This window comes from Mesocricetus auratus, unplaced genomic scaffold (genome assembly GCF_017639785.1).
Source record: "Mesocricetus auratus isolate SY011 unplaced genomic scaffold, BCM_Maur_2.0 Super-Scaffold_4256, whole genome shotgun sequence".
NCBI classification, from domain to species: Eukaryota; Metazoa; Chordata; class Mammalia; order Rodentia; family Cricetidae; genus Mesocricetus; species Mesocricetus auratus.
Window position 1 is genome coordinate 117,249,168 of NW_024429182.1, and position 251,548 is coordinate 117,500,715.

Consider the following 251,548-nt stretch of genomic DNA (forward strand, 5'->3'; position numbering starts at 1 on the left):
TCCCTCCCTTCCTTGCTTCCTCTTTCCTTTTCTGCCTCCCTCTCCCCCCCTCCCTTCCTCCCTCCCTCCCTCCCTCCCTGCCTCCCTCACTCCCTCCCTCCCTCCCTCCCTCCCTTCCTCCCTCCCTGCCTCCCTACCTCCCTCCCTTCCTTCCTCCCTTCCTTTCTCTTTCCTTTCCTGCCTCCCTCTCTCCGCTCCTCTTTATCCCCCCCCCCCCCCCGTTCTTGTCCTCATCACTTGCTCTTTCCCTCTCCTCCTCGCCCCTCCCTTTCTTTCTTGGGTCTCATATAGCCTACGCTGGCCTCACACTTGATATTCAGCTGGTGCTGGCCTCAGACTCCTGATCCTTTCGTCCCCATCTCCCCAGTTCTGCGATTACGGACGCCAACCACCGCACCAAACAACACCTACATTTTCCGACCACAAAAAAAAAATTCTTTCAGTTCTTGGCCCAATATGTAGAACCATCTATTTTGAACTAGAACCAGTGATAAAGACCACAGTTTGAACACTGGGATGGGCATACTAGATTGTTCCATGAGGGTTTTGGTGGTAGACATGAAAACATTGCCTGCTCACTGGTAAGGGTCAGGAAAAGGTCGCTTCTTTTTAAAGTCATGAATTCAGATCGACAGTTCCGGTGATGTTTAACACCGCAGAATTCCACGATTTTACTGTAACATTAACAGCGTTAGTGTTACCTTCCCCATGGCTTAATTACTATAATTGCTATTATAATTATAATCATAACTCCTCTGAAAAATGTGATGTTTCATCAATCTCTATCACCTTCTGTGATGTTTATCTGCAGGTGTAGCATCTGGCTTCCTCTCATTCAGTATCTAAATGGACCTCTTTGGTTGTCTCCGTGGCAGGTCGCTCTACATTTGGGTTATTCCTGCTCAGCTCTCCAACTGGTTTAGGATTTTTGGGACGGGCAGTGGAATTCTATGGCATGTGAAAGAAACCCTACACGGTGTCCACATTTCCCAATCGTGTTACAGTTCACTGAACTGTTTTGTAGGAAGTGCCACAGCTTCCGGCAGGTCCCCTGCACCTATTTTGAAAGACTAGAACGTGGCTGTTCTAGTATCCCTGTCATCTCCTGAGGACCTGTAGAGCATCACCCTGCCAGTGATTAGCTCAGGGATGAACAGACCTAACCATGTGAAGGACAGGCCACTTGGTTCCAAGAGCACTCCACACCACGTGGTGAGCCCTTTTCCTCTGGGTGTTTAGTGTCTGTAATGGCAGCAGATCTCCCGTGGAGGAGCGAGTCCTTGGTACTGCTGCCCCTGACTCAACCTTCTGGGGACCCCTCCTCTCTCCTCAGCTTTTCTTTCCAGTGAGACACCACCTGGTCTTGTTCTGGTCATTTCAGGCCGTATTTTTTCCGTTTGGGTCTGAGGGTTTTCTCATGCAGATCTGGAAGAGCTGGCAATTTCTGAAGCCTTTAATTATGCTGCCTTTTTGTAACAGGCAATCTTCTGTGTATGTACTGCATTAAAATTTGCTGCTATATTAGAGTTTTCTCTAGTGTTGTTTTAAGTGATAAATGTGTATTCTGGGATGGTGGTGGGTGTTTGTGGTATTTGGGAGGGAAACCAAGGCCTCCCTCGGGCTAGGCAAATGCCCTACTACTCGCCCCAGTCCGGTGTCCGGATTTTATACTTTTGTGTTTGTTTTGAGACAGAATCTCACTCTGTAGCCCAGGCTGGCGTTGAACTCCCCTGCCCTAGGAATCGCGTAGAGTGCTGGGATTGCAGGCATGCGCACCCATCCTGGTTTGGATTGAAAATCCAATAACGCACGGTGTTTCCAGTGGGAACAATCCCTCCGAGGTCACCGAGATGGCCACACCTGTGTCACCTCTCTGCATGACTGTCCCTTGACGGAAATCCTAAAATGTGACAAAGTTAGTTTTAGAATTGAAGGAAGGTGGGCTTTTGCTGTAGTTTTGTTTTTAAGAAGAAGGACGGCTTAACACTGGGAGCGGAATGTGGCTGCTTCCCCGGCCCGCCCCCTCTGGCATAGGCCCGCCCCTCCCCGCGGAGGCCGCCCCGCCCTGTCTGCGGGCGGACTTGGAGGCGCCCGGCTCGCGCCTCCGCCCCCGAGCGCCAGGGCAGGCGGAGTTGAGGGTGAAGGGAGGGATGTTTGGGGGGCGGGGGTCCCGATGACGGCATCGGAGCGCGCCGCGCCGGGGCGCCGAGCTCGACCGTAGGTCCCAGGACAGCGCTCGCACCCAGGCAGGTGGGTGTGGGTCAGGAGTGGGTGGAGGGCGAGGCGGGGCGCAGCGGAGAGGGGCCTGAGCAGAGCCCCATCCGTGCTTCCCAGCCTGTCCCGAGCTCATTACTGTGCGGGCCTGGCCAGGAGCTGCTGCCTTCGAGGGTCCGTGTTTGTAATCACTTTTGCAAACTTTCCGGGAGGGCCTGTTCCCAGCGGCGGATCGCGCGGGCGGAGTTGTCAGGACGCCTTTGAGGCTGGTGGCATTGGTTGTGGGGATGGAGAAGCCAGGACTAAGCTCCAGAATCTACCTGGGGTTTGGAGTGCCGCCAGGCAGTGTACCTCTGTGTACCGGTACCTAACGCGGACCGAATGAATGAGCGGTTATGCATGTGGAGAGGCTAAACAGTAATCACCAAAGACAACAAGGTGCAGTGTGGGGTACCGGGGACTGAGGAAGGAGGTTGGGGGTCGGAGGGTCATCACGGATTACTGGGTAGTGTTGTACCCTACGCTGGGTGCTGGTGATGGAGTGCAAAACAAAGAGGGTTCCTGCCTTCCATCTGGAAGGTGAATCTGGCTGTTGCATCTGTGTGGTCAGTGTCTGATGCGGGCAGCACAAAGAGCTGTCTATGGTGGTGATGGGCACGGAGGGGAGCAGTTTCCCTGGCCCTGCGCAGAAAGTGGGCCCAGCCCAAGCGTGGGTGGATCAAGGCGCTTTGGTAACACAGAGGTGGCTGGCCTGAGAGGTGAGGGAAGGCTTGGTGTCCGGAGATGGGGAAGTCTGTTCTAAGCCTCCTTTATTGTTGGAGGTGGGGTGTAAAGAGGAGAGTGTCATAACCACAGTTTTGAGACGCCCCAGGCTGTGGGGTTGGAGAGGCAGGGGGACTGAGACTCAGAAGGAGAAGCCATCCCTTCGGGATGTCGGTAGCAAAGCTGGCTTTGGCAACAGGATGAGGAGTAGCTGATAGTCTTGAGAAGTATTTAGGAGATGGAATTGGCAGAACTTAGGCATGGAAACTTGATCTTGAAGGATGTTGGCTTCTTTGAGGAAATGTCCAGGCATCAGTTTCAGTGATGGGCAATGGCAGAGACTATGTGAGGCCTTTTGGTATTGAGGGACGGAGTTCCCTGATGTGATGCCCCTGTGTGTCATTCTAAATGAGATCGACTGGAGCACTAGACCCTGGAGTATCAAGTGGTGGGGTCCCCCCCAAGTGGAGTATGTCAAGAGAAGTTACTAGGTAACTAGGCAGTTGGGTACCAGGCTAGGCAGATGCTCTTAACTTTGAACTCCCCTCCCACAATCTACTCAAGGGTTGCAGCTGTGTGGTCTGGTCCTGACGGCAAGAGCCTTTCCTCTTCTCTGCAGGTCTAAGAGCTGCCCTCTTTCAACATGGGGCTGGAGGCCCAGCGGCTGTCTGGAGCGGAGGAAGCCCCAGTGAGGGTGGCCCTCCGAGTTCGCCCACTGCTGCCCAAAGAGCTGTTGCATGGCCACCAGAGTTGCCTGCAGGTGGAGCCCGAGCGTGGTCGCGTCACCCTGGGGCGTGACCGCCACTTTGGCTTCCATGTGGTGCTGGGAGAGGACACCGGGCAAGAGGCTGTGTACCAGGCTTGTGTCCAGCCCCTCCTCGAGGCCTTCTTTGAGGGCTTCAACGCCACCGTCTTTGCCTATGGTCAGACTGGCTCCGGGAAGACGTATACCATGGGGGAGGCCAGTGTGGGTGAGTGACACGTGTTGTACCCCTTCGACCACTTTGAGGGGCCTCAGGGTCTTCCTGGATTTCTGTCCCTGTCTCCCCCAGCCCCCAAGATGAGGCACAGAGGAGGGAGTTAGATTTCCTAGACAGACATCAGCACTCTATAGTGGGACCAGCGTGCCAGCCCCCCCCCCCCCACGAGAAAGGCAGGAAGGGTGGGGAAGCGTGAGTGAAGACTTTCTCAAGATGAGACAAGATGGGGTTTGGAACCATAGCAGAGGGAGGCCAGGAAAGGTAACATGTCTCAGGAATCTGTATTCCAGTCAGAGCAGTTGAGATTAGAGCCTCTGCATCTAGGGGAGACTCTTCGGGCCAATTCCAATGGACGGAATTGCCCCTTTTGAGTAACAAGAACCATTTTCCCTTGTCTTTTGTGGCAGGGTCTTGATGTGTCTGAGGCTGGTCTAGAATTCACTACATAGTCTAGGCAAGCCTCAAAATTTTCAATTTCTGCCTCAATTTCCCAATGCTATGAAATTATAGGCATGTGCTACCATACCTGGCTCAAGCCTTTTTTTTTTTTTAAGACTTCTTTTTATGGGACAGGAGAGATGGCTCAGTGGTTAAGAGCACTGATTGCTCTTCCAGAGGACCTGGGTTCAATTCCCAGCACCCACATGGGAATCAGAAATTTTCTGTAACTCCAAGATCTGACGTCTTCACACAGGCATATGTATAGGCAAAATAACAATGCACATAAAATAAAAATAAACTGTAAGAAGATTTCTTTTTATGTGTATGGGTGTTTTGCCTGTATGTATGTATGTGCACTACATGTATGCTTGGTGTCTTTAGAAGCCAGAACAGGGCATCAGATCCCCTGGTTGTGAGCCACCATGTAGTGCTGGAAACCAAACCCTGGTCTTCTATGAAAGCAGGTGGCCTTTAGCCCCTCAGCAATCTTTCCAGTTTCTCATACTTTTTTTTATACTCATTTAATTCATGAGGGCTCCAACTCAATGTGTTAGTCACTCTGTTTCCTAATACTTTTACAGTAGGGGTGAGGTTTAACACATGAGTTTTGGGAAGACAAACAGACCATAGCAATTACAATGGTGTAATTGTTTATTATGGAAAACTAATAAAATGCAGAAAAACACATGCACAAAATAGCATGTTTGATAATTGCCTCTCTGAGCATTCCAGTTTCTCTGTGAAAATGATTATATTTTAAACGTGATTTTTTTCTGTTTCTTTTCGTCATTTGAGACAGGGTTTCTCTGTATGGTCCTGGCTGCCCTGGACCAGGCTGGCCTCAAGCTCAGGGATCCCCTTGTCCCTTCCCCCTAAGTATTGGGATCAAAGGTGTGTACCACAATGCCCAGCTAAACATGACATTATTTTATACTCACTCTCTTTTTTTTTTTTTTTTTTTTCGAGACAGGGTTTCTCTGTATTGTTTTGGAGCCTGTCCTGGAACTCATTCTGTAGCTAGCCTCGAACTCACAGAGATCCGCCTGCCTCTGCCTCCCGAGTGCTGGGATTAAAGGCGTGCGCCACCACCGCTCGGCGTACTCACTCTTTTCTATCCTGTTTCATTTTCTTAATAATGTGACGTAGGGCTGAGGTTGTGTGTAGCTCACTGGTAGAGTTGCTGTCAGATTTGAGGTCATGACTTTGATCTTCAACACCTCATACACACATACACACACACACACACTCAAATGAATAATATTTAATGATAAATGTTCATGGTTTATGCAGTACTACACTCAGCAACATCTGAATTTTCTGACCATAAAATATTATTTTAGTTCCTGACCTAATATGTGGAACCATCTGCTTTGAATTGGAGATAGTGATAAAGATATGATGAACATGTATATGATGAACACTTACTGTTAAATATTCTTCAGTCGTGTGCGTGCGTGTGTGCGCGTGCATGTGTGTGTGTGTGTGTTGCTGTGTATTGAACTTGGGGTCTCACATGTTTGGCAAGTGTCCTACCACTAAGCTACGCCCCTAGTCTTTCAATCTCCTTTTTATTTAGTAACTTCTTGGCATTCTGCTGTGAATCTATTTAAGCAAACTTCCTATGGGATCTTAGGATGAACACTCTACTTCCTTGAAGCAATGAAGAGGCCCTTTAGTTAGCTGTGCATGGCCATGGTAGTGACTTACCTGTCCCAGGGAGTAGTCAAGCCCAGGGTATCTGATTATCTGTTGGGAATGTGCTTGTCTCCTCCATGCCACAGCCCCATTCTCAAGCTGATGGTGGGGTTTGGGCACTTGACGGGCCAGGTTTGGCTGGGGCATTGCAGCAGGAGACTCTGCTTCTCCCTAGCCTCCCTGCATGAAGATGAGCAGGGCATCATCCCAAGAGCCATGGCTGAGGCCTTCAAGCTCATTGATGAGAATGACCTGCTGGACTGCTTGGTGCACGTGTCCTACCTGGAAGTGTACAAGGAAGAGTTCCGAGACCTGCTAGAGGTGGGCACTGCCAGCCGGGACATCCAGCTTCGGGAAGACGACCGGGGGAATGTTGGTGAGGAATCTTGGGACCCTTTGGTGACTGGGAGTGAGGCCTGTGGCAAGGAAAGTCTGAGGGTGGGGTGGCTTGCCGGTGTGGGAGAGACACCCCGCCAAGGGAAAAAACGTCCAGGCCCTGGAACGGTCTGTTTCCCGACTCCAGTGGGCTGAGTATATGCTTCTGTGTCCAGAGTGAGAAGCATCAAGGTAAATGTGGGCAGGCTGAGACCCCGGGCACGAGTGGGTGCTTCTGGGTGTGGAAGAACAGGTAGGAGCCCCGGCCTGTTTAGCTTGTCTTGTGGCTGTCGGCAGGGGAGCCGCTCACAGTCTTCTGTGTCCACAGTGCTGTGTGGGGTGAAAGAGGTGGACGTGGAAGGCCTGGATGAGGTGCTGAGCCTCCTGGAGATGGGCAACGCTGCGCGGCACACAGGCGCCACACACTTCAACCGGCTCTCCAGCCGCTCACACGCGGTCTTCACCGTGACCCTAGAGCAGCGGGGACGGGCCCCCAGCCGCTTGCCTCGGCCGGCCGCCGGCCACCTGCTGGTCTCCAAATTCCACTTCGTGGACCTGGCAGGCTCCGAGAGAGTTCTCAAGACCGGCAGCACCGGCGAACGGCTCAAGGAGAGCATCCAGATTAACAGCACCCTGCTGGCGCTGGGCAATGTCATCAGCGCCCTCGGGGACCCTCAGCGCCGCGGCACCCACATCCCCTACCGCGACTCCAAGATCACCCGGTGAGCCGTCCCGGCCCTCTGTGCTCGTCGGGGTCACGGAGCCCTTCTGGAAGGGCGTCCTTGTCAGCTGGCCCGCCGTCCCAGGTGCGTATTCACCAGAGCTAAGCCGCTGACGCTCGTCCTCTGGCCGGCAGGATCCTCAAAGACTCCCTGGGAGGGAACGCCAAGACCGTGATGATCGCCTGCGTCAGCCCCTCCTCCTCCGACTTCGACGAAACTCTCAACACCCTCAACTACGCCAGCCGCGCTCAGAACATCCGCAATCGCGCCACGGTCAACTGGCGGCCCGAGGCCGAGCGCGCCCCCGAAGATCAGGCGGCGGGCGCGCGCGGGCCGCCGCGACACCGCTCGGAGACGCGCATCATCCACCGCGGCCGGCGCGCGCCCGGCCCCGCTGTGGGCTCCACGGTGGCGGCTGCCGGCCTGGGAGCCGAGTGCGCGCGCTGCCGGGCCCGCGCCAGCGCCGCCTACAGCTTCCTGCGAGAGCTGCAGGCAGAGCCGGGGCTGCCTGGCGGCGCTGCGCGCAAGGTGCGGGACTGGCTGTGCGCAGTGGAGGGCGAGCGCAGCGCCCTGAGCTCCGCCTCCGGGCCTGACAGCGGCATCGAGAGCGCTCCAGTCGAGGACCAGGGGAGCAGCGGGAGAAAGGTGGCTTTGGGGTGGGCCTGGGGTAGGGATCGAGGGAAGAGGAGTTATGTTTGTTAGTATATTCAGGGATCATTGTCATTTCTGGTGATTAAGTCACTTCCTTAACTTCATTTAGCCTCCGGATCTGTTAAGGATATTATAAGATTGGAAGGTGTAAAAGGTGCCAAGCACACTGGTAAAGACCGAGGTGTTCTTAATAATGTAACATTAATAAAAACGAGACCTGTGAGAATAGTGACCACATCTTTCATTCTAACCCCGTGAAGGAGGAAACATGATGATCATAGTTCCAGGCTAGCCTGGGATACATAGTAACACCCTAACTCAATACTAAAGTAATTTTAATAATAAGTAAAATGTAAAGCATTATTAGTGATGGCGGGGAATGGTCCAATCGGCTTGCAGAAAGAACCAGAGGCTAAATGGGACCAGGGGCACCCATTGCAAGACGGATCTTGGAACAAAGTAGAGAACAGGGCTGGGTGAGCTGGGTGAGTAGAGGAAGAGTTGGGGTGACCTGGCGCCTTGCCAGGCCCCATCCCTAAAGCTTTTTTACTTGCCCCCCAGGGAGATGAGGGGGCCCAGCAGCTGATGAGCCTGCAGAGCCAGGTGGCGCGGCTGGAGGAGGAGAATCGAGACTTCCTGGCAGCTTTGGAGGATGCCATGGAGCAGTACAAGCTGCAGGTAGGATGCCCGTTCTGCACATCAGGACGGCTCTCTGGAGGAGGGGGGAGAGTCTACCAGAATGGAAGGGCGTTTGTTTGGATGGAGAACTCGGACAAGGGCAGCCAGTGAAGGGATGTGTAGAGGTGTGGGGTGCCCTGCTTTAACAGAAGCATGGGTGAAGGCAGAGAGCACTGACAGCCATGCCAGGCATCCCAGCCTTGCACGAGTGGTTGGAGTTGCCTTTGAGGGCAGCGAGATGGCCTGGGGGTCTGATGACCAGGTCAGCATGGGCTCTCTGGTGTTGGGGGCAGGGTGTGGCATTTAGGCGAGGTGGGAATGTGATGAGCGTTGGGTAGGATAGGATGGCAGCTTGAGTCAGAACCAGTGTGGTGCGTGTTATTCAGACAGAGGCACTCAAACTTCTCTTTCATCCCAGATGAGATGCTCCGACTCACTTCTCAGTTCCTTGTACTTATGCTGGTCAGCAAACACCCCTGTCCTTGGCATCTGTGTCCCCATCAGTGCTGGACTGTGTCTTGCAGAGTGACCGCCTGCGAGAGCAGCAGGAAGAGATGGTGGAGCTTCGGCTTCGCCTAGAGCTGGCACGGCCTGGCTGGGGAGCGCCGGGGCTCCTGCAGGGCTTGCCTCCCGGGTCCTTTGTGCCACGGCCTCACACAGCCCCCCTGGGAGGTGTCCACACTCACATGCTGGCCATGGTGCCCCCCACTTGTCTTCCTGGAGAAGAAGTTAGCTTCGAGCAGGTGAGGAGGTGGCAAGGCTTGGAGCAGGGCCAGGACACTGGGGCATGTGTCCCCTGTTCATATCTCCGCGGGACCCGTTATGAGTTATGAAATTCCTTTTTCAAGTGTCCCCAAAGGGTCAGAATGTGGGAGACTGTGGGGCCTCTCAGAAGTGACCAGGGTCCGTGAGCATCTTGAGGCAGCTGGAGATTGCTTGGAGTGAGGATGTTGGCAGTGACAAGGTGGCATGTTTGTACACCTGAGGATGGGGCTCTCAGCAGGCTCACTCTTCCACACACTCTGCTCTGTCTCCCCAAGGCTTGGTCCACTGCCTGTAGGCTCTGCAGCTCGGGTTTCTTAGACGAAGCTGAGCCCTGTGCTGCTTCAGAGCTCCAGGTCTTCTCAGCTCTGCAGCTGCGGAGGGCTTAGGTTGGGTGGGCGTCTGCCATTCTGGCAGTGGCGAGAAAGGACTTAGATTCCTATGAGCTGCCTACTAGAAAGAGCAGGTTGTCACCCGAGGAGAGCCAGATGCCAGGGGATCATTGCAGCCTTCCTTGTGGGCGAGAGTACTTCCCAGTGTGTCCCTTGACAGATCCTGAGGGTGGAGGAAGTTGCGCCTTGGGAGGGAAATGGCTCGGAGGATGCCCTGCAAATATTGTCATCCCGAGCCCCTAATTCTCCCCTAGCAGGTGACAAACGGCACGGGGGTCAAGGCGGGGGTGCTGGCCCAACTGGACAAGTTGGGAAGTAGCTCTTCCACTACCTCAGAGGAGGAAGAGGAGGAAGAGGAGGAAGAGGAGGAAGAGGAGGAGGAGGAGTCGCCCAGGCGGACCTTACACCTTCGCAGGTGAGGAAGACCCGATGTGTGGACTTCCAGGATCAGCTCAGGGCTGCTCCAGGCTGTGGGAGACTCAAGGTCATTCTCCTAGCAGTACTGTGATGGTCTCTCACGTGACAGAAGGAAGGCGCTTCTCATGCTCACCTGCCCTTGGGGACTGGGACCTCTGATTGAGGTTTCACTGGGGTCCCTGGGATAGGAAATGCCCAGGTCTCCCTGCTGCTCAGTGTCCAAGGTGATCCTTGGTACCTGCAGCTTCTTGGCATCTTATAAGCTCTGCCCCTGGCTTCTGGCTTCTACCCCGTCCTTATCCTATGGGTTGGCGGGTCCAGAGGACTCTCTTCCCTCCAGGCCTAAGAGGTAGCTAGGCTGGGTCAGGGACTGGGGAATGGTACCAACTTCTGCTTCTGCCTTCCAGAAATGGGATCAGCAACTGGAGCCAGAGGGCAGGGGTCCGTCCAGGGAGCCCACCTGACAGGAAGGGCCCAGAGATCGGCCTAGAGGAGTCAGCTGCTGCCACCCCAGCACCACAAGGTGAGCTAGGCGGAGAGCAGAGGGCTCCTCTTCCGTGTCTACTCACCCAGGGAGCCCCTCCACTCCACCCCTCCGCCTCCTCCACTCAGTCAGGGTGCTACCCTAACGTCTGCATTTCATAGCAGTTGGCGGCAGCAAGGTCCCAGTTCAGACCCGCCAGGCCTCTGCTGCCATGGCCTCTGAGTGGCGACTGGCCCAGGCCCAGCAGAAGATCAGGGAACTGGCCATCAATATCCGGATGAAGGAGGAGCTCATTGGTGAGCTGGTCCGCACAGGTGAGTGGTGGCATCGGGTGGGCTCCTCCTCGGAATGGGCTCCCACTCACTCACTGACATTCTTCCTATTCTGCTTTGGAGCGGTACAGCAGTATCCCGTTTAGCAGCACAGGTCCCAGGGCCTAGATCTGAGACCTAGCTCAGCCTCTTCTAGCTGTGTGGCCTTGCATTATAACCTCTCTGTTTTCTCTTGTCTGGAGGGAATGATGCTTGTACCTATATGGTAGGATGGTTGTGAAAGTGAATGAGTTCATCCTACTGGCGTGCTTTGGAATAGCCTCAGTAAACAGAGCTCATTTACTTGCTGAAGGTGCTGGGACCAGTAACTCTTGGTCCTGCTCATACGGTATAAATGAGAACCCACTGTCCCCAGATTGTGCCACATCTGATACTAGTGATGAGGGGAGGAACTGGGAACAATCCCCACGTGTGTGTGTGTGTGTGTGTGTGTGTGTGTGTGTGTGTGAGAGAGAGAGAGAGAGAGAGAGAGAGAGAGAGAGAGAGAGAGAGAGAGAGAGAGAGAGAGAGGGAGAGAGATTGTACTTGTGGAGGTCAGAGGTAACTTACATGAGTCAGTTTTCTCCTTCTAACATGAGGCCTGGGGATCAAACTTAGGTTATTAGGCTTGGTGGTAGACTTCTTTATTAAAGGCATATCCCATTACTGCCTGGCTCTGAATGTCTTTAACAGTTGTAAATTCATTATAAATTCATTTTTCTTTTTTCTTTTTCAAGACAGGGTTTTTCTGGCTAGCCTTGAACTCACAGAGATCTGCCTGCCTCTGCCTCCCGAGTACTTGGACTAAAGGCATGCGCCATTACTGCCCAGCTATAAATTCACTTTTCAAACTTTTAAATAGATGGTCAAGAAGAAAGAACAGTACAGAGGTCATTATCCAGAATTAGCAGTCACTGAGAGCTCCCATTTGACCTCTGCGCCCATTTCTTTGCTGTTAGACTTGGAAGCAAATCCCAGCTACCGTGTCTTTTTGTTTTCTTTTTTTATTTCTTTTCTTTTTCTTTTTTTTTTTTGGTTTTTTGTTTTTTTTTTTTTTTTGGTTTTGTTTCTCTGGATTGCCTTGGAGGCTGTCCTGGAACTAGCTCTGTAGACCATGCTGGCCTTGAACTCACAGAGATCCGCCTGCCTCTGCCTCCCGAGTGCTGGGATTAAAGGCGTGCGCCACCAACGCCATTTTCCTGTCTAACCACCATGTTGTGCCCTTGTCGTTTCCTGATTTTGTTTGTTTTGAGACGGCTTCATGTAGCCTAGTCTGACCTTAAAGGTGCTGTGTGGCCAACACTGGCCTTGAACTCTTGATCCTGTCTCCACTTGCTAAGTGCTGGGATTACAGGCATGTACTGGTGAGACTGCCGGCTCTCCTCCACATGTTAGCACCCAGAGCCTTGGCACTGTTCTGTGGAGACCCAACAGTGTTAGCACCCAGAGCCTGGGCACTGTCCGTGGAGACCCAACAGTGTTAGCACTCAGAGCCTGGGCACTGTTCCGTGGAGACCCAACAGTGTTAGTACCCAGAGCCTGGGCACTGTTCCGTGGAGACCCAACAGTGTTGTTTAGCCTGAGTCAGCCTCCCATCCCTGGGCCCTGTGCATGCTCGGTGGCTTCAAAGGCTTTTGGGGTCTCTCTCCTCTCAGCTCTTGAGTCATCCTGCCAGGGTCTGTCTGCTCACTCCCCGCAGTGCTGTTTTCCCTCTGCCCTTCATATTTCTTGCAGTTGAAGCTAGAGACATATGCAGGTTCATGGTATGTATTGATTTTTGTCATGTGCTAGGTAATGATAAAATGTGCCAATGCGGGTCGCTCCTCTGGGTAAAACTCATTAAAAAGTGAGTAGCGGGCTGGGAGTGGTGGTGTATGTATTTAATCCCAGCACTCAGGAGGCAGAAGCAGGCAGATCTCTGAGGTCAAGGCTAGACAGTCCATTCATGAGTTCTGGCCCGCCAGGACTGGAAGCAGGGTGCGGTGAGGGGCGACTGAGTGAATGGGTTAAATAAAGAAATGATGATGGTGTGAGGGCTTGAAGAACCCCATGTAGTGCTCCAGCCTGGGGATCAAAACTCTGGGAAGGGGTCTGCCTGTGCCACTTTGGACCCACGTCCTTCCAGGGAAGGCGGCCCAAGCCCTGAACCGACAGCACAGCCAGCGCATCCGGGAGCTGGAGCAGGAGGCCGAGCGTGTGCGGGCAGAGTTGTGCGAAGGGCAGAGGCAGCTTCGTGAACTGGAGGGCAGGGAGCCCCAGGATGCCAGCGAGCGGTCCAGGCTTCAGGAATTCCGCAAGAGAGTGGCCGCAGCGCAAAGCCAGGTGCAGGTCAGTGTTGGGGTTCCCCAGCGGGGTCTCTGGGAACAGGATTGTGCGCCTGGAATCTGTATGTGCTCAGAAGCTCCGGTTCCGCCCTAGCTAGGGGCAGTCACTCCTCCTGGCTTCCAGGCTGGTGTCTTAGGTAAGCTGGAATCAGTGTAGCTTTCAGTACAACAGGAATGCAGAGGTGGCGCTGCCTGCTGACCGCGGAACGGCAGACATGTAAGGAAAATGTCCTTCCGCTCACGGCGCTCCCTCCGCCACGCATGCCTGCATCCCCATCCCCGCTTGGTGTTCACCTAACTTCCATCCCCCCGTGTTTCCATTTGTCAGTGCAGGGGTCCCCCTGACTCTCGTTGATTTAGCTTGCTTGCCTTTTCTGGGAAGGAAACCCAAGGCCTTGAGTATAATAGATAAGTGTCCACACTGCGCACCGTCCCAAGGCCTGGTTTAGCCTTCTATCAGATGCCCGTCCTCCAGCCCCTTGGGCAGCTCATGCGGTCCACACGCATTTGCTTGAGCTGCTAGAGCCGGAGTCCGCAGCTGGGAGGCCGCTGTGCTTCGGCCTCTCACTGGAGGCTGGATATCCAGGCTCAAGGCTTCCCAGGCCTGTCCTGTCCTGAGGCTTGTAGATGGCTGTCTGCCTTTCCTGTGCCTCTCCCTCTCATAGGATGCCTGTATACTAGCTTAGGGTCACCTTCAGGCCTTCACTTACACTACTGGCTTCATTAAAGGCCACCCATGTCTAAATGCAGTCACATTGAGAGTGTGGGGAAGACAGTCCAGCCCCCCCCACCTGTCCACCCCAGCTCTTATCATCTTCAGATGGTCCCAGCCGCCCCCCACCTGTCCACCCCAGCTCTTATCATCTTCAGATGGTCCCAGCTGCCCCCCACCTGTCCACCCCAGTTCTTATCATCTTCAGATGGTCCCAGCCGCCCCCCTCCCCGCCTTTCTACTCTCCTCCCTCCTTTCTTCCTTTCTCATTCCCAGGCCAACAGATGATCTGTAGAATGGGTGAGGATATGGGCTCTGGAACCCGGCTGCTTAAAAAACCTGGTTCTATTTGTTTGAGGTTGGGTTTCTCTGTGTTGCCCCACCTGTCCTGGAACTCACTCTGTAGATCAGCCTGGCCTCCAACTTACAGAGTTTCTCCTGCCTCTGCCTCCCAAGTGCTGGGATTAAAGGTGTGCGCAACTATGCCTGGCCTTTTTTATTTTTTCTAAGACTTACTTATTTTTATGTGTCTGAGTGTTTTGCCTGAATGAATATCTGTGCAGTGCATGTGTGCTTGTACCCATGGAAGCCAGAAGAGTGCATTAGATTCTCTGGAACTAGAGTTATTGATGGCTGTGAGCAGATGCTGGGAACCCAGCCCTGTGCTCTTAACCACTGAGTCAACTCTCCAGCCCCTAGCTGTGGGTTCTTGATCAACTTTCCCAACCACTTGGAGCCTGTTTCCTAATCTGTAAAGTGGGGATAATAGGCATATTACGTTTTTCATTACAATTTCTTATTTAGAGAGAGAGAGAGAGAGAGAGAGAGAGAGAGAGAGAGAGAGAGAGAGAGAGAGAGAGTGTGTGTGTGTGTAGTTCAGAGGACACCTTTTGGGTGTTGGTTCTCTCCTTCCACTATGCGGATCCCAGGGCTCAAACTCAAATCAGTCATTGGGCTGCAATTTCACCCTCTGAATCATTTTGCCAGTCCAGTAGGCAGACTTTCTCACAGCTTTGTTAGACCAGTTACTACGTGCAGAGTATGTAGCATAATTCACCCAAAGAATAGTAAGAGTTGCCGTAGCTGCTGTCTCTAGTACTCTGGTCATGAGTCTACCACCCACCCACCTTCCCCTTCCCTTGTGTCCTTCTGGTCACCACCTGTCGGTCCTGCCCACCCTTGATAAGCCCAGTGACTGCTATGTGGGTCCCAGGTCCTGAAGGAGAAGAAGCAGGCGACAGAGCGGCTGGTGTCCCTGTCGGCTCAGAGTGAGACACGGCTGCAGGAGCTGGAGAGAAATGTGCAGCTCATGCGGCGGCAGCAGGGGCAGCTGCAGAGGCGGCTCAGGGAGGAAACGGAGCAGAAGCGGCGCCTGGAGACAGAGATGAACAAGCGGCAGCATCGCGTCAAGGTCAGGCCCTGGCCGGCCGGGGGGGGGGCTCTGTTATTCCCGCTACTCACAGCCACATGGTCTTAGGTTAGTGAGGGCTCTCAGAGTGGTTCGTCCTTTGAGCTTATAGGAAACCCGAGGCTATGGCACACGCCATGGCCTCCTCTGCACTGTGCTCCCCCTTCAGGAACTGGAGTTGAAACATGAGCAACAGCAGAAGATCCTGAAGATCAAGACGGAGGAGATTGCAGCCTTCCAGAGGAAAAGGCGCAGTGGCAGCAATGGCTCAGTGGTCAGCCTGGAGCAGCAGCAGGTTTGGCTGGGCTGGGCTTACGTCCCCGTGAGACTGGAGCTGGGTGCCCCGGTTCATCGCCAGGGTCCACGGGGGATTTGCTGTGGGACCGGCTGCTCTCTCTGTGGGACCTCTGGCAATGGCTGTAGCTAGAGGCAGGTACCGAGACGCCTGTCTCCCCCACCACCCCTCAGAAGATTGAGGAGCAGAAGAAGTGGCTGGACCAGGAGATGGAGAAGGTGCTGCAGCAGCGGCGGGCGCTTGAGGAGTTAGGCCAGGAGCTGCACAAGCGGGAGGTCATCCTGGCCAAGAAGGAGGCCCTGATACAGGAGAAGACCGGGCTTGAGAGCAAGCGCCTGAGGTCCAGCCAGGTGAGCCCCGCCACAAGCTTCCTGGCCAGGTGAGGCCCTGCAGGGCAGTGTGCAGGTAGGTGAGGTTCTCTGATGTTCTTGCCAGGTAAGACAGGGGAAGCTTTGGTTTAGGCTGTTTATGTCACAGGAACTAATGTATGGGACATTGGTATCCACCCCAAAGTCCACTTCACATTTTGCAAACACCACTTTGGGAGCCACAGGGGCAAAATGAGGAACAGGTGTAGTAAGTGGTGTGGCCTACTAGATCCCAGCTTTGGGGGAGACAGGCTGTGAGTCTGTCTGCAGCTGGCATGGTTACCTCCTCTTTAATAGGAAGCCCAGCTGCTGAGCCACCTCATTTTTCTGTCAGATGGGATCAGAATGTGGCCAAGAGAATTTAGTGGGACTATGTCACACCCAAACCTACGACTGTTCTAATGTGGGTGCTTGGATCAAAGCCAGATTCCTGGAGGGTGGTAGACACTCAGACCAGGGTTCCCTTCACTGTCCTCATGAAACACAAGCGACCTGAGAGGCCCTTAGGTGATCTACGATATCCCTTGGACACAGGCACCCTTGCTTCCTTCCACTTGAGCATCCAGGAAGGGCCAGTTTCTCATAGCGCACACTCCCCAGCTTCTTGACCTTAGAGCCTTTTCTCTCTGCTTGCACAGCCCTCCTCTGGGCCATCTCCTTCACAGATGTTCTGGCCCCTTAAAGGGCCCTGATCCCAGAGCCAACATCTGGGTTACAGGTAGGCCAGGGAAAGACCCACATCCTCCTTAACACCCACTGAGCCAGCTGGACCCTTTCTGTGTCCTATGTGAGGCCAGCGCCTGTTCCTTCTCTGACCATTGGCGGTGCTGCCTCAGGCCCTAAATGAGGACATCGTGCGCGTGTCCAGCCGTCTAGAACATTTGGAGAAGGAGCTATCTGAGAAGAGTGGGCAGCTGCGGCAGGGCAGCGCCCAGAACCAGCAGCAGATCCGTGGGGAGATAGACACCCTGCGCCAGGAGAAAGACTCCCTGCTGAAGCAACGCCTGGAGATTGACAGCAAGCTGAGGCAAGGAAGCCTGCTGTCACCTGAGGTACGGCCATCGGTGGCCACCAGCTGTCCCTATGCTCCAGCTCTGATCCATTCCTGTTCACCCGGCCTTCCGCCACCCTCTGTCCCCTGCCCTGGCTGTTAGTGCTGGCCTTGCTGCTTTAGGACACAAGTGCCCTCATGTGTGTTAAGCCTCGAAAGGTAGAGAGATGTCCCTTGGGCCCACCTGATGGATGTGAGACCCTATGGACTTCCCAGCTCCTATTCAGTGGAACTAGATATCTGTGCTGTAACGCAGCCTTCTTCCTTTGAACAGAGGAAGCCTGCACTGCATAAGCTTACCCCTGGTTGTCTGGGGTCTTAGGTAGTCCCGGCTTAGCTCTCTGGAGCGCCCCAAGCTCATCCTGAAAGGGGGTATGCACTTGAGAACACAGCCTCACAGCACTGCATCTGTAATGCCATGTCAGGCAGTGTCCCCGCTGCTGCTGCAGTGAGGGGCACTCCTAGGTCAGGGGGACACGGAAGGCTCAGTTGTGTCTGTGCGTTGGCTGTTGTGTCTGCCCAGGACTCTTGTTCAGGAAGTCTGATACTCCTCCTCCATGAATGCACCTGTTCCCACAGGAGGAGAGGACACTGTTCCAGCTGGACGAAGCCATTGAGGCCCTGGATGCTGCCATTGAGTACAAGAATGAGGCTATCACATGCCGCCAGCGGGTGCTACGGGCTTCGGCCTCCTTGCTGTCCCAGTGTGAGATGAATCTCATGGCCAAGCTCAGCTACCTCTCCTCCTCAGAGACCAGAGCCCTGCTGTGCAAGTATTTTGACAAGGTGTGTTACCAACACAAACCCCTTAGGACTGCTTCCTCCAGCTTGTTGCAAGAGGTTCTGCTGGCAACTCCAAGAAGTTTGTCCCTTCCTCCCAGATGAGGGGACAGGGTCAGGTCACCTTTACTCTTCAGTCTGTTGCATAATAGACAGCCCTAATGCCTATTCTTTGGTTGACAAATCCTGGTCTGGGTGCAGTTGCAGTTCCATGTCTAGCAGCTCAGTACTGTGTGGTGGGGGAAAGGTCTGTGGTACGTTCCACCTGGAGAACCAGCTCTGATTGCTGGGAGTTCACTGTCCTAGGGTGCTGTGTAATAGGCAGGAAAGACCTGGTGATTTCCTTGTGACCACGTTTACCAACTGGTTGAGGATTACTTGGGGAAAGTACTGGTGTGGTAGCTGAGCCTGGCTGGTCTTGGGACAGGTGGTGACACTCCGAGAGGAGCAACACCAGCAACAGATTGCCTTCTCGGAGCTGGAGATGCAGCTGGAGGAGCAGCAGCGGCTGGTGTATTGGCTGGAGGTGGCGCTGGAGCGGCAGCGCCTGGAGATGGACCGCCAGCTAACCTTGCAGCAGAAAGAACACGAGCAGAGCGTACAGCTGCTCCTCCAGCAGGGTCGAGGTGAGGCCTGGGGATGCTGGTGCGCTACCCATAACTCTGGCTGCCTCAGGGCCAGGGTGCCCTGCCCACAGCCCCTCACTAATCAATTCTGCCTTTCCATGCCAGACCACCTTGGCGAGGGCTTAGCAGACAGCAAGAGGCAATATGAAGCCCGGATTCAAGCTCTGGAGAAGGAACTGGGCCGACACATGTGGATAAACCAGGAGCTGAAACAGAAGCTCAGTGCAGGAAATACAGCAGGCCAGAGCCGGGGTAAACACTAGCACCCAGTCTGAGTGTGCCCCACCGGGAAGCCAAACCTCAAACTCCTACATAGCTAACGGGCCTGCAGGCCTGTGCCACCGCACCCAGCTGTCTCGTGAGCTTCTATCAGCTCATTTCAAGTTGCTTTTTTAGGGGCACTGGGAAGCTGGGTGTGGGGGCTTTTGTCTACTTCCATGTCTGACAAAGATGCTGTTGTGACAGGTGGTGAGCGGAGAAGCCTCTGCCAGGAAAACAGACAAGGCCTTGGAAATGACGATGGGCTCCACCCAGCAGCCCCTGAAGCTCTCTGGCAGCCCTCCCTTCTGGAGGGGGCACCCCGAGCCTGGGATGAGACTCGGGACTTGGTCCATGCCCCACTACCCCTCACATGGAAACGCTCGAGCTTGTGCAGTGAGCAGAGCTCCTCTGAGGAGCTGAGGGCCCGGGAAACAACTGAACCTTCAGGAGGGCGGGTGCCGCCTGTGGGTGAAGTGGGCCTCTCCTGGAACTTTGGATCTTTGCCTAAGCCCCGGTGGGAACCCCGAAGAACCAGCTCATGGATGATTGATGTCAGGAAAAACCCCTTGTAGGCCTTGGTCAGGGCCTGCCTCCGATTCCAGTCCTGCTGAGAGGAGAGGCTGTCTGGGAAGGACAGCCCTTTCTTCACACTGTAAATCCAATCTTATCTTTACACTAATGGGAGTCAGCAAATTTGGGCACAGCCCAAAAGAACTGGACGTTTCTCTACTGTGGTACTGGGGATCAACCCCAGAACCTTGTGCATAACACCCGTAGCAGTCTTTTTTTCTTTTTGGTTTGTCGAGACAGGGTTTCTCTGTATTGTTTTGGAGGCTGTCCTGGAACTCACAGAGATCCGCCTGCCTCTGCCTCCCGAGTGCTGGGATTAAAGGCGTGCGCCACCAACGCCCGGCTCACCCGTAGCAGTCTTTAAAAAAAAAAAAAAAAAAGGAAATTCCTACTACACCTTTGCTTTAAGCTGTAGTATCTGACAGCAACCTTTTATTTGTGAGGCAAATCTGGAGATCATCCAAGGCTTGTCACAAAATGGTCAGTGGCAAGAGGGTTAAGGCTTCAGTGGTCTTATGTAGGTGAGAGAAATAGGAAAGTTATTAGCATTTCTAGAAAAATGTAAAATATCATTTAATAATAAACAGAAACAATCTCATTATGGTTTACATCTTAAATGTGTCCCAAAGGACTCCTGAAGGCTGGTCCTGAGCTGAGGACCCTATGGGAGTTGGAGTCCAGTGGAAGTTAGGTTACTGGAGGCCATCCCTGAAGGATATTGGAGTCCTGCCCCTCCTCTCTACTTCTTGGTTGCCTCACTGCCAGTGCACAGGACACAAGTTAGGGACAAATAGTCGAGAACTTTGACTTCTGAAAGCCTGAGCCAACCTGAAGCCTCTTCTTTACTCAGTGTGGGAACTGAGCCCAGGCGGGCACTCCAGGTTGGCCTTCTCTTCATTTGTAGTTGTTTACCTCAAGCACACAAGGTGAACATCTCTGAAAGGAGAAATGGGAGTTTTTACTTGGAATCTGACAATGGGAAGAATGAGCCACAGAAGGGCTGACCCTCTCAGGGCAGACCCTGCAATATGATCACTCTGGAGCATGGTCACAGTCACTCCTGGGCAAAAATACTGAAGGCTAAATCGCCAGGGTGACTTTACTGTTATCTAGCTTCTTGCTGTAGTCTTTCACATACGGGTCTGTTTATGACGTACCGCTTGTGTCAGAGAACTCCAACCTTATGGCAAGCACCTCAAGGGACTGTGTTAAGGGTTTTCCTCCATTTCCCACTGTGGCACTGATCCTCTGATTCACCGAGGTCATGGTATGGAGACACTGGAATGGGATCCTTGCTAGCTGCCTAGACTTCCAGGCTGCTTGCTGTCTAGACTCCCAGGCTGCTTGAGTTAGAGTACCAGCTACCCTGCTGCCCACCAGATTCGTAATCTTTCCCAAAGGGCCAGGGCCTGCCCCCGATGAAGTCCATGAGAGAGATCTGAAGACCGTGAGGCATTCCAGTGGTTACGCCCAACAGTGACTGGGAAAAGGCCCTTGATGTCTGCTGTGTTCTTGAGACAGGGTCTCATATAGCCCAGGCTGTCCTTGTACTTGCTATGCAGTCAGAATCTTCTGAGCCTTCCGCCCCCACCTCCAAAGTGCTGGGACTATAGGCATAGAGCCACACTCTTCGAAGTCCCCAAGGTCTTTAAGTCCACAGGCTGCTTGTGAACTTTCTCAGTTCCATTAAGTTCTGGCCATTCCTGTTCTGGGCACATTGCTGGGATTGGTGGTTTGAGCTTGGCATCATTTCCACATCCAGAGAAAGCCACTGTCAAGTGCCACTCCAGGAACGCAAGAGATCTGGCCAGGCTCACAGTGTTCCTCACTGAATCCTCCAGCTCAGTTCTGCCAGGGCTAGCTAATGAGCTTCTTCCTCGTGTAGGTTCTGAAAGCCCGTCTCCGGGAGAAGGCTTGGCTGAAAGGAGACTCCTCGGTAGTGGAGGGGAACACATCCACCTCCTCATCTAGGGAAAAGCAGAGACAGTGAAGCCTGGATAAGAGACAGCATGCTGTAACCACAGAGGGTCTCACAAGAGTATCACCTACACTTGTTATAAGGGGTATGTGTGGCAGTGACAAGCCACTGGAAATGCAGTGTGTTCACACATAAGGCTTTCTTTTAGATTGGATTAGAAAGGTTTATGTTACTTTGCATGGCTGAAATATTTTGTGAGAAGAGAGCCACCCGAGTCCCTTACTGCAGATGTTTCTAACCTGTGCTTCTGTTTAAGGGCTGGAAGACGGGGAAGCTAGGGTCTGATGAAATGTGCACATGAACCTGCTGTGAGAAAGTGACTGGCTCTCATCACTGTCGATTGTGCTGCCCAAGCCCAAGACTACAAACCGGCAGTCCCAGCCTCTGAGTTAGTTTGGTAGGATTTTACAGAGGTTTCTCTTCAGATGCCCGAAGTTCCCACAAAGCCTCTCTGAGAAGGGCACATGACAGACACTGCAGGGTCAAAACTATCTTCCCACACTCTGCATGCAAGAGAGACCTGCAAACCCCTCACAGGGGAGCCCAGCCCTGGTGAGCACCAGGGACCTTTAACAGGCAGGTTACCTCTGGTGTCCCTGCTGTGAGAGGATGGCGTTCTTCCCTGGAACAGCAATGGAGACTGTGTCAGGGCCTGCAGACCACTGGCAGAGAGGCAGCTCCGTACCATGCAGCCAGAGGGTGGGGTGGAGCCTGAGGAGATGCCACAAGGTAAGTGCAGGCCCACAAGACTCCAGGCCACCCACAGCTCCAAACCTCCCACTCTGCCCACAGGAAAACATACCACATGTAGGTTTAAAAATGAAACTCACCAGAAACAAACACCTCGTCTTCCCCTACAGAGCGGAGTGGTGGCGTCCTCCAATGTGGAGACCACTCTCCATGCTTGCTAGCTTGGGGATCTTCGCTCAGGGAATCACAGACCCTTTTGGCATCGTATTCATCTTCTTCCTTGGCAGACAGGCACCTCTTCCGGGAGCCTAGTCCAAACTGTCCCCAGGAGAAGGCTTCCTCGGCCTTAGACATACTGTCTTTGGGAGGTGTCTGGTCTGGCAATTGACACACCCCCTCTAGTTCAAAATCCTCCAGAACAAGAACCTTAGGGAGGAGATGCTCAAGGCTCTGCTCCTTTCCCTCAGGCTCAGGCTCAGGCTCAGCCACTGATGGAGCCCCAGGGAAGTCTGCATTGGCCTCGCCTCTTCCAGCAAAGGGCCCAGCACTGCAGTCCACCGCCCGCTTCCTTCGGGGCCAGTCTTTGATAATTTCAGGAGTGGTCTTCCCACTTTGCTTGGGGGATGGTGTCCAAGAAACCCCAACATCTGCTTGAAATGGAGAGGGGGTACTGGGTGGGCCACGGGAGGGGGTACAAGACTGACAGATGAAGGTTTGCCCCCCACTCTTGCCAGGCGTGCTGTGGGAGGGGTGGAGGCAAGGGGGTGACAGATAGGTGTGCTCAGCTCTACTGGAGGACTTACTGGCCTTAGGCATGCTGAGAGCAGGGAGGGCGCCCTCCTCTCCCAGAGGGCTGTCCTCTCCAAGGGCCTCAGCTTCCGGAAGAGCTCCAGGGTCTATCTTTTTAATTTGGAGCTTGGGGACGCCAGCAGCTTGCACCTCCAGCTCAACCTCATAGGTCTGCGGGCTGCCAGTGGCCTGTGAAGCTTGTGGGCTCCCCTGCTGAGCAGCAGCCTTGCTCTGCCTGTCTGCCATGCAGGTGTAGGGCAGCAGCTCGGGGGAGCTGCACACAGAGGAAGGGACAGGTGGAAGAATCCCAGGGCCAGACACAGAGGGAGGTTCATCAGCAATGGTGGTCTTGGGCGCCTCCCCTTCTGGCAAGATGGCACTTTTTACCTCATGGCTCTCAAGGCTATGAAGTTGGGCTTCACCAACCAGAGGAAGGTGCTCTGTGTCACTTGCAATGAGCACAGGAGAGGATACCTGCCAGTCATTTCTGAAGCCAGTGCTCTGTCCTTCACAAGATGGAGATTGCTGTCCTCTGGAGCCTGTGATGGCAGCTGCCTCAAGCACTGGAGCAGCAGAGGGTCCAGGCTGGCACTCTGGGAAGTCCTGAGGACTAGAGGTTTTTCTCCATAGTCTCCTAAGCTTAGATGGCGGAGAAGGAGGGATGGGGCAGGAGATCATTCTCCGTGGGGTTCTGGGAGGAGTTGAGGGAACAGGGATTGCTGTGCTGGATGATGTCGGGTGAGCTTTCCAACTTAGTTCTCCAGGAGGAGGGGAGGCTGACGAAGATTTCCTAAGCTGATGCTGGGAACCATCACACCCAGAAGTAAAGTGTTCCTTAGGAGAAAGAGGTTGGGAAGAAGTAACGGGGTCTGTTGGTTGCTTGGGGATTTTGACAGCTTTCTCCTGTAGTTCCTGTGTAGGTTCCTGTGCCTGAGAGGTCCTGGGCAGAGGGAGTTGTCGGGGCTTCTGATGCTCAGGTGTGCCAGCAAGGGCTGTACGTGGAGGTGTTCTGAAGTATCTTCCGGGACTTAGACACTGACTCTGGGACGTGGCAGTCAAGGGAGGTGGGGATGCGGGACAATAAGGGCTTTCTGGACTGGAATTCACTGAGTGTGGCCATGCGCAGTCTGACAAGCGTCGAGGTAGTTGGACGTCTGGCCCCATGGGTGTGCTGGGCAGCTCTGTGAGAAGAGGAGAGGTCTCTTCTGCTATGGAGGCTCTCTTGTGGGGAGTGACCTTTGATGCCAATGGTGAACTGTAACCATGTGAGGAGGATGCCTCAGAAATGGCCCCCTCAGCTGGAGTTATTTCTGTAGGGGAGTTTTGTTTTTCCGGAGTGCACAGTGAAGTCTGTGCCATACGAGGGAACCTTCTTGGTGTAGTCTTAGGAAAGCTTGGAGATTTTTGGTTACTCTTTTTGGGAGTCTGAAAAGAAAAAAATGTTTATTTCAGAGATTGACTATTATAATAACGGTGTGACTGGGACAATATATGAGGCCACTGGCAGTGGGCCCAAGATCTAACTCTAATGCACAAACTGACTTAGTGAGCACATTCTATATGGAGAGCCCAGCCTAGACACAGGGGTGTGAGGGGTGGAGAGGGGCCTTGGTCCTGCCTCAACTAGATGATGGGATAGACTCAGCAGACTTCATATGGCAGGCCTTACCCTCTCTGAGGAGCAGGTGAGAGGTGGGGGGGGGGGGTTGGGAGGAGAGGAGGGAGGGGGAACTGGGATTGGAATATAAAAAATAAATTAATAAAAAAAAAGTGACCTGTTTTCCTATCCCAAACATTACTCTGATTTTACTGGTACACTTTTACTAGAATCAAGGAGGTGACAAGGGGCAATAGGGTATACATAGGCACAGCAACAACGACATCTCAGAAAAGCCACTCGCAAACCAAAAATTTCCTTCCTTTTTGTTAGCAATGTAGCTAAAAATTCTACAAGATGAGGCAGTCAAATGTCCATCTTTCTATAGCACGACTGACTGTCTCAAGGGAAGCCCAGGCCAGCTGGCTTTCATGTTGAGTGAGTTGACAGGGACATGTAGAAAGCACAGAAGAGGCTGTGTAACCTAGCTGGGGGACAGGCAAGAATGACTTACCAATCAGGTATTGGAGAATGGATGCCTGGGCCAATAGGATGGCTGAGGTAAAGGTGCTTCCACACAAGCCTGGCAACTTAAGTTTGATCCTTGGGTCCCTCATAGGGGTAGGAACAAAGAACCGAATCCACAGAGCTACTCTCTGACCTTTACAAATACACTATGACATACACTTTACATCACACACACACACACACACACACACACACACACACACACACACACACACACACACACACAAGAACCAAATCCACAGAGCTATTCTCTGACCTTCACAAATACACTATGACATATACTTTACATCACACACACACACACACACACACACACAGAAAATAAGAATGGACTCTACAAGGGAAGGCAGAGACTAGAAAAGTGGGGCACAGGGAACCTGATTTACAGAAAACAATACAAAACAAAAGCAGAAACATGGAAACCAGTAGCCTTTTAGTTATAGTCTGAGTAGCAACAGCATCAAGCCGGGAGGGCTCAGGCCAGCATATGGACATGGCAGACCCATGAGAACACGGCAGATTGCCTGGGGAGATTGGCATGGTCATGTAGCTCTGTGGCATCCTCTAACAATGGAGCAGTTTCAATGATTAAAAAAAAAAAATGATGATGATTTCAGAACACAAAAGTTCTGCTTTAGGAAAACTTAGGGAACTTTGCTTTAGCAGATGGATCTTTCAGAAAGGCCAGTTTGATTGAAATGGAGGCTGGCTAATAAAATGTCCGTGCAGATCTGAAGAGAGCATGGGTGAGGAGGGATGGAGGAGGTAAGGGCACAAACGTCTGTACCAAGACAGGCAGCACTTCACTCAGTGGCTTCGTCCTAAGTCATGAAGAGCAATGCCAGTCGAATGGGACTGGATGCAAGAAGGTAGAAACCAGGAAAGCCTCTGCCATGACCAAACACATGGCAGACAGAGCCAAAGGAGCAGTCAACAGCACCGCTATCTCCTCGCAGCCATGACCTCAGCCAAGCCTGCTGCCTTAAACCCTGTTCCTAGCAACTATTCATGCAGCTTAACCCTGCCGTCCAGACCTTTTTGGGTTTTTTTTGAGACAGGTTTCTTTACATAGTCCTTATTGTCCTGAAACTCACTCTGTAGACCAGACTGGCCTCAAACTCAGAGACCTGCCTGTGTCTGCCTCCCGAGTGCTGAGAATAAAGCCACCACACCCCACCCACATCTTCTATTCTCTACAGATTCCCAGTTTTCTTTTTCCTGCTGGACACCTGCTTCTTCAGCCATGTCTCTATGTTCCCCAAGACTGCACCATTTTAAACATTAGAGTAAGTTTATACCTGGTAAGCGGTAGACATCTCAGAATCCAACATGCTTCTTGAGGACTTCCTAATTCGGGCCGAGCCCTTTTTGGGGGAGCCAGGTATCTCAGATAGTGCCCCAAAAAGAAGTGTTTTAGGAGACTGATTACTTTGGACTGGAAAATGTTCTCTTTGGTCTGCAAGTCAAAAACAACATTTAATTCTTTCTCAAGAATTGCCCTCCCAATATGTTTCTTTGGTAGAGACAGGGTCTCTCTATGTAGCACTGGCTGTCCTGGAACTCACTACATAAACCAGGCTGGTCTCAACCTTGCAGAGATCCTCCTGCCTCTGCCTTGCCAGTGCTGGGATTAAAGGTGTGCTTCACTATGTCCAGTGCTCTCAACATTATTAAAACAAGAAAGACAATGTTCTTGAGACCAGTTAAGGTGGAAAATCCCAACTGATGATGTACACAACTGCAATGATTGCTGCCTTACTAGATTAAAAAAAAAAGATTTTACTTATTTTTATTTTATTAAGTGTATAGGTTTTTCCTCTATATAAGTCTATGCACTGGGCTGGAGAAGTGGCTCAGAGGTTAAGAGCACTGACTGCTCATCCAGAGGTCCTGAGTTCAATTCCCAGCAACCACACGGTGGCTCACAACCATCTACAAGTCAATCTGGTGCCCTCTTCTGGCAGAACACTGTATATATAATAAATAAATCTTTAAAAAAAAGTCTATGCACCATGTGTATGCAGTGCCTGAGGCAGCCAGAGAGCACACTGGATCCTCTGGAACTAGAGTTACAGACAGTTGTGGGTACTGGGAACCCCCAGTCTTTCATAAGAGCAGTCAGTGTTCTTAACTACTAAGCCACCTCTGTAGGCCCTAGCCTCCTGAATTTTAACCTTATTTTAGGAAATACAAGCAACTGAAAGAAGTTATTTAAGTATAAATACATTGTTGTTTCAGTATAAATATAAAAACATATCCATATCTATTAGCCAAGCTAAACATGGATAAAAGAATAAAGAACAGACAAACTGATACTACCTACCCTCTACCTGGGCAGTTGTGTGTGGGAGTGGATGAGTGGATGACCCGCTGTAGGAATCTAAGGGAGGAATCGTTACAAGACAAGATTGTGATCTGGCCTTGATTACTGAGGGCTAATCTTAGTCTTCTCTAACGGTGAGAAACGTCAAACTGCATGCTTCCTTTCCCCAGAACATTCGTTTGACAGACAGGCCCACATTACCTGACTTCTGCTGGAATGAGTGGAGTCTTTGCACGCTTCGAGACTTTGGCTGAGACACAGAATAGAAGGAACCAGAATTTGTTCTGCTAAACAGCAACTGCTTGATTCGAGGACTTCGTCTCAAACTTATTTCTGCAGAACCAGAAGCAGAGCTGGTAAACAGGAGGAACTTCAGATTTAGCATCTCCTCCCCACAGTGTCTGCACAGCAGGTACCACTCTGTGACACCACAGATCAACAATGGCTTTTAGAGGCAACTGAAGCATATGAAAATGTACAAGAGACTGATACACAGTCCCACCAAGGTGATAGAACACAATTACCCATGAATTTGTTCCTTTACAAGTCTCATAAATTGACACCTCTAAGCATTACAGAAAGAACAAAAGGTATAAACAATGTGACTTTTGTATAAAACACTAGGTTTGTTTGTTTTTTTGAAACAGAATTTCTTTGTTATGTACCTTTGCTTGCCCTGGAACTCTTTGTGTAGACCAGGCAGGCCTTGGACTCACAGAGATCCATTTGCCTCTGCCTACAGAGTTTAGTGTTGGGACTAAAGGTGTGAGCCACCACGTCCAGTTTAACCAGGTTTTCTATGTGTACATTACATATATTTTTGTCTAGGAAGAAAATACACTACAATGTGTTAAAAGTATTTTTAGTGATGGGTTTATTAAGCTATTTTTCTGCCACAAACACTAGTTACTTAAATAATTTAAGAAAATAGTCTTTGAGCCAGGCAATGGTGGCATACACCTTTAATCCCAGCACTTGGGAAGCAGAGGCAGGCCTGTGAGTTTGAGACCAGCCTGGTCTACAAAGCAACTTCTAGGATAGCCAGGGCTGCTACACAGAAACCCTGTCTTGAAAAACAAAACAAAGCAAACAAACAAAAAGTAGTTTTGAACACCTGCCCTTATTAAGACACACTTTAAAATGTCACAGCACTTTGTATAACATGGAAGTTGAATCCTCACACCAAGTCCGATTTCTATTCTGTAAAAGTATTTCTTCCCCAAGAAATTTAAATTTAATACATTTTCTATAAAGCAACATCCATATATGTATATGCTGAATCGAGAATATTTAAAGATATGCTGAGTGAAAAATACAGAAAAGCTTTTGTTAAAGCTAGACAGTATGCAAAAAGAGTAGAAAATATATATGCTTACCATCCTCTTTTACAGGAGACTCTTCAACTACATGAATATCAGGACCAGGATCAGAAGACCTTGAAGAGCAACAGCACAAAGAGTCAATAGCACTCATGATTCACACATTAAAGATGGGGGCAGGCAAGCTGGCTCAGTGAGTAAGGTGCTTGTGCCAAGTCCAACAACCTGCATTCTATCCCCAGGACTCACACAATGGAAGGATAGAATCAACTCTAAAAAACTATCCTCAGCCTCCACATGCATTGTCATGGAGGCTCTCTGTCTCTGTGTCTCTTTCTCTTTCTCTGTCTCTGTCTCTCTGTCTCTCTGTCTCTCTCTCTCACCCCCCCCCCACACACACACAAGTAGTATGCAACAACAAAAACACATTAAAGACAGAAAACATCTCAACTAACAAAGCTACAAAAGTCTTGGGTTTGACAATATTAGCTGTCAGGGGCCATGAGAGATACAGCAGGTGTTAACTGGTGTTTAACAGGTTGAACCACCAGATGTATGATTCCTGATGGGATAGCCCCACTTGGCAAGGTCATGGGGTCACTGCTTATGGAAACCAGTTGCTCCTGTCTATAATTTCTCTCATGAGCCACTTCATTCTTTCCTAAGAATTTCACTTCTTCATTAGAATAGCCTTGGGTGTTTCCCACTGCTTTTGTGTTTATCTCATGAAAATACTCCATCTGCTGGGCACATTATTTGTGGGTGATCTAGAAGGTGACTTTTCTTTGGCTATATAATTTTGATATATAGACTATGTACTGGGACATGCCTCATAATGGGATCTATTTGTCGCACAAGGACTGTGGTCTCTCAAGAGCCTGACTTGTCCTCTTACATTAACCGCACACAATTAGCTCACTTTCACCTCAGACCAAATTCACACTAGACTAAAGGCTTTTTGTAAATAGATCATGATTTTGAAACCTTACAGCTATGCACAAGGTCAGAGCTGTAGATGTCCAACCAAGGTTACTAAGAAAAGCATGCCAGTTCTTCACTTGCCAGTCCACTACCAATGGATCTATGTCTCAAAGTTGCCTTTGGGCACTGGGCCCTCCACATCTGGTCAGTTTTCCTCCCATGGGCATGGGTCCTTATGTTGCCAATGGTTCTGCCTTTATCAATTAGCTTAGGAATATGCTTCTGACCAATGAGAAACTAACTCTGTAATTCTTATCGTGCTTCAAGCCTCTGAGGAAAGAGAGATTTGGGAAGAGGAGACAAGAGAGGTAGTAGCTGAGGGGAGAAGCTGGCAGAAATGTAAGAAGATAAGAATGTAGGAAATATAAGTAGAAAAATGAAGAAGAGCCAGATGCTGGTGGCTCACGCCTTTAATCCCAGCACTAGGGAGACAGAGACCGGTGGATCTCTGTGAGTTTGAGGCCAGCCTGGTCTACAGAGTGAGTTCCAGGACAGTCTCCAAAGCAATACAGAGAAACCCTGTCTCAAAAAACAGTAACAAAAACAAACAAAAAAAAAAAAAAAAAAAAAAGGAAAGAAAGAAAAATGAAGAAAGAAGAAGAATGAAAAAGAGAATAAGAGAGAATTAGAATTGAGACAGAGAACTAGAGTTAAGAAGTTATAGACATCAGGACAAAAGAATTAGAATAGAGAACAGTAAGACAGTACAATAAAGAGCACATGTATAGAATGTAGTGTGAGAAAATTCTTTTCTGTAGCCCTCAAACTTAGATCCTATGCTTTTTGTGGTGTCTCTTTTTGAACTCTGAGCAAAAGCCTTGAGGCCAGACCTTAAGGTTATTGATAATTAACATTGGTAAGCACTCTCATTGACAATTATTGTCCCTGTGAGAACTGGGGATTGAACCATGAATCTTGCATAAGCTGATATACACCATCACCAAGTCCTGCTCCATATATAGATGGAGATTGTAACATGAACAATAAAAACCCAGAGACAGATGTTGGGGTTCAAGATGAAGATCAGGGAAGCAAAGCAGCTAGCCATTAGCTGTTACCTCTACCAGGACTGGAGATATCCTGTTCTCACTGTGGCTGGAGACTAATTGTAGAGACTGAATTCTAAATGCCCTGCTCCTACCTTCTATACCTCTGTAGTGCTGGAATTAAAGGCATTAGCTTTGTTTCTCTTTTGAACTGATTCACTTTCATGTAGCTCTGGGTGGTCTTGAACTCACAGAGATCCATCTGCCTCTGTCCCTTGAGTCTTGGGATTTGTGCTACCATTGCCCAGCTTTTAAGGTTGTGGCTAGCTTTGCATTCTGATCCTTTAGGCAAGCTTTATTAAATCATAAATAATATATCACCACAGGAGATAGAATTTTAAGATACAAAAAAAATGTGTGTGTGTGTGTGTGTGTGTGTGTGTGTGTGTGTGCCTATGTACATTGTGTTCGGTGCTTAGAGACTAGAGTTGTCGGATCCCCTAGAGCTGGATTACAGGTTGTTGCAAATTATTCTACATGGTTCTGGGAGCTGGGAATTGAACTCGGGTCCTCTGTAAGAAACTATGTACTCTTAACCACTAAGCCATCTCTCTAGCCCCTAGGATGCTTTTACTGTGAAATGTATTTTGACAATGTCAAAACCAGCTTTAAAACAGAAGGTTTTTTTTTTTATTCCATTAATGTACAGTCACAGTAAAGAGTAGGCATGTTTATGAAGAGCTTTAATGCCCATCAGCCTGTCAAGGGCTTCTGACCCTCATTCTCATTTCTCTCAAATCACCCTGTAACTTACACAAGTGCGTAAGATCTGCACACAATGTCCTGGCAGAGCTGCCACAGTATATAATATATGCATTTCTTCCCTTATTATTAATGAGTTGTGGAAAGAAAGACAGTCCAACTGAGGACCTGAAGAAGGAAGGGCAGCGAGCTCCCTGGGTTTTATTTTTGCTGCTCATATATCTTAGATTGGCTACTGGAAAATCTGACAACAGACATTAAAAGTTTGAGACAAAATTTCCTCCCAAGAGACAGCTCTTTTTTGGAATGGGGCAGTAATTTCCCTGGTCTAACTAGTGACTACAGAAAAAAACAAGCCCCAGCTATACCTGCATCAACAAAGGCTACCTTGGCTCCCCAACCTTATTTGGCACCTTTCCCCATGTCAACAGGTGAATGCAGAAGATCCATTAATGTAATACTACTTAATAACAAGGGATGAACTGATACAAGCAATGTACATAATCACAAAATTATTACACTCAGTGTAAGAGGCCAGAGTGGAGTAGTATATATTACTGTACTGTCAGTAAAATACAATCAACAAGGCTAAGAATTAGCCAAGAAGGCCAAGAGAAGGCGAAGAGTTGCCTATGAGATGGCACTGGGGGTGGTCTGAAGGGGTCTGGACTCGGCTGTCACTCACCTGCCCTTGATCTGTCTGTGAAGCAGTCGCCTGGAGATTTGCTTATGGACTGGGGTCTCGGCTACACTCTTAGTCAGCAGTTTGGGATAACCTAAGATGCAAAAACAGTGTCAACTATAAATCTCACTTAACTCTCTCAGGCAGCAGCAAGGGAAGGAAGGGGAACAGTCTGAACTTACGCGTGGCTTTTTACCTGGTTAGAGAAGATGTTGAACTCTGAGCTAGAGTCTATGCCTTCAGGGCTCAACATAATCGAGTAGTCAGCAGAACTGATTAAAAATGACACAAGCTGGTCTGATACAAGCCTTTGATCCCTCTCTCTCTCTCTCTCTCTCTCTCTCTCTCTCTCTCTCTCTCTCTCTCTCTCTCTCTCTCTCTCTCTCTCTCACACACACACACACAAAAAAAAAAAAGGACACAAGCCAATGTAAGATATAAAAATCCCTGTGGGATGGCTATAGACATCCGGTCAGTTACAGCCCTCTCAAACAGCAGTGGCTTTCTTCCACAGCATCTATCAATAGACTGATTGATTGACTGATTTGTAATTGCTAATTTTTAGGGGTGTGTGTGTGTGTGTGTGTGTGTGTGTGTGTGTAGTTGCTGGTGGCAGCCAGAGGCATCAGATCTCCCTGAAGCTAGGGTTAAAGGTGATAGCAAGTCACCCGACTTGGACCTAGGTCCTTTAAAGCAGGAAGTGCATAAACCACTAAGTCATCTCTCTAGCCCTCTATCAGAAGATATAACGGCAAAGGTATGGCTTTTTCCAATCCTTTTTTAATCTAAACATTTATGAAAATCTTTGGCAAGTCATTGCCTGGACACAAAGATAAAATAGAAACGTCAATGTTCCACACAACAATAAATGTTTTATATTATAATTTGTCAGATAGCTAGTTCATGACAACAACAAAAACTCAAAAGTTGTACAAAGCATAACCCATCCATGGGGAAAAAGATGTGGGTAGAAACCATCCATCCCTAAAATAGCCTAGACCCTAGAGTCTCAATATGCTCAATGAGCTTATGAATCTACAGGTTACAAAAAGCAAGGAAACCAGGGGGAATACATAAAAATATCAGCAAGCAATAGAAAGTAACAAAAGGAATTCTGTAGCTAAAAAGTATAGCCAAAAATGGGGGTATAGCTCAATTGGAAGAGTTTCTACATAGTATATATAAAGCCCTGGATTCAATTAACAGTACATACAGCCAATTCCAGTACTCAGGGAGTAGAAACAGGAGCAACAGAATTGATATGAAGGGAGAAATTGAAAAATAGAGGGAGAGGGAACTTTAAAAATGAGGGAAGAAGAGGGATAAATAACAAACATGATTGTAGAAGCCACAGAAATCATATTATTTTATATTTACCTAAAATTATGTATAAAGTATTAGTGTATTGCAAATATATAAAGTTGTACACTTAAGGATGTGAACTGGATCTGATCCTCTCTGAGGCTTGGCTTTTTATCGCACTGGGAGTTGCTGTGAAAACTGCCAAGGGAGGGAAGTGATCCACAGTCCTATCCAACTTCGACGCCTATGAGCTGTAACAGGGACCAGCCTCACCACACATCCCTAAAGGAGCGGCAGCGGCGCCTATCTTGGCAGTAACCAACACCTATCTATTTAGACCTAAGTCCCAGTCAACAGGAGGGAACTCATGCTTGGTAAAAGAAACCTAGTCAACTATCTAGAGCTGGTGAGATCATGGTCTTAGAGCAGAGTCTATTACTAAACTAGTGTAATTCCCACCTGCATTCTTAATATCTATCCTTATATCCACAAGGAAGTAGAGCTCTCACCTCTTATCAAAGGGGCATCTCTTCGTAGCTAATGGAAATCAATACAAAACGCCACAGCTGGCCAAAATGCTGAGAGCAACTGATTGTGTGGTATTCTGCTCAAATTAGTGTATCTACAACACAAACCCATACCCAAGGCTTGGGAAACATCACCAAAGAGCAGGCAGAAAGATTAATAAGAGTTACAACCAGAAAATCTGCTGCAAATGATAGAGAAGCTACACATGTTATACTTCAATAATCCAAATATACAATATGGATGCTTAAATAAAAACTGAACAATGACATCAATAGACACGCTAACATAATCTCACAGGTCTTTGTCCAGGCCTAGACAAAAGAACTACAGACAACTAATGACTGCTGAGAGAGGGAGAAATAAGTCTCCCTCAAGAATGTGCCCCGTAGTTGGTTACCTAATACCAACTGTTCAGCCCTAAAATCATACATACACAAACAACAGTAAATGGACTCAACAAGCTGTATTTATATATTTATGTGTGTACATACATATGTGTGTGTGTTTGTGTGTGTACAATAATAATTAAAGAAAAGAAGACCATGAATCTGAAAGGGAGTAAGGAGGGAAAATGGGAGGGATTAGAGGAAAGAAAGGGAGGAAGAACATGATGTAATTATATTTTAAACTAAAAACTTCCAGAAGATAAAAATAATTTGGATTAAAAAAAGGAGAAGAAAGTAAGAAATCAAAGGTCATCCTTAGTGATATAGCAAGCTTGAGGCCAGCCTAGGTTAAATGAAACTGATTAAAAACAACCAAAAAATGCAGATGCAACAAGAAATTCTGTAAAAAGGATTCAACCATATGTCTTAGCAAGCACAATAATCAGTAAATATGAAAAAATAAAATTAAACAGCCTGACCAGAAAAAGAAAAATTAGAGACTGAGGCACCCATGTACACTGTACTATCATGTATGTCACCACATGTATCATGGGGATTCTAAGGTGAAAAGACAAAGTGGCAGAAAACCTTCCTGAAGAAAAATTGCTAAAAACGCCCTTACTCAGATGAAAGACACAAACCTAACTGCTCAAGTTTAATTGACTCCAAGAAGGATGAACCCACATGAGACAACCTTATTGCTCACACCCTACATATTGAGGTTGTCTTTAAAGCAAAACCAACAACCAAAACTTTTTAAAAAGAAAAAACAAGAAACTAAAACCAAAAGAAGTAAAGGGAGAAAAGTGAGGCTAGAAAGTCAATGAAGAAATGTTCAAGTTTCTTCAAAAGGTCAATAAAACTAGCAAACCTTTAGCTAAACTAATCCAGAAAAAAAGCAGAAAGACTCAGATTACTAATTTGGGAATAAAAGTGGGAACAACACTATCAGCAAATTTGTTACAAATCCCTTTTGTGGTTACCTTGAAATGTACTGCTTTTGGTCTTCTTGAAGTTGTTCTGTTTGTGGTGTAGAGATTCCAAGGCTGATACAGAATGGCTTCGAGGCAGTCCCCGCTTCAGCCCCCTCTTTGAAGGAGACATCATTTCCTGGTTGAAGAGATTTCTTCGGACTTTTGTCACTTCTAAAAGCATCAAGGGAGAGAGGAGAGAGACAGGAGATTAAAAAGCATTATGTTGGTGTCAACTAACTAAGGATGCCAGATCAAAAGAGTGGCTTGCTACTCTGTAACCATTTGTATGAAAATGATTCCCCTGGATAGCATACTTCTGGGGAACCTCAAGACTACTGACCTTACAGGTTCCAAAGGGTTCTACACAGATTTCTGAATGAGGTGTAAGCCCAGTACAGTTATCTCAGCATCATTTGTTCAAGGTAATTCATTCCTCAACAAACTGTGCAGAATTATCAATTGAAATAATACATGCTAGTATGTTTATTTTTAAATGCGGGGTAGAATTCAGCAGTTAAGCCATCATCTGATCCTGTAATCTTCTACTTCTCTTTGTGGGAAGCATTTTTTAATAATGAATTTAATATTTTTACTTATAGATTGAATGTTTCTATTTGTTAGCACCTAGCACATTAAATACATCCAATCAAAGTAAATTTGTCAATCCAGTGAATAGTTGTTGAAAACACAAAACACACCTTGAACTGTGTCTTTCCTTGGGAGTGGTGGCTGTGCAGATACAAGGCGAGAGTTGTCCTGGAATGAGAAATGAGGAAGATCAACACAGGCATTCATTCAAGACAAAAATAAAAGTTCTACCTGAAACTCTGACCTTTGCATTTCAGAGAGATCCATAGCAGAGATAGTAAAATGCACTCAAGTACATGTTCCAAAGACACCCCGCTATGAGTAGTAATCCAAAATAAGAAGCACTGTGAACACACATTAAAAGTGAAACAATGAGGAGTTGAAACCACATGGGAGACGTGTGTATACCACCACAGAGACATGTAATGGGGAGGATTTTAAAATTCAGAATAGTAAGTATGGTAGCTTAAATCTATTGTTTCTCTGAAAATAAGAGTCTCCGTGCAGTTCAGGCTGGCTATGTAACAATGCTTATGCTTTAGCTCCTTATACCAACTTTACAGGGATGTACACATGCTCAACTAGGATGAAATTATTTTTAAATTCATGTAGATGTGGGTACATTATGAACAAACTATTGATGTCTGTTTTAGGTATACACAGAAAAGGGTCCAGGATTATACACAACAAACTAACTTTTGAAGAATGGACAGAAAAGATACTGTTCAATTTTATAATGGTGACCATGCATATCTTTTATACCTAAAAAAGGAAAACCATACAGATTGATTAGGACACTGGATTCCTAACACCTCTGCACCAAACCTCTATTGGCCTGTTACTCTAGCGAAGGAGTCGAGACTCCCAGATATATCTAAATAAAGGAATCCTTTCTCAAGATTTTCCTATTTGCTATCTCTTTTTAAAGATTTTATGTGCATGAATGCTGTGTCTGCATATTTGTATGTACACCATGTACATAATATATGCTACACTTATAATACAAATTCACTGTTTCCTAGTTTAACTATATTGATCTTTCAAAAAACTCAAATTTCTTAACTGATCCTTCAGTTCAACAGCTATCATTATCTATTGTACCAACTGGCATGAAATAATCGCCCTCCCCCCCAAGGGTTTCTTTGTATTGCTTTGCCTGTCCTGGAACTCGCTCTATAGACTGGGCTGGCCTTGAACTCAGAGAGATCGACCTGCCTCTGCCCCCAAGTGCTGGGATTAAAGGTGTACACCACCAAGACTTGGCATGAAAATAATTTTTTTAAAGATTTATTTATTATGTTTATAGTATCGCCCACATGTATGCCTGCATGCCAGAAGAGGGCACCAGATCTCATTATAGATGGTTGTGAGCCACCATGTGGTTGCTAGGAATTGAACTCAGGACCTTTTGGAAGAGCAGTCAGTGCTCTTAACCTCTAAACCATCTCTCCAGCCCCCAAAATAATTCTTTAATCAATATCAAAACCTGATGTCCTTAAGTCTTTGCGCTGATATGTTTTATCATTGTTTATTTTCAGAAACAGGGTTACACTATGTAGCCTTGGCTGGCCTGGAACTCACTATGTAGGCCAGACGAGCCTCGAACTCAAGAGACCCATTTGCGGCCGAGCAGTAGTGGTACACGCCTTTAATCCCAGCACTCAGGAGGCAGAGGCAGACAGATCTCTGTGAGTTTGAGGCCAGCCTGGTCTACAGAGGGAGTGCCAGGACAGGCTCCAAAGCAATACAGAGAAACCCTGTCTCGAAAAACAAAAACAAAAACAAAACAAAACAACAACAAAAAAAGAGATCCATTTGCCTCTGCCCCCTGAGTACTAGATCTAAAGATGTGAGCCACCATGTCCAGCCATGGCTGTCTTGGACAATCTAAAATAGAAATTTTCAAAAATGCTAGAAAATGTAAATCAGTATAAAAAACTAGTGATAACAAGTTCTCCCAGCTTCTGTACATCTACTTGGACTTCTTTTCCCTTCAGTCATGACTATAAGATCTGTGAGGCTGGCATCTTATCTACAGGTAAGATACAGTAAGAAAGTGAACACTGTTACTTCTAAAAGAAACTCGCCTCCCACAGTATGGGCAGTGTAGAAATGAACAACCTCCACCATAGAGACGCTTTTGAAGCGAGTTCTCACAGACTTGACCTCTCTCAGACAGTTCATGCTCCAGAGCACCACGGCTTCTTCATTCTCCCTTCTTTCCTCAGCAAGATGCTAATCTCACCTAGTAAGCAAATCCTAGGTACACTGTTTTGTTTCCCTGAAAGTCCTCATTATGCTGTCACAGAAAATACAGTTACCACCAGGTGTCATGACAGTGTCCATCTCCACTCCCACCCCCTCCTAAACTAGGATCAAAATGAAATGTAACATATTAGAAAATACTTTTCGGGAGATAATCAAACATCTATTACAATCATACACTATTTTTCAACGACATTTTCACTGTTGTTTTTTTAAGTTTTGTTATGTACATTAAAGACTAAATTTATTCTTGCCTAACTTTTCTTTGAAGACTTATTTATTTTTTCATTCATTTGTTCATTCTTAGGTTTTTTGAGACAGGGTTTCTCTATATAACAGCCCTGGCTGGTCTGGAACTAGCTCTGACTGGCCTTGAACTAACATAACATAACTAAAGTTTTGTTATGCACATTAAAGACTAAATTTATTCTTGCCTAACTTTTCTTTGAAGACTTATTTATTTTTTCATTCATTTGTTCATTCTTAGGTTTTTTGAGACAGGGTTTCTCTATATAACAGCCCTGGCTGGTCTGGAACTAGCTCTGACTGGCCTTGAACTAACAGAGATCCGCCTGCCTCTATCTCCCATGTGGTGGGATTAAAGGCGTGGCCAGCATGCCTGGCTAAGATCTATTTTATAATCTTCAGTTATGGGCATGTGCAGGCTGGAGTTACAGGCGCTGGTGAGCCTTCCCAGTGTGGGCTCTGGGAGAGAAGCAAACACTCTTGACTGAACCACCTCTCCAGGACCCCTCCTAACTTCACTTGTTTTCTCCATATTACTATAGCTATCACTGTCTTTGTGTATGTGTGTTCTCAGATACATGTATTTGTGGGGGACAGGTCCACAAGTGTGCATGTGGAAGCCAAAGAACAACTTAGGGTGTCCTTCCCTAGGAACCAACACAGTTTTGTTTTAAAGATAGGGTCTCTTACTGGTTGAAAACTTGTCAAGCAGTCTAGGTTAGCTGTCTGGCAGACCCAGAGATTTGTCTCTGCCTCCCTAATGGTAGACTACAAGTATGTGCCACTATGCCAGGCATTTTATACGTGGATTCTAAACTAACTCAGGTCTTCATGTTGCAGGGCAAGCATTTTACCAGGCAAGTCCCGGTCCCTGGCTTTGGTTTTTTGTTTTTTGTTTTCCAAGACAGGGTTTCTGTGTTGCCCTGGCTATCCTGGAACTCACTCTATAAACCAGGCTAGCCTGGAATTCAGAGATCTGCCCCTGCCTTCCAAGTACTGGGAATAAAGGCACGGGTCACCACTTTCTGTTCTGTCTGCATGAGGGTGTTGACCATGGATATGGAGTTACAGACAATTATGAGCCGCTATGTGGGTGCTAGGAATTGAACCTGGGTCCTTTGAAAGAGCAGCCGGTGCTCTTAACCACTGAGCCATCTCTCCAGTCCTATTGGATGTAGTTTTAAAACATGGGTTCTAGAGATCAATTCAGGTCCTCATGTTAGTTAAAGCAAGAAATGTATCAACTGGGCTTCTATCCCCTCTCCCCCCAACTCCGTGTCCCCTCTCCCCCCAACTCCGTGTGTGTGTGTGTGTGTGTGTGTGTGTGTGTGTGTGTGTGTGTGTGTGTGTACTACTTCTGGGGACTGAACTCAGGCTGCAAGTACTTTACTGACTCAACTATCTCCCTAGCCCTTGTTTTGTTGTTGGTTTTTAATTTTATATTTCTTTATTCCTTTGGTTATAGTTTAATACATGTTCACAGAAATATTCAACATTAGTTTAATATCCCTAAATCCAAAAGTACAAAATCTGAATTGTGCTAAAATTCAAAGATTTTTCTTTTCAAAAGATTTATTTGTTTATGTATGTAGGTGTTTTGTCTGCATGTATGTCTGGCCGCAGATCCCATAGTAGTACAGTTACAATGGATTGTGAGCCACAATGAGGGCACTGGAAATTGAACTCAAGACCCCTGGAAGGCAACGAGTGTTCTTAACCATTAAGCCATCTTTAACTCCCAAAGAGTTTAAAAAATTGTTTTGATAGTAAATACTCCAAAATCCAAACACTCTGAAAGATCATTTCAGATAAAGTACCCTCCAAAGCTGACTTCACACAGGGAGAAACATTATCTTTCCCCTTCAGCGTTAATCTCAGCCGTAGAGGAACCATTAGCTCTTATCAATGGTGATTACTTACATTTCTCATAGCCCTCTTGGACACTTTGGGAACTTCAATTTGTCGAAGACTCTGTGAAATCTCTGCAATGCTTTTATGTCTTATTAGTGCATTTTTCCTTTTAAAAACAGAAAAAACACCAAATAAAGGAACTACTATGTAGCAAGGCTTGCATGAAACCAGCATCTAAAATACATTGTTTAAATTAAGTGCTAGTTATCTTGAGGTTGGCCTGTATTTAGAACAAGCCCAGAATTACTAAAAATAGCAACTACAGATTCAGCTAGTTAATAAAAATGACAGACAGCAAGGGAGGTAATACAAATATGCTGGAACCCTAATCTTATTTCATAAGAGGTTCCTAGTTCTTAGACACTCCTGTAGACAGGAAAGAAAATCTTTGTAAACCAAAATAAATACCACATAGTCCCTGAGTAATAAATATAAAGTGTCAGATGCTACCTGGAGGGAACTCCTGAGAGTTTATGTCTGTGATTCTGATACGAGGGCAACTACCAACTCAGCACATTAGATGGACAAAAATGAGACTGTCTAAAAACTTGCCCCTTCTCCAAATTTAACAATAGCGTAGGTAATTGTTCCGATACCTTCTCTTCTTGGCTGATCTGGTCCGCAGCTCCTCCAGCTGCTCAGATTCAGTAATGCCTGACACTGATCTGTGAGCACTTGATGAGGGAGGTGGTGACATGCTCTCTTGAGTCATAGAATCATCACTAAAAAACTCTGTAGGAAGGACACCAGCCAGCTTCTGAGGAATCTTTAACCCCAGGCTGTGGTAAAGTTGTCCAATTGTCCCTGGGATGGAGTCAATATACCTGTGGAGTGTATTGGAAGATACGGAACAGAGTTACCATTTCATCTTCTCTACCCCTTCACCCAGCCTGAAAAAATGCCCCTGTAATCGTATAATTCTAAGACAGCACCATGTGGAGTCCTTGGTAAAACAATGGTAAACTAAGCCAGTGGTCATTAAACTTACAGTCTCAAGATTTCCTCCAGAAACTCTGACAGGTATGCCGAGTCCTTAGTGAGACACACCATGCGTAGCAAATCTGTCACCTGAAAGAGGTTGCAGAAAATTACCATAGCCCCTGCTGGGAAGTGGAAAGCAGGAGCGTATGCTCTCAGGGCAGCAGCCAGGGACTCACCTCCTCCACGACTTGTTCCACCTCATCTGTACTTTCCAGTACTGAGGGGCACTGCTGACACATCTCCAGACGAAGAAACACCTGAAGCTGGCACCTTGAGGAAACAAAGTACTTGGTGATGTCTCCTTTGACTGCCACTTACTGAAAACTCTGAGCAAAGATCTATTTATATAAGAAACAATGACCAAGAACTGGGAAGGTAGTTAGAGTTGAAGCACATGCCTAGCACATACAGAGCCATGGATTCAATCTCAGAGTACTGAAAAAGAGGGGGAAAAGCAATGCATAGGTGGGGAAACCTGGATGTAGCTTAGCTGGTGACTTACTTGCTTAGCATGCCTGAGCCTGGGCACGGTGATGCATATCTGCAACCTCAATTCTCATGAGGTAGTAGAAGGAGAATGAGGAGTTAAAGGCCAGCCTCAGCTTGAGGACAGGCTGGGCTCCATGATACTTTTCTTTTTAAATAAAAGGAGGGAAAGACGAGTCTAATAAGAATCCAGTGTTTTCTCTAAATACTGGTGTGCTTGTTAGGCAATTAAGTGACTGAAACTGCCCCTCAGTACATCATAAAGATCACTAACAAAAGCATGCTCAAGGAATTGACAATTTAAACTGTCCCAAGAACTCTGAGAATTGTGTTTTGGGGTAGTAGTAAAATTAAACAAAGTGGTTTCTTACTCTCTGACTTTATCTTCTTTATCCAGCTTTCCCCCTAGATCCTGTCGGAGAGTTTTGCTGGTTTTTAAGAGGTTACTGTTCATATGATTCAGGCAAGCCACCTGTAAACACAAAGTTATTATGTAGGAGAAAACTGTTACTTATTTCTAGTTTGCTTCACAGTTGACTAATGCCTTATATACCTCCCCTTTCTTTCATTTGAATGAAAACCACTGAAATGAATGCTTTCCTTTGATGTCTTAGAGAATGTGGGGCGGGGGAACAAAACAACTATGTGTAACCAAGTAGAAACAGCAAGTCTTTAGATTTCAACTGTTACAGGAAGGTTTCTTGGGTTATAGAGATGGCTCAACAGTTAGGGTTGAGAGCACAAATTGTTCTTGCAGAGGATTCTTAGCACCTATGCTGGACTGCTCACAACCACCTCTAACTCCAGCTCTAGAGGGTCTGACACCTTCTTCTGGACTCTGGACACACACACACACACACACACACACACCTTTTTGTTGAGAGGGTTTCTCTATGTAGTCCTGGTTGTCCTAGAACTTATCATGTAGACCAGGCTGACCTTGAACTGAGATCCTCCTACCTCCCAAGTGGAAGAATTAAAGGAGTGTGCCACCACACCCAGCTTTATACACTAAATTTTTTAAAAAAAGGTTCTACAAAGCAGTGATACCATAAACAGCTCCTGTCCACTATAGAGACAGAGCACTGATTTTGCCATTGAATATGGATATAGGCAATGAGGTACTTTAAAACAGTGGTTTGAAACACTGCTAAAATTATGTAGGGAGTTTTTAAAACAAATAGATCCCCAAGTCCCAACATAAAGAAAACTGGAGTTAGTCTATCAATCTGGAAGGACCACACATTAGCATTAAAAACAAAACAACAGGCCTGGAAAGATAGCTCATTGATTAAGAGCACTGGCTGCTCTTCCAAAAAACCTAGGTCTGATTCCCAGTTCCCACACAGCAGCCCACAAACAACTCCAGTTCCGGGGAACCCAATACACACAGTATGCAGACACTCATGCCAGCCAAACACCCATATACATAAAATAAAAACAAACAAGTAAATAATAATAGTAAACCAAAGTAACAACAAAGAGATTCTGAAGAGCAGCTAGGTCAAAACCTAGTTAATTCATACAGCTAACATACACACAAAATATAGCATTTCATTAGGACAGATGTTCACTTTGATTCTGGTCTTCCAGTTTATCAGGCTCACATTCCAAAATCTGGAATTTGCCAATCCTTTACTCATTATTTAAAAAGAATGTTTATATTTATTTTTATTTTACATGTATGGATGCTTTGACTGTATATACATCTGTGCATCATTTGCATGCAGTACCCAAAGAGGCCAGAAGAGGGCATCAGACCCCTTGGACCCAGAGAACAAATGTGAGCCACCATGCAACTTGGGAATTGAACCATGTCTGCCCCGCCGCACCCCCCCCCCCCAGATCACTCACTGCTTTAAACCACTGAGCCAACTTTCCAGCCTACTAACTTTTCAATCATGTATAACATAATGGAAATTCTTCAACATATATGCACCAAACCATCAACTACATCTATGGCAGTATTAAATAGACTTCCTTACTTCTAATTCCTTGACGTCCTTCGACTTTAGGAACACTTTAATGGTCGAGACCAAATTCTGAGCACATGAATACAATGTGATTTCTCCTGCAGCCACAGTCTTTTGGTAGTTTTCATGTATGTAAGACAGTAGCTCCTCTTCAGTTTTAAAGTCTGTGGGGAAAATAAAAAAGAACATTTGCTTATCATATTCTGATCAACTCTGTATCATTTAAGGGTTTATCAATTGGGGAGAGAGACTTTTGTCTTCCAGGAGAAATCTAACTCTGCCTGGACTGCCATGACTGACTCTAAGGGTTACTAGCATATAGCGTGTAGATGCTATTAATGGTGATAACCATGCCACAGTGTTTAGCCCAGGCCAACAAGAAAAGATAGCTCATCCAAAATATTACTAGTGCCAAGATCAAGAAAGAAAAGAGATTAGTGACTATTTCTAAGGCTTTGTAAATGTACAAATAAAAATTTAAAATCAAGAAAAAATGTTTAAAAAGTGTCTTTGTTCATTGACGACAAAATTTTCTACATAGGAAATCTGAAAGAACCAATGAGAAAGTTCCTGGAGTTAATGAGGGATAAGAAGGTTGCATGAAACAAAGTTAACCTGAAAAGCTTGCCACTTCCCTAAATATTAGCAGTTTATGAGTGGGATTTAAAAGTAAAACCACATTAGCAGGGAGCAGATAAGGCGCAGTGGTTAAGAGCAGTTGCTGCTCTTGCAGAGGACCTGGATTTGGTGCCTAGCATCCACATAGTGGTTCACAACTGCCTGTAACTCCAGTTCTAGGGGATCTGAACCCCTAGATATCAGGCACACATGTGGTACAAATACATAAATGCAGGTTAAGACATAAACATTAAACATAAATAAACCTTTTAAAACTCACATACACATCACACATCATTAACTATTTTAACATGCAAAACAATGAAGTACTCATATATTGAATCTAACAAAATATGTGTAAAATTTCTATGAGGGAAACTACAAAACTGTGGAAGAAATATAGAACCAAATAAATGGAAGCATCCCTATGCTCATAAGCAGTCAGGCTTTGTACTATCAGGATGTAAGTTTTTTCCATCTGATCCAACTCAATGCTAAGAGGTAAAAGCAGAAGACTAAAAACTACCCAAATTTAAGACTAACTTCACGTGTGGCATGAGAAAACAAAATACAAACAGATCAATAGAACAGAATAGAGTTCTGTATTAGTAGTCAACTGGTCTTTGACAAAGAACAAAGCTGTTACTATGGATGCAAGATCAATAAATGGTGAAAACAGCTGAATATCCAAATGGGAAACATTAAGTTCAGACATAAACTTTTATCTTCCATAAAGATTAACTCAAAACAAGTCAGTCACAATATGAAAACAAAAGGTCTAAGACCGCTAGACATTAACAAATAAAATCTAGATATATATCTAGGAGGAAGGAGAAACTGAAGTTCAAGGTAAGACTCAGACACATAATAGGTTTGAGGTTAGCCTGGGCTACATAAGATAAAAAGCCAACCAACTAAAAATAAATTAAATGTTCCACCAACATACTGATAAGAGTGTAAAAGGTAAGCCATAGATTTGAAGAAAATATTTGCAAAGGACATCTGATAAAGGCTCATTATCCAAAATATGCAAAGACCTCTTAAAACTCAATATTAACAGGCTAGTAAGAGGGATCAATAGTTGAGGGTGCCCGCTGCTGATCTTAGAGGTCAGATTCACATGGTGGATAGAGAGGACAAGCTCCCTCTGACCCATGTGTGCAATAAACATACCATGCAGACACATCTATGTACACCATAACATACAATATAAATTAAAATGTTGCAAAAAATTTATTTAAAATTCAACAATATGGCTACCTAAGGGTCACAGCTCAGTTGTAAGCTATGAGGACCTGATCTCCCAGCATTATCCTTTTAAAAGCCAAATGTGGTGGACCATGCTTATAATCCCTGTGCTGGGGAAACAGAGTCAGGTAGATCCCTACAGCTCACTAGCCAGCCTAACCTAGCCTCTCAGCAAGTTTCAGGCCAACAAAAGACCTATCTATCTCCAAAAAAAAAAGAAAGAAAGATGGCTGGGCATAGTGGTACATGCCTGTGATTCTAGCATTGTGGAGATAGAGGCAGGAGGATCAAGAGTTAAGGCCAGGCACAGCTGCACAGAGAGTTTGAAGATAGCTTGGGCTACATGAGACCCTAATTCAATAAAATAATTTAGTTAAATACAAATTTTAAAAAGGTGGATGCCTCCTGAAGAATGTCCTCTTTGACATAGGGGGCAGATCCTAGTCTGCTCGTCATTTCCAAGTAATCTCAATCTCTTTCTCCTTTCCCACCTCCTCTACCTTCTATCTCATTTGGTTTATTTGTATATTTATTTGCTATTTATTCATATAGCTCAGTTGTCCTTAAACTCATTATGTATATATGAGATACCACTGAACTTCTGATCCTCCTGCCTCTACCAACAAGTTCTGAGATTATACATGTGCTCCATCATGTTCAGTTTTAGGTGGGGAATCAAACCCAAACATTTCATGAATACTAGGCAAGCACTCTATCAGCTGGGGTAGACCCCCCAGCCTCCAGCTCCCTTATGTAATGCAGACACCAAAGGCTCCAGAATGAACGAATACCTTTAAGTTTAGAACTTCTTAAGGTTCTTCCTCTGTCTTCTGATTTATCTCCTGTTCTGCCGCCCACTGTCTTTTGGAGCCCTTTCTCCACAGCCACGTCTGGACTACCATCTGGGTGTAACTTCTGAGCCTTTACATTTAGCCTCGCCACATTCAACATCTTCAAGGATCGGGACATGGTATTCATCTTCTGTCTCACTGGAGTTCGAGGGATACCACCTGCCAAAACATCAGCGGGAAGAAAAGCCAACTTTCACTTCTATGAAATCAGAACTATATTATGCCAAAAAGAATACTGGAAAGAAATATCTCCATTCAGAATTATCTGAACCCAGTAGTTCTTTTATCTGCTTCTACCTAAAATATAAACAGGCTCCTTTTACTGAAGTTTAGGAACTAAATATCTCAACAATTATTTTTTTTAAAGATTATTTTATTTTCACGCATGAGGTTGTTTTTTGTTGTTGTTGTTTTGTTTTTCTCTGAGACAGGGTTTCTCTGTAGCCTTGGAGCTTGTCCTGGAACTCCCTTTGTAGACCATGCTGGGCCTCAAACTCAGAGATCCACCTACCTCTGCCTCCTGAGTACTGGGATTAAAGGTGTGCTTACATGAGTGCTTTGCCTGCATCTATGTGTATATGATTCTTTTGCCTCTGTGTGTATGTGTGCATGTGCACGTGCATGTTTGTGTGTGTTCGTGTGCACACGGCACAAGCACATTTCTGGTACCCAGAGAGACCAGAAAAGAGCACTGGATCCCTTGGAACTGGAGTTACAGATGGTTGAGTTGCCATGGAGTGCTGGAAACTAGTCCTTGGTGTTCTGCAAAAGCAAAAAGTGCTCTTAACTGTTCAGCCATCTCTCAAGACCCATCTCAATGATTTTCCGCAAAGCAATTACCAAGCATGCTTCAGTTTGGTGTTGCCCAAAAGACAGCTGTGATGAGACTTTTCCTTCTGGCAGTGCTAGGGATAGAACCCATAGCTCATGCTTGCTAGGCAAGTGCATGCTTTTTCTGAAACACAATCTAGTAATCTGCATCAAAAGCTAATTTACATACTCTTTAACATAGTTAACTCATTCCTGGAAATTAGTGCTAAGGAAATCCCTCAGAGTATATACATGATATACACTAGAGTATTATTTGTAATGATAGAAATTGAAAACAGCTGGGCGTTGGTGGCGCACGCCTTTAATCCCAGCACTCGGGAGGCAAAGGCAGGCGGATCTCTGTGAGTTCGGGACCAACCTGGACTACCAAGCGAGTTCCAGGACAGCCTCCAAAGCCACAGAGAAACCCTGTCTCGAAAAACCAAAAAAAAAAAAAAAAAAAAAAAGAAATTGAAAACAATCTCCATGTTCAACAACATGAGTGAAGCAGAATGATTACACAAGCAGCACGGGTGGGGATGGAGCTCTAGGGAAAGCACTGCCTAGAGGCCTGATGATATGGTTCAGTTCCCGGCATGGAAGGCAAAGTAACTAATGAGCAAATATCTGTAAATAGGAAAAAAAGCTGTATTGACATTTCCAAATTTGAAATATAAAAATTTGCCTTTAGTAACCATTTCAAACTTTCTGTTTGTTTGTTTTTTGAGACAGAGTTTCTCTGTGTCTTTGGAACCTGTTCTGGAACTAGCTCTTATAGACCAGGCTGGTCTTGAACTCATAGAGACCCACCTGCCTCTGCCTCCCGAGTGCTAGGATTAAAGGCGTGTGCCAACACCGCCCGTTACCATTTCAATCTTAATCAACCTTTTGTTTCTTTTTTTAGAAAGAATAACTGTTTTAAAATGTAGTCTCAGAAGGAAAAAAAGACTGCCTCAAAAAACAGGCTTTCTATGTGCGTACGTTTCTTTCTGCTGCGGTCTTGATTAACTACAGTAGATTCTTCATGAGATTTTTTCTGGTAGAGTTCAGAGAGGCAGCGTGTTACCTCACTTTCAGTTTTAGAGGATTCTTCATTATCAGGTGAGGCAGCATGTAATAACCTATAAGACAAGATGCGCATTATAAGGTCAAATTCTAACTTTCTAAACCACCAGACTCAGAACAGGTACAGTGCTATCAATCAGCATCATACATACATGATAGTCTTTAACAGACTAACTGTCCCACAAGAGTTGGCTGGTAGAGAAGGTTTGTCCTTTCCATTATGTATTCAGAATACATAATGGAAAGTGCTTTAAATTCATTAGAAAGATAAAACCCAAGTGAAATTTTATCTCATCTAGGTGCTAGGTGTGTGTCTGTGTGTGGGTATGTCACATGAGTGAAGGTGCCAGAGGGGACCAGAGTTGGCCTCTGAAACTGGAGACAGAGATGGTTTGAGCCACCATGTGAGAATCAAACCTGAGTCCTCTGAAAGAGCAGCAAGTTCTTAACCACTGAGCCATCTCTCTAGCTCTCATACTTTTGATAAAACTCGTAAAGGTAAATAAACTAGAGATATTTATATACAAATGAAAAATATGTTGAGCATGAACAATTGCAAAAGGTAAAATTGTACCATTTATATAAAATTTACAACAGAAAATAGAAATTGTTTGTGTGTGTCTATACATAAGATGTAAACAAGCCTAAAAATACCTGTAGGGAGGGTGGGTGAGAAAAGATGGAGTACAACTTTAACTATGTCTGCAATGCTTGATTTCTTTTTTTTGGGGGGGGGGTTCAAGGCAAGGTTTCTCTGTATAGCCTTGGCTGTCATGGAACTCACTCTGTAGACCAGGCTGACCTAGAACTCAAAGAGATCTGCCTTCCTCTGCCTCCTGAGTGCTGGTATTAAAGGCATGCGCCACCACCGTCCACCTGCTGAAGTAGCTATAACTATTAACAAGAATTTAATCTCTAATCTTGATGGTAGGTACACTTTTACCTTGTAATATTGTATTCTGTGCTTTTCTGGTTGATTAAATTCTGATTTTTATCTTTTGGTTAGCTGAGTCTGTCTTCCCTGCTGGCTCACAATGCCACCCTTGTTTGTTATATGTCACATTCCCATAAACTCAGGAGTCACTTTCCAGGTTCTCTGTTTTGGCTTATTTGTTCAACTAATGCCACACTGTGTACTGTGTAGCTTTACAGAAAATCTGTCCCGACCTGCAGGAAGTCAACCTGGAGCAAGAGACCTAAGGACCGGGGATGGGGACAAGAGACATGAAAGAAGGGCCACAAGACAAGGATCTAATTAAGTGGCCATTTTTATTTTTCTCAGGGCAGTTAATGTACTTGGTAGAGCAGGAGAACGGGAGGGGGGTGAGGGGGTGAGAGGGTTGCTTTGCACACCAGGTGTGCACGTAGCAGGGTATTGTTTAAGCACATAGAGCAGGATATTGGCAAGGTAAGAAGTTCAGGAGGGAGAGGAATGGGTGGGCTAACGGCCATTGTCTAGGTGATGGTTAGGGCTGGCTGGGTTTGGACAAGCTTTCTGGGTCATGGTGTTCCTATGTTCTACCCATGTTGTTTCCCTTCTGAGTGCCCCCAGAAGGCTCCTTTGTTAAAGCTAAAGGCCAATTATGTAAATCTTTAGACTTTAGAAAGTACAGGTTTGGCTCCAAAAGATGAAGGTACCTGAGGCGTTCCAACAAAAATCTGCTTGTCATGACAGGAGGAACTTTTATTTTGATCTTAGATTTTGTTTGTTTGTTTGTTTGTTTTTGGTTTGTTGTAACAAGGTTTCTGTGTAGCCTTGGTTGTCCTGGAACTTTCTCTGTAGACCAGGCTGGCCCCAAACTTGCAGAGATCGGCCTGCCTCTGCCTCCCGAGGGCTGGGATATGGTGATGATGTGTGTGGAGGTCAGATTACACTTCCGTGGAGTCAATCCTCTCTCCAACCTTGCATAGGTTCCAAGGAGCAAACTCAAACACAAGGTCTGTGCAGCAAGCGCCTTCGCCTTCTGAGCCACTTTGCTGGTCCCTTACTTGAGTTTAAAAAAAACACCTTTAGTTTTATTTTCCATGTAATTCGTATCTGTTCTTACCCTTATAACTCCCTTCTGCATTTGAGGTAGGGAGATAGTTTTAATTTGGCAGCCCAGATTGTCACTAACTTTCCATCTTTCCAAGTGCTGAGATTACAGGAAAGCACCATACCTGGTTCTTTATCCCTTCTTGTACTTGATTCTTATTAACTGGTTCTTAAATTTCTCTTTAGAAAAAAACATCAGAGCCGGGTGGTGGTGACAGATGTCTTTAATCACAGCACTTAAGTGGCAGAAGCAAAAGGATCTGTGAGTTTGAGGTCAGCCTGGTCTACACAGCCAAGTTCCCGGGTAGGCTCCAGAGAAACCCTGTCTTGAAAAACCAAAACCAAAAAAAAAAAAAAAAAAAAGAAAAGAAAAGAAAAAAAAGATCAATGAAGCCTATATTTTTCAGTATAAATTAATCTGTGGTCTTAGTCAGTGTTCTACTGCTGTGAAAAGACACCATGACCACAGCAGCTCTTATAAAGGAAAGCATTTCATTGGGGCTGGCTTACAGTTTCAAAGGTTTAGCCCATTTTTATCACGTGAGGAACAGGCTTCAAGGTAGACAGACATGGTAGATGACAGCTCCACATCAAGATTCACACTGTGTCAGGAAGAGACACAGACTGGTTTGGACTTTTGAATACCAAAGCCCATCTCCAGTGACATGCTTCCTCCACAAGGCCAGACTTCCTCATTCTTTTCAAGTAGTGCTACTCCATAATAATCAAGCATTCAAATCTATAAGCCTGTGGATGCTATTCTTATTCAAACCACGCCTATATCAGTGTTTGGCATTTTCTCTGCACAGGCATTGGTGGCACACGCCTCTAATCCCAGCACTGGGGAGACAGAGGCAGGCAGATCTCTGTGAGTTCGAGGCCAGCCTGGTCTACAGAGCAAGTTCCAAGACAGCCTCTACAGAGAAACCCTGTCTCAAAAAACAAAAAAACAACCAAAAAAATAAAGCCAAATGTGACAACCAAGTTATAGAAGGGCAGGCTCCCTTAGAACAAGACTGTTGACATCTGACTATTGAATTTAATAATCAATATACAAAAAGATGCATAAAGCTTTACCAAAATGACTCCATCAAGTCTGCAGTGGCACCGCTGACGTTAGAGAAAGGGAACCACTTTTCCATAAGAGCTGGACTCCAGGGACTGGTGCGACTAAGCTCCTGCTGGACCCACTCTGGAACACAGGGAGCTAAAAGGACAGAAACAAGAGAAGACATGAGAACCAAGGAGAGCACCCAGAGCTTTGTGCCTGGGCTCACTCCTCCTCTGCAAAGAGCATGTTAACAACATCTGCCATTCTGCATGGCCAACTCCTACAGGTCTATCTTGTCTGGGGTGGGGGTGGGGAGTGCAAACACAGTTTGAAGCTTTTGCTCCTATTCCTCACACAACCCTTCGTCTTACTTCTGAAATATTCCTCTAAATGCATTTAAAATTGTGCTATTTTTCTATTCTCAGAAACTTACTTCCTTTTAAAAGTGCCTTTTAGCACAAGAATAAACAATGTACTAACATAAAAGCAGTCTAAGCTACAGAGAAGAACCACCGTACAGTATCAAGTTAGTAACTCTGAGACAGTTAATTATAGTAGAAGAGTAGGTTCCCTTAGGACAGGCCTGCCAGAGGATGTGTTTGGAATGCCAGAATAAGCTTCACTAGAACCTCATGATAGGACCTTATCTGGACAGAGTATGGTGGGGAGCCTGGAAAGTAAGACACCACACTGACTTATATACTCCAGGAAACTGAGCCATGCTACAGCACACGGGCAAAATACTCAGAGTGCTGTTTTACAGTATTCCAAGAACAGTTTTCTGGCCTGTTTCTAAAGATTTTACAAATAGTCTATACACACTTGACAAATAAGCCAATGACAAAGATACAAAATAATCTATTGCTTTAATATGTGATTATTTAATAAGCCATCCTAAAAAGTGTTCTATAGAGCCTTCAGATGAAGTTCTTCAGGATTTCTAAAACCAGCTATTTAAACTGCCTATAGCTTGTACTAGAGCTTACTTTTATCTGCCTTACAACATCCCGGGTTCCACCAAACGCATGATGGAAAGGGCTGGAAGAGACTGCAAACCACCCTGTGTCATGTTAATTCCTGGTGGGAAAACTTACCAGAAGAAGCAGGGTCTTCAAATAAATTATGAACCTGAGTCAGTGCACTATCTACAACATCTGAGAAAAGGGAAGCTATATCCTGGGGATCTTCAGCCACAGCTGTCTGGAGAAAATGTCTTTGAAATTCAGCTTCTTTGGCTCTGAAAATTGTGAGAATCATGGCATTGGCAGAGAATGGGGAAATAATTCCTGTGATGGGGGGCCAGCCTTCACCAGGATCCACACTGGCAACCTACAAAGAAATGCTAATGAGTTGGGAATATTATTGTCAATATACCTAAAAGAATGTAGCCCGCTAGAGACAGACTAATAGTTGGCTATCAGTGGCAGAAGAGAATTTATTAATCATATGGTCCCTAAGTCTCAATCTGTAAGAAAAAGCTTACAGTGTTGGTAACATTTACCATGTGTTTATTTTCTCTGGGTCATTACAATAGTATTTGCTTTATATTAATAGTGAAAAGCAGGAAAGCAAGATTTATTCTATTGGGAAAAAAGAATAAAGAGATCCTGGCCCACCTTCTTCAAGTCTAGTACATGGCAACCAAAGCAAGCATATATATATATATATATCCATTACACATTTGCTGCATCTTACAACCATTCAATTAAAATGATCCACACATAAAAAATGATTATCATTTCCACTTTATAGAATGGACTGAAGCTTAGGAAAAAGCCACTTGTTCAAGGTCACCTGCTGGTGTAAGAAAAAGCTACTCGGTACATCTGACTTGAGAACAAAGGTACTTCACTGTAAGGCAATACAATCACTGAAGGGATTTAGTCAACACACACCTGGGCAGCAGAGCTGAGACCTAATCTAGACGGTCTTCCTACCCAAGCTTGTCTACCTAGCATAACCAAGTTTTGTATCACATTAATAATAATACAATATAGTGATCTTTTCACTGGACCATGTAACTCTTAGGAAAGTTTCCACACAAGATCCAGAATCATCCTCGAGAATCTTTTATCACAGGATCCAGATAAAGATAGTTCCTGAGATTAAAAAGGCAAAGAAAAATAAGGAATTTGAGAGTAATTTCAAAATAGTCATCATTGCTAGGTGCAGTGTTATACACCATTTATACCAGCATTGGAGGGGCAGAGGCAGGCAGATCTCTGAATTCAAGGCCAGTCTGTTCTACAAAGTGAATTCCAGGACAGCTAAGACTACACAATGTGACTCTATCTCAAAAATCAAAAAACAAAAGAAGCCATCATTTTAAGATCAAACCTGGGTATATTTGTGTTTTTGTTATGAGACAGTTCTAAGTTTGAGTAACTATTCTTACGCTATTATATTTAATTTTATATTGTAGCAGCTTTTTCATAAACACTAAAATTAAAGTATATTACAGAATATTTAACAAATAGTGAGAAACCACCCATCATTGCATACAACCATCTCATTGGGCCAGCTACCTTTTCTCTATGTAAATTCAGGGTCTTTAACTTAACTGGATTCATGATGTACACAATTTTACAAATGGTTTCTTCGCTAATAACCATCATTTCCATTATGCTTAACTGCAAACAACATTATCTGAACAATTTTAGTAAAAATCTATCAGGCAGGCAATCCTTGGCATTTTGTGTATCTCCTCTCAGCAGTGTGGAGGACACGTACCAGATGGAATTCTTCAGCAGTCAGTCTGCTAACCAGCTCCTGAAACAACAGCCTTTGAGTTGACTTGTGTCCCTCTGGACTTTGTAGCATCCAGTTGTCAGTGCCTAAAGCACTACTCATTGGGAGAGACCACTGGGCCACTGAGCCCCTTAGAAATATTTTGATTGGCTTCTGGAAATGTCTCTGATGCATGGCTAAGGGCTCTAGGGAGATTGCCCATGGTTCTTGAATTTCTTTGCCTGAGAGAAATAAAGAATATTAAAATTTTAATATATGAAATAGTTTCTAAAAGAGATTTCATAGTAAGGATGAAAAGAATCAGATTTCCAGTTGAGACAGTGGGTAACGTCACTCAATTCACATTTCAACCCTAACCCTGTTGTTTACAAGCTATCTGAGCAGGTTCATTTGGCACTATAGAAAAAGCTTTATACAAATGGATATGGATGGTATCACAACTTCTCAACTATGACTTGGAAATATGTATGTATTCAAGTAGTACTACTTTAAAAAATAAGACTCTCTGATTGGTGTGGTAGTAAATGTCCATAATCCCAGCACTCCGGTACCTGAGGTTGGAAGATAGAGGGACCTAGGCCAATCTGGGCTACATACTGAGGTCCTGTCTCAAAGAAGACTCAAAATACCATGTGTGTGCCTAGTGCCCTCAGAGATCAAAAGAGGACATTGTATCTCCAGGAACTGGAGTTAGATAGTTGTGAGCCACCGTGTGGGTGCTAAGACCCAAAACTAGTTTCTCTGAAACAGAAACAGGTGTTCTTTACCACTAAACTCTCTCTCTAGCCCCCAAAAATATTCTTAAAAAATTTTTAAACTGGGGCTGGAGAGATGGCTCAGAGGTTAGGTGCACTGGCTGCTTTTCCAGAGGTTATGAGTTCAATTCCCAGCAACCACATGTTGGTTCACAACCATCTGTAATGAGATCTGGTAGCAGGTCTTTGACCTGCAGGGACACATGTAGGCAGAACACTGTATATATAATAAATAATAAATCTTTAAAAAAATTTTTTAATTGGAGGGCTAGAGACATGGCTCAGTGGTTAAGAGCACTAGCTGCTCTTCAGAGGACCATAGTTTAATTCCCAGCACCTACATAGCATCTAATAACTGTCCATAACTTTTGCTCTAAGGGGATCTGGCACCTTCTTCTGGCCTCTGTGGGCACTGAACACACATGGTACACAGACATTCATGCAGCCAAAATATCTAAGCACATAAATCTTTAAACTGGCTGGGCAGTGGTGGCGCACGCCTTTAATCCTAACACTCAGCAGGCAGAGGCAGGCGGATCTCTGTGAGTTTGAGGCTGGGCTGGACGGACAGCCTCCAAAACAATACAGAGAAACCCTGTCTCGTAAAAGCAAAAAACAAAAACAACAAAAAAAATCTTTAAACTGGCTAACTCTTGGATCATACACCTAGAATCCACCACTTGAGGGGTGAGGCATTGTGACCAGGTTAGCAAGTTTGAAAACAGCTTGAGACACTATCTCAAAAACAAAAAACACTAAAAATTCTTCAGCTGTACATAATTATAACACAGTTTAAAGTATCAATCTCTACGCAGTCTTTCCCTGTGAACATGATATACTCAGAAATGAGCATCACCATGTAACAAACCATAAGGGAAACAAATTTGTAAGATGTTGGCTTTTCCTGGTAACAAGCATCATTTGAGGGTTTCGTAATTCATTTCTTCTGTAGTCATCTTCTTTCTCTATGATCTCTAATTCATCAATTTCTTCTACAAGGCAATGAAATCCTTATACTCATGTGTTTGGGTATCTAAGCAATACTACCATTCTTTTTGTAATTCTTTGTAATCATTCCCTTGGTTTTTTCTCACATGCACTGGCAGGTATACCACAGTTCAGTCTTCCTGTGGTATCAGATTTTGCTTTTGGATTTTTAAAACTCTTTCAATTAAATTTAGTATCCACATATAGAAAATGCTAAAGAAACTGGAAGTGTGCTTTGGAGCTGGGGATTGCCAGCTTACAATCCCACCACCAGAGAGTCTGGGAAGCAGGGAGGACCATAAGAGAGATATGCATGGTAACTGGAGAAGGGTTATGGGAGGAGATCTCCTAATTGGATTGGGGGGAGATGGGAGAAAGAGAGGGGAAAAAGAGGAGGGGAGAGGAGGACACAGAAGAGCAGGAAGGTTGAGCCAGGATAAGAATAGAAAAGGATGAGAGATACTATAATAGAGGGAGTCACTATTAGAGGAGAGATCTGGCACTAGTGAGATCTTCACAGATCTACAAGAATGACACCAACTGGCATTAGGGCTACCTTAAATGCCCCCCCCATGATAATGAGATTGATGACTACCTTATATCCTAGAACCCTCATCCAGTGGCTGACGGAAGCAGAAGCAGACACCCACAGCTAAAAACCAAATTGAAATCCTGGAACCCAGTTGCAAGGAGGAGTGATGAGCAAAGCAATCAAGACCAGGCTGGCGAAACCCACAGAGGCAGCTGACCTAAACAAGGGGGAACACATGGACCCCAGACTGATGACTGAGCAGCCAGCATGGGACTGATCCAGATACCATCCCCCCAACTTGGGTGTCAGAGAGGAGGTCTCGGCAACCTATGGGACCTTGAAGAGTAGATCAGTATTATTCCTGGCATACAAATGGACTCTGGGAGTCCATTCCACATGGAGGGATGCTCTCTCAGCCTGGACACATGGGGGAGGCCCTAGGTCCTGCCAGGGATGATATGACAGACTCTGAAAATCCCTCATGGAAGGCCTTACCCTCCCTGGAGAGCAGAGGGGGGATGAAGTGGGGCAGGGGGTTGGGAGGGGAGAGAGAAGGAACTGAGAGTAACATGTATAAAGAGTTAAAAAAAAAAAAAAAGAATAGATGTGAATGCATTGACATCATATGGGAAAGAAAATATTCCAAACCACTCAATGGACTTTCAGAAGATTTTCATGCAAAATAACTTTTATACAGATAATCATGTTGATGGCATTATACAAATACTGTTTTCTAAAATGTTACTCTATAAAAATTTTAAGTATCTCTTTAAAAAAAATAAATAGAAATTTGAAGGAAAAAAAGTTATTTGCTTACCTTTAACAGGGAGAAATAATGTTCCTTCAGTTTGGGGAAATGAGGCTTCATACTCAGGAGAATTATAGAGTAGGCAGTTTACAGTGGCATCTATTGGTAGAGTGGAGATCCATGAAGAGAGGAGAGGTTCACGTGACAGCTCACCACCACTCTGCAGAACTGTTTCCCCGACTTTAGTAAAACCCAGGCTCCAAGTTTCAGATGGCAAGATGGTGCCTCCTCCATGGTGGAGCAGTTCACAAACTGTCCAGTACCCAATGTGGTCTGGAGAGGCCCACAACTAAAATAAATATGACAAAGAAGCTTAAGTTAGTATATTTATAAATAAACTAGATAGAGGAAGTAGGGCAAGTGTTAATACCAACATTAAAGGATCAAATTACACTATTAATGTGTCTGTTGAACCAAGTACAAATAACAGCTAGCATCTATTACTACACAGCCCAAGATCATAATTACCATATAACATACCTTCAAGGAAACAGAATACTGGGGAGAAGACTATTAATAAAGTGCTTGGTTTGTAAGTGTAAGGACTTGAATTAAAACCCTAGAACCCAGCAGGGCGTTGGTGGCGCACGCCTTTAATCCCAGCACTTGGGAGGCAGAGGCAGGCGGATCTCTGTGAGTTCGAGGCCAGCCTGGTCTACAGAGCGAATTCCAGGACAGCCTCCAAAACAATACAGAAAAACCCTGCCTCGAAACCCCCCCCCAAAAAAACCTAGAACCCATGTTAAAAAAGCCAAACACAGTGGTACTTTTTTTTTTCAAGACAGGGTTTCTCTGTGGCTTTGGAGGCTGTCCTGGAACTAGCTCTGTAGACCAGGCTAGTCTGGAACTCAGAGAGCCACCTGCCTCTGCCTCCTGAGTGCTGGGATTAAAGGCGTACGCCAACAATGCCCAGCTGATACAGTTTATAATCCTATAATCCACCAAGAAACAGAGAGCATTTATTTTTAGGGCACACTGGTTGGCTAACCTAGTTGGTGAACTCCACGTAAGCAACAACACCCAAACTTGTCTTCTGCCCTCCTACATACACGATACACAAATGATTATGAACTATACAGAAAGAAAATATTTGTTTTAAAAAAATAGCCCTCTTTTTACTGCTTTTCATGTTTTATTAATGTGCATATATCTGTATAAGTGTATGCAGTCTATGTGGGTGTCCTCAGAGACCAGCTAATATTACATACAGTTATGAACTTCCCAACATGGGTGCTAGGAACTGAACTCAGGACCTCTTGGAAGAGCAGCAAACAACCCTTTAGTCCTGGGTCATCTCTCCAGTCCAACTGCTTTTCATTGAGACAGGGTCTCATCAAGTTACCTAGACTAGACTTGAACTTACTTACAAAGCAGAAAGGATCTGAACTTTCTACCCCACTGCCTTAGACTTCCAAACAGCCTAGACTATAGGCCTACAATAGTCCCAACTAAACTCTTTAAAAATCACTATTAATGCCGGGCAGTGGTGGGGCATGCCTTTAATCCCAGCACTTGGGAGGCAGAGGCAGGCGGATCTCTGTGAGTTCGAGGCCAGCCTGGTCTACAGAGTGAGTTCCAGGACAGCCTCCAAAACAATACAGGGAAACCCTGTCTCGAAAAAACCAAAAAACAAAACGAAAACTTTTCATTTACATGTTATATGAACCCCTTCACACAGACATGAATGCAAGCAAAACACCAATGCACCAAAAGCCAGGTGGTAGTGACCATACGCCTTTAATCCCAGCACTCAGAAGACAGAGGCAGGCAGATCTCTATGAGTTCAAGACCAGCTTGGTCTACATATCGAGTTCCAAGACAGCCAGGGCAACACAGAGAAAGCCCTGTCTGGAAAACACAAAAGATTGTAAGTCTCCAGGTTGGTACTGGGAATTGAATACAGTTCCTCTGGAAGAGTAATCAGTGTTCCTAACTTTAGCTATCTCTCCAGCACTTATACTTAATACTTAACATAATTTTGTTTTTGTTTTTTTAAGACAGGACCTCATTATGTAGCTCTCAATGTCTTGGAACTCAGTACGTAGACCAGGCTGGCCTTGAACTCAAAAGAGATCCACTACACCTAGCTTTAACATGATATTTTTATTAGTCCTGAAGGAATGGCTCAGCAGTTAAAGCACTGGCTGCTTTCCTAGAAGAAGCAGGTTCAATTCTTGGCACGACACAGCAGCTCACAACCATGTATAACTCCAGTTCCAAGGAATCTGACACCATCTTCTGGCCCCTGTAGCCACCAGCCTTGCAGGTAATTCAGACATACATGCAGACAAAACACACACATGTTTAAAGTAAATAAAGTCAAAATTTCTTACAATGTATTTGACCACATTTACCTCCCACTTCTTCCCTAAGTCTTAACATTCTGGATGATTATTGTTGGTTTCTCATCTGTACTCTTGCTATTTAAGCAGCTCCTAGTTTAGAGCTATGCAATTCTATTAAGTGAAAGCTCTTTTCACCCGTTCAAACCACTTTCTAAACCTTCTCATTGATCAGAACATATCCATGATTCAAGCCTGGCCTGGTGGAACAGCACTTCTCTCTAACTCTGTTGTTCTCCCCATTGCTTTTCTGGGTCCACAGTTCCTAGTCTTTCCATTTGTACTACAAAGTTCATTGCTAGCTCCCACCCTTACTCATAGCCTTCTCTAAGTCTGGGAGTGTTCTCTCTCAGTCTTTTATTATAATCTTCCTCATTCACTGTTCAAGCCTGCTGGGGAAGGGCTTCCTTCTTCCCTAAGTACACCTCTAGACACAATAACTACCTGCCTCCCCTCACCCAGCCTTTCTTTTCCTTGAAGCAAGTTTTGAAATCACCACTTATTTGCTCATCTGGAAAGTAAACTATTTTAGTCACCATATCTCCAGCAGCTAAGATGAGGCTCAATGTAGTGGCTTACCAATGCATGTATCTGTAGTAAAATAATGTACCAGAAACAAAAATTAAACTGCACAGACTATAGATGCTTTCATGGTATAATTTCACATATATACATATGAAAGGAGACCAGGAGTTCAAGGTCATCCTCCAATACAGAGTCCCATGCTGGCTACAACCTGAACTACACTAGTCTGTTTCAAAACTAGCAACACACACACACCCTTACAGCACTTACAGGAGCAAGGAGCTCCACTGCCTAAACAAAAATCCAAACTAGCCATTTAAGACTAACGTTGCAAAAAGAGATTCATCTAACCAGCAGATATTTACTTAACACACACAGTGTTCAATATTATACAACTGTGTTAGGAGCTGGTACCTGCCTTTGAGATTTTTGTTTGTTTGCTTTTTTGAGAAGACATCTTTCTTTACAGTCTGGCTAGTCTTGAACTGTGACAATCCTCCTGCCTCAGCTTCTCATAGTGCATCATCACTGAGGTGGTATTTTAAACTAGATGGAAAATGACAGGTGTGTCCTATTAGGTGTGGAATATAATTGAGAAAGAGCTCTACATGCCACAACTAAGGGTTTTGGTTTTGTTTGTTTTGAAGACAGGGTCTCTCTACATGGTCCAGGCTGTCCTGGAGTTCACTATGTAGATCAGGCTGGCCTCGAACTCAGAGATCCACCTGCCTCTCTCTGCCTCCTGAGTGTTGGGATTAAAGGTGTGGGCTGGGCAGCCACCATGTCAGGACAACAACCAAGGTTGCTGAAAGATAGATTTCTATTGCTTTAGAAGGGGAGGACTACAGGTCCAGAAGGCAGGGCAGCACAGGGCGAAACAATCAAGATCTGTGACCTGAGTCGGGCTGTGGTGGCGCACGCCTTTAATCCCAGCACTCGGGAGGCAGAGGCAGGCGGATCTCTGTGAGTTCGAGACCAGCCTGGTCTACAGAGCGAGTTCCAGCACAGTCAGGGCAATGCAGAGAAGAGAGAGAAAAGGGGAGGAGGGAGGGAGGGGGGAGGGAGAAAGAGGGAGGGAGAGAGACAGAGACAGAGACCGTGCCCTGGCTGAACCAAACAAACTTCCACATGCTGGAATACAAGGGCTATGTAGGAAAATTGAGCACTCAAAAGCGCACAGGTCCCAAAGTGCTGAGGCTCCTCCACACTCATATTTAGCAGGTACCCATTATCTACGCATTTTGTTGGGGAAAACCGTCCCTCTTTGGGACCCACAGAGGTTCCCTTCGGAAGGGACACGGAGTCGAGCATCGTTCATCCTGGGTCTACCGCACCCTACAGAACCTGACAAGCTCTGGCTGCCGGGGAGGGGGAGTACGTGTGCCGGCTCGGACGCTGCTCCGCCTTACCTTAGACTGCTCGGTGGTGTCCACCCAGAACAAGGTTATATTTCGGGCGACCATGACCTCCTGGACCCTCTTGGGCAACACCTTCTCCATCACCTGCTTGGGGGTGAGCGGCACGCGTTGAGCCTGGGCCTCGCACCCCGACGCGAACTGCAGCAGCTCCCTCTGCGAGTGGGGACAGGGCGCCAGGAGGAAGACGGCGTTCCCAAAGCCCCCGAGCGCGGCCAGGGCCTCCTCCCTGGCCTCGCTGTCCGCGTCCAGCAGCCTCCTCCCGCTACTCCGCAGGATCGGCTTCGTGGGCGACGTGATCTCCGGCCGGTCCCACTGGTAGTCGAGCAGCGTCTCCATCAGGGCCCCGTGGGTGAGGGTGGCCCTGGGAGTCGGGCCGGGCAGGTGGGCGCCGGGAGCGCGATCCCCGAGCCTGGCCTCCAGCTCCTGCTCAAAGTCCTCCCAGGAGCGGCTCCCCAGCTCACGGAAGTCAGACACGCGGGACGGCCGGCTCCGTGCTCCCTGAGAGTCGAAGAACTTGAAGGCCCAGTGGACCCTAGGCAGGCCGAAGCGGCAGCTGAGGTAGGTGAGGAGGCGCAGGGCGGCACGCCGGGCCGGGCCGTGGCGAGCGGCGTCGCCCGCGGTGTCCACCAGCAGCGCCACTTTGTGACAGCAGGCCATGTCGGCCGCCGCGGGGCTCGGCCCGGCCGCGCGCTGCCCTTCCCGAGGCAGGAGACGCTCCTCAGCGAGCCAGCGCCATTGCCCGCTCCTCGGAGGCCCCGCTCCGAAGCCTCCCGCGCTCCGCGACAGCTGCGGCTATTGGAGGAGCCGGCTCGCAAGCTTGGCTCTTATTGGCTGCGGGCCGAACGTAAGCTGCGTAAGCGCTTCCTTTTGGGACCCTAACGAGAAGGAGCGTGGAGAAGCTCCGCTTGATTGGTGGAGGGTGTGACTGTGGGCGGGGCGCGGAATTCCGGGAATCTCTGGATCCTCATTGGCCTGAGCCTTCGTTTTTAAAATTTAAAGAGGCGGTACTTCGGGGGCGTGTGCGTGCGTGCGTGCCGGAGGCGGGGCGCGCTGCTGGGACCCTGGGGCCTGGGTGGTGCGCGGGAAGGGGTTTGAGTTGAACTGGCTTTAGTCTACTCTTAAGTCTTTTAGGGACCATCATCCGATGACGGAGGCTTTAATTTTGTTTTTCCGTAAAGATTTCATAATCCCCACGCTCCTTAGGCCGATCGCGGACTGCAGGGCCTTCAAAGCCCTTAGTAAACCTGTAAGTTTAACTTCTGCGTAAGGATTGCAAGACTATATCTTACATCTAATGAATGCAAATCAATTGTATTAATTAAGCTAAATCCTCCCCTGGATTGATAGGATTTTAACCTACGAAATTTTAGTTAACAGCTAAACAGCCGGGGCTGCCTAGCATGGCCACTGGAACAAGGAGTACATTGGAAGGGCCGTGGATACCGAGAAGGACAGGAAGGCAGGGAAGGGATTCCGGGAAGGAAGGGAAGTGACAGAACTCGTGTTTTGAAAAGAGCACTCGGGGTCCTAGGTGGAAAAAAAAAAACAATATACAGGCACCTAAAGGAGTCAAAATAGAGGCAGAGAGATACACGAGGAGTCTGCAGAGCATCTGGGGGGCTGTTTTACAAACTAAGAAATGATCGAACACACCAGAAAGTACCTGAGCCAGTTCTTTGGGTGCAGAAAAATTATACTAGAACATCTATTTCCAGAGTCCGCCTTTAAAAAAAAATCTTACCCCTCATCCGTTCAATAGATGTTAGTGTTTTGTGGCATTTTGTTTTTAACTTGTCTTTGTTGCTTGTTTGATTGCAGGCATGCTCTCATTATGGGGCGTTGGGCGTCAAATCCAGGGCTTTGTGCATGCTGGACAGCCAGGCACTGCACCAACATCTCCAACACCCATAGGTGTTTGCTTTTCTTCTTTTTAATTTGTTGTGTGTTGGGGGAATGGTTGCTAGGGATGAAGCAAGGGGCCTGGCATGCACTTAGCGAGCATGCTTCCTCTCAGCCACATCCCTGGCCAGGGTACTGTTTATTTTATTTTTACATCTTACATGTATGAGTGTTTGCCCATATATGGACAAGGAAGCTAAAACTATACAATGGAAAAAGAAAGCATCTTCAACAAATGGTGCTGGCATAACTGGAGGCTGACATGTAGAAGACTGCAGATAGATCCATGTCTATCACCATGCACAAAAGTTAAGTCCAAATGGACCAAAGACCTCAACAAAAATCCAGCCACACTGAACCTCTTAGGAGAGAAAGTGGAAGGTACCCTTGAATGAATTGGCACAGGAGACCACTTCCTGAACATGCCAGTAGCATGGACACTGCTTCTAAATTTCAATTTTATTCTTCATTATATGTGCAAGTATTAATAGAAAGGAGCTGGGCATTGCTGCACTCAATAAGCAGAGACAGGCAGATCTCTGTGAGTTCAAAGCCATCTAGGTCTTCAGAGTGAGCTCCAGGCCAGCCAGGGCTACATAGTGAGACCACACTACATAGGGTCTCCAAGAGTGGGGGGGGGCTCTGGAGCAACTGTGGTGAGGACCAGTTGTTGCTCTTGCAAAGGACCTGTGTTCTTTCCCAATACCCTCTGGGGACTCACAACCATCCATAACTATGATTCCAGGAAGTCTGATGATGCCCCCCTCTGATTGCCATCGGTGCCAGGCATGCACGTGGTATGCATACATACATGCATGAAAAACACTCAAACACATAAATATTTTTAAAAGTATCTACACATAATTTGCTGATTAAATATACATATTGCTGGGAGCTGTGTGGCCAAGTTTCAGGCCAGTATATGAGTACCTGTCCAGTGTGTCTCCAGCTGAGCAAAGCCCACAGGGACAGTCTCACTCCACAAGGACCGGTGGACTTCGGGACATCGCAGAATATTTCTGGGACCATGCAGCCTGTGTGCTCTCTTCTCTTGTGACGTGGATGAATCTCTTGGTGGTTTTAGTGCCATTTTGTCAGTCATACATGGGACAGATGTGATCATTCCTAGAAACTCGTTTTTTTTCTTCTTCAATATTTCCCCCCTAAAATTCTTTGGGAGCTGATATTTCTCAGGTTTCTTGCCTGGGGATGCCAGATGTCACTCCAGACCCCAGGAGCTGTTCTGATTCAGGGCCGGAGGCAGATCACCCCTACTTCTGTAAATATGTTTTGACGAGATTGTTGTTCTTGAAAATGTGTGCCTGGTCAGTCACCTTTTAGTTTTGTAAAGACAGGATGTACCTGGCTCAATATTTGACCAAGCTAGCAAAATGATAAGGTTTTTTTTTTTTTGGTTTAAAGATATTTTAATATACAAGTTGGAAAAAAAACATATTTGACATATTTGTTTTTGCCGCAGATTAAAGTTGGAGACTGGGAAAAACTTGTTTGTTAGTATGAAAAACATGCTTGTTTTTTAATGTATAAATAAAAATGGCTGGAGTTATGGGGGAGGGGCGGCCACTTATGTGAAACTCACCTGATGACCAGACAGTTCATTTTTTAGCGATGACAACCCCTCCTTGTCTCAGGACCTGTACCCAGGCTGCAGTTGACCACAGAATAATGCATTGGGGATGCAGATTCAGCACTTTTCTATGTTTGTATTGTTTGGTTAGTTTTGTTTTTTGGGGGGGGAGAGTAGTATGAGGGTACCATCTGCATTATACCCACAAGCCCATTAGAGATGGCTGTGAGCCACTATGTGGTTGCTGTGAATTGAACTCAGGACCTCTGAAAGAGCAGCCAGTGCTCTTACCTGCTGAGCCATTTCTCCAGCCCCTCCAATGTAATTCTGTGTTCTTAAGGTAAAACTCCAGATAAATGTGGGCACTACTGGTCTACACTTCATGGCGGTGGCTTTGAACCAAGGTTCCTGTGGTGGAGATGGTGAACCATGATTGTGTTAAAGATATATTCCAGATGTGTAGTTATCAACAGATTGCAGGCTATAGCAATAACTTCTAGGTTTGGGGCCTGAAGCTGACTAAAAAGTGGAGAAGGAGAGAGGAAGCTATGGTGAGGAGACAGCAGACTGTCAGGGTCTAGTTAGTAGACAACATTATGATACCAGCTGGATCCCTGTGATGACTGAGAACTTGATGCCACCTAGAATCACCTGGTAAGGGTCTCGATGAATCTGTCTACATTGTGCTGGCCTTGTGGAATTGTCTTTATGACAGTAATGAATGTGGAAAGCCCCAGCCCGTGGTGGGCGGCACCATCCCCTAGGCAGAGGGACTTGAACTGTATGAGTGAAGAAATTGTGCTGGACACAAGCCAGCGAGCATAACATGCATAAATCCGTTTCTCTGCTCTTGACTGTGTTGGCTGCTTTAAGGTCCTGCCGCCTTGACTCAGTTGAGGGATTGCAACCTGGACTAGTGAGCTAACAATAAGATCTTTCACCCTCTAAGTTCCCTTTTGTCAGGATAGTTTATCACACCAACAGAAATGAAGTCTGCTGCACACCAGTCTGTCGTCTTTCAAGGTAAATTGAAAATCGATGGTAACCTGGGCCTACAATGAAGTTACAAAGCTTTCGGCTTCAGCCATGCAAAGCTAAGCTGTGAAGAGCTGCCTTAGGCAACCTCGGGACGTCCCGATGACATAGAGAAACATGTAGATAGCCATGTCTTGGTGTCAGGACCTAGACTGATACTTCCCATCAGCAGTGGGTGTGGACAGTTGGATTTTCCTTGAGCTTTGTGGTGAGTGGGGCCTGCTGACCTACTACTGCTACTCTGAGGAATTGCATACAGCTGTGTTTGACAAACTACTGTTGCAACAATGGTTTGGGGTGAATTTCAGTTTCAGAACAAAATTAAGAACAATGAAATCTCCCTATAGAGTAGGCTCTGTGTTTAAGAGCACGTTTTCTTGGAAAGGACCCAGGTTCGATTCCCAGCATCCACATGGAGTTTCACCATCTCCTCAGGCACCAGACATGGATGTGGTACAGACATACTTGCAGGCAAAATACTCAAATATACCTTTTTTTTTTTTTTTTTTTTGGTTTTTTGAGACAGGTTTTCTCTGTATTGTCTTGGAGGCTGTCCTGGAACTCGCTTTGTAGACCAGGCTGGCCTCGAACTCACAGAGATCCACCTGCCTCTGCCTCCCGAGTGCTGGGATTAAAGGTGTGCACCACCAACGCCCGGCAGTAAGTACATTTTTTAAAAAGGACAATGAACTAAAATTTATTTTTTTACTGACCCAGCGAGGTGACTCAGTGGACAAAAGCACTAACCTGATGACCAGAGTTCAGTCCCCAGAACCCACAGGAAGCCAGAAGCAGTGGCTGTCTACCTGCAACCCCAGCACTCCCGCAGCAAAATGGGAGGCAGAGACAGGAGAATCCCTTGAAGCTTGATGAGCTGCTACCTTGAAATACACAGCATGATGGAGACAAGAGAGACCCTGCATCAACAAGGTCGAAGGAGAGAGCCGACTCCCCAGAGTTGCTCTCTGACCTCCGTACACCTGCCCAGGCGAAGTGAGCAAGTGAGACCATCAAAGGCCCACCCCTCATGAGCCACTTTGTTCCAAAATCTCAACAAAGCAAAACAAAAAAACCACAGAAATGGGGACTAAGTATTCAAACACGTGAGCCTGTGGTGGACACTTCATTCTGAAACCGTAACAAGCAGCGTCTTTCTCTTTGTAGCCTTAGTGCCTAACAGAATGCATATTCCGTAAATTACGTTAAAATATTACCAAGAATTTATTTCTCCTGTTAGAAATGCAGGTAGATACCATAAAGTCCCACCAGGGGGCGATGGCAGCCCTCCATCAAGGGCTCTGACATCCGTTTCACACAGAATTGCTTACCCTTAACTTGCCTATGGAAAGCAGAAACCAGGAGTTTATTGAGGTCCCCCCACCAGACACCCCCAAAAGACCCTTGGTGGTTGAGAGGCTGCACGTGGGACACGGGAGTTCCCTTCTTTTGGAGAAAGTGGTTTCTTTTTCTCCCCCATAAATAGATATCAAGTATTTTTTAGCACCTAGTGGGTTGGTCTCGATGCTGGGCAAGCCTTATGGCGATTCTGCAAGGCAGGTGTTACTTTCTTCCTCCTTCTCCACCTGAGGGAACTGAGGCTCAGATTAATTCTCACAGCTAGCAAGAGAGACCCAGGCCTGAGTCTAGTCTCTGCCAAAGTCCTCACTCACTGCTTCCCCCCAAAGCTGCGGACAGCCTCCCCTCAACTCTCCATCTCCCCACTGCCACCCCGCCAGCGCTGGGTGGACATTCAGTGCTCCCGAGGCTGGTGGCAGCTACTAGCCAGGGAAGTTGTGCCTCACCCCTCCTGACTGTATGCCGAGCAAGCCTGTCTCCACCTTTCCTTAATGGGAGCATTATTCACTCTGCCTTTGAGAGCTCGGTAGTCAGGCACCCGTGCAACATAAAGTGCCAAACGCTTTTAAAAAACGGGAGAGGGGCCATGAAGAGATGGCTCAGCACTTAAGAGTACTTGCTGCTCTTCCAGAGGGCATAGGTTGGAATGCTAGCACCCACGGGGCAGCTCACAACCACATGCAACTCCAGTCCCAGGGATCTGATGCCCTCTTCTGGTCTCCTCAGGCACCAGGCACACGTGTGTTACACAGACTTACACGTAGGCAAGACACCCATACACATAGAAACGAATAAAAATTTATTTCCAGTTGAGTGAAAGAGTGAACTCAGTGGTTAAAGAGTACTTTTTGCTCTTGCAGAGGACTTGGGTTTGGTTCCCAGCACCCACAAGGTGGCTCAAGCTATCCGTAACTCAGTTCCAAGAGATCTGATGCCCTCTTCCAACACACACACACACACACACACACACACGCACGCACGCACGCACGCACGCACACACACGCACGCACGCAAGAGAAATACTCATACACATAAAAATGAAACGAGTATAAAATTTTTGTTTTCTTTATTTTTTTCAAGACAGGGATTTTTCTGTGCAACAGTCCTTGCTATCCTGGAACTCATCCTGTAGACCAGGCTGACCTCAAATTCACAGAGCTCTACCTGTCTCTGCCTCCCAAGTGCTGGTATCGAAGGTGTGCACCACCACCTGGCTTCTTTTTTTTTTTTTTGGTTTTTCAAGACAGGGTTTCTCTGTATTGTCTTGGAGGCTGTCCTGGAACTTGCTTGGTAGACCAGGCTGGCCTCGAACTCACAGAGATCCACCTGCCTCTGCCTCCCAAGTGCTGGGATTAAAGGTGTGCGCCACCAACGCCCGGCCACCACCTGGCTTCTAAAAACCTTTTACATTAAGAATTCCAAGACAGGAGGTGGTGGTGCACCTTTAATCCCAGCGTTCGAGGGGCAGAAGCAGGTGGATTTCTATGAGTTTGAGACCAGCCTGGTCTACAGAGCTAGTCACAGGACAGCCAAGGCTACACAGAGAAACCCTGTCTTGAAAAAAAAAAACAGAAAAGAATTTCAGCCCAACAAGGTGTTCTACACTTGTAAATTCAGGCTGAGCCTTGGAAGCTGAGTTGGAGCATCAGTATGCGGTTGAGGCTAGCCTGTGGTACAGAGGGAGTCTCAGGTCAACCTATGCTACAGTGTGACAGTCATATATTATACACACTGCATAATTACACACATTGAACAATATTATATATTATATATCATAGCATGTAATATATAATGTATAATGTATGTAACATATAGTTACAGATAGAAAGAAGGCAGAAGCAGAAAGACTGATGCCAGCCTAGGCTACAGAGTGAGACTCTGACTCAAAGCCCCCATAATAGTAACAACAAATACAATAAAATTTAAAAAATTTTACTGCACTCAGGTACCTTCTAAGCATTTGACCTCGATGTTGGAGGAGCTGGAGAGATGGGTCGGCAGAGAGTGTACAGAGGGTCTGAGTTCTGTTCCCGGCACCCACATCAAGTCCTTCACAAGTGCGGTGACTCCAGCCCCAAAGATCCTTCAGGTCTTCGAAAGTACTGCACTCATCTGCACAAATCTATACACATATATGAAAGCTAAAACTAAAAATGAAACGTAAAAGGAGGATGTTGGGTCAGAGCGATAGTCCTTAACCTTGGCTACATGTTAGAGACCCTTGAGGACTTTAGAGGAGTATCCAGAGCTACCCTGCCCCCTAGTGGGCTTGGGGACATTAGCTCTGAGTAGAACATCACCCCTCATTCTGAGACTGGGTTCTGTATGAAGGGGCATGAGTGAAAATGTCCCCCCTTCTGAAAAAGCCACCCAGTTGAGGCCGTTTCCACATGGGGGATTCTGGCTGAGCAGGGAGCTTTGAGGTTCCCCCGCGTGAGGTCCCCTGTGCGATACAGACACTTTGTGTCACAGTAGGTTCTGGAAAAGGGCAGGTCTTCTGGAAACACTTTCACCCCTGTGGTTGCCACTTAGTACTGTCGTGCTGTGGTCTCGGGGAAGTCATCATTTGTGGCGGTGTTTCTGGGCACGAAGAAACAGTAATGGCTTTCCCATACCAGTTCTCGCTTGCCGAAACTAAGCTCTTAGAGAGAAGGAAGCAAAGAGAAAATGCATTCTAGGTTTTTTTTGGGGGGGGGTTCTGCTTGTTTGTTTTGGTTTTTGTTTTGAGAGAGGGTCTCTCCGTTATGGAACTTCTTTTTTTTCTGTTCTTTTGTTTGTTTCCAAGACAGGGTTTTCCTAGCTGTCCTGGAACTCACTCTGCAGACCAGACTGGCCTTGAACTCGGAGATCTACCTGCCTCTGCTTCCCTAGTGCTGGGATCAAAGGTGTTCACCACCACAGCTGGCTGAGAAACTGCATTTAATGAACACTTTCTGAATGCAGGGCATCAAAAACAAGAGCATTCATATTTAATTCTCCAAAAACCCTTCAGGTTATTTTTTTAATCCCCATTCACACAGCTCAGGAAGATTAAGTAAGTGACTCCCGCTTCAGGTGCATGTGGGGTGTGTGGGTGGGATGAGGGACATTCCTGCAAGCTACAGGCCCGAGACTCTGCTCAACCCCACCCCGCAGACTACGCAGTGCTCACTGGACAAAACCTGTCTACAGGCAGGTGTGGCCCCAGACTTACGGGGCCAGCCCTCCCTTTGCTGGCCAGGGGAGCAACCTGTGACTGAAAGCGGCCAGGCATGGCCCTGTCCTGCCTTATCAGGAGGGCACAGAAACCCCTCATGTCAGGTGACTGTAGACATGGCTTGGAACACAGTCTGTTTACAGCCATGGAGATTCAAGGGCTAAAGGTAGGGGCTGTGGGGAAGCATCTCCTTCTAGAGTCCACCAGGAGAGAAGCCAGAGCAGATGGGGGACGTGGGACATCTGGGCAGCACTGAAAGTCCTTATGAGGCCAGGCCCCTCCGAAGCCAGTCACACTGCAGAGCTCCTAACCCGGTTCTCATCGATCCCTGGTCCTTCCCAGTAGAGGACAACGAGTGGGCTTCTGGATACAGGAATGGAGGAGAACGGATACCTCGGACAGTTGGAGGATTGGCAAAATTGAAACCTTTCCTAATGGGCTCTAGCCAGAGCCTGGGAAGGGCAGAGTAAATTGAGCATCCCAGTGTGGTGTTGAGGTCCCACTCCCTAGGAACCCATGACTCCCCTTGCAGGAGTAAATCCCTACAATTTCCCACCCCTGAGCGGAGCCCAGCAAGTGAGGGCTGACCCAGCACAGGGGGCCCTAAGACCTGATTGCCATCAAAGTCTGAATCCACTGCCTCCAGGTTGCTTGGGAGCAGGGACTGGGAAATCCCTTTTAAATGCATTCTTCAAAAGCATAAACAAGGCAGGCTGGGGATGTAGCTCATTTTCGAGAGTGCTTGTCTGGCTTGCAAGAAAGCGTTGGGTTCAATTTGCCCCAGCCCTTTTTCAGATGGACTCTCTAGCAACCTATAACCCCACAGACTGGGTATAGTTTGTAATCCCAGCACTTTCCAGGTGGAGACAGAAGGCTTCAAGGCCAATCTTAGGTATGCAGTGAGTTCAAGGCCAGCTTGAAGCCGGAAACACTAATATATATTCACACGGTTGTACAACTACCATCTCACACTAAGATGAAACCGAGCCATGGAAGGCCAAAGCAGTTCTGGACATGCATGGGGGTTGGTGGTTGGGCAGCAGTGTGAATGTACTTACTGCCTTTGAACTGAAAGACACCCTTAAAAATCACTAAAAGTGTAAACTTTACGTTGTTGCAATTTCAAGAATACGGTGCTGATTGTTTTTCTCAGTGGCAGAGCACCTGCCTGGCGTGCCTGAGGCCCCAAGTATAATTCCCAGAACTTGGAATGTTTGAGAGAGGAGTGGAAGGGAGGAGGGGGTAGGTGAGAGAAGGTGGGTGGGGAGGAAGGAAGAGAAGGAAGGGGGTATGTCAGTCAAGATATACAGAATCTCTGTGAGTTCGAGGCCAGCCTGGTCTACCAAGCGAGTTCCAGGACAGCCTCCAAAACAATGCAGAGAAACCCTGTCTCGAAAAACAAAAAACAAAACAAACAAACAAACAAACAAAAAAAGATACACATACATTATCACAGGGAGAAACAGTTTAAAGTAGAAACTGACAGTCTTGGGGGAGCTGGGGTGATCCCTGAAAACCTAAAAGAGGAAATGTGAAGAAGGGAGGTCCTTCCAGCCGAAGGGGGCTCAGAGCAGAGTGGGGACGTGGGGAAAGTGTCTGCTCCAAGGCCCTGGCTGTGCATCCAGCGCCCCCTCCTTTTCTAGCGTGAACAGTTAAGTCCCATTTGGTCAGGGTCCTTTAAGAAGCGCTACCCACAGTCATAAAAATAGGGAGGCAAAATTTAGACCAAAATGAAGACCTCAAAAGAAGAGTTAGAGGTCCTCTTTAATCAGAGATAGCATCTACATTAAAATATTTTAGCATCTTTATTTGAATTCAAATATACATGTTGTTTTTCCTATCATCCAGCTAAAGACTGCATGCCAAAACTAGTGTAAGTGATGCTTTACGGCAGGGAAGTCATTTTAATGTCTTTTTGATGATTTTTCAAAATGCCAGTCATTTTATTTTATTTTGTGAATGTGTGTGTGTGTGTGTGTAGGTGTCCATTCCCACCAATCATTTTAAGACCATGAAGTAATAAATAAATGCTATTATGTAAAAGTTCAGATATTATTGTTATAAATAAAATAATGGCTATGATTCTTCCACTGACATTTTGATGTATGTATCTGTATATATAACTTTTTATTTTTTAAAAAATGGCAGAGGTCTAAAGAAATGGCTCAGTGGTTAAGAGTACTGGCCAGTCTTCTCTTCCAGATAACCCAGGTTCTATTCCCAGCACTCACATAGTGGCTTACAACCATCTGTAACTCCAGTTCCAGGGAATCCAACACTCTTTTCTGGCCTCCATGGGAGGCACACACATACATGCATGCTAAAAACACTCATACAAATAATATAAAAATTAAAAATATGATCATAGTATGCCTACTATTTTATAACTTAGAATTTTTAATCAAAAAAAACATGGGCCAGAGACTGTGACTCATAGCTATAATCCTAGCAATTAAGAAACAGAGACAGAAAGAGTGTCACTAGTTTGGGGCTTACCTGGGCTATGCAGTAAGTTCCAGGCTAACCTACACTCCAGGCTACAGAGTGACACTTGTCTCAAAAAAAATTGTTATGATGAACCCAAGCTTACTGGTTCATGTATGCAGTCCAATACTCAGAAGGCTGAGGCAGAATTACTGCAAGTTATAGATTGTACTAGCCTAGGCTGCAATGTCTCACATCAAAACAAAGCAAAAATTTTATGGATAATTTCACACAACAACAGACAATTCCACATCTTTATACTTTAAGAAAAAAAAAAAAGCCCCCTCCCCCAGGTAGTGGCGCATGCCTTTAATCCTAGCACTCTGGGAGGCAGAAGCAGGTGGATCTCTGTGAGTTAGAGGACAGCCTGGTCTACAAAGAGGGTTCCAGAACAGCCAGGACTGTTACACAGAGAAATTCTGTCTCAAAAAACGAAAAACAAAAACAAACAAACAAAAAAAGAAAGAATAAAAGGAAGCTAGGTGTGGTGGTGCATGCCTTATTCTGGAGGCAGAGGCAGGGGGATCTCTGTAAATTTGAGGCTAGCCTGGTCTACATAGCTAGTTCCAGGACAGTCAGGGATACTTAGAGAAACCATGGACATACACACACACACACACACACACACACACACACACACACACACACAGAGAGAGGGAGAGGGAGAGGGAGAGGGAGAGGGAGGGGGAGGGAGAGAGACAGAGAGACAGAGACAGAGACAGAGACAGAGAGACAGACAGACAGAGAGGTGGCAGGCCCAGGCGGGACGCCTCAGCTGCCTCCATGTCCACCCTGATTTCTACCCTCTTTCCTTCCCACTCTCCCAGCCTGCGTGTCCTTCCAACCACTATGACTTGGCCAAGAATTTGGCTAGGCTTCCTGGCACTTAGGGAAACGCCCAACCTGACATAGTCAGTATCTGCAGTGGTTTTTTTCTCAAGTAGCCTAAGTCGGGAGGAAGGTGGTCCAGGGTGAAGCAGCTCTGTCATGATCTCAAGTCTTAGGCTCTTGCCTTTCTCCTGAAGAGCCCCGAGCATTCCTCTACTCTCTGGAAGGTCACAAAGTGTCTGTCCCACCTCTGCCCTTGTGCCCGCTTTTTCCCAAAGGCAGAAGTGGGGGGTGGGGGGTAACGGCAGTGTAATAGGAAAGTCAGAGGTTAAGAGCAGTCCCTGCTCTACCAGAGGACCAGAGTTTGGTGCCTGGCACCCACACTAGACTCTGTAACTCCAGTTTCAGAGGACCCAATTTCTGGCCTCCAAGGAAGGGAACCTGCTCACATATAACATATGTTCACGAAAACACTCATAAAAATTAAAAAATAAACCATATATATAATGTTTCATTTAGCAATTCAACATTTAGTTTTGGTTTGGTTTGGTTTGGTTTTTCGAGACAGGGTTTTCCTGTGGCTTTGGAGGCTGTCCCAGAACTGGCTCTTGTAGACCAAGCTGGTCTCGAACTCACAGAGATCCACCTGCCTCTGACTTCCAAGTGCGGGGACTAAAGGCTTGTGCCACCAACACCTGACTAGCTTTTTTAAAAAAAAAACTGAAAACTTTATTGGAGAGAAATAGAACTACCACATACACAGGGAAAAGAACACAAAAATTCAACTGCTACAGAACAACTGAAATTCACAGTTATCCAATGTAGTTTGCCATTACTTTTCAGGTATTTTGTTTGGTTGGTTGGTTTGGTTTTTGAGACAGGGTTTGTCTGTGTAGCCTTGGCTGTCCTGGCACTCACTCTGTAGACCAGACTGGCCTTACACTCACGGAGTTCTGCCTGCCTCTGCCTCCCTTGTTGGAATCAAAGGCATGTGCCACTGCCACCTGGATGGTTTATTTGGTCTTTTACTAATGAATATTTCAAATGATTCTTTCATAGCATTGATAAAATTTTCATTTTTTCAGAAAGCAGATACTAATTATATGGTAAACTTTATTTTTAAAATCCAACAATTGGTTTTTCAAGACAGGGTTTATCTATGTAGCACTGGCTGTCACTTTGTAGACCAGGCTGGCCTTGAACTCAGAGATCTGCCTGTCTCCAAGCACCAGAATTAAAGGTGTGCTCCACTACCTCCTGGCTTTTTCAAGTTTTTTTTTCCAGGATTAATAATGTTAGTACTTCCAAAAGCCTTGAAACAGTCAATCCACTGTTATAAGAGGACCTGAACTCCCCCTGGAATTTACTGAAGAGCTGAAGGACAGAAGACAAATCTCCAATTCTGTTTAAGGTTATTTAGCTCTTTCTGGAGAATTCCTGTTAAGTGTTCATCTAGAAGTTGCTTCTCAACAGAAGCAGTTAATGACTCCTGCGGGGTCTGATCTAGGGAAGAAGTCTTTCCATGTCTTCTAGACATTTACTACCATGTCAAGATACTCAGGGGCCTCTCTTTCTGTATTAACTTCTGACCCTCAGCTGTGTAATGCCAGTTAGAGTCTTCCAAAAAATCATCGTTCACAAGAGTCTTGGTAAACTTGCAAATCAGACAGCATGCCTAAAAGGCGCCATCAATTGCTTTCCTCTTGACTCTTTTGATCACTTGCAACATGAGCCCTAAATAACTCCAGTCTTATGTCCCAAATGGAGGGGAGCACTGGATTCTGAGGAAGATAAGTTCAGCCCAGAAACAAACAAAATGTTCCTGGTCATCGTCATTTGCCTACAGTGACTTTTTCAGCCTCTATCAACCATTTCTAGAAAAAGAACACAAGCCAATGAATCCCCTAGGAACTGATGAATCTGTGTGCTTCATGTGATCTTCTACAGTCTGGTTGGCTTCTAAATTGTACTTAACTGAAGTACTATTCTGAATAGCTTTGCCACATTTTTTAGCTTTTGTGGTGTGTCCTCTGTATAGTTTTAGGGTTGTCTTTAGAGTTCTCCATCAGTGACTTCTTAGCAGAGCCAGATGGAAGCTAGAGACCGTGGTAGAGGATTTAGCCAGGCCGTTTGCATGGTACACTGAAGAATGAATATACTCTTACTTAAAAAAATTTTTATCACATATACATTGTTCTGCCTACATGCCAGAAGAGGGCACCAGATTGAATTGTAGATGATTGTGAGCCACCATGTGGCTGCTGGGAATTGAACCCAGGACCCCTGGAAGAGCAGTCAGTGCTCTTAACCTCTGAGCCATCTCTCCAACCATACTCTTATTTTTAAGTTGCTGCTACTTCGAGGTTGCAGCAGTTGGTGAAGATGAGGAAGATGAGAAGATTCCTCAGCCATTTTCCTATCAAACCCTACAAACTCCAGGGCATCTTCAAAACGCAACGTCTTCTGTATTGGCACATACAGTACGGAGCTGGAAGCGGCCCCTGGAGCCCTGCCGGAGTCAGAGAATGAGGTTGAAAGGGACACTGAATCTCTAAGTTCAGGAGAATTGCAAGAGGAAAAGGTGGAATCAAAGACCTCTCTCTAGTTACTGCTGCTGTGGCTGCAGCTGCTGCTGTTTAACTTTCTTTTCTCGGCAGAGGTAGTAGGAGCAGTTTTCACCGTCAGTGGCGGAAGACACATCTCATAGCTCCCAGATCCTGAAGCCCCTGGCTCTGCTGGACTTGAGGGTGAGGGAGCATTCAGCTTTTTAATTAAGAGCCTCTCCTATAGCCCTGTTTTCCATGGACCACTGGCTACGAGGGACTTGACTAAACTTCAGGGGCCAGGAATTCATTTACTGATTATATGTTCCCAAGGATACAGACTCACCACTCCAGTCCATGCAAGTTAGTGGACAGTACCTATTGGGCTACTGTCTTCTCATGAGAAATGTTTAGACTGAGGGTGTGAGGTCTGGGGCAGCTCCACTGTTCCAAGTATTTTTTATTATTATTATTTTATTTAATGTTTTCATTTTGTGGCTGTTGCTTGGGTGTGAATAGCAATAATAACTATGACAGTGATGAGATGGTTATTGTGGTTATCCCCTAGTCCCGATGGTTCGAGCAGAACAACAATCCACAGAAAGAGACTTATTCCTTCACTCAGCATCCCTGGCTGACCATTAAGGGACTGTGTCTTGGTCTCAGCCTCTTCCAGAGGTCATAATAAAATACCACCAACTGAGTGGCTTAAATGACACCCACGTATGTCTTACAGTTGATGCCAGCCAGTCCTGTTCCTCTGTGAGGGGTGTCCTCCTGGTTTCCAGGCAGATTCCACTGTAGTATTTGATCTCCCACCATAGGGGGAGACAGCCGGTTCTCTGGCATCTCTGTCGTCCTTCCTTCCTTGCTTCCTCCCTCCCTTTCCTTTTTCTTTTCTCATTGTTTTGTTTGTTTGTTTTCTGAGACAGGATTTCTCTGTGGAACTCACTCTGTAGACCAGGCTGGCCTCGAACTCACAGAGATCCGCCTGCCTGTGCTTCCCGAGCGCTGGGATTAAAGACGTGCACCACCACTGCCTGGAAGGTATCTCCTCTTAAAAGGACACTAATTCTATCAGAGCAGAGCTTCGTCCTTTGGGCCTCATCTAACTTTAATGACTCCCTTACTCCAAACGCAGCCTTGTTGGTTTTTAAGCTCTCAGAGTCCGATGACATGTTTTTGTTTTTGTTTTAAATGAGACAGAGCCTCAGCTGACTGAAACTCACTATGTAGAACAGGTGAGTTTCTGCCTCCCAGGTTCTGGGACTAAAGGTGTGTGCCTCCATGCCTGGCCCTCATAAACCAATTTAGTGGATACAAAATTCAGCCTATAGTAGGCCCCCTGTTTGAGCCCATTGACCCCATATCCCAGGCCTCAGCACCTGGCCACGCCTTCTTGCCGCATGTCTGGATGATGACAGGACTTGTGTGAGAAAAACTTCCTGCTAGCCACACCCAGGACTGGACCGATGGACCCAGGAATTCCAGGATTTCTGACTTTTTTGGTTATAGCAAACTTTTTCGTTAGCCACCAGCTCACAAATAATGACATGGAGATTTATTAATTATGAAAGCTAGGCCACTAGCTTAGGTTTGTCCCACTAGCTGTTAAATTAACTTAAATTAACCCATATTTTTTTATTAATCTGGGTGCCTATTTTCTGCCTCGGGCAGCACCTTCCCTAAAGGCAGGAAATTCTGTCACATGAGCCTTTTTCCCTTTGGGGACCCTCAACAAGTTAAGTGGGGTTCAGTAATGCTGTAGGGCAGAGGTTCTCAACCTATGGGTCTTGACCTCTTTGGGGGTAGAATATCAGATATTTACATTAAAATTCATAACAGTAATGTTACGGTGGGGGGGTCACCACAGCACGAGGAACTGTTTTAAAGGGTCGCAGCATTAGGAAGGTTGAGAAACACAACTCTAGGGAGTCTGGCTTGTACATACTTCAGGTAACAGATACTCTCTCTTTCACCTATGGCCTTTTCATCTCCTCTTCCTCCTCTCCTCTCTGTCTCCTGTGCAGAGAGTGCATTTCTCCTTTACATGCTTTATCAGCATTTCTTTCTAAACAGCGGGTAAGGCAGGCCATAGTGGAGGGAAGCTGTACCCTAAAGCAGGCCATCGTGGAGGGAAGCTGTCCCCTAAAGCCACTGACCAACACAACACCTTTTGATACATGTGAGGAACCATTTAGACCTGGCTGTGACACTGTGACAGTGACCAAGAGGCCTGCTCAGATCTACAAAATTTTAAAGGATCTATCTATCTATCTATCTATCTATCTATCTATCTATCTATCTATCTATCGGTTTTTCAAGGCAGGGTTTTTCTGTGTATCCCTAGCTGTCTTGGAACTTGCTCTACAGACCAGGTTGGTCTCGAACTCAGAAATCTGCCTGCCTCTGTCTCCCGAGTGCTGGTGTTAAAGGTGTGCACCATTACCATCTGGCCAAGACTTACTTATTTATGTGTATGAGAGTTTGCTTGCTTGTATGAATGTGCACCACATATGTGCAGTGCCCATGGAGGACAGAAGAAGGCGTTGGATATCCTGGAATCCGACTTGTAGAAGGATGCTAACTGCCATGTGGTTGCTGAAGAACCAAACCTGGGTCCTCCAAAAGTGCTTTAACTCCTGACCCTGTCTTCAACTCCCAGACTTTACAATTATTTTTGTATGATTCCTACTTTTCTAGAAGTGTCTGGCTTTCTCTTAAAGCCTTGTATCCACTACTCTCCTAGCACCCAGGGGTAAATACATAGATTTGTATTTGATAGGCATATCCTTAGTAAAAAATTGACAATTTGATGAGGAATGCCCTTCTGTATGCTGTAAATATATGTTCCCCTTGCCGGGCGTTGGTGGCGCACGCCTTTAATCCCAGCACTCGGGAGGCAGAGGCAGGCGGATCTTTGTGAGTTCGAGGCCATCCTGGTCTACAGAGCGAGTTCCAGGAAAGCCTCCAAAACAATACAGAGAAACCCTGCCTCGAAAAACCAAAAAACAAACAAACAAATATATGTTCCCCTTATTGGTTGATGAATAAAGCTGTTCCGACCAATGGACAGGCAGGATTTAGCCAGAGGGGAAATCCAAACAGGGATAGAGAACGTAGGCAGAGTTGAGGGGACACATGTAGATGCTGAGGAAGCATGAGACCCAGGCATCACGGGAAGCAAGACCACGTGGAGACACAAGATTAATAGAAATGGGTTAACAATTAAAACAGAGATAAGAAGCCCAAGCCATCAGTCAAACAGTTTATAATTAATATAAGCCTCTGTGTGTTTATTTGGGACTAAATCGCTGCAGGACCAGGCAGGACAGAAACTTCCCTCTACAACAATTGGCCCTGCATTGGGATCTACTGGGCCTCCAGTGGGCAAGTAATTATACATACTGCTTCAGGTTCCTCCAGTAGAACCAGAACCCAGGTGCTATGCTTCAAATGTTCTGGAAAAATCCACCTATTGAAATCCTAACCTCTGTTGTGATGATATATGGAGGTGGGACCTTTGGGAGGTGATGAGATTGTGAGGGAGATCAGTGCCCTTATAACAGAGGTCTGAGGGAGCTGCGTCATCCCTACTGTCATATACGAGGGGCAGCAAGAAGACACCATCTAGGAGAGTTCTTACCAGGCTCTAAATCTGATCTTGAACTTTTCAGCCTCCAGATCTCTTGCTTAGAATTCTACTGTTTATAATCCACCCAGTGTGGGGTGTATCTGTTACAGGAGCTGGAACAGACTAAGATACAAGGTGAGGTGTGTAGGACCATTGGGAAATCCAGAGCCTTGTACTTTTGGAAGCCCTATTGCACACTATGCAGATCATATTAAAATATTTCTATTTCACCGGGGGGGTGGTGGTGCCAAAACTCAGAAGGCAGAGGCAGGTGGATTTCAGTGAGCCAAGGCTAGCCTGGTCTACAAAGTGAGTTCTAGGGCAGCAAAGACTACACAGAGAAACCCTGTCTCAAAAAAACAAAAACAAAAAATTCCATTTCATAGTAAATACATATTTGCCAGAAAGTAATTTGAAATGGATGTTTGGGGTCCCCCCCCCCCCGTCTCTTACAATTTTCTTTTCTTTTCTTTTTTTTTCTTTTGCCACAACTTTTTCGGATGTAGGAAGAGGCAAAGCGTATAACCCATAGCCTTACCACTAGCTCAGGAATGAAATGTTACCCATGTAGTTGAATTGCTGGGAATGTACCTCTTCTGGTCCTCTCCCTCTTCTGTGGAAGTAATGGCTATCCTGGATTTGGACACTACTGTTCCCATCCGTTTCTCTGAACTTTGGAGTCCTCACTAGCACACACCTATGGGTTGCTTTATTTTCTTTTCAGTTTCCCCACTGTGGCTTGCTAAAAGAATTCTTATAATTTTGCAGATGACATTGTTTATTTACAAGCTAATTAAATCGCTTAAACTCTTGAAGACCTCTCCGTTATAAATTGGCCTCAAAGGTTATTAAATGGCCAGCCAGTGGTGGCACACTCCTTTAATCTCAGCACTAGGGAGGCAGAGGCAGGAGGATCTCTCTGAGTTTGAGGCCAGCCTGGTATACGGAGTGAGTTCTAGGACAGCCAAGGCTACACAGAGAAACCCTGTCTCGGAAAACAAAACACAGCAGCTATAAAAAAAAAAAAGTTATTTAATGTTTCTGAACGCAGTATGCTTGATGGACATTTATCTAGACCATCACTTCTATTTTGTAGCTTTCTTTTTATACTTTGTAAAGGGTCCCTGTGGGTATGGAAACCTTAGGCCCTGACCCTGGGTCTGAAGTCCTGGGGCAGGACTGTTGGGGTGGTAAACGACAGAGTCCCTTGGGAAAGCGAAGAGCAAGAGAGGCAAGGACATTAGGAAACCAAGTGAGGTGACCTTTCGTAGCTCTCGCTGAGCCACGGGTCTGTCTGTCCTAGACCACTGTCGTTCCTTAATGGGCTCCTACCAGCCTGGGCGATGTCACAACCCTTATGCCAGAAGGAAAGAGTGAGCTAGGGAGAGGGGGAGCTGGGACTGAATGCCCACGGCTGACCAGGCCACCTGCCTGCCCTTTCTGAGCCCGAGAGTGTCCACCGTTCCAGTCCTGAGTCCTTTCTTAGACTGCTACACAGAACCTTGTTTTACCGAAGGGAAGCTGGCCCAGAGGCTCTGCAACTCCAGGTAACCCAGTTAAAACACTACTGGGCAACCTACTCCACCACCCACTGACCACGCCTCCCCGTTGTCCTCCTTCTTTCCCTCTCCCCTCTCCCCCTTTCCCTCCCTTTACCTTGCACCTGCTCAGGTCAGGAGAGAGCCCGCAGGCTGCTGTCCAGATTCGATAGTCTCAGGTGGCTGCCTCTGGAACCCGCAGATCTTACCTTATCGTGATCCATCAAACTTTTCCTGCCACTTGAGCTCCGACTCAAGGTCACCTCCCCTGGATTCCTTGCCCACTGCATAGATTCCCTGCTACCTACCTGGAAACCAAGACAGGAGGGTTTAAAGAGCAGGGTTCTAGCGGGGAGCCTCTATACCAAGCAGAGAGTCAGCCAGAGCGTAGCCAGGAGGTGAGAGGCACATCCTGTGATCCCAGATGACTGGGGCTTCCTCTGAGGCTCTGGGCTAGCACCATAGCCCAGATGAGTTATTTCCTCTCTCTGGGCCTCAGTTTCCCCAATTGGAAAGCTGTGGTAAGAACAGGGCTCTCTAAGATACTTTTTGTTTTGTTTTGTTTTGTTTTCAAGACAGGGTTTCTCTGTATTGTTTTGGAGACTGTCCTGGAACTCGCTCTGTAGACCAGGCTGGCCTCGAACTCACAGAGATCCGCCTGCCTCTGCCTCCCGAGTGCTGGGATTAAAGGCGTACGCCACCAACGCCCAGCTTCTAAGATACCTTTTTAAGAGTGAATGACAGCCGGGCGTTGGTGGCGCACGCCTTTAATCCCAGCACTCGGGAGGCAGAGGCAGGCGGATCTCTGTGAGTTCGAGACCAGCCTGGACTACCAAGTAAGTTCCAGGACAGCCTCCAAAGCTACACAGAGAAACCCTGTCTCGAAAAAAACCAAAAAAAAAAAAAAAGAGTGAATGACAAGGTGGTGCACACCTTTAATCCCAGCACTCAGCAGGCAGAGGCAGGCGGATCTCTGAGTTTCAGCTCAGCCTGGTCTACAGAGCAAGTTCCAGGACAGCCCAGAGAAATCTGTCTTGAAAAAACAAAAACAAAAAACAATGATTATGATTATGTTCACTGTCACAGTTGTTATTAGGTTTGTGGCAGTGTATAATATATATATAATTTTATAAATTAAACATATTCCTCATTTATAGTTATGCACAATTATATAGTCCATACATATATAACTAAATGTCTTATACTATTTTTCTTTTATTAGAGATTTTATTTTATTTATTTTAAAAATGTAATTTATTTTATGTGTATGGATGCTTTGTTTGCATGTATATCTGAGAACCATGTGGGTGCCTGGTACCTGAGGAGGCCAGAAGAGGGCATCGGATCTCCTGAGTCTGGAGTTACAGACAGCTAGGAACCATCATCCATGTGGGTGCTGGGAATCACAGCCAGGTCCTCTGAAAGAGCATCCAGGGCCCATAACAGCTGAGTCACCTCTCCAGCCCCAAATTTTATGTATTTTTCTCAAGACAGGGGTTCTCTGTAGCTTTGGGTCCTATCCTGGAAGTCACTCTGTAGACCAGGCTGGCCTCAAACTCATAGAGATCCTCCTGCCTCTGCCTCTTGAGAGCTGGGATTAAAGGCATGTGCCACCACAGCATGGTTACTTTTTTGTTGTTGTTGTTTTGTTTATTTGTTTGTTTTTACGTGACAGGGTTTCTCTGTATTGTTTCAGAGGCTATCGGTCCAGCCCGGCCTTGAACTCACAGAGATCCGCCTGCCTCTGCCTCCCGAGTGCTGGGATTAAAGGCATGCGCCACCACCGCCCAGCCGCATGGTTACTTTTAATAAAACGTTTATATATACTGTCTTAGGGCTTCTGGTACTATGATGAAATACCATGACCAAAAGCAAATATGGGAGGAAAGGGTTTATTTGGCTTATATTTCATATCTTAGTCCATTACTGAAGGAAGTCAGGACAGGAACTCAAACAGGTCAGGAGCCTGGAGGTGGAACCGAGAAAGAGGCCATGGAGGGTGCTGCTTACTGGCTTGCTGACCACGGCTGGTTCAGCTGCTTCTTATAGAACCCAGGACCACCAACTCAGGGATGACCTCACCGTCAATGGACTGGGTCCCGCCATCAATCACTAATTAAGAAAATGCCATACAGGCTTGCCTATAGCCCAGGCTTATTGAGGCATTTTCTCAATTGAGGTTCTCTTCTTTCCAGTGACTCTAGCTTGTGTCAAGTTGACACAAAACCAGCCAGCACATATACTTATGTATTAAATATAACTGCTTGCTTTGACTAGAAATATAAATCAGGTCTGGTGGCACAGGCAAGTCATCCTACCTACTTGCGAGCTTCAGGCAGAAGGACTGAAAATTTAAGGCTGCAAGGTGAGTTATTTACAGGCTAGCATGACCCTGTTTCAAAATACGAAGACAAAAAGGACTGTGCATACAGTTCAGAGTAGAGCATTTGCTTAATAGGATCTGAGAGGCCCTGGTTCAACCTTCAGTACCAGCAAAAAGAAGAAGGAAGGGCTGGAGAGATGGCTCGGAAGTTAAGAGTACTTGCTGCTCTTCCAGAGGACCAGAGTTCAGTTCCCAGAGGGTGGTGAAGCAGAAACCACTGGGATTTGGGAATCACCCAGATCCCAGTTAGCTCATTCATTCATGAAGTCAAAGCACAGGAGACCTTGTCTCCACTCTAATGGAGACATCAAACCAGTGTTCCCGTTATCTCTGATTTATAACAGAATTCCTAAAATGTAAAGCCTCCAAAAAGTACGTAATGGCTCACTATGGTGTGGGCCCACAATTTGGGCTGGGCTCTGCTGGCCGGTTCTTCTAGACTCATCTGCATTGGCCGTCAGTTTAAGGTCCCTCACCCCCAGTTCTAGTTTTTGTCTATCACCAGAGCTTCCAGCAGACTGGATTGGGTTGCTTCTCTTGACTGAAGTGTTCCCAGAAAGGAATGTATTGGGGGGGCTTTCAGATTTGCTAATGTGCTTCCCAAGCAAATCACATGAGTATATCCGAAGACCTGATGGCCAGAAGCTTTACCAGGCATGGTGACCTGATGAGCTATCCCCTGGCTTCACCAGGATGTGGGTGTGAAAGGCGTGGTGACCCGATGAAGGATGCATTGAGACTACACATCACTAGGCCCTCTACCTCCCAAAGCACCACACTTCTCCTTTGGAGAACCCCCTACTGTTCAAGAACACATCCTAACCTTCCACCAACCACATGACTCTTGAGTTCAGAGCAAGGATGTGGGGGAGGAGGGAACAGCGCAACTGGCTGTATTCCAGATGTTTCCACAGTGACCTGGCTTCAGGTCAGGAGTGACAGGTTTTCCCACACCTCTACCCTGTTGGCTTTTTGGTTCATGAAAAAGCCTGATAGCCACACCCCACAGTGATGATGGCTTTGGTTCAGTGGGTATTACCAGTGAGAAGCACCTGGAACTAGAGTTGTGTGGGAACTGGCAGAGCACTTGACCTCAAATAGGCAGGAGCAGGACAAGCGGAACACCTCTGTTTTTGTGTACACACTTGCAGGTGGGGACAGAGGCCAGCTATGGAGCAGCCAATTCTAGGGGCCCCGAAGAGCCCAGGAGGGCAGGACCTTCAGGACTCCTCCATTCTCTGGCTCCTTCCTTCATGAAGAGAGTGATAACTAGCTCTCAGGTCTCATACGCCTTAAGGCTATACAGAAGGTTTCCTAAAGGGCAAGAGGGTGGCAGTCAGCTGTCATGCTAGAGTGACTGGCGTCCCATTTGCCTGGGGCAGCCCTGTTTGCACCTCCTGCCTCAGTGTGATTACTAACAGTTGCCCGTCTCTGTCTGGGTTAGATGCTGCAGGCCAGGGGTCCCCATGACGTTCTTGTTCATCCTAGACTGCAGGAAGATGACTGGAAGAGCTTGCCTTGCTCTGTTGGCCAAGCTGGGGGACTTTAAACATGTCCATTATTCTCTCTGGTGGCAGAGGCTTCATGTCTAACTCGGGGACTTAGGTCAGATTGTCCATTACAGGTGGGTTGGAAGTGAGAGGCTATCCCGGGCGGGGGTTCCACTCAGCCCACAGGGTAATGAGCCTTTGACTGACTGTCCTCTAGGAACCCACCACATTCTGCCAGATCTCTCCCGGTCCCACAGATCTGTGCCACAGCGCATTTGTGTCTCCCGGTTTCTGTCTGTCTCAGAGCTCCAGGCCAAGTGGGACCTGATGCCTGTCCACCCACCTCTCCTCCCCTTCCCTCTTCTAGTCAGACCATTCTTCAGCTTGCACTTCATAGCTGGGTGTAGTTTGTGACAAATAACTAAATCCTCAGTGATTTTCTCTATATAGCCTACACGGTGATGGTATCAGGGTTGTCATATTAGGGATCTCACTGCAAATGCCTGGCTCATGGAGAGATTCCCCAGGGCATTATGACATTTACTTCTCTGTCTCACGATTAACTTTCTGGAGAACTCAACCCAAGTCCTCACAGGGTCATTCGAGAACTAAATGGAATTGATTTGCCAACATGAAACCCTCAGAGGCTTCCTTTCTCTAGATTTCTGTTGCTGGAAGTTTCTGTGAAAACTCATTGCTTAGTTTCACCCCAAACTCCCTGTTTCACTGTTCACAGGACTAATGTACAGGATGAAGCAATGTGGATACTCTGAGCCCTCTAAAGTGATCACACAGCTGCTCTGAAGATCTTGATCCTAGCAAGGCCAAGCTGCCAAACTGGCCTTGAACTTCTTCCTAATCCCCAGTCCTTCAGTCCTGATCCTAGGAGTGTTGCCTCAAGCCGAATATCAGAGAACATCAGCTTTATAGACACTCAACTAAATGGAGACTTATCCTTCCTGAACTAAGAGTTCTCTCTCTCTCTCTCTCTCTCTCTCTCTCTCTCTCTCTCTCTCTCTCTCTCTCTCTCTCTCTCTCTCTCTCTCTCTCTCTCTCTCTCTCTCTCTCTCTCTCTCTCTCTCTCTCTCTCTGACAAGGGACTCACTATGCAGTCAGGCTGGCCTTGAACTCACAGATCTACTTGTCTCTTCCTCCCCAGTGCTGAGATTAAAGGTGTTCTCCATCATGCCTGGTCTGATGCTCTCTCCGTCTCTTTGGTTTTTTTCTTTTTCTGGGTTTTTGAGACAGTGTTTCTCTGTGTAACAGTCCTGGCTGCCCTGGAATTTACTTTGTAGACCAGGCTGGTCTCAGAGATACGCCTGCCTTTGTCTCCTGAGTGCTGGGATTAAAGGGGTGTGCCACCACCATCCAGTGATACTCCTTTTGACAAAGGAGTGATTGTCTCTGATTCTCAGACCCTAAAGGACTTTAGGAGGTGGTAGAAAGGCTCAGGCCCGTGATAGGAGTCAACAAATGTTAAGTTTCCTTGTCTTTTATCCTGTTCTCTTCCTGGCTGCTAAGTATAGACCGTTTTCTGTGGGGCAAGATAAACAAGCTAAAGAATCTTCAGTTTGTGAATAAATGACTCCAAGGCTGAAGCCGTGGCTTGGTTGGTAGAAGGTTTCCCTAGTGTATCTGAAGCCCTGAGTTCAATTCCTAGCACTGCATAAACAGACATGGTGGAACCTACCTGTAATCCCAGCACTCTAGATGCGGAGGCAGATGAGGCTGTAGAGATGGCTCTGTGGTTAAGAGCACTGTCTGTTCTTCTTGAGGACCTGGGTTCAATCCCCAGCACCCACTCGGCAGCTCACAATGGCCTGTAACTCCAGTTCCAGGGAATCCAATGCCGTCTTCTGACAGGGAGCTCACATGGCATACACACATGCAGGCAAAACACACATGAACATCAAATAAAATTTAAAAAATAAAAAAAGATCCCAGGCCTCCTCATTGACTCTCACATTCAGGGGGTCTGGATTGGTCCCATGCTGGCCTCCCAGCTGTCAGTCTGGGGTCCAAGAGCTCTCCCCTGTTCGGATCAGCTGTCTCTGCTGGTTTTGCCAGCCCATTCTTTGCCAATTTGCTCTTCGTTCCTCTCTCTCTGTCGCTGGGTTCCTTGGGTTCTGTTCAGTATTTAACTGTGGGTGTTTGCCTCTGCTTCCATCAGTCACTGGATGAAGGCTCCAGGATGGTTATAGACATCAAGTTCACTATCAGGAATGGGCATTTGAGGTGGTCTCTACACTATTGCTTAGCTTGCCAATTGGTGTCATCCATTTAGATCACTAGAGGTCACAATGGTGCCTGATCTGGACTACCTATGGGGTCCTGAGCAATGGATCAGTGTTTATTCCTCGAATACTAACAGACATCGTGTGTCCATAACACAAAGAGGGATGCTCTCTCTGCCTGGACTCTTAGGGGAGTGCCTGGACCCTACCCTGAGTGAAATGACAGACCCTAGATATCCCCTATGCAGAAGGAATTGGCAATAGGGTGGGAGGATGGGGGGGATGGTGGGGGCTACGGGAGGAGGGGAGGGAGAGGGAACTGGGATTGACATGTAGAACAAGCTATTTAAAATTAAAATTAAAAGAAAAAAAGAAAGGGGGAGGGCAGGAAACAGTAGGTAGAAGGGAAAAAATCATCAATGTCTGACCTAATTCAAGGCTGAGAAATGAAATTAGAACTGCTGTGATGGTGCATGCCTGTAGTCCTAGCTGAGGCAAGGTGGTTGCTCAAAGTCGAAGGCCCCACCTCCAATATAATACTATCAAAATAAATGATAAATGAAAAAAAAAAGAGGTGGAAGGGGGAGGGTCAGGACTCCAGCATGACCCTTTGCTACACAGTGAGTTTGAGGGTCACCTGGGCTACATGAAACCTGGTCTCAAAAAGAGCTGCTGCTTGGAGAAATCACGCTTTTGCTCACGCTTTTGAGGGTCTGAAACTTGAAGAGGAACCAGGGCAATCCTCACCAGGGATCTCCATGAAGTTACAGTCAGATGGTGGCTGTCGTCACCTGCAGGCTTAACTGGGCTGGGTGTACACCATGACTCACTCATGTGACTGGCGGCTAAGGCGGGCTATTGTCCGCAGCTCCATCTGCGACTGTCAATCAGACCCCTGCATGGGCCTCTCCAGGACTGTCTCCATTAGTTAGATTTCTTACAGGGTCTACGATCAAACTCTAGTACTGAAAAGGGGTTGGTGGTGGACCTGAACTGTGTATCTCTTTGGAGAGAGTGACAAAGTTGTCATTGGCTAGCGTGTGGGACAGAGAAATTATTAAGGCCATCTTCGTCACATCCCCCAAGTCTTAACATAAGTCAGGCTTTTAGCTGTCAGGATTCCTGGGCACAAGCTAGGAAAATGTGCTGGTCAGTGGAGACACCCTGTTGGGCGGTTTTGGGGTTCCCAGAATTAACAGAGGCTGGAAGGCCAGTATAGAAGCTGGGCCAGGACCAAGGAGCTTCAGAAGGCTGGGCAGCAGGTCCCCCATGCAGGAGAAAGTTTATGTACTGTGGTATCCAGCACAGGCCCATGGAGGGGCACTGATGGTTAGCAATGACTATGACCCAAGGGCCCAGCTTTCTGGCAGCACCCCATAAAAAGGGAAGCTGAAGAAGAGCAAAGGGGCCCCAGGAGGGCCCTGTAAAAGTTCTGTTGGCCTCCTGTGGAGACTGTGCATCGTGGGAGACTCTCCAGAGAAGAGCTGAGGTCTCTGAGGGGCCCAGAAAGGGCGAGTCTGGGTATTTGCAAACTACTGTGCTCCCCAGACAACCTGCTGTCACAGATGAGCCCCCACCTCCACCCCCTGTGGAATACGGGCCTGAGGTGCTAACGGCAAGGCCCTTCAAAGAATGCCTCATGGAGGTATGACAGATTTTTTTCCTCTCAAAACCAAAAGAACTATTTTTAAATTTTGTAATTATATTTGTAACGTCTGACTGGGCAATACAGGCACTGAAAGCATGTGAACAGGAACAGTGAGACAGTCCGGTGCTCATTTAATCCTCAGGGTCCTCTACCCAGACCGATCCTAGTGCCTTGGCATGGTCCCTTGGACATTTTTCCTTTCGGAGTTTTTATTTATTTATTTTTGAGGCACAAATTCTCTCTGTAGACCTGGGCTGCCCTCGAACCCTCTGTGTAGACCAAGCTAACCTCAAACTTGCAGAGATCCACCTGCCCGTGCCTTCCAAGTGCTGGGATTGAAGGCGTGGGCCGCCATTTTCACACTGAGCTTCAGGTTTTATTTCAGTAAGTCAGCTTCGAGTTCAGGCGCATGGTTTCTGATCTTCACTCCCGCCCATCACCAGCGCCCTTTGCTCTTTGCAAAGCCAAGACCCATCCCTTCTGTTTATACACATGTGGTGGATAGCCCTCTGGCTAATGTGGGTATGTGACACATTGACACTCATGAACCTTCACATGCCGTCACCTAGCATTGTTCTTTCCCCTCCAGTTGTCCATTTTTTCATTTTTGTACCCTTCTGGGGTTGTGATTATTATTTTTAAATCACATCATTTACTTATTTATGTATTCTGTGTGTGTGTGTGTGTGTGTGTGTGTGTGTGTGTGCACATGTGTCACAGTGCACCCATGGAAGTCAGAGGACAACTTGCAGGAGTTTGCTCTTCTTCCACTATATGTATTTAAGGGATAACCAGTCGCTGTGCTTAGAGGCCACTGCCTTTACCTGCTGAGCCGACCTATCTCAGCAACCCTAGTCCTCTGTTCTGATTCAGGACCCGTCAAGCCTTAACCGATATTTTATGTACTTTTTGTTTAACCCCAAGTGGTTCCTCTCCCTTTTTGGCCAGCCATGACGTCTTTAGTTTGTTCATGGTTTTTGGTTTTGTTTTGTTTTTGAGACGGGTCTCATGTAGCCCAGGCTCTCATTATCTTGCAATGTAGCCAAGGATAACCTTGAACTTCTGATCCTCTTTCCCCATCTCCCAAGTGCTGGGATTGTAGACCTGTGACAGTATGCTTGGTTTGTGTGCTACTGGGGACCCATTCAAGGGCTTCAAGCGTGCTAACTGACCATACTACTGTTGTGGGAACTCATTCAGCCAATAGTCTTTGAGGCACAAGCCCCTTCAGGGCGGAGTCTCAGGCGCTACATGCTGACTTGGAAAGCGAGCTCTCTCTCCTGGGTGGTGGTGGGGATTGGGTCACAGCTTCCAGCGCTCTGGGCAGAAGACCTCAGCAGGGGTTCTCCAAATTATTTTGTTATCCATGAGTGATTCCCAAATAAATACCTGACTTCCCTTTATCCGGGCTTTTGTGGACTTTCTTACAATTACATACCACCAAGAGAGCTATACATCCAACCCATACCTACAGTGTTGTTAAGAATCCAGGCCAGGTGTTCTCCAGTCTTCTTCATAATGGCATTTAGGGCACACACTTTGGCAGGATGGGCACAGAGGCCAAGCTGTTTTCCTTGGAGCAGTGGTCGGCAAGCATGTCACACCCAGTGCCCTGTGGTTGGTGCGTTTACCTTTGAGCCCACACAGCCATTAGAAGAGATCATTTTGGAGGCCTGTGTCTTCACTGCACAAGTCACCCACATTTCGACAGGAAGTATGGGGAAGGGGCACCCTCAGTCACTCAAGGGACTTCAGGGGATGGGAGCAAGACCAAAATTCCCTGCCATGTGGTCCTAAGGCCATGAGCTGGCTGTCCTGGGCCCACTTACTTTTGATGACTCTTCAGGAGTTTCTAAGGGGATCTCTGCTATCCATTACCACAGAAGCCACCCCTAATTATATCCAAGACATGTCTCGAGTTGCAAAGGATTTTCCCATTTATTTCTAGCTGCGAATATTAAGGACTTCTGCTTCACCAAGTACGCAGAGTTAAAGGCATCGAGTGCGCCAGAGTAAGCTGTGTTATCACTGCCATTCTCGTCGTATGAACCGGTAGAGAGTGGTTCAGCCAGCGGTCACCAGTGGAGGATGTGGCACTTTGGCTCTGAGTCAGTGCTAAGCGCCAGAGACTTATGAGACTGTTGACCAGTCTGAGAATGCTCGACCCCCCAGCCTACTGCTCCTGCACAACATCAGGCTTTACGAGATCCCAGACAAAAAAATGCAAGGGTGGCGATGATCTGCCAAGAGGACAGAGCCACAGGGGTGACCAGTCCTGTGCCCCTCCCCCAGCACAGCCACAGTGGCACCGACTTTGCTCAGTAAACACATCTTCTCCGCTCCGTGCCCCTGTGGAGCTCCACCCTGCCCCTCCCTGGCTGTGGAAAGAACCATCCTAGTCCACAGCTCCCCACTGCTCAAGGAATGCCCACCTTCAGAGGAAGTTCCTCCAGTAAAGTCCTGCCTACCCAACAGACCTGAGCAGTAGATCCTTGAACCCAGGTCCCTAAGGACAAACCCTGACTTCCACCTGCAGGCGGTCAGTAGATGTCCTAGATTGGAGAAGGCTGTGGGGAGGAAGGAGGTCTGGAATCACCTGACAAAGGCGTGTGAGATGAGAAAACGCAGGAGTCTTACCGCCTGCCCTGAAAACCCCACATCGAAGTTCACCTCTTCCGTGAAGCTCACCCTGAACACCCAAGTGCTCACCAAGCTCCCTGTAACGGAAGGAGCAAGGCTTGTCTGCTTTGACCCCTGGGACAAAGCTGTGCTTCCTCTTTGGTGTGGGGAGGGCCGCCATCCGTAGGCCTAGTCCTGAGCTGTGTATGCAGTGGTTTCTCAAGCAAGCAAATTGAAAGGATTCATTCATTTGTTCACTCGGAAAAACCATCCATTAGCAACTACCTAGCGTTAGATTCTCTCCCTTTCCCCCTTCAAGCTCTCTCCTCCCCTTTTTTCTTTCTCCTTCTCTCATGTGCTATATGCATGTATACATATATATGTGAGTGCACATGCGTAGGCAAGAGGTCACTATCAAGTGTCTTCTGCAATTGCTCTTCATCTTGTTTTATGAGGCAGCCTCTCACTGAGCTTGACGTTGACTGACTTTTGGCAAGGCCAGCCTGGCCAGCAAGCCCCGACAGCCTCCTGTCTTTCCTCCCCAGCGCTGGGATTACGTGTGACGGGTGCACACCATTGCTCCTGGCTTTGTGTGTGTGCACTGGGGACCCTCCCATGCTTGCATGGCAAATGTCTCACACACAGAGCCACCTTCCCGGTACCCTCAACTCTCTCCTCAGTCTCATGTACTCCAGGCTGGTCTTAAAGTCAGCATCCTCAGGCAAGGATGACACGGGGTTCCCAGTCCTCCTGCCTTCACAGGGGTGTGCTACCAGATGTGGCATGGAATGGAGCGAGGTTCTCTTCTGGGTTCCTGTCATCTCAGACCTGACATTCTAGAGCTGGGCACAGACCCTCGACAGAAAAAAAAAGTGCATATAAATGTCCATGTCTGGGGAAATAACACAAGAAGAAGCAGATAAAGAACGTTATAGAGATTGTGGTAGGAGAAAGTAGAGACAGTGCCAGTGGCAAGAAACTTCGCATTTTAATGTTCTCTGACTCCAGCACCATGAAGCCAGATACTCTAGAAAGCCTGGTCTCACCCAAGATGGCAGCTTACAGGCCTGGTGTTATGTTAACTGGAGGGAGAATGTCCTAGGAGATGACATTTTTTCCTAGGCTTCTGGGACAGTGGCCATTTTTTTCTCCCAGGGGTATTAGAACTATTGGCTACTGGAGGCAGAAACTGGGAGTTTGGCCCACCAAACATGTAGACAAGGCAAGGGACAGCTGTTGGGATGTTTGAAGAAGGGTGATAGCCTCAAAATGCTGCGGGTGACACTGGACACTGGCAGCTGAGCTGGGGGTGGGGTGGGGGGAACGAGGTAATACCTTCACAGTATACTCAGCCTTCTCTCCCCTGCCCTTCCCCTTCTCTGAGCAACCACTGCCCCCCATTTACTCCCTGCTTCGTGTTCCATAGTTATCTGATGTCTGAAATCACAAGCCAAACTCCATTTATATCACCTTTCCTAACAATTATGGTGTCCACATATCTATATGTGTGATAAAGCTTAATTTATTAGTTGACCACAGTAAGGAACGAACAATAATGACTAACAATAAAATGGAACAAGTATAACAATGCACTGTAATAAAAGTCATTTAAACACCTATGAATTGTTTCCTTCTGGAAAATTTCATTATTTTTAAAATTTATTTTGTTTTTAAGTGTGTGTGTGTGTGTGTGTGTGTGTGTGTGTGTGTGTGTGTGTGTGTGTGTGTGTGTGTGTACCTATGGAGACCAGAGGGGTCAGATCCCCTGGTGCTGGAGTTACAGGCAGTTGTGAGCTACCTGATCCTTCTGGGAGAGTAAACCGTGTTCTTAACCACAGAACTGTCTTCTTATCCCCTCATTAAATCCCAGCTGAATGCAGAAAGGGACAACACAGATAGATGAGGTTGCCCTACCCACCTATTGTGTTTGTGTATTGCCAGCCTCGCCCACTGTCCCTGGCTCCAAGGACAGGCATTTTGTCCCCTTCCATTCCCTGCTGTCCCCTGGGGCACAGTGTGGAGCCTGACTCACAGTAGGTGATGAGAGACTGTCACTCCTTCCTCCCCAGGCCTTCTGAGGCACTCCCAGGTCTTACTTTGTCACTACCCCATGCTGAAGAGGGAGACTTGACATAATTCATCGCTTCTGGAAGTGAGGGGCACTGGAGAAATGGTTCAGGTTTTCAGAGTGTTTCCTGTTCTTCCAGAGGACCTGAGTTCAGTTCCCAGCACCTATGTTGGTAACTCTAGCTCCAGGGGATCCGATGCCATCTTGTGACCTCCACAGCATTCACTCCCCCAACTCATTAAAAAAAAAAAAGACATAATCTCTGTCTTTTTAAAAAAGTAATTTTAGATTATTTTTCTTTTTATTGAGAAAACAAATTTTATCATTCAAAAAGGGAAACAATTTGTATTTTCCAAAACCAGAATTTGAACATTTTTGACTATATACAATAAGTTCCAATTCAAAAGAAATGAGCAGCTGTAAAACTGATTCCAGTTGAATCTCTTAAGGTTAAGATCCCAGCCTCCACACCCTGTGATCTTAATCCCAGCACTCAGGAGGCAGAGGCAGAAGGATCTGAGTTTGAGGCCAGCCTGGTCTACAGAGAGTGTTCCAGGACACCAGGGTTATACACAGAAACCCTGTCTCAAAAAACCAAAAACAACTCCCCCAAGGCAATATGCATTTAGAGTGGCTTAAATGGAAGCATGACTGTCCCTCCACCCCTCAGACCTCTGATTAGAATTGGAAGTCTTTGGTGTAAAGATTTGCCCTGGCTGGCCTAGAAGTCAAAGAGTTCTACCTGCTAGATACACTAGATTGCTAGTCAGAAAGCCCCAGAATCTACTTGCCTCTTGACCCTCAATGGTAGAGTTACAGGTACGGTTGTGCCCAAATTCTGAACCAAAATCACCAAGAGGCCCATTTCAATGCAAAAGCAAAGCGTCTTTTATTGTAGATGTTTAACAAGCTAACCCCATTAGGTTGGGCCCTTCACCCCGCCACCATGGCGGAAGGCTGAAGAAAGACCCCCAAGCAACCTCGAGGCAGGGACCTTAAAGGGCAGCTTAAGGGGAGTGTCTAGGGGCATGAAACAGTCTCAGGATTGGTGTGCTTCCAGGTTTGGGTGACCCGCCCTGTGTTGATTGGTCAACTGGTTGTTATGGCCCATAGGCCCTCCCAGGGCGGTTGCTATGCTCTGCAGGTCACTGTTGTGCACTGTCCGTAAAGCACACCCAGAGCTGTAAAGCACAGCCACACCAGCTAACTTCTGATTGGTTCCTTGCCACGAGGAGGGCATCTGACCTTAGTGACCAGGACAGGAGCTGCAAGGTCATGCAAGCACATGGTAGCCTGTCATGGCTGCTAAAATGGGGGACTGGTCACTACAGTACACGGGCCATATCTGGCTTTTTTACATGGATGCTGGAAATTCAAACTCAGATCTTCATGCTCACATAACAAGTGCTCCCCAGTCCTGCAACAAATGCATTCTAGGAGGAGCATAGCCAATGTATCATAAGGGAAACAGGCAGGGCAGCTAGAGTCCCAGCACTTGTGAGACTGGCAAGGAAACCTTAGGATCTGTGGAAAGCTTTGTGCTACAAAGTGAAACTGGAAAGAAAGATGAGTCGGAGAGATGGCTCCAGGATTAAGTGCACTTGTTCTTGTAGAAGACATGGGTTCAATTCCCAGCACCCACGCATGACGCACACGCGGGCAAAACACACATAAAATAAAATCAGTAAATCTTTTATAGTTTTTTTTAAATTAAAATAAAAAGGAAAGAAGAAAATCACTTTTCTTTAAACTATGATCCCAAAGGGCTGGAGAGATGGCTCAGCGATTATTAGCACTGGCTACTCGTCCAAAGGACCTAGGTTCAAGTCCCAGCATTCACCTTTCTGGCATCCGCTGGCACAAATACACAAGTGGTGCCTAGACACACAGGAAGGCAAAAACACCCACACACATCAGAATTAAAAATTAAAAATAAATTACCCCAGTGGAGTCCAGGAGCACATCTGGTGATCCCAGCACTCGGGAGGTGGAGACAGAAGAGGCACTTTGAAGACAGCCTGGGGTAAACAGCAAGTTCAAACCCAGCCTGGGCTATAATATTAGGCCCAAAACAATAAAAATAAAAAAAATCTATCAGTTTTCTCATTTGAAGACACTCAGAACACTAAGGATACTCAGAATAATATATCTCACACAGCGAATAAATGATCTCATTTTTGTTTTGGCTTTTTTTTTTTTTGAGACAGGATTTTGCTACTGAAGACAGGCTGGCCACTCCCCCTGCCTCAGCCTCCTGAGCGCTGGAATTACAGGTGTGTTTCCACAGACAGCCATAATTGTGATATTTAAAAGCCAGACTTGCCGGGCTGTGGTGGCACACGCCTTTAATCCCAGCACTCAGGAGGCAGAGGCAGGCGGATCTCTGTGAGTTCGAGGCCAGGCTGGACCGACAGCCTCCAAACAATACAGAGAAACCCTGTCTCGTAAAAACCAAAAAAAAAAAAAAAAAAAAAAGAAAAAGAAAAAAAAGCCAGACTTCTTGTCACCCCCATCCGTCAAGAGGATATGCCTTACGCCTTACTTTCTTCCGGGACCCTGAGCGCTCCGAGGGCACGGGCACTGCAGCAATCTCCAGAGCTGGCACTGCAGACCTGCTTTTACACCTCAGCATCCCCCTCCTGCGTCAAGACTTCCTGCCTTGGTGCTATCGTGCTGAATAAAATCTATCACTCAGCCGAAAGTCACTAAGGGAAGGGAGGGGGGCTGCCTTATTTTTTTTAACGCCCTTTTCTATACTGATATAGAAAAAGCGTACAAATTGAGGACCAACCGAGGAGGGCCATCACACCCGAAGTACACCCTAGTTACAACACGACACATTTGTCACACATTCCAACACTACAGCACTGAGAAATGCAAATGGAATTTGTCAGTAAGAAAGAATTCGTAAAAACATGAAATCTTTCCACTTACATAAAGGCATGGCACCCTTTCCTTCAATCTTTCTTATATGTAATACTGTTTTACAGCTGGATAATATTAATGTATACACGTCCTTACTGCCTGCTACACAGGTCAGCTACCACGCTGTGGTTACCAATACACTACACAGTGCGTCCCCAAGACCTGAGCCCATCTCCACTCGCCCTGTCTGTAACTGTACCTGCGATCTTTATGGCTACGGGATCCTCTGAAACTGGAACAATCCCTTCTTTGATTTCCACCTGCTTTTCAGAGGCCAGGGATTCGGGGGTGGGAGGTAGGGAGGGACATGACACAGGCTTAGTTTCCACATATGCCATAGGCGAGGAGGAAGAGGGCTTAGAATCATGAAAGAGGCTAGCCCAGGACTTTGCAGGCTGGCTAATGGGAATGGCCCCAGATGCAGACAGCACATTGTCGGCAGGAGGTGACTGGTTCTCAGGCTTTGCAGGGTCCAAGTCTGTGCCCTCCTCAGTGTGCAACTCTACCCCATTAGCAGCAGTGCCCTCGCCCAAGGATTCAAGTAGTTTTCCATTAGCAACTGCAAGATTCTCGGTAGTATCGGTGCCAACGTGGGGCTGTGCCACAGCTGTCCTTAGAAGGCTGTCCGCAGGGAGGCAGGGTTGCTCAAAGTCAGTTCCACCGCAGCCTTGAGCAGCCCTGCAGTCCTGGCATCACCACCTAGTGTTCTGGGGAAAGGACTGTCAGGCACAGGGTCGCTGATGAAGTCCATGGGATTCTGAGGGCTGTCACAAGTCCTGGGTGTGACTGAAGGAAGCATGGCCGTTGACCAGGGCAGCTGGGGAAACACCCTCATCACCGCCATCTTTTAGGTAACTGTAGTACCGGGGGGGGGGGGGGTCTTCTTTTACGCTCCCTTTGACCAAGACCACCATCATTCTCCAAGGCTTCTGCCTCTATGTTAGAGCTGTTTTCCAGGGCCATGCCTGCGCCTGGGTGCTGGTCTTTCTGGAAGCTGTACAACCAAGAATAAACTCAGGTGCCCGAGGAGTCAAGGTGCTTGAAACACTGTAGGTAGGGGGTTCTCGGCAAACTGTCACTTAGTTTGGTGACTCGATCCTCTGATGTTCTTGTCCTGCATCTTCAGTCTGTATGCCGCACAGAGTCCCACTGTATGGAGGGAGCTCAACTGAAGAGCAGGGAGTCACAAAAAACTGATTGAATTCAGCAGTGCTGAAATCGCCAAAAATACACTGCGGATTGTGAAGGGCCGTGGCGCCGGTCTCAGTGAGGCTCGGCACTACCCCTGCTCCTCATGCTGCGTCCCTGCTGTCTTCTTGCCGCACAGACACGCTCCCATTGGCTGCCACGCCTGCGCCTTATTTTTCTTTTTATGCTTGTGTCTTGCCTGCATGCATGATGCCTGTGCACAGATGCCACACATGCAGTGCCCACACACACCAGAAGAGGGCGTCGGATACCTAGAACTGGAGTTGTGGGTTGTTGTGTGCTGAGAATCAAGCCTGGGTCCAAGCAAGAGCAGCAAGTACGCTTTACTGATAAGCCATCTCTCCAGGGCCATCATCTATATGGGACGATTCGGCCCATGACTCCACGACACCGCCCCGTCTCATTCTAAAAGTCCCTGCCCTACCTACCCTCAACCTCAGGCCTGCAGAGACTGGGCCTTCAAGCCTTCAGAACTAATGTCAGCAGCTGGCGTTCACGGCCTCACCTTGACGGCTGTGCAGGGCACAGAGGGAGGGTGCCTTTGAGGGAGCACAGGCGACACAGGCGCCATCAATGGTGTGACTAGGAGGATACTGAGTGTGGTAAGGAGAAGGGGGGCTGTAGGAAGAGGAGGGGTTCTGTAGGCCCATTTCCTGTGACTATCACTGAACACCATAAGCAGGGCAATTTAAAAACACAAGAGGTTTATTCAGGTCACAGTTTTGGAGTCTGGAAGTCCAAGGTCCAGGGAGCCCACCAGGCGAAGGCTTTCTTGCTGGTGGGCAATCTACAAGTAGTATGCGGGACCACACAGTGAGAAATGAGCTCACCCAAGGGACAGTCAAGGCGGCTCTCATAACAGCCACTTCAGATCGCCATGAACCCACTAACTCAGAGTCCTCCCGACCTAGCACCCCTCCGAGAGGCAACCCCTGGTCTCGTGGATTGACGCTTCATAGTGGGGACTAAAGGTCAACACGAACTTTGGTAGGAACATTCAATCCATAGTAGAACGCTGGAGGAGAGGTTAAGGAATCAGAAGCAGAGACTGCCAACACTACGTAGGGTGTGGTCCACAGAGTTGAGTGAAGCCATTCCGTGGTTGAGGGTGAAGACTTCAGGCGAGTAGGGGAAACAGGGGCAGGGACTGTGAACTGGATGGCTTCCCTTGAGCAAGGGCCTTTTGCCCCCACAAACGGCCTTTGAGATGCCCATTCACACGCATTGAGTCTTCAAGCCCACAGGGACTAAGAATTTTCTAGAGATCACCCAGCAAGGGGAAGCAGACACAAGGTCAAAATGTAAGTTCTACGGTCTTCCCACCATTCCACACTGGTGGATGGGCTTTGCGTCTTCAAAACCCAGGTATTATTGTTCTCATTTGACAGATCAGTAGAGATGTGGGGACGTACACCTTGCTCAGGGACACCCACGTGCTTAACAAGTTGAAGTGTGCATTGTAGCTGCAGCCTTGCATGCACGAGGCCCTAACCTGAATCCCCAGTACTGCCAAAAAAGAAAGGGAGGAAGTATGTGTCTTGAGACAGGGTCTTACCAGAACAGGTGGGCCTGGAACTTGCTATGTAGACCAGGCTGGCCTCAATCTCATAGAGATCCACCTGCCTCTGTCTCTTGAGTGCTGGTGTGAACCCCCATAACCAGCCCAGTAGCTTCTTGGAATAAGAAAGTGGGGTCAGGAGTGTAACTCAGGGCTAGAGTCCATGCCTAGTATGCACAGGCCCACAGGGACGCTAGGGGACTCTGTTAGAGGTGCAGCTCAGCCTGTGACACACAGTCCTTAGCACGAGTGTGACACCTCGGCTTCCTTCTCTAACGTCAAGATGGTCATCCTGCTGAACAGACCTCTCACATATCCCTGCCAGATCTGTTCTCAGAAACCGTCCTTCCCAGTCTCTCCCATCAGCGGCTGTTCTGCGGAGCCTAGAGGTCCGAGGATCTGGCCACACGCTGGCCGCAGTCTTCTCTTGGCTCTGCTGCTCTCCATTGCCATGCGCTTAGATGTCATCCCTAGTGAGGATGTGCTGACCTGACATCAAGCCTCTTCCTTCCTCTGGCCATGGAGGGTCTCAGCCTTTGAAATAAGATGGCCAGGGGTTTGAATCTCCAGTTAGGCCTTTAGCCTGCCTGAGAGCTCAGTTTTCACTTCCAACATGTGACTACAATAGCCACTTTGTGAATTGGTGCAAGTTTAAAGCTACACAATAGACTCTTACTAAATGCTCCCTTTTGCTGGCGAGGCTTCTGTGGTGTCTGGCTGTTTTCACATAGGACAATGTCCGCTGAGGACCTTGGTACCCCATGCTGGCATAGCGGAGCCCCTGGAGTTCCCAACACACTGACCAGTGCTCAATCTCACATGTTAGGAGCAAAAAGGGCTGTAAATCCGGTGCTGATGGAAGTCGTGAAAGGACTTGCCCCTGGCATGTGGAGTGTATGATTTGTGTGGTGGGGACTTCCTAGGGGAGATCTAGTGAGGTATGAAAATCATCTTGCCTCTAGGAATTCATAGACACATGCAAAGACCTGTGTACCTGTATGTTCATGCCACTAAGTGTCTACGATTCCAGCTTTAGTATCCAACGATGGGAATTGTCTTGATCAAGCATGGCATTACCCTGCTTTTAAAAAGGATGCTGGGCCTGGCAGATGGCTCAGCTTGTAAATATCCTGACATCAGGCCTGAAGGCTTGAGTTAGATCCTCAGACCTGCATGGCGGAAAGAGCCAACTTCCACAAGTTGTCCTCTGGCCTTCACATGAACATACCACAACACAGGCATAAGAGTAAATAAAATGTAATAAAGAGGTGTTAATTTTTAATACTTACTTTTATTACTTTTTACTATGTGTAGGAGGAAGTGTGTGTGTGTGTGCGCGCATGAGTGCAGGTGCCTGCAGAGGCCAGAGGCACCCGTCCTCCTGGAGCAGGAGTTACAGGCAGCTCTGAGGCACCAGTGTGCACACTGGGAACAGAACTTCAGTCCCTTGTAAAAGCAGTGCATGTTCTTAGTCACTGGGCCATCTCTTCAGCCCTAAGCATTGTTCAATTAAAAATAAATGAAATGAAAAGGATGTTGTAAAGTGAGTGGGTTGCTCAGACTCATAATTCCAGTGCTTGGGGAGTCTCAGGCAGGAAGCCAGCCTTGGCTACTGAGTGAAGATGCTGTCTCAAAACGAAACAAAAAGCCCCCAACCAAACAAAAAAAGATAAGCGAACAACCACAAACAGAACCAAAGCAGGACTTTAATCCTGGGACTCAGGAGGCAGAGGCAGTTGGATCTCTGTGACTTCGAGACCAGCCTGGTCTACAGAGTGAATTCCAGGACAGACTCCAAAGCTACACAGAGAAACCCTATCTCAAAAAACCAAAACCAAACAACCAACCAAACAAAAAACAATGAAACAAAACAAAACTGAAACAAAAAATAACAACAGCAAAAAACCAGGTTTGGTAGCAGAATGCCTGTAATTTTAGCACTTAGGAGGCAGAGTCAAGAGATTCACTATAAGCTCAAGGCCAACATGGTGAATTCCAAGTTAACCAGGGCTACACAGAGAAGCCCGGTCTCATGCATATAGATATATATATGGTAGTCCAGTGGTTAGGATTCGGCGCTATCATATAGATATATAGATATATAGATATAGATATAGATATAGATATGGATATAAAGTCAGAGAGATGTTTATTTATGAACTGGTGAGAAACAAAGCTGCATATGACTGTTACAGAGTGAAACTGTCTTTCTTGAGTCCGTGTCCTCTCTAACAAGCTCACAGACACACCAAAATTCCAGCCTTGCTTCGGATGGCAGAAAACTAGTGGTTTCCATTTTCTTCCTTATGCTTTTCTGTACCTGCCTCCAAACTTCTGTGGTTTATGAAAGTTTCTCATATTTCCTTTGCATTTCATTCATGCATCCTCTTTAAATTTTTGTGAAAAAGAAAACGATGGTCAGTGGCAGTGTTTCAGGTTGGCAATCTCACCGTCTGAAAGGCTGAGGCAGGAGGATTGCCAAGTGTTCGAAAACAGCCTTGATTACAGAGGAGTGGGTGGCTGGGCTGTGGCAACTTTTAATCCAAGCACTTGGGAGGCAGTGGCAGGCTGGTCTCTGAGTTCTGAAGGCAGCATGGTCTACAGAGCAAGTTACAGGACAGCCAGAGCTACACAGAGAACCTGCCTTGAAAATGAAAAAGAAAGAAAGAAAGAAAGAAAGAAAGAAAGAAAGAAAGAAAGAAAGAAAGAAAGAAAGAAAGAGAGAGCCCGGTGTTGGTGGCACACGCCTTTAATCCCAGCACTGGGGAGGCAGAGGCAGGCGGATCTCTGTGAGTTCCAGGCCAGCCTTATCTACAGAGTGAGTTCCAGGATAGGCTCCAAAACAATACAGAGAATCCCTGCCCCAAAAAACAAAAAAACAAAAAAAGAAAGAAAGAAAGAAAGAAAGAAAGAAAGAAAGAAAGAAAGAAAGAAAGAAAGAAAGAAAGAAAGAAAGAAAGAAAGAAAGAAAGGAAAGATCAGAGTGGTGATGTGGGTAAGCAATTCCAGTCTGGGAATTCTTCGTTCTGATCTGGATGAGCGGTGGAGATCATCTTCCCGCTGTATTCACCCACACAAGGGAGAAAAGGCCAGGCATCCACAGGACGCACAGAAGTTGGGGCGTTCTACTCTCTTGCTTCTGCCCTTGCTCCCATCACCCGGAGCTTCCAGGGGCGCTGGGCTCGGGACAGCCCCGCGGGCCTCTTGCCGGTTGGGTAGCGCCCGGGGCGCGTGGGCGGCACCAGGTTCAGCTGTTCCGCGTCCGCCCCGCCCAGTGACCGGGTCCTATAAGTGTCGCCCCAGTCTCGGAGCCCGGCGTGGGTGCAGCCGGCAGTGCAGAGCATGGCCAGGAACACCAACCTCCGGTGGCGGCTGCCAGTCATCTGCCTGGTCCTGCAGGTGGCGATGGTGGTTCTCTTCGGCGTGTTCGTGCGCTACGACATCCAGGCGGATGCCCGCTGGTGGTTGGAGAAGAAGCACAAGAACATCTCCAGCGACATTGAGAACGACTTTTACTATCGCTATCCCAGTAAGTAAGTCCTACGGCCGGCAGGCTCACCTGAAGAGTCTTCAGGTGGTTACCGCTGGGCCGCCCGACTGCTCTCCGCATTAGGTCTGCCTCTGGCTCTGAAACAGGATGGACATGGAGGGGCGATACTGCCCCAAAGTCCCCAGCTGGCCCCAGTGTAGGCTCTGCACCAGGGTACTCTCCTACCTCAGCTAGTCACTGGAGAAATGGTCAGACATGCTCACACTTGCTGTGAAAGTTTGGTAGGGGCACTCACCTGGGAGAGGTGGGCTGTCTTTGTTATTGTCCTTTAGTTGGTTTGGTTCTTATTTGTTTTTTGTTTGTTTAACTTCCATCTCCCCCAGCCATCAGGTGCCTCCTATATCCCTGTCCTGCTTGGTCCTCAGAAGCCAGAGTCCAATCTCCATCACCCAACCAGTGGGTGTCCTGGCTCCCATATGCTTCAAATAGGGAGCAGGTCCCATGTCTGCAATCACAAGCATGGCAGCATGCTCTCCACTTTCGTTGTGGAGACAGGTGTGTGGGACCACAGTAGTGTTGGGCCAGGTGGTCACAACATACACCTCTCTGGGTCTGGAGAAAAGGCCACTGGCCACCCTCCCCGCCCTGGGGTTTTCTGTGTCGCTATGGTTAAGAACACAGCTGGGGAGGTGGCAACAATTAAGAACATTGGAGGCTTTTCCAGAGGTCGAGGCTTGGATTGCCAGCACGTCGTACGTGGTGGCTCACAACCATCTGTAACTCCAGTTCCAGGGAATCTAATGGCTTCTTCCACTTTCCTCGGGCACCAGGCAATCATGAAGGTAAAGCACCCTACACACACACATTACACACATACACATTACATATTACATACATACATACTACATATATACATACATAATATATACACACATAGACTAATATTACATAATAATAATATTATTATATATCATTATACATTATTATATACATAATAATACATATCATCACACATATAATATTAATTATTAATACTAATAATATATTAATACATATATATTAATACATTAATATTATTATTATTAATATTATTAATATTAATATTAATACATTATTATTAATATACATTAATATTAATAATAATATAATATTATATTAATACATATTAATAATACATAATAATTATTAATATATTAATTATATAATAATTATTATATATATATATATATATACATATTCATATATATAATACTTATTATTAATATTAATAATTATTAATATTAATAATAATAATAATATATATACATATTAATAATAATATTAATATATATATACATTAATTATTAATAATACTATTAATAATAATAATAATATTATATACACTTATATATAATATTAATAATATAATTACATATATAATTATTATTATTATTATTATTATTATTATTAATATTAATATTATTATTATTATTATTATTATTATTAATATTATTATTATTATTATTATTATTATTAATATATTATCACACACACACACACACACACACACACACACACTACTATAATCATCATAATAATATAATACTATATATATATCAATATATAATATTCACCACACACACACACACTCATACACACACACACACACTCACACACACACACACACACATCACACCACACACACACTAACAATCACATACACTATAATACACACACACACTCACACACACACATCACATCACATATCACACACACCACACTAATACACACCACATCACACACACACACACACACACACACACCACACACACACACACACACACACACACACACCACACACACACCACACACACACACACACACACACACACACACACAAGATGACAATGACAAAGAATATGCCCCGGAATGACAGCCATCTCTCTTTTTTTTTATCATGGCTCTAATACTTTGGAGGGGGTGCTCTCAGGCAGATGTCAGTCATAAAGAAACCCAACTTCCTTCTCTGCCGACCAGGGATGATGGGAGCCACTGCACACGGGGGTGCGAAGCAGTGTAAAGTACTGGGGTGCTTAACCCCACAAGAGCACTAAACACAGGCACCTGAGGACTTTCAGTGTCTCAGAGAGCGTAAAGAACTAGCCCGAGGTCGCTGCAGGCAGCCTGACCTTGGACTGCCAGCCCAGGACTCTGTTAATGCCCTCACGCTTCCTGAGTTTCCACTCTGTCTGCCGGCAGCCAATGACAACTCTTCTAACAGTCGGTGTTCATGTGGTCGTGGACCATTGGTTTTCCAAGGGACCCTGAAGCTTTCCTCCAACAGCTGCCTGTGTGGACCTCTGTTCCCTCAGCAGCTCGCATTCTCAGCAGCGGGGCACTCCCTATGCTGGAAGCCAAGGGGCCCCTGCGGGGCTGGGTGCTGCAAAGAGGTCTTGACAGCTGTAGCTTCCGTTACATACATCTGGAGCTGCAGTGCAAATCTACTCTCCACGTTTCCAGACCTTCCTCTTCTGTGTGGGGATTTGGCAGGCAAATGGGGAAGCTGAGGATTCATCCTTGACTTACTCCCGGCCGTCTCTAGCTGTCTTGCTCACATCTGAGCCAGCCCCGTAGAAAAGTGTAAGGCCAAGGCTTCCCTTTCGTGGGAGTTTGTAGCTCTTTTATCTTGGTCTGGCAGTACAGGCCGTCAAGACCCCACAGTGGAAGCTACAGACTAAGAAGGGATCCAGTCTCAGACTCCCCAACTCCGATACTGTCCCTCTCCACCCAGCCACCTGTCTACTCCCATCTCTCCATCAGCACGTATCTAGAGGGTCACCCAGGGGTACTGGCAGCGGTGAGCTGGGAGCAAGACACAAACCCTGACTATCCCAGTGAGTCAGGATTCGTGGTCACGCTGGACAAGCCAGTTGTATATCCTCTGGTCCTCGGGGACTCCTAGATTTATTGGAACATCCCATAACACCCAAGGCCAGTGGGGCTCTGAGCAGACAGTCCATCTCTGACAATGGGAAGCACTGGTCTCTGAGGAGGGAGCAGGGCAATGGAGGGACCTCTGAGAGGAAGCCTGGGAAGAGGGGAGAGAGCTTCCGAATGGCCTAAGAGAAGGCCTCAGAGAGAAGGGGAGAATGCTGAGGGAGAAGGGAACCCTAGCCACAAGGATGCCCCCTAGTTGCCCTTGTCTCTAACTCCAAGAGCTATGGGGGAGCGCTTGCACAGAAGCAGGAAGTGTGAGGTAACTCAGTGTTCCTTGGCAGGTACAGGAAGTGCTGTGGTGGCAGAAGCTGCTCCAGCCAAGCGTGCGATCTCTCCTTGATCACCGCTATCATTCCTCAAGGGTGTTGCTACCCACCCCCATTTCACAAAGAAGAGAACTAAACCTATAGAGCAGACATGTCTCACACAGGTCACCAGATAAGGAGCATGATGGTTCCCGGCCAGGTGGGTCTCCAGGCCCTGGTTCCTAAATGACCAGGCAATTCCCAAGGTGTGGGTCAAGGCAAGGCTCCTGTGGATCTTCTGGTTCTCAAGCACCCTGAATGGTGCTGTGGGGTCCTCATTCCTACTCCAGGGATTAGTGGCGCCTGCTGCTCATCTCTGGTTTCTGGAAAGGTCAGTGCCAGGACTGAAATCAGCATCAGCATCCCCAGCCCCTCCCGGACAACAGATGCAGAGCTAGCTGGGGATCTGAAGTGTCATGTCAGCTGCTGAACTCGGGGCCTCCTCCTGGCTGGTGTAGCAGCCTCAGTGACCATGGGCTGTGGCTGCAGAAGCTGGGCCTAGGAGGGCCACCAGGTCCTGACCCCAGAAGCTTTCTGGAGACACCGAAAGAGGTCAAGAAATGAAGGAAAGGGCCTGAGGTAGAAGATGCCAGATTTCCCACAAGTGAGGGCCTGTCTCCTGAGGTCAGAGTCTCCTGGCTTGCCTGGTCCTCTAAGAACTGTACCCCAGACTCGGTTTCTATCCATCAGCACCCGTTTAACCAGAGTAGGAGGCAGCATAGCCGGGTGACTTGCCTTTCCGTGAGGCACCTGGGTCAGATCCCTCGACTGGTGACCTAACCTTGAGCCTCAGACTACCCCTCCGTAGAGAGGCGCCATGCTGTAAAGTGCAGTGTCTAAGAGGATTCAAGGCTCTTGGGGCATTGTTTCCTAGTAAACACGGCCATGGGCTCCAGAAGGGAGCGAACACTCGGTGATGTTTAAATGGAGGCCCAGCGTCTGTCTACAGATGTGGCTGAGAAATCGGTCCCTGGTGCTCGCTAGACTATCACAGGCTTTGCGTTCCTTTGTGCTCCTCTCCGCTGCTGCTGCGTGCTGCTTGGCTGTTGTTGGGCAGGGCGATTGTTCTCTTCAGGGTACCCAATGCCAGCCGGACAGCGGCATGGGAATGAAGGGACGAAGCCGAACCCCTCTACTGCCGCAACCCACCTGCTCTCTGGGGTTGCCTGTGGCTCTGCCGTCCCCATCGGGACACCGTGTAGCGCTGGTGTCCCAGGCAAGGGGTAGGGAAAAGTGCTTGTGGCACAGGCCTGGGAACGTGAGTCTGACCTCTAAGCCGTGACAGGAGGAAAGAACCTACTCCCAAAAGTTGTCTTCTGACCTTAGCACTTCCGCACAGTCACCACCATCGCTGCCATCGTCGTCGCCGGCGTCATCGGCATCCCACAAAACAAGCGAGGCTGGGCTGGCCTCTAGGAAATAGATGAGGAGGTCCAGGCACCACCCTCAGTGTCATGACCCTGGGGCCTTCAGCCACTGGCTGGGGTGGTAAACTATTAGGACCTTTGGCTGACCGGGGACGGCTGAAGAGTTCCAGAGGATCACGGCGGCCCGGGAGTGGGAGAGTGGAAACTGCTATGTGGTGGCGCCCTCTGGTGGAAGTTCGCATGGTTGGCCACTAGTGTGCTGATGTGCTGCTCATTAGACCTTGGATTTGAGAGAAGGGGGCCAACTTCTCCTTGCCAGCAGCAAGCTCGCCTGCACAGAGAAAAAGAGAAACGCCTGCATATATGACAGACCGACGCCCTGTGCCAGGGCTTTGATGGGGTTCCCTCACTTGAAGCCCCCCCCCCACGTCTGTAGGGCCATAGAGGACATGCCTTTGATGAAGGCACACAGACCAAATTTCCACATGGTTACCGCTTGGATCTCTAAAGTTAGCGCCAAACCTGAGGGTTAGGGTTTGGTGAACAGAAGGTTTCAGTACTAGCTCAGGGCCAGATTAGAAGAAAAGGAGGAAAGGAATGTGCCCAAGGGAAAGCTACATCTCTAGGGAGGGACGGAGAGGGACAGGGCACCCAAGGGACCCGGAGGAGAGGATACGGGTGGGGTGGATGGACAGGAAGATCCAGTACTCCTTGTGCCTGCTGCTGGGACACAGGAAGACCCAGGGCAGTTTCAGAGTGTGCCCTGGTGCCCTTCTGTTCCTCTCTGCTTGCATGGCTGCTCTGTGCCACTGGGATCTGGACACACACCCCCTTCTTGAAAAACCCCTGCTTCCTGGCAGGACATTTCCTCTTGGGGGCTTCACCGATGTTCCCTTGCTGTCCTCTAGCCCTAAGGCACACTAGTGTGCAGACTTGGTCTGTCTCTCTTGATTCCCACGTTGGCTGGTTTGAGGGTCTGCATGCTAGTAGGTGACGGTTGGTTCTCGCAGGCTTCAGATCCCGCCTCCTATGTGGTTGGCTGTCTTAGGCTCCCCACAGCCAGGACCACACCCAGCGCTTAACCTCCAACAGCTGCCTATTCACTCCCATGGCTGTAAGTTTGTCAACAGCCCGGCTTTGTGCCGGCGAGCTCCGTTCCCTGCTTGGGAGGGACTGTCATTGAACATGCCACCTCTCTGTCCTTTGCAGAGCTCTTCTGGTCTGTCACTCACCAGCTCTCCCAGAACAACCCCATAACATTGGCTCCATGCTCTCCACAAAGGCTGGTAACTTGATAAGGCATGGGACGTGATAATACAGGAAATGTCCATGCATTTAGAAATCCCAGCCAGTGTGTGTTTGCTCTGACGATCCCAGCAGAGCTGAATAAGCAAGGAGCCCTGAAGGGGGCTCAGAGCACCATCCTGAGGTGCACAACGTCAGTTTCCCTGTATCCATTTGTGCTTCTGATGAGCAGGGAGGCCTGTTTCTCTTGTTCAGTGTCCGCTGGCCAAGAGACCTGTGCCCCTGGACTTGGCCTCGGGGAAACCTGGGGCAGGGTGGGGTGGGAGACAGAGAGGGACAGATAGGAGAGGTAAAGGTCAAGGCTGCAGTGACAAAGACGTTGTTCATCACTTCCTTGCCAGACTACAGGGGCTCCAGGGCTCATCAGCCCTATGCATTAGAAGGAGAGGGGCCACAGGCCTGCCATACTGTAAAATCACCCCCATCGCTCCTTGACTGTGCCCAGCTGGCTACAGAACAAAGGTGGTGAGGCTGTCATCTTTCTTAAATACAAACACAATAGTGTGTGTGTGTGTGGTGTGTGGTGTGTGTGTGTGTGTGTGTGTGTGTGTAAGACTCGTGTATGTCTATGCACCACTTGCATGGATAGTGCCTGCAGCAGCCAAAGGGTGTTAGATCTCTTGGAACTGGAGTCACAGATGACACATAATGATACGAGACATTATTTGGGTTCTGGGAGTTGAATCCTGGTCCCCTGGAAGAGCAGCCAACATGCTGTACTCTTGAGAGTATCATGGACTTGGCCTTCTCTTAGGTGTTAAGAACTTCCTGGTGGCCAGCACAGGCACAGCCCATCTTCCTGGAGCTGTATGGTCTAGTAGATTAGACAGACAGGTAAACATACAACTTCACTTCCTAATGGGACTGGAAAGGAAGTGAGGGTCCCATGAGGGGACAGTCTGCCTTGAAGTAGGTGGTCACAGCTGTGTGTAGTGGCACACACCTTTATAATCCTGGCACTCGGGAGGCAGAAGCAGGTGGATCTCTGAAAGTTGGAGGCCAGCTTGGTCTACAGAGTGAGTTACAGGACATCCAGGACAGCCACATACTGAGACTTTGTTTAAAAAACAAAACAAAAACCAAAAACAAAAAATATGTGACCAGAAGGCTTCTCAGTGAGGAGGCATTATTCTGAGTCATGCAGGGAGTTTGCTGACAGTTTGCAAGGGCCCTGCAGTACAGGGAACACCAAAGACCCTCAGTACAGGGAACACCAAAGACCCTCAGTACAGGGAACACCAAAGACCCTCAGTGCAGGGAACACCAAAGACCCTCAGTACAGGGAACACCAAAGACCCTCAGTACAGGGAACACCAAAGACCCTCAGTACAGGGAACACCAAAGACCCTCAGTACAGGGAACACCAAAGACCCTCAGTACAGGGAACACCAAAGACCCTCAGTACAGGGAACACCAAGGGCCTGCAGTGGGACTGAGGACCCCAGGGAGGACAGCGCAGCTGGCACACAGAAGGGAGGGTAGAAATGGGGACACTGTAAAGAATACAGGTGGCCTGTGGGCCCCTGAAGCTGCCTTTTCTTTCTCCTTTTCAACTTTTTTTTTGAGATAAATTCAAATGTATAGAAACTGCTAAAATAGAGACAACATAGAGACATAGTATGCTGCATACATTTTAACTCAGGGGCAGGCATTGCTTTCTTCAGCTACACACACACACACACCACACACCACACACACTCACACACACACACCACACACACACTCATACACACACACACTCTCATACACACACGCACACCATACATACCACACACCACACACACATACACACACACTCTCATACACACACAGCATGCATTCACACTCACACACCCACATGACATACATTCACACACTCACACAGCATATTCACTTACACACACACTCACATACACACACCACACACACTCATACATACACACTCTCTCATACACACACCCCACACCACACACACACTCATACATACACACTCATACACACACACCACACACACCACAAACCACACACACACCACACACACACCACACACACTCTCATACACACACAGCATGCATTCACACTCACACACCCACATGACATACATTCACACACTCACACAGCATATTCACTTACACACACTCACATACACAGCTTATGTTCACATCCACACACTCATGGTACACACATTCAGCATACATTCACACACACACTCATGTTCGCGCACATGCACATACACACACACACACACACACCATGAGTCACTTGGAGGCTTGGTTACATTGCTCATAGTCTACCTCCCTGGCACACTCCAGCGTATTTCCTAGGGAACAGGAGTGTTCGCTTCCAGTATGCAACTTCATACCTCTGCATGGGTGAGGCACCTTAATCCACCATCAATACCTAATTCTTTCAGCTAATCTGATAACCCTTTTTAAGCTCTTCCCCATAATCTCCGCCAAATCCAGTGCAGACATATTTATCAAGTATAACTGGCATATCTTTCAATCTGGAACATTAAAAAAAACAACAACTCGTTTCTTTGTTTTCCATGACTTGGATAATTTTCAAGAATACAGCTTAACCACTATTGTTTTGTTTTTGAGACAAGGTCTTCCTGGGAAGCACAAGCTGGCCTCAAATTTGCAATCTTCCTGCCCCAGTCTCTCCAGCGCTGGGCTAACAGGCATGTGTCATTATACCCTGCCTCCGTCTCAACCCCTTTGAACAATAGACTCCTCGTTCTGTGTCCAATTGTTTCTTCATTATTAAATTTGTCCCTGCAGTCTCAGGGAGAGCACCCTATGGGGGATACCAGGGGATACATCCTTTATAGGATGTCCCATCTGGAGGCACACAATGTCCTTCTGCCACCATTGGACATGTTAATTTTTATTCCCCCAGTTAATATGTAACCTAATTTTCCCTCTGTGCAATTACTATTGTTTGTTCCTCCCGTGAGGCCAATGAGTCATTTGTTGGCAGAATCTTTAAGACAGTGCAAAAGCCCTGCGCTTCTTGGAATTTCCCTCTGCATTTAGCATCACTCATGGAGCTGTTGCTGTAAAAGCGATAATTTTTCCAATCCTAATTCTCTACTCCAATTTTAAGCAGAGTCCTCAGCATTCTATCGCAGGCGAGAGTCCTCTCTGCTACCCTGTCCATTTTTACCTACTTACTATCAGCATGGACTCATGAATCCCTGTATGTAAATGACTGTAACTTATTATGAGAAGCCATTATTTTGGTGCTTAAATTGTCCCAGATGAGGCCAATGGGAGCCCTTCTGTCTGGCTCTTTGTGTCTCATGGCATCCTCTGTTCCTTTGTGTCTTATTTCCATTAGGTTTTCACTTGTCTGGGCTCCTCGCCCCCCCCCCCAAGGCAGGGTTTCTCTGTGTGTAGCTCTGGCTGTCCTAGAACTTGATCAGGCTGGCCTCTAATTCAGAGTTCCACTTGCCTCTGCTCCTGAGTACCGGCATTAAAGGCGTGTGCCACTACACTCAAGTTTTCACTTGTCAAAGCTCTTGGCTTCTCTTGCTTCCTTGGGCTCTGAAATCAAACAGTATTAATGCTGGAAGAACACTTTAGATCATTGTAACTCATCCCAAATCATTCTAGCTCATCCCTTGAGTTTTATTAGAAAGCTGAGGCTCAGAATGGAGAGGTGGCTTCCTGGGGTCACTGTGAGTTAGAAGTCTGGTCAGACTTGGGAACAGAGGCAATGCTTGAGCAATAATAAATAAAGACAGCTGCCTAGTTGGGTCACCTATTAGGTGTACACACTATGCCAAGAACTTTACATACACATCTGTGTTTAATCTTTGCAACATCTGTGAGGTAACATTATAAAACGGGTCCAGCCCCAAGTCTGCTTGGTAACAGCCATCCAGAAGATGAAACATTGGTGTTCCCAACTCTCCCGCTGCATGCTTGGAGGAAGTGCATTTGGTGTGTGTGGGGGAGAGATGACTTCTCCTGCTGCATGGTTGGAGGAAGTGCATTTGGTGTGTGTGTGGGGGAGAGATGACTTCTCCCGCTGCATGCTTGGAGGAAGTGCATTTGATGTGTGTGTGGGAGAGATGACTTCTCCTGCTGCATGGTTGGAGGAAGTGCATTTGGTGTGTGGGGGGGGAGAGATGACTTCTCCTGCTGCATGGTTGGAGGAAGTGCATTTGGTGTGTGTGTGGGGGAGATAACTTCTCCTGCTGCATGGTTGGAGGAAGTGCATTTGGTGTGTGTGGGGGAGAGATGACTTCTCCTGCTGCATGGTTGGAGGAAGTGCATTTGGTGTGGGGGGGGAGAGATGACTTCTGCTGCATGGTTGGAGGAAGTGCATTTGGTGTGTGTGGGGGAGAGATGACTTCTCCTGCTGCATGGTTGGAGGAAGTGCATTTGGTGTGTGTGTGGGAGAGATGACTTCTGCTGCATGGTTGGAGGAAGTGCATTTGGTGTGTGTGTGTGGGAGAGATAACTTCTGCTGCTGCATGGTTGGAGGCAGTGCAATTGGTGGAGGTGGGGTGTGTGTGGACATTAGTAGCTATGTGCAGCTAGGCTTCACCTGCCAAGGTCCTGCTTATTCAGATTTCTTTGATTCCTCTTGCTTCTGGAATAGGTTGCAGTGGAGAGGGCGAGACTATACTACCTCAGATGATCAGTGCTCTAGACTCTGACCCCTGATTATAACTCATAGCTTGGCCTCAACTTCAGATGCCCAGGGCCTGTGGAAGAAGCTCCTTGAGAAAGCATTTGGTGAAGGCCCGGAGTTCCAGACCAGCGAGGGGGGGAGGGATAAAGGAATCAAACACTCAGCTGCCCACTCCCGTGGACCAGCAGTGCCATCTGGATGGAGGGTCGAACTGTTATCTCCCATGGGTGCTTGCTCCCAGTTGTCTTCTCCACCCTATAACCCAGTGGTCTAATCCCGAGACCCACCTCTAGTCCCCTGACTCCCTCCCGAGAGCCCGAGATGAAGGTAGTGGCTATTTTTACCAATCAAGAGGCCTCTTGTTACTGTCACCGGGCTGTAGTCTGGTTGCAGGGAAGAGGGGAGCAGGGATGAGGGGAACAGGAAGTCAGGGCTCCAGATTCTGTCTGAAAACACAGGGGCTGTCCTAGACTGTGCTGGCCTGTCAGACTCGAGGCCATGGTGGACTTCCTCTAGGCAGCAGAGACCTTCGACTGTGCTCTCCCGGCAGGCTTCCAGGATGTGCACGCCATGGTCTTCGTGGGCTTCGGCTTCCTCATGACCTTCCTGCAGCGCTACGGGTTCAGCGCCGTAGGCTTCAACTTCCTGCTGGCAGCTTTCGGCATCCAGTGGGCGCTGCTCATGCAGGGCTGGTTCCGCTTCTTTGAAGAAGGCCACATTATCCTGAGCGTGGAGAAGTGAGTCCCGGAGAGGCGGAAGGGATGGGCTGGGGGGGGGGGGGACACGCCCTGGGTGGGGAGGGTGCAGGTGGACTGGGAGGGTGCAGGCCTGGCCGGGCTGCGGGTCCTGGGGGGGAGGGTGGAGCCGGAGTGGCTCGGGAGCAGAGTGGGGGTGGGGTGGGCAGGGTCCAGATTGGAGCGGGGCCTGTGGCGATAGGGAAGGCCTAGCAGGATGGCGGAATGGTGAGGTCAGAGATGGTGAGGGAGAGGCAGTGGGAGCCGGGGGAGGGGGCGATGAAAGGGAGTGGGCGAGAACAGGAAGAGGGTGAGTGATGAGGAGGGTGGGTTCTGAGGGTTTAAGATGAGGTAGCCCTCTTCCTTTAGGACACCTTGGTCCAGCGGTGGACACCTGCAGTTGTGCTACACGCGCACGCACACACATACTCACACACTCACTCACACTCACACACACACACTCTCTCACACACACACACACACACACACAGGTTTTAGTGTGATTCAGGTGATGGAGGACAGTCTTCTCCAGAGGAGGAAGGAAGGGCCCAAGCCCTCCTTTGTGACAAGCTGATGTTGCTGGCGCTCTGAGACAGTACAACCCCAGGGACCCAGGAGGGAGGGCCAGATGCCTGCGCTGGCCTCAGAGGCCTCCTTGCTGGGAGGACACAGAATCCTTGCAGCCCCCCTCTTCTGGGCAGAAGGAGCATTGAAGGTTGGCCGGGTGTGCGGCTCCCAGGGTGGGACACCAACCTCTTCTCGCACCTCCAGCCTTGTAGGTGACTTCTGCGAGGACTTGTCAGTTTGACGAGTGTCACCAGCTCTTTCCCACCCCTCTTTAGAGAAGTGGTCAGTCAATGACACACAGAAGAAACGGGAAGACAGTTGACTAGATAAACCGCCTTAAATACAGTCTGTGACTTGCACAAGGTATCCTCAATACCATAGGCCGGAAGCATGAGTATGCCCGTTATATATCAGCCGCTAAGGTAGGATGGCTAGGACACATGAAAAAACATACCGTTAATAAGCTTTTTTTTTCTTTCAAAAGAGTGGTTATAATCTCTAGCAAGTTTGAGGTGAACTTATTTTTCAGCAAGCTAGTCACTTGGTAGAGTTTGGGCAAATTGGCTTTTGGGGACTTAGACTCCAGCTACTTGCCTGGAGCCAATGTCAGGAGTCCAAAGCTGGGATGAGCATGTTGTCCCCAGACTTGGCTTGGTGCGTCTAGAGGTGGGGATATACTTGTGACACTTCCCTGGCCATGCTCACCCGCCACTCTGAGGCAGTTCTCCTCTGTGAGCTCTGCTCAGGTCTCCCGGAGACCCCTAAAATGTGACACCCAGATCCACCTCCCAGGTATCGATGGGCAGAAGTCCGGCTTTTCTGTTCTGGCTCCTTCTCCCTCCTAAAGGGCATCTCCATCATATGGCTCTTTGGGATGAAGCTGGAGAACTTTGGTCAAGTCACTGGGCCTCTCTGAGCCATGAAATGTCGATGGCGAGAAGTACCCACCTTTTGGAGTTGGGAGGTCACGTGACTAGCACTCAGAAGCCCTTCACCCTTTCAGCCAGACCCTGGAGACACAGTGTTGAACAAGGCTAGCAGTGGAGGGGACATTCTGTAAATATCCTCCAGGGAGGTCCTGCCTTCGTTCCGTGCACTGGCTCTCAATTAGACTGTTTGACCCTGATTCTGTGTTCCGCACACAGCCTTGAGCTTGAGGAGGCTCTCCACTGTATTTGACAGGCTGGAGGAAGCAACCCCTCTTCCCCTGCACTCTCCCTGCTGACAGCTCTCCTGGTCTCAGGAGCCACACTGGGAATCTGCTTGAGAATGCGGAGCAGCCTTGCTGCCTGGCAGGAGTGGTGGGCAGAAGCAGGGGCTCCTGCAGATGTGGGCATTGTGGTGCAGTTCGGAACTCAGGGGAGTCTGGGGCCTCTTTTGCCCCATCCTTTGTGCCTCTCTGCCCCCTCCCGGTGCCCAGCACCACTCTAGATCTTTACGTGTGTGGGAAGATCCCTCTGCTCCTCTGTGTTCAATGTGAGAAGAAGGACCTAGTAGCCAAACCCCAGAAGGCGATGGTAGAGGTAGGGGCTGGTGAGTCTAGAGTGAACGTTTGGTCCGGAGCAGAGGCCGCATTGGAGGGACTGAGGAGGGCTTTTGGCAGACAGAGACAATAACAGGAGGTCCTGGAAAGGCGAGCAGAAGACAGGGTGCAGTGCTGTACCCTAAACACAGGGCTTGTTCACCAACAATGGCTAGACCACTTGGTTCCCTGAGCATAAGCTGCCTACGGGCATAGGGCTGTCAAGGGAAGACATGGCTCCCACTGCTACTCGGGAACCTCCCTAGTGCTTCAGTGTGGAGGAGGATGTTATCTGATTACTTTATGCAATTCTGAGCCTCCTCCTCTGCATTTGAACCCAGCCTGGAACACCCCCTATTCCTGGGGGAGGAATTTTGAATACTCTAAACTCCATCAGTCACCGTGCCATTCTTTTTAGCCCTCAGCCACTGTCTCTCTTATCTCTGACTCTGTTCTGCTGTAAGCCAGAGTAGGCTTTTCACCAGACATACCCTAACTATGATGAGCCCATTGTCACAGATAGTGAAACCGAGGCTCCAAAAGATTAAACCACCAGCCTCAGTCCATGGAGGACCCATGGCTTGGGGTGTCACTTCTGGCTTGTAGCTGCAGTTCCTCATTGGTCTGTCTCTCTATAGCATCATCGAAGCTGACTTCTGTGTGGCATCTACCTGCGTAGCCTTTGGGGCAGTTCTAGGCAAGATCAGCCCCGTCCAGCTGCTTATCATGACCTTCTTCCAAGTGGCCCTCTTCGCAGTGAATGAGTACCTTCTCCTGAACCTGATAGAGGTGAGCAAAGCCTGGAGGGGCAGGGAGACATGGAGGAGGCAAAGAGGGATAAAGAAAGAGAGGTCTGTGGATGTGTGCAACCGGGCAAGCCAACCAGCTTCCCGCACCACGGTTTCTTCATCTACAAACTAGGAGTCGCGACGCCTCCCTAGCAAAACCATTGACTACCTACCTCTGTCCAGTGTCGGGGCAGGGAAGGCTTTCTCTGAATTTGGGATTTTTGTTTTGTTTTGTTTTGTTTTTTTTTGTTTTTTTACTTCCTTTCTCTTCCAGCAGCTGGAAGGAGTGGGACATCCTGCACAAACTTTGGCATACATACAGCCCTAGATCTTTCTCCCAAGAAAAAAACTCAGTGTGTTAAGGATAAATCTGCCAGGAGGGAACCCAGAGAAGTGATCTTATGCAATGGCACTGGTTGTGAATGCCACACCCTAGGAATGCCATCCCCATGGGTTGTAGCAAGAATGCCACACTTTGGGTTTGGCTGATTCCATGAACTGGCTAACAATGCCTTAGACTTCTACCTCCCGGGAACCTCCCTGTAACCTTAATGTGAAGGAAGGTGTCATTTGACTACCTTATGCATTTCTGAGGCTTTTCTACATTTGAACCCAGCCTGGAACACTCCCTACACTGGGGGGGGGGGGTTGACCACTCTAAGCTCCGGTCAGCCACTGCATCATTCTGTTTTAGCCCTCAGCCACACTCTCTGTGTCTCTGTCTCTCTCTCTCTCTGTCTCTGTCTCTGTCTCACACACACACACCTCTGACTGATGTCCAACCTTGACTCTTCTGCTCTAAGCCAGGCCAGTCTCCATCAGGAATGAGAGTAAGCTTTTTGCTAGACATAGAAAGTGATTCCCCTGATTAAAAACTACCAACAGCTTTCATTTCACTTAGGATGAAATCCAACTTGACCTAAGGCTCTGCAAATTCTGACTCCGCCTCCCCTTCCCCCAAAGCTTGGCAATGCCACCATGGACTGTTCTTTGACTGTGACCTCCTTTACGCCCCCAACTTCATGGAGCTTGATTCTGTCATGAACTTCACCCTTGCTGTCTTCTCCTCCTGAAGCAGCCATCTGTATTCTTTTCAGGATCCATGCACGTTTCAATTTGAATGTCACTTCAGAGAGGCGCCGTCTGCCTCCATGTTGTCCCTCCCTGGCCCTAGCTCTCAAATCGTCCTACATGGCTCTTACATGGTTTTTGTCTGTTTCTTCATGGGGGCCTGTTTGATAAGAGAAGGTTGTTTGTCAGGATGCTCTCTGCCCTCACACCCGGCCAGTGTATCACCCATACTCAGATTTCAGAGTCTGGGGCTCTGTTGAGCTATGCTGAAGGCTATAGGCTGCACTGAGATAGGACCCAGGAACTTGCAATGCAGAGAGGGATCCCAGCATAGAAGCGCTGAGCATGCCCTGTGTTAAGGACTGACCTCCAGGCAGGGCGAGGCAGCCCAGCAGACCCGAGGCTTCCCACCACAGGCCGTCAGAGCCCACCAGGAGAGTTAACCAAGCAGAGAGGACCCTGGCACTTTGTTGACTGGCCAGTCACCATCTCTACCTTCCTCTGCTCAACTGGCTGCTGTGGGAGCTGCCTTAGGGTTTCTGTTGCTGTGGTGAAACACCATGACAAAAAGCGGCTCGGGGAGGGAAAGGTTTGTCTTGCTTATACTTGCATTTGACAGCGCATTATCTGAGGAAGTCCTGGTAGGAAGCTGCAGGCAGGAACTGAAGCAGAGGCCATGGAGACGAGCTGCTCACCAGCTTGCTTCTCATGACTTGCTCAGCGTGCTGTCTTATACCATTCAGAGCCATCTCCTCAAGACTGACCCTCCCAAATCAAGAAAATGCCCTCCAGACTTGTTTATAGACCAACTGAATGGGGGTATTTTCTCAACTGAAAGTCCCTCTCTCCAGGTGACTCAATTTGTGTCAAATGGACAAAACCAACAACAAGAAACAGCCACACACACACAGGACAATAGGACAGGGAACTAGGCTCTGTGTTCCACAGCTGGAGTCGGAGGCAGCTAAGCCTGTGTGCATATGGGGGTGGGGGATGCTGTGAGGAAGAAGGGAGAAAGGGTGCCAGGCCCTGACAGGCCCCTTGCACTCCAGGCAAAGGATGCAGGGGGCTCTATGACCATCCACACATTTGGCGCCTACTTTGGGCTCACAGTGACCTGGATCCTCTACAGAAAAAACCTGGAGCAGAGCAAGCAGAGACAGAGTTCAGTGTACCATTCGGACCTTTTCGCCATGATTGGTGAGAACTAACAGCTGTCGTGTTGGTGAGGGCAGCCATGGTGGGGGAGATCTTCTGTGTTGGGTCACAATGGTGGGGGAGCTCTGCCGAACTGGTGAGGGCCGCCATGTTGGGTCAGAACTGCTGTGAGGGGGTAAGAACAGCTGTGAGTAGTTGGAAGACCTGCTGTGATGAGTGAAGGCCGCCATAATGAATGCAGAGAGGAACGCCCATAACGAATAAGAACAACCATGCTGGGTGAGGACCGCTAAAAACGGGTGAGGGCAATTATAAATGCCATGGGTGACGATGGGCGTGATCATCCCTGATCTCCACATAATCAGTGGGTGACTGCTGCTTCTTTGGGAGGAAGGGCAGAATGAAGTCGCCTGTAGATGCTCCTAGAGTCCTGGTGTCCAATTCTCTCCCTTAGGGAGTTGGAAGAAGTTGGTCACTCATCCTATGTATCTCCTAGAATACTCCAAGGCAGACAGAGTGGAAACATACGATGTCTATCAGACCCAGCCCTTCCTTCCATCACCCTGTAGACTGAGAGATGATAGTGCCACCAGCTAATCTGTGTACAGAGAGGAGAGACTGTCCTACATGAGGTTACAAGGGTAGGGGGCATGTAACCAGTCCTAGGGTCAAGGACACGGAGAGGCTTTGTGAAGGGCCAGGGGAGGCCAAGTGGGACCTAGATGAGCCGGGCCAGGAGGGCCTTCCTGAAGGGGCACTAGTGAGAGTGACACTCCTAGTTGGAAAGACCCTGACCATCGCCGGAGTGAAAGGCAAGGCCTACACTCGGGCTCTGTGAGCCTGGCCTGACACCCCTCTCCTGGCCCCTGGCCTGCATATGCTCTGACCCAGGCACCCTCTTCTTGTGGATATACTGGCCCAGCTTCAATTCAGCCAGTTCCTTCCACGGAGACGCCCAACACCGAGCAGCCCTCAATACCTACCTCTCCTTGGCGGCCAGTGTGCTAACTACGGTGGCAGTGTCCAGTGTCGTACACAAGAAGGGCAAGTTGGACATGGTGAGCAGGGGCTCGGGGGGGGAGGTCCTCCCTGACTGCCGTGCCCTGCCGACTTCTTATCATGGCAGGCAGGCAGCTTCTAGACTGGCAAACCCAAACCTGGATGCTCGCAGTGGCCACCCCTGCCGAGTGTTCTTGTTCCCCCCACAGACTGAAATGCTATTAGCCAGTGCTGGTTGAGTGCCACAACAGGCCTGCCTAGCAGAGTCGCCAGAGTATGGAGGGTCCCCTCTGCCAGGTCTTCATTCCCCTAACACCACTGGCCCGGACTTTTTACCGTTGTCCCAGAGGCCACACTTAGGACCTGCCGTGGCTGACAAAGAACATTGGTAGCAGCTGGGCATGCGTGGGGCCCACAAATGCCTGGTGTAGACATAGTGTGCACTCACCACGCTCACTGGTCCACAGGTAGACATGGAGAAAAAGGAAATGTGCAGACGGGTTTGGGGGGGGTGTCCACGGGTATGTCCAGTAGCAACAGACCATGTCCAGGACTGCTGGGGGTTGTGGGCGATTCACTTGTAGAGCACACGAAGCAGGTGTACTCAGCTGGGGCCAAGGCCAGCGCCCTCTGCATGGCCCTGGCTTGCTGAGGTAGACTCTGAGCTTTGCACGGTGTGTGAGCACAGGCCATGCTCCAGGAACAGAGCTGAGAGCTTGCACACTTTACCTACCCTGCCCAGGTGCACATCCAGAATGCCACCCTTGCAGGTGGGGTGGGCGTGGGCACAGCGGCAGAGATGATGCTCACACCGTATGGCGCCCTCATCGTGGGTTTCTTCTGTGGCATCATCTCCACCCTCGGATTCACATACCTGTCGGTGAGGACCTTGGGCTGGGGCTGGGGCTGCTGTGGGTGTTTATGTTGCTGAAAGTAGGGAGAGACAGAGGGGTAAGGCTTGGGGAACACTGGAGCTGTGTTTGAAGGCCTCCCCGTGCCCCTGACGTAGCCACAGCCTGATCGATGCCACCTTCCCTCCCCTCCCTAGCCTTTCCTGGAGTCCCACCTGCGCATCCAGGACACATGTGGCATTCACAACCTGCATGGTATCCCTGGCATCATAGGTGCCATCGTGGGTGCTGTGACAGCGGCCTACTCCTCCCCTGATGTGTATGGAGAGCCAGGGTAAACGTGGAGTGGTAGCGGGAGTGGGTTTTCCTCCTTCAGTCTCTATTCCTTGTGGGGCCAAAAGCCTCTTCTCCCTCTTCATCCACTCTGGGCCGTCCACTGGCCTCCCTCCCCACCCTCAGACCTGTCTCAAGGGTGCGAGACAGGAACAATCTCGTTGGGAGAGCAGAGGCCTAGAGTTCCAAGAGCACATTCGTGGGGAAGCGACACCTGTTCCCTGGCCTCTCCATGAGGTCCTCACCTGCTTCCTGCCTCTACCCCAGGCTAGTCCCCTGGCCCCTCCATGAGGTCCTCACTTGCTTCCTGTCTCTACCCCAGGCTAGTCCACTCATTTGGCTTTGGGGGCTATAAGGCAGACTGGACCAAGAAAATGCAGGGCAGTTCCCAGATATTTGGCCTCCTCCTGACCTTGGCCATGGCCCTGGTGGGCGGCATCATTGTTGGTGAGTAAAAGTGGCTAAACTAGAAAAGATGGGGTCCTGGCAGGGGACTCACTAAGTGGGGACCCAAGAGCATGTCTTAAAGGGTGGGCCTGGTCTCCCCAGAATATCTGATATCTGTATTGTCAGCTGTGGGACTGGGAATGTGGGGGCCTATCAGGGAAAAAGTTGGCATAAGCAAAGAACGTTTTTCTGACTAGGGTGTTCCCCAATCTACTTAGGGCTCATTTTGAAATTGCCATTCTGGGGACAAGCTGGTGATGAAAACTGCTTTGAAGACACCATCTATTGGGAGGTAATCTCTGCAGACTTGTCTCTGTACAAGGACAGCTGCACGCCCTGGCCCTCACCTCGCCTTCACCCGTACATCGAAGTCTTTTCCCTACCCATCTTTCTTTCCCCTGGAACCCCCAAGGGAGCTGTGTTTACCTTTCTTTCTACATACCCTGGGGGTAGAGTCATGGGAGCAGCCTGCCGTGGGGCCTGAATCTGGTTTTGTCAGCCAGCAGTAATCTGATAGTAAGTGACTTCCAGTAGTAACTTCCAAAGTCTGTCCCCGACCCTAAACAGCAGCGGTATCACTTGTAACCCTATCCTAGGGAGGAGGCTGAGGTAAGAAGATAGCCACAAGTTTGAGGCCAACCTGGGCTACAGAGTGAGGCTCTGCATCAACAAACAGAATAGCAAAGGCTGAGGCTATCCCTCAATTAGTAAAATGCTCGCCTACGCATGAGGTCCTGAATTGGGTCCCCAGAATCACATTATTCCAGCACTCTGGAGATAGAGGCAAGAAGATCAGAAGTTCAAAGTCCTTAAACACATAGTGAGTCTGAGGCCAGCCTGATATGCTATATGCTACCCTGCTACCTTATCAAAAAAAAAAAAAAGAGTCAAGCAACCCTCCCCTGAAGTATTAACAACTACTGGGTAACACTGGCTGAAGCCCCGCCTGAGAACCTCTGTAAGGCTGGTGGCTCTTTGCCCTTCCTGGCATCTAGAGTCACCTGGGAAGCCTCTAGGGAAGCTCAGAGCTTCCATCCGGCAGCTTGGGTCCCACTGCTCTGGTGGTGCAGGACTTGGACGTGAGGATACTCTGTAAAGCTTCCCAGGGGATGCTCATCTTGGCGAAAGACTCCGTATGTGTCCAACTTTAGACTCTGTGCTGATCGCCTTGTGAGATTGCACTTGCGGGGGGGCGGGGGGAAGGGGGATGGGGCTCATTCAGAAGGGCTGGGAATCTGGGTGGACAAGCTCTCAGGGGATTCAGAGGTGGAATTCCACCACTTTTAGCCTGTCAGTATAAAACCCAGCCTGAGAGGTGTTCCAGGAAGCAGAACTGTCTCTCACTGTTTCTCTGTCTCTGCCCATGTGTGTGTGTGTGTGTGTGTGTGTGTGTGTGTGTGTGTGTGTGTGGATGTGTGTGGCACACATCTGTTGGAGGTCAGAGGACAATTTGTAGGAGTCAATTCTCTTCCACCACATAGGTCCCAGGAATTGAACTCAGGTCATCAGGCTTGACAGCAAATGGCTTTACCCACTGAGCAATCCTGCCACCTCAGAACACTTTTCTTTAAAAAACACTTTGGGCCTCCAGTAGCATCAGGGTTCCCCTCCCCCACAATCCACAATCCATTATTTCATGTGTTTGCATGATTCTTTCATTATGAGAGAGAGAGAGAGAGAGAGAGAGAGAGAGAGAGTGAGAGAGTGTGTGTGCACATGTGCTCTAGGGCTAGAATTCAAGTCATCAATCTAGTGGCAAGAACTTTTACCCACTGAGTCATCTCACCAGCTTGAACGTTAAATTTTATTTTAAATTATAAAATCACTAGAACCTTTCTTATCTAAATTTAAAATGGAAAAAATATTAATAAAAAGAAAAAGAAAAGAAAAAAGAATCACTAGAACCTTGTTCTACTTTTGGATGTGGCTCTAGTTCTGACATGCCATACTGCTCATCTTTCAAAAATGGGTGCAACCTCCCTGAACCTCTCATGTGCTTCTAAGAGTCTAGAATGAATGTGAGCTCTTATGCCACCCAGTGTTTGCCCAGCTATCATTCTTGTGGGGCAAGGACCGTGTTTGGTTCTTGGGTGCCTCAGCATCCCGGACAGTGGCAGTCCTGACCACGGCCCTCTTAAGCTCTAAAGGAATGTTTGTGCCATGCGATCTTTAACATGACCACAAGGTGGCACTCACTACACAGTATTTGCAGCCTTGGGCTCACCCCAGCACCTTTCGTTCCTCCAGGTCCTGCCTGTGACTGGACCCTGAAAGTGGCTTCCTCTCTCCACAGATTCATGAAGAGGTGGAGACTGTCTACATTCCTGAGGACCTCACCTGCAAACACCCTGCTCCTCTGGTGCCCCCGATACCCATGGGACTTCCAACACCTTCAGCATCCTTGGTCCCTCCAGTTCCTCCAACACCTCCAGTATCCTTAGCAACTCCAGTAGCTTCAGCATCCTTGGTACACTAAGCTCCCAAGGCAAGTGGGAAGCAGGTAAGCCTCATCTTTGGGGGATGGTGGTCGGGTTCTCTCGATAGAGGCTCAGGTCTCAAAGACAGATGCTGTAAGAGGAGCGGGCATAAGATGTGAGGGTGTAAGGTCTCCTGCCTCTGGGGTGGGATGGGCCGGCTAGCCTGGAGGAGCTTGTGAAAAGAGACCCAGGGACACACTTGGCTTTGTGACTGCTTGCTGCTGTGTGACTCGGAGAGTCTCTTCAGCCTAGAGATCAAGCTTCGGTTTCCTCATCTGTGATCTGGCTTTTCTCAGTTAGATCAGGCTAGACCTTCATTCTCCCTTCCCCGCTGTAGAACGCAGTGTATTGATGGGGTGCTGTAATACCAACCAACCCTTGAGAAATTTCCATGAAGCGAGGTAATTGTTTCCCTCTTGTTCATAACCCAGGCTAGCCTGGAACTAAGTATCCTCCTGCCCCAGTCAAGTGCTGGGGTTACAGATGCATACCACCATGACCAACCACTCCCAACACCTTTTCTGTTTTGTTTCATTTTCGTTTTTCGAGACAGGGTTTCTCTGTGGCTTTGGAGGCTGTCCTGGATCTCACTCTGTAGACCAGGCTGGTCACGAACTCACAGAGATCCACCTGCCTCTGCCTCCAGAGTCCTGGGATTAAAGGCGTGCGCCACCAACGCCCGACAAAAAAAAATGTATAGCCCAGGCTGGCCTCGAACTCGTGATCCCCCTGCCTCTGCCTCCTTCAGCAAATCCTACCAGCATGCGCCACCACAACCGGTGCTCCCAGCACCTTTTAAAGACAGGCTCTCAGCTACCCAGGCTGCCTAAAGACAGGGTCTCAGCTACCCCAGGCTGACTAAAGGCAGGCTCTCAGCTACCCAGGCTGCCCTTCTGCCTCTGAACTCACTGTGTAGCCGAGGATGACATTGGCATCATCCTCTCTTACCTCCCAAGTGCTGGAATGACAGACATGTGCCACTACACCCAGTTTACACAGTGCTGGGCTCCAAACCCAGGGCGCTGTGCATGCTAGGTAAGCCCTCCATCAACCGAGCTGCATCCCCTGTCCCCTTCTTTCTTTTTAATAGCTGAAGAAATTAAGGCACAGGATTCAAACCACAGGCTAACAAGGGAAGGAACTGGGGTGTCTCAAGGTCATTGTCATTGATCTCACCAACATTTGCCTTCCTTGGAGACCAGAGCTTGGAAGTAGCTGGGTCTAGGGTAAAAGGCAAAGGGACACACCAGGAGAGAGAGACTGTGTCCATTGATGCAGGTGTCCACCTTTGTGACTGCAGCAGACCTGATAGGGACACACCCACCTCTGTTGTCCCTTCCTCCCTGCAGGCTTCACAAACTGTCCCCAGGCTCTGGGAAGAGCTGGAGCAACCTAGCTGGAGACTCGGGAGCAGGGCAGCAGAAAGGCCTGCTGACCTGGCCCCAGCATCTTCCACACCTCCTTCATCCCAGGGGCCTTGCCTGAGAATGGAGGGGATTCCGACAAAGTGAGCTCCAAGCCGGGGTCAGCTGCAGAAGGTCTGCCCCTGCCTGGGGTCACGATGCTCAATATCCTGTGGAAAGCAGCATGGACAGTGGCTGGGGTGGCCTGTCCTTCCCAGGGGGTGCCATTTCACGGACTCTTCCAGCCCTGCCTGTTCCCCAGTCACACTGCCCATGCTCCTGGGGACCTTGGACCACTCTTTCCTGTGCAGTAAATAAACGTTGTTGGTGTTCTTTGTAGAATGGGTGTGGATGCTATGGTGGGGCCCCTTGGGAGATACATAGACCCAGAGAACCTGGCCTCCTGCCTGCCTTGACCCTTGCCCAAAGGAATGCTCTCTCTACAAGAAGTTTACCCAGCCTGGGAGGCCCAGGAGCTCAGCCCCGACTGCACTTATTCCCCAAGCCCCCTTCTTCCCTCATGTTAATGGTCGGCACTAACTTGCTCTGAGTATATCCCAACAGGCTGGGGAAAGGAGGGGAGGGCTCCCAATCCAGCCACTTTACCTGTCTCTCCAGCCCAGCCCAGCTCCTACTGTACAGTGGGGAGAGTTTCAGGTCCTTAAATCCCCAGATGTGGGGTGGACACGTAGACTGAGACAGGGGAGCTTGGAGAGGCAGTCTGTGAGTCGCTGGTACCCTGATGGGTTTGTGGAGGATGCATAGGAGTTACCCGAAGCGGGTAGCATGGGCAAACTCGCGGACAGGCATCAAGAGATGAGGGACAAGCGCGCAGGCTAGAGAGCAAAGAAACCCAAATCTTTTGTGGAGCAAAGGTTCCTGGGAGGGAAGGGATAAAGAGAGGAAGGGGATGGTCTCTCCTGCCTCCGACTCGCTCTCCCCGCCTCCCGGGCAGTACACACACACACACACACACACACACACACACATACACGCGCATACACGAACACTCAGGGCTCGGTTCCCCTTTGCAGAGCAGGGGGAGGGGGGAGGAGAGAAGGAGGAAGCTGAAGTGCCACCTATTCATGTTCCGCGATGTAACACCCCTTATTTTCCATGCTGGGTAAAGACAAAAACCCTTTACAACCTGTTTCTGGAACTTGTCAGCAGCTGCCAAGAGGAGCATGTTAATTAAACGTCGGCAAAGATGGAAGCCGGAGGCCCCGGCTCTAATTGGACAGTTTGCTTCACCGGATTGAAAAACATTGTGACAAAGGAGGAGGTGCGCGGCGGCTCGGCAGGGGGACGGGGTGGCGGGGGAGGGGGGCGGCGGCTTTGATTCCAGCTGATCGGCCAGGCCCCTCCCCCCACGGCCGAGAGGTCCCGCCCAGAGGGTCCCTGCAGGGCCAGGGCGGGGTGCAGGGGCGGGATGTGGGAGGGGCGCAGGTGGTGAGGTGTAGAGGCGGAGTCTGGGAGGGGACAAAAAATGGGGTGCAGGTGGCGGAGAGCAGGGGCGTGGTGTAGGAGGGATGCAAGGGACGGATTTGGGATCTGGGAGGGGCAGGGCCGATGGTGGTGTGCAGGGAGCGTGGGCGGGTATCCACCAGGGGTGCAAGGGGTGAGGTGCCCTTGGAGTGGAGGGAGCATGGTTCTCTAGAGGGCCACATCCCCCAAACTGCTAAAAACCAATGGTGGGCCAGGCTTTGAGGGAACTGAGGTGTGACGCTCCCCCTGGTCCCCTGATCACCGGACTTGGGCACGGAGGACAGCGACTGACAAGCTTCTGCCCCCGGGCAACATCAGGCTGCCTTGAAAGTGGCGTCCAACGCCTTTCTGGGAGCGAGCTGGGCAGAGGTGATGTGAACGGGAATGAGGTCTCCCAGCGCTGGGGGCTAGGGCACTGTACCAGAAAATTAGACTGTAAAGGTTCCCAGGAAGCTTGCAGGTCCCCCGGGGCTGCCCTGCCAATGTCCCATGGATGTGCTTTAGGTCCCCTCCAGTGTGCACTGAGCTTCAAGCTGGGCACTACGCTGAAGACCTCCCTCACCCACCCAGCCAGTTAACTTTCCAGGAACTCCCAGAGAGAGGCTGTAGACTTCCAGGTTTATACCTGGTGGGGAAACTGAGGTCGAGACCCTAACACCCTACGTTCAAGGTCACTGTGGTGGAATGAGGAGAGAAGTTCTCACTATATAGCTCAGATTGGCCTGCAATTCCATATCTAGCCTGCCGCAGTCTCCCAAGTATTAGCGTTCTTTTCTGTTTGTTTTTCATTTTTTGGTTTTTTGAGACAGGGTTTCTCTGTGGCTTTGGAGGCTGTCCTGGAACTCACTTTGTAGACCAGGCTGGCCTCGAACTCACAGAGATCCACCTGCCTCTGCCTCCCAAGTGCTGGGATGAAAGGCATGTGCCACCAACGCCCGGCCTTTTGTTTGTTTTTCAAGACAAGATTTCTCCAGTGTAGTCCTGGAACCTACTCAATAGACCAGGCTGGCCTCAAGATCGGAGGAGATCCACTAGCCTCTGCCTCCAGAGCTCTGGGATTAAAGGCCCACCTCCCCACTAAGTAAGAGTGTTCTTAAAGGTAGCCTACGGTGACACATGGGCCTCTGATTCTGATGACTGCTCCTAGTCACTTGTTCCAGACTCTGACTCCAGGCCCGGCCTTCAGTTCCCCCCATTCTCAGGATGTCTGAACTGAGTGGGGTTCCTACATGCAACCACTAATCCTATTGGGTTTCCAGGCTGGGGTTCCCCAAGGATGGTGCATCAAGTCAGAGGTCACCCTGGAGGGTCCCACACATGTATAGAAGCCCTATGTCCTGGAGAGGGGCTACTTAGCTACAGTCGAGAAACACTGGGGGTACGGGGGCCAAGCTGAGGCTAGTGACAGACAGCAGCAAGGATGGGAAAAGGCACCATTGTCGCTGGGCCAAGGGAATTAAGAGCTCCCAATTGGATATGGAGTGCCTGGACCATTGACTGCCATGAACTGAATTCCCAGGCGGGGGCTGGAGCAGCCTGCTCTGGGTCCAGATTGCCTGCTGAGCCTAATCCCCTGGGAGCCAGACCCAGGAGCCCAGACAAAGCTGCTGGGGAGACAGTCTGTCCTTGATGGGGTCCTGCAGCCTGGTCCTGGGTGCTGAGGAGGCCACCTGGAGGAGGGATGGGTGGGTGATGAGTAGTTATGCCTGAAGGAGTGCGCACAGCTGCTCTGTCTTGGGTGCAGTATGTATGTAGGACGCTTTAAAAATAGGCAGCCTGATATATCAGTGTGTGTGTGTGTGTGTGTGTGTGTGTGTGTGTGTGTGTGTGTGTGTGTACTTGAGGGCTGATCGAGCAGGGTGCTCAAGAGCAGCCCTTCAGAGGCGGCTGGAGGGGCTCTGCAAATTGTAATCAGATTAAGGGGACCAATCACTTAGGGCTCTTGAAAAGGCCACAAGGTCCCTAATCAGCCCTGAGCGCCCCAGCCTACAAAGCCCTGGAGGAACTCTGCAGGAGCCACCCTCTGGGGGGCCAAGGGGTGGGGGCTTCTTTCTTCCCAGTCTTTGGTAATTATGTCAATTTGCTAGCCAAATTGTTTGCTCAAGTGGACAGGGGGGCATGTGCCCCATTCATGTGGTAATGTGGGAACCAGCAGGATTCCTGGCTGGGAAAACAGGAGGGACTGGGACCTTTCTCCAGGGAGCAGGCAGGGCAGGGACATGGGGTGTCCAGGCTTCTGGGGGCCCCTCACTGATACAGGGCTCTCTCCTCACATTCCTACTGCTGACTGTGGAACCCAGGGTCCACATTATAGAATCCACTGAACTACCTCTCCAGCCTTTCGTGCAGGGGCCTTTATTTAACACATTCCAGAAGCTTCCAGCCTAGATTGTCCTCTGGGGAGAACTAAACTGATGGGTGAAACTGACGATGGGGAGGAGACCACAGAGACAGGGTTGGACAGGCGAGGCATCCCTAGGAGACCTCTGTGAAACTGGACAGGAGGCTGGCTGGCTCTCTAGCAGGGCAGGCTAAGGTTTGAGCAATTTGTGAGAGACAGGGGAGCTGGAATTCTGAAGGATGCGTCCCACCGGGTGGGACTGATGGGGTCAAGCAGGTTCAGAGGTGGATGGAGCCTTGGAGAAAGTTCTTGCTGTTTTCTTGAGCCTTTATGACTGCAACTGTCAGCGTGCCGTGGGTCCTAACTCACAATCCAGACTACAGAGACTCAGAGAAGCTAAGTGATCTGCCCAAAGCCACAGCTCATAGGTGAACAGCCAAGATCTGAGCCCTCACTGTCCCTCCACCCCACCCCACTCATGGAAGAGGGGCTGAGTAAGTGTCCCAAGACCCTAAAGCTAACTGGGTAGCACACTTCCGGCCTCCCACTCGTCCCTCCTGACAGGACCACCAGGAGCCCATGGATCCGAACGGGAGAGCAGAGTACCCAATTCTGCGTCCAGCCACATGCAAGCCGGGTCCTGAGGGACCAGCAGGAACTTTTTTTAAAGGTTTATTTATTATGTATATCGTGTTCTGCCTGATGTATGCCTGCATGCCAGAAGAGGGCGCCAGACCTCATTACAGATGGTTGTGAGCCACCATGTGGTTGCTGGGAATTGAACTCAGGACCTCTGGAAGAGCAGCCCGTGCTCCTAACCTCTGAGCCATCTCTCCAGCCCCCAGCAGGAACTTTTGAGACAAAGGACTGGGTGTGAGGGAACCAGATTCTGGGAGGTGAGAGAAAATCTAGCTCAGAAATTATGAGGCTGGAAAGAAAGAGTGAGAGAATATTGAGTTCAGAAATCATGAGGTGGGAAAGACAAACTGATTTTACAGTAAGGCTGGAGGGAAGTAAGTCATGTGATTGAGAACATGAAGTACACAGCCTGGGCTCCACCACGCTCACTTCCCCCTCAAAAGCTTTGCTCCGGCTGTGTCCTTTGCTGAAAACAGTGGTTCTCAACCTGTGGATGGTGACGGCTTTGAAGTTGCTTATCATATGTCTACATTACAATTCATGGCAACAGCAAAATTACAGTTATGAAGTAGCAATGAGATAACTTTATGGTTGGAGTGGGGGTCACCACAACAGAAAGAACTTATTAAAGGGTCACAGCATTAGGAAGGTTGAGAACCACTGGCCTAGAATGTTCCGTATGCCATGCCCCATTACTGCCTCTGTTCTCCCTACCCGTGCCTTTTCTTCATGGTGTTTGTCAAGTCTGTAGCGTAGTGTATTTCTTCGTGCGGTTAGCCGCCTGTCAATCTCTCCAGGGAATGTGTACTCCACCAGGACAGGTGTCTTGTCTGGTAAGGCTGAGCCTGGCATGTTATGGAGCTTAATCAATACTTGTTGAATGAAAGAATGACGGATGGAGGGAGGAAGGATGGACTTAACTCATCGGCGTTGGGAGACTAAGGTCAAAGATAGCAGAGATGTCACTGCAGGATGCTCTCCGAGGACCCACTCAGGTCATCAACATGCCGGCTGTGAAAGAAGGCAATGGGTGGTTGATTAGCGTGGACATTGTAAGGCAGGACTTACAGGATGTAAACCTAATACCTACAGCGTTTATCCTTGTCCTATTTATGTTTTGCAAGGCAGGGTTTCTCTGTGCAGCCCTGGTTGTCCTAGAACTCATTCTATAGACCAGGCCTCAAACTCAGAGATCTACCTGCCTCTGCTTCCTGAGTGTGGGATTAAAGGAGTGTGTCACCATGCCCAGCTAGCCTGTCTCCTTGATTTTTTTTTTTTTTGGTTTTTACGAGACAGGGTTTCTCTGTATTGTTTTCCAGGCTGTCGGTCCAGCCCAGCCTCGAACTCACAGAGATCCTCCTGCCTCTGCCTCCCGAGTGCTGGGATTAAAGGCGTGCACCACCACCACCCGACCTGTCTCCTTGATTTTTGAGTAGACTCACTAGCTAGAAGAGCAGAGGCCCCTGATGCAACTTAGAAGTCCTTTCTTCAACCTAGAAACCCTTGCTGCCTTATAGTCAAAGAAGTAAAAAGCTATGCTTCGAGTTGCGGAAGGAAATAACCACAAAACTGGCTAAGGAGGGTGATAGGCAGTAAGAGAATAAGAGGATATGGCTGTCATTCTTGAGCTTGCTTTGGGCACAGAGTATCTGGTAGGACCATCTTTGCCTAACCTCTTTGCCTTGCTTCCTCACGCACCTGGGCATGAGTTGTTTGGCCCTAGCGTACCCCGTTATTTGTTCCTTAAAAATGTCGGGCGTTGGTGGCGCACGCCTTTAATCCCAGCACTCGGGAGGCAGAGGCAGGCGGATCTCTGTGAGTTCGAGGTTGGGCTGGACCGATAGCCTCCAAAACAATACAGAGAAACCCTGTCTCGTAAAAACCAAAAAAAAAAAAAAAAAAAAAAAAAGCCAACAGAAGTAAAGCCACCATATATGGCTCAGAACCTCTTAAACAAAGATATGGAGCCAAAGTTATGGGGCTTTATCATTTCTGAGACTCAGTGTCACCATTGCCAGCTAATAAGGAGAATACTGGTTGTCCCATTACATGGGTACCTGGCCTCTTATTATAAAACTACATTTCCCAGCCTCCTCTGTGGCTCTCTTGTAATCACATGGCTAAGTTCTGGCTGATGAGAAGTAAGAACACCATGTCCCACTTCAGGAAGGAAGTTCCTTTCTTCTTCCATGGCAGAGCATCAAGATGGGAGGAGTTGGGGCTAGGGAGACGGCTCAGTGGGTAGAGGCACTTGCCGCTAAGCCTGATGACCTGACTTGATCTCCAGGGCCCACACGGTGGAAGGAGAGTACCAGCTTCTGTGGGTTATCCTCCGACGTGTGCCCACCGACACACAAATGCACCAAAAACTGGTTTTGTCTTGGAGAATCGGGGCCCTTGATAGCTACCAGGGCTACTGTTCCAATACTATTGTGTAAAAATACCCAGATTTGGGACTGGAGAGATGGCTCCGTGGTTAAGAGCACTGCCTGCTCTTCCAGAGGTCCTGAGCTCAATTCCCAGCAACCACATGGCAGCTCACAACCATCTGTAACTCCAGTTCCAGGGATATGATGCCCTCACACAGACAAACATGAAGGCAAAACACCAATGCACATAAAATAAATAAATGTGTATTTTTTAAAAAGATTTTTACCTAAGAGAAAAATGCTTTTAATTATTTATGAACTATTCCTTTTGCCCTCCCCAACCAGCTGCCAAGTTGGTATTCTGATAAATACACCAACTTCTGGTGGTGGGGGCGGGGAGCCACAAGAAGAGTTTAGAAAGAGGATTGTGGTTTGGAAAGACAGCTCAAAGTTGTGAGCATTTATGAGTCCTAGTTCCCAGATTCAAATGTCTAAGAAACAGCAGGCATTGGTGGCACAGGTCTTTAATCCCAGCACTCGGGTGTCAGAGGCAGGTGGATCTCTGTGAGTTCAAGGCCAGCCTGGTCTACAGAGTGTGTTCCAAGATAGCCAGGGCTGTTACTCAGAGAAACACTGTCTCAAAACAAACAAACAAACAAAAAGTCTAAGAAACAACACTCGCCGGGCGTTGGTGGCGCACCCCTTTAATCCCAGCACTCGGGAGGCAGAGGCAGGCGGATCTCTGTGAGTTCGAGACCAGCCTGGACTACCAAGTGAGTTCCAGGACAGCCTCCAAAGCCACAGAGAAACCCTGTCTCGAAAAACCAAAAAAAAAAAAAAAAAAAAGAAACAACACTCGTGAGTTTATCCTCCTTTCTTTTCTCTGTCCTCTTTCTCTCCTTTCCACAGGCTGTGAGGAAAAGAGAACACTTCTCCCCTGTTCAGCTTCCAAAGGCATCATGCCTTTGTACTTCAACCTTCTCAACTCTCCTAGAGGCCTAGGGTTTGGGGCGCAGGCGTTGGGAAGGCGGGAAGGAAGGCTGTGTCTGCCTTGCAGGAAACCCTTTACAGCGGGATGGCTGCGGGCAGAGCAGACTACTCTCTGAACAGGGACAAAGGAGAGGGTGGGAACCTAAATCTTACTTGGACTGGGCAGCACAAGTGTCACAAGGAACTACTCAGGGTGACAGATGCAGAGGCCCCAAGTAAAGGTGGACCCAGAGACAGCTGGCTTCATTCAACTGCATGTAAGATGTGATTCCTGTCTGGTTGGGAAGAGAGTAGGTGTGTCAGGTGGACTTACGTTCAAACGCGTCTTTTCCTATACTTGCTATTTTGATCTTGGGCAGGTCTCCTCGCCTCCCTGAGCTCCCAGGTCCTCATCCATAATATGTGGGCTTCGGAGTCAGTCGTGAGCTAACATTAAAGGGATAATTGGCATATGGTAGCTAGATGACAAATGTTAACAGCACAGATGGACATCACACTGATGGCCCACGACTATTTGTGTACCACATCAAGATTATACGCGGAGAAAGCTCAGCAGTTAAGAGGGCTTACGGCTTTTTCCAGTGGATGTGGGTTCAGTTCTCAGAACCCATGTCAGGCAGCCAACAACTGCCTGTAGTTCTAGTTCCATGGGACCCAGAACCCTCTACAGACCTCTGAAGGCACCTGTACTCATGTGTGCATACCCCCACATACACAAACACACGTAATTAAAAATAAAATGAATCTTAAAAGAAAAGATTATGTGTTCTATGAAGTGTTTAATAAACACACACACATATATATACATATATATATAGAGAGAGAGAGAGATGGTTTTACAGGTTTTTTATTGTATTTTTTACATTCTGATCACATGAAAAATCAAACCCTGTGGGTAGAAGCTACACTTCCCCCCAAAAGCAGCCGTACACTCTTTGGATACTGGGCAATGGTTGTGAGTGAGGACCTCACAGTGTAGCTATACTATGATGCCAGCAGCTTATGTGCATTCAACACTGCTTGTTTGACTTCGTGTTTTTTTTCATGTGTGTGCACATGAACATGAATGTACACATGTGTGTTTATATGCACTAACCATGGGTTATGGGGAATGTACACATGTGTGTTTATATGCACTAACCATGGGTCATGGGTATGTCTGGAGGCCAGGGGTTGGTGTTGGGATGTCTTTGTTCAATTGCTCACTTCATCTTCTTTTTTTTTTGAGACAGGATCTCTCACTGAACCTGGCTATTTTGGCTCACCTGGCTGACCAGTGAGTGAACATCCAGGATCATGCTAGATCCATTCTCAGGGCTGAGATTACAGATGTGTGTTGCTGTACACAGCTTTTATATGGCTTCTGGGTATTCAAGCTCAGGTCCTTGTGCTTGTGCAACAAGCGTTTTTCTAACTTAGCCATCCCCCAAGCCCTAATTGTAGGCCCACATTCCTAGGCCGTGACTAGCTGCGAGGGCAGGTCCTGGGAATTGGGTCCTTTGGTCAAGTCTGACAGATGTGCTGGACAAACACTTTTCAGCCACCATTTTCAGTTTTGAGGTAGTGAGACTGTCATAAATAACAGTGCCAAGGGCAGGTATCATCCACTTCTAAATCAGTTGGTGTGGGACTTGTGGTCCCTGTAAATGACTTCCACCTAGAACCTTCTCCCTGAGGCTACCATTGGGCTACAGCAGGCTTCTCCTCCCTTGGAACAAGGACAAAAGCAGGCTCTGCCATCAAGGACAACAAAGAAATGGCTGCTGTGGGTCCTCAGAGAGAGGCAAACGGCCCAAGGTCACTTACTCATACTGTGACAGGGACAGACTTGGAAACCAGGCTGCCCAGGTTGTAAGAGCAATGAGGAAATGGCTTCCACCCATATCCTCAGAACTTAAGCCAACACCTCCCCTCCCTTCCTGGTAGCCATTTCATATCATGGAGCACCATTAGGAGGTCCCGTGTCCCCTCAATAGATGATATCTCCACTACTCAAGCCTCTCTCTGGTAAGAGTCAGGTTTGGTGCTGTGGAGTCTTACCTTCTGTGGGGATTAGAGTCAGTACTCAAAGCAACTTCCAGAACAGTTGGCTTTCTGAATCCTCGGGTTCCATACTGGAAGAGCCAGTCAATCCCCACAAGTAGCAAATTGTCTGTACTGAACACAGAATTTTTATTTTCCTGGTCAGTATTCCCTAAGCAATGTAATAACTGTTGTCCATAGCATTTGCATTGTGTTGGGTAAGTCATCTAGAGACCATTTAAAATACATAGGTCATGGAGGGTCTATGCAAATACGATACCATTTTATAGAAGGGATCAGATCGTCCATAGATGTGGAGATCTGTGGAGGGCTTGTGAATCAATCCCTCAAGAATACAACTGTGTAATCAGAATTATGGTTAGTGGGATTTTAAGTTGCCCAGCAAGCTAGGACATATGACTCATATATACAAGTCTCAGTAGTAATGTATAATATAGGCTCATGCAACATACATGAGAGAGAGTTTTGTATGTGCTTGTACATTATTTTTTTCTTTTTTTGGTTTTTCGAGACAGGGTTTCTCTGTGGCTTTGGAGGCTGTCCTGGAACTCGCTTGGTAGCCAGGCTGGTCTCGAACTCACAGAGATCCGCCTGCCTCTGCCTCCCGAGTGCTGGGATTAAAGGCATGCGCCACCAACGCCCGGCTTTTGTACATTATTTTTTGTTGGGGGGAGGCGCACATATACCACAGTGAGTAGATGGAAGTCAGAAGACAACTTTCAGGAATAGGCTCTTTGGCCAGGTATGGTGGCACACACCCTAAATCGCAGCATTTGGGAAGCAGAGACAGGCAGGTCTCTGTGAATTCAAGGCCAGCTTGGTCTACAGAGTTAGTTCCAGGACAGCCAAGGCGATGTAGAGAGACAATGTCTCAAAAACCAAAAAAGAAAGAAAAGGAGTTGGTTCCCTCCTTCCACTATGTGTTCCAGGAATTGAACTCGGATCTTCAGACTTGCACAGCAAGCCTCTTTACCTACAGGGCCATCTCATCAGCCCCCTCCTTTTAAAGATTTGTTTTGACTATTACAGTTAACTTATGCATTGGTGTATGTGTCTGCATGTGGATTTGTGCATATCAGTGCTTTGGCCCATAAGTGCCCATCAAATGCTCTGGAGCTGGAGGAGACAGCTGTGAGCTGCTTGATGTGGGTGCTGGGAACCGAACTCGGGTCCTGTGGAAAAGCAGAACGTGCTCCTACCCTCTGAGCAGCTCATCTCTCGAGCCCTCATCAGCTTTACCGGTGTTTCTGAAGCAAAGTCTCACGTAGCCCAGCTAGCCTCAAAACTGATGTGTAGTTGAGGGTGACTTTGACTTTCTGGTCCTTTTGTCTCTCCCCCAGGTGCTGGGATTACGGGCATGTGCCACCATGATTGTCAGGTGATATGACATCGAAATTGACCCAGGCTTCATGCATGCTAGGCAAACACTCTGCCTTCCTGGCACCTACAGAATTTTTTTTCTTTTTCCTTTTTTTTCTTTTGGCTTTTTGAGACAAGGTTTTACTTTGTAGCTGGTCTCGAACTCACAGAGATCCGTCTGCCTCTGACTCCTGAGTGCTGGGATCAAACATATGCCACCACCACTCTACCAGATTTTTCATTTAAAAAGTTATTTATTTATTACGTACACAGTATTCTGCTTGCATGTATGTCTTCATTACAGATGGTTGTGAGCCACCATGTGGCTGCTGGAAATTGAACTCAGGACCTTTGGAAGAGCAAGCAGTGCTCTTAACCGCTGAGCCATCTCTCCAGCCCCAGATTTTCCATTTTAAAACACTTCAAGGGTGACTCATTCCATGTGCTTTAGCTAAGTCTGTATAAAATAAATGCCATTCTGAGAGGTTCTTCCTCTGCCTACTCCTCCCTCCCTTCCTCTCTCTCCCTCCCACCCTCCCTTTCTCTCCCTCCCTCTCTCCCTCCCTCCCTCTCTCTCTCCCTCTCTCCCTGTCTCTGTCTCTTTCTCTCTCTGTCTGTCTCTCTCTCTTCTCTGTCTCTCTCTGTCTCTCTGTCTCTGTCTCTCTCTCTCTCCTTTCTTTCCTCCCCTCCCTCTGGTCCTCTCTGAGGGGTGCTGTGGGATCATGTCAAGCCCCGAGGGAAGGTCAAAGTACCCCGAGGTCACCAGCACAGACTGTCATTAACCTGTCACTGCTGCCTCCAGCTGGGAAAACAGAGGACCAGGGAAAGCAGGAGCTGCAGTCATTGGAGACCGGACGGCTCTGCCAGGACAAGTGACGGAAGAAGCCAGCAGTGGGCTGCAGGGAAGGAATCCGGGTAACCAACTCTCTTTTGACCTCTGGGCAAGGAGGTGGTGAGATAAGTGAGGCTGAGGCCACAGTCAGGTTTCCTTTGCCTGTGAGACAGGGATGGGGACCTCAGCCAACACATGCCAACAGTCTGAACTTAGCAGCACCTTGCGGAGTGTACTCCCAATGCCGGGGCTTCATAACATAAAATACAAAAAATAAAATTCAAACCCAGTGAATCTCACAATTTAAGAAAAGGCTTTTTATGACGGGTGGTGGTGGCTCACACCTTTAATCCCAGCACAGGGGCAGGTGGATCTCTGAGTTTAAGGATAACTTGGTCTACAGAGAAAGTTCCAGGATAACCAGAGCTACACAGAGAAGCCCTGTCTCGAAAAAAACAAACAAACAAAACGATCAGCTTTTTTTTCCCTAAGGACCTGGCAGCACTGGGTACTTGTGCACCTGTCACATGGTACCTGTCACACGAATCTCCAAGGCCCTCTTTGGAGAACATGGGTGTTCCCTTATAGAAGCCTGCCTGAGCCCTGTTCACAGTTGTGTGACATTAGGTAAGGCATGCCTGCTCTGTAGGCCTTGGCTCTTGCATCTGTGGTATGTGAGGTTGGATGTGCCCAGTGGTACAACAGACATCTGATGAAAGATAATCTTCATCCCAGAGAAAAGACCCTGGGTGCAGGTTTTCAATGACAGGGTTCCATGCCCTTCCTTCCGGGGCTGGAGGATCCCAGGCTATGAATTCCCGTTAGGTCCCTCATCTCAGTGTACTGAATCCTGCTCAGGCTGGCCTGCCCAGTGCTGCCCTTTCTCTTTCAGTGGCTCCCCCTGCAGCCCATTTACCGAGAGAGGCCTGCGCTGGCACTGGCTTAGATAAGATATCCCAGGAGGTGGGTCCCACAGGCAGCTCTGTGTTTGTCCACAGGATGAGGCAGGGTGACACCTGAAGCAGCCTGGGCTGGGCATGGGGTCACTTGGTGCCCCTCCGGGCAGAGCTGCTTCTGACTGTGAAATATCAATCACAGCAGAATGAAGATTCTTTTTTTGTTTGTTTGTTTTTGTTTTTTGTTTTTGTTTTTACAAGACAGGGTTTCTCTGTATTGTTTTGGAGGCTATCGGTCCAGCCCAGCCTCGAACTCACAGAGACCCGCCTGCCTCTGCCTCCCGAGTGCTGGGATTAAAGGCGTGCGCCACCACCGCTTGGCCAGAATGAAGATTCTTGAGAAGAGCATCCTTTCAGCTCTGGAGGTATTTCCAGGCTGGGCTAGGGTTGCCTTCAGCAACTTAATTTGTGTCTTCCATAAGCAGTCATGGCATTCATTCAACCTAGGAAGGGTGGAATGGGCAAGGCTAGGCACAGTACACTTCCAGAAGGCATCCTGGAGCTGGGCAGTGTGATCTGGGGGTCCTGGAGCTGGGCAGTGTGATCTGGGGGTCCTGGAGCTGGGCAGTGTGATCTGGGGGTCCTGGAGCTGGGCAGTGCTATCTGGGGGTCTGGAGCAGGGCAGTGTAATCTGGGGGTCCTGGAGCTGGGCAGTGCCATCTGGGGGTCCTGGAGCAGGGCAGTGTGATCTGGGGGTGCTGGAGCTGGGCACTGTGATCTGGGGAGTCCTGGAGCTGGGCACTGTGATCTGGGGAGTCCTGGAGCAGGGCAGTGCTATCTGGGGGTGCTGGAGCAGGGCAGTGTGATCTGGGGGTCCTCAGGAGCAGGGCACTGTGATCTGGGGTGGGGGATACATTGGAATCCCTGTGTCAGGCAGATTCCCTTCCAGGCTGTTGATGGGGCCAAAGTAGCCCTGTGCCTGATTAGCTACCAGCTAGAATGGGCGAGCCGTCCTAGCTCTTGTGGGCTTGTGTAATGCTCTGTTGAGGAAACAGCCATTGAGAGAATCTAAGGCTCATAGCCCAGTGCTTCTGAAAGCTGAACAGCCAACCCTGGGTCACTCCTCTCTGGATGCGTGAGGTAAATGCAGTTGGGCTATGTAAGTCTCTGCTATGGATTACTTGCAGCCCAAATACCCTAGCCAAATACAGTGGGATATCTGGGAGTTCGTGCTCCTGTCTTTCTACCTGCACGGTGATGTAAGGGTTGGACCACTGGCATGCAGCAGATGGAAGAAGGCTATGCAGTCGTGGTGAGCACGGCATCCCAGGACAGGACTCAGAGAACTGGGCTGTATTTTCCTAAACTCCTACTCTTCAGGTCTTCTGCTCCAGGAGACTCATCCCCAGGCCATCTTGGACCTCCATGCTTCTTAGAGAGTCGTCCTTCAGGATACTCTGCAGAGCCTGACCACTGATCCTTCAAGCCCTGTGTCATATCCTAAGCTAAAGTCAGTGTGCCACCTCTGGGGGTGGAGGGAAGATTCTATAATGATGACCCTTATGCTTTCTAAGCACCTTTCAGTGCATCTGTCTCTGGGGAGATGTGTTCATGAGCAAATGCCTCAAAAGGCCCCTGAGTAACAAAAGAATCCCCTACCATGTACAAGGCATACTGTCAGCTACTCAGAGGAGGCGGATCCCACCCAGGACCAGCCTTCCTGACATGACTCTAACTCTGCCACTTACCAGCTGTGAGGCTTGGGCCAGTCAACCCATCTCTCTGTGCCTCAGTTTCTAGACTTGCCAACGAAGTGAAGGTCATACCCTGGAACACATCTGGCTCACTGGAAAGTAGACAGAGCTGGGGACTAATGCAGGTGGCTTGCTTTTTGAGTTTATTAGGTCCCCAGGAATGTGGAGCCACTTTGTCTACTGCAGAAAGCTGTGGCCTGACGCCCTGCTTTCCACTAATTCTCTCTCCCCTGAGTGTGCACCTGCCACTCACACTCACAGGTCCCTTTTCTCAACTATGACTGCGATGTCTGTGGTGGGTAGAATGGACCAGCCAAGGTCTCTCTCTCTCTCTCTCTCTCTCTCTCTCTCTCTCTCTCTCTCTCTCTCTCTCTCTCTCTCTCTCTCTCTCGTGTGTGTGTGTGTGTGTGTGTGTACTGTTCATAGGAAGTGCATCTTGCACGTGAGCATGTGTACACCCATGTATGTAACTGCACATGTGCATATAACACAAATGTTTAGCTATTGTGAAGGCATTGCACTTGCTGGCATTCTGAACGTGCAAGAGAGTGGTCAGTGGGCTGACATGGATTTGAGTGAGTCTATGAAACTATGTAAGAGACCAAGGAAGTTGGGGCATCTCTGCAGATGACAAGGGGATAGCTCATATTCAGCCCAGGAGAGTCACACATCCAGGCCATAGATTATCACTGGTCCTACATGGAGAAATATACTTTCCATAACTGTACCACTGAGGTGGGTGTGTATAATCTGGGAGAATGAGGACTATTATCTGGAGGCAGATGACATTTATGGGAACATCTAAGTATACACAAGATCCATGAGGGCATATGCGATCATTTATATTTAGCTTGTTGTTAGTTTGAGACAAGGGCTGGCCTCAAACTCTTGGTGAACCTATTCTGGCCTTCCAAGTGCTGAGACTAGAGGCGTGCACTGCTGTAATGTCTCAAACACAATTCTTGTTTATTCTTTATTTATACACAAAAGGTTATGTTCCATACCATACCCTCCCCCTCTTCCTCCTCCCCTCCTCCTTTTCTCTTCTTCCTTCTCCTATTTTCTCCTCCCCCTCCTTTGTTGGTCTTCTCCACCACCACCATCATCACTACCACCACCATCATCACCACCATCACCACCATCACCATCACATCATCACCATCACCACCATCACCATCACCATCATCACCACCATCACCATCACCATCATCACCACCATCACCACCATCACCATCATCACTACCACCACCATCATCACCACCATCACCACCTTCATCACCAATACCATCACCACCACCACCACCATCATCACCACCATCACCACCATCACCATCACATCATCACCATCACCACCATCACCATCACCATCATCACCACCATCACCATCACCATCATCACCACCATCACCACCTTCATCACCAATACCATCACCACCACCACCATCATCACCACCATCAGCATCACCATCATCACCATCACTACCATCATTACCACCATCACCACCATCACCATCACATCATCACCATCACCACCATCACCATCACCATCATCACCACCATCACCATCACCATCATCACCACCATCACCACCATCACCACCATCATCATGACCCAGGGTCCTAGGACTCCTGGGGATATTTGCCTACAGAGCTTCCTGACTTATCATTGGTCTTTCTCTCTTGAGGCTTGCTTATGTTTTTCTTTCACAAATGTCACAACAGCAAATAGTTCTGCATGTGTTTCAGTTCAATGCAAGTACAGGGTAAATTCCTAGAAGCAGGCTAGCTGCTTAGAAGAGGATTTCCCTTGGCAGCATGCTGGCTAGTCCCGTTCCCCTGGCCAAGCCCAGGGCCCATGCTGACCTCTGCAGACATCTCAGTTTGGTTTTCTTTTTTTTTAATTATTTATTTATTATGCATACAGTTTTTTTTTATTGTGCATACAGCCTTTTGTCTGCAAGCCAGCAGAGGGTACCAGATCTCATTCAGGGTGGTTGTGAGCCACCATGTGGTTGCCGGGAATTGAACTCAGGACCTCTGGAGGAACAATCAGTGCTCTTAACCGCTGAGCCATCTTTCCAGCCCTCAGTTTGGTTTTCAAGGCACAAGCCTTGTAGGCCACTGGCCCAGCACATCCCAACAGAATCCATACAACCACACAGCCAACATTCATGAAGACCTGCTATCGCCCCTCCCCCCTTCCTGGGAAGAGCAGCAGCAAAGTCTAAGCAGCCGTTTTCAACCTTCCGGCCCCAACCCTTTGGGGTTACATATCAGATGTTTACATTATGCTTCATAACAGTAGCGAAATTATAGTCATGAAGAAGTAATGAAATAATTTTATGGTTGGAGGGTCACCGCAGCGTGATGAACTGTATTAAAGGGTCGCAGCGTTTGGAAGTTGAGGAGTGTGTCTTCTGTGAGGTCCTCTGAAGTAGCCATGTGTGTCTCGCAGACTGATGACGGACGGACGTCCTGACCATGGAGATGGGGATGCTGCAGATGGAGAGTCAGACCTGCATTTCCTTTCGTCCTTGTTAGTGGCCGTTTTCTCCAGCATCTGCCTCTGACACTATTATCTATTTATTTACTCGCAGCTCAGACTGACCCCAGCCTTGCGATACAGGCCAGCCTGGCTTGAACTTTTTATATCCCTGCTTCTTGAGCACTAGATTTTCAGAACTCACCTCAAGGCCCGTCTTCCACCTCACAGCCCTGTGACTAGTAAAACTTCTGGAGTGTTCTGCAAACCTAGCAGATGTCCATCCTCCACTGACACTGAAGCTAAGCGATGCCAGATATCATCAGAACCCAGTTCTGCAGCTCAGTTATGGAGTGCTTGGCTGGCCTGAACAAGTCTCAGGTCTGATCTCCAACACTGTACACACTGGAGTCCCCAAAAAAAGGGGGACTCACTTATTTCAGACAGTCTTTAAGACTGAATAGTACTGCAGTGTTTGTGAAGAGTTGGAATGTTGCTGGTTTGGAGCCAAATTATCCTGCGCTAACTTAGTCTCAAATAACCAACAACCAAGTGTTTATTGATGTCCTTGTGACTACTGGGTACTTGTGACTATGGGGATGTACAATCAGACCCACAGCTTCCGGGCTTGTGATACAGATTTCTTGCTTTGTTGTAAACTGTCTGTTGTTTCCATCCATACATTTTTCTATTTATGTATTTTTAGTTTATGTGTGCAAATGTTTGGCCTGTGTACATGCATGTGCACTATGGGTGTGCCTGGTGCCCAAGGACATCAGAAGAGGGCATCAGATCCCCTGGGATTGGAGTTACAGATGGTTGTGAGCTGCCTTGTGGGTGCTGGGGAACTGAACCTGCGTCCTCTGTAAGAGTAGCAAGTTCCGGGGCTGGAGAGATGGCTCAGAGGTTAAGAGCACTGCTTGCTCTTCCAGAGGTCCTGAGTTCAATTCCCAGCAACCACATGGTGCTCACAACCATCTATAATGAGATCTGGTGCCATCTTCTGGAGTGCAGACACACATGGAGGCAGGATGTTGTATTCATAATAAATAAATCTTTAAAAAAAAAAAAAGAGTAGCAAGTTCCCTTAACCACTGACTCATCTCTTCAGCCCTTCTACCAATAGAATTTTAAAGTGTCTTGGTTTATGATTTTCTTTGATCTGTTACTACTAGAACTTCCTGAAACTGTTCCCACACTGAGACATGAAATTTGAGGAGCATGAACCTGCTTTCCTGTGCTATAATCATTCATATTTGGCTCCAGAATGCACTGTTGCTCTCTTTGTGGTGAGAAATGTGTGTTTGGGTTTTTTTTTTTTTCTGCTGACAATGCAGACACTGGGCATGATAGCATACACCTGCAAAGGTCCTCCACAGCTTCGTATTAAACTGGAGACCAGCGTGAGCTAGAAGACTCTGTCAGGCCGGGCGGTGGTGGCGCACACCTTTAATCCCAGCACTTGGGAGGCAGAGGCAGGCGGATCTCTGTGAGTTCGAGGCAGGCTGGACCAATAGCCTCCAAAACAATACAGAGAAATCCTATCTCGTAAAAACCAAAAAAAAAAAAAAAAAAAAAAAAAAGGCTCTGTCTGAAAGGGTGGGGAACAAATTGGACTCAGCGTGCAGGGTTCCCTTGCTTAGCCTATGCCGGTAAACACTGCTTTACAACGTCCTTTTGTTCTCTGACTATATTAAAAAAAAAAAAACATGCAACCTCGTCCAAAACGGAGCATGTTATCCAGAACAACCTACATCCGTGTTGCCCAATCATGGTTATTCGTATCTATTGTGAAATAAAGTATTTTGTTCTCTTTGAAACAAGAACTGTTTGTGTTGCCCCATTCCAGGCTTCCTCACCCCCACAGACCCTGGAGACCCAGCTAGGTGCCACAGCAAGTGCTGACACAGGCCCTGTGTGGTCTTGCCCAGCTCCTCCTCAGATCCTCTGGAGTACATGAGGGGTGTAGACTCAGGGGTTCCCAAGCTCTCTTCTAGACTTGCCCAGCCTGCCACCCCCAAATCAGGTCAGGAGCTCATGGGCCTATCAAAGGAAGGAGGCTTGGCAGACACAAGATGGCTCCTGTTTGCCTGGCTGGCTGACAAGAGACCCGTCAGCCCTCTTTGTAAGCTGGTGAGGGATTGCGTAGATTTTTTTTTCCCATGAAGTGTGCCCTTGACCTGTGGATGACACAAAAGAGTAAGCTGAGCTTGGGTTTTGAATCCACCAGAGCTTGTTTAAGGTCCTGCTCTGACCACCCACCAACTGTGTGAATCTGTGCTCGCCGTCCTCCGTTTGCAAAAATGACAAGCTCCTCCCGTGGAAGCCGAATGAGGTCGGACTCCTCAGTTCCTCAGTAAGTGTTCCGCAGAGGCTGATTGCTTCCCCAGCAGTTCCCAGGAGCCGGACCCGGTCTGCCACGCAGGGGCAGGGGTCAGGCGTGGAGGCAGACGGTCCCGGTGCCCCCAGCCAGGCCGCTGGCGAGTCTGGCGCCGCCGCCCGAGAGCAGGGGCCCAGAAGCTCTCTCCTCAGTGTCTGGACGGGCCGGGGAGGCAGACGAGGCACAAGTGACAGCTGGGAAGGTTTAATTGCTCCTCTGTGGCTTGGGAGCACCTCCCTCCTTTGCCAGCGATCTGCATTTCAATGTGGGAAGAGTGGAGAGTAGGATGCAGCTCAAAGGGTTACAATGATCAATCATTTAAAAAGCAAGATCTTAATTACAGGCCGCAATCTCTGCTATTTAAGGAGTCCATTAGTTGCCAGAAAGAAGAAAAAAATTATCACAGGTTATTCTCCTCCCAAAGTAGAGTGCGGCAGGGAGGGGCAGCGGGGGAGGGACTCAGCTGCTGCTTCAGATGGGTGGGGGGGCAGGGGTCGCACCCCTGCAAGGGGCCTAGTCAGAGCCCTGGACTATCTAGTAGAAGTGGAAAGCGCGGAGACTGGGGGATGGCCATCTAGGCAGAGGCTGGAATTCCACCTGTGGGTGCCCCTGGAGGCCTCCTCAGTCCAAAGGCTGGGGCCCACTCCTCCCCCACTCCCACTGACCCCTGGCTGTCTGTTTAGGTTGTCGGGTTAATTACCAGACCTTCCCCTCTGACCTCTCTGTGAGCTTAAGTCTTATCTGGGCTCTCAGTCCCTAGGGCGTTTGTACAAAGGGAACTTGGGGTGGGGGTGGGGGGCTGCATTGAGGGTCAGATAAAAACAGCTAGGTTCCTTTAGTGGACTGATTTACTGGTCCTCGGGGGCTTAAGGGTCAGAAGACTACGGCTCCCTGAGGCCTCAGCACCCTTCCCCTTAAGCACAGCTCGGTCATTGCCAGCAGGGATGCCCAGTCCAGGAGGTCTAGCTCTGCACTCCAGGCGATGGAAAGTACCTTTACCCCAAAACCACGACAGTGCAGCCAACAAAAGGGACAGCCAATCCAGAAGCCGCTGTGGGGATGTCAGCTCCCAGCACGGCAAGGTCCCATCAGAACCATCACCCCAGGTGAGTGAGCAGCCAGGAAGCAGCGCAGGGGCTCCCTTCACGCCCTCCCCATCCCTGTGGGAGTCTAACTTGAGAACAAGCTTTCAAACAACTTGGGAAGTTCACCAGCATCGAGGCTGGTTCCTCACGGGTCTGCTCAGACTGGGGGTAAAAGAAACGGAACCCTGCCCGTAAACAGCCACCCTGCCAGACTGATTAAATGACTGAGCATGTGTGTGAGCCTGATGGGAGCCTGCCTCATCTGTTCTCACGCAGTCCCCCAGAGGGCAGGCTGCTAAATTGGATTCGGTCGTAATCCTAAGAGTTGGAGGGGGTTGGGAGGAGAGACCCCCAGCCACAGACCAAAAATATGGGTTTGAATCCAAAACACCCAAGCTGATTTCTTGGTGACTGTGTCTGCCATCTCCTGATCCTCCGCATGGGGGACAGTGTTCGTGCCTTTAATTGCAAGGCTCCTACCTCCTAGGGTGAGGGCTGGGCAGGCCTCCCTTCCCTCCATGCTGATTAATTGTAGGGTTAGGCACCCAAAACAAGCTGGGCCACATTATTTCTGATGCTGGCTCTTTTCTCCGGTCCCTGGCTTGAGCCATAATGATCAGCAGCTTTTAGCTTGTCACTATCTTGACACTCTTTACTTAGACCAGGGAACAGCATCGATGTGATGGAAATAATAATTTTATTAACTGTGTCACCAGACCCGAAAGCAGGGGAAACGAGCAGAGAGGGGACAGGAGGATGGCAGGGTGACCCAGCACCTACATGACGCTGGAGACCGTCCTGCAGGTGACAGGCAGGCCCCGGGTGTGGTGAAGGACTCTCCACAGGTCCATGAAGAGGTCATAGACTCAGGTTAGGTTGCACGTCCTGTTCTCCCTGCCTCTGAGAACTGGCTAGGTCTGAAAAGTGCTCTGATTTCAGAGAATTCTAGAGGATTTCCAGATACCAGTGTCCCCTTTCCAGACAAGCGGCAGTCCCATCTACCAGCTGGTCATGTTGTTTTGTGAAAATTAGGAAGCAGCGCCCCCTTGGGGCAGATGAAGCCTTTGCAGGCACATAGCTTCCGATCAAGGATAGACGGGACTTTTTTAATTTATTAATTTATTTTTTACATTCCAACCCAAGTTCCCCCTCCCTTCTCTCCTCCCACTCTCCTCACTTCCTCCCCCCTCCCATCTGCTCCTTGGAGAGGGTAAGTCCTCCCTTAGGAAGTCTACTAAGTCTGTCCCATCATTTTGTTGAGGCAGGACCAAGGCACCTCTCCACCCACCACAGCCTGTGTCTAGGCTGGGCAAGGTATCTCTCCATATAGAATGGGCTCCACTAAGTCAGTTTGTGCGTTAGAGTTAGGTCTTGGAGTCACTACCAGTGGCCTCATTTTTAATCCACTCAGTAGAGGTGATGCCCAGTCCTTAGTCTCCATGACAACTCAGAAACAGGCAGGTCGTTATCTTATCCATGGGACTGCTGCTGCCGGTTCTATGGTCCTCCCAAAGTTTAACACCCGACGACACCTCCCAGGAAAGACACACCCAGTCAGGTACCAAGCCTCTCTAAGCCCAGCTATAAAGAGCAAGTGATGCCCGGCCGGGCCAGCTCCTGACCACAGCTGGCCCAGAGCGACCCTTGGGGAGGCAATGAAGACCCAGAGCCGCTCTCTGCCACACCCCCGCATCTCTTCCCAGCCCCCCGCACATGGGCAGGGCCAGATCACCATTGCAGTCTGCTCTACCTTTCCTTGGGGCACCCCAGTGCCGCAGGACCTGAAGAATAGAGGCATGAGCCAGGCACAGCCAGCTGGGGACCTGCAACTCTTCTCCCTCCACAAACCCACTGGCTGCTGAGCATTGCCCCAGGAGGATGGGAGTGGGCCCTTCCTCACCGGGAGAGCCCCAGCAGTCTGGACCAGGAGGCTACTGGATATCAAACGTTTGTCTTCTTTTAATTGCGTTTTATTTAGTGTGTGTGTGGGGGGTCAGAGGACAGCTTATAGGAGTCAGGTCTCTGATTCCATCCTGCTGATTCTGGGCGTTGAGCTCTGTCACCAGGCTTCTGGGAAAGTGCCTTTTCATGCTGACCCACCTCAGCAGCCCATGTCATCATTCATTCGAATATGTCACAGTCCCCAAATACATGTGGACTGGAGTTCCAGGCACTCTTCAGCAGCGCTTGGCTGTGTTAGCCCCGGAGAAGGAAGGATACTCTTCCCTCTTGGAGCTTATGTCCTAGCTGGGTGGTACTGGCTTCATGGTTGTCCCCTACGTCCCCGGGGGGTGAGGATGAGCTCAGGAGGGCCTTTCTCAATCCCTCTTTGGGTAGAGAGTTAAGAGATCAGTGCAGGCCGCCGGCTTTGCCTTTCCCTCCTTTTTCCAGATAGCCCAAAGGACTAGAATGCCCCGCCCCCCTCAAACACAAACAAGAGTAGCCATTCCCAGGGGGACTCGCAGAGGAAGCTTCCTGGTGCTCCCTGCACCAAGAGAGCCTGGGCGGACAGAAGCCAGGCACCTGCAGCCTTGCAATCTTGCATTCTTCACTATGGGCGAGGTAACAACCAAGGCTACTGGACTTTGAGTCCTCTTCAGAACGGGGATACCTTGAGGAAGCTACCTGACTTCTTTTAGCCTTGGCTGCTTGTTAGGAGGGCAATCCTGGCGGCCTGGGGTAGCAGTGTGGACCTTGGCTTGTACACCAGTGCCCGGGGGAGGAGAAAGGGGCTGAGGATGTGGTTCAGGTGGCAGAGTGCTCACCTAGTGGCAAGTGAAATCAGATGCGGCGGTGGGCGCCTGTAATCCCCGCACCCGGGAGCTGCAGGCAAGAGGACAGAAGTTCAAGGCCATCCCCGGCTACACACAGAGTCTGAGGCTAGACTGGGCTATATGGGACCCTGTTTCAAAAGAGAGGGGAAGGGATGCAGAGAAGGGAGGAGGGGAGGAAGTGGTCCTCTTCCTTCCCTGTTCTCCCTTGGCAGTCAACCCAGTTACAAGGATCCTTCTCACTCAGCGTCTAGCTTTGCCCTGCTCCCCCGCTCAGCCCTTCGCGCCAACCCACCTGCACAGCAGACACCGCTCTGCGTGTTCTGAGCGGCTTCCTAATGTTAAGCCTGGGAACTGCTCTCTGTGTGTCCAGGGATGGGTGCCAAAGGAACAGTGGGCCTGTGGTCTGTGTGAATGGCCAGACTGGGGGTGTGGGGGAGGCTAAGGGCGGGTTAGATGAATAGAGGTTGGGCATAGAGAAAGAGGGTGTGGGTCCCCAGCTGCCTGGGAGGGGGCAGAAGGCTGCGGTCCAGGAGCCTGGGAAACCCGCTCCCAGCCAGGCCACAGGCAAGGGTGGGAAGTCAGGGCCCGAGGGGGCTTTGTACCCTGCACAATTGCAGCCGCTCTTCTGGATAAAGGGGCGAACAAAGGGGCCTTCGGAAGTGGCCACGCTGCTCAGCACCCGGGGAGGCCCCAGGAAGCCAGAACTCCCCGGCTGCCCACCCAGGCATCCTCCCAACATCCCCCACTGCCTGATCCCCGGGGGCCAGCTGGGCCTCAGCCACCGGCAGCATAGGCAGCTGGCCGGGGAGTTGGTGAGAGCTGAGGGAACCACCCTGCACTGTGCAGAGTCTGGGGAGTTTCAGAAGAGCCTCAGTGGAGGCAGCCAAGGGGAGAGGGGAGGCGGGCTGCTTCCCACTTTCTGGGAGTGTAGCAGGACTGATGACGTCAGTGTGAGTTCACCTGCCTCCACACGGGATAAAGGACAGCTCTGCCTCAGCCCTCCTCATTTCCCGACTCCCAGGGAGCCCCTGGTTTACAAACAGCAAACAGAGGCTGAGCCATCTCCCCCGATGCCACACACACCTTCGCCAAGCATCCAAGCTCCCAAGCTCCTTGTTGACCAACTGGCTGGCCACATACTCATCTCTTTCTAGGGGTACGAGCACATGGGAAATGCCTCAGACTTCCTCAGCTCACAGTTGACTCCACCAGCTTCATCTCCCCACCAGAAGCTGAAGCCAGAGGACTGTTTGAGCCCAGGGTTCAAAACCAGCCTGGGCAACATAGTGATTCTGTCTCAAGCAAGATGAGTTTGTAAGATACGTGTACACGGCATGAGGCAGGGTGATGAGGAAGATTATGTGTACACGGTATGAGACAGGGTGAGCCCCTGATGACCTTCTCAGGGCAAGGGCCACCGATTCTAAACTGGTTGTGTTCAAAAGCCTCTGCCTCACACTTACAGCAGTCTTAGTGACAAACTGTGTATTAGGGGTACAAAGATAGGTTAACGATGGGTGTGCAGGGAGCGACTGTGGCTTGGCAAGTGGAAGCAGGAGATCAGGAGATCAAGGTCAACTATGGCTGCATATTAAGTTCAAGGTCAGCCTGAGCTGCATGAGATCCTATCTCCAGAGGGGGGGCATGGAAGGAGACCCCAGGAATGGGGGAAATAATGGCTCCTTCTACAGTCTCTACCCACCTTTGTGGTTTAGCGTTACATGCCACTGTCCAAATGGAGCTCCCACCTACCCAGCGCCCAGTGTCGTCCTACACTGACATCTTGCCATTTCCATGTAAGTCCCCCGCAACAGAGGAGTCGGCGTAGGTATGATGGTATGAACTAAATGCCAGACTCCCCTGTTTGTTTGTTTTCTTACTGCTCAAACTGCTCAAGACGAGGTCTTGTTATGTTGTGCAGGTTGGACTTAAACAGTCCTCCTGTCTCCGGCTCCCAAGTAGCTAGGACTAGAGATATTTACAGAGCCCCGCACCATGAAACACTTCACTGGGCTTTTTTTCCACAGGCATGGTCATACTGCGTTTAGCTTCCTCTTTTGTTTTGGTGTGTGCTTTTTGTTTGCTTGTTTGTTGTTTTGTTTTAGTATTTTGAGGCAGGGTTTCTCTGTGTATGTAGCTCTGGCTGTCCTGGAACTCCCTCTTTAGACCAGGCTGGCCTTGAACTCACAGAGATCCACCTGCCTCTGCCTCCTGAGTGCTGGAATCAAAGGTGTGTACCGCCACTACCCGGCTTATTTGGGTTTTTTGAGACAGTGTCTCTTGTAGCCCAGGCTGGCCCTCAAATCCATGATGTGTCTAGTGATGACCTTGAGTTTCTGATCCTCCTTCCTCCGTTTGGCCAGCTCTGGGATCCCCGGTGTGTGCCACCACGCTTAGTCTACATGGTGCCGGGAATCCAACCCAGGGCCTCAGTGCCTTTTTCTAGTTCTGTGGTCAGATACTTTGACGGCAGCGATTTATAGAGAAAGGATCCATTTGGGCTTGCAGCTGGAGAGTCCAGTCACCACGGTGACAGCATCCTGAAGGAGCTGTCAGAGGTTGTGTGGCAAATGCTGATGCTACATTTCTCCTCTTTATCCCATCCCAGCCTATGCAATGGTGTGGCCTACAGTTAAAACATGACTTCACGGGGTGAGCGAGCTGGCTCATTGCTTAAGAGCACTGGCTTCTCTTCCAGAGGACCCAGGTTCAATTCCCACCACCCACATGGTAGCTTATCTCTGTGGCTCCAAGATCTGACACCCTCTCACACACACACATACATGCAGGCAAAACACCAATGCACATGAAATAAAAATGGTAAGAAAAAGCATGTCTTCCCATCCTAACTAATCTAATCTAGATAATCTCACAAGGATCAGGGCAGTGTTCTGTTTTTGTCTTTACAGGAAAATAGAGATACCTACCTTAAATAAATCAAAATACCTTGGACATCTAGACATCTAAAGAAGAAGGAAAACTATCAAAAAATTTACCAGTCAAAGTAGAATCTGATCTATGGCAACAATATTCTCCACAGGATAAAATCTCGCTACCTCAACATCAACATCTATTTACTTCACACAGAAGTTGTACTCCCAACTCAATTAAAAATCAAAGCTGGCTTTGGAGTTGGTGTAACACGAAAAATAAAAGACCCAGAGACTGATATTGGGGTTCAAGCTTCAAGCTGAAGATCAGAAAAGTAAAGTAGTCAGGCACTAGCTCTCACTCTACCTCAGACTGAAAGGTGATCTTGGCTCTACCAAACCTCAGACTGAAGCCTCTCCTCAGCATGGCTGGAGTATCCTAAAAGTTCAATGTCTTCCTATTCTCACTGTGGCTGGAGAATGAATGCCTGATACTGACTGTTGAAGACCCTGGTCCTCTCTTTTATACCCCTCCAGTGCTGGGATTAAGGGCGTGTGATCTCAGGTGCTGAGATCATCTTTGTGTGAGCTGTTTCTCTTTAGGACTGGATCAGTCTTGTGTAGATCTGGGTGGCCTTGGACTCACAGAGATCTGTTTACCTCTTGATCCTGAGTCCTAGGATTAAAGGTGTGTACTACTACCTTCTAGCTTCTGGCAGCTGGGATTAAAAGTATGTGCCTGGCTTCTATGGCTTATGACTGCCTTTGCTTTCTGAATCCTCAGGCAAGCTTTAATAAATCATAAATAATATATCATCACAAGTTGGAGCTTGGCTCTCTCATTCTCTAAATCCAAACATGTTGTTAAAATAAAAACTCAGAGTTTCTGTCTCATATCAGAGGGGCCACCTGGTGTAGAACGGAAGAAGGTCAGAAATTTAGGGACTATTGTTATCAAAACTCTGATCTGCCCAAAATTCTATTTCTCCCCATACTTATTTTCATCTTTTGGTGCCTTTCTTTAGATGTATATCTATTGTAAATTTAAACTTTCCATTTTGACATTAATAATGTTAAAGTTTTCCACAGTGAACAATACAGTTTCCTAACAGCAATCTCTGTAGACTCCATAAGGAACATAGGGCCCCACAACAATGATTCCACCTGGCTCAAAATGATGCCATCAAGCCAATAAACACCACTCAAGAATCGGCTTTGGACTACTAACTGCCCTAGACAATTCCAAATGGCTGGCTGAGATGGTCCACCTTCTTAGAACACTCTAGCCAGAAATTCAAATAAGCCTTACCCACGACTCAGAGACCAGCTGCAAATGTAACAGCTATTCCTCTTGAGACTTTAACCATTGCTTTAGTTTTTTACAGGATCCCGTGCAGATACCATCACCCACTAGACAACAAGAAGCAATTCTAAGAAAACAATGCCCCATCTCCTACCAGATTTGCTTTCTTAGAGCTATGGATAATTGTTGGGGGTTGGCTATAAGTTGTAATAGGATTGAGGATGAAACAATGAAGTTTAGAATCAGAAATCTCATTTGGAAAAGATAAAAGGGGAATAAATAGGATAGATTAGTGTATCTACTCGTAAACTATTTTAACAACTATTAGTTTTAGACAATTTACATTGGTATAGATTCTTGTATATTGATACATATGTAAAATTATTTTTATATTCCTGTCTAAGAAAATGTGTATAATGATACAATATTGTATATGTTCCTATTTCTGTTTACAATGTTTTTGTACACAAATGTAAAATTATTTTTGTCATATGGCATGTATGAATGTTTCTGCTTCTGTTTAAGATATTTTGTATATTGATACAAATTAAGGATATTTTTGTCATATTGCATTACACATTTCTACCTCTGATTAAGATATTTTATATATCGTTATAATTTCGAGGTTATTGTCCTCATGCTGCACATCTGTTTAAAGATTGTTTCCTTTTATAGTGTAAAGCTTTAGTCTTTAAGTTATATAGGTTAGCCGGACAGTGGTGGCGCACGTCTTTAATCCCAGCACTCGGGAGGCAGAGGCAGGCGGATCTCTGTGGGTTTGAGGCTGGGCTGGACCAACAGCCTCCAAAACAATACAGAGAAACCGTGTCTCATAAAACCAAAAAAAAAGTTATATAGGTTATGGAGAATTACAGGTTAATAGTCACCCATGTTTGTCATACTTATAGTTATGCTGATTAGGTTCTCTAGATGCAGAGAGATGTACTCTGCATAGATAGGTAATCTTCAAACACCTCAAAGACCTACCGAACATGGCATTTAAATGCTTTAATAACTTAGAATCCTGCTGATGTGAGACAGGACTGCTCCTGGCAGCACGGAGCTATTCCTGAGAGGATGGAGCTATTCCTGAGAGCATGGAGCTATTCCTGAGAGGACGCTGGGCACTGAGGACACTCCACATGGATCTTGTTTTCTTCTTGGCAAAATGGCAAAACCTGGCAAAGAACTGCCTTGACTGCTGACAGTAAGCACGCTGTCTAGACTGGACAAGCAGGATTCAAGGAAAAGTAACTGCTGAACCTTGCCAAGACAGAGTAGGACAGTCTTTCGAATTATCCTGCTTCTGAAAATGGTGTGTCAGATATTCTAGGCCTACAGACAAAGTTGGTTGCCCCAACATTGCTGAGAGACTTTGGGTGACTGTCCAGGTAGCCAGCTGTTTCTATCATTTATCGTGCCTTTTGGAAGTTGCTTGCTTGCACTTCCTGCTTACTCAGGAAATATTATTTTCCTTCTCAGGTCTTTGATGGGGTTGAAGACTGGATGGCCACAGTTACTATTCTGTCTTATTTTAGCTAAGGTATATTAGGTACAAGACTGGGGCACTTCAGCATGGATCAGCTATTGGGATAATCTGTTACATGCCAGTTACTGAGGAGTCTGGACATATTTAGTGTGTGTTTCTTGCTTCACGTTGTTATTGTTGTTTGCAGTTCTGTTTTGTGTATGTTATTACCCTTTCTTTCTCCTGAACAGTACTTGGTAATCATTCTTAGTGTATATAGTTTTGTTTAGAACCTTATTTAGACAAAAGGGGGCGGGGTAGGGGATAGTCGCTACGCCCATGACCTTGGGTTATCTGACCCGGATAGAGGTGGTGTTTCTTGTCTGTGACAGGACCCCTTTAAAGGAAAGAAGGAGGCAGCTACTGTCGCTTGCTCTGGCTCGTGCTTGGCGTGGTTGGACACCAAGTGGCAGAGAGGTGGCCTGGGATCGGCAGCAGCTTCTGCCTTGTTCTGTATTTGTGAGTTTGTCTTCCCATTGCACCCCTTAATAAATTTCTTATTATACTTTTCATAAATTCTAGCATCACCGGGCTTACCCAGAGGTTAGCCTAATCTAGACCACCCTCACAGGCATGCACTAGGTGATTCTAGACCCTGTCAGGTTCACAGTCAACATCATACCAGGGCATTAGGCAAGCACTCTTGCAAATGAGCCACACACCCATTCCAGCCCCCTGGCTCTGCATACATATAAGAACAGGAACGGCACTCTCCATCAGAGCACTTACTCCTGGAAGACAGAGCATCCTGCAAAGTTCACTTCTGTGGTGAGAGCAAGTTAAAGAACATTCCTACCTAAGCCAGGTGGTGGTGTCACACACCTTTAATTCTAGTATTCGGGGGCAGAGCTCAAGTTCCAGGACAGCCAGAACTACACAGAGAAACCCTGTTTCGAAACTGCCCCCTCAATCTAAAACCAAACCAAAGAAACACCAAAAACCCTTCTTCAGTCTCCCCTGTGGGAGGTGGATTTGCTAAACTCATTAGCATATGTGGAACTCCCTAAGCAGAGCTCCTGATCTGTACCCCCTTGATAATTGGAAGTCTGTTGGACCACACAACCAGGAACTGAAGACCCAAAGCCTCTGAGGTCATGTGCTCTCCTGCTTGGCACACAGCACATGGATGCTCACACTTAACCCCATGTAGGACTTTCCGGGCAGGTCAGAGAGTGACTCCAACCCCTTGGGAGAGTGGAAGGCATGCTGGTCTTCCCTCAGAGCTGGGTACTGGTACAAGGCTTCTGGGTCCCAGCCCACCCTGGAAGCAAAGAATTAGCCAGGCCTCCTAGAGCTGTGGATGGAAGCCCCCACTAGAGCTGGTGGGGCCAGGACAATGTCCCCTTCTCCAGGCAGCTGGCAGAGCCTGCTAGGTCCTGGGCATCTGAATGCCCCTCAAGACAGACACTGGAGTCTGTATCTAGACAGCCTGTGCCAATGTCCACCCCCACCCAAGAAAAGGAGCCTTTCTTCCCTGCTGGCCACATCGGAGACTTCCAAAAGACCATCAGAGTCAGCCAGGCTGACCTTTGCTCAGGAAACAGAACTCCCGGCCACCCTTGCCTGTCTCTGCTTGGGAACCTCCAAGCTGGGAGGGGAGTGTGTCTGAGGGCTTCCCTCCCCTTTGTGAACCAGGTGGCTCCCACAGACCCAGACTGCGGGCTTCCCACCTGCCCACCCTCCACCCCCTCCCCACTTGCTTCATCCACAGCTTTGGATGTGAAGGACCTTCAGCAAAACGCACGCTGTTGGCCTTGAAGGCTGCTTTGTGCTGTGTCAGGAGGAAGGGACAAGAGATTTCAACACAGTCCTTGTGTCCACTTTGAAGGTAGCAAAAACTGAGCCCCAGTGACGACGGATGAGCCCGTGCTCAACAACGAATGAGAGGGACACAGACTGGGTCTCCTCTCATGTGGCTCAATTGGCCTTGAGGGTTCAGGCCTCTAACTCTGTTCTCAAGAGATCTTTGTCACTACTAGGGTCCTCTGGGGTCCTATGGATGAGCAACTACAAGGCTAGTTGGAACTTGTGAAAGACTGAGTGCCACCAGGAAGACAACTTTAGAAGCATTTTGGTGTGGCTGTTGGGCAAACCGGACCTTGGGGTACTCTCTCAGAGCAGGCCAGCCCTGGGAGAACCTCCCTCCATCTGAAAACTGGGGTAGTGACACCCATCTAATAATCACCCTCCAGGCCAGAGAAGGAACCAACTGGAGATTGCCATGTGCCAAGAAGATACGTCACGGACAAGCATAGAAGAGATTTGGGGAGCCAAAGACCACAGGCCTCCTAGACACCCAAGGCAAGAACAGAACACACAGGAGTGAGCATGCAGAGGTCACAACACTGTAGTGGGTGTCTGATGTCATGATCTCACTTAATTGTCAGACAACACACTGTAGGCAAACTTACACACACATACGAAGACACAGAAAGACATACACGCAGTGCAAAGACAACAAAGACAAAACACCCCACCCCACCTCACCCCTGACCCAGACACACACAAGAAGGATCTGAGCTACCAAGATAAACATACGGGGTTGTCCCAAACACCAGGGGGCAGGGCGGAGTTGGCCTGGGAGCCCACAAGTACCACAAATTAAAGCAATGAAAAAAGCTAGGAGTGGAGTCCACGCTTGTAATCACAGTGTCTTGGAGGCTGGAGCCCGAAGATCTTAAGTTCTAGATGTGACAAAGTTCTAAATGTGACAAAGACCCTGTGTTACCATTTCCCAACAAAACAGCACTCAGATTCAACCTGCTTTTATTTGTTTTTGTTTTTTTTATGTTCTTAAGTTAGAATTATTTGTTTGAGACAGGGTCTTTCTATGTAGTCTTGGCTGTCCTGGAATTTGCTCTGTAGACCAGGCTGGCCTCAAACTCACAGAGATCCACCTGCCTCTGCCTCCTGAGAGCTGGGATCAAAGACTTGCGCTGCTACACTCCATGTAAACTAGAATTTTTGCAGAATGATTTTATTTTACTTGCATGTATCTGTGTATGTGTGTGTGATGGGGGTGGGGAGGGGATGTTCACGTGGATATAGATGTCCTTGGAGGTGGGAGGCACCAGATGCCCTTGGTACTGGGGATATAAGCAATTGTGAGCTCCCCAACGTGCGCCCTGGGAACTGAGCTCCGTCCTCGAGAGAGCAGTGCCTGTACTTAACTAATGAGCGTGGGGTTTATGGGATATTCTTGACATTTGTTGAGCTGTATGTGTGGGAGGCGCTCTTTCCTGCCACTCTGGGTCCTGGGCATCAGACTCAGGGTTGGTGACAGTCACCTTTACTCACTGAGGTGTCTTCCTTGTTCCTCTGTTTTGCTTTAAATTTTACTTATTTATTTATTATGTGTACAGTGTTCTGTCTGCATGTATGCCTGCATGCCAGAAGAAGGCACCAGATCTCATTATAGATGGTTGTAAGCCACCATGTGGTTGCTGGGAATTGAACTCAGGACCTCTGGAAGAGCAGGCAGTGCTCTTAACCTCTGAGCCATCTGTCCAGTCCTTGTTTTGTTTCTTAATCTAATTTTTTTTAAGTAAGGCTTCATCTATCCCCGGCTGGCCTCGAACTCGCTCTGCCCGGCTGGCCTCGAACTCGCTCTGTAGCTGAGGATGAGCTCCCGATGCTCTTGCTTCTGCTTTCAGTCACAGGCTGTGCCATGGTTTCAGTTTGGTTTTATTGTCGCTTTGCAAAGGCAATGCTTTTTTGTTGTTTTAAAAATTAGTTTTAAATGTTTTACATGTGTCTTTTGCCTGCATGTATGTCTGTGTACATGAGCATTGGATACCCTAGGACTGGAGTTACAGACAGTTATGAGTCACCATGTGGGTTCTGGGAATCAAACCCTGGTCCTCTGGAAGAACAGCCTGTGTTCTTAACGGCTGAGCCACCTCTCCAGTCCCTTTGGTGGCAATTCTTTAACCATGTCGATAAAAAGATGCTCATCCTTCCTAAATCTTTCTCTTAGTCTAACCTATTGGGCTTTTCATGTTTCAAAAATTGTGTCTGTGTGTATGTATATATGTGTGTATACGTATTATGTGTGTATCATAAAACTTACAGTTTTTAACATTTCCTTTCTTTTTGTGATATTTTATCAGTGTGTGTGTGTGTGTGTGTGTGTGTGTGTGAGAGAGAGAGAGAGAGAGAGAGAGAGAGAGAGAGAGAGAGAGAGAGAGAGAGAGAGAGAGAGAGAGAGAGAGATGCAGGGATTGAACTCACCCCACACTTGAATCACTTTAAAGTGTCTAGAGCCTAGGAATGTGCTTACTGGTACAGCATTTGCTGAGCACTTGGTAGGTCTCCAGGACCCACATATAATGCAAATTCAGTAGCATTAAACTCATTTACAGTGTTCTGTAACTGTCACTACTACATCCTTGCAGGACCCTAAGAAAACCATCCTAACAAAAACTCTGAACCTACTTAGCAGTGGCTCTCAACATCCTTTCTTCCAGGCCTGGAAACTGATATTCTACTTTGTCATCCGTGGGGTTTGCCCGTTCATGGTATCTCATTCAAATGAGACAATATAAACATATGTCCTTTTGCATATTAGCCCCACTGTATGCGCATGCATGCATGTATGCATATGTTATTGTGTGGGGACATGTATGTGCATGCATATATGTATGCATGTGTTATTGTGGGGAGGTAGTGTGTATCATCATATATATAAGGGAGTCAGGGGACAACTCTGTGGCATCTGTTCTTTCTTCCCATATTTCCATGTGTTCCAGGGACTGAACCCAGATTCCCAGGCTTCCAAACAAGCTCTTTGTACCATGAGCCATCTTGATGGCTCTAGCTTACTTTTAATAGGAGGAGGAGAAGGAGGAGGAGGAAGAAGAGGAGGAAGAGGAGGAGGAGGAGGAGACAGGCAGGCCTGCAGACCCACACCTTTAATCGCAGCACTCCAGAGACAGAAGCATGCTAATCGCTGTGAGTTTCAAGGCCAGCCTGGGCTACATAAGGAGTTTAGGCCAGTCAGAGCTACACAATGAGACTGTGTCTTAGAAGGAAAAAGAGGAAGAGGAAAAAGAGGAGGCAAAGGAATCTAATGATTGGGATTTTGAGTTATTTCTGCCACAATTTATATTTCTGAGCCCTGGTTCAGTGAAATTGAAATTTTAGAAACATAATCTGAACCATTTCTTTCTTTTTGCTACTAAATCTTGAAACAGGGAATCAGGGGCTCAATGTATACCCCACATGGAGCACACCCAAGGGCCTGGGTTGATCTCTAGCCCCACATTCTAGAAAATGAAAGAGCCGAGGGTGCATCTCAGTGTCAGAGTGCACCGGAAGTCCTGGGCTCATCTCTAGCACTCAAAAAGTTTCAAGTGGGGCGAGAAAGAAATCTCCGAGGCTCTAACAGCTTTGCTTGGAAAGTACGAGTTGCAGGTTCTGCAGAAAACATTCTATACACTTGAAGAGTAGGTTTAAAAATTGAAGTTTCTGAGCTGCTCTTCCAGAGGACCCAGGTTCAATTCCCAGCACACACATGGCAGCTAACAACTCTCTGTAACTCCAGTTCCAGGAGATCTGACTCCCACATACAGATACGCCTGCAGGCAAAACACCTGTACACAAAAAGATGTACATAAAAAGATAAGTAAATTATAAAAAAAAGCTTGAAGTTTCTCCTTTTCAAACTGTTAGTCTTATATTCTCATAAAATTCTAACCTAGTGTTTTTTAGTACTGGGATGGAATAAGGTGTGAGTATATGTCTCCTCTCTTTGTCAATAAATTAATTTCAGGGACTGGAGAGATGAGCACTGGCTGTTCTTTTCCAGGTTTAATTTCCAGCACCCACACAGTGGCTCACAAACGGCTATCATCTTAGTTCTGAGGGAATTCAATGCCTTTGCTGGCCTCTGCCAGCACCATGCATGCTCGTGGCACAGACGTATGTGCAGGCTAAACACCCATGCACAAAAAGTAATAAAAATAATCTTAAAAAGAATTCCATTGAAAAGTATTTGCTCATTATTTTCCTTTTGTACTATAATTATTTCTTAATATATTAATTTTTCAGGTATCATAAGTTTATGCACAAAATTTAGTAAAATAGTATGTTGGATGCTGGCCATTCATAGCTTTTCATTTGTGATTATTACTGTTTATAATTTTGCCTTATACAGAAAAAAATTGATGCTAATGGAAACAAAAAACAAAATCAGAAAACACAGACACACACATACACTCACACACACACGCGCGCGCGTGCACACACACACATACACACACACACACACACACACACACGCGCGCGCGCGCGCAGGCTGCCAAGGCACAAATCTGCCAATCACTAGGCAGGTGTACCGACGGTAGTCCCCATGGCGGGAAGGTGGGTTACAGCGCCGTATGACTCGGGTGTTTGCAGACAAGGAGAGATCCTGGGTAGAGGGGTGCCTCCAGGAGACTTCCAGATCCCGGTGCCGCCTGTGGCCAAATGTACCCGCACCCCCCAAACCCACTGTTCAGTCCCTGCTGTACTTCTGAGGTGCACCACGACGTGTCGCTGTGACAAAGCAATCGGACTCCACTGCTACTCGGAAGCCCTCTGTGGGCGTGGGTGTCTGTCCTGCCTGCCCGGAGAGCAAGTTCCAGACCTGGTAGCCTAAGCCTGGCAGGTGCACCAGGAGGCACAGAACTACGCAGCCTGGATGACCTGGGGACTCATGAGGGTGTGGGGAAATAGGGGTTTTCAGTCCTAGACTAAAGACCCCGTGGGGCCACTCAATGGAATACTTCTTGCGAGAGTGGGAAGAGTAATGAAAGTTTAGTTGGACGTGGTTGACTCACGCCTACACCAGCACTCCCGAGGCTGAGGCAGGGGGAGAGCGAGCTCCAAGCCAGTCTGGGCTACAGAGAACCTTCCAGCGGGAGCTGCACAGCAAGAAACAAAACAAAAAGTTAAGGAAAGATGATGAGGAGACTATTTATTTATTTATTTGCTGGCACTGTGCTAAAGAAAGAGGAGGAGGAGGAGGAGGAGGAGGAGGAGGAGGAGGAGGAGGAGGAGGAGGAGGAGGAGGAGGAGGAGGAGGAGAAGCAAGCAGAGTGTGGTGGAACAAGCCTGTAAGCCAAACGCTTAGGAGGAGAATCCAACGTTCAAGGCTAGACTTGAGTTTGAGGCCAGCCCAGGATATATGAGATGCTGTCTCCAAAACAAACAATGAAAACATGGTGTGCTTACATAGATGTAGCCAAAATATTGGCACACATAATATTTTTTAAATTAAATGAAATATTTTTCAAGAGTAAAATGGTGGTAAAGAATTCTGGTGAATTCTGCAGAATGCATGTATGGAAAATATACAAAAATACTGGGTTTTAGTTTCCTTCAGGGTTAATCTAGGCTGGGTACAGAACAGGAGTAGAAGTAGTTTAATTGTGAGTCATTTGAACAACAACAACAAAAATGACCTTTCTGAAACGTGAACTAAACTAAAACTATTAAATCGATAATGGTAGAGCATTTAGAATGAAGCCCACAGGAGCTAGAGAGATGGCTCAGCAGTTATGAGTGCTTACAACTCTTCCAGAGGACTCAGGTTCAGTTCCTAGCACTCACATCCTGTAGCTCACACTCCCCTGTGGGTCCAAGTCCGGGGATCCAGTGCCTCTGACCTCTGAGGACAGCTGTACTCACGTGCACACACCCACGAACAGACACAAATGCACACACATGATTTGAAAATGTAACAAAAAAATGAGAAATAAACTCAACCAGGCATGGTGGCACGTGCCGTTGACTCTCAGGAGGCAGAGGCAGGAGGATCTCTAAGTTTAAAGCCAGCCTGGTCTACAGCACAAGTTCCAGGACAGCCAGGGCTACACAGAGAGATCCTGCCTCAAAACACCAAATTAAATTACGTTAAACGCACTTAAGAGCTGGGTGGTGACTTGGAGTGGCAGAGATCAAGACTTCTGAATCTAGGCATAGGTCCTGGGGCCAAACAGTAGAAGAAGGACAGGGCAGAGTGAGAGGAGTCCTCTCCAACAGTAGGGAACAGCGCTGGGCTTGGTTTATGTTTTCAGGGGCTACAGGATATATAAACATGAAAAAAAACTAAAGTATGGCTTGCACCTGGAAATATCCAGATGAGCACATATTTAATTAAATGCTGGCAGATGCCCATAGGGCAAATGCTCCATAACCCAGAGACTATATGCAATGTAAGTGGGTTTTTGTTTGTTTTAATGTGTATGCAGGTATTTTCCCTGCACCAGGTACACGCAGTACCCCTGGAGACCAGAAGAGGGCACTGGATCCCCTGGCACTGACCTTACAGACAGTTGTGCCCTACCATGTCTGTGCTGGGAACCCAACCTAGAGCCTCTAAAGTAAAGCCAGCACTCTCTACTGCTGAGCCATCTCTCTGGCTCTATAAGCATATTTTATTGATAAGACACTCAATGTTTGAGGAGCAGGGATACCCAAAGGAGAGGAGGAGTAGGGCCTGGCTGTACTTCTGGGGCTTCAGATACTTCCGGACATCCTCACAGCAAAGCCTGCCCTAGCCCAGGTGACAAGTGCACACAGGGCAGGCAGAGTCATTGCAAGTAGCAAGAGGGACAGCAGCAGCAAAGTAAAACCTGGCCACCGTGATATCCACACCCCCCAAAGCATAAGCACTACAATGGAGAGGTGCTACAATGTCTAGCTGGTTCATGCCACAGCCGTGCAACAAACATTCCTGTCACTCTGTCTAGCAAGGTTCAGCTGTAAGCTCAGACTTGATGCATATTTCTGTACAGTGGAACAGAAACACCCTGTACAGACACACCCACAACTGTGTCTCCTAGGTGACTCTAAATCATTAAATTGACAATGAAGATTAACTGTCACAGAGCTGGGCAGGTTATCTGGCTGTATTTCCCAAGCTGTCCACAAACTCCCAGACTCATGTCCTCCTTCCCCAACCCTCCAAAATTATTTGGACTACAGGTTTATTCCATCATGCCAGTCTTTTGTTGATTTTTTTATAGTTAGAACTTTGTATTGATATTTTTGAAGATTTTATTTATTTTGATTTTGTGTTCGTAAGTATTTTTGTCTGCATGTATGTCTGTGTGCTGCATGTGTCTGGTGCCCACAAGGCCAGAAGAGGGCATTAGATCCCCTAAAACCAGAGATACAGATAGTTGGAAGGCACTGTGTAGGTGCTGGACATTGAATCCAGGTCCTCTATAAGACAGCAAATGTTCTTAACTGCTGAGCCATCTCTCAAGCCCCCTCTTTCCTATAGCTTTCATCAGGACAGGAATATTTGTTAAGGAGAGGCAACACTGAATTGGCAGGATTAAGAATGGCTGATCCTGGGCTGGAGAGATGGCTCAGAGGTTAAGAGCCCTGGCTGCTCTGCCAGAGGTCCTGAGTTCAATTCCCAGCAACCACATGGTGGCTCACAACCATCTGTAATGAGATCTGGTGCCCTCTTCTGTCATGCAGGCATACATGGAAACAGGATGTTGTATTCATAATAAATAAATCTTTAAAAGAATGGCATGATTCATGCCAGTCAGTGGATAGTTATGACTCTGTGGAAACCACACACCCTCAGTGACTCTGGTGGCTGCTGTCAGCCATCCTGTGACATGAGAATGTTACTGAAGATAAAGCCAGTGTGAAGGAAATAGATGAAAGAATTGAGTCTTTGGTGACTGTGATGAGCTTTGAGCCATGATGAGGTGTCCAAGGATGTCCTGCCACTAGGACTCCTGACCTGTAAGACAAGGGTCCCTGTGGGGAACCCAGCCCTCATATCCAAGAATATCCCAGAACCATATCCAAGAATAGAGGAAGCAAACGTTTTCAGCAAGGCCACTGAGCCTTCCATGGTGGTCCCTAATCACCCCTTTAAAGCCTTCCCTTGGTTTCCCCACCTGTAACTATTTCCCGAATACTTTTGTGTGCCAAGCAACCTGGTGACTACTGGACACAAAGACCACACAGCTAGCCTTCCAGGGACTGCAGACTGCCAGGTATTAGAAAAATATCAAGACAGCTCTACACACATTGATATGAAGCCAACTCGTATACCTGCCAGGAAAAACTTAAAACAGAACAGCATGGTGAACTGTGTACTAGCTTGGTTGCACAAACAGATACATGAGAAAATAGATGTGCCTGCACCCACATAGAACATTTCCGGGTGAATGCAAGAGAAATGATTAAAGCCCTGGGGATGTAACTCTCTTGGTAGTGTGCTTGCCTGGCATGCATAAAAGCCCTGGGTTTGAGGCACAGCATAGCACTACGGGAGTCTCTGTGAACACTGCAGCCAACAGAATGATGATTCATGGGAGTCCAGAAGACAGTTCAGCTCAACACTACTCGGTACCCAGTGCTGGTCAAACTTCAAGAGTCTGACCCTGAGGGGTTTATTTTAGGCATATTTAAGCACAACACAATTTGATGAAAAGTTTTCTGGTAGTAAATAACTCAATCCCTTAAGCACAACAAAGCTTAAGACAAGATGACATCAAAACTCTTTGTAAACTATAAGTGATGTCTTCCATAAAGATGAGTTCTATAGGTTAACTGGAGGATACAATGTGATCTGAGCCACAACATCGTAAAGGTCACCGGGCTATTAACCAAGTCTGCTCTCAGTCTGCTGGATGGAAAACAGGTTGCACATCTCTCCTCTTTGAGAGACAACCCTGTGTATTTAACATTCCCGGTTTCCCTAGTGCTTATCTGTGAGCACAAGGAACTCTGGGCCTCCTACATGGCACAAAATCGGGCATAGTCGGACACGTGTAATATCAGCACTCTGGAGGTGGAGGTGGGTGGATCAGAGGTTCATTGCCACCTTCAGCTATTTGTGGGTTCAAGGCCAGCTTGGTCTAAAAGGAGGGGAGGAACTAGAAAGAAATGGACCCTCCAGGTGCCTCTGTAGAGGGGAGCAAAGGACAGGGAGGCTCAGGTAGGAAACTTGATTGTCTGATCTTGCCTTTGCAGTTTGAATAGTTTGCAATGTGCTTAAAAAAAAAAGATAAGTTGCAGCATCCTGGAAAAGCATTCAAGACATCTTGTTATCTTGACATGATAAATTCAGGTTTCAAAATCGTAGGCACAATGCGACCCCTATTTCTGTAGAAAAAGAATGTGTGATACATTCCTTACATAGAGGAGTGTTGCATTAGTTTGTATTTTCCCTGCGGTTTATTTGACATTTTTCTGATAAAGTACAAACAGTAAAAACGGGCACAAACGCCAAAGTCCATGTCCCCTTCTCCCTTCTTTGAATACAGCTCCCTGTAGCCTGTGCTTAATTATGACATGGAAAACGTCAACAGACATTATGTCTGAGGTGGGGTACAGCAGGGGACAGTCTCCGTTTGTGCTGTCCTGGGACTTCTCATTTTCATCAATATGTTTATATTGCTATGAGAATAAGAAACACACATATTATTTCTTTGTGTGTGGTGTGTGACATACATGTGTTCTTGGGTGAATTCATGTACACATTCAGGTGCACATTGAACACATACATGTAGAGAGAGGCCAAAGCCAAGTGTCCTCCTTAGCTGCTCCCCATTTCATTTAGTTTTTTTGTTTGTTTGTTTTTGTTTTTTCGAGGCAGGGTTTCTCTGTATTGTTTTGGAGGATTTCCTGGAACTCGCTTTGTAGACCAGGATGGCCTCAAACTCACAGAGATCTGCCTGCCTCTGCCTCCTGAGTGCTGGGATTAAAGGCATGCACCACCAACACCTGGCTTCATTTAGTTTTTAAAAAATATTTATTTTTATTGTATGTGCACTTGTGTTTTGCCTACACATAGGTCTGTGTGAGGGTGTTGGATCTTGGAATTGCAGACAGTTGTGAGCTGCCATGTGGACGCTGGGAATTGAACCGGGTTTCTCTGGAAAAGCAGTTAGTGCTCTTAAGTGCTGAGCCATCTCTCTAGACCCAGCCCCCCTGCCGCTTTGTTTAATTTTAAAGAGTTGCTTGTTTTTATTTTACATGTGTCTGTGGTTTGCCCGAATGTATGCATGTGTACCACATGCATGCTTTGTGTCCATGGAGGTCAGAAGAGGGCACTGGATCCCATGGAACTGGAATTATGGATGGTTGTAAGCCTTTGTATGGGTGATGGGAACCAAACTCCAGTCCTCTGGAAGAGTAACAAATGCTCTTAACTGGTGAATCACCTCTCTGGCTCCTCCACTTTACCTTTGAGAAAGGGTCTCTCATTGACATGGGTTCAGTTATATTTATTGGTTAGTGAGCTTCAGAGCTGTATCTGTCTGTCTACCCAGCATTGGGATTGATGTCCATCAACACACCTGGGATTACAGATGTCCATCAACACACCTGGGATTACAGATGTCCATCAACACACCTGGGATTGCAGATGTCCATCAACACACCTGGGATTACAGATGTCCATCAGCACACCTGGGATTACAGATGTCTATCAGCACACCTGGGATTACAGATGTCCATCAGTACACCTGGGATTACAGATGTCCATCAACACACCTGACTTCTTACATGGGTCTACAGACCCTAACTCAGGTCCTCATGCTTATATGGAAAGCTCTTTATGGATTTAGCCAATTCCACCAACCCCTTAAGTTTTAAAAATATTTACCTACTTATTGTTATGTGCATTGATGTTTGGCCTCTGTGAATGCCTGTGCATCACAACCCAGCAGTGTCTGTGGAGGCCAGCAGAAGGTAGGAGAACTAGAGTTAAAGACCATTGTGAGTGCCAGATAGGAATTAAACCCAGGTCCTCTGGAAGAGCAGCCAATGCTCTCATCCACTGAGCCATCTCTCAGTGGATGAGAGCATTATTTTATGTGTATGAGAATTTCACCTGCATGTATGCAAATGCACTGTAGGCATGTATGGTGCCCATAGAGATCAGAAGAAAATGGCACCAGGTCCCCTGGAATTGGAGTTATGGGCATTGTAATTGCCATGTGGGTTTGGGAACCAAGCCCGGGCAGATCTGCTGCAAGAGCAGCATATTAACGGCTGAACCATCTCACCAGTCTCCGTCCCCACAACCCCACCCCACCCCTGTGAAACAGGGTCTCACTGTGCGGCCGAGGCTGGCCTGGGTGTTTCTGTGAAACGGGTCTCACTGTGCAGCCGAGGCTGGCCTGGGTTTTGCTGTGAAACGGGGTCTCACTGTGCAGCCGAGGCTGGCCTGGGTGTTGCTGTGAAACGGGGTCTCACTATGCGGCCAAGGCTGGCCTGGGTGTCGCTGTGATCCTCCTGCCTCAGTGCTGAGACATGAGACGGGTACCACCATGCCTGGCTCAAACACATTGCAATGCTGTGCACTGAGACAGGCTTTAAGCTTTCACCCTTTCTCAGTTCAGCACAGAAGAATTAGCTTCATGTGTCTCAGCCTCTCATCCTCTGCACCCCTCACCCCACTCAATTTGGGAAGCAGAATGGGTGATGAGTCCACACGTCCGAATTACGGAAAAAGATTCCTGTGCCACTCTGAACAAAATCCCCTTCCTCTCTGGCTGCCCTGGCCTCCCAGCCTCCACCCTCTGCCCACCAGGTCCTTCCAGAGACAGGGTGAGTGTCCCAGAGAAACCTGTCGGCCTGCTGGGACTCAGAGGGGCTCAGCCCAGGACTCACCCTCTGCCTTCTTCCTCAGCCAGAGCCACCTGGAAATGGATGAGAACGAGGAGAGAAGGGAGTCGAGCTAGTTCCCTTTCCCAGAGATCTTAGGTTAAAAACGTCTGGCCTAGTTAAAACCGCACCTTAATGAGGCTTCTTTCTGGCCTAATTGTTACCATGGCAATGACCCCCGGTGGCCATCTTTAATTAACTTGGAATCAGAGTTGCCAAATGAGCTCCTCCAGTAAATTGCTCAGCAGCCCAGGCAGTCACGCGGCCCCCTCCTCTGTCCCTGGCCCTCTCTGCCCCTGCACTTGGAGGATGATGAGGCCCGAGATTCTCGGCCTTTCTCTCCACCCTCTGGACTTGCCCGCCATGGTCAGGGGAGGAGCTCAGACGTAGAGCAGCGAGAACAGTAGAGATAACAGCAGCACAATGCCAAGTCCGTCACACAATTCTCTCCTTCAGTCTCCACAGCGATGCTAGCCGGGTGGACCATTGTCACCACTCTCTGCCTCTTTCTGGTGAGAGGCTGTCGGCACCTGGCAGAGTTGGGATTGCACCCAGGCCGTCAGGTTCCAGGATCAGCCTCGGCTGGAGGTACAGTCAGTGGTCTCACACGTTTCTTCGGAGCTGGAGTGGTGACTCTCCAGCTGTGTGACCTGGGGCCACTCCCTTCACATCTGTGACATGTTTCCTCGCTTGAGACAAGGAGTGTCACGAGTGCCAGAGGGCAGAAGGACCTGAGGAGCCGTACCAGGTCCGTTCAGCAGTCCTCAATGCAGCCAGAGCCTGCCTGTCACCTTTGCCATGATGTGGCTCTGGAAGCAAGATGATGCTGAGGTCTAGACAACAAACACTACCACAGACATCCTTGGCTCCACGGCTCCTCTCACAGCTCACCTCGATGCCCTTGCCGGGTGGCTCTTTCTGTTTGTTTTTGCTCTTTAAGACAGGGTTTCTCTGTGAGGCCCAGACTGTCCTAGAACTCACTCTGTAGACCAGACTTGGCTTGAACTCCAAGATTTGCCTGCCTCTGCCTCCTGAGTGCTGGAATTAAAGGTGTGAGCTTCCTTGTCAGGTCTTAACGACTCTCTCTTCAAGATATACCAGAATAAGCCAGGGCTTGGCAGTGGCTCCATCCTGCCGGTGAGAGGAAACAGGCGTTAGATATTGACAGAGAGAAGGGGTCTCTTGACTGTGGCTAGAACTTTGCTTTATTGTGAATGATAGGAAGACTGTAGACGGATTTTAGGGTGTGGCAGCCCATACCTGTAAACCAAGCGCTTGTGAGGCACAAGCAGGAGGATTGCAGACTCTAAACTATCTCAGATTGCATAGGAAGTTCTGGTCCAGCCTGGACTGCAAACTGAGACTTTGTCTCAGAAAAAGAAAAGAGAGAAGAAAAAGAAAGAAAGGGAAGAAGGGGCTGTAGGGGAAGAAGGAGCCGTTCCAGTGCCGGTGGCGCAGCGCGGCAGCATAATGGCTGCGTGGCTTGTTACCTGGGGCAGGACAAGCGTGAGGACACACACTTTGGACAAGGTATGGCATTCATTAATCCCAGCTATTGGAAGGTAGAGGCAACAGGATCAGAAGGCCAGCCTCAGCCTGGGTTACTCGAGACCATATCTAAAAAGCAGAGGGGCTGGAGAGACAGCTCAGTGATTAAGAGTACTGGCTGATCTTCCAGGAAAAATAGGGGTTTCATTCCTAGCATCTACATGGTGTCGACAACGTCTGTAATTCCAGTTCCAGAGGGTTCAGGGCCCTCATCTGGCCTCCTTGTGCACTAGACATACATGCAAGAAAGATATCCTACACGTTAAGATTATATATATATATGTATATATATATATAACTATATATATAGTTAATATAGTTAAACAGCCAGCCATGGTGCCACACACCTTTAATTCCAGCACTCAGGAGGTTGAGGCAGGCGGACCTCTGAGTTCAAGTCCAGTCTGATCTACAGAGTGAGTTCCAGGACAGCCAGGCCTACACAGAGAAACCCTGTCTCGGAAAAAATGAAATAAAAATAATTTTTTAAAATTAAAGTCAACAGAGAGGGAGAAAAGACCACTCCATGTCTGCGTGGAGAAACAGTGGAGGGCAACTGGAAGCAACGAGATCGATTAGGCGGCTGCCGGGATTTGTTCCCAGACAATAGTGAATTATTTAGCCTGTGTCTTTAAGCAGAAGGAGGGTGGTGGCTGAGCTACAGATGGCCTGTTGACAACCGACCTACACCTACGGGAGGGCAGTGCTGGCCCGACTTTCAGCACCACTAAAAGAACAGCTCTCATCCCGCTGGAGGAGTACAGTGCTGTGATCTGAAACCCACTAGTCAAGCCTTCCAAGTCCAGTGGAGCTGGCCATCTTGGGGATTGAGCCTTGGCATCCTCCTTCTGGAAACTCCTCACCTTTAAAACACATTTGCTGCCTTCTAAAGTGAAGAAAACCACTGGGCACAGCCTCCGAAGACCTCTGCGAGCCCACACAAGGTCCGCACCTTGGGAATCAGGGATGCCGTGGGGTGCGGGAGGGCACAAGGCCAAGGCCTCTGAACTAAATGGTTCACTCCCAAGGCTGGAGAATTAAAAACAACGCCGAGTCTGCAGCAGCCTATGGGAACGGGCGAGTGGAGGACTTTCTGCCCTGCACCGCTGCGTGGCACATCTCCTAGAGAACCGGACAGTCTCGGTGCCCCACACACGAGTGGCCACACCCTCCCTGCAGTACGGCCGTGCCTCTGTGGAATGCAGTCCTGCATTCTTCGCCCGTGGCCTCTCCTGCATGCAGCCTAGTTTTGATGAAATTACTTCTCTGCCGATCAACGCAATTCCTTTTCCAAGTTTGGATGGTGCCACTGGGGCTCTGGAACTGAAGAGCCCATTTAGTTTCTTCTCTGGAACCTTCTGTACCGGGTGCTGAGAGCAGGGTTTTAAGACTTTAAAGCTTAAGACTTTCGGGATTTCATGCTCAGAAATGACCTCCAGGTTTCCAGGCTCCAAAGACATGCTTTCTCTCAGCTTCCCTGTGGAGAGAGAAAAGAGAGCAAGCATGAGACCCCAGTTTTAGCCATTTCCCTCCAGCTGCCTCTGGGAGCCATCATTAGACAACATTTGAGCAACAGTATTAAGCCTGCTGCAAACCAAGAGTTCTCTGTCAATGCCCAGGTTCACACTGACTCTCTGGCCAGCACACTGACTTATTCACTAGCCAGCACACTGACTCCTTGGCCAACACACTGACCCTCTGGCCAGCACACTGACTCTCTGGCCAGCACACTGACTGGCTCTCTGGCCAGCACACTGACTGACTCTCTAGCCAGCACACTGACTGACTCTCTGGCCAGCACACGGACTGACTCCCTGGCCAGCACACGAACTGACTCCCTGACCAGCACGCTGACTCCCTGGCCAGCACACGGACTGACTCCCTGGCCAGCACACTGACTGACTCCCTGGCCCCACACGGACTGACTCCCTGGCCAGCACATCCTCTCTGTCCATTTCCCTGGTGCTTTCTTGTGCCTGGCTGGGTGCTAGCACTCACTTTGTCCTGAAGTCCCTGAGACTGATCAGGTCGCCACTTTGGAACTACCCTATCCTTAAGGGACAGTGGGTGAATACACAAATAAGGCCGTGCCCAGGCCAAGGACTCTTGGTGTGACTGTGAAGGCCTCACATCTGGTGAAACTTTCTCTCTTGCCTCCATCACTCAGTGAAGTTGTTTTTTTCTTTGATGATCTCAATCTTAGTTTCTCTACTTTTAAAATAGGAGACAACCAAGTCCCTCCCAGAAGGGAACCAGAAATGACCCACTGGTCACAGAGCCAGACAACAGGCTCTCTTGGGAACAGTTTCTCCAAGAACACACCTAGTAGAATCTTTTTCCAGCCCCCATCCAACCTATTTCCCTGAATTTCTCTGGACCCTTCTGACTTCTGCTGAGCCCCCAAGCAATCATTTCTTGTTGTGAGCTATTCGATAACACTGTGAATTCTGAGTTTGCATTTGCATTAATTAAATGAAATCAACCTTGGGTCAGGAGGCGGAGCCAGCAACTAACTGACAGAAAGTAATCATAGAGAGTCAGAGGGAGTCCGGAAGATGGATAGAGCGTTACACAGGAAGTAGGAGGGAGGGACTTCGAGTGTGGCAGTCTTTTTTGGTTTGGTGGAGTAGAAGGAGTCCTCTTTCTGAGAAGCCAGGTCTGCTAGGTGCTCAGCCTCTCTGAGCTAACAGGTTTTCACCCCAGTGGCAGGGGGTAGATCCAGCGGACCGCTGAGTCACTGCCTGAGAAGTGGACCAGCAGCTGAGGAGCTGCGATCACTGCTGAAACAACAGCAGATTCAGGTGCAGCCACGGTGCTGATGGAAAAACAATCCTCATCTGTAAAAGAGGCCAATCCATTCTACAGCTGGGAAGAGCAGAGCCTGGAAGTCCACTGTCCTACCCAGCCTTCAGCCAGTCACCACAGATGCCCCTTGTCACCCCCAGGAACTTTTGTTGTTGTTAACATTTTGAGATAGGGTTTCATTACGTAGGCCAGACTGACCTGGAACTCCTGTCTCAGCTGTTACAAGTTCTGGGATTTACAGACATTGCACCACCATGCTTGCCTGGTCTCTAAAGAGGCCTAGGGAACTACCAAAAACTTTTACTCACTGTCCCAGAAACATTGGCTCCTTCACCCAAGGACCAGGAGAATGACTTCTCTGGTGAGGGAGAATTAAATAAAACAAAACTCCAGCAATGCATCCACCATAGCGTCTAGACAGCCTCCCACAAGGAGCCTGCATCTTCTGACTGGCTGGCACTTTGACTCAATGGGTAGAAGAAGTTAAACAACCCAGCTGGAAACGTAGAGCTTGGGGGACTGCAACCCACATATGCTTGAGCATCTGAGAGGGCAGGAGTGAGACTCTGAGTCCTGCTGGACAATAGTGGGAGATGGGGTTGAGAGTGAAGAGGTCTGAGAAGGCTTTCCCACAGTGTTGGAGCAGGAACCACACTGTATTGTGTGACCCCTCCGCCTTTGCACACAGGACCCTTTGGATTGTCTTCCTCCCAGATCCTGACACCAGACCACACACTGCCTGGGCTGTTCCTGTCTGCTCTGGGGCCGGGAAAAGAAAAAAGTCTACCATCTTTTGACCTTCCACGTCTTTCTAATTCTGGCATTTTTAGAAGCTGAGAGGCAACTGATTTTTAATTAGCTGAAATGATGGACTGTCAGGTGCTCTGGTATTTAAAAATATCTATGAAAACAGCTATTATATGCACACATATAGCCGCCCTGGTTTTGGCAGATGTACATACCAGAGTCCTGGATTAGCTCTTCTCTCTGCTGTCCACCGGCAAGGCCACATCCCACGTGGCAACCTTGACAGTGCTGGAGTTGGGACTCTGCAGAGGTGTGTAAGGGAGGCAGACTGGGCGTGGTTTTCACCTGGTGTGGGGACAGTTATGGCAGTGTGGAGGAGTGGCAGTGTGTGCCTGCTCTGAGCCAGCCCTGGGGCTCTATGAAGAGACTGTGCCTTCTGCGAAGAGCAAGTCACCACCAACGACACAGGGTGGCCTGGGGCCAGACTTCTGCAGGGAAAAGGCCCCTCTAGCTAAGGAAGTCTGGCTTCTGCGGTTATCCTAGGCAACTCACTTTGTCACCGGAGTCCCCAACTTCCTGCCTTCCTTCAGATACACAGCACACAGTAGGTGCTGGGTCACCTCTACTTTTCTGTCTCTTCCTGGCGCCTGCATGCTCTGGTGCCCTGGGGTCCCCCTGCTGGCTCCCATGGTAACAACCTGAGCCAACGCAGAAAGCTTGTTGGTGTGTTTGTCTGTCTGTCTCCCTTCCTCTCTCCCTCCCTCCCCCTCCCTTTCTCCCTCCCTTCATTTTTCTTTCCCTTTCTTTCTCTCTTCTTCCTTATCATCATCATTATCATCTATTATATTCTAGTAATATAACCCAGAGTATCACACATGTCAGGCAGGTGCTCTACAGCAGAGTCACAATCCATCCCTGAAATTATATTTTAACTTCAAGGGACTCTCTGCCTGTAATTGTCTCCCCACCCCATTCCAGGCTCTCACCAAGTAACCCATGAGAGGCTGCCAAGATCTTATTTTCATGCAACTTTGTCATGAATGCAAAGACTAAAATTAAAAGGTGCTCTGATTAGCCCAATACATACTCAAGGAGAACTCTAATATTAAGTGTCACAGCTAACACTAATTGGGCACTTACTGTATATGTGACCTTTTTGGAGTCTGTATATCAGCACATTTAACCCTCACAACCATCACATCGGGTGGCACTGTTACCATCCCCACTTTAAAGCTAAAGACACCCAGGTCCTAAAATTCAGTACCTAGGGTCACACAAAATTGGGAAAAGGTTTAAACCTGGATAATTTCCAGAGCCAAGACCCCAATCCTTGTATTATACCAAGGAACATTGTGACAAAAATAAAAACAAGAAGCCAGATGGTGGTGGTGCTTGCCTTTTGGGAAGCAGAGGCAGGTGGATCTCCGTGAGTTTGAGTCCAGCCTGGTCTACAGAGTGAGTTCTAGGACATCCAGGACTACACAGAGAAACCCTGTCTCAAAATAAATAAACACAGAAACAAGAGCCTGGCATGGTGTCACATGCCTACATGTAACCCCAACACACAAGAGACAGATTGCTTGCAAGTTTGAGAGTAGCCTGATCTACACAGTAAGTTCTAGGTCAACCAAGGCTATACAGCATTAAATTAAATTAAATAATTAAGAAAACACAGGGTCAGAGAGATGGCTCAATTGTTAAGAGCACTGACTGCGGGCTGGAGAGATGGCTCAGAGGTTAAGAGCACTGACTGCTCTTCCAGAGGTCATGAGTTCAATTCCCAGCAACCACATGGTGGCTCACAACCATCTGTAATGAGATCTGGTGCCCTTTCCTGGCTTGCAGACATACATAGAGGCAAGATGTTGTATTCATAATAAATAAATAAAATCTTAAAAAAAAAAAAGAGCACTGACTGCACTTCCAAAGGGCCCAGGTTCAATTCCCAGCACCCACATGGCATCTCACAGCAGTCTGTAACTCCAAGTCTAGGGTATCTGACACCCTCACACAGACATACATGCAAGACACCAATGCACTAAAAATAAATACATTTCTAAAAATAACAGGAAGCACATTAGAAGTAGCTTCAAAATATCCTTTATTCTCTAAATAAGCCTTTGTAATTTTTTTCTACAAAGAGAAATAGAGGAGTGTTTTATTCATAGAGATGCTGAGGTTTCAGTGACACTTTGTGCTATCAGCAGTTATAGCATGATAAGGTCACACACATTTCCAAGAGAAGATCAGGTTTACAAAGCTTGCAAATGGGGGGTGGAGAGGTGGTTAAGAGTGCATACTAGTCTTATTGAGGACCTGTCCAGTGTCTCACAACCATCTGTAACTGCATATCAAGGGGACCTCTTCTCACATCTGTTGGCGCCTGTGTTCACATGCACATACGTGTTCACATGCACATGCCCACACACAACCACATGCACATAGGTAAAGATTAAAATAACAATAAACGGGCAGTTGGCTGGCCCACTTCTCATTGGTACGCTCTACCACAGCAGGATCATCAGCCTCTCTCTGGTCCTGGGGATGTGAGTGGGCCCCGGCAGTGCCCTCACCGCCATGGTGAGCTGCATCCAGCTCTGGCTTGGGCCAGAGTGCTGTGGTGCGGGTGGGTCCCCTGTAGGAAAGGGTACTGCTGTGCGAAAGCTATGGACACACACATGGAGTGGGGAGACACTCGGAGAACAGTTAATCCATCCTTCATGTCACATGGGAACTTCCAAGGTACCACAGCTGTGAGCTGGACACAGGCTACTAAAAGGTCCACTCCAGTGTGGAAGCCAGAGATGCGTTGTACGGGTTTTCTCATGGCCCCGGTCTTTCTCGGCATCTTGTGTTATAACTGTATACTAATAGTGGGCATCACTCACCACCGTATCCCAAGCCCTGTGCATAGGATCTGACGCAGACTAAGAAGCCGCCCACAGGATCCATGACTCGTGATCACCCCATCTTTTTTTTAATCCTCACAGAAACGGGGCATTTATTGTTTCTCTCTGGAAGTGCTTCTCCTGGGTGCCCCTTAGAAACCTGTTTTTACCAGGATAAAGATCCTCCCTGAGCTTCTCCTGCAGCAAAGCTACTGACTGGCCAGATAGTCACATACCTGCCATTTATTCCTAAATTCTGGACCAGTGCAAATGCCCCAAAAGAGGTTTCCTCTTCCCAAATGCACAGAAAATCTGAGACCCAGAGAAAAACCCAACCCACCTAGTATTTTCCTTTTTTTTAAGGTATTCTCGCAAGTCTGGGGTCATGAAATCTACCCTGGAAATGTGACAGCATTTTGGTTCCATAGCGTTCCATAGTACTTTCCTGTGTCAGTATGAGCAGACAATGTGCACAAATCCATGCACATATGTGCATGTCAATCTGTATTTGAACACAGGATAATCATAGGTTTAGAAAGGAGGCCAGAAGCAAGTCTGCATCCTTGGGAGGAAAAGATGGAATCACTTCCGGTCACATGAACTGGTTAATACTCCATTGCCACAGAAGATCTGGGTGTCAGTGCGTGAGTCTGTGTGTGTGCATGTGCATGTGTGTACACAGACAAGACACACCACAATTCAGTTCTATGCCTGGAGGACAGTGCATGTGACATGTATGCACATTTACAACTCTTTCCCAACCTGGTTTGTGGCAGTGTGGTCCTGTCCTGAGCAAGCATGTGTGCAAACATGCATGCACATATGTGTATTTGCAATATAATCTAAGACTTGTGAAAGTAACTTGTGTGGTGTATTTGTGTGTTTAAATGTAAAGTTGTGGATGGCTGTGCAGTTGCGTGTCCACTCTTGCTAACTACCACACCCACAGTCCCATGGGTACGTACGGGTCCTCTGCCACAAAGACGAGCAGGTTCTGGGGCTGGCCAAGCACCTGGGGAAAACCCTGACCAGCCTTTGTCTGGAGCCCACTCCCTGTGGCCTCTAAATTTCTGCTCCTGGCAGGATCTCAGATGTCCCTGGTCACAGACTACCTTCCCTAAGGAGTCCCTTTAACTCACAGTCCCTTTTCCATCCAGGGGGCCAAGAGTTGGGGGATATTCATCTCGGGGAGTTTTTGTTCCGCCTCATGAAAGGCCTCAATGGCTGGGAATACCATTCTAATTACGGGGAAGCCCAGCTTATGTGGGGGATACAAAGGGCTGTGGTCTCATAGCAGCTCCTTCCATCCGTCAAATAAGGCAGTCTAATGACGGGGTGAGAGCTGTGAATGCCTAAAACAAACTCAAAAAGGAGGGAAAATAAAGCCGCCGGGGGCTTAAAATATATTAAATTACCCTGAGTAGGAGCTGTGGCTTTGCAGGCACTGGTTGGGGAGGCTGTCCAGGCCGTGAGTCCTGCTATTCACGTGGGGGGACAGGGGTCAGCAGGTCGGGTGGGGAGGGGCTCGCAGAGCCCTGGCTCATTCTCATGCTAACATCAGGGACATGCTGCAGGCTTACTGGGTTGGAAAACAGAAATGAATTTGCCATAATCCTCCTCCTCCCTCTGCAGACCAGAAGCTTTGCCTAATTGCAACCCTTGGAGCCTGCTGGGCTTTGGGACACAGCCACACCCTGGAGCCAGCACCCCTCCACCCTCCCACCCTCTCTTCGGGGCTCAGGGATGAGTGTGCTCCGGGGCTCATCTGAAGGAGCAGGGAAAACAGAAAGTGGGGGGGTCAGTGGGTAGGAGATGACCAGGTATAGAAACGTATCACACACACTGTCTGAAGAAATAGCTATTCCCAAGTCACAGCCATCCCTTTACACATGAACACGCCACCTCGACACAAATATCCCTTTATTATTCTACACCTTTTACACGCAGCCCTCAACAAATGCACAATTCCATAGGCACAAACACATCTTCATACAACATACAGACATATGTGCCTTCCATAAGCAAACACAGCGTGCACACGCACATGCACACACATTTTTCTCCTTCCTTCTTCGCTTTCAATAGGGGGGGGAGGTCTCAGCCTGTAGCCCAGGCTAGTCTGGAACTCACTACGTAGTCCAGGCTGGCCTCAAATTCGCAATTCTCCTTCTTCGGTCTCTGCAATAGTAAGTAGCATTACAGGTGTTAGCCACCAGATGAGATACCCAGAGTCCTTCACAGACGTTCATGCATAAGACGGAGTTCTTCTCCAGGGGGCATTTGTTACCTCCGAGACACGCACGCGCACACACACACACCACACGCACGCACGCACGCACGCATGCACGCATGCACCCTTCATATGTGACTCGGAAGCTCTTTACCAGCCTCAGCCGAGTCAACACTATGCTGTTTATAATTGCTGCTGGACCTTGGATAAATCTATCGCAATCTCTGTGCCTCAGTTTCCTGCCATGGATAAATCTATTGCAATCTCTGTGCCTCAGTTTCCTGCCATTAAAGGGAACGCTCAAGTTGGTTGTGGAGTACATACCTGTAACCCCGGCCCTAGGGAGGGTGAGGCAGGAGGATCAGTAGTTCAAGACCTGCCTGGGCTACTTAGTGAAACCCTGCCTCCGCCCCCAAAGGCGAAAGATCCTTTGAACTAAATGTTCTAGGCAAACTCGGCCAGCTCAGAAGAATTAGGAGCCATCTCAGGGATTATACCTTCTGCCCCTTTCCCCTGCTTCTGCACACACTGCTGGCACGCACACACCTCCACAGCATGCCTAACAATGACTCCCTTCAGTGTTCACGTGGCTATAAAAAGATCGTCTGTGGAGCAGTAGCCCGCATCCTTCCTGCTGTAGGCGGGGACGCCTCCTTCCCACCCACCTTCAGGCCTGCTTCGGTAGCTTTGTCCAAGAGACTGCCAGTTTGGGATACAGCGATGACAGGTGTGGCTGTGAATCATCGAGTCCCACAGTGTGGCGCCAGGGACCCAGGAAAGGCATTCAACCCCGCTCCTTTCCTCTCCCAGGGCGCCCTCTGCCGGCGGACCTCTGGAGGACGCCGCTCGAGCGTATGCAACGGCGGACCTCACCCGAGAGTCCAAACAGTGAAATCTATGCAACTGCGTTCTCTGCTCCGCTGGGAGAGGAACTAGGAAACTGCACAGACGTAGTGGAACCAAGACCACGAAACTAAACGGTAGTGGGGAGGGGAACTGCAGCAGCTTGTCTGTAAGGGCTTCTAGAAACACCCTATCTCCTCCACCCCACACAGACTGCTAATGGGTGAAGATACAGAGGGCATCACATCACGGCCAGGGTTGGGTGTAGCGTGAGCACATGGAGCTGGCTCTGGCTGTTGATTTCTGGTGTGTTCAGAGACGATCCAGACAGCCAAAGAATGTATGGGAAAGCTCTAGTAGGAGCAAGATCCTACTTCTTATCCACCACAGGCTGAGAGGTGCCGGGCTCAGAAGCTTGCAGAAGCCTGCCCTTGGGTGGTGAACTAGGGACGAGGGAGACCACAGCCAGTTCTCTCTGCCGGCAAGGCCTGTGCTAACTGGCTGTGGAGAATGAGGGCATCCCCTGCACTACAGGTGAGGCTCCTCCCTGCCCGTATCTCCAGCTGCAGTAAGAGCCACGTGGGCATCATGCAGCCAGAGCAGGGGCCTGGTAACCAAGGGCAAACGGCTAGAGGTTGGATGGATGTAGGCTCGATCCTTTCAGGGAAACAAGTTACTCCCGTTTAGAGGTTAAGTACCAGCACCGCATGCCATATCGTGTTCTGGTGCCCCAGTTGCTCCCCGGGCAGCACGAGAGAGCCTCTGCAAGCCAGAGCTTCTTTCTTGGCCCTCTTGGCTACAACAGGCCTGGGCCCAAGATAGGGCCAGTGGGAAGGAGATACTGCGTTGTAGAGCTGTGAGGAGGGTAGTGGTTTGAGCGCAGGCAGGACATCTGCTCCAGGCCTTTTCTGTATGACCTGAATCCAAGATGGGAGGAGGGGCTCCTCCATGTGTGCCAAGTTTCCCCAGTAGTGGCACCGGGCCTGTGACCTGGCTGCCCTACTAGGTGGAGTAACCAGATCTGAAGCTGTCCTCTGTCCTGTTCCCACTGGATCTGCTCCATACCCAGGCCTTTGGGGGGAGCGGGGCTGGATCCTCAAGGGACAGCAAGAAGGTACTCCGAAGATTTGACACGGAAAGCGAAAACTTGAGCACTGGAGGGAGAAAGTGTGGTCTTAAACCTCTTAGTGTCCTGCTATGATCTGAGGCACAGCCGATCTCTTGCCCTGGAAGGGAAGCCACTTAGTTCCTGCAGCAAAACCCATGGGTTTGTAAAGAAGTGCACAAACTCCCACAAACACTAGCACATCAGGTCAAGTAATTCCGGTTCCAGAGGCCTCCCCAGGACTCCAGGAGTCTCCTCTGAATAAGTAAGGGGTCCTGTGGAGTTCAAATCGTGAACCCCCAAGGTGGGCATCAGAGATTTTTTGAGACATTCCTACTTTTAAGCCTATCTCCTAAAATCATTTATTCTTTCTGTATTAGTCCTCACTCCAATGGCCCGCCCTATCAACTGCCTCTTGCTAATGACAAAGAGAAACAAGAACGTGTTGTTTTCTAGAATATTCATCAAAGAAGTGGCTGTGTTTGATTAGAGTTTCTGCTATGCAGGCTTTGTTTCTTTGGCCAGGACTGGAGAGGATCTGGAAAGTCTGGTCTCTGTACCCCGGTGGAAGGAAGTCTGGGACCAGCCAAGGACTCCAGGACAGTCACGGGTTTACCTGGAGGAGCCTGCAGCAGGCTCCTCTCTCACCTGGCCTAGGCATCTGGTTCATGGGCAGATTTTCCCCGACCTAAGTCAGCTCATCTCTGATGGAACAACCCACAGAACTGCAGAAACCCTAGAGTCCTTCCTAATGCTTGGTGGCGGGGATCTGGAAACTGGGTGTGCAAAGGGAGAGTGTAAAGGGAGAATTCTATGAACCCCCGATTTGCGCTTGCGTATCTGAACAGACCATTCAGACTCTGGAATCCCGTGTGGTCACCTCCATGAGCCAGGCAGGGGCTGAGCCGCACAGCTGGGCTTGGTGTAAAGGCTCTGGGCTGGTGTTTGTAAACACAGAACGAAATTAGGAGGGTGGAACTAAGACAAAGCCACTTCCCTCCGCTCATTCAGAGAAACCTTCACTTAGCAAACACTTTCATTTTCAGAGCTGCTGGTGGTTGTCTGTAGGTTTGGAAAATCCCCATGCTTCAGGACGAATTCCACCCTGGGAAGAGTTCTGGGGACAGGCAAACAGAAAGCAGAGGCAAGAATGTATGGGTAGAAAGAAGTGCACCCCCAGGACTCCAACGGGCTCCTTGCGGTTTACTGTCCTGCCTTCGTGGGAACCTAAAATGCATAATTGTTCGCCTCAGCTTTTATGCCCCCTGGGAGGCAAGCACGAACGTATGTATCGGCAGGGCAGGCTATCCCTTCCCACCTCTGTGCAACCCTTAGTTGCGAGATGCTAGCCTACTTACCTATTCGGTGCAGCCGGGTTCCTGGAAGTGCCACCCACCCCCTGCAAGTGGCCTGGGTGTTTGCAAATTGTGTTATCTCGATCCTCCTATTCTCCATCATAAATGCCCAAGACTTAAGAGCCAGTTCAAAATATGACGCCCAAGCGGGAGAAAGTGGGGGATATGACAGTACCAAAGTTGGCAGGAATGTATATCAGACATCTTAGATCCCTGGTTTCAATAGTTTGCTCAGTGTCCGGGGAACCCATGGGGCAACGTGTCTGCAGGTTTATTCAAGTACGACTTGCAAAGCCCCTATGGCAGACGCAGAACGGTGCTGACTTTTCCTATCAATGGGAGAGACGCAGGCTATTGACCCAGCGGCCTCCTCCTCTCGGCCTATTGTCGCGGCTCAATCACGCACTTACCGGAAGAAAAGCGAGTTTGTTTTAGCTTGGAGGAGCCTCGTGGTGTGTGTGTGTGTGTGTGTGTGTGTGTGTGTGTGTGTGTGTGTGTGTGTGTGTGTGTGGAGGGTGGAGGGAATTTCTGCAACCAAACCAGGACTGTGCAGATGGGTTGAGGATAGACACTTTCAGAAAAGGACCAATTTCCCTTTCACAATGAGCGCTAAGTACCTGACAAATGGGGCTGGTGTTTATTCATGAGCAGGTACTTTGGAGATGGCGATTAGAACAGCCGCCCGCGTTGCCTAGCCAAGGTACTTAAAGCCGGGCAGGTGCAGCTCGGCGCGCTGCCCCAGCGCACAAAGCCCGCGGCCGCTGCGGCACGGAGAGGGGGCGGGATGCGGAGCTCACGGGCCCGGAGGGCGCGCCGAGCGCAAGCACCTTAGCCCTTTGTTCCTCTTCTGGAGCCAAGGCCACATCACAGAGGGGCGCCCCGGGAAAACCTCCCCTCTAATTACTAGGAATTTCCCTCAGACCCTCCTCTGGGAGCCCAGCCGAGCAGCTCTGGAGCTGGAGGCCGCTGAGGCTCGTGGGATCTGGCCTTGAGTTTACACAAATGTCGCCTGGGAGTTAACTATTGGCTAACCAGCTAACTAACTGATCAACTAGGACGGGACGTGGAACCCAGGCCTGGGAACCTTTCAGGCACCCGCCGCTGAGGCGCCACCTCTGGCGGTGCTGACAAGCTCGGGCTTTCAGGTTTTGTTTCAACTCCAAAGGGAGAAAATTGGGGTCTGTCTCATTCTCCAGTTTGCTGGCGCCAAGGTCGTGGGACAAACCCGGTCTTGCCCTCGCCGTGCCTGCGGAATCCATAAGTACCACTAGGTTCAGCGTAGCCTCCCTCGGCAGAGCGAGCTTGGCGGATGCCGGCTGGGACACAGAGCTCAGGCTCTCCTGTGCTTAGACACGGGACAGGGCATAGACCAGCCGCGGGCAGCTTCGAGCAATCTGTGTGGGGCAGACCCCAGACTGCTAAGGTGCTGCGTGTCCGTGATGTCCAGAGGTCGGAGACACCAATGGTGTGCATCCTCCTGGGGCCTGCCTGGATTGCTCTCTGTTGCTGTTGTTTTAAATCGTTTCGAAAAGCCTGCTAAGATAACTTGTCTCCAGCCCACAGAATCAGAAATAGGTTTCAAATAAGCTGGGTTCCCTTTGGGGAGAAAAATCTTTCAGAGTGTTAGGAAACAACAGAGGGGCAGGGAACTGATGTCAACCCACCACCAGGCAAGACTTTACATTTCCCATCGCGAACAGCCCGACAGGCTCTCCCTTTCTGAGGCACACTGTACATATTGGCATCCATTAGAGACTTTTCTGGAACCTCGAGTTTAGAATAAATTATAGACATACGATAAACCTGGTTCTTAGGCAAATCCGATATCCCAATTGTGAACGCCACTGGACAGCGGAAAGGCAGAGGAGACACAGCGAAGAATAGTAGGAAGGAATATTGAGTGCCCAAGGCCTTAACTGCTCAGCCATCAACCGCGGGCAGGACCGGCGGTGAGCCTGCCACCATGATTAAGAAAGAAGACTTGTAGGAAAGACTCGCTTCCCCTCCAGCGTCCTGTTAGCGCCTGAGTTAGAGTTCCAGGGTGAGTTCTTTCTGAGTACCTCCTGCTCCAAAGGGACACTAGGACGGGGATAACGGTACTTCCAGGCAAGCCACCGAAGTCCAGATGCAGTGGGCATTGTGCTTAGCTGCTCCGCCAACCCCGTAAGAACAGTTTTCTGGCCCGATAGCCTTGGGTAAATGTTTTCAAGTCGAGGAGCTTGAGACTCCTCTGAAGTTCTTACCCAAAAGGATATACACCCTGTACCAACGCGTGCAAGAAACAAATCAAGACCTACAGACAGACCCACAGACACCGGCTGCCAGATCTCAGTCACAAGACTACTGGCCTCTAATTCAGACAGGAGCTGAGAATTAGACTGCCAAGAGTTTTCTAAATTTTTTGTTTTCAAGACTTTTTTTTTCTGAGTTAGGGTTTCTCTGTGTAGCCCTGGTGCTCTTGGAACTCACTCTGTAGACCAGGTTGACCTTGAACTCAGAGATCTGCCTGCCTCTGCCACCACTGCCTGGCTGCTTCCAAGACTTTTTAGGCAAGTGTAATGGATATAAATGTCCTCAGGAGGAGAGCCCTTGGCACCAACACCCCGAATGATTCCCTTCGCATTAGGAGTTTAAACAAGCCATAGCAATATAATAAATATACTAATGTTCTTAGAGAAAGAGATGACCGGATGTAGCCCCCCCACACACACAGAGACACACACATACACACACACACTCACACATACACACACAGACACACACAGAGAGAGACACACACACACACACTCACACATACACACACAGAGACACAATCACACATACACAAACACATACACACACTCACTCACACATACACAAACACATACACACACTCACTCACACATACACAAACACATACACACACTCACTCACACATACACACACACTCACACACACACACAGTTGACTGGCCAGTCCTTTACTCAAAATTTATTTTTCTAGGAGAGCTTTGGACTAAACCATTTTGAGGATTGTATGGGCATTCTTGGCTTCCAGCAAAGCCTCATTGAGCAAGGACAGCAGCCCCAGGGGCTTCAAGTATCTCCCTGAGTCTAATGAGTTAGGTAGGCCTTGTGACTTGCCATGCAAAAGCAGGGAACAAAAATGGCTCTTGAGATCAGAACTAGTGCTGTAAACTTTGACCCTAAATTCAGCATAGGGAGAAATCTTTCACCCAAGGAGAGTTGGGTCTGGATTTGGGGGTGACTGGAGTGGAGCAGAATACTTTATCTTTACTCTGGCTATACCACCAGTACTGTGCGTTTCGGTTAGTTGGTGATATGGCCTCTAACTCCACCAGGAAAATCCAGAAAACCTGACTCAAGCTAGCATCCGGATTAACAACCAAAGGAAACTATTACAGAAAGTGCTGGCCCCCACCCTAGCTCCCTCCTCACTGCAGCAAGTTCCTAGGGTTGGGGTAGGGTGAGGTCAGTCTCAGGTGGATGCTGCCTACAGAGCTCAGAGGAGGTCCAGCCCCGCCTCCTTCTTCCCCACCCTGCTCTCTGTATCCTCTTCTGTCCTGTCCTAATTTGTGATGGAAGGGCTGAGGAGTCTCTGGTCTAGAACTTGATTTTTCAAAATTACTGATGTGGAGTAAGCAGGGTCTCCCATCCGCGGTTCCCTTGGTAGCACCTTCACCCTTCTCTCCTAAACCCCCTCTCTGCACCGGCCCAGCTCCCCAGGGAGGTGCCTTAGTCTTCCTTCAACCAATGAGAAATGGAAGCTCAGAGAGTAGGTAGAAACTGAGGCTCCCCCAAGTGTGGAGAGACATAGAACATGTTTCCTGCATTTTTTACTACAAATTCAGGTGTGCCTCGACATTCCTCCTTCCAAAGAGGATGGGGCATTTTTCTGGAGGGCTCTGGGTTCTCTAAGCACATGGTGCCTCAGGTCTTCTGAATCCCTCAAAGACCACCTGGATCATCTTAAGACGCCCAGCAGTGTGGGCAGCTGAACCTGGAAAAGTCTCTAGTCAAGACAGAAGCTCTTCCCTCTGAGGCATTTGCATTCAGCTCCAGCCTGGCTGGCAACTGCTGAGCAACAGAGTTCTGTCAAGACCACCATTGAGGGCAGGTACTTCGATTGACAACGCCTTCAGGCAAGTAAATCTTTCCCCAGACTCCATTTCCTTATCCGTCAAGAGACAGAAAGTTGTAAAAGAAGGCTCCCGGCATCTCTAAATTGATACGTCAAAGAAGTAGGAGGGGTTCTAGGTGTGTAAGCATAGCATCTGGGAAGCTGAGGCGGGAGGATTATTACGAGTTGGAGAATAGCCTGGGCTATAGAGTGGGTCTCTACGTCAAAATAGACAGATAGACAGACAGAAAAAGTCCAAGAACTTGTGGCAGAAAGTAGCAGAAGAAATCTCCGCAGTTCTACTGACCTTCTAGATTTCAGCTAGGGAGAAATCCGTCCCCAGTCCCCAGGTAAGCAGTTAGGTCACATGTTTCTTATGCAAACCCTGGAACCGGGCTACCTGGGGTTCATATCAGCTGTGCTAGCTCCCACTGTGTAACTGTAGACCGCTTGATTCCGTCTCAGGGCTTTGATGGTCTTGTTGCTGATACAGATTAATAGCAGTATTGGCATCATGATCGCAAATGAGTCGATACACGTGGTTAGCTGTTAATGTAATCTCCCTTCCCAGTCCTCTTGGTTTCTACCACAAAATATCACTATTTCTGTCCTAGTACTGCTGCTAGGATTTCAGTCTTCCCTGGGATGGGAAAGCTCATTAGTTCTCCGCCTTAGTTTGAATCTTGTTTGCTGTGGTTCATACTGGGCTTGGAACCCAGGACCTCATATGTGCCACGTTATGGTAGAGGTAAGTTTCTCTACCGTTTAGCTATTTTCCCAGTGTCCTTCACTTAATGTCTGTCAGAGAAGGGGTCCCTTCAGTCTTTCTCTCCTGCCTAACCACCACAGGCAGAGAAGGCTGTGTGTCCTCAGCTTACAAAGATGAGTAAAGGAGGGAGAATCCCAGCTAACCCATCTCACCATGGAGGATCCTGCTCAGAGGCAGGCAGGTCTATAGCTCACATAGCTAGTGTTCTCTCTGCTGTTGCGCTCTCTCTCTCTCTCTCTCTCTCTCTCTCTCTCTCTCTCTCTCTCTCTCTCTCTCTCTCTCTCACACACACACACACACACACACACACACACCAGCTCCCAAAGCGCAAGGGTCTTTCTGTTTTGTTCTCTGCTTCATACCATGTCTTAAACACTGGCTGGCATAGAATAAAATCTAGAAAAAAAATAAATGCCAACTTTTGAAAAGGTGACAGAGATAGCCAGTGCAGTGACAGACTTTGTTTTGGTAGCAGGATCTAGTCTTATTTTCTATCCAGAGGTGATGGTTAACCAATCTTTTGACTAAGAAAGAAAAGAACATGTTTCAGATCTACCCCCCTGAGAGATTTCAGTCTTGGTCTGTAAGTCTCTCAATTATTCACAGGACTTTCTTTCAATTCCCACCCCTCCCAACCTGCTTAGAGGGCTGAGCTTTCTAGGTGTCTGTATTTAGGACCCTGGGGATCAGTGGGTCTTCCTTGGTTGTGGGTAGTGTCATTTCCCAGACCCAGATCCAGTCTTCCCAATGTTTTCTTCAAGCACTTACAGTCCAACCAGGAGGGTCAAATTCTTCTTGTGGGAGGACAATGACATTACCAGCTATTAAAGGTGATTGCTATTCATGACACTGTCTGCTGCTCATAGGTTCATTTATAATGTCTCAGGTACCCAGTCAAACAGCATCACTCTCACTGCAAGTCCATGAGACTCATCAGCAAGCCCATTTTACAGATGAAGAAATAGAGGTTTGCTGAAGTGACAGGTTTGTAAAAAAGAGGGAGCCAAAGGAGGCTTCAGAGAGTGGCTTTTGGAACAAGTCAGAATCTTGGCAGCATTGACAGCCACAAGTCTAACCCTCCTGCACCTCTTCTTAGTTGTGAGGCAAATGGCAACATCTTCATTCCTCACTTCCCTCCTCTTCAAAGGGGGCTAAGAAGAAGATCTGTGTCCTTTCTGGCACAGACAGACACATACAGACAGTAACACCACCGTCCCCGCCTCTGCAGAGCAGGATTTACGCCACTCTTTGCAAACTGTGCTGCCCAGTGCACCCTTATTTACCCACTTATGAACTGGGGGGTGAGAGGGAGAGGAGGTCCATCTAAGATGCCACAGTCCTCCAGAACCAGGTAGATGAGATCTCTAGGCCAAAGTTCCCCCTGAGGATGAGAAAGAATCTAGAACTGCTCTGTAGATTTTTTTCCAAACCAAGAAAAGTCACTTGAGGTACTAGAGAGATAATGCAATGATTAAAAGTTCTGGCTGCTTTTTCAAAAGATCTGGGTTTGATTCCCACGCCCACATGGCTGTTCACTTCCATCTCTAAGTCTGTAACTCCACCCCAGGGGACCCGATGCCCTCTTCTGGCTTTCCAGGGCACCAGACACAGATGAGCTTGCAGGCAAAACCACCATATTCATTGAATAATTAAATAAATAAAGCCATTTTGGTTTCTTTTCTTTTTAAGGAATGTAAGTTTCTTCCCAGACTCCTCTCTCATGAGCATGTTGGTGACAAGCTGGGCATAGTCACACACTCCTTTAATACCAACACTTGGGAAGCAGAGGCAGATAGATGTCTGTGAGTTTGAGGTTAGCCTGATCTACAAAGTGATTTCCAGGACAGCCAAGGCTACATAGAGAGACCCTGTTTTTTCCTTTTTTTAAAAGTCTAATTATATAAAAACCAACGCACCGAGTGTTGGTGACAGACCTCGTGGAGCTGAACGATTCTAGGCAAGTTGGTTCCACTTTCAGTCACCTTCTCCAGGACACACTAAGACTTTGTCAGCGGCTCCCAAGCACCTGGCTCTCCCAAGCTGCCCCATACTTGGGCAGATGGAGTGAAGAGGAGGATGGCATTAAAGGTTCCCTTCGGCTACTTCTTCACAAAATATTTGTAAAGCTTTCTCGTTCTTTTTGCTAGAACACCTGGAAGGGCGTTTTCATCCTTTCTTTCCATGGTCCCTGCTTGCGAACGAGACCCCCAAAGTTATGGAAGAGAAGTATGAAGTAATATTAAAAGCAAAGCAAATGCGAACCTCGAAGCTTTTTAAAATTCATGCTGTATCTTTTTTTTAATGCATCTATCCATAAACTGTTTCACTCACTGAAAAATATTGACAGTACAGCCGAAGATGTCAAGAGACAGAGAGAAGAGGTGACCGAAGTCTGTGAGCAAGTATCCCGGACAAGGAGCTCGTCAAAGTTTGCCCAGGCAGTGTCCCATAAATGAGGGATCGGGGAGAAGACCCCCAAACGGAGGAAAGGATCGCAGGGGAGCAGCAAAGCCGGTGCACTTCTGGCTTCCCACTTGCAAATTACTGGGAACTTAGAAACCAGCTATCATGGATGTTGGAACGCTATGTAAAGCAGTGCCACATAAACGATGCCCAATCCAGAAGACGGGAGTGGAAGGCAGCTCTGACGCAGCCTTCTGTGCTCTTTCAGTTTAGAAGAGGGTGGGGTGGAAAAGGTACCACCTAACTCTGAAGAGTTCAGGAATCAGGAGGTTTCAGAGGCAGAATAAAGATCACAGCACTGACACTTGGTTTCAGCCCACCTCAGGCCACACCAGCAACCGCCATTTGGCACAAAACTTTCAGTTCGGTGCTGAGGAGAGGGGTAGAAGGTAGTGGAGTGAAACCTGCTGGTTCCTCTGTCAGCTAAGCCTCTAGCACGCCTCAGACCTCCTTCCGCAGGGGACTCGAGCCTGAGGAGTTATCCTCTAGTTCCCGCACCCTCCCACCCTCCTTTCCTGCTAAAATCTGAGGTGCACTGAAGCCAGAGAGAGAGAGAGAGAGAGAGAGAGAGAGAGAGAGAGAGAGAGAGAGAGAGAGGAGGGGGGAGGGAGGGACGGAGGGAGGGAGAGAGGGAGAGAGAGGGAGAGGGAGAGAGAGAAGGAGAGAGAAGGAGAGAGAGAGAGAGAGAGAGGGAGGGAGAGAAGGAGAGAGAAGGAGAGAGAAGGAGAGAGAGAGAGGGAGGGAGAGAAGGAGAGAGAGGAGAGAGAGAGAGAGAGAGAAGGAGGGAGGGAGGGAGAGAGGGAGAGAGAGGAGAGAGAGAGAGGGAGGGAGAGAGAGAAGGAGAGAGAGAGAGAGAGAGAGAGAGAGAGAGAGAGAGAGAGAGAGAGAGAGAGAGAGAGAGAGAGAGAGAGAGAGAGAGAGAGAGAGAGAGAGAGAGAGAGAGAGAGAGAGAGAGAGAGAGAGAGAGAGAGAGAGAGAGAGAGAGAGAGAGAGAGATGCAGGAGTGGAGGTGAACCAGCCACCCTTGGGAAAGAGGCCACCACCAATCAATGTTCTCCCCAAACCTTCGCAAGGCGCCTGTGACCCCAGTACCCACCCCCCTGAAGCCTGGCACCCTCTGAAGTCGCGAGAGGCAGCGCGCCCCCCTGAGGCCCACCCTGGTGGTTTTGCAGGGCGCGGTGATCACGCTGCTTGTCTAGGTGGCCCCGGCGTGGGGCGGGGTACAGGGGGTGCAGACGAACCCGCCAAGGGTCCTTACCTCCGCACCGGCATCCGTCCGACCAAGCGCAGTTTGCTGCTGGGACTGCGGGGCCGGGGAGGCTCCCACGGGCTCGGACTGCGCACCCCCCGACCCCCGCCGCGCCCGAGCCGGCAGAACCTTCGGTGGCCCTGAGCAGGGTCGCCCGGACCCCAGCACAGCCACGGCGCGGGCGGGAGGAGGCGGCTGCTGCGGGGCACCGCGGGGCGGGGCGGGGGTATCCGTCGGGCCCCGCCCGGGAGGGGGACGTGGGAGCGCTTATCTGGGAGAACAAAGGCAGCTGGGGACGGCTCCCCCACCCCTCCCTCCTGGGGCCTGCCCCTGAACTTGAACTTGTACTTGACACTTTGTCCGGAAGGTGGCGAGGAAGCTTGTCTGAGCCGGGACGGGACTCGCCCGCCACCTCCGGCCCGGGAGGCCCGGAGAGCCTGCACTCGGCTGTGACCCTAGGGAGCCCGACTTCCAGGGCCCCGTCTCGCCCCAGACTCCCCGGCGCTCCAGGGCCCCGGGGCTCCGGGGACCCCAGAGACCGAGCGTGCCGAGGCCTTGGGTGTGCGTCCCCGAGCCTCAGGCGGAGCCCCGCGCCCCGCCGCGCCCCTCCTCCCGGGCCCGCCGCCGAGCCGCGCGGGGCAGGCAGGATTCTCTGCACGTCGCGTCGGCAGGCACTATTCAGCCGCTAATTGAACGTTAATGGCAGGTGCGGATGAGGTCACCGGAGCTGGCTTTTCTCACACATTTTTCATGCAAATTCGCGAAACTCTAAACAAATTTGAATAAAAAGCTCTTTGTGCCGCCCGCCGCCCTAGTCCTTTCCTCCCACCCCAGGATCTTGGCTCCTCCCGGTGCCCTGGGGCTCCAGCCTGCAGCACTGGCCGCAGGATCCGGGCGCCCCGGGGAGTGACGCCTGGTAGTCGGTGGTTCTGGCTCTAACTACTCCGTAGTTCCAGCTGCTGTGAGCCGGCGAAAGAGTTTTCCATTTGGCATCTTGGGGCCAAATCAGGCTGACCAAGCACCAGGCTTTTAGGGAAGCCGCGGGTGAGCGCCTGGCATCTGGACAGACAGGCATTCCGCTGCTGACGTCTCTCGTCTCAGCAGCGCTCACCCTCACACCGGCCACCGTCAACAGCTTCTTGGTCCTTCCCCTCTCCGTAGCTTAGACGCGAGTACGGACGCGTGGTGCCCAGCTATGCGCACCAACGTCGAAGGATTAAATGTAATTTGGGACTACGCAAGCACTTAGAGCTATGCTGGGAGCAAGAAAGTGTTAATTATTGTCTGGGGTACAAGGGCCTGTGAGAATGGAAACTGATGACAGCTTGACTGTGATTTTTGCGCATACATGAAAAAACTTGTCAAAGGTTTTCAGAGCCTCGTGACCCCCTGCTTCCCATTCTGGTCCTAGAGATGCGGAGCTCAGAGCCACTGTTTCCTAACTGTGTGGCTCTGACTGTTGCTAAGCCTCTCTGAGCCTCAGTTTCCTAATGTGGAAAATGGGATCATGGTGAGAACTGAGAAGACATTACTGGAGACTTAGGAGCAGACTGAGACCTGGTTCCCAATTCAGAACCCCCAGCACTACTCTTAGGAGTCAAGACAAACTCTACAGCCTGAAAACAAGATAGGCTTCTGGCTGCCCTCCTGACCCTAGCCCAGGTAAGAGAGACTGATAGTCTCAGGCTTTCTAGAGCTTCTCACTCCGGCCTTCGGGTCACATCCCAATACACCGTGAGCTGTCTTTGCTAGTGGCTGAATCTTGCTTTCCTCACTCTTATCTGCTCAGAAAAAAACATTACTAGAGACATTTTTTTTCAAGCTTGTATTTGTTGTAAGCTGGGATAAAAGAGGCAGAGGGTTCCCAGGGTTGGAAGAGTCTTTCAGAATTTCTCTTACTTCTCCCTCAAGGTTGTCCTGAAAAACAAAACAAACAACAACAACAAAAAGAAAACAATGTCTTTGGGGGAGTTCCAACGGCTCATGAACCTGAGCGTCATCTCTGCTCTCCCACAGGTCTGTTCCTCAGCCCCCCACAGGTCAACCTTTGAGCAGCAATGGGGTGGGCCCATTAGGCTTTCAGGTCAAGGACCAGAGGGAAGGATCGAGTCTACAGGGTACAGATGACCAGCCCCCAGGAGACCGATGGTGTAGACCTCAACAGTAATCCTAACTGAAGGTTCCCAGTCTATGTGTGGCTCTTAATTCTTTCTCCAGCTCTAACGCCCAGGCTCCAAGGCTTGGCATATCCCAGATGTGAGATTAGACAGAATTAGGGAGGACCCCAGGAGAGATATTGTGGGAACCTTGGAGGGGGAGGTTAATGTTTCTTCACATGGGACTGGCCAGGAGGGGTTCCGGCTTAGGAGACCCCTTTTAAGTGACCCAGCCAAATAGGATGTATTTGGGGTTAGGAGTCCAGACTGCAATCCCTGAGACGGATGTTAAATCTGATTCGGGCACTTTTCAGCTGTGACTTGGGACATTAACATTTCTGAACTTGAGTGTCACCTGTAAAATGAGTGGACTAGTGGTTCCCACAGAAAACTGGGGCTCACTGCACCAAAGAGGGAGACCTGGCACCTGACAACCCCTCCCCCAGCTGCCATCTAAGTCCAGGGACCCCCGTGGCTTTCCCAGGTACCTCTCTGGCCAACTCTACTGTAAATCTTTCCTTTCTGGCTCCCAGGTCTCAGGGCCCAACACAGAGCTCCGTGGGATGTTGTACCTAGACCTGTGTTGGATTCCAAGCGTCCAGGCTCAGCTCCACATTGCCTTTTCCAGACACCCTCTAGCAAGCAATTTACTCCTTTGGGGGTAAAGGCAGGCATTTGATTAGCACTGGGAGCAGCAGGGTCAGGTGGTGTATCTGGGGACACGTGCTGTGTATGCAGATAGAGCCTTTCAGAGTCAGGCCACTCCTGAAGCCAGGATGTCCCCAGCAGGGCGCTACCATTGGGCTAAAGCAGGTAGAGGTGTCTACTCTAATCAAGACAGCCCACAAGGCCCCCTCCTCAAAAACAGCTCCTCCCAGAGGGAAATCAGAATCCATGCTTGACTTACCCACTCTGGGATATTGACTCTGCCCCTCACTTGCCAAGCAGCTCGGAGAAACCAAAACCCCTGGTTTCCTTGCTCTGTCTCCTGCGTGTGAGACTGAAGTATGACACTCACCTAAGCAGTAACCAGAGAGCCGAGTCTGAAATGAAGTGTGCTTTTGGTTAACAGTAGCAGCCGTGATGATGACATGCAATTATTAGGCTGCAGAAAGGCCATTGGCCAGAGGCCACCAGAACTGTTAGACACTTTTCCCTGCCACATCACCACCTTGTCTTGGAGTGCCTACCCTTCATTGACTGAGAGAAGTTAAGCCTATTAAGTGACTACTACCCTTTCTTTTTTCAATAAAAGCACTTCACAAACACAGAGAAAAAACAAACACAAACATACAGGAAGAAATCCCTCCCATTTCCCAGAGGTTGTTGTCCAGTGATGTTCAGGAACCATCCATACACAGGCATAGACATGCTGATGTGTATACAAATAAGAACGCCCTTGATTGTTCTGTTATTTATTTTATTCACTTACATTTATTAGTCAGCCTTTCCTATTAGCCTGCGTGTAGAGATCTGCCACACGTTTACAGTTGTGTTGTATTCCATAGTGTTAAATTACTCATTAGCGGAACCACAGTTCTTTGTCAATGCTTCCTAGTAAATGTATCTGGAGTAAATTCCTAGTCATGGAATTAGTAAGCAAGGATATGTGCCTTTTACATTTTGACATAGCGACATTTCAGAAAATACTGTACAGCTTCTACTTTCCAACAAACCGCACAAAAAAGACCCAGCCAGTGGGACAGAGGCACCGAGGGGTCCACTGAGAACAGCATGCCACTGGCCTGTTTGTAGGGCAGCACCTAGTGGTCTGCTTCTGTCCAGGCCTCTGCAGGCTGGGGGCCCAAGGGTGTCCTGAGCACAGCAGAGTTGGATCCATAGGAGCCCTGGGCGTGGAGGGCAGGGGAATGTGACTGGTGTCCCGCCTGGATGGTTTCTTGGAGCCATTGTCTCTGTCCCGCCTGGTCTCCTTAACAGGAGTTGATTCAGGGTCTGTGTGGAGGGGGCTGTGCAGGAGGGGGTGTGCAGTCCTCACCACGGGCACCCAGGAATGTGTCACAGGAGGGAGAGAAAGAGGAAGGGGGACCCATGCCTGGGAGAGACAGGACGTCAAGAACCCCTGACTAATGAATAGCGAGTGTGCCCTTGAACCTCACTGGGCTTCACCGTTCTCAGGCACAGAACAAGAGCCGAGACACATCTGAGCCCAGCTGCACAGGGATGGCGTGGTTCATCTCAGACACTTTGACAGGCTGAGCCTTTCCCCTGCATAGCTCCGATCTGCCTCCCAGCTCCCCTGGCAACAGCACAGCAGCATGGCTCCTGGTTCCAGGCCCTGCCTGCTGTGAGCAGGAGGAGGGAGGCGAAGGAGCACCAAGGGGAGGACAGCTGGGGAGAAGCGCCTTTAACTCCTGGGGGGCTGGCCTCGCTTCCTCTGGCAGCACTTCCCAAGGTGCTGCCTAGCTGTTCGGGGCAAAAATGCCAATGGTGATGTTTCCATTTCCCAAGTGCCTGTCAGACCCACAAAGGTCCCAAAATGTGTGGCATGGGCAGGCCTGGAGGAGATGCTAGACCAGCAGGTCAGTGACAAAGGCTGTCTAGAAGGGCTGGGGAGCATATTCCCTGGTCTCCTGCTGAGTCCCTGGTGGCAGGGTTGCAGCAGCCTCAGGGTGGTGGTGCAGCATTTTCTTTTCCTGCTCTGCTCTTCTGTTTCTGAAGCGGCTTGGCTCTGTAGCAGTCCCGTGACCCTGGCAGGAGTTACCACTTCTGTGTCTTGGTTCATGGAAGCTGAACAGAGCCTGTCCCATCACTTCCCTTCACAGGACAATCTAAAGACAAGAGAAATAGTTTGTGAGCAGCTGGCACTCAGGGAGGCAGGTGTCCTGTGAACCCCTTCAGATATTATGAGGGCTGGGAAGGAGAAATGGGGAGGAGAGAGGCTCTTCCAAGTCTGTCTCAGGACCTCCCCAGCAGGGAAATTCTGAAGCCAGAATAGGACTTATTTATAACCATGACCTTCAGGGCCTCTGAATGCAGCTGGAATTAAGAGATAAAAGAGATTGAACTCGTTCCAAAGTACTTTTCTATGTTATTAATATGTCTTGTGTGCATTTATGTGACAGGTATGGTAACTATCATTGTTGTTATATTCTGAGTCAAGGATACATCCCAAAGCCCTGAGAGCATGCTTTGGAAGCTCTACCCCGGAAGCACCTCCCCACCCCTTTCTCGTTTTAGAAACATGGAATCAGTGCTCAGAGAAGTTATGTGCTGGCCCAGGGTCGCCCTGGTCATACAAGAGTGTTGGCTTCACACCTCTACCCTTCACAATCACACTTGTTTCAGCTGTGCCTGTAGAGGAGTCACTGGCTGAGGAAGTCAGGGATAGAAACCCAACATCAAGAAAAAGTGGGGCCTTCGTGGAGTCTAAGGGGCTCTGGCCCAGAGAAGGTCCCAAATATATGACAACCTTCCTGAAATCACGGGGCACTGTTCAGAGCACGTGGAACCAGAGGAGAAGGCAAAATATCCAGACTCAGGCCAAAACACACTGTCTGGCCCAGGCCTTTGCTCTAGGACAAACCTCTCCAACGCTGAAGGGAAGCAATGAGACAAGCTTCTAGGGTTTTGTTTGTTTCTTTCTTTCTTTGTAGGCTTTAAGTGTCTCAGGGCAACTAGAAGGAGAAAAGGCTGAGTTTCCTGAAAGTTAGGGAGCAGAAGGTAGGGTGACTTGCAGGTAACAAAGCAGGAAAAAAAAAACCAAAACCCAAGAATTCCCAAATTAAAAACTGTAACAGCTAAGTGACTGCAGTGCAGACACTGTCACCAGCAGTGTCCCTCCCCGGGTCTGCAGAGGAAAGAGGCTTGTTAGTGCACTAAGCAGGATGGCAGGCTGCAGGGCCAAGGACCCTCTGACTTCCGGGTGAGTGGGGCTGGTCTTCTTGTGACCTCGTTTCTTTACTAGGCCATTTGAACCCTGAAAGGGAAAGATGTCAGCAAGGAAAACCCAGTAGAAGCTACGACTGTCCAGGTGCACATGTCCAGGGCGGGGGATAGTCTCCAAAGTTCTGGAGCTGAAGACTTACGCTGCCTTGAGGCCAGCTTTCTTCAGGAACATAACATGGCTGCATCCCACCTCCAGCATCGCCCTCTCACTAACAGCCCCCTGAGAAGGCAGAGGCATGACGAGGTGAGTCAGAATGAGGACAGCCCGACTCCTTGGACCACAGTGCTTCTGAAAAGGACAGTGAGAGACCCAGGCAGAGCTCATATCCCCACAGAGAGAGGCTGGGCAGGTTCTCACCATCGCCAGCCTAGAGCTCAGATCAGATGGGGTGTGCCCCATGGGAGGCCCACCCGACCTGGTGAGAGAGCAAAGGAGAGCCTGGGATCATGCATCCTGCCATCTTGTCAGGGATTGCCCTGAGGGAGGTTTGTGTGCTGGCTGATGAATAGACACCTATGTGATAGAACAGAGACAAAAAGACAAATGGATTGACTTGGGCCCAGCTGTGCCCTCTGCAATACTGGTAACTAGGCCAGTTGGTAGTTAATACTCTGAACATCACCACTGATTCCATCCCACCAAACACAGCCATATTAAGGGACCTTGGAAAGTTCAACTCCTTCCTATCTGTCACATAGTTACGGGGAAAGGCATGTATGCCTGCACCAGTCACAGCAACTCCACAGGCAGGAGTTATTCCAGCATTATAGATGAGGCTTTAGAGGTCCCGGGACATTCAGGGATCTAAGTGCCCATGGATCCAGGACTGAGTGTTTGTCCTTAGCATCTCTTCCTCTGTCCCTTCTCTCCAGCCAGGGTTTTGCCTGCCTCCTGATGGCCACAAGGCAGAACTACCTGGACCTTCAATTTCTGAACTCTCTGGCTTTCCACAGAGCCACTCAAACTAATATGGAAGGCATCCCGTCTAACACAACCACTCTACTGTAGGACAGGTCTGGCCGTCTCTGATAGCATTTCCTGGCTGACCAGGAGAATGGCTACCTGTAACATACAGACACCACTTCTAATTGGGATTGGCAGCTGGAAGACAGGAGCTGGAATACAGGGCATCTATGGAAAAATAAAGGCCTAGTCACATAGAAAGACCTAGAAAGCACCAATCTCAAGAAGTTTCCTTCTCAGGAACAAAGAACACAGTGATGCCTTGCATCAGGCAGAGCCTGTGTCCTGGCTTTCACTGGGTACCACCCATCCTGGGTCCAGCCTGGCCAAGTGTGCTGCCTCTGGAGGAGGAGCTGCGCTTGGAATGTGATTCTCCAGCTTTGCCATGACACTTGGTGATGCTCCATTAGCAGAGTGTGACTCCTAAGATCCCCTGTCACCTCCTAAAGCCTCTGCCAGCCCGCCCTCCCAGCACCGCACTGATCACCAGATTAAGAAGCTCAGAGATACAGCTGAGGCAGCAGCTGAGGCAGCTAAGGGAGGGATGGGGCAGGGAGGGCAGTAGGCAACTCCCCCAAGGCCCTGCCATCTTCTCTTTCCCACCTCTACTGCAGGCACCTGGCTCACTCTGTCTGGCTTCTATACCCTTCTTTACTAAGCTTTGGCTGCTGCACCAGATTCCAGCTCGAGTGAGAACAGCTCAGGAGGCAGGGAGAGGTATTGAGATGGAGGGAGGTGAGAAGCAGGAAACTGGTTAGGGCCATGCAATAAGAAGAGAAAAGCCCAGGCTCACCTGTTGTCGGCAAGACACAGAGGCCTATCAGAGTTCCTGTGGGTCTCTGACCAGATGCCCACTTTAGAGTAGGGCACCTCCCACCATGTCTGAGGACAGAGGGCTGGCAAAGAAGGAACAAGAGAGGGAACCAACCAGGCACCAGAATATTTCCCAAAGACCTTGGGATTTCTAGACCCAAAGACACCCCGACTTATTTAAGACACACAGTAGCTGGGAGTGGTGACACACATACACCTTTAATCCCAGTACTCAGGAGACAGAGGCAGGCAGACCTCTGTGAATTCAAGGCCAGTCTGGAGTACATAGGGAATTCCAGGACATCTAGGACTACATAGAGATCCTATCTACAATTCAGACACAGACACACAGAGAGACAGAGAAGCAGAAAGAGAGAGAGAGAGATCCTTTCTGTCTATAAAGAATGGCATACGCTTGGTTCATCTGTGGTTAAAAACAATCAGAAAGGAACAGGGAGTTAGGACTGACTAGTCCTAGGCTTGAATGTTCAGTAACCCAAATGCTATGTCACACGAGGGCAAGACTAGTGGGCACAAGGGGCGGGAAGAGACCAGCAAAGAGCTGGAAGTCAGACGCTCGCACATGAATGAGAGGAACAAGACTGCACGCCTGCCCCTCACTTTCTGTGGGAGTTACTAGGAGGCCTGGCTAAGCTTAACCTGGAGGTGCCCAGCCTTTCTCAGCCTTGTGCCCTCTCCCAGGGACTGCATGCAGGGGGTGAACATGGGACAATTTGGGGGCCCAGACAGCAGTTGCTCTCCGTCCAGCTTCTCCTACGCTGGGCTGGGGTGGCTTCCATCACTGCTGCAGACAGGCCAGAGGAAGACTCAGGCTTGGGAGGGAGCTCTGTGAGGGTCTGGGGAAACATGTCCTCCATCAAACTGCCCCCACTTGAGCGTATGCAGTGATTGAATCCCTCCTTCCATACCCCACCCACCCCATCAGAATTCACCAGTGTCATTCTTGTCACTGTACTAAAGGAACCCAAGCTGAGATCATCACCGTCAGCAAAGAGCTCCTCAGCTAGGAGGAGACCAGGAGCTCCGGCAGCTCAGCTTCATCATTTTGCTACTGAGATTAAGAGTCAGAGGGACTTGTACTGTCCAAGGCCACACAGTAAGCCAGTGGCGAGGCCATGACTGTACCCTGTCTACCACCCTACTACAAGAGCCTAAAAGGGAGCTTCTCCATCATATCCCAAACAAGATCCTGACCTGCTATGGACGGCAGGGGTCTGGGGACAGAGGAGGCCGTAATGCGATAAGCCGACTGGCCATCTGGCTCTGGGACAGAAGAGAGCCCAGACTGGTCGCTTCTGCTGCCTGGTCCCAAGGGGCCCTGTGTCGCAAGAGACAGACTGACAGATGGACAGGCAGTAGCCTAGGTCTGGGTGGAAGCCAATGAGTTCCCTGTAGTCAGAGCTGACCAACTTTCAGCAGTAGGGGAAGGAGTGGAGGGGGCACAGAGCAAGGCCAGGCTCCCCATAAGGCAAAGGGCAGCAGACAGGGAAGAGCTGGGATTCCCCATCCAGAGCCTGAGCCTAGCTCCCCAGGTAAGCCCAGCCCAGCCCTGGCAAGCTCAACTCCTGGGCCTCCAGTCCACTGGCCAGCCACAAACAGGGCCCCCTCCTGGGGGAGGAGGAAGGCAAACACATCTCCCCTGGCACCTTCTCAGACATGCATGCAAAACTAATTAACATGGGGAGACATGCGAGCAGCCGGCCAGCTCCACACCCTTGAGTCCATGCAGACAAGGCGAGCCCTTGTCCGGGAGACCTGCACAAAGCTTTGTTGCTAATTTAGGCATCTGTCTCTGTCTGGTCTGGTCCTCCTGCCTGCACTGGGGTTTTTCCCAGCCCCTTGGACAATGCTGGGAACAGGACCGCAGATCCCTTATTCAAATCACACCCGGGACAATGAGCTCATTGTGCAGGCCACAGAAAGGGGGATGCTAGGGGGTGGGAGTGTGTAAGGGGCATCGGGGAGTGGAGAAGGGTGGGGGTGTGTGTGAAGAAAATAGGAAGCCAGTAAAGTGTTTACTAACATAGCCCCTGCAGCTGCCTTGGGCCCCTTGCCCCTCCCTTGCTTGGCTGGGAGTTGGGAGTCTTGGGACTGAGAGTTGGGAGCCCCAGACTGGATGAAGGGCCTTGTGTCCATGAGCCTAGCAGATAGACACAAACTGTGACTCAAACCTTCATCTTGGTGACTTCTTCCTTCAATAATCTACAGCTAACTCTGAATGTGCAAGGGACGAGTATAACTTTTAGCAGAATGGTTTGGGGGTTCTTTTCTTTCTTACCTCAGGGCTAGCAAAGGGGGAAAGGAGGCGCTGGCTGCTGTGCAGGGTGGGACGTCAGGCTTTCTCAGCCATTGTCTTCAGGCTGCGTTTCATTTTCTCCTCCTTCCCATCTAATAAATTAGAACGGAGATGGTAAACTGCAAAGGGACAGGCTCCCTATAGACATGGAGGGCAGGATGGCAACTCTGTGAGCTCTTGGCAGATGGGGCTCCCCCAGCCAGGCCACTGCTCGGGCCATACCTGGCCAGACACTTGAGTGTACCCCCACACAATGAACAACATGAGAAAAACCCTGTGTCTGTGTGTGTCCAAGTACATACAACCAGCATTCTGACGTCCCTGAGGGAGAGAGCTGAGGCTTCGAAATGTCTTCCTTTTACCAACACCGCCCCCAGCTCCCTGTGGCACTGAGCGCGCCTAGACAGGCTGACATAAATAGACACACAGCCTGACACTGACACGAAGACACAAAAAAGAAACACACGCACACCCAGAGGTGACCACAGACACACTGGCAATGGTGTAACGGATCCTGGACGGCAAGTGCATTCATCAGAAGCTCCCGCCACTGGGGTGGCCAAAAGGTTATGGTGTGTCTGCAAGGCAGCGAGTGCTTCAGCACCCCCTCTCCACTGCACCCGGTCTCCTAGGATGGAGAAGAAAAATACAACTTCCCCGTCCAGATGGAAGCAAGGGCTCTGAGTCAGGCCAGCCTACAACAGTCCAGTCCTCAGTCAGGGATGGCTCTGCTATCTCAGAGGCTCTCCTTCTGTGTTAATGATGAAAGAAAGGACAGCCAAAGCCATTTTGTGTTTCCTTTTCTTCTTCTGCTTGCTTTCTGAGGCAGGAGCTCATGTAGCCCTGGCTGACCTTGAACTTCTTATCTTCCTGCCTCCATCTCCTGAGTACTAGGGTTAAAGGCATGAACCACCATATCTGGGCTTTAAAAGCCACCTTGATTGCCCTGTATCTCAAGACAATATATCCTGAAGTTGGAGCAAAGTGGAGTCTGGTTGGGATAGTTTTCCTTTCAGCACATCTCAGGCTCCAGTTGCTTGCTGTTAAAATAATTTTGACGGGTGTCATGGGATGAAGAGAAACATAAATGGTTAACATGCACTGTCTCATGATGGAAAACTATTAGCTTGAACCAAATGAACAGTCAACAGTTGACTGTTGTTGATTTAACAATAAAGAAATTATATATGGGTCAACCTGGAAAGCAACTGGCCCCACAAAAGGGAACATTCCATATGTTTATTTATTTAATTGCACTGTATTATATTTTGAGACAGGGCCTTATTAGTTGCTCAAACTGACCTTAAATTTCTGGGCACAAGCATTCTTCCTGCCTCAGCCTCCGGAGTAGCCAGGAGTGGAAGTATACATCCTCACATCTGGCTTCCCTATTTCAGTGTCTTCCTCAAAATAAGGCTGCTTTTGTCCCAGTGAAGGAAAAATAGTAACAACGACAGTGAACTGAGAGTGAATTCTACCTGGACCGTCCACCCACAGTCCACACAAAGAAGGAACAGCTTCTAGAAGAGCTATAAATGTGTATGTGGACCATGGCCTGTGTTGGAAGGGAACCTACCTTTTTAGTAGATCACCAAGCTGTCCTTTCTCTTCTGATCCTGGAGGATGTCCTGGAAGAGACAGGGCCCCTGAGAGGGACAGCAGAACAGGAAAAGAGACAACTGTACACCTCCTTCTTCACCAAGGAAGTCTGTGCCACTCTGCTCCAGAGGAAGCCTCGTGACTGAGAGTGTGTGCTGTCAGCTGGCTCCCACATTTAAACCCTTGGCAAGTCTCTGTGGATGTGACATTTATTCAGTAAACTTCCTCCAGGAAATCTAAGCAAAGGAAGCCAGAAGGGAGCCAAGGCCACCCAGTGCAGGGAAGACCCACTTGCTGCGAGACCCTGAACACCCCTTGTTCTGTTGTTCAGCATACATAACTAAAAGTACATGCTATCTTCCCGGGAGAGCATCCTCACAGACCCTGGCTTTCCTACATAAAAGTCAGAAGTTTTAGAAAGAGTCCAGCAGCTACTCACCCGTCCACAGAAGAGCCTATTTCAAGTACACTCACCTTGCCCACCAGCAACAGCTGGACAGCATGTAAGGAAGTAGAGGACAGGATAGATAATCCTCCTAGTCTTCTGATGGCCAAAGTTTTAGAAAGGACTTCCATGCAGCCAGAATATCTAAGAGCTTTGTCTTACACACACACACACACACACACACACACACACACACACACACACACACCAGTAACAAACCTTCCAGAGTAGTAGTAATGAGAAGAAAACCATTTGTCTTTCCTGGTCTTGGAAGGCAAGGGACAGAAAAAGCCCATAGTCGGAGCTAGAGGGTTGAGGCTAGGGAAGGATGCATTTGCAGGGCTGTGTGGGGAGGTGGTGGCCAGATGCTCACTACTGTCAGTTTACATGCAGGCCTAACTACCAAGAGCTGCACTGGGGGATCCAGGTAGAATTCTGAACCTGGCATTCCAGACAAGCTTCCAGTGTCTAGGGAGAAGAAAGCATCTATCCATGAATTCCTCCAGGTATGGTTTATTATTTAATTGCACTTAAGATGTTTCCTACTGCCGGGCGTTGGTGGCGCAAGCCTTTAATCCCAGCACTCGGGAGGTAGAGGCAGGCGGATCTCTGTGAGTTCGAGGCCAGCCTGGTCTACAGAGCGAGTTCCAGGACAGTCTCCAAAACAATACAGAGAAACCCTGTCTCGAAAAACAAAAACAAAAACAAACAAACAAAAAAAGATGTTTCCTACTATGCTCACACATAAATCTTAATGAGTTACTGATATTCTGATTCTTAAGATCAAAATTGTTTTAAATGGAGAAAGGGAAACTGTAGAACCGGTGGGATCTAGAGAATTGAAGTCTGGCTGAAGCTAAATCACAGCTGATGGTCACGATGGGCAAAGAAGGAAATGGCCTCTGACTTTGTTCTTGCAGGTTCCTGAGGAGTGGAGGGGGCTAAGGGAGGCCAGAAGCCACAGAATGATGATAACTGTCATATCCCATGCCTGCTAACTCAGCACTCCCTCCCCTCAGCCCTGCTGTGGATGGATACATAAACTTCCATATTAGAAGAGCTACAGGAATGGGTAGGGGATTGTGGTTTCCTCCTCTATGTCCCCAAGGCCCTACTTGACACATAATGTGCAGTCAATAAATGTTGAATGAATGAATAAGTGATTGTGGTAGGAAAATAATGTGGCATGGAAGATGTCCAATTTCTGAGCTCCACAATTTCCTTGCAAACTTGGAAACGGCTCCATGAGCTACTAGAGTCCAAGCCAAGTGCTACAAGGTGACAGGCACAGAGTGGGCATGCCTGCTCAGCTCCAGCTGGCCTAGGCGGCACAGGGCCTGACAGCCTCCATCCCACCCATCTCGTATCCATGATGGCCAGGCCAGTTCTTTTAGCTGGCTCCCTGCCTGTTATTCTCGGCTTCCACCATCTGACCCGATGCTCCATACCAAACCTCATGCCCTGTCCAGCAGGACACACCCAACTTCTCTGAACCTTTAGCCAGAGAGTACTCTCCTCTGGCATGGATGCCCTGTCCTGCCCTCTTGGTGGCCTAAAAGACATGTTTGGGCACAGGAAGCCTTCTCTGGTACTTCTATCTCCAGACAAATCCCTCTTAACTTCCTGGGCCAAAGTTAGATCATATACCCCTGTACATGTGCCTGCTAAGGCTTTTCAAGCTATTCTCTCTGATCCAGAGGTCAGGGAGCAGGTCAGGGTTCTCCCTACTCTATGGAGCTTACAGACCATCAGGAAACACAATGACTCAGTGCAATGTAACTGACAAAGAGCTAAGCTTGGTCCCTTGCTTGCTGTCTTCCATGGATTTTATTCATGACAAATGTGTGACCCAACATCAAGATAGGATGTATAATAAAATTATTTTTCTCTATATATTTCTATTTCTCTCTCTTCCCCCCTCCTCTCCTCTTTCCTCTCCTTTCCTTTCTTTCCTTCTTTCTCAGACCCAGGGATTGAACTTGGGCCCTGGTATTTCTTGAATTTGCAGGTGGAAACAGTAGCTCGCAAAGACCAAAGGTAGCATGCTCATGGTTACTGCATTAAATCAGAAAGGCCCCAGAACCTGGATGCTGTTGAGCCTTGTGACTTCTGCCTCACTGCTGCTCTGACAATGTAAGAGAGAATCTGTGGCAGCTAAGATGGGACACAGGAGGGTGAGATGGCTTAGGGAAGCTGCCAAGCCTAACGACCTGCATTTGACCACCAGACCCACACTGCAGAGAGAAGTAGTTCTTTATGTTGTCCTCTGATCTCTGTCTCTCCTCTCCACCCCCCCATACACAAACACTATACAAATAAACATGCAGAAATGTTAGTATGTATTTAAATGCAATGGCATGCAAGAAGTTGCAGACTTATAAGGATGGGTATACCGAGACACCCTCCCCCTTCTCTTTACCCTCCCAAGGCACTTGATAAGGAAATGACACTGTCAGAGGTGATGGCTGCTCTCCTAACCAGCAGGTTTCCATGATACCAAACTGGCAGACAGAAGGGAGCCATGACATTCTTTGCTTAAGGAAACAAGATTGAGGGCTGGAGAGATGGCTCAGCAGTTAGTGCTTCTGGCTCTACCAGAGGACCAAATCTGGATTTGCACACTCTTGTTAGGCAGCTTACAACATCTGTAATTGCATTTCCAGGGGACCTGAAGCCCTCTTCTGGGCTCTGCAGGTATCTGCATACACATGACATACATACACATACCACATCTTTCTCTCTCTGTCTCTGTCTCTCTGTCTCTGTCTCTGTCTCTCTCTCTCTCACACACACACACACACCTTAGAAAACAAGGTTGGACAGAGGACACAGACAGAGGATATATCCTTCCTCCATATGACTGTGTACCACTTCTAGGAGCAGAAAGCAAAACCCACATTCACCCTGAGCAGCCAGTCTCTTGCAGTTGCGGGAGCTGGTGCAGTTGGATCACCCTGATTTGATTTTTATTTATTTATTTATTTATTTATTTATTTATTTATTTATCTATCTACCTACCTATCTATCCATCCATCTATCTATTTATTTGAGATAGAGTTTCTCTATGTAGCCCTGGCTGTTCTGCAACCACCCTGATTTTTTTTTTTTTTTTTTTTTTTTTTTTGGTTTTTCGAGACAGGGTTTCTCTGTGGCTTTGGAGGCTGTCCTGGAACTAACTCTTGTAGACCAGGCTGGCCTCGAACTCACAGAGATCTGCCTGCCTCTGCCTCCCAACCACCCTGATTTTTATAAACTGATACAGCAAGGCTTTGGCTGACAGACAATATCAAGACAAGCCAGGGCCTGATGAGATGTTCCCATCTTTCTAATTCTTTACTTGGGTTCCTGGAGACCTGGCTCTGAGCTCTCCCATCTGGATTACTCAGCTGTTCCTGAAGCAGGAGATGCAGCAGAGACATCTTCTAACAGCCCAAACAACCCCATGCTGCTTTCCGAGACCCAGCTGATCCCTTGGGAGACAAGGACCCTATGACAACTGAGTCAGTTTCCTAAGAACTACAGTTTCTGAGACATACCTCGTGCCACCCCCGTATGACATTTGACTAAGAAAAGAGGGGTGGACCCTGGATTGTGTTTACTCTTGTGAACCAGGCTTCAAAGACCCAGTGTGCAAAGATCAGCACAGAACCTGGCACAGTGCAAATGCCCAGTAAACGCTCTGCACCACCATCACAAGACTAGTTAGGAATCTCCGATCCCTGGCTCTCAAGCTCCAGTGAGAAGCCACTTTTCAGACACTCCCAGAGTACGGAGACTGGAAGTCCCCTAACCCAGACCAGGGTTTCCCCAGCAAGAAACTGAAACTTCTGGAAGGGGCCAGGGCTGGGGGCAAAGCTGGCCCATAGCTGGGGTCTTCCAAGGTGAGAAGGCTGAGCAGTCCTCTACCCTTTGACAGCAGGATGAGCCCAGCACCTCTCTGGGGGTAGAGGGGTCTCTCTAGAGACCAGAGGCCTGGCAGGGAGCCAAAGCAGAAGCCGCTCCAAGAAAATGCTGGCTTTGAGCCAAGGAGCATCCCAGAAGCTCCAGCTTGCTAGAGGCTGAGGGGAGGAGGGGCAGAGAGGAGATGGGCAGCCCCAGCCATGTTCCAACCAAAGGAACCTAGCCAAAAGGGAGTTTGGTGTGAACCTGGGACACACAGCTGTCTTCCCTTGTTTAGTGGTTTATGCATCTTGGAGATTATGGAGTTACCAGTGGGGTGTGTGGGTCCCACTTTTGGAACAATGATCCTGTCAGCTCCAGGTCTGCCCACACAAACCCACTAGGGCACTGTTGACCTAAAGGTTTGTTTTTATCTAAAGATTCTTTCAGAGTGAACCCTAAATGCTGAAAGATTCAGGTCACAATTTCCCCTCCAAGGACTGAGGGGTAATCCCCATCTAACGGGCTCTTCTAGGCTGTCCTAAATGCCTCCTCAGGCCTGAGACTCGCTACCTGGTTATTCCACTGCATTCTGTGATATTCTGGCTGAGATTAGGTCAGTTCAAGTGTCAGGTCTGTAAGAGGGCTCCACCCTCTGGTTTAGACAGGTCATTTCCAGCAGAAATGTAAGGGGGAGTTCCCTATGCAATCTCAAATGTTCTAGAAGCCTCATTCCAAAGACAGAAGAAACAGGTCATTTTAATTATATTATTTTATTTAGTCTCATATTATTTAAATGTGCCATAATGCCCACATTTATGAGAGCAACCATTCATGTCTATTGGGTATCACACTGGGCAGAACAATACAGCTCTTGACTCCAGCAGCAGGTCCCCATTTTCAGATGAGGATATGGCCAACATATCTATGGGGAGGGCACCAAGGTAGAAAGCAAAGCCCCATACTCCATCTTTACAGCTGGGCCTACCAGACTTTTCCTTTCAGCTTCCAGATGCATAACCATGGACTATTAGGTAAAGGACTATATGATCAATCAGGCAACTGCAGCACAAACCTATTTGAAACAGACAACTCAGAAAGGACTGGAAATGGATACCTTTGATGTTATAAGGCTGGAGAACAAAGACAGCAGAACGGAGCTGGAGGGAGGCTCTGGGAGACCTCTGTGTCAGGCCCAAGTCTGCTGAGGTCCTGTTTGTGCCACCCTGCTCAGGGCCACCTGGCTCCCATGGCGTGTCAATGCCCACGCTCCAGCACAGGGCCTGGTGAATTCTCCACCACGTCTCCCTGGAAGAACTGCCCACAAAAGCTCCTCTCTGCTTTAGAAGGCGAGAACAAGTCGTGCATTTACCCACTGCCTCTAGTCTTCTTACTCCGAGTCGCCATGCCAACACACAGTCATAATTACCAAGGAACGCGTCAATAGTGGCAGCATTGACAAAGACACTATATCAGGGCTTGTGAGCTAAGCAAGGTCAGGCTCTTCACAGCTCCCCAGCTTCCTGCCCACTTCCTTTATTCCACTCGGATCCATCTCTTTCCTTCATTCTTTCTCTTCCACCCAGATGGTCCGATTTTATTTTCTCTGTAGAGAAAGGAACTACAGCTCAGTGTATAAAACATTTTTATAGCAATTAGGAGACAGGTTCTCCTTTGAGTTCTGATTTTAACTTGTGGGAAAAAGTCACTTTAACATCCAGGCCTCGGGGTCTTTTTTTTTTTTTTTTGCTGTGAATGGGGAGACCGTTTCTGGACACTGCCTATTCAATAAGGGGGTGCCTGCATTTAATTTGCCTTCTAAATTCAGAGGCTGATTAAGTGTCATGTAGTCATCTCTGAAACCGTCTTTATGATCAACAACAGAGGTACCAGAAGCTCAAGGAAACAAAAGAAGGTTCAGATCAGAGTGGGAGTTAGTTCTAATGCCCAGGAACAGCAGGGCTTGTATCTCCCCCAGGAAGAGCGAAAATCTCAGAAAAGGAGCCAGGAACAGCTGAATAGTGGCCTCTATAAGATTATGAAAAGATGAGTGAGACGGATGAGAACTATCAGGCTAAATGACAAGCATCCTGAGGCCCCCAGTGAGAAACAGGACATGCACCCATTTAAAATGAGAGGTCAGAAAAAGAAGGCAGACAGCCATCACTGGAGCCCGGCACAAGAGCGCCCCGATTTCAGAACACCCAGTGCACCAACATCTGAACTTACAAAGGAGATAAATTGGAGGCTGATGATTAGCATCACAAAATGATTATTCCCTTTGTAAAAGGCTTCACTGCAGGACTGCTTTAAATAGTGCATTTAAACCATGATCTGATTTGCTAAATTCGATTTATACACATCTACTGCCTAAGCTGGCGTGCGGCTGTATTTACATGTCTTCCCTTGGCACAGAGGAGAGGAGAAGCTAGCCATTATTTGGGCCCTTTAATCCTCGTAGACAGTAACTAATCTGGGGGGCTGAGCCCCGTTTTCTTCTCCAGCTGGGGCTTTAGCTGCACACTGGCCCCGTTCTGCTGCCTTGCCCATGGGGACTGATGGAAGACAGGTCAGGACTAGGACCAGATCAGCTGGAGCCTTTCTGGAAATAGGGGCTGCCTACCAGGAAGCATAGCCCTGCCCAAATTCAGGAGTGACACTTTTTGGGTACAGATTTCTGGGTTACTGAACTATTTTGTTCCTACAGTCAGCAAGCCAAGGGTTCAAATCTCACCTTTTGGGGACCGGTGACATTTATTAACCCGAGTCACAGCTAGATCAATGCAGTGCGTGTACTTAAGCCACAGGAACCAGACCTGTGATGGCTTTCCATTAAAGAAGACAAAGGGTCTCCTGGCACAATGGCGGGGGGCATATGACAGACTGGGACATACACACACCTAAACGTGTTCGTGGGCTTCGCTGACAAGGCTCCCTGAAAGACAAATGGCCCTGCCTGTGAGGTCCAGTACATGTGACAGTGCAGCTAGGAACCAGGCCACATCCTATAGGGGAGATCACTGTCCAGCTCACACCGTTTGCTGGGATGTGGGTGGTGGTTATATTACTAGGTACAGGAACTCTACACTGAAAGAAAAAGTGCCCCCCAAGTCGGTGCTCCACCCCCACCCCTCAACTCAGCACTAGGTTTAGCTTCAGGTCTCGTTTACTGCTTGTCTACAGATTCCTACAACGCTAGGTCCAGCGTAGCACCCAGACCCTGGGGAAAGGAGGAGACAGGGTAAGAGAATTGATAGTGAGCACGAGTGGCTTGTCAGGCCACAAGCGACTCACCTCCCTGTGGAGAAGCCCACTAAAGCCAGGCTTCTGAGAATGAGGGCTGGACGGGGAGTCAGGATCCCTGGTTCTAGCCCTTGGGTCACTAACTTTGTGGTCTCAAGGAAAATCAAGTTTGGGGGTTCATGTCCCTGCCCACCTGTGACATATGCACTCAGCCTGCACAATCACCAAGCTTTAGAATTTCTTTTCTAGTGCTGGGTATTGAGCCACTAGGCAAGAGTTCTACCACTGAGCTCCACGCCAGCCCATCAATTTCAGACAAACCATAGATGAGACAAATGTTTACCTCTGGCAAGTCCTAACAAGCTTCTCTTTTGAGCAGGTTACAAAGTCATTGTGCTTCGTCTTGGCTGCCAGGAAGCTCCAAGCGACCACAGCAGCCAATCATAAATATTATTTTAGGTCAGGGCTTAAGTATCGACGTTGGGGAGTGACAAGAGAGCCCTCGGATGTGAGGTAGGGTTGAGTAAGAAAGGGACTTGGGTTCAGGAGAGGCCTGATAGTTCTTTTCAATAGAAAAGGAGAACAGACACCATAAATCTTCGTGTTTATGCTATGTGTGTGCACTTGCAGAGACTCAAAATGAGAACCAAGGCCTCGGTCTTAACAGCCCTGGATCCACACTCTACCTTTGGCAAAAGTCACTTAAGGGAGTCATCGCCCTCCCAATCCAAGGAGGCCCAAGTTCACTCGAAGCATTAGACCTGGCACAAGGCAGAATTCAATGGACATAAACTGATAAGCGAATTTTCTCGGGGGGTGACTCTGTACACTAACACACGGGTATGCGGCCTGCTTTAGAGCACCCATGGCTTAAGAAGGCACACTGACTAATGACTGAGGGACAGGGGCACAGGAGGAAGAAACGCCCCTGTGACTCTTGGGCAAAGGTCTGGAGGAGGCTAGCCCCAAGATGCTGTCCCACGGCTCACACCCTGCCACCCTCATCCTCAAACGGACTCCATCCAGCCTGGACAGTGAGAATGGGGCCTCTAGGTCACCCTCAGCCCCAACCACACTTTCACAGGTCTCGGGTTGGGCCTGTGGACTCTCTTCACCTCAGGGTCATTCCAGGGTCTGGGATAATAGAGGGGGGCTCTCACCACCTCCTGCATCACAGTTTCAAGGAAATGTGGCTCTGGCCACACGGGTTAACCCCGCTTGGAAGTAACTCTCCAAGAGCGTGCCGGTCCAAACTACAAAAGCAAACAACAACAAAACCCCACTGTCTATGTCAGCCAGGCCTGCGCCTCAGCTTGGCGGGGAGGAGAGCCCTTCGGCCAGCGCCAGCGAGGGGCCCAGTAGCACCCTACTTTCTCCTGCTGCTTTCTCCTTAGCAGCCCGGAAGGTCACCGCAGCCTTGGGGACGGGGCGGCGGGGGGCGCGGGCGACGGAGGGCGGTCCGGGTGGGGGGTGGAGGCCCGGAGATAACGAGTCCTTGGAGTGGGCCCTCCGCAGGCAGCCTGCAGGACTCGCGGGCCGGGTGCGCTCGCCGAGCTCGCCGCTTCCGTGGGCCGCGCGGGCCGGGGGGCGCGCGGGGGAGCTCGGCCGACCCCGCGGCGCGGCGACCTACCTCGTGCCCACGCAGCCATCTTGCCGCCGCTCGCTCGCTCTCAAAATGGCCTCCCGGGCCCGCGGCGCGGCGGCCGAGGGGACGCGGCCCGTCCCTCGGTTCTCCCCTCAGCACGGGCGTCGGGGGCGCGTGCGCAGGCCGCGCTCCGGGGCTCTTCCTCGCCCGGTTTCGCCGCGGGCGCCCGGCACTTCCGTGGGCCCGGGGAGAGCTTGGGACCCGAGGTGTGAGGCCGGCCATGGAGTCTCTGTCGGGGCCGGGAGGGAGCGAGCGCGCGAGGCCAGGCCCTGGGCACCCCGCAGTGGGGCTGAGCCTGACCCCCGGGCCGCCGAGGTCCCGGCCACCGCCAGCGACTCAGGCTCAGGTCAGAGGCATCTCCAAGGCCACCTCCAGGTCAGACTCAGTCCTCCATCCATCCCTGCGCGCTCAGCCTGCCAGCGCTCCTCCACAGCCACGCGCACAGCGGGACTGCGTTACAAAGCACAAGCTGGCAGGTGTATTGTTAACGCCACGGCACACTGGGGACTGTGTAGGGGGGTGACTTTGTGACTTTGGGTTCTGGCCTAGAGAGGAGGGGGTCGCCTTCCAGGGGACTCAGGCGGAAACGCGGTCAGTCAGGCGCCTTACCAACGTGGTCCTGGAATCTTCCTACGCTCCTGGTAGCCGATCCGTTTTGGAGACATTACTGTCCTCCTTCCTAGGCTACAGCCGCTCACCTCTCCCGCGGCGGTGGCACGCCCTCCTTCGGGCGGAGAGCAGAGCGAATGGGTGCCGGCCGGCGAAAGGGGATGCAGAGGCCAGGTAGGAAGTGCGGGAAGCTGGAGCATCTGCCAGGGAGCAACTGTAACACAAAGAGGAGACGTCGGATGCCTGCTACGCCGACCCTAGAAGTGTGTCCGGTTCATTCGAAGCCTCAGGGTCCTGGCCTACTGGTGAGGACACAGGTGTCCTCCAGGGCAGGACCACAGCCTGGGAGAGACCATCGGTGGGGTTGGGTATCTGCTGTGGAAGGAGCAGGTTCTGTCATGGTACCCATGGTTGTCGCTGCGGAGGTCCCTCAGGAACGGAAGTCCAGGACGCAGAACACCTGGATGTGTGTTCCTTACCTGAACAGAAAGCCCGAGTTCGACTTAACCAAGGCAAACGTGACTTGACTTTCCCCGACCCTAGGAACTCAGTTCCAGGCACAGAGCTAGCACGGGTCTCCTGGAGATGCCATCTTGATCTCCAGCCTTCTTTGCTAGGGTAGCCAGTGAGGGTCTGCTGACTTCAAAGGTCTCGAGACAGATGTTCCCCTAGTCACTTTCTGATCTCGCATACACAGAGTGCTCTTTGAGGTCCTTGAGACTCCGCAGGTCTGGTACTAGCTTGGGGGTGGTAGGCAGCCTGTGGGTCCTTTTCTTATACTTTCCTTTTTGGGTTTGTTTTTCTGTCTTCAGCAGGGAGGAGGTTTTGAACTTCAGACCCAGATGTGTGTGCACCCCTGCCGTTTGAGCTATCATTTGACCACTGCCCACTATGTTCTAGGCATTTTCTTTGTATGTTTCATGTAACTCTCACATGACCCCTTTAGGTCCAGGTCCTTCCTCATTTCACCCAGAGAGGTGAAGGCCACACCTCAAAGGTCCCTTGAGTGGGGGAGGGTAAAGCCCGGAAAAGAATCCTGCCTCCAAGTAGAGCACCCGCATTTCCCAGCCGCCCAGGCTCTCCAAACATTAGAATGTGAGTGTTTTGAACCTGGTGATCCTGAATCTTGAGGTCTAGAACTTCAAATGAGGAATTATCACCTTCGGGGCAGAAAAGGCCAAGTAAGCAAGCCATACCTTCCCCATAAGCAGGGGGTTTCCAAAGCCAGGCTCCACCCTTTAGGATGGGTTCAAAAGCTCCTGGAGAAGCCCTACAATGGCCAACAGCCACAGTGGACAATGGTGTTATTATCAGGGTAACCCATCCAGAATAATATGACATACATTGATAATAAGGGTTTGATTTTTTTCCACACACCCTGAGGGGATACAGGAGCAAACACCACCACCAACAACAACAACAAAAACAACAAAACACTCACAGAAATGCCCCTCTTTTTCTTTCATATTTGGGCAAGAAGCTCTCCCATTCTGAGAGCTATTTTTTCTTTAAATGGCATGACATGTGGGGTTTTTTTTTCCAACAAACTGTTTATGAGGCAAAAATTCTATCAGGTCTGGGGTGAAATAAATATATTAAAAATGTTTTTTAAAATAGTCTTTTCAGATGAAGGGTACGGGACATGGCTCTTAGCCTAGGCTGTGTGAGGCAGCAGAGACTGGGTAGCTGAAGGGTGAGGTGAGGTGAGGTGGGTGGGTGGGTGGGAATGGCCAGAGTAGATAGATGGAGACAAGATGAAGAGGTGTCCAGAAAGGGAGTGACAAGGGACTGTAGCCACCACACTCTCCAGGAGGCAGACAGGAGAAGTCCTTCACAAAGCAATCAACACGGACACTGGCCTACCCTGGAGGGTGGCCATGGTTCCCAAATTTCCATCCAACTTTGTGTTGAGATCCAACTATATATACCTGAACAAGGGGGAAGAGGTCTGAGCACTACCACCCTGTGCGTTTATAAAACACACAAAGACTAGGGGTCTGACCTATGCCAGTGAGAAGCAGTTCTGCTCACAGTACCCCCTAATTCATGGAAGTAACCCAACTAGGCTGCAAGCTGGGGTGGGGGGGGCGGGGCTGACCAGTGAGGGGCTCCAATGCCTGCACAGATGGAAGCTGGAGCGTTCTAATTAGCACAAAGCCTGCACCTTCCATTAATAGCTCAGCACCAGCTCCTGGATGCCGCTGGAGGCAGTCAAGTTGGAATGTGTGAGGCTCACCTGTCCCCAGCTCATTAACAGACCTAGGGTGCGAATAGGGCTCTCCTGTGTAAGGACCAGTCCAAAGCAGCCCCCACCCATCTAATTACAGGTTTGACTTCTGGGTCCATCTGAGGGGAAGAATGCTTGACCCAAGTCCCATATTCTTGGACACATGTTCAACCAGGCCTCCAAGGACAGTGTGCTCCCTCCAGACTTGAAATGAATTCCTTCTTTAAAAGTGCTGACATACATTCCATTTATATGAAACCCTAGATAGGTAAGACTGACAGAGACCTCAAAACTGGGCGGGGGTGCACACAGGCTGGGAAGAAGCAAGAGCCAAGTTTCTGGAAGAGGGGAACTGCTATCTTGGGTAGAAATGCATTTGTCAGAACTAAGAGAACTGAACACCTATAGTCTATTTCCAGATGAAACTCATGCCTCCAGGGATGTGTGTGTGTGTGTGTGTGTGTGTGTGTGTGTGTGTGTGTGTGTGTGTCAGGTCCACCCAAAGGTGTTGGCAGCTTCTGGTTGCTGTGCAGGTTCACACCCCTTTTCAGGGGTCACAGTGGAGAGGGGGGCCAGAGCAGATGGGGAAACAGGGCTGTACACATCTCACAAACACGAGGCCTTGGCTGGCCGAGTGGGGAGGAGGAATGTCTGAATTGAATCAATTAGCTGCAGAAAACTTGAGAAAAGAAGTAAGGCCCTTCATAAAAACAAAGCCCACTCCTTAATCCCCAAAGGCAATCCTCTCCCCCATTCCCATGGCCATTCCTCAGTAAACAAAGAAATCCCCCTTCCACATCCACACCTCAATATTCATTATGAGCTGACGTCTGAGGCTGCATTCCAGCCTCCCAGAGTGCCCTAATGACTGGAAACCCAATGGCAGATGACTGAGGGTTTCCTCTCCCCTCTCTCCACAGCTCAGCCCTTCCCATGGCAGTCTGTTCTTTCTTTCCTCCTTCTCTTTCTTCTTTTCTTCAAATTAGTGAATAAGCAAACCCCTAGCAAGCAAATCAAAGCAAAGACATCACTAACTCTACTTTGTTCATTTATTTTGACAAGTGCAGTTTAATTTTAATTATTTATGATAATACTTCATAGTAGACGAGTAAATGTGCCGGGGTATATTTGGTAACATTAATGAAGTCTGCCTAATAGGGACCTTCACTCCAGCACCCTGCCTGGAGAGCTGCCTGCTGGAGAAGCAGGGCGAGCCCACTGGTCTGTAGTAGGGCTTGCAATTTTTTTTGTGGGGGTGGGGAGAGAAGAACTTAATGGGTTTGAGGATTAGCCGAGGGAAAATTAACCCGATTCTAGAGAAGAGGCAAATAGTAAGCCCATAATCATGTGTCGATGTGGATTGTGTGTATTTAAACACCGAGAACGCACACTTGGTGATAAGAAAACCCCGGCGTGCACACATGCCACATGCATATTTACACATGAATCTCCAATGTGCAAATCAACAGAGGCCCAGAGAAACTAGGCTCTGGGCAATTAAAAATAGAAATAAAAATAGAAAATGGAATACATAGAGTTCTTTATCTCTCCCAAGTACGTTTTTCCTAATTATATGCTTCAAGTAGGCAAACACAGGGCAAAATTTGGAAGATTGAGGCAGGCAGTTTCTGCAGTTCGAGATCACACTGGAATGTTCCATTCAATACACAATAGGAGATAATACGCAGGTCTTTGTGGATGCAATGTCACTTTAAATGGGGCTGGACTAGGGATGTAGCTCTGGGGTAGAGCACTTGCTGAGCAGCCATAGCATTAAAAAACCAGTAAAGTGGGTCTTACAGCACGTTCCCACAACTTAATACAAATGCAGGATCCCACATATCAATAAAATCTATACACACGCACACTTAAGAACGGGTATATTATAAACCATTTGGTGCAAACATTTTGAGATTTACCATCAAAGTTTGTGCAGTCATAATAGATTTAAGGCATTTGGTTTTTGAGACTGCAAAGAAACCTTTGGACCCCCACTTTTGTTTTCAAGTATTAAGGAACTCCTGTTTATTTCTGAAGTGTCTGCTAGTGCTCAGTTTAGAGGCATGTCAAGGGACAAGTGGGTTTCCTTGGGACCAACTGTTGTACAGTCTCAGGACAAAGCCCAAGTTTGGTTTAGCTCTTGGGCAAGAACCATTAACTCCACCATTTCTGGTTTTTTTTTTGTGGTTTCCCCCCCCCCCGAATGATCCCAGCAGGGAAAGTGGGATCTTCTCTCAAGGAGGGCTAGCCAAAGGGAAAAAGATGGGAGACTTTTCTTGACACAGCCCAGGCGTGCAGGGTAACTGTCTCCAGGACCTGCCTGCGGCTAAACACAGGTGATCCTGAGGTCCCTCACAATCCTCTACTCTTCAAACAGAGGCGTGTTTTGGGTGGTACAAGAGGATCAGCCCTAGGCACCTGGCTCCAAGATTTCTCCCCTGGCCCCAATCTCTTCTAACCTCGCCCGGTACTGCTGTGACCTGGTCTGGCGTGGGAAAGGCGGTTTGGAGCTTTTCACAAATCCAGTATCCCCTTGAACCAAAACCAATTAGCCTGGCCCAAGGTCCTGTCATTGAGGCCCTGGCCCTCTTTTCAAACCCCTGCGGCTCAATTGCGGTGAGGGGCTGGCCAGTGAATGCCGGGACCACTTAAAGCGGTGCTTAAGCCGGACCGGGATGGAAGGAAGGAGCCAGCGCTATAGGAGCTGCGGCTGCCCATTCTCAGAGCCACTGACCAAGGTTTTGTTCCAGTCACAGCCCCCGCCCTGGCTCTACTTCTAACGCCCCTCCCTTCTCTCCCCTTTCCAGCTTCTGGAGGAGAAATCAAAAGCTAACTCTAGGAATGCATGAGACACCCGAATTTGGCTACCCAAGACAGAAAGGGCATCACAGGTTTTGGGTCTTACCCGGACAGGCCTTGTACAATAGAGCACCCACTATACATTGTTTTCCTTGGATGCACCTGAGCAAACAACCCATTTCTGGGTGAGAAAACTGACTTGCCTGAAATCACAGGACTTCAGGGCAGTTTGGGAAAAGCTTTTGGGAACTCCAGAAGGCTGCTCTCTAGGAAGAGAGAGAGGGACCTTCGGACCATGTTAAGAAAGGTCATGGAGAGCTCATCCTCAGTAGATGAAAAACCTATTTAAAAAATAAAAAGCAGGGACAAGCCCATATATCTACCAACATGGGGTCCACATTGTGCACATCTACACAGGGTCTCACTGGAGTGAGAGAGGATAAAGTGTCACAGCCTTCCTTCAGTCCCCTACCTCTTGCTTGTCCCTAGTTATGCCCTTCCAGGTGAAATGAAGACTCACCCTCTGTGATGGGTAGCACTACTAGGGGGCTCTGGCTGTCGCCATGGTAACGCATCCCACCCTGGGCCAGAGCTGATTGGTCATTTAAACCAGGGTGGAGGAAGGTAGGATGGGCTCCATCTGGGTGGAAGAGGGGACAGGGACAATCCCACTCCACGCATGTGAGAAGCCAAGGGTGGAAGAGAAGGAGATTAAAATGGCGCCGCAGCCTCCAAAGGCCGCTGCTCTGGGTGTGGACACCCGGGTGGGGGAAAGCCCGGCCGGCCTGGCAGTTTCTCCTGGACCCTGGAGGACGCATCAGTCCCAGCAAGGTTGTTCTGGGGCTCCCGGCCGAGCTCTCCACACCGGGCTCCGCAGCCCGGACTGCACGCTTAGCGGGATCCCGCGGACCCCAGGGCGCAGGGCTGGGCGTTGGGGGCGAGGGCGGGGCGGGCGGCGGCCTTGCCTCTAATCCCGGCGCTGCGTGTGGGAGCGGCGGGATCAGGGAATTAGCGCTGTAACTTCGGATTAGTAACGCTCGCTAAATGAGGGCCTAATTCCGACCCTTCATGCTTTTCAGCGTCGCGCTGGGTCCTGGGAGGCCTCCTGGCCCCGCTGCTTCGTGCTCTGTTCCCATTTCCCCGGAGGTCCGACTGCGGTCGAGAACTCCTGGATCAGTCTAGAGCCGGCCTCTGGCCTCGCAGCAGCCTGCGTTTCGGTGATGTCTGCTGATGCCAGCTTTTCATTGGCTGCGCTGAGGCCCATAAGAGGCTGGTATGGGTCAGGGTTGAAACTCCGTGGACCAGGAAGGAAGAAGAGCCTCATCATCGAGGGCTGCCCGCAACCCTGCCCTGCCAAGTGGCCTCCGTGCGACCTTCTGCCAAAGGTTCCGTGTGTCTAGTTGTAAAATGAAAGGGGTTGACATCTTTGAGAGCCCAACCAATTCTGGCTTCCAACTGTACTTTCAGCCGCATTTTCAGGGCCCACAAGCCTTTTCTTTAAGAAGAGACTAGTTAGTGGAAAGTGGAACCGTGTAGCCCAATCTGGAAAACAAATGTGGAGGGGTGGGTTGGGGCAGCAAAGACTGAGGAGGCCCCAGGCCTTGAAGCTCCGACAGGCCTAAGCTAGCTAGGGAAGCTGATATGGAACATAATTTTGAGCCTGTGTCTTGGGCTCCAAGAGTCCAGGGTGGGATTTGAACATCTCTGTTGGGATGGAATGGATGGGCTGGCCCTCTTGAAAGTCTTTTCTGATGGGTGTGAGATAAACTCTGTGAATTAGAATAGGTATGCCTATTCCATCAAACACCACCCCACCTCCCCCCAAGCCCTCATCCTTTCTCTAAAGTGCAAGGTTCGGTTCTATCAGCAGATCTTTCCTTTTGTAGAAAGCGGGGGAAAAAGTCCTGCACTTCCCCAGACCTGGACTCTACCTCCCCTGGGCTCCTAATGGGGGTTCAGGCCTGCCCCCGACAGCAAGCGAACCTGGTGTATAAAAGCAGCACACATTTGAGCTGCGCAGACACAGCTGTGACACCCTCCAGCCATCCTGGCTTATGAAGGAGGAGGGGTGGGGTAGAGAAGGGTCTAAGATAGGCAGGGTCCACGGAAGCCCCAGCCCAGCTGTGGCTGTGGAGGCAGGGAGTGCTGGCCAAGCAGGCCGAGAGAGCTGCTCTGGTTTCCTGTGAAATGAGGTCACCACCAGCACCCGGGCTCCCAAGTGCACCAGCAAGGGAGGGCAAGCTTAGGAGATGCTGGGGAGGAGGGTGCTGCTGGGCTCCCAAACACGTGAGTGACCCTTCACAGGCCGAGACAAGGAGACTGCACTCTCAAAACAGGAAGGAATTACAACAGGACCATGGAAACCTCCCTTCCACCCAGTGATCATCTCTGAGGAGGAGGCAGCCAGACACAGTTGCTTTGCTGCCACTGCCTGCCTGCTCTTGATTCTGTCAGTAGCTAAATTTCAAAAGGCAATATAGTAAAAAGTCTCCATCTACCTCAGTCGCACCTTGGCCCTCTCAAGAACCCAGGGGTTTCCCTATGGTACCATCATTTGAATTTTTGACTTTTACACATGTAACCTTTTTTTGTTGTTGTTAAAATAAATTTTGCTAGGCAAAAGGAAAAAAAACAGCTTGTAGGCTCGAAGATGGAAAAAGATTTCTATTCTTACAAGGGGGCTGGTTAGATTTTGGGATAGAGACTGAGAGATCAATCTTATAAATAACTAAGGGGGAGGGTCTTGGGATCGTGCAGGGCCCAGAGGGAAGTATGGTGATCTAGGTGAGGCCATCTCTGCACTTCTGTGACCCTGGGGGAGTCCTCCCCACCCCACCCCCAACCCAGACCTGCTACGCTTCCTTATTTGTTCAAGGAAATGAAAACGGGTCAAGTCAGGATGGTGGCTCCAGTCCCTCGGTCAATCTGTTGAAGCGCGCACACCCTGACATTCCCGCAAGGCTCTGCAAGCCTTCGAGGGATGCGAACTGACTGACTTCGGGTCCTTTCTTCTCTCCATCTGGATGGGGTCCATAGCTGGGTCTACATGCACTACGGGAGCGGGGTGGGGAGCCCCAATGGTTTCCCAAGTTGCAGGGGCCCCAAACTTCAAGACAAGGAAAGAGGGTGAAGGGAGCGTCTGGGAGGAGAATGACCTGAAGCCAGATGTACCTCGAAGGGGACCTTCCACACTATATGGGGCTAAGAGCCTGGTGCTCTGAGCAGTGGCACGCCCCACTCGCTGCGCCCAGCTAAGAGGGACCTGGAGCTTGAGTGGCCGGTGTGCAGCATTAGGTTGCCATGGGAACGGAATTCAGATTTTCCCCAATTGCTTTTTTATTTGCTAGACATTGTAATACATCTTATGTTGCCACTTATTGGGGCGGGAAGGAGAGGAGCTCCAGAGAGCCTGGCTGCCCCTTAACCAGTTGGGGAAGTTGGGGAGGCGCCGGCTGAAGTCTTCGGACCAGGGCCTGCCTAGAGGTTAGGTCTCTCCCGCCCACTAGCCCGCTCTTGGTTTGTATGCAGGGCAGGGCCGGTCGGTCGGGGCGGGAGGCCCCCGCCTAGGCCCCTGGCCATTGAGCACACTCCCCGCCAGTTCTGCTCCGCTTCACGCTGCACACAGACCCCCCAACTGCACACAAAGGCAGCTGCCAGAGCCGGTGAAAAGTGATCAAATTATCAAGAACTTGACCTCACCGAGGGGCGAAGCTCCAGCAACCCCCCAGCCGTATGCTAATGGCGCTCAGGGGCTGACTCGTCGAATAATTCGATAAAGGCCGCATTGTTAGCGGCAGGGCAGCCCCCTGCCCACCCTTTTACTCCCCCACCCCACCACCCCACTGCCTACCGCTGTCCTTCCTCTCTCTCTCTCTCTCTCTCTCTCTCTCTCTCTCTCTCTCTCTCTCTCTCTCTCTCTCTCTCTCTCTCTCTGTTCTCCCCCTTTTTCTCATCGCATTTGCATCCCAAAATCCCCGTCCGCTCCGGGCGCGGATTGTTCTAGCCTGATTTATGGGGTGAAGGCAAAAGCTGGCGCCTTCTCCGCCAGCGACCCCTCTGCAACCCCAGTCTGCTCCCTGCCCCCAGCCCGCTCCACTTTAGGGTTCCAACCTCCGCGCTGGGGAATGGGGATAGGAGACAGGGAACGAGGAGGAGGTGCAGGGAGTGCCTCCAGGACACGGCGGGTAGCCCCGGGAAAGCCGAGGTCGGATACCTGGTCCGGGCGCGGCCGCTCCGTCGAGTTGGAGTCCCTGGGTGGCGTGGACGTCTCTGGGCTCCTCTGGCTCCTGTGGCCAGGGCGGCCGAGCGGGCGATCGCACGCAGAAGTTGTGAGAGTCATTTCTACTTTCGGTTATCTAGCTTTATGACGGCTCTGTGGCACTCATACAGCTAGATAACCAAAGAGAGAAACCGGCCTCCCTTCGCCCGCACCGCTGCCGCGCTGTGGGCCCCACGTGCCGCTGCCGATCCGGCGCGGGGGCCTGAGCGGGCGCCTCTCCCGCAGCCTCCGGCGCACGCGGAGAGCCAGAGGGGACCGACAGACACACAGACACACGGACTCCCGCTACCTGGGTCGCCCAGCTCCCTTCCTCCCCCGCCCTCGCGGCATCTCCATCCCCCTTTCCCAGTCCAGCGCGTCCGCGACCCGCTTCGACGGCAACCCGGGGCACCGGCGCGCTGCGCTTGGGCAGCCTCGGGCGCCCCGGCGGCCCCCAGCGCACTGGACCGTCAGCCCTCCTCTCGCAGGCTAATCGCCCCGCGGGGAAGTGACGTCAATCCTGGAACTGGCCTATCACGGGCTCCCATTCAAATCCCAGCCCCCTTCCCGCGCTCGGCACCACCCAGCCTTACAATGGCCTCGGCGTTCACGGCTTCTGCGCCGCGAGGATAGGGGAGCGCCCCTTCTGCCCTCAAAAGCGTTAGGCCTGCGTCCCTGGATGCACACACTCTGGTCTTTCTCCCCAGCCTGTCTGACCTCCCCCCAAAGTCTTGGGTGCCCGGCAGCCACCGCAGACTACCAGAGTTAGAGTTTGAGGGAAGAAGTCTAAGGTCGTGGTCTCGCCAGGGCAACCAAGTGAGCGCTCGAGAGGCTGCGAAACGATCACTTCATCTTTAATGTCTCTCTTCCTTTCCCCCTGCCCAGCACTGTGCAGACTACGCGGAAGAAACCGGGGATTAAGGGAGGGATGGAGTGTCCTCCTGTGTTTAGCTCAGTAAGTCTATCCCATACATAGCGCCTGGCTTGTAGGGATTCCCGCAGCACACTACATTCAAACCAGGTTCTAGACGTCGATATCAGGCTACTAGGTCCCTTCCTTCTGGTTATTCCTAGCACAGCCAATGATATGCGATCGATTGTGTCCTGGCGCCTTGAAGATATCTAAGGCCGGAATTGGGCTTCTATTCATTTCCCATAGGAGGGGGAAAAAAGCAGCTCTTGCCATCTTTCTGCTCACGGCACACAACTGGCCTCACTCAGTCCAAGTGGCTTCGCAGGGCAAAAAGATGGACACCTTGGGTTTCCCAGGGCCACCATAGAATTGAGCCTGGCCACTAAACTAATGGCCCCATTTCAGCCTCCCAAATGTGAGTGGCTCATAAGCCCTGACTTGAAACCACTCCCTTCCTCCTTGAGCCCGCCTACCCTCCCACTCTGGGCTCTCGGGATGTGAACAATTAAATATGAAAAATTCGATATATTTGTTCCCAGATGTTCCAAGAAAGATCTTAAATCCAAGAGCTAGGGATAGATTCAACAATAGAGTAGGCTAGCCGATTCCAGGATTCCAGCAGTGACTATGCAGGAGTCCTAGAGACTCATCCTAAGGTATTCCCAGGGACCACCACAGGCTTAGGTGGGGTACCCATTCAGATCTGTTTTAGTGGGACTGGGAATCCCTGGCCACTCTCCATTAGCAAATCCTTGCAGGATAGGTTCAAAGAATAGGCCCAAAGTGGGTGATTCGGAAGGGGTTTCAGGATTATTCTAAACATATCTAAAGCATTTTCCCTTAAAACGACACATCAGGATTTTTGTCATGCACTTCTTTACACCACTGTTGGTTTTGGATTTGTCCTATTTTTGTCTTGACCCATAATCCAGGGTGGGCTGTATTCTCACTGTCATTCCTGCCAGCCTGTGACCAAGTCAGCTAGCATTCAAACACCTCTCTCCAAATTCCATCTCACAGACACATCCCTCTCTCCCGAAAAAGGGGCACAGGCCAGGGCCAGATGAGAAACAGAGGGGCGGGAGGGGCAGAGGGACACGGAGAGTGGGAGAGAGAAAGAGAGAGGCCGACCTACCAACCACAAGATTCTGGAAGGAGCCTCGAATTTGGGCCTGTGTGGCTAATTCTAAAGGATTTTCATGATTAGGAGGTGCCCCTTTTGTTTCTCCTCCTACAGATTCTGGAATCGACACCCTTTTCCATTTAGCTGTGTGTCTGTCAGTGTGGGCGGCCTCCTGAGCTCTGGTCCTTCTGGGCCGCCCTGGACTGGGATGGGCAGAACGGGTTGTGGAGGGGCGTGTGTGCAAGCACGATTCACCTGAGAGAGATGGAAGGAAGAAGGAGGGGAGAAGGGAGCAGGAGAAGGAGGAGAGAGAGAAGGGGTATTCTCAGAATGCGATTTCAGCAGGATGCTGCACAAAATGGCTCCTCAGCGAGGCTCACGGTAGCAGCACGCTGGAGCCCTGGCCTGCAAGCCTAGGGCTGTTTAGCGCTCTGGGAGAAAGATTAAAAAGCTTGATTTTACATTCAGTTCAGGTGCAGCGGGTCAAGGCCACCAAAGCCACATTTCTGTTGTTTTTTAGGAAACCAAGTCCAAGTCCCTTGCCAGAACAGGTGAGGCCAGCCAGGCAGAGGATCCCACACCACACTGGAATAAGACCTGTCTTGGAATAGAGCCTCCTTCATTTCCACCGTCCAGTGCCCAGGTGCATGAAGGCATTATAGGCTCAGTCTCAGGTAGGAGACTACAGTAAGAGTGATCCTTGAGCCACCAGCTGCCTGCCATTGGGAGGCTGTTCTGGTGGGACAAGGCAAGGGATAGTCTCCTTTGACTGTCTCCTGGCAGCCACGTCCACAGCAGCCTGGGAAACCTCCAGGTCAGCACCCAGCAGGGAAACAGTGTTTGGAGCTGAGACTACCCAAGGAGGACCCCACTGACCTTGGCCCTGATTGTTTCCTCTTCTGCACTCTGAGCTGGGTCTGAGTTCGATGCGCTTCTCCTACACGAATCCCTTGCCTCTCGCCTACTGTCCCAGCACAGTCCCTACGTCCCAAAAAGCAGGCTCTGGATCTAGAACCTAACGGTCACTGGTGGGCTCTGGCCATGGTGCTGAGGGCTGCCCTCCTGGCTTTTTTTTCTTTTCCCTCTGCGGTTCCACTAGCCCAGAATTTTCTCAGTGAGCTGTGGTTTGAAACCCGAGCTCTAGGGGTGCCTACAGCTACTTAGAGAAACAAACACCCAGGGGGAAGTCCAGCACCTAGACATCTCCACCAAAGGCAGGAGACTCCATCTTTCATCTTCAAAGCTCCATAGAGGGACAAAAGTCCTTAGCTGAATTCCCATATCTGGATCTACGGAAACTACACATTTGCCCTAGAGCCCATTGACTCAGGAAACCTATCCCACACTTTCTCCCACAGCTGGCCTATGAGGTCACTAAGGCTGGTGTGGTTCCTTGTGCAAGCAATCTGTGTGCAAGTGCTCCTGCACCTGCTGGCAAACATCCACTGCATGAACTCCACTTGCCTCCGGCCCGTGTGCAGGACGCAGACAGGCACCTTCCCTTTCAGGACACAATAAGTTAAGGGGTTCAGGGAAGGATGGGGACAATTCGCAGCCTCGCTCACACCCTAGTCCTGTGACCAGACTTGCTCGGAGCCCACGGCTGATGGGACACAGTGGAGGCAGCCACCTGGCCCTGCTCTTCGGTCTGGGGTGAGGACTCCATTTGATCCCCTCTGGGTTGTAATTAGGACACAGAATCTCTAGTCACAACCCAGGCCAAGTCCAGGCACCTCTCCCTGTTGCCGCCTTTCCCTCTCATTGCTTCCTCAGGCTCAGGCTTTGATGAAGCTGATCTTCCTATTGTCTGGAGGCTGGAAGGGCTGTTCACTGGGAGACCCAGCTTTGGGTTACCTCAGATGGAGCCAGCTCCTTGTACCCAGCGGGTACAGAGGCCTCCACGCCTGCCCTCAAACACACATGGCCAGGTGGGTTCTAGTTCCTTCTCTTGCTTTCAGCCCAGCCTACTTCCTTAGCAGCTGAGGTATAGGCAGGCAGGGTGTGGGTTTTTCTCAACAGGGACCTCAAAGCACCCACTGCAAAAGGCCAAGCCTTTCCTTGGGACCTCTAGCAGTCGGTGTGGCTGCTGCAGACGACTGAGCTGCACCCCAGCTCCGTGTCCACTTAGTCTGCCTCTGACCTCCCTTGGTAGAAAGCCAGACCACCAAACCCCATCTCTTCCCACCCCCCACCCCGCCGCCGCCATGCCTTAAGAATCTATCACCTCCCGAGTATGAAGACCCAGAGAGGGTCTCCTCTTCAGGCTCAGCACCCCACCCCACCCCTGGCCCGCCACAATGGCTCAGAGCTTCTATTTATTTTTTATTTTTGGATGTTTTTACTGCTCCAGAGACCTGGCCTGCAGCCTCTCCTCGCTAGAGTCGGCTACCTCCTTGCTCTGCTGGGGCCGACCTATGCCAACCCACCAACCAAGCTGCTCCCAGAGAAGCCCTTCACAGCCTCAGCCTCCACGCTTCCCTCGTTCTTCTCAGCTCTAAGCAGGCTAGACTGGAGGAGGCTTCAGAGATACCCGTAGACAGAACTAAAGGCCTGTCCGAAAGCACAGAGTGGGGTGCTGAGCAGAAAGGCTTTCTCAACTTCTCATTCCAGAAGGGAAAAGGGACGTCATAAATCTTGTTTAGAGTGGGTGCTGTGTGCTGAATTTTCTCAAGGTATACATTTTTTCCCAGGAAGTCACTTTGCAGGTTATTTATGTGTGTTGGTGGGGGCTGAAAGATAGGAAGGAAGAGGGGAGTCACGGGTAGGAGTTAGGGAGGGGACTCCCTGGAACCTCTTTCAGAAACATTTTCTTCCTCTCAAACCGTTCTACCTTCCCACAACTTCCATCACACCCTCGCCCTGTCCCTTTCTGAACACTGTGGGCGCGTCTCACTGTCCCAAGACCCTTGACCTTGGTCTTGCCGATTTTCAAGAGATGCCTGAGCTCTGACCCACAATCAGAGCGCAACCCCCATCCCTCTTGTAGTCAAGGAAAGCCCCGAGCCCTCTGAGATACCCAAGAGGGACTCACAAGGATACCCCAGGCCCCTTACCCAGTCCAGCCGGCTCCCTGACGTTGTCCTAGCGGAGATTGCCGCCTGGCACCCTAGCCCCTCTTTCCTGGCCTGGCCGAGACGCAAAAGGCAGTGGAACTTACGGACCCGGGAGGGGGCCGGGGCCCCAGGAAGCAACGGCGGGGGTGGGGCGGCTGTGGTGACGGTGGTTCGGTCGCCGAGGATCAGGCGAGTCCCCGGGCTCAGGCCCAGTTCCGGCTGCCCTCCAGGAGCCGCTGCCTGCACGGTCGCATGGCCGAGAGCTGCTAGAGGCAGGCGCGGCAGCGGTGGCGCGGGGGATCCTGGCGGCGCGCAGCTTCTCCGGGCTCTGAGCGGCTCAGCGCCGCCTTCTCGGGCGGGCACGGCCCGCAGTGACGTCAGCGCGGCTCACCCCCCCCCGCCCTGCTTCACCCGGACCAGTGCGGAATGGAGAGGCGGAGGCTGGAGGCGAGGGGCGCCCTGCCCTGAGACCCGGCCCTGCCTGCCCGCGCCCAGCTTGCGTCCGAGCAACCCTTCCCGCAAATGGCCCGCACCACCCGGCTCACTCAGAGCCACCAACCACCTGGGAAGTGGTGACAAGCCGAGGGCTGGAAATGTCGCTGGCAGCTCCAGGATTCAGGATGCTCGGGGAAGAATGGAGAGCAGAGGGCTTGAGGGGCATCCGCGCTCTGGGCGCAAAGGGGGCTTTTGATCTTTTTGCATACATGTGATGGCTGAGGGCACCCATGAGAGATTGGCCGGTCCTGGGGTCCCAGTGTGGGCTCGGAAGGGACCCTTTAGCTTGCAGGAACGTGTCTCGTGGACAGCCTGGGCTGTGTTCTAGGCTGGATCGTGCTCCTCCGAGACCCAGTGTCTCCCCCAGCCTGCCTCACCCGTGGGCGGTGCACCTACAAATTCGTTGGGCCGCAGACCGCCCCCGAGCCGCTGTCCAAATGCTGAATCCAGCCTCCCCGGGGCGTGCTCCGGTACCGCCAGGCTCGGCATTGTCCGCAGGGCGGTCACCGGGTTCTGGGACTCAGAGACAGAGCCCCTGGAAATTCTAGTGCTCTGAGATGATATTGGGAAGCTACAAGGAAGGGGGCAAGAGGTCAAGAGGAGGCGGGAACAGAGAGGGCAGGCAGACCCGAGTGCCTGACCTGCGGAACCACCTCTTCCTCTTGCGCCCCGGTGGCTCGCTCAGGGTCCCTTCTGCCAGTGTGTGTTTCTCTCGCCACCACAGCAGGGGAGGTCCCTCCGGCCGAACTTGTCAGCGGGTCTCATCATTCATCACGGGCCAGACAGACAGGCCAAGTTCATGAGCAACGCAGTTAACCCCTTGCAAACTGATCGCCTCCCAAAGGAGGGAGTCATTTGAATAGGGAGTGCTGTCTGGGATTCCTGGGACACCACCCCCCGGAAGCTTCTCCTACCTCGGCTCCTTTCTTCTTCCTGCACTCCCTCCGAATTGTTTTTCCTGTTATTTTCTTACTGTTTGGGTCTCCACGATCTTCCTAGAGTCTTCCTCTTATAAATTAGTTTGAGATACATATAGCTGGTTTTCTAGACGTCTTCTCTCCCCAGATAGTGGTGGTGTTCATTGTAGGAAATTTTAGTTCAGAAAAATACGACGTAAAATATCAAATGGCCTCAATCTATACTTGGAGGCCTGACCTTAAAAGGGAAAAAATAATGAGAATTTTCTTATTAGAAGAATCTAGATTGCTGATTGTGAAGATCAGGGACAAGAGGACAAGGGGAAGGGAAGGGGGGGGGACAGAATGAATGTGATAAACCAGACTTTTGGAACTGGATGGGGACAGGAAAACAGAAAAAAGCTTCCAGAAAAGGCTCTGAAGAGGAGAGCAGCCTCAGAGACCTTGGGGTGTAAGGACCTAGACAGAGGGGAGGGGGCAGTTGTGCTTGATGGGGACCCCTGAAGGGCCCAAACACTTCCCCTCACACTCCATCCCCTGGCTTGTCTTCCCCTGGCCTCTTTGATCAGACTAACCTAAGGCTCGATCTAAGTACCGGTGTGTGGGGGTGGGGGGGTGTCCCTGGCCTGTCCCTTGTTTGGAACCGTAGCATCCCCTAACTTTCTCAGGCTCTCCTCGCAGTCTGGCAGACTGGGCCACTCTCCCCCCTCCCCCACTTCCTATTGAATTCCTGGCGTCTGGTAGCTGGCGGCAACTAGGGCGACCTACCAACTTTTCCCCTGGGCATTTTCTCACCCCTTCACCCCCCAGCGCTTTCCTTTCTTCTCCCAGCGCTCCTTTTGAAAGGAGGCACCCAGGCCCAGAACGTGTTCTGCAGTTTAACTACTTCCAAATTCTTTGTTCGGGTCACCCCGGGGCTCCATTGTCCGCTGTTGAGAGCGCGGGCAGGCCGGCGGGTGCGCCTCAGCCTGCGCAGGCCTGGAATCCATTAGGCTCTGAGGCTTCGGCCCCTGCGTCAATGCTCGTCCCCTAGGCTCCCGCCCTCAGCTGCCTTTTTGGATGCAGTAAAGTCACAGAAAAGGGCAGGTTCGCTTTGAGGTTACACGGGTCTCACCGGGGAGAGAGAGAGAGCGTTAGCAAAGTCCTCCAGTGAACCTGGCCCACTCACTCCGGCCTGAAGGCCCCTTAGGCTTGCCGCTGCATGCTTTGGCTAGTGGTTGGTTTTCTTGAGGGAACTGGACTTCAGGATTTGGAAACGACAGACAGCCAGCACAGATGGGCTCCATGTCTCCGGCCTTCCAGTTGGTGTTCCCCTTCCTGGCTTTCCTCGGGTCCCTCCAGTGAAACCCTCTCCAGTGTCTCAGAGCTGCTCCTGAGCCGAAGGGGTTGGGGGAATGGGCCCATCTTCGGCAGGAATCCCCCCTGGGAGCACCCAAGTGCCTCCCCAGCAGATAGCTTCCCAGGCTCACTGAGAAGCGACTAGGCAAGAGCTTTGCCTCCCCAGATCCCTGAGTATGGCTGAGGGAGGGCCCCGTTCTCCTCCCACGGGGACGGGGGCTACAGAGAGGTGTCAACTCCGAGATGGGGACCCTGTGAAGGTCTCCGAGGCCCGTGTCCCAGAAACACCCTAGACAGGCCGGGATCCTGACACTGTCTCCAAGAGACTGTGTGTTGGCCTTGAACCCATGAAATAACGAGGAAGTTCAGGATGTCAGTGGCCCAGGAAAGCCCAGGAAAGACTGGCCACTGCCTTTCCCAGAGCCAGGTCCCTTGAAGTATGACCCCTTTGCTCTGGGGTTACCAGGTCATCAAGTCCTGGGCCGATCCTGATGCACAGGCTTCTAGAAGTCATCATGCCTCTGGTCTGCCTGTTTTTGGCCATTCCTCGGATCAGCCCAACATCACAGGAACAGGTTTCTAGAGTATAGCCACTGAGGAGCCAATTAGAGGGCAGAGACCGGGGACTGTGAACCAAGAAAGGGTGCGCGGGAAGCCAGGACAGAAAGGGAGCGCTGGACGACGGGCGCCCCTCTGGGCCAGGAAGCAGGAAGAGAGATCCCAGGCCAGACCCTGGTAACTGCCACTCCTCTGGGCTCCAGAACTGACCCTGGCGAGACTTGCGTGCCTCTGAGGTCTGGCTAGACTAAATAAAAGCTCTTGCAGACACAGATGTCTTTAAGGGTCTCCTACACTCCCACCCATTCTCGCGTGGGAACCCAGGGTCCTCTGGTCCACTCTCCTGACCTAGCTGCTCAGGGTGCTGACGCGGCTCCGCGAATTGTCCAACAGCGCCCTCTGCCGGCCCCTCTGCGGGGATGCAAGCGCGCACCGAACCTAGCTTGGCGGCGGGAAAGACTTGGCCATCTGAGAGAAGTGGGCGGAGCCACGCCCGCATCTGGACGGTTAGCTGTACCAGGTGACCTGGATCTCTCTCCCCACCCCCTCCCGGGTCCTCTTTACCTTTCAAACTCTGCCGTGGATCAAGGACTTCATTTGCATTGCTGGGGACTTCAGACCCTGTCCTTACCTGCGTGTCAGTCCATTGTCAGCTTTGCCTCTCCATCTCTGTGGTTTCCTTTATGTCAGGGTCCTTCTCATCTCTACAGACCGCAGAAAATGAAAAAAAGAAAAAGAAAAACAAAGCCATCTCTTTGGGTGAGGTGGGGGTGGGGACGTCTTATGCCTGGAAGAGTAGGCAATGCTTGCGTTTGGAGGCTCTTGCTTTGCCTCCAGCTGCAGTCTGGAACATCTCTGAAGGCTCAGACATGATGTTCCCAGTGGCCACAGTGTGGGCGGGTTCTTGACATTCATTCACTCAACAAATACATGCTGAGTTCTGAGCCCACATTGCTAGAGGCTTAGCTCAGAAAAGGTAATTGGCTTTGCAAAGGCTATAATCGAGGTCTCTGGAACCAAAGAGAACACGTGGCTCAGCTTAAAATTGAAGATGTTTATGCCTGAGATGAAAATGAATTATACTTAGGCAAGAGATGTGCTTATGTGTATAAAGAAAAAAAAAACCAACAACACAATAACTCCTGGAAGCAGACAGAACAAAGCCAGGGTTATCTGGGGGAAAGGTAACTTAGGCCTATGGAAACAGTGGCATGGTTTGTGCCAAATTCCAAAGCAACCTTCCTGCCAATGCCATTGGATGCATAACCCGTGTGATGCTGAACCAAAGTAAGTTAGCAAAGTAAATGTAAGTTCTTGTTTTAAAAAGAAGATTCTAAGTCCAGTCACATCTGTGATCCAGAGGTACCCATTATGGCCTCCCTGTCAACTATACCAGATGGGCCTCTGTGGTCCTGTTTACAGTTCCTGTATCCACCATGCTCCCCGACAACCAACTGTGTGCCAACTAATCTCCAGCCCAGCCTGCGTCTACTCCTGGGCGCTGGAGTGAGATCTAGACTGGAGGCTGGCAGGGGAGCTCCGTGGCCCGGGAGAGCCAGAAGAGGGGACAAATCGCGGGAGAATGAATCAGGTGGGTGAGAGGTACCATCAGAGAAAATACCCGGGACTGAAGGAGGAAAGAAAATGTCTGGGACATCCCTGCTTCTCCCTCCCAGGGGACTCTCGTCCCTGTCTTTGGCCTGCCTTAGCAGGCTTCTGTTCTGTCACTGCCAGCTCTCTGACTCAAGGCTGCTCCTGCCAAGCCCAGCCATCCTTCTCCGTGAGCCTTTCCCGGCAAGCAGCGCTCGAGTCAGACTGCAGTGCAGTCAAGGGCACACCATCTGGAAGCCGGTCTCCTGAAGTCCTGGCACTGAAGCTGGCATAGTGGCTCAAGCCTGTAATCTCCACCCTCTGGAGGGCGAGGCAGGCAGATCACAGCGAGTCTGAGGCTCTATGTTGAGTTCCAAGCAAGCTATGGCTCCAGAATGAAACCAGCTTTAAAAAAAAAAAAAAAAAAAAAAAGACCGACACCTGTCAAAACCACCATCCTGCAAGCTTCCACAGAGGCAAGAGCAGGCGCGCCACCTTGTGACAACTGTGACAATTTACAACCTACTCGGATGCCAGCTCAAAGTGATGGGCTTGTTGATTAACATTGAAAATGGTGCATCAGGATTTGTCCACAGCACGAGACCTACTAGGCGTTAATGACTGAGTAGGTATGTTGTACCAGACACCCCACCCCACTCCAGCTGTTCTGATGCAGAGGACGATAGCATCATTCCACCCTGGCAAACCCCAACCAACCTCAGACCCTTCAAGTCTTGGCTAGTCAGTACCTGACCCAGTATGAGAAACCAGAGTAACTGTTCATTTCTTTCCTTTCTTTGAGTTAGGGTCTCACTATGGGGCCTAAGGTCTGAGAATTTGAGCTGTGTTCAGCATCATCCTGGATCTTACTCCTGAGGTTTACAGGTGTGTACTAGTACACCTGGTTGGAAGACAGGCGGGGTGTGTGTGTGTGTGTGTGTGTGTGTGTGTGTGTGTGTGTGTGTGTGTGTGGTGTGTAGGTGTTTGTGTGTGTGTGTGGTGTGTGTAGGTGTTTGTGTGTGTGTGTGTGTGTAGGTGTTTGTGTGTGTGGTGTGTGTAGGTGTTTGTGTGTGCGTGTGTGTTTGTGTGTGGTGTGTGTGTGTGGTGTGTGTTGCAGTGATTGAGGCTGAGACTTGAGCATGCTAGGCAAGGGCTATGTCACTAGCTCTATAGTCTAACTTGTTCAAGAATATGTTTTTTCTTTGTAACCCAGGCTCTCCTGGGTTATTATGTAGACCAAGCTGACCTCAAATCCACTATCCTCCTACCTATGGAATGTTGTTTGATTTGTATTCTGAAGGCGGGGTCATACTCCATAGCCCAAGCTGGCACAGAACTGACTAGGCACCTCAGGTTGTTCTTGAACTCTCTATATCTATATCTATATCTATATCTATATCTACATATATATATACACACCTCAGGCTGGTATTGTGAGTGATCCTCCTACCCTCACCTCTCAAATGCAGAGTACAGGTATGAACCACAATGCCCATCTTTTTTTTTTTTTTTGCAGAGTCTTGGTATGTGTATCAACCCTCTGGAACTCAGTGCATGATCCAGACCACCGTGAATTCATGATCCTGCCTCTACCTCCCACATTGTGGGATTTCAAGTATATACTCACATGCCTGCCTCTTGTATGGCCTCTTAAAAACAGTTTGTGTTTTATGCAGGTGCACATGCTTCCTCCACCCCCTTCTTGGTCTTCAGTGGAGAGCTTCAATTCCTGACTTAGCTCTTGAATCCTTTGCAGAAGCTGACCCTCCACAGGCTCCATAGAGCATTGAGAGCAACAAGGCCAGCAAGGGCCTCAGTCATCGGCCTGTGTGAGTGGAGAAGGGACGGGGAAGGGATTTGGCCTTGGGAAGAAGAGAGCTGGGGCAATGCTGTCTATTGTTCTATACCCTCTGCTGGGCTAGCCCGGGAAAGAGCAGGCAGACCCATCCAAGGTCCTTCCAGAAGCCAGAGCCGCCTTGTAAGGGTTCATTTTAGGCATCAACTCAGCTAAGCTACAGTAGCCTCTTATGTGGTCCGACAGCAGTATAGCTGGTGCAGCGCTGCCAAACAGATGTGTGACCTGGGTCCCCCCACGAACTCCAGAAGTCTTCCGGCCACTCAGCATAGCCACACCCTGGGGGAGAAAACTGATGGTCAAACCCTCTTCTGCTGGCTTTGGTGATTCGAACAACGCCAACAGGGACCACTTCTGTCATTCACATCATATTCCTGCCCTTGTGTATCCCTGACGTGCAAGGGACACAGGTAAGCATGGAGAGGACCTCAGCTTATCTTCCTCCCACATCAGCACCCCACCTTTGGGAAAGACGGTGACAAGGTGCCCCAGACTCGGCAGCTGAAACAAAAGCAAATCGTTCACCCACAATGCTCAAGGCACCAGGGGCAGGGTTAGCATCTTCTGAGACCCCCTATCTTGCCTTGTAGGAAAGTACCCTCCCTCTCTGTCTTCCGTGTCTTCTCTTGGTGTGTGGCTATGTCCTAACCTCCAGTTCTGCTGAGAACACTGATCATATTGGGTAATGATCTAATTCAATTTAATGAGCCCTGTAAAGATCTATTTTGTTTTATGTGTGCGAGTGTTTTGCCTGCATTTATGTGTGGGCTGGGAGAGTGTCATAGAAACATCTTCTGTCCCCAAGAGGCCATAGCTTCATGTTGGTTCTCACACAGAGGTGGTCAGGCTACACCACAAACTGATCTATCACTTTTATTTATGTGAATGTGTGTGTGCCTGCATGAGTTTATGTGTACCACGTACATGCCTGGTGCCCAAGGAGGGCAGAGTGTGTCTGATTCCCTGCAAGTGCCGTTACAGGCCGTTGTCAGCAGCAAGTGGGTTCCCCTAGAACTGCAGTTACAATGCTGTAAGCTGTCCTGTGCGTCCTAGGAATTGAACATGGTTACTCTTGAAGGGCAGACAGTGTTCTTAACCACTCAGCCATCACTCCAGCCCCTGAACCAGTTTAAATATCCTACCTCCTGTAGTTCCAGTCCTCAGGAGGCTGAGACTGAGGGTCATAACCTCCAAACTAGCCTGGGCTACAAAGAGAGACCCTGTTTCAAGCAGGCAAACAAACAAACCCTCTATCTCCAAATAGTCTGAGGTACTGAGATACTAAACTTCCACATATGAGTCAGGGGATAAAATTTAACGTGTAAGAGCTAAGGAGCATCCAAGCGCATTTCCTACACTGGCTGGTGAAGCGGGGCTTCCAGGGCAGTGTGGCTTTGGGAGAATGGAAGTAACACAGTGTGAGTTCTGTCTGCCTCTGTTTCCCCAAGCGTAGGTCCAGATCCACAGGTCTTAGCTTCCCCTGAGTCACTGGGTCACTGGAATTTTCTGCTGGTCCTCAACACCTCTTTCTCAGTCCCCACTCTCAAGCCCGGTCCCCACCTGGAGCACAGCTGAGAATCTGACACCAGTTCCCTGAAGCCACTAAATCCTTCATGGGTCTGGAAAATCCAGTCTGTTCTGGGCTGCCACTGACCCTGCTTCAGCCTGGCTAAGGAAGGTAGGTCCCAATCCCTTCCGCTGAGGCTAGCCAGAGCCGAGAGTAGGCAGGTGACACAAGCACTGTTGTCTGACAGTTCCACACCAGAAAGGACTTGGGGACAAATCTGAGCCGTGTTCCCAGCAGCCTGTGCGGGTGGCGCCGTGGGTGTTCTGTCTCAGCTAAATCAAGACTCAACCATGCCACCCTTCTGCACCACAGAGGCGGCTGCCAGCTCTGCAAACGGGTTAGTCACTGCTTCAGGCGAGCCCACAGACCCACACACAGCTGGGGGGAGAGAGACAACGGGCAGCAAGACGAAGACAGAGAGCTGCTGACTGTCCAGGCACTCACAGACATTGCTGTGTGAAAGCTCTCGTGTTCCTTCAGAAAAGCGGCTGCTGTCCAGCGCAGATGAGGATGAGGTGTGTGGGAACACCAGGGTGCTGAGAGTTAACAAACAGCAACACCACAGGGGGTCTCGCCAAATGCTAGCAGATAGGATCTTGGAGCCATGGGCTTATGGGAGGTTTCAGTTCTGTCCTTTGTTAATACGGGAGACGATGATGGAGAGGGCTAGCCTCTCCACTGTCTCTACTCTCCAACAGGTAGACGAGCACCACACAGAGACCCCCCCCACACACACATCTTTTTTTTCCTTCTCAAATATGGGATCACCTACATTCACTATTCTACAGCTTAACAGTGTTCATTCAACCGATGATTACAAGCCACCCTCACAAACGACCAGCTTTTGTTACTTGCTGTAGTTACATGTTATAAAAGTCATCATGAGCCGGGTGGTGGTGGCACACGTCTGTAGTTCCAGCACTCGGGAAGCAAGAGCAGTCAGATCTCTGTGAGTTCGAGGCCAGCCTGGTCTACAGAGCGTGTTCCAAGATAGCCAGGGCTACACTGAGAAATCCTGTCTCAAAACAACAACAACAACAATAAAAAGGTCATCTTGAACACTGAGGGAACCAGGGGGAAACACAGTATTAGGTCTCTGTGAGCCTCCCTCAAGGGACCCGGGAGGTGGTAGTAGGGTATATGTGGAGGCTGGGCCTCAAGTGTTGTTCTTCCAGTAGTGGTCTTCTTTTCCTTCTCCCCCCCTTCTCTCTCTCTCTCTCAAGACAGGGTCTCTCACTGGATAAGTAGGCTAGTCTGGCTGGCCAGGGAACCCAAGGGTTCCTTTGTCTCCCCCGTGCTGGAATTTAAAAAATGCACTACCACAACTTGGCTTTTTACGGCATTTTTAAATTTTATTTTATTTTATGCACATGAGCATTTTGTCTGTGTACATGAATCTGTACCATGGGAGTGCCTGGTACCCCTGGAGGTCAGAAGAGGGCATAGGTTCTCTGGAACTGGAGTTACAGATGGTTTTGAGTTACCATGTAGGTGCTTGGAACTGAACCCAGGTCCCCTGCAAGAGCCAGGAGTGCTCTTAACCACTGAACCATCTCTCCAGCCCTCTGTCTTAGGGTTTCTGTTGCTGTGAAACACCATGTCCAAAAAGCAAGTTGGGGAGGTAGGGGTTTCTTAGGCTTACACTTCAACATTGCTGTTCAGGAAGGAAGGAAGTCAGGACGGGAACTCAAACATGACAGGGAGCTGGAGGCAGGAGCTGACGCAGAGGCCATGGAGGGGAGCTGCTTACTAGCTTGCTTCTCGCTGACTGCTGACCTTTTCTTTTAAAATTAAACTTCTTTATTTATTTTTATATTCGAGTGCTCTGTCTGCATGTATGCCTGCATCACAGAAGAGGGCATCATATCCCATTAAAGATGATTGTGGGTGCTGGGAATTGAACTCAGGACCTCAGGAAGCGCAGCCAATGCTCTTAACTGCTGAGCCATCTCTCCAGCCCCCCACCTTCTTACAGAACCCAGGACTGCAAGCCCAGGCATGGCAGCACCTCCATGGGCTTCACCCTCCCCCACTGATCACTGATTGAGAAAATGCCTTATAGCTGGATCTCATGGAGGCGTGTCCTCCTCGACTGGAGCTCCTTCTGCTGACAACTTAGCTTGTGTCAAGTTGACACACAAAACCAGCCAGGACACCCTCCTTTTAAAAAATGTGGGTTCTAGGGAAAGAAAGTCCCTCACTATTTCCCCACACTCATCCTATAGTTTAACCAACCAGGCAGCATACGACTTGGCTTTTGTGTTTCTGTTTAAAGATGTCTTTGTACTTACCATCTCTTTTGTAAACACTGATGTCAGTTCATAGCTAACAATTCTGTAACTCTCACCTGAACAAACATATCAAACACACATTTCTCTATAATGTTCGTGAAGACCAGGTGTGGAAAGTCTGATCTGCAGCCTATGATGCTGGAACTCTTTTTTTTTTTTACTTTATTTATTTAAATTAGAAACAAGCTTGCTTCACATATCAATCCCAGCTCCCTCTCCCTCTTCTCCTCCCTCCCCCCTCCAGCCTCTCCAACCCCCACCTAATCCACACTCCACTCTCCAGGGAGGGTGAAGCCCTTCATGGGGAATCTCCAAAGTCTGTCATATCATTTGGGGCAGGGCCTAGTCCCTCCCCTATGTGTCCAGGCTGAGAGAGCATCGCTTCATGAGGTCTGGCTCCCAAAGTCCATTTGGATGCTAGGTATAAATACTGATCTAGTATCGGAGGCCCCAAAGATTGCTGAGGCCTCCTCACTGACACACACGTTCAGAGGGTCTGGATCAGTCCCATGCTGGCCTCTCAGCCATCAGTCTGGGAACCATGAGCTCCCCCTTGTTCAGGTCAGAGGCTGGAACTCTTAGGAGGTAGGGCCTTTGGGAAGGTTATTAGGTCATACCTTGGAAGGGTTGTCTGCAGATGACGGTAGAGTTTTGCTCCAAAATCCCAAGGGTCTCTTCTGTGATCCTGTAGGGACCTGACAAAGGCTCCAAACAGTATCCCTATCTGCCACTGACACCTCAGGAACCACAGGGTCTGCTGGGTCATGTGGTCATTCTGCAGAGCAGTCTGCACAGCAGCCTGGACCTGTTGAAGAACCTTCTCCTGCTCCAGGCCCCGTCAAAGGCAGCAGCTTTCGTGTCACTTGGTATATGGGCACACCCAGGTGAGGAACGTGCTGTCTCCTGAATCCAAATAGGCCGGCTAAACATCAGGCTTCTTTCTTGTTGGTGGGAGGGGCCGGGTGCAATAACTTATCCTTCACCTTAGAAGGAACATCTCTGCATGCCCCACACCACTGGATTCCCAAGAATTTCACTGAGGTAGAAGGCCCTTGTGTTTTGGTAGGACTTATTTCCCATCCTCCAATGTGCATAAATGTAATACGCAGCAACAAGTCCAAAGTTGGTTATGAACCAAGTCCAAAGTGTTGCTTCCTCCCGCTCAGCATAATGCCGTCAATGTAGTGTGCTAGTGTGACATTTTGTGGAAGAGACAGATGGCCAAGTCCCTTTGAACCGAAGGCATGGTGGCACACACCTTTAATCCCAGCACTGGGGAGGCAGAGGCAGGAAGATCTCAGAGTTCAAGGCCCACTTGGTCTACAGAGTAAGTTCCAGAACAGTCAAGGAGAAATCCTATCTTGAAAACAAAAACAGAACAAGATCCCTTCTAACTAAGCTATGACCCAGGGTGGGAGAGTCAATATATTCCTGAGGCAAAACAGCAGAGGTACACCGCCGGCCTGGACAACTGGGAGCAAATAGCGTCTGGTGGTCCTTACGGACAGGCACAGAGAAAAGGGCATTTACTGCATCAAGAGCTGCGGAGCGTGTACCAGGAAATGCGTTACTCTGCTCAAGTAAGGACACCACATCTGGGGCAGCAGCTGCAATTAGAGCCACGGCTTGATGTCATTCTCCACAGTCCGTCTGTCTTCTGCGCTGGCCAGACAGGAGAACCAAAGAGATGTGGTGGGAACTTCCGCTCCTGTGTCTTTCAAGCCCTTGGTGGTCACACTAGTTTCTGTGGTTCCGCCAAAGACGTGATGCTGTTCTTGATTCACCATTTTTCCTGGGAGAGGCAACTCTAAAGGCTTCCATTTAGCCTTTCCAACCCTAATATCCCTCCCTCCATAGGTCAAGGAAACAATATGAGAGTTTGGCCAACTTCTAAGTTTATCTTTCCCATTTATACATTCTGGGACCAAGAAGATAACCACAGGGTGAGTTTGGGGATCCACTGAACCTGTGAGTTGGACTTCAGGCAAAACTCTATTAATCATAATAAGCCCCTACTTTACCTGGGGGGACACATTGTTTCTTGGGGGTCATCCAGAATCAGTGTCAGTTTAGAACCAGTATCTAACAGACCCCCGAAAGTCTGATTGTTCCCTTCCCCCAGTGTAGTTACCCTTGTGAAAGGCCTCAGGTCCCTCTGGGGGAAGAACCGGAGAAAAGCCAACAGTAAAACCTTTAGGTATTTCATCAAGGTCCTTCCCTCAGGAGACCTGGTTGTGCCTTCATTCACGGGTTCTGGATCTGCAAACTGGCTCGTCTGGAAATTGGTTCTAGGCCAAGATCCCCTTTTGCCATGATCCAATGTGGCCTTTCTTTTATTTCAGAATGTTTCTGCTTACACAGATGACACGAAAATGCAGCAGGCGGCTTATCTATTTCGTGCCTGGAAACAGTATGATTGATTGGGCAGTACCAAAGGTCCATGAGTCATGCCACTGTGTGGGGAGGGCCCAGCCCCATTGTGAGGCAGGAGCTGACGGACTAACCCTGAAGCAATGCTGCTTGCTGGCTTGCTCATCACGGTTTGTTCAGCCCGGTTTATTTATTTATTTGTTTGTTTGTTTGTTTGTTTCTGTTTGTTTGCTTGTTTTATTCACACTGGTGTTTTGCCTGTGTGTATGTGTGTATGAGGGTGTCAGATCCCCTAGAACTGGAGTTACAGACAGTTGTGAGCTGCCATGTAGGTGCTGGGAATTGAACTAAGGACCTCTGGAAGAGCAGTCAGAGCTTTTGACCACAGAGCCATCTCTCCAGCCCAAAGCCTGCTTTCTTAGAGAACCCAGGACCACCAGGAAATGCTGGCACCACTCACAATGGGACTGGGCCCTCCTGGTCAATCACTGATTAAGAACGTGCCCTTCCGGCTTGCCCCAATCTTACGGAGGCACTTTCCCAATGGCGTTTCCTCCTCTCAGATGACTCCAGCCTAGATAAACTTGACATATAATTACCACAGAAGGCTAACCCTACATTTCCCAGATGCCCTTGCAGTCAGGGTCTGACTGTGACTTACATTCTGCTTAAAAGTGAACACTTATGTGACCCTAGCATTGGTCAGAAAGTTCTGGCTAAAAAGACTTTAGTCCCACCTCATGTGTCACTCTCCAGTCACACTGGCTCTGTCTCATGGTGGCAGCAATAGTGCCTTCTGTCCTCTGAACTTGATCTTAGCTATGATAGTGTGACCTGCGTCTTCTCCCAGCTCTTCTAAACAGTTTTGTTCACACAAAGACCCTCTATTACAACTACATTACACCCCTGTGCTCAAAATAGCCTCTTTCTGAGCCTGGCTCACAGCTCTGGCTATTATAGAGGGTACACAGGTGGAAGAGGAGTGTATTCACACCGGAGAGAGTCATGAGCTCACTTCACAAACACTGACGGGGCGATCCCTTTGTGTAGGCCATATCTTAGGTAGTCGGGTGTACTGGTTACTTTTCTGTCACTGTGATAACACACCATGATCAAGGCAATTATGTAAGAAAGGAGTTATTTGGGCTCATGGTTCCGGAGGTGAGTCCCTGACAGCAGAGAGGAGGCATGGTGGCCGAGAGGAAGCTGAGGGCTCACACCTTGAACAGCAAGCATGAGACAGAGTCAAGGAGAGGTGGCTTGAGTCTTTAAACCCTCAGCGCCTCCTGGCACGCTCTGAATTGGTCAACGTTCTTGAGGGGAACAGAACTGAGAGACTGACTCTATCTATACCTAAAGAGGATTTATTGGATCGATCTACAGGCTGAGGCTCAGCTAGTCTAACAATGGCTGACTCCCAAACAAAAGTCCAAGAATTCAGGAGCTGTTCAGTCTGTGAATGTCCCAGCTCTAATGCCACTGAAGGGATGGACATGCCAGTGAGAGCAAGGACAAGCAGGCAAAGACCCAAAGCATCCTTCTTCCTTGTCACTCACCCAGTCTGTCACCAGAAGGTGTGGCTCAGATGTTAGGTGGGTCCTCTGCCTGCAAGGATCTGGATTTAAGTGTGGGGTTTCCTACCTCAAACGATTCAATTAACTAAAAATCCCTCACAGGTGTGCCCATCTGCTTGGGTTTTTAGTTAATTCCAGGTGTAGTCAAATTGACAACCAAGAACAGCCACCACACACTCCCTCCAACAGGGCCACGTCTCTTAAGCCCCCCCAAACAGTGCTACTAACCGGGGACCTAGAACTCAAGCACTCAGGACTGCTGAGGGCATTTCTCATGTAAACAGCACGAGGGACATAAGAGAATGCAGACTCCCCCTCCCACCTCCAGAGCGCACACGATAGCGCAGCAGAAAGTCGACCAAAACTGGGCGTACACCACACCACCCCAAGATTCCAGCACTCATGAGGCTGAGGCAGGAAGATGGGGAGCTCCTGGTCAGCCTGGGCTGCTCTACAGGAAGATGGGGAGCTCCTGGTCAGCCTGGGCTGCTCTGCAGGAAGATGGGGAGCTCCTGGTCAGCCTGGGCTGCTCTGCAGGAAGTTGGGGAGCTCCTGGTCAGCCTGGGCTGCTCTACAGGAAGATGGGGAGCTCCTGGTCAGCCTGGGCTGCTCTGCTGAATATTGAGAACCAACAAACAAGCAGGGAGGACAGGCAAACTACTGCTGTGACCAATGTGTGGACACTGTGGGAGTCCAGAGGGAGGCGCCAGGATCAGTGATCCTTCTAGAAACTGATTCAAAAGAGGCTGAGCAGGAGGTGGAGTGGATCGCTACATAGTAAGTTCCAGGCCAGTCAGGGCGGCACAGGGAGACCCTGTCTCAAAGTCTCAAAAAAAAAAAAACTGCTTAGGAGGCTAGAGAGATATGCTTGCTATGCAGGCAAGAGAAGCTGAGTTCGCGCCCCAGCACTCACAGAAGGCTGGGTGTGGTTGACAAGAGCCTTTAGCCCCAGTGCTGGGTAGGTAAGGGGGGAGGAGTGGATTCCTGGAACTTGTGAGCCAAACAGTCTAACCGAAGCAGCCAATTTCAGGTTTTGTGAGAAACCCTGCCTCAAACAACAAGGCAGAGAGTATTGATCTCTGACATTCCAGCATGTTCTTTCTCTCTCTGATTCTGTCTCTGACCATCTGTCTGTCTGTCTGTCTGTCCGCTTAGTACAGGGTCTTTTAAATGTTCACAAACCATCAGAGAAGGATTCCGTGGTGGACAATGTGTGTGGGAGGTGGGTGGCGGCTCTCAGGAATCTTCTAAAGTGTCTTCCGAATGCCCCAGGATCAGCTTTCCAGCAAAGAAGGGCTCCCAAGCCCCTCCTGGAACTGCTGATTCCACATCTCCTGTGGGAGAGCTGACTCAGCTCCCCAGGCAGGGTGGCCTCCAGGCTCCTCCCCTCACGAGTGCTGCCACAGCTCTGGCGGCCCTGGGCTTGTCCTCTCAGAAGATAATGGTCCCTTCTCGCACCCCCTGCGAGGGGACCCTGTGAAGATCTATGGGACACTTCACCACTGTCTTAGGCTTCTGCTGCTGTGACGAACTATCAGAGCCAAAAGCGACCGCCCGGGGAGGAAAGGGTTGTCTCCTCTACACTTCCACACCACAGCCCGTCCCTGCAGGAAGTCAGAGCAGGAAACGGAACAGGAACCCGGAGGCAGGAGCTGGTGCAAAGGCCGTGGAGGACTGCTGCCTACTGACTTGCTCTCCGTGGCTTGCTCTGCTGTTTCCTTATACCGTCTAGGACCTCCTGGCCAGGGGTGGTACCGCTCACAGTAGGCACCTTCGTTATAGGTCATCAATCAGGACTTGCCTATAGACCAATCTTACGGAAGCATTTTCACGGTTGAGAGTCTCTTTTCCCAAACGATTCTATCTATGTCAAGTTGACCAAACAAAACAAAACAGAAACAATTCAGTCACCGACCACCCAGTTTACTGACCGAGCCTCGTTTCACTGCTGAAGTTGGTGCCTATCAAGTCTGGCTGTTTCGCGGCTACCCTGGGTGCAGACAGCTGTGGTCAGGGGAGCACGGACCTTTCCGTGGGAGTCTGGCCCACAGGAGTGGCTGGCTTTTGTGAACTTCCTGGAAGGACAGACGACAGCCAATAAAATGCTTGGTCTGCAAGCATGAGAAGCCAACGGAGCTGGAGCCGCTTTACACCCCACAGTACTGTTTCTGGGACCACAGCCTGCGGCTCTTCCCGACGGAAGGCGGTGCAGTGTGGTGGGGATGACCAAAGAACAAAGACAGCCCAAGAGAACGGCTCCTCCACGGGGCCAGAGGCCTGCACTGACCCCGAATCTTCTTAAATTCCGACATGCAAGAGCAACAAGGGGTCATTTGCTCCTAGACACAGAATGTGGGCGGGCGTTCTCACGGCAGTCCACACTGGTCCCCTCCCCGTCTTTCTTTTTTTCCCCCCTGCTGAAGGGATGGACGATCTAGGTACTCCTGTTCCTGGGATGGAGTGAAGGGGGACATGCCTCCTTCTAACAGAGGAACATTTCCACATGTGCGTTTGACCCTGGAGGTTTCGGCTTAGCTACTCCTCAGAGCTATGTCTCTGTAAGAGAGACGTGGATGCTTGCGTTCCTGCTCTCTATGCTTGGCAAGGCTGATGTTTTGATCTGAAAATACGGGGCGTATAAATCGCAAGAAACCTATTTCCTGCCTCGGGCAGGTAGAACAGGCACTGTGGGATTCAGGTAGCTACTGTAGGGCACGGCTGAAGGGCACAGCCTTCTCAGTGGCAGCAGGTTCATCCCACACAGGCACTGGTCACCTGGCTGGCGCCTGCAGAAAGAGAGCGTCACAGCTGGAGGGTTGCTCCATGCGGTGGCGCACATCTTTAATCCGGGCACTTGGAAGGCACCGGCAGGTGGGTATCTGTGAATTCAAAGTCAGTCCGGTTTACATAGTGAAACCTTGTCTCAAAAAATAAAACAGCAACCAAATCACATAAACCCCCAACAGGCTAGATGGCCCTGGCCACGGCTGAGCCCAAGGATGCATCAGTCCTCTAACAGAGAGTTCTGGCCCTGTGTCTGGATGGCCATCTGCCCTAGGCACACACACATGCGCACACACAACGTGCACACACGCGCGCACACACAACGCGCGCACACGCGCACACACACAATGCGCGCGCACACACACACAACGCGTGCACACGCACACACACAACGCGCACGCATGCGCGCGCACACGCACACACACAACGCGCGCGCGCACACGCGTGCACACGCACACACACAACGCGCGCGCGCACACACACACAACGCGTGCACACGCACACACACGCACACACACAACGCGGGCACACACACACAACGCGCACGCACGCGCGCGCACACGCGCACACACACAACGCGCGCACACACACACAACGCGCGCACACACACACAACGCGTGCACACGCACACACACGCACACACACAACGCGCGCGCACACACACACACAACGCGTGCACACACACACGCACACACAACACGCACGCACGCGCGCACACATGCACACACACAACGCGCGCACACGCACACACACAACACGCACACACGCGCGCACACACGCGCACACGCGCACACGCACAACGCGCGCACACGCGCACACGCACACACGCACACACACACAGTTTCTTTATTGAATCTTTGAGAATTTCATGCCATGCACCCCAATTCCACTTACCTCCCAGTCTTTGCATATCCCCTCCCCTGCAACAGTTCCCCAAATGAAAATTTTAAAGAATCAAACCAGAAACAAAACAAAACAGCATCAACAAAACACTCCTCCATCTTTGTGGCCTCTCCAACACCTCTTCATTCATCCCAGAGGCATTGGGAGCTGTGTCACACAGTACACCTTTTTGTCCAGTCACTTGCAAATGTGCATTGTCACTGGTGTGGTTGAAGGCCTCTGGTTTCTGGTACACCATCGTTACTGGATCCTCACCGAAACGCCTCTCGGATATCCAGAGGCCACCTGGGTCACGGAGATACCACAGGTATTGTTCCACAGGACCAATCTCTTCACGAGCTCCAGCAGATCCTAGTTGGGGTAGACGTCAGGAGTGGGCCAACCCCAGGCCTGGCTGTGGACCTGGGTGGTAGCTGAGCTGGGTCAGTCCAGGCCACCTGGGCCACCTCCTCAGGCAAGGGGTGGAGCCAGCTCCCCCAAGCCCATGCCATCAGGGTCAGCTCTCCCCTGCACATGATGAGGGGTGGGCCATCTCTCCCAAGGTGGGGGAGCCCTCCATGAGGGTCAGAACCAGCTCTCTTGTTGCAGCAACCAACGAGTGGCAGAGCCAGCTATTCCAGGACCAGCGAATGGCAGGCTCAGAAGGACCCTCTGCTTCCATCATGCATGTTTCCTGTGGCCCCTGAGGTAATGCGGGCCACAGACATCAGCACAGACCAAGGACCCAGACATGGCCCTCGGCAGCAGCTTGGGTCCCAATGACATCCTGGCTCTTGTGGCTGCACAGCCCCTAGACACCATCAAAGTCACAGGTTGTGCTCCTGACTCAAGGATTCCGTGTAACCTTTGGTGGCAACACGGACCCCAGCTGCAGTAAGACCACGGACCCAGACATGGTTCTCGGCAGCAGCTGGGTCTGAATGTCACCACTGCCCCAGGTGGCAATGCAGGCCACCCAGACTGGCGAGGCCCTAACAGCAGCGTGGCCCTCCGACACTAATATTACCCCAGATCTCTGGTACCCATGTGGTCATTGATGACAACAGGAACCCAGACGTCAACACAGACTCTGGCTGTAGCAGGGCCATGGACCCAGACATGGCCCCCAGCTGCAGCTCCGGCTGGGATGTCACCATGGTATCTGGTAGCAGCACAAGTCACTCTGATCTTCCTGGCCCTGTGCAGCATGTCCCTTGGCCACCAACATGGACTCAGGTGACTGATCTGACCCCAGGAATCAACACAGCCCTTAGTGGCAACATGGGCTACGAACTTCAACACAGAACCCAGCTGTAGGACCATGGAGCCAGGCATGGTCCTCAGCAGCATCCCAGGTCCAGATGACACCATGGCCCCGGGTGGTAGCACAGCCCCCTCAGATCTGTATGGCTCTGGCTGCAGCATGGCCCCTGATTCCAAGGCCACAGATTGTGTCCTAGCCCCTCTGTATGGTCCCCTGTATGGCAACATGGGCCACGAACTTCAACACAGAACGGGGCTGCAGTCAGACCACAGGCCCAGACATGGTTCTTGGCAGCAGCCCGAGTTTGGATGTCACCATGGCTCCAGCTGGCAATGCGGGTCATCCAGTCGGCATGGCCGCAGTAGAAGCATGGCCCTTGGACACAAACACAACTTCAGGTGGTGGCCCAGACTCCAGGAATCCGCATGGCTCTCATGGCAACAGAAATCACAGACATCAACACAGACAGAAATGCCACTTCTAAAAGTCAATACTTTCTGAGTATGCCTAGTTTCTATGAATATGTGAAATTATATCAGAGACAGCAGTTTTTATCTTTAAAAGAAAGTTTATCTTACGTGTACTTTTTTTTTTTTTTGGCCTTATGTATATATGTATACACAGTACCTGGAGAGGCCAGAAGGGGGCGACAGATGCTTCCCTGGAAAGGGCGTATAAGAGGTTTGAGTTGCCAAGCAGGTGTGAGAAGCCAAAGCTGGGTTCTCTGGAAGTGCATCAAGTGCTCTTAACTGCGGAGACTCCAGTTTTGAAGGGGGTTGAGACAGGATCTCACTCTGTAGCCCAGGCTAGCTTCAGAAGCATGGCTATCCTTCTGCCTTAGTTTCCCAAATGCTAAGATTACAGGTGTGAGGCCTGGCTTTCTCTCCCTTTTCTTAACACAGTTTATTGAGGTTCTTGGAACTGTCATAAAAGAATAATCATTTTGGGAGAAGCTGGGGATTAAAATCAAGGCCTTGAGGATGTTAACCATACACTTTATCTACCACAGAGCTACACCCTAGCCCTGCCACAAATTTTTTTAATTAAATTGTCTTGGCCAGGTGGGAGAATCAGGAATTCAAGGTCATCCTTGGGCTACAATAGGCCCTGTCTCAAAACAGGAAATGAAAGTGTCTTATTGGCCCATCTTTATCTTTAAGAATATCACCCAAGGAGCTGGAGAGCTGGCTCAGTGGTCAAGAGCACCGGCTATTCTTGCAGAGGCCCCAGGTTCAGTCCCCAGCACCCACGTGACAGCTCACAGCCATCTGTAACTCCAGTTCCCAGAGATCTGATGCCCTCCTGCGGCTTCTGAGGGCACCAGGCATGTATGTGGCACACAGACATACATGTAGTTAAAGCCCACATGCACATCAAGTAAGATAAATAAGTCTAAATTTCTTTCAAAGAATATCAACTGAAGTCTTCTTATTATATCTTCTTTCTTTCTTTTTTGGTTTTTCGAGACAGGGTTTCTCTGTGGCTTTGGAGCCTGTCCTGGAACTAGCTCTTGTAGACTAGGCTGGCCTCGAATTCACAGAGATCCTCCTGCCTCTGCCTCCCGAGTGCTGGGATTAAAGGCGTGTGCCACCACCGCCCGGCCTTATTACATTTTTTTTCAGAAAGTTTCGTTAAGATGAAAGAATCAATAGTGTTTTTATTTATTTATCATGTGGGAGTTTTGCAGCGTGTGTGTGCTTGGTGCCCACAGAGACCAGAAGGGGGCATCAGATCCTTGGAGCTGGAGTTATGGTTGTGAGCTGCCATGTGGGTGCTGGGAACTGAGCCTGGGTCCTCTGCAAGAGCAGCTGCTGCTTGTAACTGCTGAGCCAGCTCTCCAGCCCTCGTTCCGGCATCTTTTGTTGTCGAAAGTCCTAAGCTGCTTACTGGGTATGAATTTTGCAAAATCACGTGTATTACGGTAATGGTGGAGCTGGGGAGTATTGCGCCTTCTCCAGGCTGCATGTCGGGGAGGGCCACTAATAGTGTGGTGGAATTTGTGGTCTCTTCCAAGGCCACAGCTCTTGTGTCCAGCAGATGTCAGCTGACGCATCTCGCCGTGCTCGTGGACTGGTTTGGTGACCACTGGGTGTCAAGGGCTCCTTCTGACAGCTTTATGGAATGGATCAATGAGGATGACCTTAAAAAATTTATATGTGGAATCTTCACCAACCCAGTAGGCACTGAGGACTCTCAAAGCCTCACAATGGCATCCAGCTCTCTCCTCAGCAACAGACTAGTTTTGGGCAACCTTTAGCTGGTTAACACCATGATGGACAGGCTTGCCATAAGTAGCGCCCTTAGGAACTGGGCATTTGTGGCCACCACAGTCCTGTATCTGACATAACGTTGCTTGGCCTTGTGTCTCAGCCTTCATGCTTTATCAGGCCGGTTTGGGTGGGGAGCCTGTGAAGTGCACAGAGTTGGCAGTATGGCCAACAGTGAACCCTCAGCAGAAAGCACATCATGTTGGACTACTTTCTTCATAGCTCCCGGATGTATGGGGATGCACCCATCTTAGCTCACCTGATGGCTGCTGCCAGTCAGGAAAGTTCTTCCCTGAATTTTAAAAACTCCAGACTCACATCACCTGTCCTCTCTTATCTCTTCTTAGCCCTACCCCCTATCCTCCCCACACTATCATTCCTTTTTATTCTGTTTCGTCTTCAGGCACACTGAGTTTAACTAAGCAAGCTCTGTGGATTGTTATTTTTAACATGTTAAACTAAGTCACATATTAAAAATGCTATATATATTTAATTAGGAAATTATTTATTTTGTGTGCATGAATGTTTTTACCTGCATTTTGTCTGTGAACCACATGAGTGCCTGGTTCTCAAGGAGGCCAGAAGGGTGCATTTGATCCTTTGGGACTGGAGTTACAGATGGTTGTGAGCCACTATGTGGGTGCTGAAAAATCAAATCCAGGTTGGAAGAGCAGCCAGTGTCCCTAACCACTGAGCTCTCTCTCCAGCCCCAGGTTTTGTGGGTTTTTTTTTTTTTTGGAATATGAAAATTTATTACTGTGTATCCACTGTCAAAATTTAGGATCTTGGTCTCTCCTTCTTGCCTTTGTACAGGGCCAAAAGGGACACATTGGCTACTTTAACAACCTTAAAGCGGACTCCAGGAATATCACCTACAGCATGACCTTTTCGACCAAACCCAGCAACCAGAACTTCATCGTTTTCCTCAATGAAGTTCAAGCAGCCATCGTTGGGCACGAAAGCTGTGATCTTCTTGCCATTCTTAATGAGCTGCACCCTGACACACTTCCGGATAGCGGAATTGGGCTGTTTGGCTTCAACCCCTACTTTTTCCAGCACAATTCCCTTCGCATGAGAGGCACCTCCGAAGGGGTTGGCCTTCAGGGCTGTGCCCAGGTGGGCTTTCTTGTATTGCTTATCATGCCACTTCTGGTCCCGTCGGTGACTGCGGAGCTTCCGGGAAGTACGGAGACCGCGGCACTTGCCCATCTTGACGGCGCCACGGAACTGAGAGGAAAAGGGTTTTGTGTTTTATAGTGACGGGTAGCTGCGTTTATTTTGTATGTATGATGGAGCTCCCATGCAGCTCAGTTGCATAAATGATTGTCTAGCGTATTAGCTGGTTTTCCAGAGGAGCAGAAGTGACATAATGAATGCATTATAAAGGGAATTCAGACTGGTTTACACCGGATGGAATAAGTATTCCAGCAGTGGTCATCTGCTGAGAACTTGGTAGCTGCTCCACCCGTGAGGCCGGGTTCTTCGCATTCGCAGTCAGGTTCTCAGGACCTGGAGGAGTCCTGAGGAGCCTCTGGTGTCCAGTCCATTTTAGAAGACCAAAGAAGCTGGACTCCGATGTCAGCGAATGATAGTAGCGGCATCAGCAACAGCGTGGATGTGCTCACCAGCAAGAGACAAAGACAGACAGGCTAAAAGCAGCACGCTTCCCCGTGGGATCGCCTTTTCACTGCCGCCCACCCTGGGGAGGGTCTCCATTCACGTAACCCTTCGGGAACTAACCTCACAGGCATCCCAGAGACACAGTCCCTAGCTGCTCACAGTTCCAATCAAGTTGACAAGATTAACCATCACACCTAGCGTAAGGTAGACACCAACCTGTAGCCATGGGACAGGCACGTATATCTGTAGACACTTATGCGCCCCTCTCGTCCCAGAACAGTCAGTCCTGGGCCTGGGCTTGAACCCAAGTACTGTAGGTCCCTAACAAAGACACCAGGCATTTCTGCAAAGCAGACAGGATGTCTGGAAGCAAAATAGCTGACCTGATCATTATTTCGCGACTGTCCCACACAGGGACGGTTTGCAGAAGGCCCCAGGAGCCCTGGCCCACCTTAGGTCCCTGAAGACAAGGTCGAAATTTACATTTTCTTTCTTTCTTTTCTTTTCTTTTCTTTTTTTTTTTTTTTTTCGAGACAGGGTTTCTCTGTATTGCTTTTGAAGTTATCCTGGAACTTGCTCGGTAGACCAGGCTGGTCTCGAACTCACAGAGATCTGCCTGCCTCTGCCTCCCGAGTGCTGGGATTAAAGGAGTGCGCCACCAGCACACGGCGGAAATTCACATTTTCACATTCAGGCTGCCTCTTTTGTGAAGGAAGATGCCTACTGTGTGAGGAAGATGCCTACTGTGTGACATTGGGATGAGGACTTGTTTTTAAAATCAGTTCCCTGTGACATAGGGGTAACTGGTTGCATCACACCTGTGCAGTTAAGGGCAGGCAGTGGATAGAAGTGGGTACCATTGTGGGTGACGAGGAAGCTTTACGAGGAGAGACCATTTGTGTTTCCTCACGTGGAACCCGAGCACACAGCAGTATTTGTTGATCTTATCACCAGTTGTCTGTCTCTTCCTGGTTCCTGGCCATGACCAAGGGATGACAGTCCTCTGGATTGGGGATGGAATTTACGAACTAAGTTAAACTGGTCAGGACACTCCACGAGAACAGTTTTCCTTCCTGCCATCATTGTGGCTGCTTTCCACGGAAACACCCTCTTTTGTGTTAGTGGATTAAAGCTGGAGGGGTTTTTTTTTTTCTTTTCTTCCTTTCGTGAGACGGGGTCTCACCATGTAGCCCTGGCTGGCCTGGAACTCACGGAGCTCCATTTGCCTCTGACACTGAGAGTAAAGGTGTGCCCCGACACTCCCAGCTGTCTATTCCTTTCTTTAAATTTAAAACTTATTTGTGTGTACGCGCACGCGCAGTGCCATGGAGGTCAGAGGAGACATCCAGGAGGT

At 49.2% G+C, this 251,548-nt stretch overlaps 5 protein-coding genes, 2 long non-coding RNA genes and 2 pseudogenes across 9 annotated transcripts; 2 read left to right on the plus strand and 7 right to left on the minus strand.

The window, feature by feature from the left end:
* The first annotated feature begins 2,116 nt into the window (after nt 1–2,116).
* Kif7 (kinesin family member 7) lies at nt 2,117–19,877 on the plus strand. Of its 3 annotated transcripts, none has more exons than XM_040729868.1 (19): nt 2,117–2,250; nt 3,596–3,947; nt 6,268–6,468; nt 6,796–7,189; nt 7,324–7,834; nt 8,402–8,518; nt 9,043–9,261; nt 9,927–10,087; nt 10,497–10,612; nt 10,735–10,887; nt 13,010–13,212; nt 15,134–15,331; nt 15,498–15,623; nt 15,797–15,973; nt 16,828–17,043; nt 17,622–17,828; nt 18,250–18,448; nt 18,554–18,700; nt 18,914–19,877. In XM_040729868.1, exons 2-19 carry the CDS (start codon nt 3,620–3,622, stop codon nt 19,279–19,281), a joined length of 4,041 nt encoding a protein of 1,346 aa, XP_040585802.1. In that variant the 5' UTR covers nt 2,117–2,250; nt 3,596–3,619; the 3' UTR covers nt 19,282–19,877. The 3 variants fall into 3 exon arrangements, with proteins under 3 accessions (XP_040585802.1, XP_021087307.2, XP_040585809.1); XM_021231648.2 differs by having other exon boundaries at nt 10,738–10,887; XM_040729875.1 differs by having other exon boundaries at nt 9,930–10,087.
* Nucleotides 19,678–62,114, minus strand: Ticrr (TOPBP1 interacting checkpoint and replication regulator). Its single transcript, XM_040729861.1, has 22 exons — nt 61,339–62,114; nt 57,072–57,351; nt 53,963–54,201; nt 52,327–52,561; nt 51,259–51,388; nt 48,063–48,202; nt 46,212–46,430; nt 43,567–43,718; nt 41,953–42,053; nt 41,272–41,365; nt 41,103–41,182; nt 40,711–40,938; nt 40,124–40,220; nt 35,803–35,860; nt 35,114–35,275; nt 31,918–32,008; nt 28,561–28,619; nt 27,386–27,517; nt 26,160–26,317; nt 22,088–24,161; nt 21,843–21,968; nt 19,678–21,246 (listed from the first exon to the last, which is right to left on the minus strand). The coding sequence occupies exons 1-22, from the start codon at nt 62,002–62,004 to the stop codon at nt 21,137–21,139; spliced, it is 5,631 nt and encodes a 1,876-aa protein (XP_040585795.1). The 5' UTR covers nt 62,005–62,114; the 3' UTR covers nt 19,678–21,136.
* LOC101824711 lies at nt 62,066–76,433 on the minus strand (annotated as a pseudogene).
* Nucleotides 76,434–85,107: 8,674 nt separating this feature from the next.
* On the minus strand, nt 85,108–102,926 carry LOC121134165 (annotated as a pseudogene).
* Nucleotides 102,839–126,337, plus strand: Rhcg (Rh family C glycoprotein). The gene is made up of 11 exons (XM_040729882.1): nt 102,839–103,111; nt 114,199–114,385; nt 117,110–117,260; nt 119,383–119,530; nt 120,380–120,546; nt 121,230–121,367; nt 121,536–121,672; nt 121,994–122,118; nt 122,337–122,410; nt 124,412–124,618; nt 125,945–126,337. Exons 1-10 carry the CDS (start codon nt 102,925–102,927, stop codon nt 124,592–124,594), a joined length of 1,497 nt encoding a protein of 498 aa, XP_040585816.1. The 5' UTR covers nt 102,839–102,924; the 3' UTR covers nt 124,595–124,618; nt 125,945–126,337.
* Nucleotides 126,338–167,353: 41,016 nt separating this feature from the next.
* On the minus strand, nt 167,354–191,948 carry LOC106021754. Its single transcript, XM_040731945.1, has 4 exons — nt 191,889–191,948; nt 190,883–191,558; nt 171,164–171,777; nt 167,354–169,883 (listed from the first exon to the last, which is right to left on the minus strand). The coding sequence occupies exons 1-3, from the start codon at nt 191,946–191,948 to the stop codon at nt 171,338–171,340; spliced, it is 1,176 nt and encodes a 391-aa protein (XP_040587879.1). The 3' UTR covers nt 167,354–169,883; nt 171,164–171,337.
* Nucleotides 191,949–194,432: 2,484 nt separating this feature from the next.
* Nucleotides 194,433–206,099, minus strand: LOC121133451. The gene is made up of 3 exons (XR_005870293.1): nt 202,606–206,099; nt 201,012–201,121; nt 194,433–195,818 (listed from the first exon to the last, which is right to left on the minus strand). It is a non-coding gene; the product is annotated as an uncharacterized LOC121133451 (long non-coding RNA).
* Nucleotides 206,100–215,724: 9,625 nt separating this feature from the next.
* Nucleotides 215,725–222,011, minus strand: LOC121133452. Its single transcript, XR_005870294.1, has 2 exons — nt 221,689–222,011; nt 215,725–219,017 (listed from the first exon to the last, which is right to left on the minus strand). It is a non-coding gene; the product is annotated as an uncharacterized LOC121133452 (long non-coding RNA).
* A 27,276-nt stretch (nt 222,012–249,287) lies between these two features.
* LOC101824003 (40S ribosomal protein S23) lies at nt 249,288–249,802 on the minus strand. Its single transcript, XM_005077787.3, has one exon. The coding sequence runs from the start codon at nt 249,781–249,783 to the stop codon at nt 249,352–249,354; it is 432 nt and encodes a 143-aa protein (XP_005077844.2). The 5' UTR covers nt 249,784–249,802; the 3' UTR covers nt 249,288–249,351.
* Between the last annotated feature and the right edge of the window lie 1,746 nt (nt 249,803–251,548).

Excerpts from the sequence above, each read along its gene's own strand:
- LOC101824003 (XM_005077787.3), bottom strand. The coding sequence starts at position 249,783 with ATGGGCAAGTGCCGCGGTCTCCGTACTTCCCGGAAGCTCCGCAGTCAC.
- Ticrr (XM_040729861.1), bottom strand. The coding sequence starts at position 62,004 with ATGGCCTGCTGTCACAAAGTGGCGCTGCTGGTGGACACCGCGGGCGAC. Across the intron at positions 54,202-57,071 it reads ATTATTTCTCCCTGTTAAAG|GCAAAGAAATTCAAGAACCA; the intron begins GTAAGCAAATAA and ends TATTTCTCTCAG. Across the intron at positions 40,939-41,102 it reads CTGGAGGAAATCTTGAGACT|GTATATTGACTCCATCCCAG; the intron begins GTAAGTTTAATG and ends TACACTCCACAG.
- Rhcg (XM_040729882.1), top strand. The coding sequence starts at position 102,925 with ATGGCCAGGAACACCAACCTCCGGTGGCGGCTGCCAGTCATCTGCCTG. Across the intron at positions 120,547-121,229 it reads AGAAGGGCAAGTTGGACATG|GTGCACATCCAGAATGCCAC; the intron begins GTGAGCAGGGGC and ends TACCCTGCCCAG. Across the intron at positions 122,119-122,336 it reads GGTGGGCGGCATCATTGTTG|GGCTCATTTTGAAATTGCCA; the intron begins GTGAGTAAAAGT and ends CAATCTACTTAG.
- LOC106021754 (XM_040731945.1), bottom strand. The coding sequence starts at position 191,948 with ATGCCTGTCTGTCCAGATGCCAGGCGCTCACCCGCGGCTTCCCTAAAA. Across the intron at positions 191,559-191,888 it reads CCCTAAAAGCCTGGTGCTTG|CGGCTGAATAGTGCCTGCCG; the intron begins GTCAGCCTGATT and ends ACGTTCAATTAG. Across the intron at positions 171,778-190,882 it reads GGACGGATGCCGGTGCGGAG|GGAAGCTGAGAGAAAGCATG; the intron begins GTAAGGACCCTT and ends CTCTCTCCACAG.
- Kif7 (XM_040729868.1), top strand. The coding sequence starts at position 3,620 with ATGGGGCTGGAGGCCCAGCGGCTGTCTGGAGCGGAGGAAGCCCCAGTG. Across the intron at positions 8,519-9,042 it reads TGGAGCAGTACAAGCTGCAG|AGTGACCGCCTGCGAGAGCA; the intron begins GTAGGATGCCCG and ends TGTGTCTTGCAG. Across the intron at positions 18,449-18,553 it reads GCTCCTCCAGCAGGGTCGAG|ACCACCTTGGCGAGGGCTTA; the intron begins GTGAGGCCTGGG and ends TTTCCATGCCAG.